The 282,988-nt window shown below is 31.2% G+C and overlaps 8 protein-coding genes and 7 pseudogenes across 23 annotated transcripts; 6 read left to right on the plus strand and 9 right to left on the minus strand.

Annotated features, from left to right (window-relative positions):
* Positions 1-3,369: 3,369 nt before the first annotated feature.
* Positions 3,370-120,379, minus strand: LOC149881489 (uncharacterized). Its single transcript, XM_090068883.1, has 2 exons — positions 120,126-120,379; positions 3,370-6,604 (listed from the first exon to the last, which is right to left on the minus strand). The coding sequence occupies exon 2, from the start codon at positions 6,351-6,353 to the stop codon at positions 3,471-3,473; it is 2,883 nt and encodes a 960-aa protein (XP_089925009.1). The 5' UTR covers positions 6,354-6,604; positions 120,126-120,379; the 3' UTR covers positions 3,370-3,470.
* Positions 27,294-28,884, plus strand: LOC145186973 (zinc finger MYM-type protein 1-like; annotated as a pseudogene).
* On the minus strand, positions 45,753-46,565 carry LOC149881490 (uncharacterized). The gene has a single exon (XM_090067996.1). The coding sequence runs from the start codon at positions 46,563-46,565 to the stop codon at positions 45,753-45,755; it is 813 nt and encodes a 270-aa protein (XP_089924122.1).
* LOC149881491 (uncharacterized) lies at positions 52,170-52,833 on the minus strand (annotated as a pseudogene).
* On the minus strand, positions 78,940-79,677 carry LOC149881492 (uncharacterized). Its single transcript, XM_090067997.1, has one exon. The coding sequence runs from the start codon at positions 79,666-79,668 to the stop codon at positions 78,940-78,942; it is 729 nt and encodes a 242-aa protein (XP_089924123.1). The 5' UTR covers positions 79,669-79,677.
* Positions 106,574-118,646, minus strand: LOC149881493 (uncharacterized). Of its 12 annotated transcripts, none has more exons than XM_090068896.1 (6): positions 118,439-118,646; positions 117,762-117,857; positions 115,235-115,352; positions 115,040-115,129; positions 113,638-113,707; positions 106,574-107,440 (listed from the first exon to the last, which is right to left on the minus strand). In XM_090068896.1, exons 1-5 carry the CDS (start codon positions 118,439-118,441, stop codon positions 113,640-113,642), a joined length of 375 nt encoding a protein of 124 aa, XP_089925022.1. In that variant the 5' UTR covers positions 118,442-118,646; the 3' UTR covers positions 106,574-107,440; positions 113,638-113,639. The 12 variants fall into 12 exon arrangements, 11 of the variants coding, with proteins under 11 accessions (XP_089925022.1, XP_089925017.1, XP_089925016.1 ...); XM_090068897.1 differs by lacking the exon at positions 106,574-107,440 and adding an exon at positions 109,865-109,997; XM_090068898.1 differs by lacking the exon at positions 106,574-107,440 and adding an exon at positions 109,968-112,247 and having other exon boundaries at positions 113,669-113,707.
* A 28,307-nt stretch (positions 120,380-148,686) lies between the features above and the next one.
* On the minus strand, positions 148,687-163,652 carry LOC145185981 (uncharacterized). Its single transcript, XM_090068886.1, has 5 exons — positions 163,452-163,652; positions 163,152-163,321; positions 152,303-152,351; positions 151,961-152,215; positions 148,687-151,017 (listed from the first exon to the last, which is right to left on the minus strand). The coding sequence occupies exons 3-5, from the start codon at positions 152,328-152,330 to the stop codon at positions 148,772-148,774; spliced, it is 2,529 nt and encodes an 842-aa protein (XP_089925012.1). The 5' UTR covers positions 152,331-152,351; positions 163,152-163,321; positions 163,452-163,652; the 3' UTR covers positions 148,687-148,771.
* LOC149881494 (uncharacterized) lies at positions 153,275-163,540 on the plus strand (annotated as a pseudogene).
* An 18,919-nt stretch (positions 163,653-182,571) lies between the features above and the next one.
* On the plus strand, positions 182,572-195,422 carry LOC145189061 (chitinase domain-containing protein 1-like). The gene is made up of 10 exons (XM_090068618.1): positions 182,572-182,755; positions 182,863-183,009; positions 187,525-187,868; positions 187,951-188,043; positions 188,283-188,381; positions 189,445-189,584; positions 191,976-191,991; positions 192,104-192,181; positions 192,704-192,755; positions 195,183-195,422. Exons 1-10 carry the CDS (start codon positions 182,615-182,617, stop codon positions 195,279-195,281), a joined length of 1,209 nt encoding a protein of 402 aa, XP_089924744.1. The 5' UTR covers positions 182,572-182,614; the 3' UTR covers positions 195,282-195,422.
* A 1,305-nt stretch (positions 195,423-196,727) lies between these two features.
* LOC145188951 (tRNA (guanine(10)-N(2))-methyltransferase TRMT11-like) lies at positions 196,728-208,972 on the plus strand. Of its 5 annotated transcripts, none has more exons than XM_090068616.1 (15): positions 196,728-196,908; positions 197,192-197,260; positions 197,348-197,421; positions 197,518-197,581; positions 197,780-197,872; positions 198,121-198,243; positions 199,616-199,729; positions 199,858-199,904; positions 200,074-200,150; positions 200,328-200,360; positions 201,734-201,865; positions 203,761-203,836; positions 203,943-204,074; positions 207,607-207,727; positions 207,830-208,972. In XM_090068616.1, the coding sequence occupies exons 1-15, from the start codon at positions 196,858-196,860 to the stop codon at positions 207,920-207,922; spliced, it is 1,299 nt and encodes a 432-aa protein (XP_089924742.1). In that variant the 5' UTR covers positions 196,728-196,857; the 3' UTR covers positions 207,923-208,972. The 5 variants fall into 5 exon arrangements, 2 of the variants coding, with proteins under 2 accessions (XP_089924742.1, XP_089924743.1); XR_016445565.1 differs by having other exon boundaries at positions 196,729-196,908; positions 201,734-201,900; positions 207,830-208,113; XR_016445566.1 differs by having other exon boundaries at positions 196,730-196,908; positions 200,066-200,150; positions 207,830-208,113.
* Positions 208,973-220,205: 11,233 nt separating this feature from the next.
* LOC149881495 (uncharacterized) lies at positions 220,206-222,792 on the plus strand. The gene has a single exon (XM_090069838.1). It carries the CDS (start codon positions 220,207-220,209, stop codon positions 222,688-222,690), a length of 2,484 nt encoding a protein of 827 aa, XP_089925964.1. The 5' UTR covers position 220,206; the 3' UTR covers positions 222,691-222,792.
* Positions 222,793-231,516: 8,724 nt separating this feature from the next.
* On the minus strand, positions 231,517-234,032 carry LOC149881496 (uncharacterized; annotated as a pseudogene).
* Positions 234,033-237,842: 3,810 nt separating this feature from the next.
* LOC149881497 (uncharacterized) lies at positions 237,843-238,727 on the minus strand (annotated as a pseudogene).
* Positions 238,728-255,622: 16,895 nt separating this feature from the next.
* On the plus strand, positions 255,623-258,497 carry LOC149881498 (uncharacterized; annotated as a pseudogene).
* An 8,697-nt stretch (positions 258,498-267,194) lies between these two features.
* On the minus strand, positions 267,195-269,660 carry LOC149881499 (uncharacterized; annotated as a pseudogene).
* Between the last annotated feature and the right edge of the window lie 13,328 nt (positions 269,661-282,988).

Here is a 282,988-nt window from a genome sequence, read left to right on the forward strand (position 1 = left end):
TCAGTGACTGAAGCCCTTTTAGCACATTCTCAATAGTTTCTGTTTTTCATTGAAGTGCCTACGACATGCTAAAAGGGCCTCAGTCAGCACTCTTACCATTATTTTTTCATAGTAAAAAGAAATTTTAAAAACCTAGCTCTTTAGTTACAAATCAAACTATTTTAGTACTAAACTTTAACATTTTTTACAAAAAGAACTTGGATTAAACAATTTTTTTTGTTTTTTCTCAAAACCAGCTAATTTGGATTAAAGCCCTTTTAGCATGTGCCAATTCAAATATAATAATAAACAAATTAAATGTTTTTTTTTAATCACTAATTTTTTGTTCTGTTTGGAGCTGTGCGCTTTCTTATACGAAAAAAAAAAAAGAAGTTATCAGAACACAGGTTTTAAATAGAAGTTTAGGTCTTTAAGTGTTAACTTTGAAATAGATAAATAGAAGGAAAATGGCGAAATAGAGGAAGAGGTTGGGAGAAGAATATATTTTATTTTCTTTTAAAATGCTAAATCAGTATTGACAGGTAGGAAAGATTACCCCTTCAACTATATAAGAAATGATGATGTATTGGCGATTCAGGACCTCCTGGAAAGCAAGTGGAAAAAACCTTTCATGGATAGAACAGAGTAAGGGAAAACAGCAGGATTCACGTCTAATTTGACCATTTCCCGCTGCTCCACAGAGGTGTCTGGTCGGACATGCTTATGAAAAACAATACCCATTATTCCTCTTCTGCGACCGTGGAAAGTCTCCTTAGTATGAGATCTGACATTTTGAGGCCAAAAAGATTCAATTTGACTGCTGATAACTTTGAGAAACTAGTGTTCCTCCGAGGAAACTTCCACGTGCAGAATGAGAGGTGCAAATCCTTGATGTGAGGGTGGACGAGTGATTTTATTGCTTATGTATTTTTTACGTCAAAAAAATAAATTCAACCAATGCCAAGCTTTTCTTGCACTGTATTTGTTAAACTTTGTATATAAGGTTCTGTATTCATTGTAATTTTAAAGTCATCCTTTCAATTTAAAAATTTTTTTTTTTAAAATGGCTAAATGCATCAAAAAAAACCTTTAAATTTTTCTTAAGATATTGTACTATCGGAATATCGATTATCGGATGGGCATATTAGGAATGGTATCAGACTATCGGATATCAGACTCATTAAAAAAAAAAAAGCATTTGCCCAGCTCTGATCAAATTCCATCTGATACTAAGATATACCTTAATTATTTTATGGTGCTAACTGATTGCTAATTGGATATGGTTTTAGGGTCTCAATTAAGACATCCTTTAAATTTGTTAAGCCCATAAAAAAATAATTTTCAAGAGACTATTTGATTATTCCTAGCCATCTGTTCTCAAAAGATTCAATACGTTAAAGTTGTTTGATTCCAAAACTCTGATGCTTAATTACTTAAACGGAAAGTTGAACATACTCACTACCAAGGTTGTTCCTAGCCATCCGATCTCAATTAAGGCAATTTTTTGAGGATTTTTGATTAAGTACCGTTGATAGTAGAATCACACATACGAGACATCCAATACTATGATGCTTAATTACTTAAATGAAAAGTAGAACTTACCCAATATCAAGTTTGTTCCTAGCCATTCGATCTCAAGTTAGGCTATACAGTGAAACCGTTTGATTATAAGTTGTTGTTTAAGGAATTGCAGGACACTTTTATGCTTAGTTACTTAAATAAAAAGCAGACCTGACCCTTTCCCAAGATTTTTTCTTGCTCTCCTGCTTAAGTTTGGCAGTTCATTGATGGTAGTATTGTACATACAAAACTTTCGAAACTCTAATGTCTAATTTCTTGAATAGAGAGATAAGCTTATGCATTACGAGACTTTTGAAACTATGATGATTAATTTCTTGATCGGAAAGATAAACTAACCTAATACGATGGTTGTTACTAACCGTCCGTTCACTGATTAGGCAGTACAAAGAAGCTGTTTAATAAGGTTTTATTAAGTTGGAGATTTTTCAAGGTTTATATTTAAACTGAGTTATTTTATCAAATAAAAAAAAAAAAAAATTAGAAATTTAAGTTTCTTCGTTTGAACGTGCATTTTAAGGGTTTGTGAGCTTTTGTTCTTTTAAGAAAGCACTGATTGAAGCTGCGCAAATGTCCCCTTACAGTATACGAAAGGACACTTCAGAAATAATGAATTATGCATGGTTAAAAAAAGATTTTGTGGTTTTCCAATAAAACAGGGAAACAGAACAGCTTTGCGGACGCATCTGACGTATATATCGTAAGCAAAATTCTAATAACGTTGTGTCAAATGTGGACTTCAATTCTCTTGAAAACTCCTTGATTTAATACTGAGCCTCCCATATTTTGCATTACATTCTATTTCCACAGAAACTTACACCACTCCTGCTCTCTGAAAGTACCACTTATTAAACTCGAATTCTGAAACAGAAAGGTTATAAACAGATTACGTAAAAAGCCAGTTCTTCTCACAGCTCAAATTTGTACGCTTTCCGCAAATACTTATATGCTGAACTACTAGTTTTTAGGCCAACACGTTTTTGTTTTCCCAATATTGAAATAGAAACATTTAGCCATTACAGCCATTTTTTTAATTTCGGGTTTTTTTAAAGCTTTTTGTCAAAGCACTGCATTAGGCATTCGATGGGAGTATACGATTGAGAGCCAGGTTCGGCTTTTGGAGTAAAAAAAAGTTACATCTAGCCCCACCAAAGGCTAAAACCAATTTTTTTCTTTTTTTTGACGATGCAGTGGACAACGCCGTTTATACGCCGGCCAAAAAGACGTTCTATGCCACCAATGCCTTTGCAGCCATTTTTACTCTTTCAGTACACTGAAGACAAAGAAGACTATGACGTCACTAAACAAACAATACTTATGAAAGACCAAAATGGCGGCTAGATACGACGATTTGAATCGATTCAGACACTAAAGAAATTAGAGTTTTGAAAGTGACGTCAGAAAATTTGCACGGCTTTTCAAAAAATAAAATGGCGGCCAAATACGATATCTGCAAATCGTACCCGGTTAAGCGTTCAAGTTGAATGCACAGATGCTTTTTGTAACCTAAGAGCACAGCCAATCCGCTTGTGATGCTGCGAAAGAAAGTAAACTGCACCGCACAGGGTTGTAACCATAACACACCTGTAAACGTTACTCTATCTTGATTGGCTTTTGAGGAAACATTCATTTTTTAATTAATGTGAGAACTCTTGAACCGCAAAAACACCTGGTAAATGAATTTCTTACGGAAGAGACCATGTTGTTAATTAATGCTGGCCATTTAACTGAGCCCAAACCCTAACCCTAACGGCTAACAACTTCCATCATCATAAACTCTTAATTCGTATATTGGATAAAGAACTTCAGATAAAAGAGATACCAAATCATAAAAATATATATACAGACAAACTACTAATGTAACAATTTAAATCGGGATATTCGAAAACAATAACCAAGAGTAGCTGAGGATTTCAATTACCCGATTCACTTCGCTCAATGTTTTTCAAACAGATTGATATGTTAAATTTTGTTCGCAATGTTGATAGATGATTGGCACCTAAAATATCAGTTTGTATTTTATCAACTTGATAATAAATTTCTAAAGCTTCATTATATTTTTCCATTCCATTCAAACAGTTTGCTAAATTAATTTTAGTGCGCAATGCTGATGGATGATTGATACCTAAAACTTCAGTTTGTAATTTTTCAACTTGATAATAAATTTCTAAAGCTTCATTATATTTTCCCATTCCATACAAACATACTGCTATATTATTTTTTGTTTCTAATGTTAATAAATGATTGAAGCCTAAAGTTTCAGCTTGTGATTTATTAACTTGATAATAAAGTTCTAAAGCTTCATTATATTTTCCGATATTCCTCAAACATACTGCTATATTATTTTTTGTTTCTAATGTTAACGGATGATTGAAACCTAAAATTTCATCTTGTGATTTATTAACTTGATTATAAAGTTCTAAAGCTTCATTATATTTTCCCATTCTATACAAACAGACCGCTAGATTATATTTTGTATCCAATGTTGACGGATGGTTGATACCTAAAACATCAACTTGTATTTTATCAACTTGATAATAAATTTCTAAAGCTTCATTATACTTTCCCATTCCAGTTAAACAGGCTGCTATATTATTTTTTGTGCGTAAGGTTGATGGATGATTGATACCTAAAATACTAGATTGTAAGTTATTAACTTGATAATAAATTTCTACAGCTTCATTAAACTTTTCCATTCCATTTAAACAGTTTGCTATATTATTCTTTGTAGCCAATAATGATGGATGATTGATACCTAAATTATCAGAATAAATTTTATCAACTTGATAATAAACTTCTAATGCTTCCATATATTTTCCCATTTTCTTCAAACAGATTGCAATGTTATTTTTTGTATCTAATGTTGATGGGTTATTGATACCAAAAACATCAGTTTTTATTTTATCAACTTCATGATACATTTTTAAGGCTTCATTATATCTTCCCATTCCATTTAAACAGATTGCTGTATTATTTTTTGTAGCCAAGGTTGATGGATGAGTGATACCTAAATTATCAGTTTGTATTTTGTCAACATGATAATAAATTTCTAAAGCTTCATTATACTTTCCCATTTCATTCAAGCAGAGTGCCATATTATTTTTTGTGCTCAACGTTGATGGATAATTGGTACCTAAAATATCACTTTGGATTTTATCAACTTGATAAAAAATTTCTAAAGCTTCATTATACTTTCCCATTCCAGTTAAACAGGCTGCTATATTATTTTTTGTATTCAAAGTTGACGGATGATTGTTACCTAAAACGTCAGTTTGTATTTTATCAACTTGATAGTATTTTTCTAAAGCTTCATTATATTTTCCCATTGCATACAAATATACTGCTGTTTTTTCTTTTGTATCCAATGTCGATGGATTATTTAAACCTAAAATGTCAGTTACAGTTTTTTCAACTTCATAATTAATTTTTAAAGCTTCATCATATTTTCCCATTCCATACAAACAGAGTGCTATATTACTTTTTGTATCCAATGTTGATGGATGATTGATACCAAAAATATCAGTTTTACTTTTATCAACTTGATTAAAAAGTTGTAAAGCTGCATCATATTTTCCCATATCATTTAAACAGACTGCTTTATCATTTTTCGTGCTTAATGTTAAAGGATGATTGATACCTAAAACTTCAGTTTGTGATTTATCAACTTGATAATAAATTTCCAGAGCTTCATTATATTTTCCAACTTTATCTAATATATGTGCAATATATTTTTTTGTAACTAATGTTATATGATTTTCATTGCCGTAAGCTTTTGTGCTGTAATTTTTAATGGCATTAAGAATGTTTATTGCTTCTTGAAAAAAGCCTTTGTTTGATAAGAAACATCGGATACTCCAACTCTGTTGATGGATCACTTCACACATTTTTGATTCGTTAATATGAAACATGTGGATGAAATGGTTGTAGAAGTGCTTACCATCGTCAACATGCTCCTTTACGTCTTCTAACTGCAATCTAAGAAAATCGATGATGTTTTCGGTGTATAATTCAGTTACTTCTCTGCGTTTTTGATATAGTTTACTGGCTAACTGTGTCATTTCGTGCATCGCGTACATGTCGTTGTCGTCCTCGAAATGATCAAGCAAGGAATAGCTGACTAACAATCTGATTGCTCGATTAATCAAAATCACTTCATTTATTTTCAGGTGTTTTGAAATACCAAGAATGAACTTTCTTGCAATGTGTTGGCCATCACAATAACTTAAATGGTGTAATATTTCTAGTGATCTTTCACTCGATAACTCTATTTTACACAACACTAAGCTAATTGATGTTATTGCAGACTTTGCTTCCGCTTCGGTGTGAGTTCCTTCCTCAAGCATTTCAATGGGATATGAACGAAAAAGATCTAAATATTCCTGCAAAGAAATGCTGTTGTTGTTTATATAGAGAATGGCTTGATTAATGGCGAGAGGGTGATATCGGAGCACTTCTGCTATTTCTTTCAGTTTATCGTCATCGTTTGCTAATATTTGTTTCATATTCTTTTTCGCAAAAAGGAACGCATCTGAAGGCGAGAAAGACTTAATTTCTACTTGATTGACATTGGTAGACCACGATTTCCATTGCGATGTTACCAAAGTAAATGCATTTTTTTTATATGACACGTAATTTTCAAAGTTCTTTACACTCTCATCGTCGACGTTGTCGAAGATGAAAAGCGTTTTTTCTCTTTCAAAATAGTTATGTATTTTTCTAGTAACTACTTCAATATCGAATGGATCGCCTTGAGAATCTTTTTCGTTTAACCCTAATAGGTGACAGAGATTAATCATAGAAACCTATATTTTGCCTTTTGCTGCATCCACCCACACAATACTTTCAAAATGGTTGCTGTAAATAGCTGCATACTTTCTAGCGAGCTGAGTTTTACCAATTCCAGACATTCCAGTTAAAACCGTAAAGGATTTATCCGAATGATTTGTTTGGAGAACGTGTTTGTGAATTTGATTAAGTTCTTCTTCACGTGAAAAAAATGCTTTTGTTGGTGGGAGAACACCGAGAATGGCGTGTCGAGATTTTAGTTCTAAAATACAAAAACATTTACTTTTTTTTTCACGAAATTACTGTTTAGAAATTATTTAACTTTAACACAGCATTTTTCAACAATGTGTTTAAATTTTTATAGAAAAAACATTATTACGTATGTCTATTTCTTTAAAGATGATTAAATCAACGAATCATAGAAAAAAAAAATGTTATCACGAGCTCCTAACTTGCGATGCGCTCAGTTTTACTGTGGTGAAATATTTGGGCATTACATTAACTTTTTTTCTAAAACGTTACAGTTATAAACATTATATAAAAAGAAAAATTAGTTTTTTTATAATCTCAGTGGAATATTTTTAATTGAAATTTAAGACTATAATTGTAAGCTAAATGTTCTATATATCTTTCATTTCTGCACAAATACAAACGTGAATTTAAATCTGAGAAAGTGCTCATTCTTGTTTCTGATAAAAAGGGTTGATTTGCAACATAAATGAACCACCAGAAAAAAGATCTTTTTGTTTTTTTTTTCAAAATGCATATTTTATAAAACGTTTTAATGACCTTTAATGTTTTGGAATGTGGATGGCCTTGTTTAGAATGTTACATGATCTTTACTTTTTTATTTTTTTTTATTTTTTGTTTTTATGCATGTATATATCCCTAGAATCCCTTTAGATTAATTATGGTCAACCGGAGAACTCAGCTAACCGGAAGAGCAAACTAACTACTTAACAACTAACCGGAGTAGCAACATTAAAGTTATGAATCTCAAAATACCTACTTCGTTCGCATTCACTGACCAAATCGTTTCGGTGGCAAAAAAGTAATCCGCTTTTCATATCTCGCCATTGTTTTAATGGATTATTCTTACGCCATTGGTTTAGCAATTGCATTGTCTGTTCTCGCGTAGTTTCAAATTTTTCTTTTACATTATCAATTGCTGAGTTATCAATCGAAAGACACCGAGCAAACTTTTCCCAATCATAAGTTAGCGAGTTTGCTAGCGTCGTAAATACATTATGTGGAAACTTTTTAACTAAAAGGGAAGGTTTTTTTTTAATTTAAAATCGAAAACCCATGTCATATGGAAAACATGAAATATAGTATAAAGTATAGTTACCTTTGATATCATCGAACTCGTTCTCCATGACAAATTCGTCTTTTTAACAAGTAAAATGACCGTTATTGTGAACTAGACAGTACATTAAAACGCATTATTAAATATTTCAGCAAACTATTTTCGCGATTATTGCGGTTAAAACGTGTAAAGAAACTGGTGCTGCGCCAAAAGTTTACGGATTTTCAGCAGTCAAAGAATCCGTTTTTCAAAAATCCGTTCTTGAGAGATGTATTTAATCTTTTTTTTCCAATAAAAATCCTTTTAATGGAATATGTATTTGTACTCTAGGAGGTGTCCCACACCCACCACTTAATTGTAGCTATGATGGCTTAATATTTGAGATCCCTTCGTCTTAAGAGCAAAAAATATGCCATTAATTAATCTTGCTGAAAGTAAAAGTTTTAAAAGAAACCTTTAGCAAATGCGAATAATTCCGCAATGGCTGCATGATTCAGACAAAGTAAGACTCACGTCTCTAATTTGAAACAATGGTTAACAAATCAATAACTTTAAAGAACGGTTTTTGAAGTTTAAAGAACGGTTTTTGAAGTTTAAAGAACGGTTTTTGAAGTTTAAAGAACGGTTTTTGAAGTTTAAAGAACAGTTTTTGAAGTTTAAAGAACGACTTTTGAAGTTTAAAGTACAGTTTTGAACTCCAACATGCACTTTAAAGCTCGATTGATCAAGGTGTTTTTGATTATATGAATCATATTTCTTTTTAAAATAGAAAAATTCCTGTCGCAAGGAAAGAACAAGGAATCTTAAATTGAGTATTGGTGGATTCAAAGAGGCTTTTTAGTCGATACCAAAGCTAATATCAGCCTAACTAAAGTTTTATTGCTTTATTGTCCTATATTCATTGAAAAAAGTATAATTTTCTTCAATTGAGATTGCTTAAGGAGAATACTTTAATTAGAATCGTTAACAGACTTAAATGCACCATCCTTTTAGTGAAATAAATTGTGAGTTTAATTCATACGCTTAACAACATCCTTCAACATTTTAAGGTTTTTTTTTACTGAAAGTTCTACACATACTCAGTATGCGTCAACCTGAGCTTGTCCCTATGAAAGTATAAAATCTCCTTAAAAAACATTTTGTTATAGCTATAGAAAGGAATCACTTCTGGAAACTTCTGTACGAGAGCTCATGATGCGCACAAGTGATATGCTTAGTACAAGAAATTTTTAATTCTTGTAAGTCTTTAATAAATCTTTCGTAAAAGCAGCAGTATATAAGTTATTTGTTTTAACAGACACTTGAAACAAATAACAATTTCATGAAGTCATTCATCATGCATAAGCGAACAATATATTTCTTTAGAATTCCATCCACGAGAAATGGAATAGGTTTGCTAAATGTAAATAAGCAAAAGGGTGCTGACACACTTTACGGAAAAAGAAATAGATAATGAAAGGGATAATACAGAATATAAGTTTGTACTTTCCCTTTTCTCTTTCAGAGTTAAATTCAAACTTATTCTCAGTTTTTCTAAATTTGGTGTAACATTGAACAAATAAACATTCTTAATTTCAGAGCGAGTTCCTGATATTTTAATAGTTTTCTTTCTGTTGTTTGTTAATAAAACTCAATAGATTTATCTGTTTGCTTGTTTTTAAATGGAATTGAATCTCAGATTTTATTTGGAATGCAACCACCCAATTAGACGAGTAGAGTTAAGATATATAATCTTTCTTTATCGAACAGAGATTGCAGTCTCAATTTCATGCCGCTATTGATGGTTATGCCGCTATTGATGGTTTTTTAAAATTGTTTTCAGATATTAAGTTTCTGGTAATGAATTTCTTATATTTAATTTCATAAAATTATATAATCAGTTAAAAAATGTATTACTAATTATGAACTCTTGCTTCATTCTGCTTTATTTATTTCATTCTGCGAAATCATTTTCTTCCTCTTTTTCCCGGTTTTTCAAACTACCAAAATTTTTCATAAGTTAGGTAACAAGTTGCAAGTAGCAAGGTAACAAGTGCCCCAGTCAGAAACTTTACTACTTTTCTCACTAGGGCACTATTAAAATAAAAGTAGGAGACGAACCGGTTAATTAAAACTTAAACTTCAACGCTAAAATGAAAAAAACTAAACCATTCACCACCAAACGTTAAAAAACAAAGCCAAATAAAACCCAAGAAATCAATAAAAAGTTTTAACTTGTTTCGTAAAACGAAAACTTACCTTACAAGAACTATGATGAGCTAAGCAGAAATCCGTATCATTGTATCTTAGGTGTTGAATTTTCACTTTCGAAAGCGTCAGGTAAACAAACCCTCCTGTATTGTGATTGTGATTAAATTGGTGTCAGATTTTTTATTTCTTAAGACAACAGTCGTCAATGAAGTTTTGTCATAATCAAAAAATGAGTCATCCCCAATTATTAGGACTGAATTACATAATGAAAACATAAGGCGTGTGGAACAAGATTTTCTGTTCGAAACAGACCTTTTTCTACTAAAAAGGTACGCCTTGAAAATGACTTGCATTCATTTTTTTAAAAAATTTTTAGTAAATTAAGTTGATTAGTTATTTCATTATCAACTACCGTAAATATTTGCTATTTTCCTTTAATACCAAACAAAAAAAACTTTAATTCGTCACTGCTGTTTATATTTCTGTTGCAAAGGATGACCAAAACCTTCAACAACAGCTATCATCCAATCTTTTCGGTCATCTAAAACAGATAGTTAACTTAGAGATAATTAGAAATTGTAGAAAAGGAGCGAAGAACAAAGATTTTGAAAAGAAAAATAAATTCAATATTTTACTTTTCAACAATTTTTAAAAACTTAACAAAAAAAAATATCCGGAAAAAAGAGTTTCCGTATTTTTCAATGACGTCTTTTGTTCCTTAGAGTTTGGGAGTGTTGAAAATAAAATATGGGGGTGTGATAATAGATTCCTCATTTATTTAATACTGAAATCAAATCTACGTCACGGTGGTGAATGAGGTGCAAAATTAATAATGGGCAAAGCTTTTTGACTAATATTTGGTAACCAAAATTAAAAAGAAAAAAAAGGGTTTCTTTAAAGTATATCTATAGAGACTATTTACATAATATCACGTGACTTACCCTTTCCTTCCATCTTTTTCCTTCACAACCTGTTTTACCAAAAACAAAATATTTAGCGTATGAAAAAAAGATTATTTTTACCTTGGTTAAAAGCGCAATATTTAAAGATTTCTAACCATTCGGTACAGGTTAGAGGTTGAGGTAAAAGTTAACTCCCTTTAACTTTTATCTCAACCCCTGAATTTAAACTTCGGTGTTTAAATATCTCTTTTATTCTGACTTCTTTGCGTTTGATCCTTGACAAATATCTGTCAATTCATCTGAAGAAATAAAATTACTGGTTGCTCGTTTATATTTTTTAAATTACTTTAAGTTTAGAAATACTATTACCAATACAGTTTTTAACAGACTTTCCATTTAGAAAATTGCGGTGAAGTAATGCCTAAAAAAAGGGGAATTTGACAAGCTTACCCACTGACATATACAAGGTTAAAGCTGCGGCTTGTGAAAACCTTATTATTTAAAATTTTAAATGTCGAAGCAATATAAATCAGACCCAATGTAATTTGTTTAGTTGAATTCAACGCATTGACCAAATTCAACTTTTAAGTAGCCTAATGCTGCTTTTTTACTCTCTGCTGGGGATCTCAACCCCAACACGAACGGAAAAAGGAAAAAGGTTGGAAGCTCTCACACCCCAAGATGCTTTCCCGAATCTGGGCGTCTTTAACTTAACAGAAGTGTCTGTTAGAGATCTTCATTAACAAGGTTAGTTGATACAAAAATTCATTCAAGTCTCTAACTTTAAAATTGTATTTAAAAGGAGAGTAATCGATATTTTGATGGGTACTATTAATGTAAAACTGCATTTACCTAGCCACAGCAAAAAGTTAACTTCCAAATTATTGTATTCTATGTTAGAAACATTTATACTGTTTTCAAGATTTTATAGTTCATTGGAGTAAGATGCTATCCAATTCAAAGTTTTATCACATTTTCATGGTTAGCTTTAATAAATATCATTTCGACGGATTTCTAAATATACCTCAGGTTATACTATTAATTAAAGGACTCTTGAACACTTTTTACTACAAATAATAAAGCAATAAAATCAGCAATTGTCAAATTTTGGACCAAAATTACTTAAACTAAAACATTTGACCCACATTCAATCCGAACGTACCAAACGTACTTTGTGCATAGTTAGAATGAGTGTTAACCCTTCATATAGCTTAGGTTATTATTGCAGTTGTTGACATATTTTTCAATTGAAATCTATTTGTTCCACTAATTTTATTAATTTATTACCACAGAAATATGTTGCAGTTTATCGTATTAATTTGTTGATTAATTTCTTGACAGTTTACACTCTGGCAATGTGTTCAATGGAACGAACAATGTGTTCAATAGAACGAACACAAATTAGTTTGAGAGCATTCAAGCTCCTTTTTTACAAAAGTCTAAGTTTGCAACTTCTTGCCTTAGGGTCTGTACACACCGTTTAAATTTTAATGCTGCAGAAAGCCAAAAAACACCAAGGTATTAAAAAAACTTTGCAGGTTTTTGTAATATATATTTGCGACAAATTCTAATATATGTTTCATATAAATTTTAGAACATAATTTATAAAATGAAATAAATTTTTTTAACGTGCCTTTCTGTTTTTTGTTTTTTAAAAGAATTATGTTTTTTTTTTTTTCAAATTATTAAGTAAACTTTTTCTAGCACTTTTATGGCCGATGTATAAAATAAATTATCTTTAAATTAATAGCTCACAACCTGAGACCAGTTTATGACATCAATACCTGAATGTATTATTTTAAACATTTGACAAATTGCTTCAATATATTGGAAAAGAATTGTTTTATTTAAGCTATTTTAGAAAACAAAGCTTCTTAATCAGCAATCAATAAACATTTAAAGAAGTAATCTAATTAAAAAAAAAAAAACATGTTTAAAGCTGAATTTTTGACAAGTTTTAAGATTCCTTGTAAATTTTTCTTATAAAAAAGAAGTCCTAAAATATACATTCAATTTACCAAAATGTTAAGAAATTCTATGATTGTGCCACTTACGATTTAAGCAACACTTATTGACTTTAAACTCAATGGATACGTTTTATTTTATCGAACCGTCTCTGCAACAAGCAAAAAATTTGGGCTCTACTTGTGCTAATTATATCAGGAGCTTTTTGGCCTTGCCCTATTTCATGCTAGACTTTCACCTAGCTACAAGAAACTAATAATGGTTGCTATGGAAAAAGCTGTCGCAAAACATCTCTCAAAAAGATTAGACGTTAATTCTAATGCATTTTGCCACACCTAGAGCAGTTTTGCATTTTAAATTTAAGAAGCTGTTCAAAGTGCTGCAACTTTCTTACATTCTACTTATTATTGATAGTTATCCTTAGGAAAAAAATAATACTTACGCATGTAGAGTTTTGGTAGGCTGGCGAGATATGGCTTTTATTTAAGATATAATAAAGAGGTTGATCAAGGATAAAAAACAAATTTTGTTTTTGTTACAAGTTGTCAGTGATCATTACAAGTAATTACCTGACTATAGTTAAATCAAACTTGTTGCTAGCACAAGTACTAGCCATCGTTAACTATTGAGGGTGGCTAAAAGACGTAAAAATCTAATTCTACTAATCTAAATCTGTCAACTTTGATCTGATCGAAAAATCAAGGGAGTTAGTACAAACCTTAAATGAACGTTAAGAATGGTTTCTACTTCTGTTTTAACACAATGGCACTCAGTAATCGATAGTTGGTGTGGACTTTAAAGAACTGTTTTTGTTTACCAGATTAAACTTGCTTTCCAACTGGTTAGAGTTGCTGCAAAACTTTCTTTCTAATAAAAACCGCTGTTGAATGGCTGAAATTTTCTGACAACTCGTCGTTTAAAAGCTCTAAGTACTAGCTTTTGGCATCAGACTAGTTTTGTGATATATAAGGTGGCTACGTTTGGAAAATTTTTCCTAAACGCGCTTCTAATCTTGTAAAAATATTAGATTAATTTATTTCTTCATCAAACAGATTACTTTTGTATTACGCAGCAGTTGTTGACAAAAAATATAGCAACAGGGTATGTTGGTACTTGCAGACTATGGGTATGTGAATTTCAGCATGTTATTTTGCCTTTTTTTTTTTTTTTTCTTTATAAATTGCTTGAGTTGTTTTTTGCTTTAATTTTTTGTTTAAAAATATTTTTGACGCTGTTCATAGAGAGTACTCTTTTGAACAGCGCGACAGATTTCTGCTTATTTACTGAAGTAATATACGCTACCAATTTCGTTTGAATGCACGGCAGAAACAAAAGAAAAAACAAAGGAGGTTAAAAACAATATAAAAAATCAAATAGCAAAACCAGCATCAACTATGGTTAAAATCCATTGACGTCAAATCTCTATTCGTCATCAACTTAATCTAACGATAAAAGATGGGAAAGTGGCGCAGTGTTTAACTGATACAACTGCCAGTTCATCTTGTTTAATTTGTAAAGCTACTACTTTACACTTGAGCGATTTTGACGGAGTCAAAAAAATTAATGAAGAAGAGCTAGAATTTGGTATTTCTCTATTTCACGTGAGAATAAGAATCATGGAACACATTTTGCACATTCCCTATGATAATAGCTTTAAAGCAACAACTTCTCTGTAAAATAATTCGCAACTGAAATATGCGAAAGAATGAGAAAAAAAGAAAGACAAGTTTAAAAAGAGCATCCTCAACATTTTATCAAGTGGGAATAAAATAAACTTAATTAATTTTGCAGAATATTCACGCGAAACTGCTGAGTTATTCAAGATTTATTACAGTTGAAAGCCAATTTCAAGAATACTTCACAGGATACTATACTGTGAGGGTGGCGTTTTTAATAATCTCTATTAACTATCTAATTTAATTTTTGTTTGTTATTTAGCTAATGAAGGGGAAAGGGGAAGGTTTAGGGTTGTTGAATTAGGTATATGGAAGTTGGGATCGAGGTTAGTGGTCTAGGGATAACTTGGTTAGGAAAGGGCGAGGTTTGGGAATAGTTTGGTTGGGAAATGGCAAGGTTACATCTAAAAGGGCTAAACTTATATTCGCCGTCCTCTGTATATTTTAAAATATAATAAAACTCAACAAATGTTCTGTTAATGTGTAATGGTTAGAACTCTTATAATCTTAACTTTTATATAAAACAGTTGAAGAAAGTTGAAGAAAGGTTCGGCAACATTGAACAGGAGCATAAAAATCTAGCAGAAGCCAAAAAAAAAAAATACCCTGACGCAGAACCTTTGATAAAGGAATTCAAGGGAGGCTTGTAAAGTTCGCACAGGTATGCGACCTCATAGAAAGTATAAAAGGAGAAACTGGAAAAATATTGACATTAAGTCAAAAAATAAGAGAGATATTCCAAGAGCAGAGAATCACGATAAGTACGGTGCTTACAGCTATTGCCACTTCAAAAGGTTGGTTAGTTACAAGTTTTGGTAGAGCTCCTCCAGCCGCTCAAGCTTTTGCCTCACATGGACCTGGTTCATAGCCTCTATGATTGAACCAAAAGAAAAGGGTTTACTAGACAGGCTTTAAAGGCAATCCTTTATTCCAGTATTGTGTTCATGAGAGCCTTATACAGGCTCCACCTTTATTAAATGGTAAGAAGGATTCACTAGTGCATGGGCGTTTACTACTTAGTTCTAAAAATTTTTATCCATAGAGAGTAGAAACTGATACTTCGGGGCTTGAGGAGATGAAAAAAGCTACCAGAACTTTTTATTGAACACCAATAGTAATCTAAATTTCCCCCTCGCCCCAGGTCTAAATCTTATCCTGAGCAATCTTGGATTAAAGACCAACCAAATCTAAGAGTACAACAATGAGCTATATCAAGCACCACCGTTTGCCTTTGGCATTACAACAGACATCAGTGGGGTTAAGAAAAAGTCTATAGATCCGTTAACACCCGATGCAAGGGATGGAATTCCGATCAACTCCAACACAGGAAATAAAAGAACTGCTACCGGTGTTAAAAAGCCACATTTCGGACCACCCGCAGGTAAATCATCAGATGAACACCAGGCAAAACGTAAAGCCTTAATTATGGTGGTAAGGTGGCTGTCTTGCTTGGTCTAGCTTTCTTGTACGTGGCGCACTGATTCAGGAATAGCATTTTTTGACCATCGATGACAGCGGCCCTAGAGGTCACATTTCTTAAACACCAGTATAGATTTTCCGAGGCCTACTGGAGTATAATCAGCCTCAATAAGCATAAAGAATATCTGGTCTATGCAAGTGTCAGGCCGAATCTTTTGAAAACAGTCCTACCATTACTCTGGAAAGTCAAAAAACTCGAATCAACAGCGTCAATCGTTCTAAGCCCTACAGGCTACGTTAGATAATTTTATATTCGAATCCGCGAGTTCTTTGTAGTTAGAATTGGTGTGCAAGTGGCACTAGTCTGGTTGTAGAAATATAGACTATATGTATCTCGTGGTTTCTCATAACTCTGATACAACCTCACACAGTACTATTCTAATTGAAGATGAATCACATCCATAAAATAAGTCTACCAGAAAATGTCCGGAAAAAAGTTTTACCAATTGTTGCCACCAATCATTAGCATGACTTCCATAGCATCATAGGCACCGTCCGTTATCTTAAGTCGACAGTGACGACTCTATCGACTACGGATAAGTCTGCCCTGAACTTCCAGATGGTCCTACATTCGATAAATATAATAGGGAGGCTCTGTGAAGGTTACCAATTGCTAGAGGCTAACCGCTAAGGTTGCTATCTTTGACAAGACTGGTCTGCTGACTGGTACCATCGCTGCTAGTCTAGCTGTGTCTGGAATTGGCATAACTGATTGAATAACACTTGCTTGTGAAGGCGCAACATGCGAAATCCTATCGAGCCTGTTCAGGGTCATGGAAAGGTGGTAGAAATCTTCTTCGAAGAATTATCACACTCTTTATCCCCAATGTTTTGCGGTAGTTGTCTCACTCCAGGAAAGTAAAAATGCGACCATCAAAAATGGCGAATTAATTGTCGAAGAGTATAAGGTCTTCGAATATAAATATTGGGAATACTTCTACGGTGTTGATAGGGACGTGCAAAAAACATCCAACAGTGAGATAGATGAAAAACTCGAAACTCTCAAACACATAGAGAGATACCTCGATATGAGAAATCCTTAGCGACAGCCGATTATCTTGAAGACATCGTCTTTTTGTCCTGTTGTACGCGCCGGTCATTAGGACAATGGGCTTAGTCCACAGTGTTTGTCACAAGATCTGGATTGGGGCTGATACCTGTGTCAAGAGCGTTAGGAGACGGACTTCAGTGCGAGGGCAATCATTTTTCTAAAAATTTCGTTTCTGCACAATTAAGAAGATGAGAGTAGCGACTTCTACGGCCAACAATTTAGCGCCCTATTTATTTTTTGGCTCTGGTTGCTCTAGTCTCTCATTTTCTTTTATGGCGTATTTTTGTTTTACAGTGACTGTCGGCTCTTCCATTATATATACTAATGGTCTCTACAAATTCAATAGAGGAATCAGGATCCTCGAGATTTTTTTTTTTTAACAAAGTGTTGATCACGTTGAACAGACCGAGCTGAACGAATTAAATCACCATGCTCTGAAACTATTCAGGTTTTATCTTCAAACTTACTGTTCAGTTTTCATCTTCAAACTTAGTTTTTGAAGCAAATCTCTTTTGCTCATCGAGTGATAGTATGCTTGGAGTTAACAAAGAGTAAGACGTATTTTTGTTGTGTTGTTGCCTAATATTGGTAAAGAAAATTGTAATGGTTCTCTCGCAATTATAATTTTTATTACATAGAAAATGTTTAGAATACCTTACATTTGATAACTTTTCTAACCAATCAGCATTGAGAACAAAGTTTTTTAGAGAGTTCAACAAATGCGCATATGCTTTTGTTTTTTCTTTTACAAATTAAATACAAGAACCTAAACAAACATGTTTGCTTTTGTTAACAAAATTTTGATGAAATTGAAATCAAATATTTTGGTTTTTTCATTGTGATTTTCCATGTTTTTGGAATCAAAAATAATTTTTAACTTACAACAAAAAATTACTTTTTTTTTTGCATATTTTTCAGCATTAATCACTGAACTGCAAACGTAAAATATTTTGTAACACTTTAAAGTTTTTAGGAAAAATAAAGTGAAAAACTAGTTATTTAAAAAGTTAACCATTAAATTAAAACTTCAACGAAAGCTTTTTCATTCTATACTTTGTGAATTACTTGTACATAAGTTATATTTCAAAAACGAAAAATAAACTTTCAATTAGTTAATGATCTTTTCCACCGCTTTAATCTTTTCGATATAAAATGTAATATACATAAACAAGATACGAAAAAACAAAGCTATTAAAAAGTTAACGTCTAATTAACTGCTGTCAGAAGCAAAAAATAAAGTTGATTTTATGTTCGTATTTTTCTTCTTCAGAAGAAGATCAAAAATATTTATGGAATGGTTCTTTAAAGCGCAATCGTCGATAAACGAGAATGGACCATTGAATAATGCGATGGAAAAACTGCTTATAAAGATTTACATTAGGAAATCATTCACGGAGAAATTTATGAAAGCAGAATTTATTGCTCATAAAAAAAAATTTATCTGGAATGAGAGAAACTTTCTTGTAAAATTTTTGACTAATGTTGGTTGTATCTTTTTAAATAACCTATTGCAGATCAATCAATAAAGTCCGAAGCATAAGATTGAAGTTATGTTGAAATGCATGATAATTTTTTTCGTATCAAAGAACGAATATGAAAGTTTCGCCTTTGATTTTACTCGCTGATCAATTACGTTTTACCTCAATGACGACTCGAATTTTAACGACGACATTTTCGAATGACTTCGTGTTTCGAATTTCAAGAGGATGTGGACCATCATAAATCTTTGAAGATGAGTTGTGTTTCAAGTAAATTAGAACTTACATCAATAAAATTTTTTGTTTTTCATAATTGTTAAGCATTTTTTGTAAATCTCTAGCTTTAAATGCAACTTTGTAATTAGTATTACACTTCTCAGACCAAAATTCTGTATAGTAAAATTATTATGAAAAACTAAATGTTAATACTTTGATATAATCTTATCTAAGTCTTCATGAATTAGGATTATTTCAAGACTTCTGATCTCTCTCAGTCCGTTCTTTTGTGAACACTTTTGCTCGTCAAATGATTATTACATTAGTTTCCATATTTAATGGTAATAGCTGGATCTTAAATTAAATAAAATTTTTATTTCTGCAGGACGATTTGATGTTCTTTTGAATAAACTTATTTAAAATCCAGGAAGCCTTTTTTCGGTGATCTGGACTCCATTTAAGTCTTCTGTAGTATATTTAGTCATAAATAAATAAAAAATTAAACGATTAGCATGATTCTCTAAAATTTGTCAATAGTTTTTTTTGTGTTTTTTTTCTTATATTTATTGAAACTTTGTTATTGAGATGTTTAGACCATTTTGTTAAAGTTTTATTATATCATTTTATGACTAAGTATTCATTTGGTAAAATATCGTAAAGTCATTTTTATGAGCGGATTTTTTGCTGTAGATAGTCATATTAGTCATGAATTACAAAAAAAATTGTATATATATAGTCAGAACAGGCCTGGACTTGTAAAAACGTGGTCCTGCATACAATCAATAAAATTTCTGTTCAATCATACAAAAGAAAACAGCACTCAGAAAACTTGCTATATTCAAAAACATACCAGACTGGTATGTATCGTTTTACTTTTAGGAAATTTCGCATTTATCTCGGGAGTTATTTCTGTTCCTCATTATCCCCCAACTATGTGTTTACTTAGCGCAGGTTTAGAGATGGTTTGAAGCCGTTGCATTGAAACAATAGCTGCTCTCTGCATCAAATGCTTTTTCTTGATGGCATTGTTTGAACATGTAAAGAAGAAACGGTGTGAGAAGTAATACTATGAAATATGTTTAAACAGCCTTCCCCCCTCCCTTTCAAGGTTTTTAGTGTGCTTCTTTCCCAGCCTCGAGGCTTGGAATGGGAAAAAAAAGTATTGGGTAACAAGACAGATAATAATACGTATTTTGTTGACAGAAAAATTTATCATTAATAGGTATTTTAAATACGAAGTTTTCAGTTGCCGCGTCGTAAAATCTTTCGTCGTAAAAATTATGAAAAACGTTTTGCATTTCTGTTATCAAATATGCATCTAAAGTTAATGCTTAATACCAAAATAATTGGTTTTTAAAACATCTTCAGTTTCTTTAAAAGCGTATCTAACACGCATTTTACACGTATTTGTGCCGACTAATTTATGTTCTTTTCATAATGGCTACTAGAGAATGTCGAAATCCTGCCGAGATGTTTTGTTATTCATGTGAATATTAAATTGGAAAAAAGTAGGTATTACATAAGATCGTGAAACGATGCAAAATTATGAATAGCGTATGAAAATTATTTTGGATTGCCCATGGGTGATGAGAACAAATCTTCGGCCCCTCATGTGATATGAGAAACCTGCCGCACTAAACTGGATGGTTACAAGGATAGTTACGAGGTAGAAATAAAAAAAGAATGTCTTTTGCCGTTTCCAGAATATAAAGAGAGTAGAAAAACCAAAACGGTGATTGTTACTTTTGTATGATTGATATTACGAAGTACAGATAGGCTAAAGAAAGACAATTTCATCAATATTCAGATATACCTCTATCAACAGCACCTGATTTACATAATGACAGCCTACCAAACTGCAACCACCACAAATTGTAAACAAACCTCTCACCATACTCTCCAAACGTTTTACATTTAATTTATTGATACATTATATTTTTTCGTGCATTTTTTTTAACAAAGTTTTGAACGCCACTGTTATTTATGACTGCGTTGAAGTTACTAAATGTTGCATTTTTGTTCTTTTACAATGGAAGATGCAATGAATATTTCATCTCAAGAGTCATAAAGTAACAGTAGAGAAGACATGGAGAAAGCTTTTCAATCAAAAACAACTTTTCAGCCTCACTTTCCTGATTAGATGATTTAATCAGAAATTTAGATCTTACTAAGTCAAGAGCTGAACTTCTCTCATCAAGGTTACTGGAGTTGAATCTACAAGGCGATGACTGCACGACATGTGTGAACCAGAAACGACGTAAGGAGTTTGAAATTTGCTATGACATGTGTAATGATCTAAGTTATTGCAAAGATGTGACTGGTTTGTTTATTTCTCTTAGATTCGAGCATGTTCCTGCACAACTGCGACTGTTCATAGATAGCTCTAAACGGAGTCTCAAAACAATGTTGCTCGATAATGAAAATTAATACCCATCTTTGCTTGTTGCATTCTTGGTACTAAAGAAAGAAGATTATGGTAATATCAAAGAATTTCTTGTCAATATTAGTCATTCTACATTCATATTGGATATAATGGTGATTTTAAGATTCTTGCTTTCTAGCTTGACTCGCAAGGGACGTACCCAAAGTATGAACTTGTAAGCCAAGCAAGAAAGCAAGCATCTTGTAACTCATGTTTCCTTTGTTTATGGGTTAGCAGAGCTGATGATGATCATTTTAGGAAATTCATTGGGCCCCACGAGTGGGACTTAAGCCAAGATTATTCAATGTTTGTAAGCAAACTCTAGTAGATTTTAACAATGTCTTTTTAAACCCACTTCATATCAAACTAGAAATGGTAAAACAGTTTGTAACAGCTTTAGATTTTGGAGGAGGAGCGTTACAAGAAAGTCTTCTCATGTTTTCAAAGCTCAGACAAAAATCAAAGGTGGCATATTCGTTGAAACCCAAATAAAAGCAAGTTTGAAGTCCAAGAAACTTGAAAGGGCTTTAAAAAAGTTGAAAATGAAGCTTGGTGTGCATTTTGTGATGTAGTTCGTGGATTCCAAGGAAATAGCAAGAACCCTAATTACAAATAAACAGTTGCAAACCATATTGAAACATTCATGAAACTGGGTTGTCGTGTATCCAAAAAGATTCATATGTTGCATTCACATCTAGATTTCTTCCCGAAGGCATGGGTGATGTCAGTGAGGTGCATAGTGTGATATTTCGTCATGACATTGGAGAAATGGAAACTAGATATCAAGGACGATGGAATACTGCTATAATGGAAGATTACATGGTCTCTAGTCAAAGATGAAAGTGTGCACTCAAGAAAATCTCGATCATCAAAATATTTCTCATCTTGGAGAAAGGGTTTATAGTAAAAAATTGTGTAGTTTCTTTTTGTTTTTAGTTACATCGTACTTTCAAAATACCTTTCAATAAATGAAAAAGTACTATATGCTATGCAATTATCCTGATAATATTAGAATAGATTGACATAGCATACTGACTATATAGAGAAACTTTGCGCTCATATCAAGGAAATATGAAAATTAGCACAAATAAAAAAAAAATATCTATTTTACATCAAAACAAATGTGATTTTCGATTTCAGTGGCAAAAAAATGCATAAGTTAAGATTGAGAAATCCAAGTCAAATTACAAGTTTGATTTTCTAATTCATTTTCTTTTACAAGTTTTTAGTTTAAATTTCTAACTTTAAATTTCAAATCAAAACTTCTATTGAAAAGTAGTAATTAAGTTTCCTTATTTCAGTTTCTGATTTAAATTGTTTTTTTCAAATTTTTTTAAATTTATAATTCTAGTTAAAATTGTTAATTTAAACTTCTGACTTCAGTTCCTTAGTAAACTTTCAAATTTTAATATCAGATTGAGTTTTTCAATATTAAAATCAAAACTTTAGATTTAAAGCTTAAAACTTTTATTTAAATATTTTATTCTATTTTCTAATTTTACTTTTTCTAATTTTACCTTCTAGTTTTATTTTTTATTTTGAATTTTCAATACGAGCTTGTAATTTAAATTTCTCCTTTGACTTCTACTTTATTTTATGATTAAATTCTTAAATTAAATTTCTGATTTCAGTTTCTATCTTAAATTAAAAATATGAACTTCATAATTCTTTACTTTATAACTTCATAACCTTTGTATTTAAATTTAACAATTTAAACTTCTAATTTAAATTTCTAAATTAAATTATTGTAATTTATTTCAATTTCAATTTGAAATTTCTAATTTAAACATTCAACATAAATTTCTAATTTAAACTTAATTTTTATTTTTTGATTTAAATTTTTGATTTAAATTTTAAATTAAATTTATAATATAACTTTATAATTTAAACTTCTATCAAAATTATCTAATTTAAAATTAATTTTTTTTTTTTGATTTAAATTTTAAAATTAAATTTATAATAACTTTATAATTTAAACTTCTATTAAAATTTTCTAATTTAAAATTATAACTTGAGTTTTAATTCTAACTTTAAAAATTTCTTATCTAACTTTTGACTTTTAATTTATATTTTGACATTTAGCATAAGATTCTAATTAATATTTCTAGTTTCAGTTTCTAGATTGATTTTTTATTTTAATTTCTAATACAAGTTTCTAATTTAAATTACAAACTTAAAGATCTTACTTAAATTTTTATTATAAGCCTCGTATTCAAATTTTAAATTCTTGAATTAATTTTTCTATGAATTCTTTTTTAAATAAATTTAATAAATTTTTCTTTTCTTGTCTCCTTTACATTTCGTCTTAAAATTTCTTTTATTAATTCCTTCATTCAAATTTGTATTTAATTTAGCAATTCACAATTTATATTAAGATTTTTATTCTCTTTTTTTAATTTTCCCTTCAAATTTAAATAAAAGTGCTTATGTATTTCAGTAATATTTTTTGAGGAATTCTTCATGAAATATATAATATATAACCACTTTCATTCCTGTGATATTCTCTCTATTAAAGTCATACTAGCAATCCAAATGATATATAATTGAGACTTCTAATTTTTTTTTTTTTTTGAATATATATATATATATATATATATATAGAGAGAGAGAGAGAGAGAGAGAGAGAGAGATTTTTCTCATTTTCTTCTTATAAGGGTATTGTAAAGGGTTTTTAGGTTTCAAAAGATTGTGTATTTACTGATATTTATATGCTTGAATGTTCTAAAAAATGAAATCTGATTTGATTTTACTCGGCTTGTAATTTTTTTGCCCCCATATTTTTCTATTAACTTAAATGCTGACACGAGCATATGCTCACCTCTGATACAGAGAGCAATTAACTTTGTTATCAGAAAAGTGGTTAATTATTAGTAAAGATACGACTTAATAATTGCTAATCAAATAAAAAATTTAGTTGTTACACAAAATTATTAAAAAAATGGGAATTTATGAGAAAAATAGTTATTTGTTATGAAGTGTGATATTGTTAGGAGTTACAACATTTTGCTATTCAAATAAAAAGTTTAATAGTAAAAAATATATAAATATAAAGAATATCTAATTTTTTATTTCACTTTTACATAAAAGATCACTTGAAATTTAAAACTTGTCACAAGAGTCTTTATCTGAAACTTAACGTTTCTAAATATTTAAGGAAAGTTTGAAATTTAATTGTCCAAAGGGTCTTTATCTAAAACTTAACGTAACTTAACTTTCCGGCTTTAGAAAATTTATTAATATAAACTTTATACTCTTTCAAACAAATTTTTTATTCATTTGCTAACTTAATTTATAAACTGAATAGAAATTCTTTTTTTCTTATAGATTCTTCCATCATCTTTTTATTTAACTTACAACTCCAATCATTGTCAAATTTTTTTATTCCTACATTGGATACAAAACTTCCAATAAAAAAAGACATAAAATCAAATAAACCCATATGCATAAATGTTACTAATAAAATAACATAAACCGGCATTTCCACAAACGATTTTCTGGAATAGTTGACAATTTTTATTCCTTATTTCTCATCGTTTCATGTTTTTCAAACAGTTTGCAATATTAGTTTTTGTGTGCATTGTTAATGGATGATTGATACCTAAAATATTAGTTTGTAATTTATCAACTTAATTACAAATTTCTAAAGCTTCAATAAAAACAGTTTGCAGTATTATTTTTATTTTTAAAGCTTCAATAAAAACAGTTTGCAGTATTATTTTTTGTTGTCAATCTTGATGGATGATTGATACTTACACTGTTAGTTTGTACTTTTTTAATTTGATGGAAAATTTCTAAAGCTTCAGTATATTTTCCCATATCACTCAAACAGATTGCTATATTTTTTTTGTATTTAAAGTTATTTGATTTTCAGCTCCATAAGATCTTATTTTATAGTTTTGAATGACATTGAGTATGTTTAATGCTTCTTGAAAAAAGCCTTAGTTTGATTAGAAATATCGGAAACTCCGACTCTGTTGATGGAATACCTCACACATTTTTGATTCGTTAATATGAAACATGTGGATAAAATGGTTATAGAAGTGCTTTACATTATCAACGTGTTCCTTTACGCCTTCAAATTGTGATCTCAAAAAATCGACGATATTTTTTTTACATATTTCTGTTATTTCTTTGCGTTTCTGATAAAATTTACACGCTAACTGTGTCATGTGGTGCATCGCGTACTTGTCATCGTCATCGTTAAAACAATCTAGCAACGAATAGCTTCTCTTTTATTTTCAGGTGCTAAAAATAGGGCGTTTATTTTCAGTTGCTAAATATCAGGTCTTTAAAAGATCTAGTGACTTTTCATTCGATGTTTCAATTTTTTTTATTACTATGTTAATTTGCGTTAACTATGTTAATTTAAGTTATTGCTGACTTTGTTTCTGCTTCGGTGTAAATTTCATCCTCCACCATTTCAATGGATTGCGATCGAAAAAGATCTAAATATACCTGTAATGTAACGGTGTTACTGTTTATATAGAGAATGGCTTGATTAATGGCGAGTGGATGATATCGGAGCTCTTCTGCTAGTTTTAATGACATTTCTTCCTCACACAACCCACAAAATGCAACCTCTTGATTGTGGTGTTTTTGGCTTATTTAAAATATTTTATAATAAAGCCATGAATAATTGGATATCACAGGAAATGCTGGTAAACCAGTTAAAATTTATGATATATCTTAGTTTGTTGGTCAAGCTTATCCTCGTGCTTTTGTACCGAATAACATTGTTAACAGTTTTAAATGTACTGGGTTTTTTCACTTTAATGAAAATATTTATACTGATATTGACTTCTTAGCTGCAGCTGTTACTGGTAGGTCAATAGTGGATACTGAAACTTGCATTTCTAATAATAGTGATGAGGTTGAAACCACTCCTGGCAAGTTATCATTAACATTGTTTATTGTTTCACCTGAAACAAAACGACTTCACCCAAAAGCCAAATTAAGAAAGACAGCTATTACAAAAAGGCGAAAGGGAAAATCACGCATTTTAACTGATACACCTTAAATGAAAATTATTTTACATTCAAAATCTAATAATGAACAATGTCAAAAACCTTTTTCAAGACAAATAAAATCTATTGCAAAACAGATTATTTTTAATCAACATGCTGACACAAGTTTAAATAATGAAAGTTTTGATGAAATTGATTTTGGAGTAAATATACTTGACAATGAATCAGAATATAGTGAAATTGTTTCAGGAAAATTTTTACTTGTCAAGTTAAGTGGAAAAAAATACTCTAGACATCTTTTGGCAAAAGTTATTGAATTTATTGGTTTAGTTTACAAAGTTAAGTATCTTAAGAAATCAGGAAACAATAAATAAATACGAGATGACAATATTTATGATGTAGAATTTGAAAATATTATAATGAAAGTTCCACCACCAAGTGTTGGTCATGGATTATCTAGACGTCAGTACAGAGCTGCAAAAAAAGGTAGGGGGGGGCAAAGGGACAGTTTCTCCCGGGCGGCAAATGTCGATGGGGCGCCAGTTGCCGAAGTAAAATAAAAATAGTTTTTTTAATCTTAAAGTCCCATAATTGAAATGTATATATTACTCGCGTTATATCATTATTTTTAATTCCTCGAAAAAATTTTAAAATACGAACTCATCGTTGATTTCGTGCTCTAAACGCTATTAAATTAAAAATGTCCCTTAACATTTTTGTATTCATCAGACTAAAGTAAAAAAAACGTGAACGTTGATAATTACCATTAACAAACTGTGAATACAATTTAGAAATAATTCTATTCAGAATTTAGAAAGTAATAGTAAATATTTTTCAACTCTTTACGATCAACTTATTTAAGGTAATTGATGTTATGATTTATATTTAACTATTGAAATATTAATTTATGACATTAGCTTTTTGAGATTGAGTTTATAATTTTTTGATGAGCTTGCGTAGTTGACTATGCTATTATCTTATTGATGCGTACGGTTATTTACAGAACTGTGAATAATGATTCGTAAAAAACTTTCTGGTGCCCAAAATAGGGCATTGGCTTCCAAAAGGGCAAAAGAATGTGAAAAAGATAAACAAACGCTCCAAGAATTACGTTGGTTTTACAAAGTTACTAATCAAAATACTGATTTGAAAGTGAGTTAGTAGAAATATATAGGTCTATACATATATATATATATATATATATATATATATATATATATATATATATATATATATATATATATATATATATATATATGGCCGAATTAAGTAAATCAGAACAAACAGTAGATTTATTGTATTATGATAATGATGATTGCGTTGAGAATATTGTTGATCTACATTCTCTTGGTTCAGTGGAAAATGAAACAGACGACAGTTTTAATGATGAATTGAAACCCGAAGAAAATAAAGGTTTTTACACAAACAATAATTCAAAATAGTTAAATAATTAATTAAATATTAACTTTGAATTCATTTTTTTTAATTCAGGCGTTGAAAATGACCCAGCACTCCGGCCATCGATTCTTAAGCAAAAAGAAAAAGAAGAAATAATCAAAAAAAGTCCGTTAACTTTACCTGATGATTTCCCACAAGATGCTTTTAATAACAGGGCCTTCCCAAAAGAAGTATTTTTCATGGCATTGTCTAATGGAGAAAAAGTTCAAAGAGATTATTTGATATGGAGCCCATCGTCTAACTCTCTTCTTTGTTTCCTGTGTTCTTTATTTGGATGTGAAATCTCCGGATCCAATGGGTCTCTTCTTCTTCGCTGGAATGGAGGAATAAGAAATGACTGGAGAAAATCGAGTGATCGTATCAAAAGGCATCATAGCAACCCAGTTCATCAAAGTCGTTATCTCAATTGGAAGACTTTGCACACAGCTCTTGTCAATGAGCACGTAATTGACTCAGAGTTCCAAAAGGCACTAGGAAATAAAGTAGCCTGATGGCGTGAAATACTTCGTTTTATCTTAGATGCAGCTTTATTTTTAGCATCTCAAAACTTATCATTTAGAGGTAAATATTATAGACCAGAACTCTAAATATTTAACAATAAGTTCTTTATTATTACAGAACTTCTATGATATACATTTAACTAACGTAGAAATTATTGTTTTAGGCCAATATTCGTTGATGGAGAAGAACGAGAAAGGGAACTTTTTAAGTTGTGTTGAATTTATTTCTTGTCACAACGAAACATTAAAGAATCATCTTGAAAGAGTTGCTCTTCATGAAAATAAAAAATAAAGGAACCAGATTTCAAGCTCACTATCTCTCCTGGCAATCACAAAACGAATTCATCAGTGAATTCGCTACATTAGTTCAAGAAGCAGTTGTGAAAAAAGTAAAAGATGCCGTAAATTTTACGATAATTACCGATAGGACCCCATGTGTATCTCACGCCTAACAAATCACGTTTATTCTTCGATTTCTGCAATTCAACTCGGGTAAGATGATTTGGGAAGTTAAAGAACGATTTCTCTGCATCGAAGATATGGAGGAAAAGAAAGGTGCAGATATTGCTTATTTAATTTGCAATGTTTTTGCGAAAGTGAATCTCGATTTACAAATATTGAGAGGCCATTATTATGACAATTGTTCTAATACGGCTGGAATCTATAATGGAACCCAAGCTTATATATTGGAAAAAAATCCGTTCGCTCAACACATTCCTTGCGGTGCGCATAGTTTAAATTTAGCTGAAGTTCATGCTGCTGAGTCTTGCGCTGAAATCAAAACGTTTTTTGGCAATATCCAAGAACACGTAACGGTGCCCTTTACGTGTTCTTTAGTTGCAGCCCAGCAAGATCGAAAATTCTTCTTGAAGAAACTGCTTGATCTTTTCACAAGCTCTCAGATACTAGATGGTCAGCCCACATTGCAGCTGTAAAACCTTTAGTAAAAAAACCACGAGAAATCATTGCTGCTTTGGATAGAACTGTTAATCAACTTGACCTACCTGCGGACATGCTAAATCAAGCGAAATCGTTGGGAAAATATTTTAAACCATTTGAATCTGTAGTTCTCCTGACCATTTGATATAAGAAACTGCAAAATACTGATAGTGTTAGTCGATGTCTCCAGTCGGAGTCAATCACAATTGAAGAAGAAGTCATCCTCATTCAACATCTTCTGGATGACCTAGGTCGTATTCGTTCATTGTGGTATTGTATTTGAACTGAAGCAAAGCTAGTGGCTAGAAACCTAGGCTTTGATACAGAATTTAAAGTAAAACGCAAAAGAAGAGTGAAAAAATTCCACGAGGAACCCTCAAATACAGCCCACTACCTCGACGATACAAAAAAGAGTTTTGAAGTAAATATTTTCAACGTGGCATTGGACCACATAATTCTACAAATTCAATCAAGGTTTAATGTGGTGAAATAGATTTCTTCTCAATTTTCCTTTATCTGGCTTCAGTCTGAAGACCCTTCTTCATTAGATGACAAAGCTCGTCAACATGCGAGATTCTATTCAAATGACGTTAAAGAAGATGATCTTGTTGAAGAAATTTGTCACTTTGACCAGTTGAAAGCATCTTCTTTGTTCAATAGAAGCAACTCTCTCAATCTTTTTAATCAAATATATTCCAAAGGCTTACAACCAATTTTCCCGTCAATATGCATACTTTAGCGCATCTTTCACAGAATGCCATTATCCGTTGCAAAGGGTGAAAGAAGTAAACTTAAGATTATAAAAAATCACTTCAGAGCCACCATGGAACAACAGCGACTTTCAAATCTTATGATGTTGTCTATTGAAAATTTTTCGCGAAATCATTGTCATTTGATGAAGTAATTTAAACTTTCGCCACAAAAAAAGGTCGAAAATTTTCTTTAAATTAGGAATTGTTTATGCTGTGGCTAGTTAGCAAAAAGTAAAATAAACTTAAAGTAGCAATAAATTGTGAAATAAATGAAATAAAGTTAAAGTAGCAATAAAGGCATAATGTACTTTTTTGCTTCTATGCTAAGTATATACAGCGGAGAAAATAGAATTAGCCTCACCTTTATTTTTTGTTCTAATTTAACAAAAATCGCAGTGAAACAATTATGAAATCAACTTTATTTCTTATTACTTCTACTACAACTAAAAAGTTTATAAATTGGTATGTTTAATTAATTACAAATGGAAAAAAAATTAAAAGTATTCAGTCTGTGGAGAAAGTTGAATTAGCCTCATTAACATTATATACAAAAAATAAAGAAAATGTTTTGTTTTTACGCTCATTTAGTATTTAGTATTGCTTCCTGAATTTTTAATGACTTCAAATATGCGATTTGACGTACTAGTCACAAGATTTTGGATAGTTTCTATAGATATTTCATTCCAAGCTTCTCTGATACATTCTCTGATACATCTCTGGTGCATTCAAATTGCTTACCATTTTCACAAAGCTTTTTAGAAAGTATTCCCCATAGATTTTCAATTTGGTTAAGATCTGGACTACGTGCGGGCCATTCCATTACGTGAATATTTTTTTCTCTAAACCAAGCTTTTGTAATCTTTGAATTATGGGTAGTAGCATTATCTTGTTGGAAAGAGAAATTTTCACCCATCAATTCCTCACCATGTTAAAGTAAACTTATTTCTAATAAGTCAATGTAGTCCTGTGAATTCATTTTTGTTGAAATCCATGCCAGTGGAAGTTTTCCAGCAAAGGAAAAAGCCCCCCAAACCATTACATTTCCACCCTTAAAGTTACAACTCATCCGAGTTTCTTTCTCTTTTCAGTGCCAGTAATATTACGTGCCAGTAATATTGATAGCCATCAGGACCATCTAGATTGAACTTTTTTTCATCACTAAAGAGAACTTGATGCTACTCTTCTTGTCTAGATATGTGTTCTTTCGCAAATTGTAATCTTACTTTTTTATGACGAGCAGTAAGTTTTGGATTTGGTTTACGCTTTTTCCAAACTGTGTTTGGATCTTCATGTAAGATTTGTCTCACACGTTGAAAAGATACAGGTAGTTGTAAATCAGCACGAACTTGAGAAGCAGTCATGTGCTGAGCAGCAGCACGACGTACAATAACTCGTTTAGTACGATTATCAATTTTACGTTTGCCACCACTTCCCTTATAAGCTCCATAATTAACGCCAATCTTGAAGTAATTATTAACCACTTTTGGAGATCTTTTAATTTTCTTTGCAATTTCCCGATTAGATAATCCTGTATATTTGTATGCTTTGATTAATGCTAATTCTTTATTCGTTAAACGCTTACCACGTCCCATATTAAATTAAGGTATCAAAAACACAATGTTAAAAACTTTATGAGCACTGATTTCACAGTCTTTGTTTAACTTACAAATAATAATAAAAAACTAGCTCACAAATGCGTATCACCAGATCAAAATATACAAGTGAACTGAAAATAATTATTGACAAGGCTAATTCTATTTGTTACCGCAAATATCAAGTATTATACATTTTATGGTTTTATCAAATGCACCGCAATTTAATTATGCTATATTATTATAATTATGCAATATCATAATCTAAAAAGTTGTTGTTTGTAACAATAGCTAAATGTGTGTGGATACAAAAGATGTACCACACAAACTTGTTTACAGATTTACAAAATATTGGATCAGTACATGGTGAGGCTAATTCAATTTTCTCCGCTGTGTATAAAGCGAAATCTATAAGGGCATTAAAAAAGGATTTGTCCCGGGCGGCTTGAAGGCTCTCGGCGGCCCTGCGTCAGTATCTTATGTTTGATGTTGATCTCACATCTTTTACTGTACAGTAATGTTTTTTAATATAATATATTTTAACTTATTCAAATCTAAATGAACATGACAACTAAAAATAGTTTTGGTTGGGTTTTAAAAGGTTTCTTAGTTAAAAACCTATTTAGTTGATATTAATCTACTTAGGGTCAGATTTTTCGTATAATCATATCATATCACTTACTTCCTATTGATATCTACATAATTACTTAAAATATAAAACTCCGCCAAGTATAAGGGTTTTAAAATCAATAACCTTAGGTACAATGAGTTCATTTCTATATGTAGCTAGGCCACCAGCTTGTATAACAAGTTTTAGAGATATATTTTTGCTCTTAAATTATCTAAAAGATAATAACAACTTTATTAAAAACATTTTGTACAGTTCAATTACATTTGAAGTCTCAAATCTTAAACCTAACCGTCCCATGTAAATAGCATCCAACTGAAAAAAATGTGACAAAATCGAAAGAGTACTGATAATTGATGTCATTTTCTTTTATTTACCACAAAAAAAAATGAATAAAACAAAATCATAAGGATTGTGACCGTAGATGTTACACGGTCCTAAGCACAAGGACAATGAATGACCTAAACAAGATCTATAAAAAAAAAACAAGATCTAAAAAAAAAACCAAACTAACGGAGACTTTTGTAATGCTGCAGTTAATAGTTTATGTTCAAAACAAAATTAATTACTTGAATTACATAAAAACGTTTTGCTTGGAATAGTAGTATAAAAGTGAAAAGAAAAAAAAATTACTTTAGACCATTAAAAAATTTTTTCTGATTATAACTTGCTGCAGCAACGTCTTTAATTGCTTACGAAATGGTTATATAAGCTTTTATTAACATGTGGTTGGCCAGAAATTTCTTAACATATAGTAAAGCTGTAATATGTCATGATTAATTATTAAAAGTCCAAATAATTCATGATAACTTATTAATAAATTTATGGTCAAAGGAACAACATACCTCGGTTAAAGGTACAACGTACATTTTGTACCATTGACCATTTGACCACTTTTTTAAAAACGCTCAAAAATGATACTTTTTGGTTGAATGAGAAAATAGTCAAAAGTATAATTTTTGAATGTTGTAAATTGATTCAATAGTCAAGAAAAAAAACGCCCGGAAACAAAAAGTGGTCAGAGGTACAACAGGTTCCCCTATATATATATATATATATATATATAAACACACACTCAGATGTTATTATACTGCTGTAATTCTTTTAAATATAACTAATTAATCTTATATATAAAAAATTTGCAAACAAAAAACCTTTTGCTGTTATACTTTTAATGGACTGGACTTAATAGAAAAAGCCTTTATGCTAATAATAACTAATACGGGACAAAATAAGGAAAGATCAAGGATCAATTTACCGTATATACTTGTTTTCGGCTCACCTTTTTTTAGATAGTACTCTCTATATTTGAAAAAGTACAATGGAATGGGTAGTCACATGATATTTTGGGAAATGTTCCTTTTGATCTTCTTTTAATAAAAGTTTTGTCAATTTTTTTAGCCATTAAAATGTTTTTTTTAGCTATCAAAAGCTTTTTTAGTAATCAAATCAAGTCAAAAATGTCTGCTCAAGCACCTTACTCACTTCCATCACTTGTCTAAATTTCAAAATCACATTAATAATCTTTTATCATGCCATCGTATTTTAATCACCTAAAATGTTTGACGTCATTAAAAACTACGAAAAACTTTTTTCTATAGATTTTTTTGCAAAAGGTTTTGAAAACTGTTGAAAATTAAAAACATTTATTCTATTTATTTTAAGCATCTTTATGCTGTTTTACCATTCTACTACTCCGTATTATCTATTACTTTAATGTCATTTTAAATGATCATAAGAAAGCTCATGAAAAAGATGATGTTAAAGGTTTCGTTAGAAAGAGTTTAGAGAAAATAACGAATCAAAGTTTATTTTATTTTTCATAAACAAAAAGAAGCAAACTTTGACGTTAGTTAACACTTAAAAAAGGAAGCAAATCTAAAGTTTTTTTTTTAGATATGGTTTTATTAAACCTTGACATTCATAATTTTCACAAAAAAAATGCAGCACTCTAAATATATAGTCTAAAAAAAACAATAATTGTAAACTATGCTATAACTATGCTAAATACTTTGCAATATTTTTCAGACTTTTACACTCTCTATTATATATTGGATATTTACTTCTTTTTTTATACTTTGAATTAAAAACCAATTAGGGTGATAACTAAGTAAAACAATATATTTAAACAAAATAAGTGCATTTACAAAAACGTTTCAATATGAAGTTTTCAAATAGATTTCTTGTCAATTCTCCGTAGCGCCAAATGGTCTGTTTTTTTCAGAGTATTTCGATCTACACGTTTTACGCTTTTAATGTGATCTTCCATCCTATTATTTAATTAATTCCTATTATTTGATTAAGTATTTAAATCTTCGACGGCCATTGTTTTTGTTTAATAAAAATATTTGACACCAATTAAAGACAAAAAACAACAGAGTTTAAACTCAATACAAAAAAAGTTTATTTCCTCGAAACTTTTGAAAGTGAGAGTTCAACAACTAACACACGATCACACCGATCTAAGGTCAGTGTGATCGTGTATTAGTTGTTGCACTTTTACTTTCAAAGGTTGATCTCGTTAGGTAACTTTTCATTCTAGAAAACCAACTCAAATTTTGTTATTGGTTTAATATGGGACTTTGTTTTTATTTCTTAATTTTTATGGGTTGCTGTTGCATGACTCAGTCTTTTCTATTTACCGTTGAGGTTAAAGCATCAATTTTAACATTTTTAACGTGGTTTAAGCATGTTCAAGAAAATTTGTGGAAACAAACACTGATTTTGTTCATAAACCAGCTGTTCTCATAAAGATCGCAGAAAAAGAATGTCTTCAGTAAGGAAAATGGAGATTAGAGCATGAAATGAATCGGTACATTATCTATTTCTGTTCTAATTGTGTTAGTTGATAACTAGTTCTTTAAAAAATTAGGTTTCACTGTAAGAAAAACCGGTAAAAGCAGAAAAAAGTATGATTTTTCAAAAGTGAATAATTTAAGCAGAATGAAGCGAGAGTTCTTAAATAAATATTGAATCTGAATATAAGAACTTAAGGTGGCTCATATAGAAAAAAAATTAATTTTTAGAAAAATTTGATTTTTTTTTTTAATATATCATTCAATGCAAAATTTATCATTCTTCTAGAAAATATTTACATTTTACATAAAATACTTACTACTATTAGTTTAATTTAACATTTTTCATAGGTAAGTTTAATTTTTTATGATTAAAATTTCTTTTTAGCGGAAAATTTTTAAATAATATTAAAAAAGTTTTTTTTTTTTAATTATGTATTTTTATTTTAAAATATGAAATAAATATCTAAATATGCAAATGCAAACAGCAAAGATGTTGCTGAAGCTTATGTTTTTGGTGGTTTTTAAGTAGATATAGTTGTTTCAAGTATTTTTTTTTTGTTGTTCCTGTCTTTGTTTTTCGTTTTCACAAGCTTTTCGTTTTTCCTTTTTTTTGCAACTTTAAAACTGGATCTCATGATTGAGAAAAGCTTTTGGCTGAAATTTTCAGTACATGTTCCTTTCAGATGTACTAAAATAATTAACTAAGAATAATTTTATAACTTTTAGAACCCCAAACACCTGTTTTTTTTAATGCATAGTTTGTTATTTTTTGTTGTTATTGTGTCCAGTTAGAGATTTTTTAAATATTTTTTTTTGCTTTAGTAGAAATGAATGATAATAATATAAAGAAGCTATAAACAAAAAATGATTGAGTTTTGAAAAAAATTGATCAAGAAACAGTGTTTTGATGAAGTAACAGTGTTTTGAATTTTTTCAGATTTTCCCCCTTTTAACACTCATTTTGATAAAATTTTTCTTAAATATAATTTACTTATAGTTTTTTTTATCAAGTTTTTAGTTTTCTATATTATCAAAAGCAAACTAAAATATATATGAACTACTGGATTTGCTTTTATTAAAAAAATTTTTTTTCTATATGAGCCACCTTAAATATGAGAAAGTTTATACCAAAAACTTACTAACAGAAAAAACGATTTCAGAAAAAGCTTCTTTAACTTTATGAAAGAGGCTCAAAAAACCAGTTTAGTGATGAAAGATTATGTTCCATTACTCTAATCTGATTGGGTAATAGCATTCCAAAAAAACTCTCCAATTCTTTTCCAATTAGAGAATCAGAACAATGACTTGCGCCCATTCTCCTTGCTATTTTTCTATCTGCTGAAAAAAGTAAAATATATCACCAAAGGATTTAAAACCAGCATAATTTATCTTAAGATACATATAATGTTTAGAGTTATTTTTAAAGTAACATATGATAAACCATTAAGTTCTATCAACAAACATAGAAAAGCAAGTTTTAAAAATTTCCAAAGTAGCAAAAAAATTTCCGCAATAGCAAAACGTTGTACGATATTACATTGTGTATGGCCATTTACCATTACACAGATCACATTAATTGCAAGATGATCATTAATTCTTTGCTTTGCGACACGGAATTAGCTATTTTAAAAAGAAAAAAAAAACAGATTCAATATGCACCAACAAATAACTAAACAAATAAAAGATTTTTCAAAAGATCAAAAAGTTTGAAGTAATTGTGATTGAAACTAATAATATTAAAGGCAACAAGATCTCTTTACTATATCATTACACAAAAGATCTGAAAACTGGGCTCATTCTACCATGGGTTGTTTAAAAAAACGTTTCTCAGTTTCCTTAATAATATTGGTGAAGATACCCAGTGGGCAAAAACATTATGTAGTTTTATTTTAAATTTATCACAAAATAAAATATATTACTCTGATTTTATTCATTGAGCACTCTTGTTGAATTTACATATACAAATAAACTTCAAAACAGTGCAGTAATGAATGAATAAAAAAAGTCAGATAAATATTTTTTACTAATTTAAATACATAAATATATATAAACAGTGAGATCGTTAAAATGTACAAATATTCTCAGAATACATATTAGGATGGTTCAAAAATAGGTCATTGTAAAATTTCAACTAGAGTGGAAACTTATAAGGTGCCCAGATATTGGTTTTATTTATAAATTTTTTTTTTTTTTTTCGTTAATGTTTAAGGGTGGCCCACGGGTCCTAAACTTTTTAACTTTGATGATTTTTATCGATTTTTCAGAAATTTCAACGCCCCCTTTTTTTTGTTGATCATGGTACAGTTTTGTTGACTAAAAAGTCAAATAATGCTGGAAGTAGCATTTGCTGCATGATCGCTCTTCTTGGATCCTTGCTTACTTCTCTTGTAGACATGGTTAAACAAGAACATATTTTGCCTCTTTTCCTCCTTATTGGATTTTAATATAAGCTCCGGAACCAATTTGATAGCTCTCTCAGAAGAATCATTGACTACATCTTGAAATTTGATGGTAGTCTCAAACTCAAGATAAAAATCATTCAGCTCACAGAACTGTGAAGGGGCTTTAAGCCACTGCACTTCCTCCTTCCCATGGCCAATCTTATCAAAGATTAGCCAAGATTGCTCAGTAACAAGAGATGCTAGGGAAGAAGGCTCATCTTGGGAGTAGTCTAATGAATGAAGAACCTTCTCATCTACTTCAATACGCTCCAGTTTGAAGACATTGGGTCTGTCCAAATGAGTACTATAGAGTTTCTGAGCTAACTCGTCTCTATCAGTGTAGTTCTTATGAGCAAAAGCAAACACAACTAGAACTGGACTTAAGTACCATGCTTTGACGTTGATCGGACTACTTCAGTAGCTCCAGGAAGATTTATTTCCATACACCTCTTCATTTCCCAGAGCGTTTTTATATCCTATAGAAAATTTAACGTAAATAAGCAATATTCTATACTACTATAAAAGGAGATTTCTGGCTCATTTTCATTTTGATGCCCGTTTTGATATTTTTTGTTGATTGAGGGGTGTAAATGTTTTGATGGTTGTTTAGTGAATTGAGGGGGGTGTGTGTTTTTTCATGAGGATCCATGAAAAAAATTAATGGGTGTAAAGGTGTTGAAATCGTTCGCGAAAAATTAAGCGTAATAAAAGACTTGTCCGAGAAGAAGGTAGAAGCTTCCGGATTGACCGACTTGCGCGTCGCCAGAGTTGAGAGTGACGACGAGTCTTCTTCCAGATGAAACGCTTGGCATGGAGTCAGCTTCTCCGAAATTTCTGTAAAAGGAGATGGTGGTGGTGGATCCGATAGATGAATTGGATTGGTAAAGAAGGCCTGTGGATTTGTTGTTGAATGAAGTTAAATTTGACCCGTTCTACGACGACAAGTAAAAATCTTCCAGTCCAGAGGAGGAAAAGAAGCATGTGCTGTCACCGTCGTAACCGGGAAAGTAGGTGTAATTGTTGGTGTTGTATGGAGTCCAAGGAGTGAGAACGGTTCCGTTTCCAGGAGGCAGATTTCCATCGTACATTCTGACTCGTGATTCCCACCAGTTTCCAGAAGCGCCGATGATGTGCACCCTGATGTATTTCAATGAGACGCCATTTCCTTTTCCGTTGGTGTTCATCAAAACGTATTCGCTGCCATAAGTGGTGTTCAAATATCGGAACGACTTGCAGTACAGCTTGAAAAGAGGGATGGTGGCAGGAATGGAAGCAAGTGTGGAGATGAACGGCTGAATCCAATACGTGATGGCGGTGGAATTTTTGTTGACCAGTTGAATGGAGACATCGTTTCTGAAAGGCATGTCCAACGTGAAATATCCTCCCAAGGAAGTGGTGTTAAACATGTTGCATCCCTGCAAAGAATTGGCGTAAAAAGCTCCTCCCAAAGGAGAAAAAAGCAAATCGGTGGCGAGACCAGTTGCGTCTACGCCGATTCCGTCGGTCACCTCAATGTAGTTCCCCACATTGATCTCTCCGTCAGTGAAGATTCGAATGAAAACTTGTCCGGGAATATTGGTTCCAGAGGTGCTGTATAAAGCCAGCCACAATCTTCGCAGCACTCCAGACTTTCCAGAAAACACAAACACAGGAGAAGTGGTTAATGCTGCAACGGTCTGATACTTGAAACCTAAACTGGTGAAACTCGAGCTTGGAACGACGCTGGTCAAACTCGATTTTTGCAACAGCAAGTCGACGTAACTTTTTGTCGCTCCGTCTTGCGCGTTGGAGGGATCAGTCACGTTAATCAATTTGTGCGAGTTCAAATCCAAATCTGCATTTCCCACAGTTGTTCCTCCGCCTGATGCATGAGTGTCAACGTAATTTTTGGTGGCTGAATCTGAAGCAGAAACAGGCTCGGCCAAATTGGTTAATTTGTGAGAAGTCATGTTGATGTCGACGTATGAAATATTGTTGTAAGAGACTTTGGTGTCGACGTAGCTTTTTGTCGCTGCGTTTTTTAAATTGGTCGGATCGGAAACGTTGATCAATTTGTGAGAGTTCATGTCGATGATTCCTGTGATCGTGCTTGTCCCGTCTGTTTTAACGCACAGACTTGAGCTGACGTCGACGTAATTTTTTGTCGCTGCGTCATGAAGAGCTGTCGGTTCGTTCAAATTGATCTCCTTGTGGAAATTCAAATCCAAGTCTGCAATTCCAATAACTGTTCCTCCTCCTCCTCCTGTCGAATGCGTGTCGACGTAATTTTTGGTGGCGGCGTCGTGAGAGTTGGTTGGTTCTGCCAGGTTGATGATTTTTTGAGAGTTGAAATCAATGTCTGCAGTAATGGTGCTGGATCCATCCGTTTTGATATAAACGTTGCTTGCTGAGTCTGATGTGAGATTGTCTAAATAAACGCTGAACTCGTTTCTGTTGAATTTGTCAATCATTTTTTTAACGGGTGAAAATTTTTTCAGATCCTTCGGATACGTGATCAGATCCTTTGGATCTCTGGAAAATCTTTGATTTTTTACCAAAGGGTGTTGACAACGTCTTGAAATTTGTTTCCCTCTTCACATTTTTTCAAGACGTAAAGACAGAAGTGACCGCAATAAGACGTGTTTCCAAATTGAACCCTGTTGCTGGTGTAATAGACAGGGCTTTTCAGATATTGTACCAATTCATCGAGAGGGGGTTGAGCGTAAGAGTCAAAGCTGAACTTTTCGTCTCCGTCTTTGAACCAACACACCCAATGAAACCCTCCGGTGCTTGAATCCCCCGTGTTGATAATCCCGCATTCTTTTTTTCTCGGTTTTTTTGGCAATGTGTCTCTGACAAAAACCCATCGAAAGTTTTTTATTTTCAGTTTTTTTGCTGCTTCCATTAACTGAAAAGTGGACAAAGCATCTTTCGGTAAATTAACTCCATGCTCCAATTGAAAATTGGTCAAAATTTTTTGCACATTTATTTTCTTGCTTCTCATTTTCTTTTGTTTATTTATTTTTTTTAATTTGCTTCCCCATTTTTGTCACTTACCTTTGTTTTTTCCTTTGTCACTTTCCTTTGTTTTGCTGCCTCCTTCCATATTGATCATTTTGTTCATTTTTTTTCTTTTGTTCATTTTTTTCTTTTTTTAATTTGCTTCCCCATTTTTGTCACTTACCTTTTGTTCCTTTTCTTTTAATTTGTGGTGACCATAAGCCAACGTGTGAACCCCATCATCCAAAATGATTCTTTTGTCATCGTCGGAGCTGAGAGAGGTTTTGTTGATCTCCTCCGTGTAAACGTCATGCAAATGGGATCGGATGACATTCATCTTGTTAATCTTTTCTTTTTTGGTTTCGAGACATTTTTTGTAATCGTCGTGTGTGATGTATTTTTCGACGACATATGTTTTGACCCCCTTGCATTTCTTGCATATTTTCTCTTGTTTTTCTTGGTGTATTTTGTAGGAGTAAAGTTTTGACCGGAGGCTGACAAACTCTTCAATCTGTGTTCCTCCGGTTTCGTCTTTGAACATGCCAATGACCTTTTTGTTTAAACCCACTTTGAACCCGACGTTTTGAATGGCTGGATGGCTTTTGCTGAAATCGCTCGTGTCGAATTTTTTTTCCACATCGTCGGAAATGTCCTTGTAGAAATCGTCCGTTTTTATTTTATAAACCAGCGAGTCCGTGTCTGTCATCAGCAGCTTTGCGTCACCAGGATATTTTTTTTTGGATGAAGTCGTAATGGAACTCAAACATCAAGGTTTTGCTCAAATCGAGGATGCTCATTCCCAAGTAAACAGGTTTGTTGTAAAGAATTGATGTCCTTTTCATGTGAACGGCAATCAAGTTTTCGTCGAAAATCGTGTGCCGGTCGTAATTTGGTTTGGCCGACAACTTGATTGCCTTTTCCTTTTGTGTTACCAGTCTCACGTCCAATCGCTTTTCAATGTTCTCCATGGTTTTTCCAAACACCGAATTGTTCATCAGCTTGAAAAATTCCTTCTCAAATTCGCTGGTGGCTTTTGTTCTCAATTCGGTGTTGAGGTCAATGTAAGGTTTCAACCAATCCCGTTGCTCAAATTTAATTCCTCTGTGCACCTTTGAGATTTTCATCCCCAATCGTTCATACAATGTCAGGTTTTCGCAGTGAAGGACATATTTTTTTTGTCGTTTAAATTTGGAACGAGTTTATCCACTTTTCCGATTTTCATTCTCTCAGGAGCCAACGGATAATCGTTGTGTTCATCGTGAAGGCTTTCAGGATAATCCAAATCAACCTCCAAAATGCACGGAACCGATCGCCAATCTGACAGTTCGTCTTCTGACATCCATTTGAAACCGTGAGTGGGAAGAGGTTTGCACATAGCCCATCCGTACAGGTTGTTGGCGTCCAAGTATTGAATGAATTTTGATGGTTGGCTTGGATCGTACGAGTCACCCATGTATTTGTTGTTCGATTTTCCATGCCGGTTGGAGATCATGCTTATCCCTCCACGGGTTCCTTTTTGGATCATTCGAAGCATGTCGGGGTTGCTCAACTACTCCAATTTTATTTTTGTCAGTTTCAAACAAGCGTCCCAAGCCAACCCGGGAGACGTGTAATACCAGGCTGGGTCGAGCTTGTAATGTTTCATGCAAACGTTCCGGAAATTTTCAAAGACGTCGGTCAGAATCAAAACATCCGACACGTTGTACAAATCGTGATAATCTCTGAACGTTTCGCATTGAAACACGTTCCAAACCTTTTGCGCATGCGCGTAATCTTCGTCGCTTATTTCATTGTGGTTGAGTTCTGAGAAAAACGCTTCTTTTGGAGGCAATTGCGTTTCTTGAAATTTATCGAATCCATCCACCCAACCGTAAGGGTAAACGCCTTTTTTCCGAAGCAAATCGAATTTTTCTCCTTCAAAATATTTTGAGAGGTTTTTGAATTCTTCAGGCTTTAAATTTTTCGACAAAGCGTCCAAACTGGAGGCCATGAATTTAAAACTGTCGATGAACCTCAATTCAATTTTTTTGTCTTTCGGTTTTCCGTCTTTCCCAATGTATTCCCCCACTTTGATTTTTTTCGAGAAGCTGATGTATTTTTCCTCGTTGCATGGGATGCAGGTTATTTCTCCTCCCAATTTTTTGATGAACAAATGGCTGTCGTAACCTGACAGATTGTGGAAAACGACCGGAATGAATTTTGGGACTTTGTATTTCAGATTGCATTCGTTGTGTGCCGCTCCCCGATATTTTCCAGTGAAATGGCAGTGATCGCGCACCTTTTCTGCATCGAGAATTTTTTCTTCGCAAATGTGACAAACCGTCGCTGATTTGAAATTATTTTCATCCTCCTTTGTGAGGACCATATTTTTTTTCAAGTTTTTCCCGAAAATTTCTTTTATTTCTTTTTCCAAACTTTCGACAAAAAATTGAGCCACGTCTTGGTTTTTGTTGGACGATTCGGAAATGGATGGTTCACCATCGTAAACGGTTTCGTCAAAACATTCGATGTGAAAGGCAAAGGAGCTCGGAATGTGACTTTGAAACTTTTTGGTGTAAGACTGGTCTGGGTTTTGTTCGCACGAGTGCATCGGTTTGACAAAGCTTTCAAAATCCGCGTAAACGATGAATGGAACCCTCATCGACCTTTCCATGTGTCCGAATTTCATGAACGAATTTTCTTGAGGAAGATCCATTCGTGTCGCGCTGTGCTCTCTGCAATAGGTCGAATGTTTTGAAAGATCCTCCTCGCTTTTCATCCCTTGCAAGCAATTTCTGCAAAAATATTTTCTCCCGTTTCTGTTGGATGCTTGGGATGAAATGAGTCGACTCATATTTTTGATCAGGCAATAATGATTTATTTTTTCGTCTGAAACAAGAAGCAAATCGATTTCATGCTTTCTGTTCAAGCATTTCGATATTCGCAAAGGGTGAATGGATTTTTTTTCGTAACCAAAAACCTTGACGCTGATGTCTGGATTGTTTTTTCAAAATTTTTGATTTGATCGAGTTTGACCGGAAATTCAATCCCTCCCCAATTCAACGCTTTCGATTGTTCAATCAAGTCTTTGTCAATTCTTTCTCCATTTTTTTCTTTCATGTTCAACGCCCTGGTGACGCTCCACTTGAAGCATTCATTGTCTTCGTTCACCATGTTGATGATTGCTTTTTTGCTCGACAGAAAATCGTCGAGAGGGATATACGACCGACCACCGATGGGTCTGTAGTCAATTAAGTTGATGTCCATTTTCAAGATGGCTGACACTGTGCAATTCGAGCCCATTTTGTTGTATTTTTCCATGTTTTCCAGGATCTCCTCTTTTGCTTTTTCATAAAATTCTCCCAAGTCCGTCGACTCCAAAATAATCCCAGCTTTTGACAAAAAAGGAACGATTCGATGCTCCTCCTCTCCAGTTGTGAGGTTGACGCTCTCCATATCGATTGTCAAAACGAGGCTCGCTTTTTTGTTTTTATTCTCTTGAAGAATTTTGATCACGCCGTCTTTTGCCAAATTCAAAAATTCTGAAGCGTCCTTTTGGTTTCCTTTAACATGATGCGAAAATTGTTTGGCAACACGCCTCAGCGCGTGATCGGTCAAATGAAAATCAATGAGGGGCTTGTAAACTGCATTTCGCGCGATTGCTTTGAGAGCCATTGATTTGAGAGAATCCACTTTTCTCTTCACTTCGCTCCCCACATTGCTCACTGTTTTCTTCACAGCCTCTGGAACAAAAGGATCAACAAACTCAAGCAAGCTGTTGAAACTGTTGACGACCGCATTTTTCACAGCTGTCGAAAAACTTGAAAAAACTCCAGGAGTCATCACAGGAGTCGAATCTGGAACAGGATCGTCAATGAGGTAATGTGATGGCACTAGAACAGATCTCCGAGAAACAGGATGAGGACCAATGACAGGTCTTGTTGTTTTTATGGCTTCAACGTGTTGTTCCCTCGTCATTTTTGAAAATCCTTTTATCGCTCTGTCTCGAGCTTGATTTTTCAATGTTGCCATCGAAACTTTTTTTTCTTTGGCGATTTTGCTTTCCATTTTTTATTATCAAGAAAATTTTTTAACCCAAATTCAATTTTTTGGTTTTTCCGATTTTTCGCATTTTGCTTTCGGTTTTTTTTCAATTCTTTTTTTCAGAGAATTGAAAATTTTTTTTTCGGACTTGGATTTTTTTTCATTTTTTTCTTTTTTCGAGTTTTTCAGAATTGAAGATCTCAATCTTGATTCCATTATCCACTTTTCCATCACGACGCTCCAAATATCTCCAGCCATGACCCGTCTTTTTCATCGCTTCGTAAAGGGATCTGTATTCAACCACATCTCCTGTTTCGATGTTGGTCGTTTTCACAGACACAGGTTTTTTTCGAATCGAACCAAGCCTCTCGTATTTTGGGTCGATCGGTTTTTTCACATTTTCCGTTTTCACATTTTCTTTTTTCGGTCGACCCACATGTCTGTATTCTTTTGCACCTTCCAAAAGCGAATCTTTGCTCACGAGATTGTTCTCAACCGCAATCATCATCAAAGTCAACAAATTGTTTGAGGTTTTTGTGACACCATTTTCTCTCAGCAAATTTTTCAGATAATTTTTCGTGATCCTCATGTTTTTTTTTGAAAAGAAAAAATTTTTTTTTAATTCAATTTTTTTTTGTCAAGAATCTCGTTACGGTTTTTTTGATCTAATAAACAGCTCTCATGTTGGTCCCGTCTGAAGAAAATTGGATCAATTTGTCAGAAATGATCACTGCAAAAATAACGGTGTTGTCTGGAACAGCCGTTCTGAATTTCAGGTTGACAACCAATTCAGCCGTTTCGGAAACAACTCTATCCTTTTGCTTGCTGATGTCGACAAAAAACAACGGAAACAAATTTTTGTATTTAAGCAGAGTCAAACCTGATTGACAAACAAGCTCGTTTGTGCCATAATATTTTTCGTCAAAAGTGAATGCATCGGAATGAGCCATGACCATTTTCTTTTCTCCGAAATTCAGGACATAATTGTAATTCGGATATTTGATCCCATTGACGGTCACGAAAAAATTGTTGACGTCACAATGATCGAACACGGCTGGATTTGCGGTTTGACTGGAACCTCTGTTTGTCTGAAGACCTAACACGATAAATCTCGGAACGCTTTTGTCCGTGATCCTTCCAAGGGTCCAAGTGAATTCTGTGATACCTGCTGGAATGGCTTGCCTTTCGACTTTGCTTGCTTTGTAAGCTACTGGAACTGAGATTTTATTTGACATTATTTTCAAAAATTCGGTTTTTTCCATTGGATTGATATACGTGTACGGATCAACCTTTGCCGCTTCGTTTGCAATCGTGTTGACCAATTGGTTTGGATTCACTGTCCCTGTCTTGGCGTAAACTTTTTCGATCGCTTTTTTTCCTTTGTCGATGGCAACGTCTTTGGCGGTCAAAATGGCTGAAGTGGCCAATTCTTTTCCTGCAAATTTGGCTGCGGTGATGGCCTCTCTTCCAATTTCGCTTGCCGCTGCCTTTCTCAATAAATGAAGAGACGATCTCGATGCGTTCGAGGCTGCCATTCTCCTCAAAAAATTTTTAAACGTGTCAACGAATCCTCCTCCAACAACGTTCTTTCTCACATATCTTTTGTTGTTCACGATGAGCATTTTAAAAATGAGAAAAATTTTTTTTTGTTTCACGACTCGATGTATTTTTGAATCGATCGATATTCCTCTTTGTTGATTTCCCCCTGCCTCAAAAGCTCGTCACAAATGGCAACAGCTTCGTTTCTCGATGCGATATTTCCAGCATGACCCGCGGCAATGCTCAAGCTTAATCTTTGAACAAGCGCATTTGGATCGCTCGGAAGAATGATCACTCCACGACCTTTTATTACCCTCGTTTTTTTGTAATTTTTCTCCCAAATTTTTGAAACAATATTCTCCCACTTTTCGCTTCTCGAAGCTTTTGGAACGGTGGGTCTACCTTCTCTCTCCATCGCATGCGTTTCTACCAGTATTTTTTCATAATTTCCTAAGTCCTCATTTGTCACCTTTGTCATATCAGGTCTGGATCTTGAAATCAGCTCCCAAAAACCAATCTTCCCCTTGCACTTTTCTCCATCAATAATGATGTCGTTTTCATCGATGAAAATTTCTTTGTCTCCAATAAACATTTTTCCTCGTTCTTTTGCGTGAATCCCAAAAACTCGATCTGCAGAAAATTTTTTGGCTGCATATTTCGACAAATATTCCAAAGCAATGTTTCCCACATTCATTTTTCCAAACGTTTTTTCAACACCTTTCAAGCTTTCAGATGGGCTTTCTGGATAAGTCAAAGCCAGTGGAGTGTTGTCAACTTTTCTGTATGCAATGCTCTTCAGCTCGTTTTGCACCTTTTCGTTGCTCTCGATCAGAGGCTTGAAAAACTTTGACAAATCAGCCTGGTAACTCACATCTGAAACGTTCCGGTTGAGGCTCTCATTGTAAAGCTTTTCCCGGTTGGCCATGTATTCTTTGACAATCTCATCTCTCTTTTTCGGGTCGTGTATTTTAAAGAAGGACATTTTTTTTAAAATAAGGAGAGAAAAAACGCAAAGGAAAACGAGTTTGAGTTTTGCGTTTGCGTTTGCGTTTGCGATCATTTTCCCTTTTTGAAAATGTTGTTAAACGCTTGAATGGCTTCTTCTCTTCCTTTTTGGATCAACGTCTCTTTGGTCAATTCGTCAATGCTGCTTTTTGCATTTGTCCGTATTTCTTCGGCCATGACCTTAAATTTTTGAAGCTCGCTGATAACCATTCGTACAACAGACAGCGATATTGTCGTCAGAGAAAGAGCTGAAAATTTAATGTCCTTCTGAGCAAAAATTTCATGGTGTCCGTTTATGTTAAAACAGTTTGGGTGATCCAACTCTTTTTTTGCCACAACAATATTTTGCGATGTCTTTTTTTGCAGGTTTTTGATTGTCTCCACCAGGTTTTCAAGCTCTTTGATCCGTTCCACCAAATTTTCCAAATTTTTGGTTCGATCCGACTCTTTTAATCTCTCCAACACTTTGATCCTCTCATCCATGTGTCCCAAATATATTTTCGAGATCTCCAAACTCGAATCAGCGTGTTTATCTGCCGAGGAGACGTTTTTAAAAAACTTGTGAGGGGCATGCATTTTTAATATAAAAAGAAAATGTTTTTAACTCATTTTTTTTTCATTTTTTTCTTCGTGTTTTTTCTTCGTGTTTTTTCACATTTCTTCTTCAGATTCCATTTCTTCTTCAGATTCCATTTCCCCCAAATCCAAATCGCCACCCATGATGCTTTGAACAGAAGTCACGTTTTTTGCGATGACCACTTCGGGAATCCTAACCTGAATGGACTCGATCTGCGCTCCGACAAAAACACCTTCGATTCTCAAAGAGGCGACGACAAAACACTTTTGTCGAACATATTCTAAAGGACACACCTTCACCAGCTTTTTCGCTTTCTTTTTGAAAAACGAAGAAGACACTTCAATGCCTTTCTCGTTTTTCTTTGTGAACAACTTTCCGAAAATAATGGGAGATGCATTCGGATTATCGGATTTCTTTTTCAAAATGGACAAGTCATCTGTCATTATTTTCTTTGTTCTCCCTCCCTTTTTCAAAGTGAGATTCATTTCCTTGACTTTTTCACGAAGAAATTTCGATACCTTTTCGACCACCTCGATGAACTTTTTTTCTTTTTCGCTCATCCCTTTTTTCTCGTCGAAACCAAGAAAGGACATGGAATATCCCTCAAGTTCTTTCGTTCCAAAGCTGCGGTTCTCAAACATACCCAGAGAAAACAAAACGGGCGTTCTCAAAATGAAAGGCCCTTTCCCAGAGGAATACTCATAAAAGAGCGGAATCTTTTGGTACTGAACTGGTTTGGTTGCGGAATAAATCTCTCCAACCGACAATTTGCTTTCATCAAAATTTCCGACCGTCATGAAATTCATCTTTTTAATATGAAAAGAAAATTTTTTTAACTCATTTTTTCAGACGGATCAATTCAACATTGCTCACCCATGAGTTGAACGATTCTGGATATCCTTTCCATTTGACCAGTGATTTGCTTTTTGTTCGGCGAACGATTTTTTCAATCCTGAATATTTCTTGATGCGTCTTTTACATCTCCTGCTCATAAAAAGTGCCTTGAATCTCTTCGCCGTTGGCGTCGGCAATCTTGTACGTGGGTGGATCCGTTCGCTGAACTTTGGACACTGTGAAAACCTCCTCGGTCCATCTCGGAGTGTACCCTTTTTCAAAATGGGGCTTCTTTTTTGTTATCCTCACTTTGTCTGCCATTAAAAATTTCGGCTCTGGTCTTTCTTTTGGCATCTTTCCATTCAGATTCATCCAGACTATATTTTTATTCTTTTCCTCGCTGGCTTCAATCGGTGTCATTTTGATGGACGAGTGCTTTGTGCTGTTGTAATTTTTCACCATTTCGTCCAAAACGTCAATGTATCGGTTGGTGCTGTTGGCTGAAAAATATTTGAACATTCTCTATTTCATCGTTCTGTTCCATCGCTCGACGACACAGCTTTTTTCCTCGTTTTCAGTGGAATATAATCGAACACCCAGCGATCTCACGTGCTTGTTGTGAAATTCTTTTCCTTTGTCCACCCACATTTTGACACATTTTCTCTCACCAAAAATCTTTTTCAACGCCTCAGCCACTTCAAGACCCGTTTTGCTTTTCAACGGAACGATCCATCCATACTTTGAAAACACGTCGATCACCATGAGCAAATATTTGACGCCATTGTTGAACTTTGAAAACGATTGCATGTCAACCAAATCGGCAGCCCATATTTCATCGATGTCGTTCACAAACACTTTTCTTTTTTTAAAATGGCGAACGACCGGTTTGTGAAGCTCCTCTGCAAGCTGATCCGTCCATTTCAAACTTGAAAAAAATTTTTTTTTTTAGAACCGTTTGGATTCGCAGAGATTCCCAATCCGACTTTGGCTTTGGCTTTGATGATGGGCTCGATGATCTTTCTTTCGTTTATTTCTTTTTGAGTGGGGTTTGGAATGGAGTTCATTTCTTCAAGCATCATTTGATCTGCCAAATTTCTGCTTCGAACGTCGGTCAAATATTTATATGCCAAATCATGGTGATATGCCGCATTGTCCACTCTGTCCACCGGTTTGCTCCACTCCTGATACATGTCGGTGGATGTGAGCCTTTTGTCCAGCTTTGTGCCAGGTCCTGCAAAATTCATTCTTGGAATATGCATTTCTCCTGGAAATTTTGCCCACGGAAGCTTTATTTTTTTTGAAAAATTGTTGATCGATTTGACCAAGTCACCCCCTTTTGTTGCATGCGAAGAAACAAACTGGCATTTGGTCGTTCCACAAGAATCACATGTTCCTTTGATCATGTTTCTGTTGTTTTTTGACACCTCGTTTCTCAAATGAATGGTTTCGGTTTCTCTTTTGCATTTGACGCAGTACATTTTATTGATAAAAAATTTATTTTCATCAAAAAATGTAAGTGACCGATTTGTCATGGAATATTGGCAAAAGCAAAAGAGACAACAACCCGCTTTTGCCTAGAAGCATTCGAGGAATCATCGTTGGAAAGTCCGGTTGCGGAAAAACAACCTTGCTTCTCAATTTACTGCTCAAACCTGGATGGCTGGATTATAACCATTTGCAAGTCTTTGGAAAATCTCTTTTCCAACCCGAGTACAAAATACTGAAAAGCTCGTTCGAAAAAAATTTGCCGAAAAAGATCATTCTCGATTTGTTCAAGGTGCAAAACGAAATGGAAAAATTGAATTTAAACCCTGAATGCGTCATTAACGACCTTTCAAAAAAATTTTCCGAAACCGAGGACATGAATTGTCAATTTTTCGAAACGGCTGACGATGTTCCTGAACCTGAAGACCTCGACTCAACAAAAAACAATTTGATGATCTTTGACGACCTTCAATTAACCAAGCAAAACAAGTGCGAAAAATATTACATCCGCGGTAGACACTCCAACGTCGACTGCTTCTACCTCGCTCAAAATTACTTCATGCTCCCACGACAAACCATCCGAGAAAACACCAACTTCATTTGTCTGTTTCCTCAAGATTCAAAAAATATGGACCACATTTTTCGAGACCACGTTTCGAGCGACATGGGAAAAGAAGAATTCAAAAAATTTTGCAAGCGTTGTTGGTCTCAACACCACGGATTTGCCGTCATCGATTTAACCTCAAAAAAATACGAGGGAAAATATCGAAGCGGATTCGACGATTTTTTTTTCCCGAAAGAATCCTTTTGAAAAATTTTTTGTCCATTAAGAAAAATGTCAGGCATCATCATCGACGTGGATGGAAATTCCAACGTAATCATAACAGAATTTTTGGACAAAATCGTCTTTGAAAAAGAAAAAACATACGAGATGGCTTTTCTCGGTCTGGAGACGTACAACAGCTTTCCAAACATCACAAGCAAAAACAATTCTTTCCGGTACAGCATGAACAACGGAGCCAATTGGGAAAACATCGTCATCCCAGACGGAAGCTACGACATCATCGACATCAACAATTATTTGCAAAAAACCGTCTCAAACACAATCAAAAATTACGCGTCACAAAGCGCAAGCTACGTCACTGTGAATAAGATCAGCTACTCACCTGAAAACATCAAAATCGGATCCAACTCAAACACTTTAAAATCAACCATCAAACTCGGAGTAAATTATTTGATGGACCTGAACGTCGAAAAAAGCATCGCCTCTCTTTTGGGATTCACAAAAAGACAATTGGACTCCAATTCAGAATACGAGTCCGACGACATTGTCAGGATTTCAAGCGTCAACACGATCAGAATCGTCAACAACGTCATCGGATCAGCCTACATCAACGGATCACAACTCAATTGCATTTACTCCTTTTACCCATCGGTCGGTCCTGGATTCAAAATCATCGAAAGACCCACCCATTTGGTCTACCTCCCTGTCAAGGTCCATGAAATTTCCACGATGATCACACGCATTGTCGATCAAAACGGAAATTTAATCGACTTTCGCGGAGAGGACGTCACGATCCGATATCACATTCGAGAAGTGAAATAAATTTTTTTTTCCCTCGTGAAAAAAAAAGAGCAAATACATCAGTGTCAAATTAAACGTGTCCCATGGACAGATCGAAAAAATAAAAAAATCCATGATGGAAGGAAAACCCGTTAGCATCCGGATTTCAAGAGAGGATTTCCACGGAAACGACGTTTTGCTTGTGACACACACACAACACCAACAAATTTTGGACGCTCTCCATCGAGGAGTTGGAGTCACCATTAAAATGAGCAAGACTCAAGTGGAACACAACGCAAATGTCAAAGGAGGATTCATCGGAGCTCTTTTACCTTTATTGGGAATGCTTGCTGCTCGAACCGCTCCCGTTGTTGCCACTGGTTTATTAGGTGGTGCTACCTCTTCACTTGGGTCCACTGTGATCGACAAAATTTCAGGAAGAGGTGTCGTTTACCTCAAAAAAAAATGGACACGGAATGAAAATGGGCACTCACAGAGGAAACGGATTATTTTTCACACCCTGGATCAAAGGAGGCTCCGTCAGAGACGGTCTTTACATCAAAAACGGAAAAGGTTACGAATCCATCGGATCCGGATTGCTTCTCGGACCGAACTCCCCATTCTCAAACATCCCTTTTTTAAATTTAATTTTGTGAAAAAAATTTTTTTTCTTGGCCAAATAAAATGAGAATCTCGCGAAACGACGACGGAAAAATCAGAAGCATTAAATTCATCGAATACTTAAGGGACAAAGGTTTTGCTCACCGAGAAATTGAACTCTACAAGTCCATTCTAGAAGAAAAACACGAACAACAACAAGAACAAAAAGAAAAATTAATTTTTCACGAACGATTTCAACACCTTTACACCCATTAATTTTTTTCATGGATCCTCATGAAAAAACACACACCCCCCTCAATTCACTAAACAACCATCAAAACATTTACACCCCTCAATCAACAAAAAATATCAAAATGGGCATCAAAATGAAAATGAGCCAGAACTCTCCTTTTATAGTAGTTTCTATCATTATAGTTTACATGTTTTTTATTTTTATTTTTATTCTAAACCTTTATTACTTTTACCTGATATGGAGAAGCAGCTGGCAACTCAGCTCTAAGGAACCATTTAGCATAAAATATACTGACAAACATAGCCATGTCAGATATTTCCTCTTTGTTCTCTTTAGTTAGACCAGGAATGTGATCGAGTAGAAGGTATATTTTCAGATAGTACAAGTCTTTTGCCATGAACCTGGCATGGTGTACGGGTCCAGCATGTAAAGCCTGCACCTCTCCTCCTTAGTAACAATCATCAAAGAGCGCTCAACTAACTCCTGGCAATCTTTTCTTGATTTCTCATCCTGTATTTTATTAATTATTGTTTTTAAACATTAAAACACATACAAAAATTGTTAACAGAAAAATAATGTACTAGAATGAATGATTCATTTTATGTATGTCTTATTGTTAATTAAATCTCTGTAGAACTGTTCAGATTCCTGTTGCTGTTGGTTTATCCAGGTTTCAGGTGGAGTTTCAATCCTCTTCAGGGGCAGTATATCTTTCTCTAGATCATTTCAGACTGACTTGATTTTTTTAAACAGCTGGTTATCTGGTCCTGTAGATTTACTACTTGGGTACATCTTACAGAAGTGAGTAATAGACGCTCCAGAACATGGTGTTGGCAGGCAAGGAGAAGAAGTGGCCGTCCTAACTTTTCTGACATTCTGGTGTTTACACCTTGGGGCCTTCCAGTGTTTGATGCAGTGGTATCAAAACAGATACATTGAACTTGGTTAGTGAGGCCATAATTCTCTAGAAGATCATAAATAGCAATGAACTGCTGTTCTCCAGTCCCTGAATCAATAGGAGGAATACGAAGTAACTCAGCTTTCCCATTAACTTTCGCTAGTATAGCAAGTCTATTCTGAGTAAATGAAATATTTCCTGTATATTCTTTTACTATCTTTCCATCAAAATGAACAGAAATCAATTTATGACCAGAGTTGGCCACGTCCTTGATGTACTGTCGAATCTTTTCAGCTTTTGAATTGATCACATGTTCTATAGCTCTGAGAGAGGATGATTTAAAGACAACATAGTCACCAACATTTCCTCCTGAGAGAGCTATTACACTGCTTATGATAGTAGTGTGCTGATTCACTGAAAGACCTTCACCTGCAGCAGTTATAGCAGTACGCCTGAGAATATCATTAGGTAAAAACACACTATTTTCTTTAGCCTGAACATTTGTGGAAACAAACTCATCCAGACCACTTTGATCAGCATCACCTGCATTACTTAATGAATCAACAGAAGTATCTAATTCATCATGGTTTTTCACCAACTGCTCATCAGATTTCTCACTCACATCTCCACAAATCTATTTTGAAGCTCTCTCAGCTGCCTTTTTAAAACTGGTATCAGTAGGTCCTATGTGACCTGTCCTTTTCTCCTTTTGCATTTTCAAGAATTTGATATTTTTTTTCTTGGCTTCAGCTGTTCTTTTTCTGTCCTGTTTTATGTCTTCAATTAATACTTCTATGTTATATCCTATCCAAAATACCTTCTTAGATTCTGTTACAAACTTCTCCCTCTTCATGATTTCAGCTGGTTTTTCTCTATTTCTATGAGATTGCAGCTTCTTTTAGTTATTCAACAATATTTCAACTTGCTTCCTTAAATTAATAATTGAAAGACTTATGGTTAAGTGATTACATTAAAATTAATGAAAGACTTATGGTTAAGAAATTATATTAAAATTAATAAAACAAACCTAAAAGAAATCTGTACATCACGAGTTTTATACCCCCAAATCTTCCAAAGAACCACCAGTTTAGACATAATACAGCAGTGATTCTTATCTTCTGTTGGTACAGCAGACAAGATTTCTCAGAGCAGCATAAGGTATGATTTTACGAAGGTGAAGATAATACTGAATAATCTCTTCTCCTGTGGCAAATTGCTTAGATGGAAGTGAGTCCTTTGATTTACCTACTAATTATTTCATCGGCCCTTTCGCTTTTTTTTCCATGAATTTTTGGCGTTTTATCTATTTAATTATAATAGAAATAATAATACATAACATAATTTAACTTTATATATTTTCATATTTAAGAATAAACATATTTCTTAGATATTCACTTGTATTTGTTTTTAAGTTCTGCTATTAGTTCAAACACTTGATTGACGTCACTTGCAGTTTTCTTGCCAGTTTGGAATAAATCTTTACAGTTGTACTCAGTGCTGTTGTACGCTGAGAAAATACGTGGGTTATAGGGTAAATTGAAGTCTAGATTGTCTTCTCACTCATATTAATTAACTTGAAATTATCTATAAAAAAAATGTTATTTACATTGGTAAATGATTTTCTATCCATATTTATGAGATTTTCACTATAAAAAATGATAAAAATGATTGAAATTACAAAAGAAAATGATTGAAAAAGCAAAATATTCGGTTTTCCTAATTTTTTCAGGTTCATTCAGAAATTTTACATAAAAAACATTATTAAGTGTGCGTTTTTATTTGTTTCTATTACTCATTCTGAGTTTACTGATGACTTTTTTATTTTTTCCCATTGTTTTAGGGTGGCCCACGGGCGTTGAAATTTCTGAAAAATCGATAAAAATCATCAAAATTAAAAAGTTTAGGGCCCGTGGGCCACCCTTGAACGTTAACGAAAAAAAAAAAAAAATTTATATACAAAACCAATATCTGGGCACCTTATAAGCTTCCACTCTAGTTGAAATTTTACAGTGACCTATTTTTGAATCACCCTAATACATATACATACACAAAAATATACTCATTTATGTATACATTACATATATACACATTTATACTTATACATATAAACTTATACATACATACATACATACATACATACATACATACATACATACATACATACATACATACATACATACATACATACATACATACATACATACATACATACATAGGGAAGACCGGGGCTAGTTGCAACAGGGGTAAGTTGCAACAATGCAGTTTAAAGAATGGTTTTTATATCTTTTTTCTAAATTTTTCTTAAATAATAACTATAACTTTAACACATCAGCTGTAAAAAACTTACAGTTATTAAATAAAAGTTTCAAAAGTTATTGATATTTTTTTTCTTTCGATATAAAAGTCTTAATTTCCTTTTTGATGTTTTTTTGGGTTTTACTTAAAAGTTCGAGTTATATACCATATACTAAAAGTTCGAGTTATATGACCACAATAAAGTAATAGTAAGTTAAAAAAATCTTTTTCAAACACGAAAAGCTAAAAAAAAACAGACTTTTTCAATAAAAATAATTATATACACTGATTAGAGTGATTATATGGGGTAAATTGCATCAAATTGCTTGGGGTAAGTTGAATCATAAAATAGCTGCGGGTTTTGTTGATTTTATGCACTTTTCTAGTTTTTTCCAAAATAATGGACGCTTTTTTTATGTAACAGCGTAACGATAAACAAAAACGAAACTTTTATGATGAAGATAAGTTTATATAAGTTGAATATGTATATAATATATATAAAGCATATGTATATATATATATATATATGTATATATAATTATGTATTACATATTATGTATATATACATGTATCTTATATGTATATTATGTATAAATTTATATATATAAACTTATGCATAATATACATATAAGATTCATGTATATATATAATATGTATATATTTATGTATTATATATTATTTATATATATACATAATATATAATACATAAACATATATACATATGCTTCATATATATTATATACATATACAACTTATATAAACTCTTCTTCATCATAAAATTTTTGTTTTAAATTTATATATATATATATATATAAATATATATACATATATATATATATATATGTATATATATATATATATATATATAGATATATATATATATATATATATATATATATATATATATATATATATATATATATATATATATATATATATATATTAAGGTGTTTCTTATTTTTGAAGATTCGATTTTTTACATTGGCCGCCCTGGCATTTGGTTCATCATCATAAAAAAGTAATACCTTTTTTTTTTTTTTTAGAATGTATTTTAGGGGTCGCTACCGACTCTACAGTATTGCGCAAATGTACCCTAAAAATGCTTATGTTGCATATGATGTTATGCAACAAAAGTACTTGGTGCTTAGCGTACAAACCTCTTTTAACTAAATATTTTTTACTTTTAGTGTGCAGAATTGTGTCTATAATGCTTAATTGTTCCTTTTGCCGGTTAAACTATTGTAACTACTGTACAATGATGGCTTCATCAACCAGTGCAATGATAGCTACCAGAAAGAAAACGGAGACATGGCTTATTGGACAAATGTCCTCTTCTTTAGATAGTGTTAGGCTTCCTTCAAAAAAGGAAGTGTTGGCCCTTTTCGTCCATTACAAGCAGATTGCCAAGCGTAGCATTAGGGAAGCATTATAATCCACAGAAAATGATGTTTTTGAAGTTTGGTCAAAGGCCCGAATATCAGTGCAATTAAAGAAGCACCATGGCCCTAAAATCGAAAACATTTACAAGGAATGGGAAAAGTTGAAGAAAAATAAAGATAATAAAGCTAAGCGTTCAGATTATTTGAAACAAAAGGAAGACCAATGAAATGAAGGATTAGAAGAACTACTTGATATTGCCCATGCCAACGCATAGGAAATAATCACCATTCAGGAGTATAAGGACTTCCATTGGAAATGATCACCATTAGAAATGATCACCATAAGGAATGCCGCTACTTATTCCTGGTTATAAAAACCCACGCCAAGATTTCAATTTAGAACAACAAAAAGCTATTGCATCATATATATCAACAGCTTCTGATATTTATTTTGGATTATCACCTTATGAAGCACGAATGCTTGCATTAGAATATGTATAACATTAATTTTCCAAAATCTTGGTTAAAACTTTCAACGGCTGGTCCTGACTGGATGAGAGGGTTTTTAAATCAACATTCAGGATTGTCTATCAGAACTCCAAAAGCAACAAGTCTTGCATGAGCAAATAGTTTTAATCGTGCTAATGTAGGTGTATTTTTTAAAAAATTATCAGATGTTTTAGATAGAAATCATTTTTCTGCATCTAATTTTTACAATGTTGATGAGACTGGTATCACCACTGTGCAAAAACCTAACAAGATAATTGCTCGTAAAAGTATTAAGCAGGTTGGAGCATTAACATCTCAAGAACGAGGGACACTAGTGACTATTGTGTTAGCTGTAAATGCATGTGGCAATAGTATGCCTCCAATGTTTCTATTTCCAAGAAAAAAAATTTTTGATCAATTTATTCATGATGGATCAAATGAATGCATTGGTGCTTCGAATGGGTCAGGCTGGATGAATGAGGAGTGCTTTGTTACTTACTTAAACCACTTTATTCGGCATGTCAAGCCCACAAAAGAAAGGCCTGTGCTATTACTTTTAGACAACCATCAGTCTCATTTATCTGTTCAATTAATAACATTGTGTGAAGATAATGGTATAGTTTTGTTTTCCTTCCCTCCTCATTGCTCACATAAGTTGCAACCTCTAGATAGATCTGTATTTGGACCATTCAAAAAATGTGTAGCTAATGCACAAGACTCATGGATGAAACAATGAGTATATATGATTTGCCAGAAATTTCAAAAATAGCCTTAAAGCACTCTCTTACATAACAAAACATAACATCTGATTTAAGAGTGGCAGGAATATTCCCATATAATAATGATATATCTTCAGATACAGATTTTGCTCCATTATTTGTTACTGATCGTCCAGCAACTCAATCTAAAGCAGGTATTGGTATTAGTATATCAACTGTAATCTCAGATGCAATTCCATCTCTGGCATCATTAGAATTTTCCCCAGAGAATGTAAGACCTCTACCAAAAGCACAACCTAGGAAAGAAATACTCACTAGATCAAAGAGAAAGTGTTCAGAAATTCTTACAGATACTCCAGTAAAACAGCAAATTATGGCTGAAAGAAGATAGTTCTAGAAAGAGAAAGTCTTACCTTGCGCTGGCCTCATCAAGTTTTCAAAAAAAAATTGATGAGGCCAGCGCGAGGTAAAAAAAATAATTTTTTTTTTTATAGATTGCATAATAAAACGAGAAATAAATAAAAAAAACTGGATACTATTTTATCAAATGAATGTTTATGTTATATTAAAGATATATACCAAAAGTTATCATTGTAGGTTAATTTTGATACTTTGCGCTAGATCTATAAAAATGTTGACCTGTTTTACTCGTTGCAACCAAACAACCAATGAAATCCACGTTTTTCTGGCGGTGGGTCTTCTAATGTAGATAGAACTTTGATGTTTTTTATGTATGCTTAAATTCTTTTTAGAAACATAAAAATCAACTGTGTATTTTGAATACCCGCCTTAAAAAAAAAGTTAATAGAATTAAAAAATGAGAACAAGAAAGAGAGAATTAGAGCCTGTTGACAGTGGTAGTGGTTGCTCCAGTTCTCAAAAGCCAAAAAAAAGCTGCCAGAGTACCAGAATGAATAATAATATTTTAGTTGGAAATTCTGCAAAAATGACATCTGTTATGCTTCCTCTCAGGATTGATGTTTTAAAGCACCTGCTATATCTCCAGGAAAAGAAGCTACAGAACACAAAAATTGACTCACTGATATCTTGCCAGCTTGGTGTTGGTTTCAGGTAGGATAAAAGTGTATTCAAGCCAAATAATTTTCAATTTAAAACTAAAATTTAAATAATAACTATTTTCAAAAAATAGCGAAATGTATTTTAATAATCCTTTGTTTTTTAAATAGAATGGTATGTACCACAGTAACAGAGCAGTGTCAAAATGCATTTTAGGATCACTCATGTTTACATAGCTTAGATCTGGATTCCCAGTTATCAGTGCTATCATGAATATCAAGGCATATATCACAAAGTATATAAATTTGAAGAAGTCACAGCACAAGACAAGCCAAGGATCGGTCGCTTCCAGGAAAGAGTTTATTGCTTCATTAAGAGGTAAGTGTAATTTTCATAAACTAACACAAATTATGACAAATAACCGTTTGGATTTGAATATATTATTCTTGAATTTTTTACTTATCATAACAAAAAATAATTTGTAATTTTATTATATCAACTAACTTCGCTTACTTTACATTTTATAGGACTATTTTGGGCAAGCACTGACCACAAGACACTCATTAAAGCTCTTAAGATGGATAAGTTCATATTAAAGATCAGATAACATATCGAAAGATGTGTATAAAAGATTTGAACAAAACCAGAGCTGACTATTTAAAGCAAAAAGAAAAGAGAGATCTGGAAAGAGTGACTAACAGACTACCTTTTATTTTAGATGGTCAGGATTCTGTACTTAATACTTCAAATTCATCTGACACTCAGTTCAAGTGGCAGTGAATATCAGCCTAGTCGTGCCAAAAAACAAAACACATAAAACTCTCAATCTCAACAAATTGACGTTACTACTATAAAAAGCGGGTTCTGGCTCATTGACATTTTTGCGCAGACTCATTGACATTTTTGCGCTGGCTCATTGACATTTTTGCGCAGACTCATTGGCATTTTTGCGCTGGCTCATTGACATTTTTGCGCAGACTCATTGACATTTTTGCGTCTTTCCATTTTTGTGCATTTTCATAATGAGATGTCATTATGAAAAAAAGGTTGTGAATGACTTAATTTATTCTTTGTAGTGGTTCAAGTATGGAAAAAGATGTTTATATTTTTCTCTTCGCGTTTCTCTAATTCTTTGTGCATGTTGTTTTTGCCGTTGTTCTTCAAATCCATGTCGTAGTAAGAGTTTAGTATTGGTATGAATGGGTAAGGTATTTAATTTTTTAATTTTATTAATATAATTTTCATCAATTCTTTTTTTGTGATTATTGTGATTATCGTGAAATTGTATGGCTATTCTGTGTAATTCTGGGTCAAAAGTGTTTATTTCCTGTAGTTCGCTGTAAAGGAATTCCTCAAATTCTTCTTGTTCTGTAATACTCATTTTTATAACAAGAAAAAATTTATTTAAGTCATTTTAAAAAAGTTTTTTTCACTGTATAATTTACAAAATTAAATTTAAAAAAGGGATGCTTGAGAATGGAGAGTTTGGTCCGAGAAGCAAACCAGCTCCGATAGATTCATATCCTCTTCCGCTTTTAACGTAAACTCCGTCTTTGAATGATCCTCCTTTAGGCCAGGGTGTTAAAAATAATCCGTTTCCTCTGTGCGTTCCCATTTTCATTCCATTTCCATTCTTTTTCAAATAAACGATACCTCTTCCTGCAATTTTATCAACCATAGCAGAACCTGCAGAAGATCCTACACCTGCTAACAATCCGGTAGCAAGAGCTGGAACTACTCTTGTTGCAAGTGTACTACCCAACATACCCAATAAAGGTAGAAGAGCTCCAATAAATCCTCCTTTCACATTTGCGTTATGTTCCAATTGGGTTTTGCTCATTTTAATGGTGACTCCAACTCCTCGATGGAGAGCGTCCAGAAGTTTTCGATGTTGATTTTGTGTTACAAGTAAAACGTCGTTTCCGTTAAAATCATCTTTTGAAATACGGATGCTCACAGGTTTACCTGCTATCATTGATTTTTTTATTTTTTCAGTCTGTCCCTGAGACACATTTAATTTAACACTAACATATTTGCTCATTTTTAAATGTGGGAAAAAATATTTATTTCACTTCTCGAATGTGATAACGGATCGTAATCTCCTCTCCACGAAAATCAACCAAATTTCCATGTTGATCAACAACGCGAGTGATCATTGTAGAAATTTCTGGGACTTTGACAGGGAGGTAAGTCAAATGAGTTGGTCTTTCGATGATTTTAAAACCAGGACCAACAGCTGGATAAAAAGAGTAGATGCAATTGAGTTGGGAGCCGTTGACGTAAGCCGACCCGATGACGTTGTTGAGGATTCTGATCGTGTTGATGCTTGAAATTCTAACAATATCGTCAGACTCATATTCGGAATTAGGATCCAATTGTCTTTTTGTAAATCCTAAAACTGAGGCGATGCTGTTTTCCACATTCAAATCCATCAAATAATTCATTCCAAGTGTGATGGTTGATTTTAAAGTGTTTAAATTGGATCCGATTTTTATGTTATCGGGAGAGTAGCTGATTTTATTTGGTGTGACGTAGCTAGCGCTTTGAGACGCATAATTTTTTATTGTGTTTGAGACGACCTTTTGTAAATAATTGTTGATGTCTTTAATGTCGTAGCTCCCGTCTGGAATGGTGACATTTTCCCAATGGGTTCCGTTGTTCATGCTATACCGGAAAGAATTGTTTTTGCTGATGATGTTTGGAAAGCTGTTGTACGTCTCAAGCCCTAGAAAAGCCATTTCATAAGTTTTTCCTTTTTCAAAAACGATTTTGTCTAAAAATTCTGTTATGATTACGTTGGAATTTCCGTCCACGTCGATGGTTATGCCTGACATTTTTTTATTATGTAACATTTTTTTTTAAATCCTTCGGATTCATGGAATTTCACAAGTGAAATTTTAGATTCTTTGAATCCATGGAAATCTACGATTTCTTAAATGGTTTCTTTTGGAAAATAAAAAGTGTCAAATCCGCTTCGATATTTTCCATTGTCCTTTTTTGACGACAAATCAATCACCGCAAATCCGTGAGGTTCAGACCAACAATGCCTACAAAACTTTTCAAACTCTTTTTTTCCCATATCACTCGAAACGTGATCTTGATAAATGTGGTTAATGTTTTTTAAGTCTTGAGGAAAGAGACAGATAAAATTGGTGTTTTCTCTGATCGTTTGTCTTGGGAGCATGAAATAATTTTGAGCGAGGTAAAAGCAGTCGACGTTAGAGTGTCTTCCTCGGATGTAATATTTTTCACATTTGTTTTGTTTGGTAAGTTGCAAATCGTCAAAGATCATTAAATTGTTTTTGGATGAATCAAGATCTTCAGGATTAGGCACATCGTCAGCCGTTTCAAAAAATTCACACTCCATACCCTCGGTTTCGGAAAAATTTTTTGAAAGATCATTGATAACACATTCAGGGTCTAGTTTCAATTTTTCAATTTCGGTTTGCACCTTGAACAAGTCGAGAATTATTTTTTTTGGTAATTTTTTTTCGAACGAACTTTTTAGTATTTTGTACTCGGGTTGGAAAAGAGATTTTCCAAAAACTTGCAAATGGTTATAATCCAACCATCCAGGTCTGAGCAATAAATTGAGAAGCAACGTTGCTTTTCCACATCCGGATTTCCCAACGATGATTCCTCGAATGCTTCTCGGTAAAAGCTTGTTGTTGTTTCTTTTGATTTTTCCAATATTCCATGACAAATCAGACACTTCCATTTTTAGTTTAAAAATATTTTTTTTAAATAAAATGTACTGTGTTAAATGTAAAAGGAAAACAGAAACGAATCATTTGAGAAACGAAATCACAAAAAACAACCGGCATATGGTTAAAGGGGCTTGCAACGTTTGCGGAACAACCAAATGTAAGTTTGTTTCTTCGCATGCGCTCAAAGGATCATCTTCGCATACGGCAAAAGGAGGAGACTTGGTGGAAACGATTAACAATTTTTCAAAAAAAATAAAGCTTCCATGGGCAAAATTTCCAGGAGAAATGCACATTCCAGGAATGAATTTTGCAGGACCTGGCACAAACTTGGACAAAAGACTCACATCCACCGATATGTATCAAGAATGGAGCAAACCGGTAGACCGAGTGGACAATGCAGCATACCATCACGATTTAGCTTATAAATATTTAAACGACGTTCAAAGCAGAAATTTAGCAGATCAAATGATGCTTGAAGAAATGAACTCCATTCCAAACCCTACTCAAAAAGAGATAAACGAAAGAAAACTGATCACTCCCATCATCAAAGCCAAAGCTAAATTCGGATTAGGTCTAAAAAAAAAGCACCGGAGAACCTGAAATGGACGGATCAAATTGCAAACGAGCTTCATAAACCAGCCATTCGTCATTTTAAAAGAAGAAAAGTGTTTGTGAACGACATGGATGAAATATGGGCCGCAGATTTGGTTGACATGCAATCGTTTTCAAAATTCAACAACGGCGTAAAATATTTGCTCATGGTGATCGACGTGTTTTCAAAGTATGGATGGATCGTTCCGTTAAAGAGTAAAACTGGAGTTGATGTAGCTAACGCTCTAAGCAAAATATTTGAGGAGAGAAGGTGTACAAAGATGTGGGTGGACAAAGGTAAAGAGTTTTATAACAAGCATGTACAAGCGTTGGGAGTGCAATTGTATTCCACTGAAAACGAGGAAAAAAGTTCTGTTGTCGAGCGATGGAATAGAACGATGAAAGAGAGAATGTTTAAATATTTTTCAGCCAACAATACCAATAAATACATTGACGTATTAGATGAAATGGTGAAAAATTACAACAATGCCAAACACTCTTCTATCAAAATGACTCCAGTGGAAGCCAGGGATAAAAAGAATAAATATAGGGTTTGGATGAACCTGAATGGAAATACGCAAACAGAAAGAGCAGAACCAAAATTTTCAATGGGAGACAAAGTGAGGATCGTAAAAAAGAAGTCTCATTTTGAAAAGGGGTATACACCGAGATGGACTGAAGAGGTTTTTACCGTGTCAAAAGTTCAGCATGCGAATCCACCCACGTATAAAATCGCTGATGCTAACGGTGAAGAAATTAAAGGTACATTTTATGAACAAGAAATGCAAAAGACCAATCAAGACATATTTAGAATTGAAAAAGTCATTCGAAAGCAAAAGAACAGATCTTTAGTCAAATGGTTGGGATATCCAGACTCGTTCAACTCATGGGTAGATAATAATGAATTGTTAAGTTTGCAAAAATAGACGCGTCGTTTTGTATGGCAAGAAAAAAAATTTTTGAGTTAAATAAAAATCTTGTATATAGAAAAGAAATGAATTTTATTACAATGGAAAATTTTGATGAGAGCAAATTATCAGTTGGAGAAATTTACGCAGCAACCAAACCAGTGGTCTATCAAAAAGTGCCAGTAAAATATTCTTATCCAACTGGAGATGGTCCTCTTGTATTACGAACACCTACATTATTTTCGTATGGTGTGTGTGAAAATAAAGATCCGGTAACACAAAAATTGACTGGATATTCCATGTCCTTTGTTTGCTTTGATGCTAAAAAGGGTAAAACTGAAGAAGAAGAAAAGTTTATTAGCACAATGGAAAAGATTACTTTGTTTATTAGAGGTGAAGTAGATAAATTGTCATCCAAACTTAAAAAGGGAGGAAGAAGAAAGCAAATTAATTCAGACGAATTGAGTATTTTAAAATATAAAGCTAACCATGCTGATGCAGCGCCAGTGTTTTATGCTAAAATGTATATAACTAAAGGATCTAAAAATGAAGACGAAATATTCATTACTTCTACATTTCATAGAAAGAAAATAGCTCTTGATATAAAAAATGGAGTCAAAGGAGAACATCATAATAAAAATTTGGTCTTATCTTCTGGTCATGATTTTATCAATCAACGATGTTATGCTATTGGAGGACTTAGAATTGAGGGGGTGTATATTGGCCCTTCGATTGTGTCTATTCAAGTTAAACTGTCCGAAGCCATCATCGTAAAAAATGCATCTTTACCTCATAGCATCATGATGTGTGAAAACTTGGATTTGGGAGAAATGGATTCTGACGAGGAAATGTAAAAAGCACAAAAAACTGAAAATAAAACGACTTAAAACATTTTATTTTCATATTAAAAATGCATGTCCCACACAAGTTGTTTAAAAACAGCGCTTCAGTAGAGATTCACAATGTTAATTTCCAACTGAGTCATTTAGAGGATAGAATCAAAGAGTTGGAACGAAAAAATATGAAAAACATTATTGTAACAAAGAAAAAGTTGGATTATCCCACCTATTTCAACACCTACAGACAGCACGAGATTTTTGCTCAACAAGACATTAAATTTCCTCCTGTATCTCACAAGCAGATATCGTTGTCTGTAGGTTTACAATTAGACAAAGGAATTGCTGTCGTCACTTTGATGAATAAAATAAGCAACCAATTGAATTATTTCAAAAACGATGCTATTTTTTCCGAGTCTGTGGATGACATAGTCATGACCATACACAATTACAGCAACCAGGAAGTCATCGTCAAAAAAGGTGAAAAGCTTTGTAAAATAAACTACATCGATTCGAATTAAAAAAAATGTGTCTTTGTTAAAAAGATGGAGATAATCAAAAGCACTGAAAAAATTTATCCAGTTCTTCCAACAGCACCATCAGATGGAGGGCATATTTACCGGCTTCAAAAAATAAGCGAGATCCAAAAAGAAATAGAGGATGAAAAAGTGAAACGAATGGCTTTGAGTAAAAAATACCATCGAGCGGCAAAAATAATTCGTTTCACCGACGACGGATTGCAAACGGTATGCATTGGTTTAGGGGTTGCAGGGATTGCACTTTTATCAACCGTTGTTGCCACTCCAGTTTCGATTGCGTGTGAAGGGGTTGCTGTTGTATTGGGAGCTTTATCCATTTTCGGAAATCATCAGAACAAAAAAATGTTGCTAAAGGCTGAAAAGCACGAAAAATTGAAAGTTCTTTCCGAGTCAAAATTGAATACGATTAGTGACCACATTTCAAAATCTCTTATGGATGGATTTGTGAGTGATTCCGAGTACGAACTCATTCTCAGCGAGCTTCAAAAATTCAAAGCCATGAGTGAAGAAATCCGAACCAAGACAAAAAGCGTCATTGACGAATTGACTAAAGAGTCGTTGATCCAAAAAGGAAGAGAAGACGCGATAAAAGCATTCAACAACTTGTTTAAGAAAAACTAAAGAATCAAAAAAGAAATAGTAAACGCAATCGAGTTTTTGTTTTAAGTTTTTTTCTCCGTATTCTAAAAATGTCTTTTTTTAGAATACAAGATCCTGAAAAGCGAGATGAGATTTTGAGAGAATATAGAGCTAATAGAGAAAAGCTTTATAATGAGAGTCTCAACACCAACATTTCAGATGCAAATTATCAGACTGATTTGAGCAAGTTTTTTAAGCCTCTGATTGAGAGCAATGAAAATATAAAAAACGAACTAAAAAGCATCGCATACAGAGAGGTTGAAAACACTCCACTTGCTTTGACTTATCCAGAAAGCGAGTCGTCTTTTGAAAGTCTAAAAAGCGATGATAAAACTTTTGTAAAAACTTTTGGAAAAATGAATGTTGGAAATACTGCTTTGGAATATTTATACACTTACGCAACAGTTAAAAATAGTGCAGACAAAGTGTTTGGAATTCACTCAAAAAAAGAAGAACCCGGAAAAATGTTTATTGGAGACAAAGAAATTTTTATCGATAATAACGACGTTATTATTGACGGAGAAAAGTATGAGGGGACAAAAGGTTTTTGGGAATTGATCACAAAATCTGTACCTGATATAAAAAATGTAACAGACGAAGACATGAAAAATTATGAAAAAATACTCGTTGAAACGCATGCAATGGAGAAGGAAGGGACACCAACCGTGCCAAAATCAAATAGAGGTGAAAAGTGGGGAACGATTGTTTCAGAAATTTGGAAAAAAAATTACACAAAAACGAGTGGAAGAAAAGGTCGAGGAGTGATCATTCTTCCGAGCGATCCGAATGTGCTTACGCAAAGGCTTAACTTGAGCATCGCTGCAGGACATGTTGGAAATATAGCATCGAGAAACGAAGCCGTCGCCATTTGTGACGAGCTTTTGAGACAGGGGGAAATAAACAAAGAAGAATACAGAGCAATTCAAAAATACATCGAGTCGTGAGAACGGATTTAAGAAATCGTAGATTTCAATGAATCCAAAGGATTTAAAAATTTCACAAGTGAAATTCCATTGATCCGCAAACGGATCTAAAAAAATATTTTCTCATTTTAAAAAATGCTCATTGTGAACAACAGAAGATATTTTAAAAAGAACGTCGTTGGAGGTGGAGGAATCATGGACGCGATTAAAAATTTTTTGAGGAGAATGGCAGCCACAAATGCTTCACGATCGTCTCTTCATTTATTGAGAAAAGCAGCAGCAAGCGAAATTGGAAGAGAAGCAATCACAGCCGCCAAATCAGCTGGAAAAGAATTAGCCTCTTCAGCTATATCCACTGCTAAAGACGTTGCCATCGACAAAGGAAAAAAAGCGCTTGAAAAAGTTTACGTCAAGACAGGAACAGTGAATCCAAACCAAATACTCACCACGATTGTAAACGAAGCGGTAAAGACTGATCCGTATATTAATCCAATGGAAGAGCTGCATAAAAAAATGTTTGGTTCTTCCATTCAAGTGAAAAAGAAAATGACGAAAAAGAATGCGGCTAGAATCCAAGATCTCGTTAAAATGGGGAGCGGGCTTTTGATTGCTTGATTATTTTAACAAATCAAAAATGACATAAATTTTTTTTTCTCATTTTAAAAATGATAAACACCGATAGATTAAGAGTTGATGAAATGCCAGAGTATGACACTGGAATTGAAAAAGTTGATTTTTTCGAGTACCACCCAACAAACCTCGATTTAAATTCTTCAGCAGAGATCATTTTTGAAATTGATTGTCAATCTGTGCAAACAGTTCCGTCTGAGGCTTACATCCTCGTTGAAGGGGTTCTCAAAAAAGCGGATGGGACTGCATACACAGCAACAGACAACATTGCTCTGATAAACAACGCCATCATGTATTTGTTCAGCGATGTCACCTATGATTTAGGAGGACAACAAGTGGAAAGGGTTACGTATCCAGGCCAAGGAACAACCATGCTTGGATTGTTGAAATACCCTTTTGGTTTTCAGCTTGCAGATGGTTTGAAGCAAATGTGGTATAAAGACACTTCAAACGCCACCGGAAATTCAGGGTTTGTTGTAAGGCGAGACCACTTGTTTGCAGACACGACATCCATTGGTGCATTTTCGTTCAAGATACCATTAAAACACATTTTTGGTTTTTGCGAAACTTACGACAAAGTTGTCTATGGATTCAGACACAAAATTACCTTTTCAAAAAAAGAATACGACGACGCCATTTACAGAGCCGAGACTGTTGCCGCAGGAATGATCGACATTAAAAAATTCAGACTTTTTATGCCTAGAATTGAGTTGGATGTTTCGAAGAAATCCGAATTCTTGAAATTAATGGCGAGTAAAATTTCCGTCCCAGTAGCTTATAAGTCAAACAGAGTCGAAAGACAGGTCATTCCTGCTGGTCTAACAGAATTCACTTGGACCCTAGGAAGAATCACAGACAAAAGCGTTCCGAGATATATCGTGCTTGGACTTCAGACAAACAAGAATTCCAGTCAAATTATAAATCCAGCCATTTTCAACCATTGTGATGTCAGCAATTTTTTCGTAACCGTCAATGGAATAAAATATCCAAATTACAATTACGATTTGAATTTTGGAGAAAAGAAAATTACCATGGCTCATTCTGATGCGTTCTCTTTTGACGATAAATATTATGGTACAAACGAACTTGTTTGTCAATCTGGTTTGTCTCTGCTTGAATATAAAAATTTGTATCCGTTGTTTTTTGTAGACATTAGCAAGCAAAAAGAAAGAGTTGTTTCTGAAACGGCAGAATTGGTGGTCAACCTCAAATTTCGAACAGCAGTACCAGAAAACACCGTTATTTTTGCAGTGATCATTTCAGACAGATTGATCAAATTCGATTCCGACGGAACCAACATGAACGTTGTTTATTAGGTTTGAAAGTTCTTCATGAGATTCTTAACAAAAATGATTTAAATAAATTTTTTTTCATTTTAAAAATAAAACATGAGATATACAAAAAATTATCTGAAAAATTTGCTTATGGAAAATGGAATCACATTAACCTCAAACAAATTGTTGCCTTTGATGATGATTGCGATTGATAATAATCTAATAAGTAAAGATTCGCTTTTGAAAGGTGTAAAAGAACACAGGTCAGTGGGTCGACCAAAAAAAGAAATAAAAATGAAAAATGAGAAAACGGAAAAAAAACCGATCGATCCAAAATATGAGAGGCTTGCTTCAATTCGAAATAAACCTGTGTCTGTGAAAACAACCAATATGGAAACCGGGGAAGTGGTTGAATACAAATCCCTTTACAAAGCAATGAAAAAGACAGGACATGGATGGAGATATTTAGAACGTCGAAATGGAAAAGTGGAAGATGGCATAAAGATTGAAATTTTAAATTCGGAAAAGCTTGAAAGAAAAAGTCCGTGAGAAATGTAAAAAATTTTTTCAATTCTTTTTTCAGAGAATTGAAAAGAAATAAAAATATTAGAAAAATGATTTTGGGTTAAATAAATTTCTTGCTATAATAAAAATGGAAAACAAAACGTTGAAAGAATTAAAAGAAATTGCTAAAAGGCAAAAAATAAGAGGGTATTCTAAAATGAGAAAGGGGGAACTTATAATGGCTTTGCAGCCTCCTAGAGTTGTCTCTGCTCCTGCTTCTCTTCGTAGGCGAACGACTGAGGCAAGACCTTTGCCTGTTAATGCTACCGAGGTGTGGTTTGTTAGACCAGCTGTAAAAGTTTCAATAAAACCGGCAAAAGTTTCATTAAAGCCAACAAAAGTAAGGATTGTTCCTTCTGCAGTGATAAAACCTCCTATTGCTCCGAAACCAGCAATCATTCCACCAAGACCTGTGGTAAAACCTCCTATTGCTCCAAAACCAATTCATTTGCAAAAACACATCCTTGATGAACCGGTTTTAGATTTAACACCTGCCATAACACCAAAACCAGTCATTCCACCGAGACCTTCATTTTTTTCAAGTCTGAAGGCAGCTGCAAAAAGTGTGGCGTCGTATGTTAAAACTAAGTTTGATGATGTTAAAGATTGGATAGAACCCTACGTTCCTGAAGTAGTCAAGGAGAAGGTAAACGAATCAGCAGAACAAATCGATAAAAAGATACAGTCTATCAAATCACTTGTATTAAAAACAGTGTATAAACAACCCTTGCCAAAGCCTTATAAAATAAAATTCAAGTTGACTGAACACGCGTTGGGTAGTACTGTTAGGTTATATTCTTACGAGCCTTCTTCTCAATATCAAGACATTGCATCCTTTTTTAATTTGGTAAGAGAGTCTGCCATTCAAACCATGGAGGGAGAAAGGAATACAAAAGTAAGAATTATTTTAACGTGCGAAATGAAATCTGTAAGCATCATGACCGGTGAAGAAGTGACTCGGGAAGCAAGCTTTTCATCCAGCTCGGAAATTATTCGAGCAGCTACAGATGTAAGAGAACTCATGGGTGAAATGGAAGAAAAAGTCTTGGAAAGTAGTGTCAAATACAATGCTTTAGGTTCTAATAGCATCCTATCTAAGATTTTAAGAATGGATATAAACTTTATCGATTACACACCTCTCAGCGGTGGATCCTACATTGAGCTGACTGATGATCTAAAAGACAAAAAGGCAATCATCAACATGAAAAACAACGACAATCAATGCTTTAAATGGTCAGTTACCAGAGCGTTGAATCTGAAAAATAAAAACAACGAAAGAATTGATGAAGACTTGATTGAAAAGTCAAAAGAGCTGAATTGGGAAGGAATGGAGTTTCCTGTGAATTACCATAATATTGTCAAGTTTGAAAAAAATAATCCAACTATTAGCATCAGCGTTTTTGAGTATGAAGATGAAAAACCCAACCCTTTGAAAGTATCTGACTTTCTCGATCGAAAGCATAATGTTGATTTGCTGTATATTAAAAACGAAGACACAGAACATTACTGTCTCATTAATAGTTTCAGTCGATTTGCCGGCTCCTCAGCATCAAAAGGTAAAAGAAAACAACATTTTTGCAGAAGGTGTCTTCAATGTTATGATCAAGAAGAAAAGCTTCAAAAACATCGAGAAGATTGTTATAAAAACGCGCCAATGAGAATTGAACTTCCTAAAAAGGGTGCAACTCTTCAGTTTAAAGGCATCGGAAAGTCAATGAGGGTTCCATTTATCGTATATGCTGACTTTGAAAGCTTTATCAAGCCGATAGACACGTGCGCTCCCAACTCAAACCAGTCTTACACAAAAAAGTTTCAAAGACACATTCCAAGTTCCTTTTCCTATTACATCAAATGTTTTGATGGAACCGTTTATGATGCTGAACCATCCATTTCCGTATCGTCAAACGAGAACCAAGACGTGGCTCAATTTTTTGTCGAAAGTTTGGAAAAAGAAATAAAAGAAATTTTTGGAAAAATCGAGAAAAAAAAGATGGTTTTGACAAAAGAGGACGAAAATAATTTCAAATCCGCAACAGTTTGCCACATTTGCAATAAAAATCTCAAAGACGACAAAGTACGCGATCACTGTCATTTTACTGGAAAATATCGAGGAGCGGCTCACGACGATTGCAATAAAAAATTTCAAGTTCCAAAATTCATCCCAGTCGTTTTTCATAACTTGTCTGGTTACGACGCTCATTTGATCATCAAGAAATTAGGTGGAAAGATCACTTGTATACCCAACAATGAAGAAAAATATATCAGCTTCTCGAAAAAAATCAAAGTGGGAGAGTACATTGGAAAAGATGGAAAACCAAAAAACAAAAAAATTGAATTGAGGTTCATCGACAGCTTTAAATTCCTTTCCTTCAAATTGGATACTTTGTCTAAAAATTTAAAGCCAGAGCAGTTTAAAAGCCTTGCATTACATTTTGAAGGTGAAAAATTTAATTTGCTTTGTAAAAAAGGTGTATACCCTTACGATTGGGTGGACGGATTCGATAAATTTCAAGAAACGCAATTACCACCAAAAGAAGCGTTTTTCTCAAAACTTAGACACGAGGGAATAAGCGACGAAGAATACGCGCATGCTCAAAAGGTTTGGAACACGTTTCAATGCAAAACGTTCAGAGATTATCACGATTTGTACAACGTGTCGGATGTGTTGATACTGGCAGATGCCTTTGAAACTTTTAGAGACACTTGTATGGAACATTACGGTCTTGATCCTGCTTGGTATTACACCTCCCCTGGTTTGGCTTGGGATGCTATGCTAAAGAAAACTGAAGTTGTAATAGAGCTTATATCCGATATTGATATGCTCAACATGTTTCGAAAAGGAATACGCGGTGGAATCTGCATGATCTCCAATCGATATGGAACTGCTAACAACAAATACATGAGTGATGATTATAAACCTTCAGAACCTTCGAAATTCCTTCAATATTTAGACGCCAATAATCTTTATGGATATGCTATGAGCAAACCTCTTCCAGTTAGAGGATTTAGATGGATGACTGAGGATGAACTTTTAAATTGGAAATCCGTGCCTTGCATTCTCGAAGTCGATTTAGATTATCCTGAAAGTCTTCACGATTTACACAATGATTACCCTTTAGCTCCTGAAAGAATGCTCGTTGGAAAAGTGGAAAAGTTAGTTCCCAATTTAAACAACAAAGAAAAATATGTTATTCACCATGAAAACCTAAAACTCTATGAACGAATGGGGTTGATCACTACAAAAATTCATCGAGGTATCACCTTTGAAGAAGAACCTTTCATTAAAAAGTATATTGATCTCAACACCGATAAGAGAAAAGAAGCTACAAACGAATCTGATAAAGAATTTTTCAAACTCATGAACAACTCTGTCTTTGGGAAAACCATGGAGAATATTCTAAAACGCGTTGATGTTAGACTCATTACCACGAGAAAAGAAGCTATAAAATTATCTAAAAAAATTAAATATAAACGAAACACCATTTTTGATGAAAACTTAATCGCGGTTCACATGGAAAAGACATTTGTTTTTTACGACAAACCTGTTTTCTTGGGAATGAGCATCCTAGACATCAGCAAAACCCTCATGTATGAACATCACTACGACTACATGAAACCTAAATACGGGGATAAGCTGAAATTACTCATGACTGATACTGATTCGCTCTTTTATGAAATAGAAACGGAAGACTTTTACAAAGACATTGCTGATGACGTTGAAAGCAAGTTTGACACGAGCGACTTTCCTAAAGATCATCCTGCCGTTCAAAACTTTGGATTTGACGTTGGGTTTAAAAATAAAAAGGTTATCGGCAAGTTTAAGGATGAAACAGGTGGTAAGCAAATTAAAGAGTTTGTTGGGCTTCGTCCTAAGCTCTACTCTTATGAGGTCTTTAATGAAAAAGAAGAACACAAAAAATGCAAAGGAATTCAGAAATGTGTTGTTGAAAAGCACATCACTCATCAAGGTTATAAAGAATGCTTAATGACTAAAGAAGAACAGCTCAGAAAAATGAACGTCTTACGATCTCATCATCACGATGTCTACACCGAAGAAATCAACAAAGTCGCACTCAGCTCTAACGACGACAAAAGAGTCATTTTGGAAGATGGAATACACACGTTGGCTTATGGTCACTACAAATTAAAAAAATCGACAGAGACAGAGGAAGAACACGGTGTAGAGGAAGAACCAAAGACAGAGGCAAAAAGGTTGATCGAAGAGTGCAGAAAGATAATCGAGGAAAACAAAGAAATTTCAGGTAAGTCAAAAAGGTTGATCGAAGAGTGCAGAGGAATAATCGCGGATACAAAAAGGTAAGTGATAAAGACGAGTAACAAAAATGAAAGATTTAAAAAAATAACAAAATAAAAAAATGAGAAACAAAAAAATAAATGTGGAGGGAATTGTTTTACCAAACGAGGCTTTATCAACTATTCAGTTGATGGAAGCAGCAAAAAAACTAAAAATAAAAAACTTTAGAGGAGTTTTTGTCAGAGACGCGTTGCCAAAAAAGCCAAGAAAAAAAGAATGTGGAATTGTTAACACAGGGGATTCGAGCACAGATGGGTTTCATTGGGTGTGTTGGTTCAAAGACGGTGATAAAAAATTCAGCTTTGACTCTTACGCTCAACCACCTCTCGTCGAGCTCGTTGACTATTTGAAAAGTCCTGTCTTTTACAACAGTGAAAGGGTTCAATTTGGAAACACGTCTTATTGCGGTCACTTGTGTCTTTACGTCTTGAAAAAATGCGAAGAGGGAGACAGCTTTCAAGACGTTGTCAATACCCTTTGGTGATTTTTTAAAAGTTTTACTCATTTAAAAAATTCGAAGAATTTTCCATGAATCCGCAAACGTATTTAAAAAATTTTTACCCCATTAAAAAATGATTGACAAATTCAACAGAAGCGAAATCAGTGTTTATTTTGATAGTGTTGCATCAGACTCAGCCAGCAACGTTTATATTAAAACGGACGGATCGAGCACCATCACTGCAGATTTGGATTACAACTCTCATAAAATCATCAACCTGGGTGAACCTACCAACGCACACGATGCTGCTACGAAAAATTACGTAGACAATCACGTGACAGGTGGTACTGGAACTGTAGTGGGAACTGCAGATTTGGATTTAAATTTTCACAAAGCCATCAATTTGAACGAAACCGACCAATCTTCATGACGCTGCCACTAAAAATTATGTCGATGTGAGTTCGAGTCTATGTGTTAAAACAGATGGATCCAGCACGATCACAGGGATCATCGACATGAACTCACACAAGTTGATCAACGTTTCCGACCCCACCGCTTTAAAAGACGCAGCGACAAAAGGGTATGTAGACACCAAAGTCTCTTACAACACTATTTCATACACCGACATTAACATGACGTCGCACAAATTAACTAATTTAGCTGAACCTACATCAGCTTCAGATTCGGCTACGAAAAATTACGTAGACAATCACGTGACAGGTGGAACAACTGTAGGTGTAGCAGATTTGGATTTGAATTCACACAAATTGATCAACGTGACTGATCCAACCAACTCACAGGATGGATCAACAAAGAATTATGTAGACTTGTTGTTGCAAAAATCGAGTTTGACCAGTGTCGTTCCAGAATCCAGTTTTACCAGTTTAGGGTTTAAGTCTCAGACGGTTGCGGCGCTAACCACTTCTCCTGTGTTTGCGTTTTCTGGAAAATCCGGAGTGCTGAGAAGATTGTGGCTGGCTTTATACAGCTCCTCTGGTACGAATATTCCAGGTCAAGTTTTTATTCGAATCTTTACTGACGGAGAAATCAATGTAGGGAATTATGTAGAAGTGACTGACGGAGTTGGAGTGGATCAAACAGGACTTGCCACTGATTTGCTTTTTTCTCCTTTAGGAGGAGCTTTTTACGCCAACTCTTTGCAGGGATGCAACATGTTTAACACCACTTCCTTGGGAGGATATTTCACGTTGGACATGCCTTTCAGAAACGACGTCTCCATTCAACTCGTCAACAGAAATGCTACTGCCATCACGTATTGGATTCAACCGTTCATTTCCACACTTGCCTCCATTCCTGCAACCATCCCTCTTTACAAGCTATACTGCAGAACGTTTCGATATTTGAATACCACTTACGGCAGTGAATACGTTTTGATGAACACCAACGGAAAAGGAAATGGTGTGTCGTTGAAATACATAAAGATGCACATCATTGGCGCCTCTGGAAACTGGTGGGAATCTAGAGTCAGAATGTACGATGGGAATTTACCACCAGGTAACGGCGCTGTTCTCACTCCTTGGACACCGTACAACACCAACAATTACACGTATTTTCCAGGATATGACGGTGACAGCACATGCTTCTTTTCCTCATCCGGACTGGAAGATTTTTATTTGTCGTCATGGAACGGCTCAAATTTAACTTCCTTCAACAACAAATCGACTGGACTTTTGTATCAATCCACATCCTCCATCGGTTCAACCACCACCATCTCTTTTTACAGAAATTTTGGAGAAGCAGATTCTATGCCTACGGTTGCAGCTGGTAGAAGACTCGTTGTCACGCTCAACTCTGGTGATGCTCAAGTTGGTCAATCCGGAAGCTTTTACCTTCTTCTAGGACAAGTCTATTATTACGCTTAAAAAATCATCATGATTTCCCATGGATCCTTTGGATCTAATGTACAGATGAAAAAAAATTGAAAATGACTTAAATAAATTCTTTCTTGTTATAAAATAATGAATTCTCGACGAGAAACAATAATTACAAGATCCCGTGTAACTGAAGATTTACGTTATTTTTTTTATTACGATGAAATGATAGAACGAGAAAATTATGAAACGAGAGCAAACAGAATACGCGATGAGAGAGAAAGAAACCAAGAACATGATATTATTGAACGACGTCGAAGAATTGAAAGCCCTCCGTCTGAAATAATTATAACAGAACTCACTGAACCTGGTGGAAAAATTAAAGTTAAACTTATTATAAGAAGACCCTCTGTACTTGAAATTACATTAGAAGAAAAATTAACTCTTAAAAAACAAAAACGATATGAAATAATTGAAAGAGGACCAACAGTAATACTTAATGGACGTAGACAATAGTTTGAAGAACTACTACAAAGAATAAATTAAGTCATTCACAACCTTTTTTTCATAATGACATCTCATTATGAAAATGCACAAAAATGGAAAGATGCAAAAAAAAATCCTGCGCAAAAATGCCAATGAGCCAGCGCAAAAATGTCAATGAGTCTGCGCAAAAATGTCAATGAGCCAGCGCAAAAATGTCAATGAGTCTGCGCAAAAATGTCAATGAGCCAGAACCCGCTTTTAATAGTAGTGACGTTAGCAAAGACACCATACATAACAAAATGAGAAAAGCTCTGGGAGCCAACATATCTGCCAATAAAATCACTGCTACTCCAACAAAGTTGGTTATTGAAGGGGGAGGTAATCCAGATAAGCTGCCTCTTTCATATTCAAGTGTATATAGAATGAAAAATAAGATACTTGATGAAGATTTTGAAAAGTTAAAAAAATTATTGCAGTATCATGTTAACCACAAAGATGGCAAGCTTGAACTACATTTTGATGGGAAAATGATAAAGGAGTTAATACCTGAGCGCTGTAACAAAGCGAAGGACAGGATCTGTGTACTTGTAAGTTTTAATGGTAAGAATTATCTTCTAGGTGCACCAGGTATTGAATCTGGCACTGGCCTAAACCAGTTTAATGCAATCAGTCAACTTTTGAAGGAGATGGACAAAGCCGACAATGTGCACTCTTTATGCTTTGACACTACCAGCAGCAATACTGGAAAACTGCATGCTATATGCAGGTAAATAAAAATAAGAATATATTTTTAAAATCCTATTACTAACTTTGTTGTTTGAATTTTTAAAGTACTAAAACAATTATGTAAGGCTACAGAAATATTGATAATAATTTGACTGCGGTAAATATAAAATGTAAAAACGCTTTGTACTTTTAAGATTGAGATCTGACCTTGGAAAGCCCTTACTGATGTTGGCCTGCCCTCACCACGTAGAAGAGGTCCACATCAATCATTTCGAAAAGGCTATTGGTTGCAAGACCACTGATGGGGTTGAAAACCCTCTTTTTAAACTGCTCCATAAACAATGGCATTCCATTGATACTGAAAGTTGCCAGCTAATTAAGTTTGAATGGAAATCTGTTTGTGGAACTTGGCTAGAAGCTCAAGCCATTGAAGCAAAGAACCAACTTATGGAGATAGTAAAAACCAAAGCTTTTAAAAACTCAGAGGTTAGTTTAAAAATATCGTAAGCAGACATTTATTAAAACTCTATGTAATTATTTTTTGAAGCATTTTTTTCATTGCGTAATAGTATTTAGATTTAGGAAACATTCAATAAAAACATAATAAACTTTTAGACTAGTAAGAAAAGAGATGACTACCATAAGCTGGCAGAATTATGTCTTATGTACCTGGACCCAAGCTTTATCTGCATATTTAAGAAACCTGGTGCTATGCATCATGCCAGATTCATGGCCAAAGATATTTATTACATGAAAATTCTCCTTCTTAAAGATTTTGTGCAAAACCATATAGATCTGGATTCAGCTCTCATCACCAGGATGGGCAAGTTTATTGCTATCTTTTATGCACCCAAGTTTCTGACTAATGAGATGCCAGACATTGCTCCATTACAGGTATTTAAACAAAGTACAAGCATTAAGTTTAAATATAAATTTACTATTGCTAAATTTCATGCATCAACTGTAAATTTAAAAAATTACAAAAATATATCATTTTTTCTTTATCAGGACTTGAATTCTGTTTGGAAGATGTCCAGGTATATTAAGGATGAACCTGCTGCAAGTGCAGTTTTTAAATCATGGGGAAACCATAGCTAGTACCTGGATCCAACTGTTGTTCCGATTGTGCTGGCAAATTCAGACGATTCAATTACTGAACAAGAAAAGGAGAGGATTGCCACACAGTGCTCCCCTGTGACCCTCAGGGTAAATTATGGTTTAGTCCAATTTTTTTCGGCTGGCTCTTATTATTGGGTTTAAAAAGACCCTCCGTGAGAAGACTTTAATTTAGTCTCAAATTTTTTACTTATGTAATAATATAACAAAATAAAATTTTATTTTAAATTATTTTTTCCAAGTTCTACAACACTATTCTTCAGCTGTGTTGCATAGTCATCATATTCTAACTGCTGTTTATACCTCTTCCATACCTGGTGGTGGTTGTGGTGTGCACTCTCTCCTGCTTGTTCAGCATACACACCAGCATAAAAATCTTTGTGCATTTTTACCATCTAAACCAATCCCATGGTAGCCTCGAAACATGATATAATTAGTCTTTAGCCATGACTCAAACCCAGGCCACAGAGAAAGTAAAATCTTTACAAACAATGAACTGATTCCAATAAAAAGGTGAAGCTCTTGAGGAGGGATGCAATTTTCAACCAATGTTTTTAGAGGATCATCAAGGTAAAGAATTCTTGGTGAAATACAGTTTTTGAACTCCTTCATATGCTTATATCTGCAACCATCAGCAACAAATTTTTTGTAGTTAGAGTCTATGGATCCAAACGTTCTTTTTTCACCACTTTCAAGTAAACATTCACCCTCACACCAGAGACATGCAAACCAAATAAGGTATTTCCGCATTTAAGATCAAATGCTAATGAGTAATTAGCATCCTCTAATTTCAGCGGAGTTAGGAGTATGTTAAGGTTTCCATTGTGTTCAGAAACATCTTCCACCAAAGACAAAATTATAGATCTTTTCACACCAGCATCATCAACCCTTGTTGAGCTTGAATGTTTATTCAAAGGATCAAAAACATTTAAAATACATTTTAAAAATTCCTGTCCTGAATCTACAAAAGTTCTAGCTATACTGAAGTAAGGATCTAATCTTCTCTCTTTCATCATGTGAAGAATAAGATCTGATGTATTCGTAACAAACACTAGACTACGAGTTAACTTTTCATCACCTGACATATATGTTTCAGTTTTGACATCATAGAATTCTGACAAAGAATCATATAAACTTTCGATTTGAAGCGCTTTATTGGTATCAACCATATTTTTACCGAGGTTTTCACGCAAGTTACTGCAAAGAATCTTTGCTTTTCTTTTGGATAAATTTAACGTGTTTGAGAGTTCCATTATGACATCAAAGAATAACTTTTTAAGCGATATTCTTTTAAATTTTGTATCTGGTCTTCCAACAACAATATTTAATGTATTTCCGAAGGTCTTAAGTGGAAATTTTTCACCACGTTTAATGTTCTCTCTCTTCATTTTATTTTTGAGGAGTCCTGAAAAAGTAAAAAAACAAGTGAAATGTTTTCTGGAAAAATATTTGTTTTTAGAAAGTTTCAGATTAAAATTTAAAAAACAACTTCAAAATTAAAGGTCAAATTTAAGCACCTGAAGCTATTTACTAGATACATTTCCAAGTGCTTCTGAATGGCTAATAAGATTATCAACAGCATGGCTTTTGCAGCAAAAATAAGTTATTTCCCATCCTTAAAATTAAAAATATGCATAATAGGTACCATTTTTCATTAGCCAGTTAAATAACTACTTCATAGTAAAAACTCTTTTGATAATTGTTATATTTAATTGTTTTATAGGTATCAGTAATTCAAGAAATATATTTCTATTTCTCATATTGTTTATATACAAATTATATATATATATATATATATATATATATATATATATATATATATATATATATAGTTGAATTATTGATATACAAATATACTTACCAATAGCTGAAAAGCATTGACAACATATTTTCTGCAGTTTGATATCACTTTCTGTGTTTCCATCAGTAATTGGAACAAGCTCAGTTGCCCTTTGTTCAATATTTGCCGTTCTTTTTATTTTTTGTCGATCAATCTTGATAAAAAATAAAAATGTTAAATGTGGTAAATTTTGGTTATTCTGTAATAAAAGTATAAAATTTATTACAAAATTAAAATATACTTCCTAATCTATGTTCAGAATATAAAAATATAAAGTTTTTATTTTTTGAAAAAAAATACTTTTTTATTTTTACATCTTCTCAATATAAATTATAAAAACATAGGCACAAAGCATAACTTATGTTTCACACTATTTTAAAAACGTTTCTTAATTCCGTCATTAATACCTGTGATATTTTAGCTATCCGCTTCCCAATTTTTTGTGTTTCTGCTCTGTTTAAAGCATAAAGGTTTGTTGCACATGATGAGCATATAACCTATGGACAACATTCCTTCTCCACATCATACTCTTTCCATATTAGGTTTTGAATATGCTTTTGAATACCAGGAGTGATTTTTAAAATTTTGTCAGTCCGTTTACCATATATATCTAAGCAGCATGCACATATTGTGTTTAAACATTCTACCAGTTTCCACAGACCTGTCTGAAGTTTTTAAATACTATTATATATATATACTTTGGGAAAAAATAAAAAAAAATTTATAACTTATTTACAACAATTAAAATGTAAATGTAGACATGTTGCAGTTGGTTAGAATACTGAAACTTTATTTGATTCAGTTTTGATATAATTTCGTTTCAACATTAAAAAATTCTAGACAAAACAAAAATTTGGGTTATCAATAAATAGTTTAATTAAAACATGATAAGTTATTATTAATTTTCTATTCTGCTTTAACATACTTTTATTATATGTACAGTTAAAATTTTATTTATTCTCCTCCAGTTATCATTATTTTCATATGATCTATTGAGCATGATCTGGCAATGATCCGTTTGAAATTTTTAGTTAATGTAATCACTTATTTGTATATTTTTTCAGTTAATGCAAAGCGTACCAGTACATATAATAAAAATATTTTAAAAGAACTAGAACAAAAAACCTTTCTCTGTATCATACTCTCTCCAAATCATGTTTTAAATAAAAAGTGGATAATTTAAAGTGAAAATTTTCCAAAAAAAAAAAAAAAAAACCTCAAATGCTCAATGGTCGCTTTTAGTAAATTATAACGTGGCAATAAGACTTTTTAATTTTTATTTTGATTGTTTGACGAAAAACTTGCGTTAATGACGCCATTTTTAAAATAGATATTTTAATAAATTAAATCAATATTTTTTATGCTTAGCAGTTAGTTAAGATTTTAAAAACAATTTAAAAACTCCTTTTTAAACCCAATAATAAGAGCCAGCCAAAAAAATTGGACTAAACCATAATTTACCCTAAGGGTCACAGGGGAGCACAGTGGCCAAAAAGCTCTATAACATACCCATACCAAATGATTATGACATGGATAGATATAACAATAAAAGTTTCTTGCCTGAAATAAAAGACATGTCTGTACTTGACAAGCGGCCAGAACTGGTTGACTTTGTCACTGCTAAATCGTGGCTAATTTTTGAGATTTTAGGCCATGACAAAAGCAAGTCCAAATGGATGATTTATCCAGCTAGCTCCTGGAATATCAATTCTGATTATTTAGAGTTCCAGTTTACATGCTGTAAAGCTGGTACAGGAAACAGTATGTCAAGTTAAGTCTGACCATAAGCAGCAAAAGCTGCTTAAATTCAAAAACTACCGGACTGTGCAATCCTCAAAGACCAAAGCTGCCTACTGTAAATCAGCTGAGCAGAAAACACCAGCTCAGCTTTTGAAAGAGTTTCCTGAAATAGAAGGTATAAATGTATTCAAATCCTGTGAAATGGACACTGAATCAGATAGCAGCACTGATTTGTTTCCTAGTGTTGATCCATAGAACAACTGTTTTGTGACCATGAGGCTGCTAATTACAGCTAGTTAACTATATTTTGTTGAATTTTGTAATTTTTGTTTAATAAACTTTTACTCTTATTTGTATATTATAGTATTTAAAAGGAATTGACAGGGGTGGGCTTCCCCCTCCCTTTCTTTTTCTTTAAGGCTGGTAATCAAAATACATTGTTGATTATTATGTTTCTATAAAGAATTTAAGCATACATAAAAAAATCAAAGCTCTATCTACATTAGAAGACCCACCGTGGTCTTCTAATGTAGATAGAGCTTTGATTTTTTTAGAAAAACGTGGATTTCATTGTTTGTTTGGTTGCAACGAGTAAAACAGGTCAATATTTTTATAGGTCTAGCGCAAAGTATCAAAATTAACCTACAATGATAACTTTTGGTATATATCTTTTATATAACATAAACATTCATTTGTTAAAACAGTATCCAGTTTTTTTTTATTTATTTCTTGTTATATTATGCTATCTATAAAAAAGAAGTTTTTTTTGAAAACTTGATGAGGCCAGCGCGAGGTAAAAAATAAAAAAATAAATAAAAAAAAACAGTTTTTCGTTTCTTTATTATAGTCTGCAAAAAATTGCCTATTTGTTAGTGAAATTTTTTCCGTGACCAAATTTTTGAATACCCCTAATACATACATACATACACTATCAACAGAAAGTTTGAGGCAGGTACTGAATTTTTAGAAATAAGTGAATAAATAAACCTTTTCAGGACTTACTTTAAATCTAACTGTTATATTTATAAGAACTAAATATTATAAAATATTTTTTATCAACAATTTCTACTTTTAACTTACGTTTTAATTAAAAGGATAAAATCATAACCTGCCTCACACCCTCTGTCGATAGTGTACATACATACATATATTCATGCATCCATGCATCATGCCAATATACTAGGACATTTAAACAGTACACTTTCAGTTCTGGACCACAGATAACTATGGGACTGATAGAGATAGCATCATACCGGAAGATATAGCTAACTTTCATCATAATCAGGTGGAATCTCAAGATTTTGACTTGTGTTTGTGCTAATAGCCACAAAGCCATATAAAGAACTTATATGCTATGCTAAGCTTACTTCAAACTTATATGCTATGCTAATCTAACTTTACACTTAACCTTGCCCCAGAACCACATCTAAACTCAAAATTCCCTTTCAATAATTTATTTTCAATACTTTGACTTGCTACCTGAGACTGGTTTAATTTTGTCAGTAACTCTATAAAACATTGAAAGGATATATTATGAAAAAGCTAAACAATAGGTTTGATTCAAAGTATATTGGATATGTCATTTTTGAAAAACTTTTTCACATATCTTTAATCAAATTAAAGGATTGTTTTAAAGAAGTACACGGTATAGATTGTCCAGTGAAAAGTATACCTAATTAACCATTAATTTATTGGCCTTGTGTCAGTTTAACTGTAAAAGGAATAAAGCTATGAACAAACATAAAAAATAGATAAAAGTCTTAGAAAGATGCTATTTCTGTTTCACTCACCAATAAAATCAAGAAGAATTTCTGACTTCTATTCATTGAGTGGGATGCTCTAAAGAGTACGGACTGACTCTGTACCACTCATGAAAGTCTCTTGTAACTACTCCTAAAAATGCAAATTTATCTCTAAACATTTTTTTCATCAGAAACTATTCTTAAGTATTTGAAGACTTGAAAAAGTAAAGTGTACACAACAATAGTGGCTAAACTGCTTCAAATTTTAAAATATAAGGTGAAAACATTGAAAATATTCAGCACAGTACTTTTTATTTCCTAAGGCATTCTTGATAAATGGTAAAAAATTGAATGGACTCCTCTAAACTCACTTGTCTTGGTTTAGGCAACAGCAACTGTGTGAGAAAATAAAATAGGAATTAAAAGAATCCCATCCTTTAACATTTTTAAGATCTTCCAAATTACAAAATTCTGTTGCTGTCTTAGTTATGGAGCTTTTTAATTCATTGAATTTATTTTTCAGGCCACAGTCCAAAGACTTAACTTAGATATTCTTTTTTTTTTTTCTTTTTTTTTTTTCGAAACAAACTAAAAGCACCTTTTCTGCTCTTGACGCTACGCCAACACCAAAAACTTTAGTAGGACTGCGCGTAACCATTACATCCTTTTTAAACTCAATGATATCAAAATATAACTGGATAGCGTATTCAATTGTTTTTTTCAAAAAAATTTGAAGCCAAAATTGGCCTCCCAAGATGGCGGCGATCGGAAATGTACATCGGTCACCGCTCTTAGCGGTGACCGATGTACATTTTATAAGACTTTTTACAGAAATATGAAGGAAAATAATTAAATAGAGTTTTGAAAGAAAAACTTGACTGAAATAAAGTTTTAAAAAAGTTTAAGAAATGAAGTGATTTTTAAAAAAGACAATAAATAAATTATTTTAATATTAAAGTACAAAATATTCGATATACTTTTTCAGTGCAATTTACGATTAAATTAGTATTTATGCATTATTTATGTACCTTTTAGTTCTTAGTAACCCAATGCAGTGTGCTAGAAAGTTGATAAATGCATGGTAAGCGGCAGTGGTGTTAACTCACAATTTTGACAAATTTTTTATTTTCAATTTTTTAGCAAGATACCAGATAAGTACATGTTGCATGAACAATTAGCTGAGTGCTGTGAGTACACACTACCTAGGGGTTCCTTCTAGGATTATTTAAGACATGAATGTAATAATGGATATAATATTTAATAAGAATATTAAATACAAAGTATATATTTTTTAATATATATTATTTTACTTATATATTATTCTTTGTAGTATTCCAGCTCTCAATAATTGAGTCAATTGTTTTTGATTTGTTAATTCAAAATAACTTTAAAATTTTTTGAGGGAATTTTTTGATAAGATACATTGTATATGTTTTCAAACATCATCAACATTATATATATTATCAAAAAATGTATGATACATATAAATTTTTATCTTTAAATGTTAATTATCCTTTAAAGTTTGGGAATAATCGCTCCTAATTTAAGATATAAATACATGTAAAAACTTCTTTAAAAAAATTTCATAATCTATTAAAAATTTTTTGAAATATAGAAATATCTAATGAATAATCTTCTCTAACAAGTTACTCTCACTGACTAAACTTATTTCAGAACGCTTTGCAAAAATATGTCTCCATCACCTGGATAACGAACAAACTGCCAAACTAACTGGAAAAAAGCTTAGGAAGCAATTAACATAACTTATCCTATTTAAAAACCAAAGAAAAATATTTTTATTGTATAATATGATAACAAGTATCTATATATAAAAACTCCATACAACCAGATAGCTCTAGAAGGAACCTCTGAGTTGTGTGTACTCACATCGCTCAGCTAATAGTTCATGCAGCATTTATAAGTTTGTAGTACCTATCTGAAAAACTAATGCATAAAAATTGTTTTACCTTAATAATAAAATCAGCTGCCTACCATGCAGTTGTGTTATTACCCTTCTAGCACACAGGATTGGGTAGTTAAGATCTAAAAGGTACAGAAGTTATATAACAAATCCTAATTATTTGAAATTTGAGATTTCTACACAAGCAAGCTCTTTCTTCACTATTATAAACAAACTAAATTTAAACAAACTAAAATTAAAATTTGTACTTAGTTTTACTGAGAATTTATATTTTATTTTATAATATTTATTCTAAAAAACGAAAAACAGAAAAGTTAATATACAACAAGTTATTGTAAGAATTTTTTTTGTTAAATAAAAAATATTTACATTTCAAATTTATATAAATATGTAATATTCCGTTTTTTTTATGAAAAAAGTCTAATGTTTAACCTAAAAATAGATTTTTATTTGAAACTTATAAGTTTATCTAAATTTAAACAAACTAAAATTAAAATTTGTACTTAGTTTTACTGAGAATTTATATTTTATTTTATAATATTTATTCTAAAAAACGAAAAACAGAAAAGTTAATATACAACAAGTTATTGTAAGAATATGTTTTGTTAAATAAAAAATATTTACATTTGAAATTTATGTAAATATGTAATATTCCGTTTTTTTTATGAAAAAAGTCTTATGTTTAACCTAAAAATAGATTTTTATTTGAAACTTATATGTTTATCAATATTTGAGCTTAAGATGTAAAACTTGATTTCCACTAGTTTTTAAGTTTCTTATAGCTGTTCGTTAATTCCGCCGCCATCTTGGAAGGCCGAAACTATCTTCAAAAACTTTCCCGTATACGCTATCCAAATAAATTTTGAGATCAGTAATTAAACTAAGAGCATAGTAACTCTTTCAGTTTACCTGTCATCAAAATGACAAATCTACGTGATTCCTCAGTCGTGAGCTTTTTTTTATTTGTTTCTATTGTTCCCCTTCCCGAAACCCCGAAATGAACGAAATACGAATAGTAGTAGAGAAATGGGAGTTCTGGGCCGTTTTCATTTTTTGATATATTTTTTTTATGTGCATGGGTTCGGAGCCATTTTCATTTTAAGCATAATTGAGGCATGATTTTTATATTTCCCAATTTATGTGTGTGCGCGTTTTGAAAATTAAAAAACTTTTATATATTTTAATTTCTTTTTCGCGTTGTGATATTTTCATTTTGATATTTCATAATTTTGATTCAATTTTTTTTCATAATGCGCAGTTTAATCTTTCTTCTTTCGTTGGAAGACGTGAACTTGCAACAATTTTACAAAACTAAATTTAAAAAGGGTATGCTTGAGAATGGAGAGTTTGGACCGAGCAATAAACCAGAACCAATAGGTTCATACCCTTTTCCTCTCTTTAAATAAGCTCCATCTCTTATCGAACTTCCTTTTACACACGGTGTTGTAAACAATCCGTCTCCGCTCAGAGTTTTCATCTTCATTCCTCCCAACAAACCTGTTGCAAGCACTGGAGCCGCTCGCGCTGCAAGCATTCCAAATAATGGCAAAAGAGCTCCGATAAATCCTCCTTTCACTTTTGAGTTGTATTCCACCTGAGTTTTACTCATTTTAATGGTTACTCCAACTCCTCGTCTGAGAGCGTTCACAATTTTTTCATGTTGCCTCTCCGTCACGAACAGCACGTCTTTTCCATTAAAATCGTCTTTTGAAAGCCTGATGCTCACAGGCTTGCCATCCATCATCGATTTTTTTTATTTTGTCAGTCTGCCCTTGTGAAACATTTACTTTGACACTGAAATATTTGCTCATTTTTAAACGTTGGAAAAATTATTTATTTCATTTCTCGAATGTGATATCTGATCGTAATGTCCTCACCACGAAAATCAACCAAATTTCCATTTAGGTCGATAATGCGAGTGATCATCGTCGAAATCTCACATAATTTTACAGGAAGATAAAGCAAATGGGTGGGTCTTTCAATGATTTTAAAACCTGGACCCACGTTTTGATAAAAGGAGTAATATGCTGACCCGATGACGTTGTTGACAATTCTGATTATGTTGATGCTTGAAATTTGGACAATGTCGTCAGACTCATACTCAGAATTGGAATACAACTGTCTTTTCATAAACCCCAAAACTGAATTTTGATGGTTGATTTTAAAGTATTAGGATTGGTTCCAATTTTGATGTTCTCTGGAGAATAACTGATTTTATTTGCAGTAACATAACTTCCGCTTTGTGATGCATAACTTTTTATCGTGCTTGAAACAGACTTTTGCAAATACTTATTGATATCTTTAATGTCGTAACACCCATCTGGAATGACAATATTTTCCCAATTTGCTCCATTGTTCATGCTGTATCTGAAAGAATCGTTTTTGCTGTTGATATTTGGAATGCTGTTGTAAGTCTCAAGACTGAGAAAAGCCATTTCATAACTTTTCCCTTTGTCAAAAACGATTTTCTCTAAAAAATCTGTTGTTATCACGTTTGATTTTCTATTCACGTCGATGATAATTCCTAACATTTTTTTATTACGCATCATTTTTTTAAAATTGTATCTTTTGGAAAATAAAAATTGTCAAATCCGCTTCGATATTTTCCATTATTCTTTTTAGAGGACAAATCAATCACCGCAAATCCGTGGGGTTGAGACCAGCAATGTCAATGATTCACTTGAGAAACGAAGTCTCCAGAAACAACAGAAATATGCTCAAATGAACTTGTGATGTTTGCGGAACGACCAAAAACAAATTTATTTCGTCGACAAAATGAGGAGAATTGGTAGAATCGCTTAGCAAACTATCCAGCAAAATCAAGCTTCCGTGGGCTAAATTTCCAGGAGAAATGCACATTCCTGGCATGAACTTTGCAGGGCCGGACACAAACTTGCATAAAAGACTAACCTCCACCGACATGTACCAGGAATGGAGCAAACCCGTTGACAGGGTGGACAACGCCGCATATCATCATGATCTCGCTTACAAGCATTTCAACGACCGAAAAAACAGAAACTTGGCAGATCAAATGATGCTTGAAGAAGTGAAATCCATACAAAACCCCACACAAAAAGAAATCAACGAAAGAAAACTTATTACACCAGTTATCAAAGCCAAAGCCAAATTCGGCTTAGGTGTCGGGAAAAAAAATCATCTAAAAATTTTCTTTTAATATGTTAAAATGCATGCTCCTCACAAGTTGTTTAAAGATGTTGCCTCAGCAGAAGTCCACAGTTTGGGTTTGCAATTGAGCCATTTGGAAGAAAGGATTAAAGAGTTGGAGCAAAGATGACCGAGCAACATCATTGTGACCAAAAAAAGTTGGATCATCCCACCTATTACAACGTCAACGAACAGAATGAGATTTTTGCTCAGAAAGACATTAGATTTGTTTCTCTTTCGCACACGACTATATCGTTGTCAGTGGGACTGAAATTGGACAAAGGTATTGCAGTCGTTACTTTGATGAAATTCAGCGATCAATTGAATTACAGAAAAAACGATGTTGTTCTTTCAGAGTCTGTAGATGAAGTCATCATGGATGTTCACAATTACAGCAATCAGGACGTTATTGTTAAAAAAGGCGAAAGACTTTGTAAAATTAATCACATTAATTCGAATTAAAATAATTTATTGATCAAAAAAAATGGAAATATTTAAAAACACAGATAAAATTTATCCGGTTCTTCTAACAACTCCAGCGGATTTACCGCCTTCAAAAAATAAGAGAGATCCAAAAAAAGATGGAGGATGAAAAAGCAAAGAGAATGGCTCTCAGCAAAAAGTACCATCGAGCTTTCAGAATCATCTCATACGTAGACACCGCGTTGCAAGCAGATGGAGTTGTACTTGGAACTGTTGGAATTGGACTTTTGTCTACCACTTTTGCTGCCCCTGTTGCCTTTGCATGCGAGGGTGTTGCTATCGGCTCAGGGTTTTTATCCATTGTCGGAAGTCAAGTGAACAAAATACTGGCATTAAAAGCGGAGAAGTATGAGAAAATTAAAGTTCTTGCAGAGTCAAAATTGAACACCATAAGCAACCACATTTCAAAAGCTTTAATGGATGGAAACATAAGCGATTCAGAATAAGAATTGATTCTTTCAGAGCTTCAAAAATTTAAATTCTTGATGGATGAAATAAGGACAAAAACAAAAAGCAACATGGGTGAAATCATAAAAGAGTCTTTGATACAAAAGGGAAGAGAGGACGTCATTCAAGCATTCAACAACATATTCAAAAAATAAATTTTCAAAAATAATTTTTTCACTCAACATAAACGTAAAAACTTGTTTTTTTCCACGTATTTTAAAAACCATGTCTTTTTTTAAAATACAAGACCCGAACAAAAGGGATGAGCTTGTGAGAGAAATGATTGAGAGCAGAAAAAGAATTTAACAGTCTAAATGAGAAGATTTTAGATGCGAATTTTCAGGCTGATTTGAGCAAGCTGTACAAGCCTCTCATTGAAAACAATGAAAAGATGATTAAGAGCATGGCGGACAAAATTGTAACCAAAATGCGAAATAAAGATCTCGAGTCTACCATGAATTTAGATCTGAAAGATGACTTAAGTTTAAAAGATGAATTAGGTGCTTTTGATCCAGATAAGTTGGGTGATATTTTGTCCAACTACTTGAATATGTACAATGAGGTTTACGATTACAATTGGAGATAAAATGTATATTGGAAAAATGGAGATGGAAGTGGATGGAAATGATATTATTGTTTGAGGAGAAAGGTATGAAGGGATAAATGGTCTTTGGGAGCTTGTGACAAAATCCACTCCTCCTGACAAATGGAGTGACAATAATGATGAAGATTTGCAAAATTATTCACTAACTCTGATCGATTGTGAAGCCATAAGACAAGATAAAAATTCAAACAAGCCAAAAACCTCCAAGAGCGAAAAATATCGACAAGTCATAAGACCCATTTGGGAAAAATGGTGCGCTCTGAAAAGGGACAAAAAGGTCGTGGAGTAATGTTTCTTCCAAGCGATCCAAATGATCTTGTGCAAAGGCTGCTTGGTATGCTGGAAATACAGGGTCTAGAAATGAGGCTATGGCCATTTGCGATGAGCTGCTGAGACAAGGAGAGATAAATAAAGACCAATATAAATCGATTCAAAGATTCATCGATATGTAAAAACTTATTTAAAAAAAATTATTTGTTTATTTAAAAATGTTAATTATAAATAATCGAAGATATGTTAAAAAGCACATCGTTGGAGGAGGGGGAATTGTGGACACGATTAAAAATTTTTTAAAAAGAGCGGTAGCTTCAAGCATGTCAAAAGCAACAACGAATTTGCTTAAAAATGCTACAAAAAGCGAAATTGGAAGAGAGGCGATTATGGCTGCCAAATCTGAAGGTAAAGAGTTAGCCTTTTCTGCAATATCCGCCGCTAAAGACGTGACCATCGATAAAGGAAAGAAGGCGGTTGAGAAAGTGTATACCAATACAGTCAAACCGAACATTTTAGCCGAGACAGATAATGGTGCTGAGAGTCCGATTTACGATTTGCATAAAAAATTGTTTGGTTCATCCATATATAGAAAGAGAATGACAAAAAAGAATGTCATCAGAATTCAAGACCTTGTAAAAATGGGAAATGGGATGAAGATTGCGTGAAACAGTTAAGAGTTACCAAAAATCCAGAATTTGACATTGGTATTGAAAAAATTGATTTTTTTGAGTACCTTCCAACAAATCTCGATTTAAATTCTTCAAGCACGATTACTTTTGAGATTGACTGTCAATCGATTCAAGCAGTGCCATCAGAGGCTTACATCCTCATTGAAGGAGTGTTAAAAAAGAATGATGGTACTTTTTACGACACCAAAGACAACATTGCATTTGTGAACAATGCCTTGATGTATTTGTTCAGCGATATCACTTATAACTTATTAGGAGAGCAAGTGGAGAGAGTCATTTATCCAGGTCAAGCCACCACCATGCTTGGAATGATGAAATATCCTTATGGATTTCAGCTTGCAGATGGATTAAAACAGATGTGTACATGGATACGTCAAATCTTGTTGGAAATGCAGGATTTAATGTCAGGCGAGATCACTTGTTTGCAGACACCACATCAATTGGAGCTTTCTCATTTAGAATACCATTGAAACACATTTTTGTTTTTTGCGAAGCATATGACAAAGTTGTTTATTGATTCAGACACACCATCAACTTTACAAAGAAAGAAAATGATGATGCTATTTACAGAGCTGAGAGCGTCAGTGCAGGAATGATTGACCTTAAAAAATTCAGACTTTATATGCCAAGACTTGAATTGGATATTTTTAGGAAGAACGATTTCATGAGATTAATGGCGAAAAAGATACCCATTCAAGTGGCTTATAAGTGCGAAAAGGCAGCTTGTTCCATCTGGTTGCACAGAATTCACCAGTTCGCTTGGAAGAATCACAGACAAAAGCGTTCCAAGGTTCATTATATTGGGACTTCAGCAGAACAGAGATCTTCAGTCAAACTGTTAATCCATCCCTGTTTGACCATTTTGACGTCAGCAATTTTTACGTGATCGTTAATGGAATAAAGTATCCAAATTACAATTACGACTTGAGTTTTGGAGAAAAGAGAGTTGTCATGGCCCATTCAGATGCATTCTCGCTTGATGAAAAATATTACGGAACAAACGAACTTGTTTGTCAATCAGGGTTGTCCTTGCTTGAATATGTAAAATTATATCCACTGTTCTTTGTTGATATCAGCAAGCAAAAAGAGAGAGTGGTATCTGAAACGTTAAAATCCGAACAGCGACTCTTGAAAATACCGTCATATTCGCAGTGGTTATTTCCGACAAAATGCTGAAATTTATTTTATACGGAACCAACATGACTGCTATTTATTGATTCTTTCAGACCTATCTTGATTAAAAATTTGAAAAATTGAAAAATGACTTAAAAAAAATCTTTTAAATGAAAAAGATGGAAAACAAAACGGTGAAGGAAGGCTGCCTTTCAGAACCGACTCAGTCTAGAGATTTATTTGAATTCATGTAGCACGCCGAAAAAATGCCAGAGGAATACAAGAACCACTTCGAAAAAATGATGCAAAACATACCAAAGGAAGAATGGATTACCTTCCTAGAAAGGTTACGAGACCTGTTTTTTGATCTTCACAATGTTGGAGAAAAAGAAATGGCTCGTAAAGTCTTTTATTTATTAAGATACTTTGGAATCTACTTAAAATTCAAAGAATACATGTAAAATTCAAAGAATTTTTAGATCCGTGAAAATCTGCGATTTTTCAAATTCTTTTCACGTTAAAATTTGAAAAATTGAATTGACTTAAATAAAATTTTGGCGTATATAAAATGAGATACACAATATCGTATTTGAAAAAGTTGCTGATGGAAAATGGTGTCACCAAATCGGCAAAAGATTTAATGACGTTGACGATGCTCGCGGTTGAAAATAACCTGATTAATAAAGATTTAATTTTGGAAAATGCAAAAGAAAAGAGACCTGTGGGACGTCAAATAAAAGCTGAAAAAAAACCGATTAACCCCAAATATGAAAGGCTCGGTCTGATTAAAAAAAGCTCATAACTGTGAGAACAACCAACATCGAATCGGGCGAGGTGGCTGAGTACAAATCTCTTTACAAAGCGATGACAGGGACTGGACATGGATGGAGATTTTTGGAGCGTTGAGATAGAAAGGTGGACGATAGAATCAAGATTGATTTTTTAAATTCTGAAAAACTTGAAAACCGCAAAAAAACAGCAAAGTCAAAATTAATGAATTTTTTAACATATTGTTGAATGCTTTTATCGCTTCATTATCAATACGATAATGTCATTTTGTTTTTTGAAGACGGAACAAGAGAATTTATTAAAAAGTGGGAGTAAAATTCCGTCCAAGTTCTCGAAAAAGATGAGAGCAAATTTCGTCGTGAAATTTTTTCTTTTCGATTGTTTTCAAAACGGAAAAGTCTTCAATCTTGCATCGGTGATTTGTGTTTCTCAAGAGTTGAAACAAAATGAACTGCACGTTCATGTAACTTTTTTTGTTGAGTTCTTTTGGCTTGTCCTTTCCGTAAAAAAGGTCGTACAAAAAAGAAAGCTCTTTAAAATCTTTGATGAGCTGCTCTTCCAAATACTCAATGTCGTCGATTCTTTTTCCGACCAGAACAAAATAAATGTAGTTGGCATTTTCGTAGTGCTTCGTGTATCCCAGTTGCTTTAAAAAAATGAGAATGTGTTCTTTGGAAATTTTGGAATATTTGACACTGGCAATATCCGAATCGACGAGCGAATTCAGAGCTTGAAATTTGCTTTTAAATTTTTTGAACACTTCTTTTCGCACTTTGCAATTTTGCTTTCCGTTGTCTTGCTTCATGCATTCGATGAAATGGATAATTCGCGACAAGTTGATTTTACTCACGGTATTGGACTGATTATAATCTTTGTGAGAAAAGCTTGTTTTTAAAGTCTCTTGCAGGCCAGAACATTCAAGACAAAATATTTTGTTGCTTTTGTCCATTTCAAACTTTTTTGGATCTTCGTTTAAACAAAACTTGCTTTTGAATTGAAAAAGGTTTTTGAGAAGGTTTTTGAGAAAAAAGGTTTTTGAGAAATTTTAATGTTGGTCCATCGTCTTGACGCAACAAGTTTTTCTGCCCAGTGAAAATATTTTCGTTGAAGTTCTTTCTTTTCTCCATCAAACTTGGTTCTTTCTTCAAAAGGCAATTCTGTTTGTAAAATGTCTTGAAACCGTTGAGCAAGATGATTGGTTTTGGCAACAAAAGACGTTTTTTCCGTTTTTCTTTGTTCCAACTGATCCATGTTTCCTTGCAAGTTTTTTTAAGTTTCATCATAAAAACTTTCTCTTTTTTCCAAAAAGGAGGAAACTCGTTTTAAACGAGCAATGCCTTCATGCGCGTCTTGATCAAATCGTTCCATAATTTTTGTGTTTAATAAAATGAGACTCATTATTTTATGAAACGTGACAACTTTATGTACGCTTGTTATAAATTTGCACAATTTTTTCCAAAACGGGTTTGACTCTTTGCGAAAGTTCAGTGTTGACAAAAGAATTTCTTGACAAAAAATCAAAGGGACGAAACGCAGCTGGCAGTATTTGGAGCGTCGAGATGGAAAGGTGGATAACAGAATCAAGATTGAATTTTTTAATTCTGAAAAACTTGAAAACCGCAAAAAAACAGCAAAGTCAAAATTAAAAGATTTTTTTAACATGACAAAAATTAAAAAATTGAATTAACTTAAGAAAAATCTTGGCATATATAAAATGGAAAACAAAACGTTAAAAGAATTGCGAGAAATCGCCAAAGTCCAAAAAATTGAATTTGAGTTCAAAAAAAATCTTGGAATATATAAAATGGAAAACAAAACGTTAAAAGAATTGCGAGAAATCGTCAAAGACCGAAAAATAAAATATTATTACAAAATGAAAAAAGACCATCTCGTGAAAGCTCTGAGACTGGCTCCTGCTCCAAGACCGGTTGTTGTAAGACCTGTGCCTGCTCCAAAACCATCCATAATTCCACTAAGACCGGTTCACTTGCAAAATCTTGTCATCGCTCCGAGACCTGAAATGTTGAAACCTCCTCTTGCTCCAAATCCCGATCACTTGCAAAATCCTGTCATTATTACGAGACCTGTCGTCGCTCCGCGTCATATCTTTGACAAGCCTGTTTCAGATTCGTTTCATGTCCTCACACCAAGACCTGTTATTGCTCCGAAACCCGGTTTATTTTCAAGGTTGACGACGGCTGTAAGAAATGTTGTCGCCAACAGTTTCAACCATGTGCTTGCATCCATTGATCCATACGTCCCAGAGGCGGTAAAGAAAAAAGTGAGCGAAGCAAGAGACGGAGTCGAGAAAAGAATAAACTCTCTCAAATCAATTGTATTCAGCAAACCTCCCGTTCTTTTTACATTGACCAATCATGCGCTCAGACATGTCACCAAGCAATTTTCATATGAAGTTGAAGGAAATTATCATGACGCCTCCGCCTTTTTAGAATTGGCGAGAGAGGCAGCGATGAAAGTCATGAGCGAAAAGAGAAATAAAAAAGTGAACCTTGTTTTGACGTGGGAGATGACACGTGTAAACATTGCCACTGGAGAGGAAACAATACGCACTGTCCCCTCTCCATCCAAATATGAAATTGTCCTGGAGGCTACGGATTTGGGAGAGTTGTATGACACAGCGAAAGAAGAAATCCTGGAAAACATGGTCAAAGACAGTAATGGAGGATCGAATTGGAAAGTGTCTGCTATTTTAAAAATGGACATTAACATGATTAATAACAATCCCCTCAGCGATTCGTCATGGATAGAGCTTGACTCGTTTCTGGAGAGCAAAAAGGCAATTATCAACATGAAAAACACAGACGACAATGAATGCTTTAAATGGTGTGTCACCAGGGCGCTGAACATGAAAGAGGATCACTGTTACAGGATTGACAAAGAGCTTAAAGAAAAGTCAAAAGAGTTTAATTGGGAAGGAATTGAATTTCCAGTCAAGCTCGATCAAATCAATAAGTTTTAAAAAAAGCAATCCAGATATTAGCGTCAATGTTTTTTGAATCCCCTAGTACTTTGAGGATATCAAAATGTTTGCGAAGAAAGCATCTTATCGAATTGCTTATTATTTCAAACGATAAGACAAACCATTATTGCTTGATTAAAGATTTCAGTCGATTTGCTTCCTCACACACATCAGGACATCATGGAAAAAAAAAATTATTGCAGAAATTGCTTACAGGGATATAACTCTGAAGAAGCGCTATCCAATCATTGGACCTATTGTCAAGACCACAGCTCTGTCCGAATCGAACTTCCTAAAAAGAATTCAACCATGCAATTTACAAACAAAGGAAGATCCATGAGAGTTCTGTTTGTGGTTTATGCCGACTTTGAAAGTTTCATACCAAGCAGTCTTACACCAAGCAGCTCCAAAAGCACACTCCGAGATCGTTCTGTTACTTTATTAAATGCTTCGACGAAACCGTTCATGAAGGAAAGCCTGTGAAGTTTACTGCAACGAGCGAAACGGACGACGTCGCTAAAATATTTGTGGAAATGCTTGAAAAAGATATTACTGATATTTGCGAAATAATTAGATTTCCAAAAGATATGGTTATGACTGATGAGGATAAAAAGGATTTTAATGATTCAACTGTGTATCACATTTGCGAAGAAAGTCTTGGGAATGACAAAGTGCACGATCACTGCCACATCACGAGAAAGTATCGAGGAGCTGCTCACAGCAATTGCAACTTGAATACGGAATTCTAAAATTCCTCCCTGTCATATTTCACAACTTATCAGGGTACGACAGCCATTTGTTCATTAAAAAATTTACAGGTGGAAAACTAAAATGCTTCCCCAACAACGAGGAAAAATATATCAGCTTTTCAACAGAAATAAAAGTAAGAGAGTTTATTGATAAAGAGGGTAAACTACATGAAGTGAAACAATAATTAAGATTTATCGACAGCTTTAGATTTATGGCCTCCAGTTAAGACAGCTTGTCTAAAAATCTTACCAAAGATCAATACAAAAACATTGCTAAATATTATTCCGGAAAGCAGTTTGATTTCTTGCTCAGAAAAGGCGTTTACCCTAACGATTGGATGGACTCGATCGAAAAGTTTTCAGAAACGCAAACTTTCAAAATTAGGCTTTTTAGACAATTTATTGGCTTCTTTTTTTTTAGTGACCAGTCTGACGTCTACATGATTTTCAATGTTTTCCATGGTTTTTCCAAAGACTGAATTGTTCATGAGTTTGAAGAATTCCTTTTCAAAGTTGTTAGGAGCTTTTGCTCTTAAATTGGTGTTGTGGTCAATGTATGGTTTCATCCAAGGGCTTACTTCTAATTTAATGCCTCGATGTATAGTTGCACAGTGGGACGAAATCCCAATTTTGTGGCCAAAATTCCCAAATTACCTATATGAGGGTTTTCGAGGTTGCTGATTACGAATCTGAGGTCAGATTTAAAAAATTCAAAATGGCGGCTCCAATATGGCGGCCAATACTGTTCATACGTTGAAAATATGAAATCTCATGTAGTTTGGTTTTCGAGGTCATTGCTTATGATTCAGGAGTTAAATTAGAGCAAAAACATTGCAAAATTATTTTCAAATTTATGCTATTACTAAAAACAACAGAAATTTGTTATTTTAATTTTATTATTTTTTTTAAATTGGTAAAAGATTAAGTCACATATATGTAAAAAATTGTTTATTTAATCCTAGTAACAAAAATCACGCATGTCATATTCATCAATGTTCGAATCATTCGATTCGGAATCTGATGTTGAACCACTTGTATCTAAATCGGAATCGTTCATTGAATCTTGTCTGGTGACTTCAGGTTGTTTTAACAATTGTATAGCTTCTTGATGTAGAGATTTTGCCGGTCTCTGGGGCAATTTCCTGATACTCGAGAGAAACGGATCTGATGTTAATAAGAACTTATTAAAAATGTCTCTCATATTCGATTCTCTTGAGCATTTTCTTAAATGACGTAATCTGAAGATTTTAATGTTCTTATTACGTGACTCTTGGGCATTTTCAGAAAGTTGTCCAATCGGTAAAAGGGCATATTTTACAATTTCTGCTCTATGGATCAACACTTTATGTACAGATGTAGGCATGTAATACCACGGATATAAAACAACAAATAAATGGGCAGTATTTACACAATAGTCTTTGAATTTTTCATCATCTATATCAAACCCGCTCGAAATTACCTGCAAAATAACATGAAATCGGTGAATTAATTTTTCATTGACTCCTGTTATTTTAGCAGGTATAGCAGCATTTTGAAAAAAGCGGCGCGCTGTATTTCCATCGTTAGAGCTTCCATATCCTGGCTTTGGTTGATCAACGATAAGCCCCAGTTTTATCCTAAATTAAGTCTGTATTTCTTCCTTACGTATTTTCACATTCTTTTTATCTTCCTCTCGACGAGCTTGCCACTTTTCAGTTGTTAGCTAATACGACAGATGCAAACAGCACTCGAAAAAACGAATCCATGGATGCAATGTAGATATGCCAAATCTTAAATTATCTGTAGTATTGTCCATTTTTATAATGTTGTTAATGTAATTAAATTCTTCAGAGGAAGCTTTACACAGGGAGAAGCGTTGTGCAGAAGAAGTACCAGTTACTGCATTACAGACTTTACCGTCTATCATCGCAAAGGACACACAATAAGTTACTGAAATGGATTTTCCATTTTGTTCATTAGCATATGGTGCAAGACCCTCAATCTGCAATTCAATGTCGGTAACTTCTTTCAATGTTGACTGTACATCTTCATGTACAAACTGCAATCATATTGGTCTGCAGAATCGCGGAGATGATGGTCTCGGATTTTTCCTCACAATACCCAGTGGGCATGCATCGTCCGCGCGAAATAGGACGTCCATAAGACGTCCAGACGTCTTTGGAACGTCCATGAGACGTCGTGCGGACGATGCATGCCCACTGGCTAGTTGCTTCACCCGTCTCGTGATTGTTGTGTTTTAATTGTAAAGGTACAAGAGAAGCATAAAAAATGTTTTCATTAGATTTTCCAGTCTCAGTAAATTTTTGTTTATAAACACTTCGACCGCTGCTTCCATCACATCACCATTTACAGCAAAGTACTAATTTTTGAAGAATTTCCAGATTTAGAGTATCAATGACATCAGCATGAAGTTGTATAATTCTAGATGAGGTATGATCAAGTAAAGCCTGTAGTTCAATTTGTGCGCACGACTCACTAATAGTTGTGCACACAACTGAAAAATAGCAAAGTTTTTTTGCTTTTTCTACTTCAAGGTATGATGGGTATAACTTGCATTTATGTGTTCTAGCTACATTTCTTGATAGTTGGTGCTTTGATTCTCCTTTCTCGATCATTAAAGAAAGTGCTTCGTCTGGGGTTACTTCATTTTGTGAACGAACAGCGTATATATTTTTAAGGCTCTTCTTGGGTTGTTAACGTGACATCTTTAACAACCTGAGCAGCATGTACTTGACCAGAAGTCCTTAAACTCATTTGAGCAGCATATGTCAATTCTTCTGTAGAAAAAGTAGAATGGACTTCTTGAGTCTTTCGTTTTTTTGATCTATCACTAGATGAAGCAAAGGATTGCGAAGGTTGCCCACATGTTCTTTTTTTATTATCATTCTTCACAATCTTCTCAGGTGTTGTGCATTCAGGTATTGGATAGTTTTGAATATTGTACGGTGCCCTTCAATCATTCTTCATTTTTTTCAGAAAAAAATCTTCCCATCTTCCTGCTGCTCTCCATCTTGATCTAAAATTTGCAAATAACCGTGATAATGACATTTCATCCTCGCCTACTTGTATCATATGTTCCGTTTTTTTGAAAATTGCATCTGTCAAAACATCAATGATGAATTTATATTCATTTTTTAAACTGTCTTTCACCATAAAGAATATATCTTTTCTTGACAATTCCATATTTGAAGATTTGGAAGACTTTGTAAAAAATAATACAGTTATAACTGATGAGAGTTTTTTGAGGACTATTTTATAAAATTTTGAGATTATCATAAAACGGAACGAGAAGTAACTTTTAAAGCAAATATCTAAAATAATAAATTATTGTATTAAAATGTAACTAGTGCCATTAAATAATGTTAATTCACTAATTTCCATGACCATTTTCAGACATTAATCTATGGTAATAGATTTATGTCGCACCACGCATTCCTCCATAAAAACTAGTCTCACTATTAAAATAGCACTCAATCGCAGCCAGTTTTTTAACATGATGTATTTAACACTATACACTATCAATTCCTTGTCGAAAGAAGGTGGATAACCGCGGTTAAATTTTTAAAACGACATCAATTTTAGATTTAAAAAATGTGCAACTTTTTATGTTTACTTATCGCGCAATTTAAATATTAAAAAAATTAAAATTAGCAATAACTGTGCATAACCATATATCCTACATACCTCCAGAAAGTGATTCCATTTTGCCAAATTCCTATTGAAATTGTTTCTTCAGTTTAACAGCACTTTAAAACTGGCAAGAATTTTTCGACATGTTCACTTGTTTAGTGCGTACCGAACGGAGGCTATATGTCAACTGATGTCCAGGCCAGCCTAGAGCAGGTATATACCTACCCTGTTCGGAAACTTGTTCTAGGACTATCTGTAAACAAGATCTGAACGTAAAAAGACGAAAATATAAAATTTAACTTTTAGCCACAAAATCGGGATTTCGTCCCACTGTGCGTCCTGAAGACATTTAAGATAATCCAAATCGACTTCTAAAATACATGGCATCGATTTCCAATTAGAAAGTTCGTCTTTAGTCATCCATTCAAAACCTTTAGTGGGAAGAGGTTTACTCATGGCCCATCCGTATAAGTTGTTAGCATCTAAGTACTAGATGAATTTAGACACTTTAGTTTTATCGTAAGAATCGCCCATGTATTTATTATTTGCAGTTCCAAGCCGGTTTGAAATCATGCTGATTCTACCGCGTATTCCTTTTTGAAAGCTGAGAAGCATATTAGGGTCACTTAGAAGCTCCAATTTTATTTCTGTCCTTTTAAAACAAGCGTCCCAGGCTAGTCCGGGAGAGGTATAATACCAAGCAGGTTCTTGACCGTAGTGTTTCATGCACACATCCCTGAAGTTTTCAACAACATCCGCCAGTATCAGCACGTCTGAAACGTTATACAACTTGTGGTAGTCTGAAGGTTTTACAGCCAAATTCGGTGTAGACTGTTTGACCATGTGCATAGTCTTAGTCGCTTATTTCTCCACTGAGCTTGGAATAGAACGCTTTTATTGGAGGAAATTTTGTTTCGGAAAACTTTTTAATGGAGTCCACCCATTTGTAAGGGTAAACGCCTTTTTTTCTTAAGAAATCAAACTGCTTTCCGGAGTAATATTCAGCAACGTTTTTGCATGGATCATTGATTAGATTTTTAACCGAACTGTCTAAACTGGAAGCCATGAATTTAAAACTGTCAATAAATCGTAATTCTCGCCATACTTCATGTTTTTTGCCATCTTTAATAAATTCTCTTAATTTTATTTCTTTTGAGAAGCTGATGTATTTTTCTTCGTTGTTGGGGATGCATTTTAATTTTTCACCTGTTAATTTCTTGATAAACAAGTGGCTGTCGTAACCAGAAAAATTGTGGAAAATGACCAGTATGAATTTAGGAATTTAATAATCCAAGTTGCATTTTTTGTGAGCAGCTCCTCAATACTTTCCATTGATGTGGCAGTGATCGCGCGCTTTGTCATTTTTTTAGAGCTTCTCCACAAATGTGACATTTTGTTTCAGCTTTAAAATCCTTTTCATTTTCAGGAGTTAAAACCATTTCTTTTTTTAAAATCAATTTCGTTGAAAATCTTTTTAAGGTCTGTTTCAATCATGTTTACGAATTTTTGCGCAACGTCGTCATTGTCGCTTTCTGCTGTGTACGTGACGGGTTTTCCTTTATAAACGATTTCGTCAAAGCACTTGATAAAATAGCAGAAGGAGCTTGGAGCGTGCTTTTGGTATTTCTTGGTGTAAGACATTTTATTATCGTACTCTTCATCTGAATTAATCAGCTTGATGAGACTTTCTAAGTCGGCATACACAACAAACGGAACTCTCACCGATTTGTTTTTATTGGTAAACTGAATGGTTGTACCTTTTTTAGGACGTTCGATTTGGACTGAGCTGTGCTTATAACAGTCACCTCGATGATTTTTAAACTTTTCTTCTTGGTCGTAACATTGTAGACAATTTCTGCAAAAATATTGTTTTCTTTTACCTTTCCATACTGAAGAGGAAACAAATCAACTGAAACTTTTAATGAGGCAATAATGGTTGGTGTCTTTGTTTGAAATAAGCAGCAAATCGATTTCTTTAGGTCTATCGTAATGTTCTGATATTCGTAAAGGGTAAGGTTTTCTGTTTTAGATTCCAAAAACGTTTACGCTAATGTCTTCATTGTTATCCTCAAACTTGTCAATTTTATTAAGCTTGACAGGAAAATCAATTCCTCCCCAATCCAACTCTTCCGATTTCTAAATGAGATCTCCGTCAATTCTTTCGTTATCTCTACTCTTTGGATTCAGCGCCCTGGTAACACACCATTTAAAGCATTCATTGTCTTCGTTTTCCATATTGACAGTCGCCTTTTTGTTTTTCAGGTCGCTTGGAAGCTCAATGTATGACGAACCAATGAGGGGGCTGTAATTAATCATGTTAATGTCCATTCTTAAAATGGCGGACACTTTCCAATTCGATCCATCCTTGCTGTAGTTAACATTGTTTTCCAGGATTCTTTCTTTTGCTTTGTCATAAAACTCTCTTGGATTTGTAGCCTCCAGTTTCATATTTGGAAGGGAAGGAGAAGTGCGAGTGGTTTTTTGTCCAGTGGAAATGCTTACGCGCGTCATTTCACACGTTAAAACAAGGTTCGTTTTTGTATTTCTTTCCATGACTTTTATCGCTGGCTCTTTTGCCAAGTCTAAAAAGGCAGAGGCATCTTGATAATTTATTTCAAGGATATAAGAAAATTGTTCGGTGATATAATTCAGCGCATGATTGGACAATTCAAACTTTATTTGTGGTTTGCTGAATACAATGTCTTTGAGAGACTCTATTCTTTTTTCAACTCCATTTCTTACATCATTCACTGTTTTCTTTACCGTCTTTGGAACGTAATGATCAATGGCTGTAAGCACGCGGTTAAAACTGTTGACAACCGCATTTTCAGCAGTCGTCATAAACCTTGAAAACAAGCCAGGAGCAAGTACAGGTGTTGAATCGGCAACAGGCTTGTCAAGAATGTGACGTGAAGCGGGAATGGGTCTTTGAGAAGAAGGTGCAATAACAACAGGATTGTTAAAATGGATTAAATCTCTAATGCGAGGAGCAGGCAGCGGTTTCACAACAATCGGACGAGGAGCAGGCACCGGCTTTTGAACAATTTGACTCGGAGCGATGACAGGACTTTGAACAGTAGATGCAACAACGAGAGGACTTGCATCAGTCGTTGGCCTTCGACGTGTTACAGGTCGAGTACCAATAACAGGCTTAGTATTTTTTCAGGCTTTATTGAGCTCTTCCCAAGTCATTCTTGTATAACATTTACGGCTTCATTTCGCAATTTTGTTAGCAATTTGACTTTTTTATCTTTCGATGTTTTACTACTCATTTTATGTAGAGAAAAAATTTTTTTAACTCAAATTCAATTTTTTTTTTATTTCAACAAAAAAAAGGAACTTAAATTTTGAACAAGAGAATTTAAATTTCATGGTTTAATCACTTCTAATTTATATCCGTCTCGATTTTGAAAGTGTGTCCAGTTTTTTCCAGTTGCTTGTCTTAATTTATAAGCGGATTTATATTCAATCACTTCACCCATTTCAACATTTGTCAGTTTTAAAGTAAGAGGGTTAGTTCTGATGTTTTCAAGCCTTTCCCATTTAGGGTCAATGGAGTTTTTTTCTTTTGGTGGTTTTACTTTTTTAGGTCTTCCAACATGTCTCTTTTATTTCACATTTTCCATTAATTCGCTTTTATCGATCAGATTGTTTTCGACCGCGATCAGTGTCAAAGCCACCAAAGTGTCAGACGTTTTTGAAACACCGTTTTCTTTTAACAACTTTTTCAAAGCCCTTCTCGTGTAAATCATCTTTTTCATTAGTGCTGAAAATCATTTAACTCAAATTCAATTTTTCAAATTTTCAGACCGTCGTTTTTTCAATTCTTTGAAAAGAATTAAAAAATCATATGGATCGTGTTGCCCACCATAATAAAACTATTGTTAATGCCATTGAACAAAATGGAAAGAAGTCCGGGCTCATCAAGTTCAACCGCATCATCGTTTAAAAAATCAAATTCAGCCATACCATCGTCTGAAAAATCAATTTCAGGATCCATCTTTTTTCATTTCTGCTGAAATTAATCTTGAATTCAAATTTTTAGCTCAATGTCGTTTTCATAAATTTCTTCGTAAGAAGAAATGTATTATCCACTCTAAATCAGATTCTGAATCTAAATCAGATTCACTTTAAATCAGATTTATAAAATAAATTTTTACTTTTATTTTTATATAATTCATGTGTAATATTATATAGTTCAGAGTGTTCTTCAACTTTAAAACTTAGCGCTTCTCGAATAGTATAAATTTCTTCCATTGGCATATTTACGATCAAATTAAAAATGAATTCTTTGAAATATAATGGAAGTTTTTCGACGTTGTGAAAGAATTCAAGCAAACTTTTTGAATTAGCTGGAGGAGGTATAGACAAATCAAAAGCATAAGGCGAATAATATAGAACAGGTGACTCGTCAGAATATTCAATTATGCACTTATCACCAAATTCATCAAATACAATGGTTTATCAATTACATTCATATTGTTTTCCATTTTTTCATTCTGTAAAAATTAATCTTATATTCAATTTTTTTTATATCAGCGCATTTTTAAATTTTTACAAAATTTACACATTTTACAAAATTTACACATTTTACAAAATTTACACATTTTACAAAATTTACACATTTTACAAAATTTACACATTTTACAAAATTTACACATTTTACAAAATTTACACATTTTACAAAATTTACACATTTTACAAAATTTACACATTTTACAAAATTTACACATTTTACAAAATTTACACATTTTACAAAATTTACACATTTTACAAAATTTACACATTTTACAAAATTTACACATTTTACAAAATTTACACATTTTACAAAATTTACACATTTTACAAAATTTACACATTTATAAAAATTTACACATTTATAAAAATTTACACATTTATAAAAATTTACACATTTATAAAAATTTACACATTTATAAAAATTTACACATTTATAAAAATTTACAAATTTATAAAAATTTACAAATTTATAAAAATTTACAAATTTATAAAAATTTACAAATTTATAAAAATTTACAAATTTATAAAAATTTACAAATTTATAAAAATTTACAAATTTATAAAAATTTACAAATTTATAAAAATTTACAAATTTATAAAAATTTACAAATTTATAAAAATTTACAAATTTATAAAAATTTACAAATTTATAAAAATTTACAAATTTATAAAAATTTACAAATTTATAAAAATTTACAAATTTATAAAAATTTACAAATTTATAAAAATTTACAAATTTATAAAAATTTACAAATTTATAAAAAGTTACAAATTTATGAAAATTTACAAATCTATAATACTGTAGACGAATTTGTAGTGAAATTATTCAAAGATTATGATTTTTTAACGATATTTTATTTTAATTGAAATTTTTGATAATTGAAAAACTAAGATTCTGGAGATTCAAAAAATTTTTGCAAGTTTTAAAAAATTTAGAGATTCTTTTACAGCTCATTAAAATTAGTTATATAATGCTTTTAAAATGAGCCAGAACATTAAAATATATGCACTTAATACGATTTTGTGCTACTAAACGTTTAAAATACTTAAACTATGAACTTATCATTTACAAGACGTGCTAAACACGCCATTTAAAGGCATTTTATGCAAAGAAAATCCTTGCCCCTTAATAATATGTATTTATGCAAAACGTGTTTTTGTTGGAGATATTTTAGTGAATTATATTTATTTTGAAGTGTAAGTTTGTTTTTTACGCAAGACCGAAACATGCAAGATATGTCAAAATTGTAGCCTTAGGTTTAATATGAAGACCTTACTATGTTTATTGATCTATTTTAGTTGCATAACTCTTTGCTCACCTCTCGTAAACCGTGTAATTACGATAACTTAAAAAATAAACTTTTATATTAATTTTTAGAGAAGTGTAGTACTCTAAGCTGAACACATTTACTGTATGATTTAAGCTAAGAGATGATTGAAAATAATAATTATTACTTTTCTGTTTATTTTCATTTAATTATTCGAACGAATAAAGGAAAAAATATACAATATTTGAGATTTAAATCTTAAAAAGTGGAGTGTTGCTTTAAAATTATTCCTTTTGATCATTCTACAGGTGAATCTAAAATCTAAGAAAGCAGAGACTGTCGTTTAAATAATGGAAAATCAATCAATATATTTCGTGTTAAGGATGTTACAAAAAACACAGGTCATTGCAAATAGTAATTCACTAATAAAACGCAAAAACACGAGGAAGAGGTAAAATATATAGCATTCATGTAGCATACAGATAATTCTATAAAAATAATTCATTAGTATATACAAGATTACTTTACTCCAGAGTTTGATTGCTTAAATATGAGATGGCATATGGCGTATTTGAGAGGAAAAAATCTTAGATCTACAAAAGCACGCACACAAGGAAATGAAAAAGATGCTACGATTTGTCATTGATAGCACAAAAATAATACTATTTATGTTATAATACATTAATGGGCCTGAACCTCACTGTTCTATTCTTTAATACGCTACCCGCAGCACAGACTATAAGTTTGTTAATACTCATGATGCAAAGGAATTCTCTGTTACTAATTCACTAATTTTCTGCAGCGTTGCATTTGTGTTAAATTCCAACAATATATAAAATAATACAATCCATATAAAATGCTTAACATGCATACAAATACATACTGTAATTTCAGGAAAAAAAAGAGCTTTTAAAATGCAGACAGAAAAGCATAGCAGTTTTATGTAAACAACAATACATTACATAGCCATAGAGTCGGAAATTCAGGCGGTGGTTACTCTATTCTTACATTCTACAATATAATACAAAGACATAATGTCAATATCCCAGCAATGTATCAATTTGAACTTGAAAGATGTAAAATAGTTTGACAAACACAGAGGGTAAAGAAATTTAAAGTAGATTTTCACCTTACTGATAGTATTTTAATTCTTGCGCCAATTAAGAACTTTGTCAGGATCTAGCAGCTAAGATTATAGCTAATTGATATCTTAAAATGAAATATGTTAAAGTCACATAAACTAATGATTTAGTTCGAGACGGCCTGTATCAATTATACAAATAAAAAAAACTAAGAAACAATATGAATGGGAATGAAATAAACTCAAAAGAGAATGGTGATCGATAATGAAGAAAAAGTTCATATTTGCGATTGAAAGAATTATTAATTTTGAAAATAATTGATTGAATTAAAGTTTGTGTTATAGTGAATTTTTAGACATTAAAAATTTTATTGATAATATAGTGTAATCAGTGAGTATGTAAAAATATATGAAATCATTTAGGAAACAAAATAATTTGTAGCTAAATATCAAGGTACGTGAGTTTTAAAATTGCTAGTACAAATGTAAATTCTAGGTTTAAAATTTTTGATTAAGAGAAAGTTTAAAATATTATTTTAGAAAATTTACTAATTCACTCGGGCAAGTTTTAAACCAGGTTGCAAGTTCCTTCAAAGTGGCGCGACTTGCAATCAGTGTCATATGCGTCCTAATGCGGGATATAGCTAGAGACAGAGATGTGAGAATTACAAGATATGGGCCCACTTCCACGCATCCTCTAGTCAGAACTACTATTCCGGCTTTCCATTCTCTAGAGAAAATAGGGGGAATAGGTGCAAAATCTTCTATTGTCTTCAAATTGAGTATTGAATTCTCGTCAATAATACTTGCAAAAAAGTCTTGAAAGTCATCTCTGCCAATTGGAACAATAACTGCAAGGTTTGAGTTGTATTTTGGAATAAGTTCTTTCAATTTCTCGCACATTCTCTTTTGAATTTCGTTTTCCTCCTCAACTACTGCATAGTCAATTTGGCCTTGAATACAGTGACCGCAATCGATTTTAAGTATAAATTTGCTAAGCAATGAATTATCAACATCTGCTTTTGCAAGATAATATAGTTCTTTAATAATATTCGCAATTGATGAAGCATTTCGTAAAATTAAAGACATATTAAAAATTTGAAACCCTTCGGATAGTATTGGAAAAAGTAACGGATTTTCCTGCAAATCCAAAGTTCCAATATATTCTTGAATTAGAGATTCACTACTAGGAGTGTTAAATTTTGATGTAAATGCATCTTGCATTACATCAACAACAAGCCAGATATTGGCTTCTCTAAAATCTTCTTTAACTTTTGGCTTTTCATATTTTTTCTGAATAAAAAAGTGTTTTCCCACTACGTCCTGCACCCCAGGTGCATGAAAATCATCTATTAAATAATAATCAGCCTTTGGAATAGGTTGATGTTTCCCCTTATTGAGTAAATTAATTGTGAATATCTGAGCGCCCACTTTCGTGACTGGAAAAAATACTGATTCTGCAATTTTTGGGCATATGATTAACACCGTCTGATTATTTTGAATGATTTCTAGGGCTTTAAACATTAGAAGCACCGTTTTGCCGGTCCCTGGGCCCCCGTTTAATAAAATATGAAAGCTATTTTCACTCTCTAATATTGCTCGCTGAGCACTTGTAAGAGAAAATATATTCAAGATTTCGCGAAATTTTTCAGTTGTACGTTCAATTCCTGGTCGAGATTTGCCAATAAAATGATGGCTCTGTAGAATACGGTCAATTATTTCAAGTTGGGGCCATTCTGTTGGAGATGACGATAGTTTATAGCAGGTTAGTTGATTTATTTCAAATTTACTTGACAAAGAAGATTTGTTTTGAATACGCTCAATGGCAGTAAGTCCTGTAAATAACTTTTGTAATTCGAATGTTTCCTTCGAATAACTTGTTTTCAGATTTAGTTCATTCCAGAATTGTTTCCAGCCGGTCCACTCATTGGGTGGAGACCAAATCTGTTTTTTTTCTGGGATGTTACAATCTTTCACTGTAAAAAAATTTTTTGATTTGCAGCCCTGATATACTGCCAAAAGTATTAAATGCAGACATACGTCGGGCATTAATTTTTGCACTAAAGTTTTGAACTTTTCAAGTTGAGTCTTGGCATAAATAGAATCGCTATTTGACTTTAGCTCAACTGCAATTATAGTACCATCTGAAGTGAAAACGCATATATCAACTTCACCGCGCTCACTTATATCTAAATGGCTAAATCGTGGTATTGATTTTATAATAGCCACGTTCTCATCGCTATATTTAAAACCAGACAAGATAAAAACGGATTTTTCTGTTGAAAGTCTCTTTAGTTCCACACAGTGCTCCATTTCGTTCTGCTGACCCTTTACATCGCTTTCAAATCTATGAATGCTAGTTCGAATTGTCTTTTTATCCTCAGTTCCTTTAAAATATGGCTCTGTAAAAGTCTGCTTTCCAGCGCTAACAATATCCTGATAGGCTTGATTGTGTTGAAGGGCCGAAACGTTTGCCCTAAAGTGGTCAGTTGGAATGTATCTCTCAGGGAAAGATTGAACTCCGTAATCTGAGGAAAATTTTGAAGAAAACCACTTCTGCCAGAAAACTTCACACGCCTGCTCTATCTCTGTAAATTTCTCGTCGTCAAGACCGTCAACAATAAATTCATATTTACTCTCGGTAATATTGCAAGCCATTATATCCGGTTGATATTAAAACTTCGGCTTAATCATTTAAAAAATTATTGATATCGTAAAATAGAAAGAAGTTTGAAAACATAATAAGTAACAAATATTTACTCATAATATTCGAAAACTTTTAGATTTCATAATAAAATGTAGACCTTAAAATCCTACTTTGTATTGAGAAAAATAGAAAAACTTCGCATTTAATTATATATTCATTTATATCATAATTTGTTAAATGTATGTATGTATGTATGTATGTATGTATGTATGTATGTATGTATGTATGTATGTATGTATGTATGTATGTATGTATGTATGTATGTATGTATGTATGTATGTATGTTTGTATGTATGTATGTATGTATGTATGTATGTATGTATGTATGTATGTATGTATGTATGTATGTATGTATGTATGTATGTATGTATGTATCTATATATGTATGTTGTGAACAATGCAGATCATTTTTTAGTCTGAAAATAATATAAAACTAAGAAAAATTAGATATTATAAAATACAGTGTATGCAGTATGGAATTTTTATAGCGAAGATACACTTTTTATATATATAAATTTATAATTTTCATCTTAAAACTGATTTTTCAAGTTGGTACTATTATTAAGTGCTATTGTTAAAATAAAACTTTTTAGCAAATTGTTGATAGAAACTTTATTAAATGTTTGTTACTATAAATTGATTATAAACAACTTTAAGTATGACAGTCGACTATTGCTATCTATTGTATAATTGCTCTTTATTTACTCGATCATTACATCGCATGAAATAGTGAGTTCTATAATATAAAATTCGAACCTTTATTAAAAAAGTTTATTATTTATTTTTAGATTTCTACAGTACTTTATCCGTGACTGTTTCTATATTGCAATAGAGCAATGTAAACTCATGGATAAAATACTTGTACTTAATACTAATAGGTTATATGTAAGAGTTCTGTGTCTCAGATAAAATGATTTATAATGTAAAAGGTGCTTATTCGATTCTTTAAATTTCTCTACTAGTTGAGAAGATATTAGATATTATTAACAAATCAAAATATCATCGTAGCTCAACTAGTTTATATAATACAGTGATTTAAAAGTTTATCATAGAAGTGAAGCTTAAAAATCAAAGATCAAACAGTTTTAAATTTTAAAATTTTACTTAAATCAGGTTCGAGCTGATGAATTTTTTAAAAATGAGTTATCTTTTCATTATGTAAGATATACCTTTAAAATAAGAAGTACCGTAGAGTGTGTCTAGACTGAACATCTTAAGTGCAAAATAATTATTTACTTTAAATTTATACAAACCATTATGATTCTAACTAAAATACATAGAAAACAATCGATGTAATATATTAATTTTTCAAATTTCAATTTAAAATATAATCATTTCTATTCTTGAAATAACAAAAATTTTTTATTGTAAATAAACTTGGTGTGTATATTGATTATATAACAAAGAAAAAGTTTGTACATAAATATATTACATAATCAATAAAATAAAGTGGATAGTGCAATTAAAGATGAGCTTTTCATTAAAAATGCTGTAGATCAATAATTGATTGATACGGATTCAAGTAATGATATTATTACATCTGCAGCCATATTTGAAAATCAATATTTATATTCAGTGTAAAGTTATGTTACCTATTTTATTTTACAAAGATAGATTCTATTTAGTCAAAAATTGTTATTCAATGTTTAAAATATATAAAAATAGAGAAATTTTCAGCTTTCTAAATAATCAGATTATTTAAAAATAACACAAAATTTGTCAAAATATCTTAAAATTTTCAATATCTTTTGAACTTATTTGACTAGTGTACGTAGCGTGCAAATTTTATATTCAACACAATTCAAATACAACTATTGAGCTTATAATGTGATATTTTAATCATTGCAATAACCTCACTCATTATAAGAATTAGAAGGCAATTGAAATATTCATGCTAAAAAGTAAATACTTGAAAAATTCTAGTCAAATTTTCAAAATTTACTAAGATTTTAATATATATTATGCTATTTCACACAACTCTAACTAAAATTAAGTGTATTTACACAGTATGAAGAAGCATTTACACTTAACTTTCTACTTTATTGACTCGCAAAATGAATCGAGATTAGTCGATAAACCAAAGAGTAGCAAAGCTAGAATAGCAGAAATGACACCTTTTTGTTTACTACTTTTTCATGTTCTCGAAATGCTACCAAATTTAGTTTTCGAAAATGAAAGTCTTTATCGTTTTTGTCTTTAAAACTCTTATCACTTAAACATAACGATATCTAATAAAACAGATAAACACAAATCAAATTCTTTATGTAAAAGCAATAATTTTGATATCTGTTTAATTCAGTTAATTTTAGTTTCGAACTTAAATTTCTTTCTAAGTTAGGTTTATACAATATATACATTTATCTATAAATATTGATCAAAAAATCACATAAATATTTTAAAAGCTATGCATTAAAATGTTCTAAAAATTATTCAAAAATTCTCAATAAATCTAAACCATTTTCCAATTCAAATTAACTAGCACTTCAACAGTAGAAAGTCAATTAAATCAAGTTTCAATAAACTGAAAATTGACTGAATCTTTTACTTATTGAAATCTTTATGGTTTTCAACTAAATTTTAAGATTACATCAAATAATTTTTATGTCAAAATAGAGTGAAAGAAAGTAGGCATTAAATCAAAAACATTTTGAATATTTTCAAATTAATCCAAATATCTTTGAAAATCTTTAGATACAAGAGAGTATTTTTAAAAATGCTTATTAATATTATGAAAGTTCTATTATAATACTTGTACTTTAACATCAATTTTTAAAACCGACTTCTTATTTTAACATCAATTTTTCAAAATCGACTTCTTATCTAATCGAATCTTTAAAATCTTGTAGTCCTTAAAGCTTAAAAATTTTATTGAATTGCAAAGTTTAGCATGTTTTTCGAATTTCAAACTATAATAGTGTATTAAAAGTTTATTCAAACCTAAAAAATAATTACAAACCAGTGACGAAAAAAGGGTGAAATTAGACGAGCGTCTTTCAGATATTAGATAAAAAAGTTATACACATAGTATGGTTTTAAGACAATGAAGCAGCGACAAGAACTTCAGTGCTATTTTCTGATAAACATTGATAAAGCTAAATATTAAACATAAGTGGAAGCTTCAGTTTACTTCAAAGAATTTTTAAAATTGCTAACTTCTCTTACAAAGTTTCTCAGACACTATAAAATTCTTTTAAATTTTGATATTTTTCAAAAAAGTAGTTAATTTTCTAAAAATGCTTAAATTTTTGATAAAAACCAATAAAACAAATACATGCAACCTTGCATTTTGTATAAAACTTAATTTAGAATTATTAAAATGTTTTCTTATTGTGTACTTTGAAGCAAAAGTTAGCAATTTGACTGTTTACAGATTATTATAAAATTTAACTTTAAACTTTAAAAAGTTAATAATATATGTATATTCAGAATAGAAATTTTTAACAAATTTCATCTGACATGGTGTGAGGGACGAATTTTTAAGTCAGGCTAAATTTTTCTTTATACTTTAGCTTGTTTAATTCTTTTACTCATTTGAACTTTGAGTTAATCATTTACATTTAACATAAATATTTTTATTCATAAACAGGAGTTTGTTTTATTAACTAAATAAAATCTTACTGCTAATTACATATAAACAATTCTTGCATACTGTTTGATGGATTTTCGATGCCTTTATATTCTTCAATTTCTATAAAAGTAAATAGATAATTCACTTCTATAAAAAATTAGTAGATTATATGTTTCAAATCGTTATTAAGTAGAAAAACTTGTTTAACCTTGATTATTATTGAGTAGTTCAAAGTCATGTGTTTTAATCACTGTGTTCTCTGAATTTAAAACTGATCTGGAATAACACTCAGTTATAAGAGAAAACAAAATAATCCGAATCAAAATTTTGATTAAAGATTCAATCATATGCTAAATATACCCATATGGTAAATACAATTCTAATCTTAAATCAATTTTAGAATTAGAAAAAAGTTCAAATGTCTTATTAATGTTCAATAGTTGTTTAACAACAAATACTCTTTATATCCTAGCTATTCTTGCTAGCGGCTAACAATCAATATTCCCCCACAAATGGAAATATTCTTTTCTTTAAAGGCTTTTTTCAACTTGAGAATCAAGATAAATTTTCAAATAATTAATAAAGATAGTAGATTTGTTTTAGTTTAGAAGCAAAACCATATTTGGCATTCATTTCATAAAGATTTAAGTTTACTTGCAAGCTCTGCATTCATGAAAAAATCAAATTAAATTTTGATATCTTTGAAAACGCTTTAAGTTAGAGCTTGTGACTAGAGCAGAGAGCGAGTCTAAAATATATTTATTAGTTCGATTTGCTAAGTTAGAACCCCCAACACAAACCGACTTACTATAACACAATATAAAATGCGTTCTAAGAATGAAATTTAAACACTAGTTTTATGAATTAACAAAATATTTTAACATCAATATGTTTTACAAAACTAACATTAGAAATATCGTCATATTTTTAAATATATTGTTTAAATATAAAAATAATGTTTAAACTTAGCCTAAAATAGTTCACTAAAAATATTTTTCAAAAATTTAATAAATTTTAACAATTTAAAAATTTTATTAAATGCAATTTCTAAATAAAAGTTTCTTTATTAAAATTCGAACTCTAGAAAGCCTATTTTAATGTTATTAGTTATTGCAAAATTATTGATAATAATACATTAATTAATAATACGTTGATTTTCAAGATGGACATACTTTAGATAATTCAGCTACTAAATCTTGCTAAAATATTGAATGACTTTAAAGTTCACAGTCTGGAATTCTTCAATTAAGAGAAACTATTCAAAAAATGACCTTTGGACCCATTGAGGTCATGAAGTGATCTAATCATGAAAAAAAAAAAATTTATTGGGGCACCTTATGAAAAGCAATGTTAGTTGAAATTCAAAAAAGTCATTTTTTTGGAACACCCTTATAGATACTGTGTTTTACTTAATCAAAACATAGTTCGTTCTTCCAAGGAAGATAAACTTACTAAGATAGGCACAACTTTCATTTACATACATTTGAAACAACTTAAAGAAGACATTTTTAGTTGTACTAGTCCATTGAATATATTTACGAGCTAAAAAAAAAACAGTAAATAAAAAAAACTTAAGTATCTGTGCTATATTTTCCTCAAAATTTCATTATTTAAAACAATAAGTTAAAGCAATTCAAATATTCTCACCTGCAGTAGGTTTTACTTTAGTTGGCCCTTCGTCACCTTTTTCTGGTTTACTTTCATCACTTTCATGTTCAGTATCATTTGAAGAACAATCATCAAAAGCGTATTTATTAGCAGAAATCTGAACAATTTAAGAGAATACTTAACAAAATTAGAAAAGTCTGAAACAGTTTAGATGAATTTCTAAACTGAAACGATTTCTTTAACTTTTAGATTATTTTTTCCTGTTAGAGAACTTAAACAAATAATTAAAGAAAATACCATTATTATTACTACAATACTGATCAGCATCAAATCTTGCTCTAGGTCTGGTTATGAAAACCTTGGTAACTCTAACTTTTTAATGTTCAACATTTGCAGAAGCAGTGGTAAGAAACTTTGCTATCACTGCAAAACTTGGTTCTTTTTGGCTCCTGATTTTTTTCATTGTGAAAATTGGTTTTCTATTTTCATCTTCAGCTTTTTTTTTCAGCTTCAGATTATTTTCATCATTTTCATTTTGTTTAAGAATATTATTCACACCTTTATTTTTGTTATACTTAAAGTTAATGGTGAACAAATTTACTGTAGAATATTAACAGAATATTAACTGTTGAATATTAACAGAAAGAGAGCTATTATTTTGAGTATCTTTATTAAATGAATGAATCATATATATATTTATTTATTTGTTATATAGTAAGAGGTTATTTACACAGTTATCTTTACTTAAATATGATGTGATGAATGAATCATATTTATATTTATTTATTTGTTATATAGAAAGAGGTTATTTACACAGTTATCTTTACTTAAAGATGATATGATGAATGAACCATATATATATTTATTTATTTGTTATATAGTAAGAGGTTATTTACACAGTTATCTTTACTTAAATATGATGTGATGAATGAATCATATATATAATTTTTTCTTTGTTATATCATATTTATTTTAATCTTATTTTATTATTATATTTGTTTAATCATATTTATTTTAATCTTATTAAGGTTATTTACACAATTATCTTTATTTAATGATGATGTGATGAATAAATCATATATATATTTATTTATTTGTTATATAGTAACAGGTTATTTGCAGTTATTTTTATCTTTTATACTCTGTATATTTCTGTATAAATTGTAAAATTCTGCAAAATTTCAATTTTGTGTAGTAATATAATCAGACAATTTAGAAAAAATAAGCTATGAAAAGTCTTAATAGCTTGTTCTACTATACATCTATCCAAATTCAACTCTTCATTAAATGTCAATCATTAAAAGCAATTAACTTTTGAACTATTCTCCAACAGCTAAGCGAAAGATCAAAGCTCTAACTGAAACTCCAGCTACCTGTCTGACTGGTGAACCAAGCAATTTCATGGCTTTAATTGTGTCAGTTGGAATTAAAACTGGAACCAGATGGTTTTTACTTTTATCAGGCTGATAAGTAATTTTCATTCCACCATCCAAGTGAACTTCAGATGGAAGATTTTTTTAGGTCTTAAACAGCATCTGCAAAGATCTTATCTTTCATAAGACCAAATATGTACAAGAAGCTAGTAACTGCTGCAGACAAATCATTAGGTTTATTTTTAAGTAATAGCCATTACATTTTTCAGCAGAATCTTTTATTAAATAGATGCAACTTTTCAAACTAGACTTTATTTTATTTGGCCCATTATATGTATAATCATCTATTATACATTATATGTATAATCATCTATATTTCAAAAAGTCAATGTTCTCCCTTAAAAAAAAATTCCACAATTACCTTGTTCTTGTTTTAACATGTTCATATTGCCATCTTTTTGTTTTTCAGCTTTGAATCTTTTATAAATAATTTCAGGACAACACATGGAAGACCTTACTTCTAAACTTCTGACTTTTTGTCAAACTTTCTTTTTTTTTTTTTTTTGGATAAAATTGGGATTCTATTATTAGAAAAATGCTATCAGTTTTTGCCAGAATACCATCTTCATCATTAATTATTCAGAATATTAGCCTGAAAGAAATACAGAATTCAACTTTTGAATTCTGTATTTCTTTTTGAACTTTTTCTAAGTTAAAGATATGAAGATCATGTTTTTTAAAACTATTAAACGCTTTAATCTTTTCCATTTTAGGCAATTTAAGAGCCTCACAGATTTTAGAAGTTAAAAACTGTCTAGAAAGTACTGATTGATGAACACACAAATAAAACGAGGTCTTTGGCATTTTTAGGTTTACCTGAAGCTTTTTAAATTATTGCCAGGGGTCTCCATCTATTAAAAACCATCAAAATATGAAAAACCATTAAAAATATAAAAAACCATTATCAAATTTTTAAAATTTCAAAAGAATAATTGAACTTTAAACTAAAAAGATGGCTATTAATAAATTGCTAACATTAAAATATAAAATAAAATGTAAAAAATTACTAAAATTATTAAATGTTTACTTAATTAAATTATTAACCTATAATACTAATTTGAAAACACTTCACATGTAAAATATTTAAATAGAACTGGAGAACTAGTATGAATGAAATTAATCATGAAAACTACCTTTTCATTGAGATTATCTGTCAAGTCATTTAAAATTATAGCTTCTACCAAAAGATCTGTTGGATCTTTTAAACTTTGTACCAATGGATATGGTAACTAAAATTAGAAGTGCCTAATAAAATTGAGTTTAGCAAAGATTACATTAACAAAATAATATACCATTTATGAGCAAGCTACTCAAATATCTTTTAAACAATTTTAAAAGATATTTGATGTAAGGGATCTATATGTGATGAACAAGCAATCTTTTTTTTTATAGCAGTTTAAATTAAGGTAAACAACTCTGATTGGCAAAATGCTTCTAATGTATTATCCACTGTTAAATTCACTCTGTAGATTTTTTAAAAAAAGTTGAAATTGAAGAAGATATATAGAAAGAATTTGGTTATTTGTCCTTAATTTTTTCATTGGTAAAGAAAAAAGATTTTTAAAAAGAAAAGTAGCAAATCAATGGAATAATAATTCAACTAACGTCAAATACAATCACTTTTATATTTAAGTTAATAGAGGATATTATTGCTAAAGTTTGTTTTTTTTATCTAAATTATTTTTAAATTTCCATGCAAATCAGGTTTGCTACAATTAAACAGTTTCATCAGTTTTCAGATGTAATATTACAAATAATTCCGGGGTGAGAAATGAGAAAGTAGGACAAATATTCTAGTGATGCAACCCACCATCTCAGATTTTCTTCATACTTTGTCAAAATGATCACCAACATCACATAGATTACCTTGTAAAATTTCAGCACTGTAATCAAATTGGTTTTTGAGATATCGTTATTTCAAAATCATCTACTTTGGAGGATTTTTTTCATTTAGCGGCCATCTTGGTTTTTGTGTTGTTTTTGTTTTGCATATTATTGTAAACCATATATGTGATCAAACTGAAATTTTACACCTTAATAGTTTTGAAGATCAGGGATCAGAATATATTGTTTATTTTATATAAAAGCAATGGGAACAAAGTAAAAATAAGAATTGTATTTCACCTATAGTCTATATGGGAAAATTTAATTGACCAAGAAGGGTTGCCTGGGAACCAAAGTAGCATTATAATTTATAAATTTTTTTTTAATTTTTTTTTAAATACATATTTTAATGAGTCTTTTGTTGAAAAAACAAGAGGTGGGTTTTTTGAGTTTTTTTATAAACGATCAAACAGATTTGAGTAATAAAATACATTTGGGTGTTAGATAAATACTTCTTTAGAAATTCTTGAATCTTTCGGCGATTTTACCAAAGTAAATGCATTTTTCTTATATGACACGTAATTTTCAAAATTCTTTACACTCTCATCATCGACATTGTCGAAGATGTAAAGCGTTTTTTCTCTTTCAAAATAGTTATGTATTTTTCTAGTAAATACTTCAATATCGAATGGATCGCCTTGAAAATCTTTTTCGTTTAACCCTAATAGGTGACAGAGATTAATTATAGAAATCTGTATTTTGCCTTTTGCTGCATCCACCCACACAATACTTTCAAAATGTTTGCTGTAAATAGCTGCATACTTTCTAGCAAGCTGAGTTTTACCTATTCCAGACATTCCAGTTAAAACCGTAAATGATTTATCTGAATGATTTGTTTGGAAAACGTGTTTGTGAATTTGATTAAGTTCTTCTTCACGTGAAAAGAATGCTTTTGTTGGTGGTAGGACACCGAAAATGTCGAGACTTAAGTCCTAAAATGCAAAAACATTTACTTTTTTTTTCACGAAATAACTATGTTTAGAAATTTTTTATTTTTAGCACAGCATTTTGAAACAGTATGTTTTTTTTACATCTGTTTTGTAAAAAATTATTAAATTGACAAGTCATAGAAAATAAATAATCACCAGCTCCTAGGTAATTACCAGCTCCTAAGTAATCACCAGCTCCTTAGTCTAACTTGCGGTGCGCTCGAATTTATTGTGGTGAAATATTTAGGCATTTTGTAAACTTTATTACAAAACCGTTACAGTTACAAACGCTATACTAAAAAATTAGTTTTTTATAATCACAGTTGAATATTTTTAAGTTTAATTTAAGAGATATTACAAATGTGGATTTAAATCCGGAAAGTGCTCATTCTTGTTGCTGATAAAAAGGCCTGATTGATTTGCGATATCAACTTGCATAAATCAACTACTAGAATGAATGAAATTGCTTTTTTTTCAAAATTTATGTTTTACGTTTTTATGACCTTTAATGTTTTAGAATTTGGATGGCCTTTTTTAAAATGTTGTATGATCTTTACTTTTGTAATTTTTATTTTTTTTGTTTTTAAACATGAATTTCCCCAGCATCCCTAAAATACATTCTTGGTCAACCGGAGAACTCTGCACGAGTGGCAACATGAAAGTTATGAATCTCAAAATACTTACTTTGTTCGCATTCACTGACCAAATCTTTTCGGTTGCAAAAAAGTAATCCGCTTTTCATATCTCGCCATTGTTTTGATGGATTATTCTAACGCCATTGGTTTAGTATTTGCATTGTCTGTTCTCGCGTTGTTTCAAATTTTTCTTTTACATTATCGATTGCTGAGTTATCAATCGAAAGACACCGAGCGAATTTTTCCCAATCATAAAATAGCGAATTTGCAAGCGTCGTAAATACATTTTGTGAAATTTTTTTAACTAAAAGGTAAGGTTTTTTTTTATTTAAAATCGAAAATCCATGTCATATGGAAAACATGAAATATGGTTACCTTTAATATCATCGAACTCGTTCTCCATGAAAACTTCGTCTTTTGAAGTCGTCCTACGAATAAAATGCCCGTTATTCACTTCTAATGGCTACTTTTATTGATCATAAAATTTTCTTGAAGCCATTGGTATTCTTTTTCTATAAAAGAATCATAATTTCTTCCAAATTGTTTTAGTTTTTTTCTTTACTTTTGAAATAAATCTAAAGTAGCATTAATGTATGTTCTATTTGCTAATTTCTTTAGTTTTATTTGATTTCGTTAAGTTAATCCTTCCAAAATCGTAATTTATCCACTCCTAATTTACGTATAATCGGGATAAGATATATTCTTTTTGTTATTGTTGTTTTCAAAATCATTAATATATATCAGAAACATTTTTGAGTACTTTATATCATTTTTCACTTTACACTGTTTAACGTTTTATGTTATAACTTCTTTGACAATTATCACATTACGTTCCCTATAATGTTTAAGTAAATAATGTTACTTGTATATTACAGGAAATACAAAAGTTGTTAAGTAATGCCATTGCAAATATCTAGCACTGCTTGAATAGTAAATCTTTATTCAAACAAAAACATTTAACAAATTTCTAAGTGGCATATTATGACAAAAGTGTGTTTCTTGAAACTATATTTAATATGTAGAAACAAGTCATACAAGTAAAAAAATCAAATTCAAGAAATACAAACGTAAATGAGTCCATAAAATCCTTGTTTTCCGCCATTTTCATTTATCTTGATATAATAAAAAACTGTAAAAAATTTTTATGGGTTCATTGACATTTGTATTTCTTCAAAAAATATGTAAAGTAATAAGATTATCTTAAAAGTAAATGTAGACTTTAATTTAGATTAAAAGTTCTCCATTTTTACTAAATAAAAATCTCTCATTTTTAAGATTTCTTTGAAAATAATGTTAAAGAGACGCAGACCTTTACTATAAAGTTCATTAAAAAGTATTTTTAAATACGTCAGCAAACTATTTTCGCGATTATTGCGGTTAAAACATGTAATGAAACTGGCGCTGAAAAACTTACGGATTTTCAAAAGTCAAAGAATATGTTTTTCAGATATCCGTTGTTGAGAGATGAACTTAATTTGTTTTTTCCAATAAACATCCCATTCATGGAATATGTATTTGTACTCTAGAAGGTGTCCCACACCCACCACATAATTGTGGCTATAGTGGCTTAATATTTGAGATCCCTGCATCTTAAGAACAAAAAATATGCCATTAAGCAATCTTTCTGAAAGTAAAAATTTTAAAAGAAAACTTTAGCAAATGTGAATAATTCAGCAATGTCTGCATGATTCAGATCTCCTTAAAGTAAGACTCACGTCTCTCATTTGAAACAATGGTTAGCAAAGTGATAAGTTTAAAGAACAGTTTCAAAGTTCAACATGCACTTTAAAGCTCAATTGACCTAGGTGCTTTTGATTATATGAATCATATTTCTTTTTAAAAGAGAAAAATTCCTGTCGCAAGGAAAGAACAAGGAATCTTAAATTGAGTATTGGTGGATTCAAAGAGGCTTTTTAGCCTATACCAAAGCTGATATCAGCCTAACTAAAGTTTTATTGCTGTATTGTCCTATATTCATTAAAAAAACATAACTTTTATCAATTGAGATTGTTTAATGAGAATACTTTAATTAACATCGTAAATAGACTTAAATGCGCCATCATTTCAGTTTTAGCTTAGACTCAAAAAAAAAAAAAAATGTGAATTTAAGTCATACGCTCTATAACATCCTTCAACATTTAAAGATTTTTTTGACTGAATGTTCTACACATATGCAGCATTATCAACCTGAATTAGTTCATATAAAAGTATAAAATATCTTTACAAAACGTTTATGTTGTAGGTATAGAAACGAATCACTTCTGGAAATTCGGACGGGAGCTCATGACGCATGGTAGTGGTATCAGGTTTTGTGTTTTTTTTTAAAAAAACTTGTTTTTTAAACAGTACTTAAAGCAATTAGATTTTGATTTAAGTTTTAAAAGGAAAACACAGAATATAAGTTTGTACTTTTACCTTGGTTTGTTTCTGAGTTAAAATCAAATTTAACCTCAATTTTTTGAAATTTAGTAAAATATCGAATTAATAACCATTCTTAATTTCAGAGCGAGTTCCTGATATTTTAATAGTTTCCTTTCCGGTGTTTGTTGATTGAACTCACTAGATTTTTCTAATGCTTGCTTGTTTTTAATTGGAAAGAAATCTCAGATTTTATTTGGAAAGCAATCACCCAATTAGACGAGTGGAGTTAAGATATATGATTTTAATTTATTGAACAGAGTAAATTGCATCCTCAATTTCATGCCGCTATTGATGGTTTTTTAAAAATGTTTTCAGATATTAAGTTTCTGGCAATGAATTTCTTATATTTAATTTCTGATAATCAGTTAAAAAATTCATTCTGCTTTATTTATTTGATTCTGCGAAATCATTTTCCTCCTCCTTTTTCCCAGTTTTTCAAACTACCAAACTAGCTACCAAAATACCAAACTAGCTACCAAACTACCAAACTAGCTGCCAAACTACCAAACTAGCTGCCAAACTAAAATTTTTCATAAGTTAGGTAACAAGTAGCACTAATAAAACAAAAATAGAAGACGTACCTGTTAATTGAAATTTTAACTTCAAGACTAAAATGAAAAAAACTTTTTGCTACTAAGAAGGTGCGCCTTGAAGTTGACTTGCATTCATTCTTTTTAAAAATTTTTTGTAAATTAAGCTGATTAGTTATTTCATTATCAAATACCGTCTTTTTTTACCTTACCATCTTTTTCCTTCACAACGTGTTTTACCAAAAAAAAATATTTAGCGTATGAAAAAAGAAATCTTTTTTACTTTGGCTAAAAGCGCAATATTTATAGATTTCTAACAACTCGGTTCATGCATTCATAACTCTTTAAAAACGTTTGATCGCAGCATGAAGTGATTTATTTTATGCCTATTTACATTCTTATAGGATAGTTTTGATCTTTTTAATAACACCAATAAACTAAGGGATAAAGTGCAATAAAGTTTTAAGAAGAAATTTAAAGTTATAATTTAAAGAAGTTAAAGGAGAATTTTAAAGAAGTAAATGAAGAAGAAATTTAAAGGAAAATTCAAAGCTGAAGTTTATAGTAAATATTACTCTCAGCTAAAATTTTTTTACGATTTTTTACAGCTGTTGGATAGAGTGCTGGAAGTTCGAAGGATGTGGTCCATGAGGCTGTAGGAATTATTCAAGATTGTGTGTAATGGAAACACTTATTTCAGTTGGATTTATGTTTTTTTTTTTCTTTATGATTGTTTTCGCTGTACCTAACGAAAACCTTAACTCCCTTTAACTTTTACCTTAACCACTAAATTTAAACTTCGGTGTTTAAATATCTCTTTTATTCTGACTTCTTTGCGTTTGGTCCTTGACGAATATTTGTTAATGCATCTGAAGAAATAAAGTTACTGGTTTCTCGTTTATATTTTTTAAATTACTTTAAGTTTAGAAATACTATTACCAATACAGTTCTTTAACAGACTTTCCATTTAGAAAATTACGGTGAAGTAATGCCTAAAAATTGCGAATTCAACAAGCTTACCCACTGGCATATACAAGGTTAAAGCTACGGCTTGTGAAAACCTCATTATTTAAAATCTTAAATTTCGAAGCAATTCAACTTTTAAGTAGCCTAATGCAACTTTTTTACTCTCTGCTGGGGATCTCAACCCCAACACGAACTGAAAAAGGAAAAAGGTTGAAAGTTCTAATTCAATTTTTCTATTTGACTTTGTACCTTAAACAAATCCAGAATAACCTCTTTTGGTAAATTCCTCTCAAACGAACTTTTCAGTATTTTGTACTCGGGCTGGAAAAGAGATTTCCCAAAAACTTGTAAATGGTTGTAATCCAACCATCCAGGTCTTAACAGCAAATTCAGAAGCAAAGTTGTTTTTCCACAACCTGACTTTCCGACGAAGATTCTTCGATGCTCCTCGGTAAAAGCTTGTTGTTGTTTCTTTTGCTCTTTCCAATATTCCATGATAAATCAGTAACTTCCATTTTTATTTAAAATAAAAAAAAAATGTACTGCGTCAAATGCAAAAGGAAAACAGAAAGGATTCATTTGAGAAACGAAGTTTCAAAAAACAACAGAAATTAGCCAACATTACCAATAAATACATTGATGTTTTAGATGAAATGGTGAAAAATTACAACAACACAAAGCACTCTACCATCAAAATGACTCCAGTTGAAGCCAGCGATAAAAAGAATAAAAATAAGGTCTGGATGAACCTGAATGGAAAGGTACAAAAAGAAAGACCAGAACCGAAATTTTCCATGGGTGACAAAGTGAGGATCACAAAAAAGAAATCCAATTTCGAAAAAGGGTACACGCCGAGATGGACTGAGGAGGTTTTCACAGTGTCAAAAATTCACTACACTGATCCGCCCACGAACAAAGTCACTGACGGCAACGGTGAAGAAATTAAAGGAACTTTTTACGAGCAGGAAATGCAAAAGACAAATCAAGACATATTTAGAATCGAAAAAATAATTCGAAAAACAAAGAGCAAATCATTAGTCAAATGGCAAGGATATCCAGACTCGTTCAACTCGTGGGTGGGCCATAAAGAATTGATACGTTTGAAAAAATGATATAAATAATTTTCTTTTCTTTATAAAAAAGATGAATTTTGTTACGATTGAAAATTTTGACGAGAGCAAATTATCGGTTGGAGAAATTTATTCAGCAACAAAACCAATTCAATACCAAAAGATTCCGCTGTTTTATGATTACCCCTCTGGAAAAGATCATGTCGTTTTGAGAACTCCACTGAATGGTTATTCCATGTCTTTTCTCGGATTTAACGAAAAAAATGGAATGAACGAAGAAGAAAGAAAGTTCATTGAGGTGACTGAAAAAATATCAAAATTTCTTCGGAAACAAGTCAAGGAAATGATGCCCACTTTGAAAAAACAAATCTGAAAATCCAAACGCAGCTCCCATATTTTTTGGAAAGTTATTCACAAAGAAAAAAGAAAAAAACATTGAAGTGACTTCTTTGTTTTTTAAAAAGAAAACAAAAGACGAAAAGTGCGTCAATAAAAATAAAATGCTCGTGAAAGCAAATCTTTTGAAATACATTCGACAAAAGTGCTTCGCCATCGCTTCTTTAAAAATTGAAGGTGTTTTTATTGGAGCACAGATCGAGTCCATTCAGGTTAAACTTTCAGAAGTGGTCATCACAAAAAGTGCACCTTCTTTTCAAAGCATCATGAGGGATGATTTGGATTTGGGAGAAGTGGAATTTGATTCTGAGTTGTAAAGTTACTTAAAAATTAATGAAAATAAAATGATTTAAAAAATTTTCTTTTCATATAAAAAAATGCACGCTCCTCATAAGTTGTTTAAAAACAGCGCCTCAGCAGAAGTCCATAGTTTGGATTTGCAATTGGGTCATTTGGAGGAAAGAATTAAAGAGTTGGAACAAAAAAATCCGAAAAACATTATTATGGTCAATAAAAAATTGAATCATCCAACCTATTTTAACGTCAACGGACAGCATGAGATCTTTGACATTAAATTTCTTCCTGTATCGCACAAGCAGATATCGTTGTCAGTCGGACTGAATTTGGGAAAGGGAATTCTGTCGTCACTTTGATTAATAAAATTAGTGATCAATTGAATTATTACAAAAACGATGCTATTCTTTCAGAGTCTGTGAATGACATCGTCATGACCATACACAATTACAGCAACCAGGAAATCACCGTCAAAAAAGGAGAAAAACTTTGTAAAATTAATCTAATCGATTCAAATTTAAAAAATTCATGAATTTGTTAAAAAGATGGAAATATTAAAAAACACAGATAAAATTTATCCGACACTGTACCGTCGGATGAAGGACACATTTATCGACTTCAAAAAATAAGTGAGATCCAAAAAGAAATGGAGGATGAAAAGGTAAAGAGAATTGTTCTCAGCAAAAAATATCATCGAGCTGCAAAGATTATTCGTTTTACAGATGATGGATTACAAATGGTTTGCATTGCTTTGGGAATCACGGGAATTGTAATTTTGTCGACAGTCGTAGCCGCTCCAGTATCGATTGCGTGTGAGGGTGTTGCTATTGGAATGGGGATTTTATCTATTTTCGGAAATCAACAGAACAAAAGACTAATGCTGAAGGCTGAAAAGCACGAGAAATTAAAAGTTCTTTCAGAGTCCAAATTGAACACAATTAGCGACCACATTTCAAAATCGCTCATGGATGGATTTGTGGGCGATTCAGAGTTTGAATTAATTCTTGGCGAGCTTCAAAAATTTAAGGCCATGAAAGAGGAGATACGAACAAAGATCAAAAGCAGCATTGACAAAATAACCAAAGACTCGTTGATCCAAAAAGGAAGAGAAGACGCGATAAAAGCATTGAAAAACCTGTTTAAAAAGGGAGACAAAACAAGACCCGAAAAAGAGGGACGAGATTGTTAAAAATTACATGGTTAACAGAGAAAAGCTTTACAATGACAGCATCAATACCGACATTTTATATACAAATTATCAGACTGATTTGAGCAAGTTTTTCAAGCTTCTGATAGAAACCAATGTAAAGGTGAAAAACGAGCAAAAGAGCAGTGCTTACAGAGCGGTTGACAACAATCCACTGGCTTTAACTTATCCAGAAAGCGAGACGTCTTTTAAAAGTTTAGAGACTGTTGAAAAGCCTCCTGAAAGAATGACTGTTGGAAATATTGCTTTGGATTATTTGTCCAAATACGCATCCAAACAATTTTCTTCAGACGGAGTGTTTGGAATTCACGCAGGAGAAGGTGGTAAAATGACCATTGGAAAAGAACAAATTGTCATTGATAAAAGTGATGTCATTGTTGGTGGAGAAAAGTATACGGGAACAAAAGGTCTTTGGGAGCTTATTTCAAGATCCAAACCTGATAAAAACATTTACACAAAAGAGGACTTGGAAATTTATGAAAAAATTCTTATTAGCACTCAGGCGATTGAATCTGATGTAAATCCGAACGGACCAAAAGCTTCGAGAAGTGAAAAATACGCTACAATCATTTCACCCATTTGGGAGAGAAATAAAATTAGAACGAAGGGAAAAAAAGGTCATGGAGTGATCATACTTCCATGCGATCCGAATGCTCTCGTGCAAAGACTTAACTTGAGCATCGCCGCATGGCATGCTGGAAATGTCGCATCGAGAAACGAAGCTGTCGCGATTTTTGATGTGTTGTTGAGACAAGGGGAAATTAATAACGAAGAATACATGTCGACCAAAAATACATCGATTCGTGTAAAACATAATGGATTTAAAAAAAAAATTTTCTCATTTTTAAAAATGCTTATTGTGAACAAAAGAAAATGTGTAAAAAAGAACGTCGTTGGATGAGGAAGAATCGTGGACACGTTTAAGAATTTTTTGAGGAGAATGGCTGTTTTAAATGCGTCGAGATCGTCACTTCATTTATTGAAAAAGGCGGCAGCAAGCGAAATTGGGAGGGAGGCGATCACTGCGGCCAAGCTGCCGGAAAAGAATTAGCCTCATCCGCCATATTGACCGCCAAAGATAGTGCCATTTATAAAGGTAAAAAAGCGATCGAAAAAGTTTTTGCCAAAACTGGGACTGTGAATCCAAACCAATTGGTCAATGCGATTGTGAACGAATCATGAAAAATGGATCAATATGTGCCGATTAATCCTATGGAAGAGTTGCATAAAAAATTTTTTGGTTCGTCCATTCAAGGAAAAAAAAAAAAGATGACGAAAAAGAATGTGGCCAGAATTCAAGATCTCGTCAAAACGGGAAGTGGACTTTTGATTGCGTGAATTTTCCAACGGATCAAAATGATATAAATTTTTTTTCTCATATTTAAAAAAATGATAAACACCGACAGATTAAGAGTTGACGAAATTCCAGAGTATGACACTGGCATTAAAAAAATTGATTTTTTTGAGTACCTTCCAACAAATCTCGATTTAAATTCTTCAGGATTGATCTTTTTTGAGATTGATTGCCAGTCTGTGCAGACACTTCTGTCAGAGGCTTACATCCTCGTCGAAGGAGTTCTGAAAAAAGCTGACGGAACTGCTTACATAGCAACAGACAACATTGCCTTGGTGAATAATGCCATTATGTATTTGTTTAGTGACGTCACTTATGATTTATCAGGACAACAATTGGAAAGAGTCATGTATCCAGGTCAAGGAACAACCATGCTTGGATTGTTTAAATACCCTTATGGTTTTCAGCTTGCAGATGGTTTGAAGCAAATGTGGTACAAAGACACTTCAAACGCAACTGGAAATTCAGGATTCACCGTGAGACGAGACCATTTGTTTGCAGACACAAACTCCATTGGATCTTTTTCGTTCAGAATACCTTTAAAACACATTTTTGGTTTTTGTGAAACTTATGAAAAAGTTGTTTATGGATTCAGACACACCATCACCTTTACAAAGAAAGAATATGACGACGCGATTTATAGAGCTCGAACTGTTGCTGCGGGAATGATCGACATTAAAAAATTCAGGCTTTTTATGCCAAGAATTGACTTAGATATTTTGAAGAAAGCCGAATTCATGAATTTTATGACAAAGAAAATTTCCGTTCCAGTGGCATATAAGGCAAACAAAGTCGAAAGGCAAGCTATTCCGGCTGGTCTTACAGAATTTACCTGGATTCTCGGGAGAATCACAGACAAAAGCGTTCCTAGATATATCGTATTCGGAATTCAAACAAGCAGACCTTCCAGTCAAACTGCAAATCCAGCCATATTTGATCATTGCGATGTCAACAATTTTTACGTGACTGTCAATGGGATAAAGTATCCAAATTACAATAACGACTTGAATTTTGGAGAAAAGAAAATTGTCATGGCTCATTCTAACGCATTCTCTTTTGACCAAAAATATTACGGCACAAACGAACTTGTTTGTCAATCTGGTTTGTCTTTGTTTGAATATAAAAATTTGTTTCCATTGTTCTTTGTCGATATCAGCAAACAAAAAGAAAGAATTGTTTCTGAAACGGCTGAATTGGTTGTGAACCTTAAATTCTGAACAGCAACGCCAGATAGCACCGTTATATTGGCAGTGATCATTTCCGACAAAATGAATAAACTTGTTTCAGACGGAACCAATAGGAATGCTGTTTATTAGATTCTTTTAGAATAAATCTTGACAAAAATGAATTAAACAAAATTTTTTTCTTAAATTTAATTTAATTTATTCAAAAATAAAAACATGAGATTCACAAAAAATTATCTGAAAAAATTGCTGTGGGAAAATGGAGTCACAAAAACTTCAAACAATTTGTTGACTTTGATGATAATTGCGGTTGATAACAATCTGATCAGCAAAGATTTGCTTTTGGAAGGTGCAAAAGAAGACAGACCTGTTGGTCGTCCAAAAAAAGAAGTTAAAAATGAAAAGGTGAAAACGGAAAAAGTGAAACAAGAAAAGGTGAAAAAACCGATCGACCCAAAAAACGAGAGACTTGGTTTAATTCGAAAAAAACTGGGGAGGTTTTTGAATACGAATTTCTTTACAAAGCGATGAAAGAAACGGGACACGGATGCAGATATTTGGAGAGACGAGATGGAAAAGTGGAGAAAGGAATCAAGATTGAAATTTTAAATTCTGAAAAACTCGAAAAACGTAAAAACGACAAAGTCTAAAAAATTTTTTAATTCTCTTTTTGAGAATTGAAAGAAAAAATTTTTTTAACATGAAAAAAGTTAAAATTTTGAAAAAAAAAAGAGAATTGATTTTGAGTTAAATAATTTTCTTGGCATAATAAAAATGGAAAAAAAAAACTGTCAAAGAATTGCGAGAAAATGCTGTTGTCGACAGTTTTAACAGTGTGCTTGAATCCATTGATCCATACGTCTTAGAGGTGGTGAAGAAAAAAGTGAGAGATGTAAGAGACGGAATCGAAAAAAGAATAAGGTCGGTTATATTAAACAGGCCGGTTCAAAAACCGGTTCCTGCACCGAAACCTGGATTGGTTTCAAGGTTGGTAACATCTGTAAGAAATGTCGTTCAAAGACCGGTTCCTGCACCTCGTCCCGTCAGACCGGTTCCTGCACCGAGACCTGTTAGACCGCAAATAAAGTTTGAATTGACTGATCACGCGCTGAGACCTATTGCCGAACAATTTTCGCATCAAGTCGAAGGAAACCATCATGACGCTTCTGCCTTTTTAGACTCGGCAAAAGACGGTGCGATGAAAATTCTTCAAGAAAATAAAAATAAAAAAGCGTACATTGTTTTAATTTGCGAGATGATGAGTGTGAGCATTATGACTGGAGAGGAAGTGTCTCGAACTGTCCCTTTTTCGTCGCACTCTGGAATTGTTTTGTAGTTTTGGATTTGGGAGAATTTTACAACACAGCATAAGAGGAAATCTTGGAAAACATGATCAAGTACAACAAAATGGGTTCGATTTGCAGAATGTCTGCCATCTTGAAGATGGACATTAACTTGATTGATTATAAACCAATCGGTGGTAGGTCATACATTACTCTCGATGATTTTCTGGCGAGTAAAAAATCAATCATCAACATGGTCAACGAAGACAACGAATGTTTCAAATGGTGCGTCTCAAGGTTTTTGAACATGAAGGAAAAACACGGTGAAATAATTGACAAAGACTTGATTAAAAAATCGAAAGAGTTGAATTGGGAAGGGATTGAATTTCCATCCAAATTTGATCAAATCAAAAAATTTGAAAAAAACAATCCAGACATCAGCGTGAATGTTTTCGGTTACAAAGATAAATCCGTTTACCCTTTGAAAATATTTAAACAGAAAACATGAAACAGATTTGCTGCTCATTTCAAACGAAAAAACAAATCATTATTGTCTGATCAAAAGTCTAAGTCGATTGATCTCCTCACAATCATTCACACATCATGGCAAAAAATATTTTTGCAGAAGTTGTTTGCAAGGGATGAACAGCGAGGAAGATCTTTCAAAACATTCGACTTATTGTAAAGAGAACACCTCAGTTCGAATCGAACTCCCCGAAAAAAATTATTTCATGAAGTTTGAACAAAAAGAAAGGTCGATGAGAGTTCCCTTTATCGTTTACGCGGATTTTGAAAGTTTCATCACACCGATCAACACTTGCGTACCCGACCCAAAACAGTCTTACACAAAACAATACCAAAAACATACTCCGAGTTCGTTTTGTTATTTCATCAAATGCTTCGACGAAACCGTTTACAAAGGAAATCCTGTGACTTTTACCGCAACGAGCGAAACAGATGATGTTGCAAAAATATTTGTGGAGATGCTCGAAAAAGACATTATTGAAATTTATGAAATGACAAAATTTCCAAAAAAGATGATCATGACTTTAGAAGATAAAAATAATTTCAATTCTTCAAAAGTGTCACATTTGCGAGGAAATTCTAGGAGATGATAAAGTGCGCGATCAGTGCCATTTGACTGGAAAGTACCGAGGAGCCGCACACAACACTTCCAACGCAAAATACAAAGTTCCAAAATTCTTCCCTGTCGTGTTTCACAATATGTCAGGTTACGACAGCCACTTGTTTATCAAGAAATTGTCTGGTGGAAAATAAAGCTGCATTCCAAACAACGAAGAAAAATATATAAGTTTCACAAAAGAAATAAAAGTGGGAGAGTTTATTGGTAAAGATGGTAAGACTCATGAAGTAAAGCGAGAAATGAGATTCATCTACAGTTTCAAATTCATGGGAAGTTCACTAAAAGATTTGACAGATAACCTTGTTAAAGATCTGTGTGATGAATGTGCTAGGTTAAATGCAAAGACCTGCAAGAAAAACTGTCAAGATAAAAAGGGGATAAATGTAAATGTAAAACAAATTGTAAAGAGTGTGCTTGTAGAAGATCTAAAAAAGGAGATATTATGTGTAGAAGCCTTAATTTAATATTTAGTGGCGAAAAACGAGATTTATTACTCAGAAAAAGGAGTTTACCCTTACGATTGGATGGACTCGATCGAAAAGTTTTCTGAAACTCAATTGCCACCAAAAGAGTCGTTGTTTTCCAAATTAAACGATGATGGAATAATTGACGAAAATTATTTGCGCGCTAAAACGGTTTGGAATGAATTTGGTTGCAAAACGTTTAGAGATTACCACGATTTATATAACATGTCGGGCGTTTTGATGCTGGCGGATGTCTTTGAAAATTTCAGGGACGTTTGCGTAAAAAATTACAAACTCGACCCAGCTTGGTATTATACATCACCCGGATTGGCTTGGAACGCTTGTTTGAAAATGACAAAAATAAAATTGGAGTTATTGAGCGATCCTGACATACTTCTTATGGTTCAAAAAGGAATCCGAGGAGGAATCAGCATGATTTCAAACCGGCTTGGGAAATCAAACAACAAATACATGGGAGATTCGTTTGATTCGAGCAAAAAGTCGACGTTCATCCAGTACTTGGACGCTAACAACCTTTATGGATGGGCCATGAGCAAACCTCTTCCCACTCACGGTTTCAAATGGATGACTGAAGACGAACTTTTAAATTGGAAACCGATGCCTTGCATTTTGGAAGTCGATTTGGATTATCCAGAAAGTCTTCACGACGAGCACAACGATTACCCTCTGGCTCCAGAAAGACTGACCATTGAAAAAGTGGAAAAACTCATTCCAAATTTAAACGACAAAAAGAATTACGTCCTCCACCGCGAAAACCTTAAATTGTATGAACGATTGGGAATGAAAATTTCAAAGGTACACAGAGAAATAAAAGTTAAGGAGCGGGATTGGTTAAAAAAATACATTGACCTCAAACCAATTTGACAACAAAAGCCACAAACGACTTTGAGAAGGATTTTTTCAAGCTGATGAACAATTCGGTGTTTGGAAAAACCATGGAAAACATTGAAAAGCGAGTGGACGTGAGATTGGTGACAAAAAGGGAAGAAGCATCCAAATTGTCTTCCAAACCAAATTACGTCCAACACAAGATTTTCGATGAAAACTTAATCGCCGTTCACATGAAAAGAACAAAGTTGTTTTACAACAAACCAATTTATTTGGGAATGTCCATCTTGGATTTGAGTAAAACTTTGATGTTTGAATTTCATTACAATTACATCAAAAAAATGTATTCAAATGGAGCAAAATTTTTGATGACAGACACGGACTCGTTGATTTATGAAATAAAAACGGACGATTTTTAAAAAGACGCTGCTGAGGATGAGGAAAGCAAATTTGACATGAGCGAATTTGACAAAAACCATCCCGCCATTCAAAGCGTTGGGTTAAAGTTTAACGAAACAAAAAAATTATTGGGATGTTCAAAGACGAAACCGGAGGAAAACAGATTGAAGAGTTTGTCGGTCTGCGGTCGAAATTGTACTCTTACAAAATCCATGAAGAGGAACACAAAAAATGCAAAGGAGTGAAAAAAAATGTGGTTAAAAAATACATCACGCACGAAGATTACAAAAATTGTCTCGAAACTAAAAAAGAAAAGGTAAAAAAAATGAGCGTGATCAGATCTCATTTACACAAAATTTACACTGAAGAAATTAACAAAGTCTCTCTCAGCGCCGCCGACGACAAAAGAATCATTTTGAAAGATGGAATTCACACGTTGGCTTATGGTCATAACAAAAACAAACCCTAGAGCCAGAGCAAACCCCAGAGCCAGAATCCAAAGGATTTTAAAAAATTTAACAAAGTAAAAAAATGATCAACGTTGAAGGAATTGTTTTGCCAAACGAAGCTTTGAAAAATTTTTAATTGATGGACGCAGCAAAAAAATTAAAAATAAACTTTCGAGGAGTTTTTGTTATAGACGAATTGCCAAAAAAGACAACGAAAAAAGAATGCGGGATTGTCAACGCGGGGGATTCAAGCACGGATGGGTTTCATTGGGTGTGTTGGTACAAAGACGGGGATGAAAAATTCAGCTTTGGCTCTTACGCCCAACCCCCTCTCGTCGAACTCGTCAACTATTTAAAAAGTCCTGTGTTTTACAACAGCGAAAGGGTTCAATTTGGAAACACGTCTTACTGTGGTCACTTGTGTCTTTATGTCTTGAAAAAAAATGAAGATGGAAACAGCTTTCAAGACGTCATCAACACCCTTTGGTGATTGCAATAGAATTTAAAAAATTTTGTCCATTTAAAAATGATTGATAAATTCAACAGAAGCGAATTCAGCGTTTATCTCGACAATCTTTCAACAGACTCAACAAGCAACGTTTTTATTAAAAACGGGCGGTGATGATTTTGTTTAAATTAAAATCAATGTCGATGGTAATGGTGCTGACCATTACCATCGACATTGATTTTAATTCAAACAAAATCATCAACCTGGCAGAACCAATCAACTCACACGACGCCGCCACAAAATACTATGTGGACACGCATTCGTCGGGAGGAACTGGTACGGTAATTGGAGCTGTAGACTTGGATTTAAATTTTCACAAAGCAATCAATTTGAATGAACCGACAAATCTTCATGACGCCGCTACAAAAAATTACGTCGACGTCAGCTCGAGCATGCGCATTAAAACAGGCGGGTCGAGCACCATCACGGGAGACATCGATAAGAATTCTCACAAATTGATCAACGTGACTGATCCTACTAGTTTGCGCGACGCCGCCACGAAAGCCTACGTGGATACCAAAGTCTCTTACAATAATATTTCTTACGCAGACATCAACATGACATCACACAAACTCACCAATCTCGCCGAACCCACCTTGTCTTCGTACTCTTCAACAAAAAATTACGTGGACATCCATTCGTCTGGCGGAACGACAGTGGGAACGGCAGATTTAGATTTGAATTCTCACAAGTTGATCAACGTGACTGATCCAACCAACGCGCAAGATGGAGCTACAAAGAATTATGTGGACGTCTTGTCGCAAATCTTATCTCAAAAGTCCAATTTTTTAGGAATGGTTCCAAAATCAAGCTTTTCGTCTTTAGGCTTAAAATATCAAACGGTGGCTGCTGGATTGGCAGATGCTGCTACTGTATTCACATACTCTGAGGGTCCAGGAGTTTTAAGAAGATTGTGGTTGGCTGTCAACAAAACCGTCACAGGAGGATTAATCGTTCCTGGAAACGTTTTTCTTCGAATTCATACAGACGGTGAAATTAACAAGGGAAATTATTCAGATACCACAGAAGGAATTGGTCTAGACCAAGTTGCCTTCGCAAGCAACTTGCTTTTTTCTCCTCTAGGCGTAACGGGTTACGCCAATCCTTTGCAAGGATGCAACGCATACAACACCACTTCTTTAGGGGGCTATTTCACACTCGACGTGCCTTTCAAATCAAGCATTGCCATACTATTACGAAACAAAACAGCTTCGCCAGTGACGTACTGGATTCAGCCTTTTAAAACCACATTTTCCACCATTCCTATCTACTTACCGTTTTACAAGCTATACTCGGTAACGTTTAGATAACTCAGCAACACTTATGGAAGCGAATACATCCTAATGAATTCTATTGGCAAGGGAAATGGTGTGTTTTTGAAATACATCAGAATGCACATTATTGACGCCTCTGGAAACTGGTGGGAATCTAGAGTGAGAATGTATGATGGAAGTACAGTTCCTCCTGGAAATGGATACGTAATTACTCCGTGGACGTCCTACAGAGCAAACGGCTACACTTTCTTTCCGGCTTCGTCCGGATTAGAAGATTTTTACTTGTCTTAATGGAACAGAGCAAATGTCAATTCTTTCAACAACAAATCAACAGGACTGGTGTATCAATCTACGACTTCTATCGGATCCACCACCACCATATCCTTTTACAGAAATTTTGGAGAAGCAGGCTCTATGCCTTGCGTTGCAAGTGGAAGAAGACTTGTTGTCATGCTTAATTCAGTTGACGCTCAAGTCGGTCAATCTGGAAGCTTTTACCTTTTACTCGGACAAGCTTATTATTACGCCTAATTCTAAACCTTTTTAAATTTAACTTTGTGAAAATTTTGACTTAAAGAAATTCTTGGCACAATAAAAATGAATTCCATTGAAAATCGCAAAATTAAAATATTACGAAATGAAGACGGAAAAATTAGAAGTTTTAAAATTATAGATCCCATTCAATTTTTAAAAGATCATGGAATCCCATTGCGATAGATAGAAATTTACAAATCAATTCTCATACAACGAAAAGAAGACGAAGAAAGAAAAAAAGAACGAGAGTTTTTTCGTGAAAAATATCGCGAAAGACGTCTTGCACAAAAAAATTAAAATATCTTCAAACTATTTTAATTGCATCTTATCATGCAATTAAAAAAATTTTTTTCTCACAGAAATCACAAAATAATTCGCGCGGAATAAAAAAAAGTTTTTGGATATTATACGAAAAAAATGTTTTTGTCCCAGAATAAAAAAAAATTTTTGGATTATAAACGAAAAAAATGCTTTTGTCCCAGAACTCCCACTGCATAGTAGTGAAGGGCATACACAAAACAAAGTATGTTTCGTTAACACAGTTGGAGTTAGGAGTTTATAATGCTGTTTCAAACTTTAATATTGGAAGAAAAGCTAGCGTTCTTTTATTTGAGAAGTTAAATATGATTCCAGGAATATTTACTCTTCAAGGTTGTTGAAAAAAAAGCGTCTAATTTTTGCGAAATATCAAAATTGGACAATTAAAAACGTAACGAAAAGTTGTTCGTGGATGAAAAAAAAAAGAAAGGAAGATGCAGATAATGACCATGAATGTAGCCTATATGATTCTGGTTCATGTTCTTATAAGTAACTATTTTTAAACTGACGTTTTGATTGAAAATATTTGGTACAATTATGAAATTATATTTAAATGCATTCTTTTCAAAATGTAAATTTTTGACCTTCCAGCCATCCTATTTCATTAATGGTATTTTCAATTTGCATTAAACTTTCACCAAATGCTTATTGCATTTAATTTATGATTGGAACTAAATGTTTTGCAATATTGTAAAAACTTTTTTTTTTATTCAAGCTTGATCTTAAAAAATTTTGCTTTTTTTATTCACCATTTTGAAAAACTCAGTGTAACTCAAATTCTTATTATTTTGAAATAGCTTTAGTTCAGTTTGTAGATCAAAATGTCATTAACCATTTGCCAAAACTTCATACCCCTTCATACAGTTACTGAGATAGTATGGCCGGGGTGGCACAAACATTTTTGAATGTTGACCGTTTTAATTGGTAACCATGACAAATAATATAATTATTTTCTTGTCTCTTCTTAGGATATTATATTATGTGAATAAACATATCTGTATATTGACTTATATTACAACCGCACAAGCATGGATAACGACCACCATGAAGATTCCCAGTTTCATATTGTATTTCTGGATAAACCAAATAAACCAAGAATTCTATATTTCCTCGCAAGTTCAGAGAGATTTATCAATTATAAGATTTTATGTTATTTTTTAAAAATCCAATTAGTTTTTAAATATATATAGGAAGTATACATTGGTTAAATCAAATTGTATATAGTATTAGATAATTGTTGTCTATAGGTTTTAATTTGTTTAAATTGTAAAAAATAAAACATAATTAAAAAAAATTTTAAAAAATTAAAAAAAAAAAGTTACTGACTAACAAGTACCAAATTAGTTGAAGGTAACTTGAACAAATTCTTTGTAAATGATGTGTCGTTTAAAGAATTTCATGTCGCGTTGATGTTCTCCAAAATTGAGTCGAATGCTTTTTTCATGGAAGGAAGTGAGTTTTTAGTGATAGGTATGTTAACCTTTATTACAATACTAGCAGTAGAAGTGAGTTTAAGTCATGTGTTTAGAAGAACATTGTTAGGATGGTTTTTTTGGTCTATGACTAACCACATTTGGTAAACTATTCACTGGTTTTCATTCCCTTTTACATGCTTTACAGCCAGTAAGAGTATGTTCTTTTCGAACTTGAGTCTCCAAATTGTTCTCTGCTTTTTGAGAATACTGCTCAGAAAATCCTTTTCTTATTTCACCAGCCAAACTCTTCTTATGGAAAAAATTGGATAGCTCACTAGGTTTTCTGTAAAACCTAGTGAGCTGTCCAATATTTTCATTTTTGTTGCCAGTTTCCTCACATTCATCTTTTTTTGACATGAATGTGAGGAAACTGGCAACTAAAATTTTCATACCTTTTCTTTTTTTGAAAATGATGGGATTCTTTTAGGCCCTTTTAAACTTCAGCTTTCATATAAAAACATTCAAACAGTTTAGCCATGTTTTTCGGTTGGATTTTAAATGTTCGAAACTTTTTCAAGTTTGTTAACTTTTTTTTTTGCGAAATTCAAACTTTAAGCGGTAGAAATAGGAAAAGCGTTAATTAAATCTTCTGACATCTAAGAGGGATTTATAATTCACCTATAATACAAAAAGGCTGAAGGTCAACCCTGGTGTATATCAATCTTGGTATTATTATTTTTCACTTTAGATTAGCCTAAGGATAGGGTACATCCTAAATTTTGACTGTGACAAATCAGGAGTTAATACCTTACTTAAGTTTAGGAAATAAAAATTTATAGGTAAACATAAGGTAGTAAAATATTTTCTTTCTTAAAAAAATACAGTTGAAGATCGTCTTTATAACTGCGTTAAAATTAATGGTTCTGTCATCAGTCTGATCCACCTTGTGCTTAACATAACCTTGCATATATTGACCTTCGTCAACTTCCACAGGTTTTCCAAGGTATTTTCTAAAAATTGAGAAGTTGGATGAAAGAGTAAAATTTAGCAAAACCTTAAAGTGAGATTTAAAACAATCATTTAAAATGATCAATTATTGGGAGAGAAAAGATTAATTAGTATTTAATATTATCATTTCTTACTTTTGCAATGAAACAATCTGCTTATGTATGTATGTATGTATGTATGTATGTATGTATGTATGTATGTATGTATGTATGTATGTATGTATGTATGTATGTATGTATGTATGTATGTATGTATGTATGTATGTATGTATGTATGTATGTATGTATGTATGTATGTATGTATGTATGTATGTATGTATGTATGTATGTATGTATGTATGTATGTATGTATGTATGTATGTATGTATGTATGTATGCATGCATGCATGCATGCATGCATGCATGCATGCATGTATGTATGTATGTATGTATGTATGTATGTATGTATGTATGTATGTATGTATGTATGTATGTATGTATGTATGTATGTATGTATGTATGTATGTATTTATGTATGTATGTATGTATGTATTTATGTATGTATGTATGTATGTATGTATGTATGTATGTATGTATGTATGCATGCATGCATGCATGCATGCATGCATGTATGTATGTATGTATGTATGTATGTATGTATGTATGTATGTATGTATGTATGTATGTATGTATGTATGTATGTATGTATGTATGTATGTATGTATGTATGTATGTATGTATGTATGTATGTATGTATGTATGTATGTATGTATGTATGTATGTATGTATGTATGTATGTATATATGTATGTATGTATGTATGTAGGTATAAGCTCGTTTAAAAGCTGTAAATCTTATCTCTTTTTCATTTTTGGCTTATAGTAAAGATATTAAAAATGGCAGGAAAGCTCAAGGACTAAAAATCCCAGATGATCTACAAACATTGAAGGCTATTGTTAAGAGCTATGCAAACTCAATGAAATTAAAAATTATAGACGAGCTTTAGCAAAAAAAATTAAACGGAGAAAGATTTCAATTTACCTAAATGAGTGGACTTCTGTTGGAACAAAAAGATATTTGTGTAATGTACATTGTTCAAACAAAAATCACTTTGGTCGTGGAGTAATAATAATAAATGTTTCAATGCCTTCAGAGAGAGCAGTTATTATTGTTACTGACAAAGTGAAAGAATTCGGATTGAATTTGACTATTGATATCTTTGGATTTGTCACTGATGGTGCTTCAATTATGAAAAAAATGGGAAGAGAAATGGGAGTTATCCAAAAAGGAAATAGAGAGGTAAAACCTTTATGAGTAGCTGTATAGTTTTTTTAACTCGTAAAAAATCCTTTTTAAAAGTTAATCGATTAGTTCAAAATGTCGATTAATTTACCACCACTACCTAAGTTCTAGTCGAAAAAGTTGGAGTTGCAGAAGATTTTGCCAGTGCGAAAAGTTGTATATCTTAGGTTTCACTCACCCTATTCACAGAATGAAAATGGCCCAACCGTTATACATTCAGTGCGTTTTTTGCTGTATTGAAAATAGTCGTGCTCTCTTAACCAATTAATCATATCCAAGTAATCATATCATTTTATTTTGTTTGTAAATACTTTTGTGATGCTTGGTCAAGATAGAGCAGTGAATGCTTCAGTGATAAAGTAGCATAACCGTAAAGATTAGGAGCAGAAAACTTATGCCATGTGTTTTGTCCATGCACCAGTGCACCGGACCGTTATACTTAACATCCTCACATAGTGTAACCTAATACTTCTAAGTAATAAATGTTACCCCTAAAATTCTTTATTTCCTCTTATCCCAGATTCAACAATTTTATAATACTATTAAAAATGCTAATAACTATATTGCTTGACCTTGGTTTTAATTACTGCGCGGTGGATATCAAAAACAATAATTCAATTCCTATATCAATGGTCGCTTTATAGGCTTAGTTACAACCTCAGTTTAATATTAGCCTAGTTTTTAAACTTTTTGACCCAGAGTTATTAGCTCTATTGATAAAGAAGCTGTCATAGCTAAATAGATTAAGTTTGTGTTCATTGTAATTCTAGCCTTATTCTTTTATTTCTAGCCCAGTGTCAATATTTGTTTTAATATTAACATTTATAATCTGATTTAGTTCCTAATCAGTGTTTTTTTTAGCTTAATTCTCTTAGTTCTAGCCCTAAGAGCAGTGAGAGTTTTTAAAGTCTCCTAAAAAAAGTTCTTTGAAAGTTCCTGGCAAGCATAGAATGCATATCAGCACTGGCTTCAAAGGGTTTGATCCATTTAGAAATGATAAATTTATAAAAAAAGGATATTGACACTAGGCTAGAATTTATAGAATAAGGCTAAAACAAAGAGAATTAGGTATGAAATTTACTGAGCATTAATTTTATCAAAATATAGCTGTAAGTGTTCAAAACGAATATTGACTTTAGGCAAGAAATGAAAAGTAGAATCAGAATATCACCTAGCAAGAACTCATTTCATTTAGAATAGTAAATTCTGTAAAAAACGAACAACAACATTAGGGTAGGACTATAAAATAAGGCGGGAAAGACACCTAGCAGAAATATATTCCAATTAGAAATTTCAGTTCTTGAAAAAACGAATATTGACACTAGGCTAGTATTTTAAATTGGATTTTTAAACTAGGATAGAAATTAAATAAATGGATCTGATTCACATCGCGCAGAATCTTCTTCCAATAAGAAATGCCAGTTTTAAAAAAACGAATGATGACACTTGCCTAGATCTAAGAGAATGAGGGTAAAAAAACCTTTAGCAGAAACTTAATCCATTCAGAAATTGCAATTTTAAAACGAATGTTGTCAGTAGATTTAAACTATGGTTAGAGATACCTTAAAAAGAATCTTAACTCATTTAAAGATTTCAATTTTAAAACAAATATTGACATTTGTTTAGAATTAAGAGCTTTAGGTTAGAAATACACCAGTCAATCACTTAATCCTAGTAGAAATGTCAATATTAAAGCAAATATTGGCTATGGGCTAGAACTAACAGAATCAGGCTAAAAAGATATACTGAGCAAGAAATGCCAATGTTTAAACAAAAATGGTACTAAGCTAAAAATAATAGAATAAAGCTAGAACTAAGAGAAGTTACGTAGAACTGGGCAGAAAAGTATTTTAATCAAAAATTTCAACTTTAAAACCAATATCAAGACTAGGCTAGAAACTAACGAACTGGACAAGAATCACACTGAGCAGAAACTTATTTCAATTATGAATGCTAATTCTTAAAAAACGAATAATTACATTGGACTGTAGGTAAGACAATAAGGCTAGAAAAACTTTAAGGAGAATCTAAATTTAATCAGAAATTTCAATTTTAAAGGAAATAAAGTTTTTTAGGAATAACATTTATGAATCAGGAGAATTAGGTAATATTGTGTGAGGAAGAGCTAGAAAATCAATATCTGTAGTTGTTCCTCGTCTTCTACCACCTTTAAGCTAAATACAAAAGTTCCGCTGTTTTCGTTGAAGGGTAGTACTGCGTGTATTTTTTTTTTATATTGAGTATGGACCGAGTTTCATGTTATTTTGAAAAGTTAAATATAATAATTTGTACCGTCACATTATCTTTAAAAAAAATATGAAGTAAATCGTTTCTTTTAGTAAAACTTTTAACTTTTTACATAAGTTTTTATAACCTTGATTTCAGGTGTACAAATCTTTTGTTATTGTCTTTCTTTCTTCGCTGACTACCAAAAAAAAATTTTTGTATTTGGTCCTTATTGTGGTATGTTACTATAAAATTTAACTAATTTCGTAGCAATAACTTAGAAGGTGCTTTCAGATGACGATCACTCAAGGATAGCATCACAATTTTAGGAGACAAAACCGTGAGTATTAACTCACGTAATTTCGAAGTGAGTTACTACCTTCATAATTCCATTCTATTTGAACATTTTTTGCAATTACGTTTTCGCATTTAAATCATTGAGAACGTCATGTTGTGCTTCGCTGTATTTTTTCGTTCGGACATAAGTGACATCACAGCGTCAATAAAAACCATGAGTAAGTCTTCATGAGTAAGAATTATTTCAAGACTACTAGTCTCTCTCAGTACATTTTTTTGTGAACATTTTTGCTTGGCAAAAGATCATCACATCAGTTTCCATATTTAATAATGATATCTGGATCTTAAACTGAATGAAAATTTTATTTCTACGCGACAATTTAATGTTATTTTGAATATGCTTATTTAAAATTCATGAAGCTTTTCTTAAAGTCTTCTGCAGGATATTTAGTCATAAATAAAATATGATTTCAACGATTAGCCTCATTCTTTAAAACTTGTCAACAGTTTTCTTTTCACTTAGTTTCTTATACTTATTGCTACTTTGTTATCAAGATGTTTAGACTATTTTATTAAAGTTTTGTTATATTAGTTTATGACTATGTATTCATTTGGTAATATATTGTAGGGTCGTTTTGTGTGAGTGGATTTTTTGCTATATATTAACTTTTTTCTAGTCACCTACTCTGTTGTGAATTACTAACTAGATTGTAAATATTGTCAGAACAAGCCAGCGCTTCTAAAAACTTGGTCTTGCATACCATCAATACGATTTCTGTTCGATCATACAAAAGAAAACACCACTCACGTACCTTCACATAACAGTTGCAATAGCAAAATGATAATTTAAAGTAACTTGTTTATTACACAATCTAACAGTTTTTTTCAAAACTTTTGTGCACTGTTTATTTTTTATTGTTTATTAACTAATTTTCTCAACTAGTTTTTAAATTTTTTTCTGCAAATTCATAAAATGTAAAAGCTATTTCTGTATAATCGACGGTTTCAAATTAAAAAGGTTTTTAGCGCCAACTGGTAACTGAGAGGCCATACATCGTTGTTAGCCATTCCAGACAATTTTTTTATAATTCAAATAAACATATGTAACTTATATCATTGTATAGAGCTTGATTTGATTTAAAAAATGAGGGGTCATTCCGCTTTTGAAGTTAAGCGGATCTAAAGTTATTGAATTTTTTGTAGTGCAAAAATTGATGATTTTTTGACGAAAGGTATGGGGCTTAAGTATGGAAAATTTGCATTGTTATGGCACCGAAAATTTTCATTATGTCACGCAAAATCAAAACAAAAAACGTCATAAAATATGCAAAGAATATATATATATATATATATATATATATATATATATATATATATATATATATATATATATATATATATATATATGCATAATTTCTATAAACAAATCCTTGGGACCTATTCTTCAAGAAAACATAAATAAATACTTGTTATAAAAAGAGGAAAGAGTAAACTTGCAATTTCCACCTGGACACTTTTAAAAAACACTTTTTTTTTCTATAAAAACAAACTTTGAAGTTTTGAAACGCTAAGAACTAAAAAAATTTATGTTTAAAAGTTAAAAAGTGTCCACATTCCATTAGATTCCTCATCCCTTTTTTAATATATACGGAAAGTTTTATAAAAATTGGATGTGTTTTGGTACTAAGGAATCCTAACCTCCTAAAGTTTGTTTTAAAAAAACGTTCCCGCTTTAAGCTTTTTTCTTAAAAGTGGTCTTAAGATATGGATAAAACTGAAATGAAGCCATATAAACCATAGTACTTTCTATATATGGCTGTAAAGGGGTTGAGTAACACTAATTGATGCAAAAAACCTCAAAGTGTTTGCTTAACACGTTGACTGCCAATAGGATTTTCGTTAAACGTCTAAAAATTATTTTCACGTTTTAGGTTTAATTTAAATAGAATAGGTCAAAAAAAAAGTACTTCATTTGTTTTGAGATATTTTTGAAGTAATACTTCATTTGTTTTGAGATAATTTTGAAGTGATAACTTTAGCTTGTCATTCTGCCCCCGGAGGGCAGAATGCCAAGCTAAAGTTAGTATGTCGTGTCCGCCACCGGTGGCGGACGCGGCTCAATTGGAATACCCCGGTGTCGGCCACCGGTGGCTGACACGGTGGTCAACGTGTTAAGCATACAAAAAGATATAAGAGAGTAAATTTCATGAAAATTACGTGTTTTTTGTCAAACGTCAAATGTTTTTCGTTGAGCCGTGGAGTCGCTATCGTTGTAGCCTCAAAAAACCTTTGATTGGAGGTTGCTGATGTTTTGTATTAGAATGTATGTTAGTGTGCTTGCATTAATATTATACTATTCTTTCTTATTCTAAGCCTCGAGGCTTGGAATAGAAAAGAAAAGTATTGGGGTACAAGATAGATAATAAGACTTATAATGTAGACAGAAAAATACGTTGTTAATGATCGTAAAATCTTTTATAAATATAATAAAAAACGTTTTTGCATGCCTGTCATTAAGTATGCATTTAAAGTTAGTGCTCAAGACCAAAATAATTTGTTTTCAAAACATCTTTAGCTACTCTTAATGCGTATTTAACGCGCATTATATACGTATTTTTGCCGACTAAGTTATGTTCTTCTCATAATGGCTACTAGAAGATGTTGAAAATCCTGCTGATATGTTTTGCTATGCATGTGGATATTATATTGGAAAAAAACCCAGTATTATATTACACCGTGAGAGAGTGAGAAATCGTGGATAGCGTACGTAAAGTATTTTGTAAATCCTATTGGTGATAAGGATAAAGCTTGGGGCCCTCATGTGATATTGGGAGCCTGCCATACTACTCTAGCAGAAAGGTTACGAGGTAGAAAAAAGGCAGTGCCTTTCACCATTCCAAGAGTATGAGAGAACAGAAAAGCCATTGCGGTGACTGTTACTTTTGTATGATTGATATTACAAAGTACAGATAGGCTAAAGAGAGACAAGTTCTTCAATATGCAGACATACCACCATCGGCAGCACCTGTCTCACATGATGACGGCCTACCAAAACTGCAACCAACACAAAATGTAAGTATACCTCTATCATACTCTCCAAATGTCTGACATTTAATATATCGAGACAGGACATTTTTGATACGCGTTTCATTTTTAATGAAGTTTTGAACGCTGCTGTAATTTATGACTATGCTGAAGTTGATATATGTTGTTTTCCGATTCTTTTACGAAGGAAAATGCAATGAATATTTCATCTCAAGATTGAGCAAGTGACGGTAGCGAAGACATGAAGAAAGGTTTTGTAACTAATAACAACTTTTCAACCACACTTTCAAAATCAGAGAAAGCCAGATAATTTAATCAGAGATTTAGGTCTTCGTAATTCAAGAGCTGAACTTCTCTCATCAAGGTTGATGGAGTTGAATCTAATAGGCGATGGCTGCACGACATGTGTGTACCAGAAACGACATAAGGAATTTGAAATTTACTATGACATGAGTAATGATCTATGTTATTGCAAAGATGTGACTGGTTTGTTTATTTCTCTTAGATTCGAGCATGATCCTGCACAATTGAGACTGTTCATAGATAGCTCGAAACGGAGTCTCAAAGCAGTATTGCTCCACAAATGAAATAAATACCCATCTTTGTCTGTTGCTCTCTCGGTACTCTAGAAAGAAGACTCTGAAAATGTCAAAGGACTTCTTGACAAACAAAGTCTTACTAACCCCACTTCATTTCAAACTAAGGTTGGTGAAGCAGTTTATAAAAGCCTTAGTTATAGGAGGTGAGATTTAACAAGAAATTGGTCTCATGTTTCCAAAGCTCTATGAGACAAAGATTAAAGGTGACATATTCGTTAAACCCCAAATAAAAGCAAAGTTGAAGTCAGTGAAAGCTCGAAAAAGCGATGGCAAAAGTTGAAATAGAAGCTTGGTGTGCATTTTGTGATGTAGTTCCTGGATTCCAAGGAAATTGCAAGGACCCTAATTATAAACAACCGGCTGCAAACCTTATTGAAACATTCATGAATTTGGGTTGTCGTATGCCCATAAAGATTCATCTGTGTGCATTCACTTCTGAGTTTCTTCCCTGAAACCATGTGTGATGTCAGTGAGCCGCATGATGAAACATTTCATCAGGATATTAAAGAAATGGAAAATAGATATCAAGGACGATGGGTAACTGCTGTGATGGCAGATTACATATGGTCTCTAGTCAAAGATGAAAATATTCCCTCAAAAAAAATCTCGATCATCAAATCATTTCTAATCATGAGGAAAGGGTTTTTAGTAAAGAACTGTATTGTTTCTTCCTGCTTTCACACATATCGCATCTCCTAAATTCCTTTCAATAAATGAAAAGTGCTATGTAGTTATCTTAACAATATTAGAAGTGATTAGGTAGAACTTATGGAGGAAGTTTGCTCTTATATCAAGAAAATATGAAAATAAGCATAGTTAAAAAACTATCAATGTTTCATCAAAACGAATGTGATTTTCGATTTCAGGGGCAAAAAATAAGTAAGTTAACGTTGAAAAATCTAAGAGTGCAAAACTTTGTTACAGTGCGTTATACACGTGCTACTTACCATACCTGTGCTTTTTGTCTATAAACACTTTTCAATAACAAAAATCTCGTTAAATACAACATTGCTTTAAACTTATCAAGCGACTAAAGCCCCTTGATTATAGTGTGTGGAGCGTAGTTGAGAATAAGGGTTGCAAAAAAGCCCATTCAAGTGACAAGTCACTAAAGTCATCAATTACCCGTGCTTGGAACTAATTATTGTGATTTATTTCAATTTCTATTTGAAACTTCTAATTTAAATTTTAAACATTAATTTCTAATTTAAACTTCATTTTTATTATTTTGATTTAAACTTCTAAATTAAATTTACAATCTAACTTTTTAGTTTAAACTTCTACTATAAATTTCTAATTTAATATTTTAACTGAAATTTTTAACTCTATAACATAAATTTGTTATTTAAGTTTTGACTTTAAATTTCAACTTCAACTCAAATTTTGACATTTCATTTTTATAATTTAAAAAAAAAATTCTTATTAAAATTTCCTAATTAAAAATTTCCTTTTACAATTCTTATATAAATACCTAATCTATATTTCTTGTTTAAATTTCTTGTTTGATTTTAATGTTTATTTTTTAATAAAAGTTTCTAAAAACTTCAAACTTATATTTCTAATTTAACTTTCTGATGTAAATCTCAAATAATTATTTCTGATTTATTTATTAAATATAAGATTCTAATTAATAATTCTAGTCTCAGTTTCTAGTTTGAATTTCTATTTTAGTTTTTAATACAAGTTTCTAATTTAAACTACAAACTTAAACATCGAACTTAAATTTTTACAACAGAACTCATTCAAATTTCAATTTTTCGAAGTTCTTTTTCTATAAATTCTTTTTTATATAAATTTAACAAATTCTTCTTTTCATATCTTCTTTCATATCTTCTTCTTTATATTTCGTCTTAAAACTTCTTTTTTTAATTCATCTGTTAAAGTTAGAACTAAATTTCGCGAAGCACATTTTAAGCTATGTTTTTTATTCTCACTTTTTTTAAATTTTCCCTTCAAATATAAATAGAAGCGCTTGTGTATTTCTGAAACAGTTTTTGAGAAATTCTTCATGAAATAAATAATAGATAACCGAAAAAATAGTATGAAACGATACCGATATCAAATGATAAGAGAACTTTCGATAAAAGATATATAAAATCATAAATCATTTGCATTTATATTTCTAATAAAATAAAGTAAATCGGCATTTTTGAAAACAATTATCTAAACAAATTGACAATTTTTATTTTTTTTTTCTCTGTTTCATATTTCTCAAACAGATTGCAATATTTTTTTTTGTGCGCATTGTTGATGGATGTTTGATACCAAAAGTATCAGTTTGTATTTTATCAACTTCATTATAAATTTCTAAAGCTTCATCATATTTTCCCATTCTCTTCAAGCAGATTGCTATATTATTTTTTGTACCCAATGTTGATGGATGCTTGGCATCTAAAAAATCAGTTAGTGTTTTATCAACTTCATTATATATTTTTAAAGCTTCATGATATTTTCCTATTTTGTTCAAGCAGTTTGCTATATTATTTTTTGTACCCAATCTTGATGGATGTTTGATACCCAAAATTTCAGCTTGTATTTTATCAACTTGTAAATAAATTTCGAAAGCTACATTATACTTTCCTATTTTATTCAAACAATTTGCTATATTATTTTTTGTACGCAATGTTGATGGATGCTTGATACCAAAAAATTCAGTTTGTATTTTATCAACTTCATGATAAATTTCCAAAGCTTCGTTATATTTTCCCACATTATTCCAACAATTTGCTATATTATTTTTTGTACGCAATGTTGATGGATGTTTGATACCTAACATACCCATTTGTATTTTATCAACTTGATGATAAATTTCTAAAGCTTTATTATATTCTCCTTTATCATCCATACAGAATGCTATATTGTTTTTTGTAGCCAATGTTGATGGATGAGTGAAACATAAAGTATCAGTTAGTATTTTATCAACTTGATGATAAACTTCTAAAGCTTCATTACATTTTCCCATTCGACTCAAACAGTTTGCTATATTATTTTTTGTAGCCAAGGTTGATGAATGTTTGATACCTAAAATATCAGTTTGTGTTTTATTAACTTGATAATAAATTTCTAAAGCTTCTTTATATTTCCCCATATCATTCAGACAGCTTGCTATATTATCTTTTGTATTTAAAGTTATTTCACTTTCAGCTCCATAAAATTTTGTGTTATAATTTTTAATGGCATCGAGTAAGTTTATCGCTTCTTGAAAAAAACCTTTGTTTGATAAGAAACATCGGATACTCCGACTCTGTTGATGGAACACTTCACACATTTTTGATTTGCTAATATGAAACATATGGATGAAATGTTTATAGAAGTGCTTTCCATCGTCAACGTGTTCCTTTACTTCTTCCAACTGTAGTTTTAGAAAATCAATGAACTTTTCATTGCATTTTTCAGTTATTTCTTTACGTTTTTGATAAAGTTTACACGCTAACTGTATCATAACGTGCATTGCATACTTGTCATTGTCATCGTCGAATTGATCTAGCAACGAATAACTGACTAAAAATGCTATTGCTTGATTAATCAGAAGCTCTTCATTTATTTTTAGGTGTTTTGAAACGTCGTGTAGAAACCTTTTTGTAATAAGTTGACCGTCACAATATGATATATGGTTTAAAAGTTCTAGTGACTTTTCATTCGATATTTCGATTTTGTTTAATACGATGTAAATTGATGTTATTGACTTTGTTTCTGTTTCGGTGAAGATTTCATCCTCCAGCGTTTCAATGGGTTGCGATCGAAAAAGATCTAAATATTCCTGCAATGTAACGGTGTTGCTGTTTATATAGAGAATTGCTTGATTAATGGCGAGTGGGTGATATTGAAGCAATTTGGTGATTTCTTTTAGTTTTTCGTCGCCGTTTATTAATGCTTGTTTAATATTTCTTTTTGCAAAAAGAAACGCATCTTGAGGCGAGAAAGAATGAATTTGCACCTGATTAACATAGGTAGACCATGATTTCCATTGCGATGTTACCAAAGTAAATGAGTTTTTTTTATTTGATACGTATTTTTCAAAATTCTTCACACTTTCATGATCCACGTTGTCGAAAATGAATAACGTTTTTTCTCTTTCAAAATACTGATGTATTTTTCTGGTAATTACTTCAATATCGAACTGATCGCCCTGAGAATCTGTTACACTTAATCCTAGTTGGTGACAGAGATTAGTCATGGAATCTTGTATTGTGTCAAATGCTGCATCAACCCATACAACACTTTTAAAATGCTCGTTACAAGTTTCTGCATACTTTCTAGCGAGCTCAGTTTTTCCCACTCCAGACATTCCAGTTAAAACAGTGATTGATTTACCCGAATCATTTGTTTTGAAAACGTGTTCGTGAATTTGTTTAAGTTCATTGTCACGAGAAAAGAAGGCCTTTGTCGGTGGTAGGACGTTAAAAATTGAATGTTGGGATATTAACTCTAAAATAAAAAACATTTAATTTTAAACCATGATATTTTTCAAGTATGTTTGGAAAAATTTCTTAAACGGTCAGTGTTTTGCTGTTTTCTGTTTTTGATTGGAAAAATCATAATAAATTATATCCAAAGCTTAAAAGATCGGCAATTTACATTTAAAAAAGTCATCAATAACTGTTCAGTTATTTTGTGTATAAGTAAGTTTTATTACTAAATTATTTCAATTATAAACGCTATTTAAAACAAAAGTTTTTCTTAGAAAAAAAAATTAACAAGTAAAATACTACCAACGGGTGAGTTTTAAGTTTAATTTGAGAAACTCGCAGTGAAATTATCATTCTTTCAAAACCGAAATCAATTTTTAAAAAAACTATTTTAAAAAAATTGACAAAAAATTTTGCGTTAATAGTTTATGCAGTGGCAGCGTAAAGGAAAGGGTTGGGGGTGGGTGAGTGGGTGAGTGGGGGTAGTTTGGGTGGGGGGTGAGGGTGGACGTAGTATAAAGTAAACACATGCAATGCACAATGGTGGGAAAAACCTTTAGACAGCGATCTTTGAGTCCTGTCACATGTTGTGTTTTTATTTTGGTTTTTTCAATTTTTATTATTGTAAACTAATTAAATATAATTACGCTACTTATGTAAATTATACCTATTTTTGCACTAATACAAGTGTAATCCGGAGTGTAATGCTAATTTTTTTAGCTGACAAAAAACTCCTGAAAGATTTCTGACAAATTATCTACTAAAAACGAAATATTGTCTTTTTCAAAAGTACGTTTTAGTAAAATAAAATAAATTATTTTAATGGGCCAATCGTGTTTTACTTACTTTTGAATATTTTTTGTCCTTTTTTTTTTTATTATCATTTTAAATAAATACTCAGGGATAGCAGGAGAACTTCGCCTAAGGGGCGTCATGAGAACTATCAAGCTCAAAATACCTACTTCGTTCGCATTCGCTGACCAAATCCTTTCGGTTGCAAAAACGTAAACCGCTTTTCATATCTCGCCATTGTTTTGATGGATTATCCTTACACCATTGGTTTAGTATTTGCAAAGTTTGTATTCGCGTAGTTCCAAATTCTTTTTTTACTTTTTTGATTGCTAAGTCATCAACCGAAAGATATCGAGCAAACTTTTCCCAATCATTAGTCAGCAAATCAGCTAGCGTTGTATAAACATCTTGCGGAAACATTTCAACTAAGAGAGAAGGTTGCTTTTTTTTTTAAAAATCGGCATTCCGTTTCAAATGAGAAACATTAAAAATGTATTTAAAAATGTAATTACCTTTAATATCATCAAGCTCGTTCTCCATGACAACTTCCTCATTTATTGTCTTTTAAAAAATAAAACAAGTTTGTTATTGTAGCCATTTCAGAACTTTTTTTTATAATTCAAATAAACATGTGTAATTTATATCATTGTATAGAGCTTGACTTGACTTAAAAAATGAGGGGTCATTCGGCCTTTGAAGTGAAGCGGATATAAAGTTATTGACTTTTTTGTAGTGCAAAAATTGATGATTTTTTGACCAAAGGTATAGGGATTAAGTGTGGAAAATTTGCATTATTATGGCACCGAAAACCTGCATTGTTACGGCACCAACAATTTGGATTGTTATGGCACGCAAAATCAAAACAAAAAACGTCATAAAATATTTGATGGAATATATATATATATATATATATATATATATATATATATATATATATATATATATATATATATATATATATATATAGTGGTTTTCATAAATTTAGACGCACTCATTTTTTTTAATATATTTTTATATTTTTAAAAAAATACTTAAAATAAAATAAAATAAAAAGTGCTACCGCTATGTTTAATATATAATTTAATAGAGGAAGTGAAACTCTATTATAGAATACCTTAATTTTTTTTACAGGATGTTTATTACTCATTCGAAACCAATTAACACAAAAAACCTAATTGATAAGCTTGATTTTATTATATTTATAAATGTAGACGCAGAAAAGTCTTATATCTTGTTAATTGATAGTTAATAAGTAATTTTTTTCCCATTTTTCTCATTAATAGGCCTAAATTAATTGATTACCTGGAATTAGTTAATCATTAATTAATAAATAAACAAAAGTTTAGTTAATTCTGCACTAAAAAGACGCGAAAAATGTGCAAAACACGTATCACTCAAGGTGAAAGATGGCAAATTATTGCTCACATCAAAGAAGGAACCATAAGTTATAGAAAAATCATTAGGTTAATTGGAGTTTCTGAGAAATGCGTTCGGACAACGAAGTAAAACTTTCTTCACACTGGTGGTGCCAACGAGAAAACAAGGCCAGGTAGACCCTTGTCAACCACCAGAAAGGACGATAATGCCCTTTTTAGAGCTGTCAGAGCTAATCCAAGAATTAGTTACAAAGAATTGACCACAGAATTCAATACAACGCGAAATACATCTATTTCTCAAAGCACAGTCCGCCGAATACTTATCAAATACAAGATTGGAGTCTTTTTTTTTCTATAAAAATAAACCTTGAAGTTTTGAAACGCTAAGAACTTAAAGTTTATGTATAAAAGTTAAAAAGTGTCCACATTCCATTAGATTCCTCATCTCTTTTTTAATATATATGGAAAGTTTTATAAAAATTGGATGTGTTTTGGTACTAAGGAATCCTAACCTCCAAATGCTTTGTTTTAAAAAAACGTACCGCCTTTAAGCTTCTTTCTTAAAAGTTGTCTTAAGATATGGATAAAACTTAAATGAAGCCATTTATACCATAGTACTTTCTATATATGGCTAGAAAGAGGTTGAGTAACACTAATTGATGCAAAAAACCTCAAGGTGTTTACTTAAGCATACAAAAAGATATAAGAGAGTAAAGTTCATGAAAATTACGTGTTTTTTGTCAAACGTCAAATGTTTTTCGTTGAGCCGTGGAATCGCTAGCTATTGGTAACGATGAATTTCACTAAAACGATCCTAAACACATCAGCAACCTATTTTCATGGTTGATAACCGAGTGTAAGCAAACTGGTGATACGTCAAAATAAATGAGCGGAGATGTAGAAGTTTAATAATCCATTTGATAAATTACTATATTTCAAAAACCCCATAAGTCACTTCCAACAAACTCTTGGGAAAAGAAACAAAAGTGTCATCCCAGTTAAGTTCTTCCTGTTGGAAAACTTTTTATCCACCAATAAATGAAATAGTTGACTGTTATTGTGGTTTGACTTACGGGGTCTCTGCATCAAAATGGTGTTAATGATTCATCTTTTCGAAAGTAACTATTTGAAAAAAAGCCTAATTTAGATGCGTTTTTTCAAAAGGTACATAAAACATATTATACATGTTTTCTTTTCTTTTTCTTTTTAATTATATTTACAAAAGTTTAAAATGAGAGAGATTTTTCAAATTGGGCACATTTTTCGAGAAAAACCTTTTGTGACAAATCTATATTTCTAATGATTTAATGAATGTGACTTATTAAAATGATAACTTAACTTTCTAGAACCTTCCAAGTATTTTTACAACTCCTTCCTCGTTAAGCATGAGAAGCGAATACGCTTTCCGGGATTTATTTAAAACATTTTAAGTTTCATACGTCATCCATTCATACGCAATTTAAAAGTCAAAACTACAATCGATGTTGTTTAAATGGGTTTAATGCAGACTGGGGTGGCGAAAATATTCTTCAAGATGTTAAGAGACGTTTTAATCATGGTTTTTAGGGTTCTTTAACCTCGTAAAAATACTAAATACATTAATTAAATTTGGTCAAAGACTTTTTATGCAATTGTCAGACATTTGTTTAACCACGCGATGACGTCTATTTTTATTACATTAATTAATATATGGTATTAAGTTGGTAATTATTATCTTTTTTTAGTTACCGTCAATTGCCAACAAATTTCAGATTTAGAATAAACTATATAGTTTCTTAACAAGAATATATGTAAAAAAAGTTATTATAAAGGTGTTGAAGTCGGTTTGACTTGGTCAGAACATTAAGAAGTATTCACAACACAATTAAAGATGTCTATAATGTAATCAAATTAATCGAATCTTAATTAATTTGAAATTGATTAGCTAAACTGGCTTTACAAAGAAAAAAAAGTAGCACGAGAAAAGATTAACAATCAATTGGAATTCTATAACTAAAATTTTAGAGGAAAAACTTATTGTTACTCCAGCTAAGCACAAAATAAGCAAAATTATATTTAATAATGAGGATGTTTCTGATGCAAAGAAAATAAAGACATCTGAAAAAGAAATGCAATGTAAAAAATGTTCTAAAGTTATTAATCATCTCAGACAACAGATAAGATTAGTTAAACATAAAATGTTGAACTTAAAAGAAAAATAAGTTTAAAAAAATTGTAAAAAAGAGAACATTCTAACAGTACAATTGTTATTAGAAAAAAAGGCTACAAGTTCATTACATTGCTTGGCATCAAAACATAAACTGAAACAAATTGAGTTGAAAAGAGTTATTAAATGTAAAAATTCTCAGAATGCCTGTTTGCAGATGGTTGTCGATAAACTGAAAGTAAAATTAGACTTGGCGCAGAATAGTTCTCCCACAAAAATTGCTACAATGAAAACTCCAGAATCAAAATACATTTGTTATGATGTACCTCTACAAATATGTGTGTACATGTGCTTGTTAAATCAGGTTCCAATAGAAAACATTGGAGTTTTGATCAGATTTATTATCAAGGAATTGACACTTAAATATGTTGTAAACATTCCTTTCCTTCCACATCTGCACAGATGGCTTATGAGTTAGGGGTTATTTCTGATATCCAAGTAGCAGAACATATTTATTTCTCTTCTTTAGCTATTGCTACTCTTTTTTGGGACTCGACCTCTATTGATGGAATTCATATAAATGAATGTCATATATCATCTGACAGAAAACAATTAACTATTCAAATAGCAGAATTATCTGGAGGTAAAATGAATAATTATATGGAACATTTAGTTATTGCTATTCAAGACTTAGCATCAGCGTATTCATTATTAAGTGGCATCCAACAACATGTTATCCTTCACAGATTTGTAAACACATTTCAGTCAACACTTGCAGACAAAGTATCTGTAAATAATGTGTTAATAGAGAACTGAGCAAATTTTGGGGAAGAAACTTTTAGCACTCAATTGCAATGTTCACCCTCTTGAAGGACTTGCAACAAAGGCGCGCACATTGCTGCGCCAATATGATAGTGAGATGGGCTTTAAAAGTGAAATTTATGGCACAGAGGGTAGAGCTGCGAACCTGCTATATGCAGTCTCAAAGTTAAGGTATATAATGCTTACACTTTTTTTTTTTTTGTTTATATTTTTGTAACTGTGTTCATTTTCAATTCCCATAATAGATAATGGTTTCTGTTTATAGATACAAAATGAAAGCTGGCGGCCCAGCAGGCTTTGAGACATTTTTGATTAGCACTGGACTATGCCTGGGTACAATAGCGCGTTATGTTGGCAACAGACTTCATATACTTTTCCACCTTGCAGGAACTGTATACTGAATGAGAAATGATCTTATTGTCTACTTAAAGAAATATTGCAAAGCCAAACGACTTAGATTGACTCTTTTTGCTGATTTTTAAAATCCTTGTATTATAATACAGTTGAGAGTATTAGGTAGTTATTATAGTACATATATAAAGTTTCTCTAGCAATTATTCTGAATTTATATTTAGGTATTTATTTATTTTTGTCTTTTATGTTACATAAATTGAAATAAAAGAAGGTCTTACAGTTATGTCTTATTTTTATAGGTTTATATGGCAAACTAATCACAGGGCCTTGGATGACTCAATTTTATAAAAACAAGGATAAACGTTCACACATGGAAATGGTAGGATTAAATGTTATATTTTCTTTTGATTAAAATATCAGTTTTTTTACTTTTTAAGCTTACAATAAATTAAAAATAGTTTCATATATGATAAGAAATATTTAATGCAACATGAAATAGTATAGTAGTATTTAATGCAACATGAAATAGTATAAATAGTATAGTAGTATGAAATAATACATTTCATTATAATGAAATAGTATGATATAATATGAAATAGTGAAATAGTCCATTATAATGAAGTATACTTTAATATATTATTGTAATATATAGTGTTAAAAAATATAACTTATAAAATGTTTGTTTAATGATATTTTAAAATTACTGATCCCACTCATGAAACTTTGTCTCAGCTGCCTTGAGCTTGTTAGGGATGAACCATTTCAAGTTATTTTATCAAAGGTTGACTGTTTCGGAGCTGAAGTATCATCTCATGATGTTATTCTTGCTTCCCTAAGAAAAGAAAATCTTGACGAGTCCTTTATAAATGTTGCAAAATCGTTAGCATCAGGATTTCTTGTTGTGCTTGAGAGACAACAGAAATAGTATTTAACAGGTAATCTAAGTAATTCTACCCCTGAAGTTTTACTGAGTGCTTCCTCAGCACCAGTGCATAATATGCATAGTCAAAGAGTTCTAGGTATGGTTGATGCTCAGAACAAAAAGGGCTCCTAATGCAACAATAGGTTTTTTAGACAGTAGAGTAAAAAGCAAAGTTAATAAAACAATGGATTGGTTGCTGGAAAAGAGTGAATTTAAACAAAGAGCAATTGTAATGTTTGCTATAAAACAGGGATCTATTACAAGGAAGCGTTTATCAACATGAAAAGAAGGACTGAGAGCTGCAGCAAATATACATCAGGAAGAAACAGCTCAGAAAATAGACAAATCTGAAAGAAAGAAAATGGAAAGATCAATCAATGTAGATCTTAATGATAGTCTTGAAATTGTTGCTTTTTCTGTTCTTTCAGAGAAAATGAAAACTTTTGCGTTAGCTGTGCTAAATAAAGATTCTAACATTTAAGGGATGGATATCAATCACATTTTGGAGGTGGATGGAAAAGATACAGTTTTTTGTGGTTCCATCATGTCTTTTTCTTTAAAAAAAACTTAGAGTTAATAAATATTTTGTACATTGATGATAGTGGTATAACAAACATTTCAATCCGAGATTTTCTTACTGACATTTTTGGAGATGTAAGTTTCCAAACTGTCTTTTAGTACACCACTAAACATTTATTTAACGTACTTTTTAATATTGCTTTTCATTATATATTATCTAGGATTTAGACAAAGTGTTTCTTGACCTTTCAGAAGGTTTTTTTATTTTTATCTGTTTTATGGGTTTATTAATGTTTACAAATTTTAAGTTATTCATAAAATTGATTTTATAGAATATTAAGATCATCTTATAAATACCTTTTTGTTTATTTGTTAAAAATAATATAATTTCAAGTTTTATTTATTGTTAAATATGTTAACGGTGTATTCCATATTAGTAGCCATCCATAAAGTACGTACTATGGGGGGAGGGAGAGTTATTTGAAATCGTACGAATCCGTAAAAGGAGGGAGGGGGTGTTAAAGACAGCGAGTACGTCGCGGTTTGACTACCTCTCTTTCTCCTAAACTTGATTTTTTTTCTTATAAAAACTTGAATTTAAAATTTGAAATGAATTTCGCGAGTGTAAAAAATCAAAAATATGTTTTTTTCTTACTTCGGTCACAACTGTTTTTTAAATTTCTTTATAAATAATTAAGACAAAAATTTTTTTTTTTTTTTTATTAATGTTTTAAAATGTTCATGCGTTGGTAAGGAAGAGAGGGGATCATAAATAATGCGTACGTACGCATAGGGGGGGGGGGGGAGTTGTTAAAAACATTCAGGTACGTACAAAGGGGAGGAGGATCCTAAATCAGTGGTTTTACTGCGTACGTACTTTATGGATGGCCCCTTTAGTTAATGAAAATATGCAGAAACAGTGGCCAATATAAGGGGATTTAAGAGGTTTCCACCCCCTACGCCTCAAAAATATTGTTAGAATTTTAGATAATATGTAACTTCATCAGAATTTTAACAGCATTTTAATCAACATTTTGAAAGATGTGTACCACCATAAAAACCGACCCCACTTCCTCATAAAAAAATTGTATCCAAGCCAATGACGAAAAAACATGGACAGTTTACGGAAGGAGTAAAAAATCCTAAGGCTTACCTTCTCGGTGGTGCACTTCGTTAAGTTAGAAAATTATTTGTCTAGTTTATTAATGCCAGAAAAATTTGCTAACATTTGTAGCATTTGTTCTAAAACTTTTCTTTTGGAAACAAGTTAATATTTTTTGAATTGATTTATATATTACTTTTAGAAAATAAATGTTACATTGGAATATTGCAAATGATGTTTTGCTAAAAAAAAGGTTTTTGTGACAATTTTTCGTTCCTAATTTACTACCTCTCCCAAAATTTAAGAAGTTGGTTTGTAGACAGTGGTGAAGGAAGATCAAAAAAGTAAGATGACTGAAAAAAATTTAAGGGTGGCTAAGGCAGTCAGAACTTAAATTTGAATGGAGAAAAATATGAATTTTGAGTTGGGGGAGGGGGCTAACGCCTTTCGCCCCCCCTGTTCTTACGCCAGAATTTGTAGACATAATAAGTACGTACACAATTTGTTATTATACAAAGAAAAACTTAAGCAGTATCTTTTTAAAAAGGTCGTATTCCTTTTTACTCTTTACTTATGTTAAAGATTGCTTGTAACTTGAACTAGGTCACTTTTTAAAAAGATTCAGTTATTCGAATTTGGTCACTCGAAGTAAATTCTTATTCCCCCGGATGTTCGAATAACCGGGGGTTTACAGTAATTGGTCTAGATATCTGGTTAATATTTGAAATTTTTTAGCATGTTTTAAAAAGGACATTTAAGGTGGGGACGGACGCTTAGGTCTCTTTTAAAATTGCTTTACAAATAATTTTTTTTCCCCTGTTGACCTTTTTTAAAAAACTGTAAGAATTTTTTTTAATTATAAAATAAATCATTATAAAACGATTTATTTGAAAATTTTATTATGCCGTAGTTCGGTTGGTTTATCTTCAGTTTTAGTTTTTGGCCACATTTTGAAATCACATATTTTAAACGAGTTTTTTTTATCGTTGTTTTTTAAAAGCGCGTTTTTTGGAAACTTTGTTATCATTAACAAGTTTTATTTTGGTTCTTTAAAACCTTTTAACCATTTTTCTCTTTTCGATATATTTACAAAAGTGGTATTTTTGGAATGATAATATCGAGCGTTATTTTTTTATTTAATTTTTTTAACATTTGATCGAAGTACCTAATTTTAATACAAAAACATAGAATATTCTTAGATACTGAAAACAAAACAAAAGTCAAGTGGAATATTTTTGTTAAGTTTAAACAAACTGTTCATTTTCTTCAAACTCATCAACGTCATCCTGAATTATTCTCTCAACAACTGTCAAGAACACTGGCATAGGAGACCTTAGCATCAACTGCTTCTTTCTTTTCCTTAAAGCCAGGTTCTACAGAATATGCACTTTGTACATCAATCTTCCCTTGACAGTAAGTTACAATTTTCGGATCTCTCATTGAAAATGGTTTTTTTATTTTGGAATCTGTTCCGTTACTTTTTGGTTATCATTAAGAAACCAAGCTTCTCCTTGTTTTTGTACTGTTTAGAGTCTGAAAATATTTTGAAATATTACTGAGGAGAAAAAATTGATGAGTAGGTAAAAAAACTGACTCGTGATTAGAAAAAAATGTTTGACTGATTTCAATATATCACTGGTTTCCATATGATGTTTCAATAAACATAAAATGATTACTTCTGACGAACAAGCATCAGAAAATAAATGTAGATGCAACTAAACTCCTCTTTCTATAACTAAATCTTTTTCTTTTTTAGTGAAATAGTGAATCAGGGTTGAAGACGCTTTCTTTTAGATCCTCTACCACTAAGGGTTTCCAACCAGGTGTAAACTAAGATGCTATCTTTGTTTTACATTATTTGATCATTTTGAACAAATATTAAACTGTTATGCCGAATTTGTCAAGCATTAAACACTTCACCAACGCTAAATTTAGGAATCGGTTGGGTTTGTTGGATGTAAAATCTCTAATGACAATTTCATTGTTTGCTTTCATAAGGGAGAAGAACTATTTTGCTTTTTTTTTGTGCAGACAATATTTAGTAAACTCTTTTACCTTTTGCTTCATTTCAAACATATTTCTAATCACCTTTTTTTTGTGTTTTGTTATCAGGTTTCCAAAACCAATATTAAATATTGTTTTACTTTTTTCTTATTTAAGAAAGTGATTAAGAAAATATCTATATTTTCTTGGCTTCTATGAAGTTTTCAAGTTTCTTTGTAAATTTACAACATTTTGCTCAGACAGAAGATTCACTCTAAGACTATTTCTTGTCCTAAAACAAATTTGAATAATAAAGTTTATTATTGAAGTATATATCGCTAAAAGTTTATCTAAAGCCACCATATCTTTGACCAATTTTTAAAAAAGTACTGGAAAGAGATTTTTTTTTTCAAAGCAGAACTGTTCTGCAACTCCTATCAGTTGACTGTTCCTAACTCCTATCCTATTTTTATTTGTGAAAATATTCAGTAAACTGCGGTTTTTACCGAATATTTTCACAAATAAAAGTATTCCTTCCTTATCCTGTCTTTGACATGAGTTAGCAAACTTCAGATGAAAACCAGTCTTTTTAACTTTAAATTCTTTGCTGCACAGCTTTCAGGAAAAGTCTCGATAAATTAGACTCTCAAATTGGTAAAAAAAATAATTTTTTTTAATTTTTAGCTCATGGAATATGATGTTATTAGAAACTAAATGTTATTAGGAACTATAATTTAGGAACTATTATTTGATCTTTAGAAGAAAATCTAAGATATAGTGCAAAATTCAAAGTAAATGTAAAAATATAAAGTTAAATCTATTTCTTAGTTGAAACTTATAGCAAACACTAGTTATGATCCTGAAGGGCTAGTGTAAAACCAAACAGAGATCACCTACAGTACCCAGAATGCAAAGATTGTCTTACTTTACACCTTTTGTTGCTGTGCCTGCAAGCTATAATAGATTTTTTCCCAGAGATTATTATGTCAGTCGCTTTATCCCTTCTGTTTGCTTATTTTCAATCTTTTCCAACCTTTATCTTAAAGGGCTATATATGCTAACATAGTTATACTTGTGCCATTTGCGCTATAAAATCTAAAAATAATAATTACTGAATTTCGCCATAAATAGATTTATGGCCGATATGGAAAAAAGTCCGTTCTTCAAGTCCGGTTTCGTTGAATTGTTTTTGAGTAGAAATGAAATTTTTGAAAGACCCTCAACAAAGTTGTTTATCTTCAGGAATACTATTAAGGAAACTGAGAAACGTTTTTTTAAACAACCCATGGTAGAATGAGCCCAAGTTTTTAGATCTTTTGTATAGTTATATAGCAAACAGTTCTTGCAGCCTTTTTTTGTCATTAGCTGCAATAACTTTTCATCTTTTGAAGAATATTTTTTTTGTTTAGCAATTCGTTGATGTATATTGGATCTTTTATTTTTTCAGTTTTCTTTTTAAGATATCGAACTCCTAGTCTCAAAGGAAAAAATAAACGACCTTTAAATAATACCGTGGAAGTTGAAGCTTGTCATGTGTTAATGTGATCTGTGAAATGATTTCATCAGTTTAAAATTTATTCAAAACTTATTTCCTTTCGTAGAAAACTTCGTTAATAGACTTTTAAGAACCCTCTTTTCAGCAATACTAATACGGTAAATAACATTGTTAAATGTTTTGCTAATGCGGAAATTTTTTTGCAACTATGGAAACTTTTAAAACTTGATTTTCTATGTTTTTTGATGGAACTTAATGGTTTATCATTTGTTACTTTAAATATAACACTAAATATTTTATGTAAGTTATGATAATTTATGCTGATTTTAAATCCTTTTTAAATCCATAATCTTTCATCACTAAACAGATTTTGGAGCCACTTTCATAAAGTTAAAAAAGCTTTTTATAAAACTGTTTTTTCTGTTAATTAGTTTCATGCAGAAACTTTGTCATATTTAAGTTCTGATATTCAGATTCAATGTTTGTTATTATTTAAGAATACTCGTTTCATTCTGCTTAAATTATTCACTTTTGCAAAATCATATTTTCTTTCGCTTTCAACGGTTTTTTTTACAGTAAAACCAAATTTGTTAAAGAACAAGTTATCAACTAACACAAGTACAACAAAAATAGATGACGAACCGGTTAATTTTGTGCTCCAATCTCCATTTTCCTTGCTGAATATATTCGTTTTTTGGGATCTTTATGAGAACAGCTGGTTGATGAATCAAACCACTGTTTGTTTCCACAGTTTTTCTTGAAATTGCTAAGACCGCGTTGAAGACTTTAAAATTGAAGCTCTAACCTTAATGCTAAATAAAAAATATGCTAAATAAAAAATACTGAATTAGGCAACAGCGAGCCATAAAAATCAAGAAAAAAACACAAAACCCATATCAAATCAATAGAAATTTGAATTGGTTTTGTAGAATGAAAAATTACCAAATAAGATTTGCGATGAAACAATCTTAGATCAGTGTGATCGTGTTCCAGAAGTTGAAGTTTCTTTTTCAAAAGTTTCAAAAAAATAAACTGTCTTGTATTTAGATTAAACTCTGTTGATTTTTGTCTTTAAAAATTTTTGTCTTTATATATTTTTTTCCGATGAGTAATACATTTTTAATCTTTATCTTATTTTTATGTTATAGAACAATCGCTGACGATGAGTCAAAGACATAATCAAATTATAGGACTTATTTAAACAATTGCATCGAATTAATAGATAAAATGAAGTCGTAAAAAAGTAAAGCAGCATATAGATGCTTAAAATAAATAGAACTATAATTTTTAAATTTCAACGATTTTCAAAATTTTAACAAAAAAAATTATTAGAAAAAACATTTTTGTATATCTCAATGACGTCAAACATTTTAAGCGTGATGAAAAATCATGATTGTGATGTTGAAATTTAGACAAGTGATGATGGTGAGTAAGGTACAAAATTTAAATCAGCAATGTTTTTGATATACTTGGAAAAAAAACTAGGTAATAATACTTTTGGTGGCTAAAAAAATTTTTTTTTTAATGGCTAAAAATACCGACAAAACTTTTATTAAAAGAAAATCAAAAGGAAATTTTCTTTGCAAATTTCACGTGGCCACCCTTTCTATCGTCCATTTCCCCACATAGTTTGTACTACTTAAAAAAAGGCAGGTCAAAAACAAGTGTCATCGGTAATTTGAACTTTGATCTTTCCTTATTGTGTCCTCTATTAGTTATTATTAGCATAAAGGCTTTTTCTATTAAGTCCAGTCCATTACCAGTATAAAAGTAAATGGTTTTTTATTCGCAAAGTTTTTATCTATAAGATTAACGAAATTTATTTTAAAGAGTTAATGTTACGTGATAATATCTGGATGTATGTATATTTACATATGTATATGTATGTATGTATGTATGTATGTATGTATGTATGTATGTATGTATGTATGTATGTATGTATGTATGTATGTATGTATGTATGTATGTATGTATGTATGTATGTATGTATGTATGTATGTATGTATGTATGTATGTATGTATGTATGTATGTATGTATGTATATATATATATATATATATATATATATATATATATATATATATATATATATATATATATATATATATATATATATATATATATTCTTTTTGCGAGGTTAGAACTATTTTGTTTTCCAATTTTAAACGTAGAAAGAAAGTTTTTAATTTTTTTCTAAAACTAAAAGTTACTTAAAACTTGACTTTACCTTTTTAAAAAAATAGAAACTAATTCTTAATGTAATTCGTATTTAAATAAGTTATTTGGAAAAAAATATTAAAAATTGATATATATTTTAAAAATAATCATTTTATTTACTAAAATTAACAACTCATTTTGTCCCAACATTTAAAATGGGAAATAGAACAAAATGATTCTAACCTCGCGGCATGTATACATCATTGGCCATAAACTAGAGCGCACTTTTTTTTTTAAAAAAAAAAATAGTTCAAAATAAAATGAATTAAAAACAAAACTTATTTTTTATATTTAATTTTTTATTATAATAAGTAAAATCTATATACATTATGGAAATCAAAAAAATAAATTTAAACATAATGGTCTTGATACTAAATAATGAAAAATAGTTTGGACAAAAGTTAAGGTTATATTTCAAATAATATGTAAGAATAACAATTTATAAATATAAAACCATAAAAAAAAGCAATCTAATATTTTGTAGAACCTCCTTTCTCATGTAAGCATTGGTTTACTCACTTTGGGATCGATTTTACAAGATTTTGAGTTATTTTTTTAGGCACATTGTCAAGCAACTTCCTTATTTCAATTTTTTATTGCTCAACATTAAATGTTGAGCAATAAAACTTTAGATTTTAAAGTTTCAATTTTTCCAAGATGATGATCTAACCATGACCATAAATTTTCTATACAACTTAAGTCAGGGCTGTTAGTAGGCCAATTTTTATGTTGATTGCACCATGTAATCCTTGCTTTTTGCTGTTTTTTTGAAAATTTTGGCTTCTTGCATGCAGATTACCTCATATAATTATTTCTATGAAGAATTCTTCTAACATTTCTTGAACTCACTTTTATTCCAGATGTATTTTTTAATTTATGGCAGCGGGCGCTTGACGATAATTTTTTGTCATGTTTCATTAAACGAATTAATAAACGTTCATCTTTTTGTGTTGTTACAGCTGGCCGACCAGATCGTTGCCGATCCTTTGTCACCTGTTTCAAAAAAACGTTTTAAAATACGTACAACAATTGAATATGCAATATTTAACTTATTTGGTATTTGACGATGAGATAGTCCTTGGTTTCGAAGAAAAGTTGATTCGTTACGTGTTTTTTCAGAAATTTTCCACCGTAATTTTGGAGTTTCATGCTGTATTTCTTTGCTCATTTTGTATTTTTTTTATTATTTAATTTATTCGTGTTTTTATTAGTACTATTTAAAACTAAAAACAAAAAAATATCAGAAATAATAAATCCAGATGATAATAAAATCAAAGTTATTGAAAAAAAATCAGGAATATATTAATTAAATTTTAAAAATGAAGCAGTGAGCCTTAACTTTTGAACAACATAAAAAATTTTTATAGTAGTTGTTATCAAATATATTTATAATAAAAAGTACAAAATAAATTTTAAGGAAACCACATGTCAATTAAACAGTAAACATGATAGTTATTACATAATACTAATAAAACATTAAAAAAGTATAATAGTTTTTAAAATAATTTCAATCAAACAGTATTAAAAAAAAAAAATAGTGAGCTCTAATTTATCGCGAATGATGTAAATGTATATATACGTGCATACGTGTTTTAAGCCATTTTCTAAACATACTTTTTTTTTTCTGAGCACACTGTCTTACTTTGGGATATATGTGAGATATGTGAATGGTTTCAATTATTTGTGTATTTTCCCAATTATGTTGAAAAATTAAATATTTTGCAAAATTCTTAGGTATGAACCGATTTTCAAGTTTCGAGTGTTCACGGAAAGCTCTTTGAAATTGGACTCCCATTTACTTATATTTGAACTCACATTTATTCATTTATAAATTCATGCATAAATGTTTGTCAATTTTAATATTTATATTTGTAACATAAAATTTGACAAAATTACTCTGAGGAACGTAAAAATATTCTGACTTTGTCACATTTCTCTTGTTTTTAGTTCTGCTCTGGTTTTTAGCCAGAATCAAGTTAAGTCTCTTCATCTTTCCATAAACCATTTTAGAGGTTTCAAATGTGAGTTTTACAGCTCTTCTAACAATTGATAATAGTTTGACAGATTTATTAGAGAATGTTGATAACCAGTTTGAAAAGCTTGATGTAACTTATTTGAGGAAATGGAAACTAAAGTAGGAAGCTCGAACTGTATTGAAGAAACCTCAATTAAGTTGGTCCAAACATCAGCTTTGAAGTTCATGGACATTTCTGCCTTAGCTTTGACTTTCGGCTTGAAGAATGGATGAAGTTTTCTGGATAACCTCATCTTTACGGTTTGAATGAGAGCGCAATCTTTTGCAACTTTCTCAACATTTTTAAACATAGTATACAGAAAATTTTTTGGCAGCAGCAGTAGGAATTACTCTGAAGATTTTTTAACGCAATCTTTTAAATTCTTTCATCTATTTTCTTTACCAAATCTATTTTTTCATGGAGAAGCCTGGGTGCATCTTTGTAATATCCAGAACTCTTTACAGCACCGTGATGCAGTTCAAATCATATGTAGTTATTTCATTTCTTGCATAAACCATCATAACTCTTAAAGCAAGAGTTAGCCACCGTGCATGGCAGTATGGACCAGTTTTCTTGTTTGCATACATGATGGAAATGGAATCGTTAGCTATTCCAACAGAGTACTCGAAAAGTTTACGTTGGTCTGTGCTAAGATCTCAGACAATATTGGGATTTACATATAACTCGATCTCTTAATTTACGGAAAAATATTGAATCAGAGGTTGTTCATGCATTAATATGCCAAACGCTTGTTCATCAAAAGGGCCTTCTTACTTTTTGGGTCTTTGGATTTTCCATCTATTTCAGATAAATCATGGAGACGCAGCAGCTAGCACAGATAAAGTAAACAACCTACTCTATGAAAGTTGCGTTTCAAAAGCTTTTCTAATATGACATCTAAACCATTATCTACACCAGTGTTAGAACTTGTATTGTCAAGAACAATTTCTTCCATGCTTTCATTTTTATGTTTTCCATTAAGCACATTTAATGTTGATGAAGCCATAGTACTTGCTGTACCATTTTCTGTTATGACATGAGTCAGACAATTTCCAGAAAAAGGTCCACTTTTACAAGTAAAAGTGAGGTGATGTTCATCTGGGATGGTTGCTTTCAAGAAAGGGTCCCCATTACTCAAACACTTCACTTTTAGCTGGATCTAAACTAGAAGATTCAGCTTCTGATGTTGTTTGAAGGTTTCTCTGTCTGATTTGCTTTCCAGCTGCCTTTTTTTCCATATAAGCTTTTTTGCAACATTTGTTGCATCTGCTTTCAACCCTATCTTAGATCTTTGGTCCTTTTTTTATTCTCTTTTCAGTGGATCTAAAATAAGTAGGTTTTTTTAAAATTAAAAGTATTTTAATTTAAAGTGATAGCAAAGAAATATCAAGGACCAGTGAAATGATTAGATATAAGCAATCGACTCTACTTTCTTTACCTAACCTACCATTTTTGTGTAGCGTAACTGCAAATGCTTAAAAATACTGGTAAAAAAGATTGTATTACATGTATTACATTTCTATTTCTCTCACAAAGACAAACTATGTGTTTCATCGTGCACTCACTTTACCGACATTCAACTCGCCTAATTGTTTATTATTTTATTTTAATATATACAATTATATATATATATATATATATATATATATATATATATATATATATATATATACACCATTAACTTGTGACATTTTATTTCATATGTTTTATCAAGAATTTTAGCTAAAAGTTAACATAATATGTTAACACAACTGTTAATTATAAAATATAATAACAAGTAATAGCATAGCAGATTGTACTTGGAGTCAGTTATGTAATCTTTGAAAAGTCCATGATCTGTATTCATTTGAATTTTTCTCTGTGTTACTGAACAACATTCAGTTACTATTGTTTTTGTCCTTCATTTTTAGTCAATATTTCATTATGTTGGCTTATCAATGCAACACCACGTTCAGCACAATCATTAAAGACAAATTCTTGCCTCTGAAGATTTACCAAAAACTCATTCTAATTTTCAAAAAATTTTCAAAACTCATCAATGCAGATACTCTGAAGTTAATTATTCCTTGTGACATGAAAGTTGCCAACATTATTTGTGGACTTCAAACACACTCAAGCATGCACCCTTGTTGTTGGTGTGATGTTGACTCAAAGAACCATGTTTGCAGAGGCAGTTTAAGAACACCCTTGTTGTTGGTGTGATGTGGGCTTCGTCAAAAGATATCTCAAGTGTTTTGAACAATCGGGTGAAGTGTTGGCTATGTTGTTCACAAGTCAATTATCAATGGAACTAAGGATACACTAATTCTAGACATCGTTCCAACAATGGAGTTACACCTTCTTTTGGGCACAGTCAGCTCTTTAAAATTCTCAAAACTGTTTTGTCTGAAGCTGATAAGTAGCCAGCCATGCTTCACATTCACCAAAGCCCGTATCATGTCGGACAATTTGAAAGCAATGAATGCAGGAAATTATTGAAAAATAATGTTTTACAATTTTTTGCTGAAGAAACTTCCAACACCCAACTTCTTGTTGTAATTGAAGCTTTTAAAAAGTTTAAGTTATTTGTGAATTCATGCTTTGGAAATGTACTAGAAAAGGATTTTTCTTTCAAGATTGATCAGTTTAAAGTTGCATATTTGGCAATCCAACTTGGAAGCATCACGCACAGAATCCACACAGTAACCCACCACATCAAGGAGTTTGTAAACATAAAGCAATTGCCCTTAGGACAATTCAGTGAACAGGCAGTTGAGACTGCACATTAGGGAGATGACTTTTTGATTTTTTTCTCAAACATATATATATAATGACTTTAGTTATATACAGTATATATATATAAGTATATATATATATATATATATATATATATATATATATATATATATATATATATATATATATATATATATATATATATACAGTATATATATATATATATATATATATATATATATATATTTATATTTATATACTGTATATAACTTAAGTCATTAAACCGACTTGTGCAATAATTTATGTAGCAGAGAAGCTGTTTTGCAGTCTTTTATAAACTGGTATATAAACGAAGTGTTCAAAGCGGGTAGTTGAGTTTTAATTATCTTAATTTGGTATCAACATTATTATTGCCTTATTTTAATTATTGCGCATTCTCTATAGTTTAAGTATAAAGAGATCCTTGTATTATTTGGTAAGTTTCATTTAACTATTTCGCAAATTATAATTGAGCATATAATATTTTATTAGTGTCAGCCTTTTTCATTTTCTATAATCGTTATTTGCTTCGTTTGAAATAAAATATATTAACAATAACAGTTCAATTAAAAACTTAATAACAGTTTCTTTAATTTATTAAGTAACGCATTTCCTATTTCAGTTTGCTGAGTAACAGACAACATGTCGTTCAAGAAGAGCTCTTCTAACACGGAGAAGAAAAAAGAAGCCAGGACAAAGAGCTTAGTCCAGTTTCAAGCCCATTCAAGAAAAGGCGACGTGGCAATATATAAAGCACCCTTAAGCGAACAGAGTCGCATGCCTTTGAAAACAACGTCATTGGACGCTTCAAATTTCTTGAATCCACTGCCTAAGAACGGAGAGAGAGGATCGGAGTTTAAAGACCTATGGAGCAAAACGTTGAACTTCCTGCATGTATCTGATCAAGCCATTTGTGCAAAACTAGTAAAACTTCTGACCGACTACGAGCACTGCAGAAAAAAACAAAACTTTGATTCATTAAATGAACTGTTTGATATGACAAAGATGAAAGGCGAATGGTTGTGCAAAGAGGATGAGAATCTCTACAAACTACAAATTGAGAGTAAATGTCACGTTGGTTACTCGACTGGCAAACATGCTAGTGTCAATACCATCCACCTATCCAAGCGAAAGAGGGCAACTGAAGCAACTCTGTCCGCACTTACCAGCTTAGCGCTACCTTATTGTTCCGAAAGTAGCACGGACTCATCCGAGAACAGTGCAGACGGTCCTTGGGAGGATGACAATGCAGCATCAGTGAGCAAAATGAAGCTTAACCCAACAGGCATTGTAAGACGTCTTGTAACATGCTCAAAGCTGTCTTCCCACGGAACAGCAGTGGTGTGCCGCCAACTTTCTGGTGAGGGCATAGAAATCCCAACCCCATGTTAATCAGCAATCCACAAGGCTATCTACACAAGGGCTGCTCAGGTGAAGAAACAATTGGTGAACACGCTTCATCTGGAGAAGTGGCGCATGCACTTTGACGGCAAACACATTGAGGGCTTTGAATATCAGGCCGTGGTCCTCAAGAATGAATCTAAAGAAATTAAGTTGAAAGATGGGAAAACTCAAACAATTGCAGAAAGACTCCAGAATGTGTTAAAGGAGTTCAACCTGTGGGGATTATTTGTGATGATTGTTGCCGACACAATAAACGTGAATATCGGTAAGAAGACAAGCTTTGTTGTTCGGCTGCAGCAAATGTTCCGAGAGAAAGGTCACCCCAAACCCAAGTTCATCAGTTGCCAGCACCATGTGCTAGACAGCGTTCTTAGCGTTGTCATGGACGATGAGCTCCATGGGTCGAATAAATCACCAAACATCGAGTATTTCTCTGTGCAGGATTTGACGAGCAATTACGATAAATTGAAAGCAGTCTTCAGCAACGGTAAAACCGAGATTAAATAAACAGGCGGCTGGAGAGATGACATGAAGTTTCTTTACAACCTCACTCGTGTCTTCCGTCACTTAACTGAGAGGAATGAGATCCCTTTCGTGAATTTCAAACAGATCCCAAACATCAGCAATGCACAGAATGGCACGGAACTCTCGTGCCATTCTAGCCCTTCTTGCGTTTGTTTTGATGCCAGAATCTCAGATCAGGTTGCGTAAAATCTGTTTATTCATTTCTTACTCATGGGCTGATCATTGGTTCAGCAATCAATTGTTCCGCGTTAAAGATTTTGAAGAACTATCTGAAGCTTTGAATGACTACCCAAAAGCTCTCAATTGCTTGAAAACCCACTGGAAAACAAATGACTCTCCAATCAAGATTGCCCGAAGCAACCAGTGCTGCGAGCGTGCCATCAAAGTTATGCAAGAATTGCACGACTCCTGCCGCAATAAGGACAACCTCCCACTGGGATTCATCCTCTCTAATGACATTCTCGTAAATATTTGACTTCCTTGTGCGTTTGATGATCCTATATAATGTTGTATGCATGTCACTCTACAGCTTGTGTTCAATTTTGTATCTGCTTACAGTAAATTCGGCTAAAAAGCTAATAAATAAAATTCTTAAAATCATTTTGTGCGTGAGGTTTTTTTATTAAATCGCTTTGAATATAATATTTTATTTCATCTTAAATGAAAGCTCATTCAACTATGATACAGGGAAAAAGGCTGTTCAGTTGTCTTGTGGATTTGAATAGCAAACACCTTTAGAAAATAATCATGAATTTTCATCCATTCAGCTTCATTTTAATGGATTAATATTACTTTTAGAAGAGAATTTGAGCTCATAAGTAACCCATTATAATGAATTATTGTCAATTTCAAAAAAAAATTTAAAACTCGTGCCAATCTTATGTCAAAGTTTAGTGCGATTTGAGAATAGTAAGCTTACCAGAGTTTCAAATGTCATATCAAGTAAGTTAAAGTGTGAAGATATCACAAGTAAAGAATAAAATTTAATAGATTTTAGAAATTAATTCAGTGTTAGTGTAAATTTATTGAACTTTACAATTTGCACATTTGATAATGATTTTGAAAACAAAGCACTAAGGAAATTCTAGGGATTTTTAGCTGATTTTTTGTATGAAATGGGTTTTTCAACACACAATACATGTTGACCAGTTAAAAATCACATGCAAAAGGTATTCAACATATTTCTTTGCCTACAAATCCTCAGGGCTCAATCAAGAACAACAGTTTTGACCCCCGAAACCAAAAATTTTTGAAGAACATGAAAATCCTTATTTTACAATTTTGTTAGTAAATTCAACTAGAGCACATGTTTTACCCACATTATGGCCTAGGGGCTTATAATAGGCAGTAATCAGAAAAGTTTTGCATTGGAAGTGGAAAAATCAATAAATAATCACCTCAAAAACTATTATACCTTTTGTTTTACTGCAAAGATTAAGATAAAATTTTACCCAAAGTTTGGTATTGACATAGGCTACATTGTAGACTTGCTACAGTGGCCTCAGCCATGGCTTCTCCAGTTCCTTTGTATATTTTTGGTAACTTTTTAGTGTCCTCACCTGTCACTAATATGGCCAAGCAATCAACTTTTTCATGAGCAGTATTAGTGATTTCTGATAGCAATTTACCATCCTAGTGTACAATAAGGGTTTTGTCTAGATTGAACTCATGCTTATCCTTTTTTCCTAATTTTTTTCTATTTTCTTTTCTAGATCTATGAATTGTGCTAACAGATAATGTTAAATCATTAAAGTCATGTTCCAAAGTTGCTGAAGCTGCAATAGTAAAAACCAGCTTCTCTGTTAGACATCTTGGTTCTGTCTGATGCTGATGTAAGTTTTCGTGTCATTATATACCTATCTTTGCTCTATTTGGTGTGTTTATTACATTTTCAGAATGGTAATGTCTTTGAACACAGGATATTCTTCTTCACTTGCATCATCCTTGTTGTAACTAGCGTAAGAATTGTATCTTGCCCATGCTTCAAAAGTTCATTCTGAAAGAATGTCTATATATAGTCCATTGTGCACAATTCATTGTGCACAATGAATTTAAAACGATATATAAATTGTAAAAGTTTATGAAAACAATAGAGGTATAAAAACGTTAATGAACAACATAGTCGTCTTGATATTAAAATCCTCAAAATCAGTCTCACTGCTTTCATCTGGTTTCTTTAAAGTTAGAATAGATTTTGTTGAAGTTTCTTTTCTTTTTTCTTCTTTCGTTTTCCTCTTCTTTTCTTTGGTTCTTCAGTCAGCAGCTTTTTTTTCTTTTCTTGTCAACTTTTTATCTACTGATTTTAGTGCATAAATAACTCTTCTATGTATTGTATCTTTATTTTGCCAGTGATGATGAAAAATCCTAACACTATATCTGAACTAGGACCAATCAACCACATAATTGACTCACTTCGAGTATGTTTTTTCAACTCAACATTCATTTTGTTTGCCATTTTATAAAAAATAGTAAAATAAAATTAAAGTGTAATTCATTTGGCTGTTTAACATAACAATTAAAAAAATAGACAATTGTATTTTTACTTCTAACTTATTAACTGAAATATAAATCCTTCAGTAAGTCTGAATTCTATCAAAAAAATGAACTATAAAACTCGTACCTGTTATATTAATTTTTTTTGAAAGGTTAAAAAATACTTTTTAAGTTAATGCAGACAACATAAAATTTAAGTAGCATTTCATTTATGACTAAAATAATAAAATGTTTGAGTATAATCATTTACAAATAATATTCACTCAATTTCTGTAGTGCTTGAGCAACCTTTAAACATGAAATTACTTGTAATTACACTATGTACAAAGCTCTTCTATGTCATCTTAAATGTTCACCAAAAGTTTAAGAGGGAAAGCTTTATGCAGAATTTGGGTTAAATGCAAATAACTTATTTTAAACAGTTTTTTTTGGGGTATAATTTCACAAAAAATGGCATGTAAAATTAAAACAAATAAAAACTTTTTCCTATTATTTTAACATATATTTATTAAAGATAGCGTAATTCTTTTTGAGACATTTAAGCTTTTAATAAAAAAAGCAAAGTTGTTGTAAGATTCAAGATCTTCTAAGTTGCCTTTAAAATGGATGGTATATAACCAAACCTTAATCTCACTAACTAAATCAAGTTTGATGAAAATAAACCAGCTTTTCTCAGTAATCAAGTCTTTTAACTAGGCGCTTTCATTTTCTAAATATATAATTTCTATTTCAGTTACTTTATGTGAAAGTAAAGTTTCTAAAATAGCTGATTTAATTTGAAGATCAAGACTTGAATCAGCTAAAATCATTACAACTGCTTTAGGAGACAAGTACCAAGAATGAGCTTGCATACTCATCAACAGTACGTTACCTTCCTTTAAGTTCCATTCCTGTATAATTTGTGCATTAATAAAAGCTCTAAAGTCATTTAAATAAGAAAGCTCAGCAAGACGAGACTTTGAAAACATGGGTGCCTGGAAAATTGCAATTATGAAACACATCTTAGAAAAGTTTTTTTTTTGTTGTTAATGTAGATAATTAATTACAAATGATGAAATTTCAAGTATCAAGTGAAATATGGAATCTGCCATAAAACGAGCTGCATGACAGATACCAGACTGATATCAGAGTTGATGTTAAAATAAAAAGCAAGATATTCAACAAGATGCTTGTAATCATCCCTAGGAAAGGTTATGTTATTCAGAGAAAACTCTTTGTTTCACAATACTAACTGTATACGCCTGAACCAAAAGTGAGTGAGTTCTCAGAAAACCTATATTTAATCTAAATTTATCATCAGGATCAAAAGTTAATGAAAATAAAGAAATTAAATCATTAAAATTCTTGTTAAAATCATAGGTGTTCCTTCAAATCTGCCTGTATTTGCAGTATTAGTGTCAGTACAAACTGCAAACACTCCAGAATACTCCAATAGATTTTGTATAATTAAAACCTGATCAAGTGCTTTTCCAGTATTACTTTGCACAACTCCAAGAAGAAGATCATTTTATGCCGAAATTCTGGGCTTGCAATAGAACTTCATCATAAATTTTGACCATAATCTGCTGAAAAACACTTAATGACATCAAGGCATACACCAATATTTTCTTCAATAAGCAGCCATTTTTTGAAAAGTTTTAAAAAATTTTCAAGAATTTTTTATTCAGAAATTAAATACTTGCCAAGTCCGCAGAGTTTTCAGAGATTTTTTTTTTTAAGGAGGAGACAAAAGTTTTCATTTTCTCGCTGACATGTAGGGTTTTATTTGCATTCCATATCAAAACTTTTGCCAATTGCACATGTAAAGTTTGTTTTTAGGCTTTTAAATCGATTTGACCTAGAACAATTTAGACATTGGTAGTTTCTTAAAGCTGTTTCATTGGCATGGACCTGTTAAAGTGGGTATTCAAAAATAGGTGATTTCAGTAGATTATAATGTTCTTCTGAAATTTGTATTTAAGTTATATAAAGAACTGTTTTTTTTTTTTTTTTTTGCTTTTCCCACCTCCATCTGTAAATGCAATATTTAATTAGTTTTCTAAAATCATACATGTGTAGGAAATATTTATTTTATTAGTTCATAAAAAAGAATAATTGAGCTCAATGTTTACAAAAAGTAAAAAAAAAAAAATGACAAGTATCATAAAAATCATTTTTGATCACTCCAAGTGCTTATTCAAAAATAACTTTTTCAGACATTTTTAAATTTGTAACATATGAAGAACAGCTTTAAACGTAGTGATAAAAAAATTGTAATTTGTCATATGTATATATATATATATATATATATATATATATATATATATATATATATATATATATATATATATATATATATATATATATATATCTGTGTGTGTATATATATATATATATATCTGTGTGTGTGTGTGTGTGTGTGTGTGTGTGTGTGTGTGTGTGTGTGTGTGTGTGTGTGTGTGTATATATATATATATATATATATATATCTTTATTTCCTCTTATCCCATGTTCAACAGTTTTATATACATAATTTAACAATACTATTAATAATGGTAATAACAATATCATTTTTTCTTGGATTGAATTATTACCGGGTGGGTTTCTAGCCTAAATATCTTACTTCTTCCTTAAATCAATGGTCATTATACAACCTCAACTTAATTTTAGCTTAGTTTTTAAATTTTTTACCCCAGAGTCTCTATTCATTTTAAAGCTGTCATTTCTAAATAGATTATGTTCATGCTCGTTGTATTTCTAGCCTATTTCTCTTAGTTCTAGTCAAATTTAGTCAAGTTCTAGCCTGTTTAAATATTTGTTTTTTATAAAATTGGCATTTCTAATTGCATTGCTTTTTGGTTTATTTCTAGCCTAAATATCTCATTTCTAGCCTAATGTCAATATTCTTTTTAAGAAATTGACATTTCAAATTAGATTAAGCTTCTGCTCGGTGCATTTTAGGCCAAATTCTCTTATTTCTAGCCCAATGTTAATATTTGTGCTAATATTGACATTTCGAATTAGATCAAGTAATTGCTTAGTGAGTTTCTAGCCTACACCTCTTAGTTAAAACCGTTGATGCAACCGGAATCACGATTGGATTATGTTCCTTAGAAGGTGCGGAGGATTGAGGAGTTACTTTTGAGTAGTAATGTCACAATATCAGTAGGCAGGTATTGCAACCCTAAGAACAGTGAGATTTTAGAAAGTCTCCTCAACGGCAAATGAGTGGTAGCACTAACCATAGGGACGTAATGGATGCCGCAGAAAGTTAATGTAAGGATTGGAGGAGCTTTCTTAATGGGCAGAACCCTTTGCAAGTGGGTTCCTGGCCAGCATAGAATACATGTCAGGACTGGCCTTGAGGGGTCGCCGCAGTTGTATAGAGTGCTGGAGTTAAGCGGCTATTGCTGCCCAAAAGGTGGTAAGGGTTTTGTATGTCAAAACCTATTGAGGGAGTATGTAGGTCACCGCCCATTGGATATCTACTTCTTTACATCTACATTTCTCTTTTTCTTCAATTCTTTATTTCTCGTTTCTTCAAAAGCGTAGTTCAATTTTACGCACAGCTGCTCGAACTCATAAATTGTTTTGAAATACCCGAACTGGGTATTGTTTTTTCTAGCCGTGATAATAAGTCTCTACCTCTTAAGGGGAACCCTTCTTCCCTTCCACGTTGCTCTTTGGATCCACTTTCAGAGTATTTTTATCAAAATCTTGATTGCCGGGGGCGAAAAGTTCTTTATATATTATTAAGCATGGAATTCTCGAAACTATTTTTGTTAGAAAACGTTACAAATAAGTTACAAATACGTTACAAAACGAGACTCGTAACGGAACTCCTCTCGAAATGTTTTTGAGTTACGAGAGTAAGGTTTTTAAACATTCGGGAAATTTATTTTGATTGGTTCCCGGAAGTTACGAGAGTACCGATTGATTTTTGGGAAAAACAAAAATCTCGAAACCATTTTTTCCCGAAACATTTCGATACATTTCGATAAATTTCGATGCATATCGAGAAAATGAAAAAAGTATTAATAAAAAATGTTTTAAAGATCATAATTTGCTTTGAGGATGGTTTGCTTTTGCAATGTGATGTAGTTTGAAGAAGTGATGAAGTTAAAGAAATAGTCAAACCGCGAAACGTCATAGATTGTTCGGGATCGAACTCACGACCTTCTGATAACGGGACTCATGCCTCAGACCGCTCGACCATTGAAACGGTGTAATAAAATTTAAAAAAAAATACATTATTTAAATTACACACAGTACATTTATTTTGTAAAAAATTAACAAAAAACTGTTTCAATGGCCATCTTAGGTCATTATTGTGATTTGGATTATTTCTTTGGAGGAGGCAGGAAGCGATCTCACGACCTTTTGGTTATGGGACTCATGCTTCAGTCTGTGTCAATTGTACTTCAACGGATTAACCGGTTAATCAAATTTTTTGCAAATCATTTCAGGAACTCGAAATAACTCGAAATATCCCGAAATATCCTGAAACACAAATAATTTTGGAAATGAGACAATGAAAATTTGGGAAAAATGAGTTTCGGGAAACTCGAAACCATTCTCGTAATGATTCTCGTAACTACCGGGAATTTCCTGTAACGTAACCAAAATGTTACGAGATTTTAGGTGATTTTTCAAAGTCGCTCTTGTAACTGATAGAAACCTCTCGTATCGTAACGTAACAATTTTCTCGATTGATTTTTCCCGAAACGTTTCGAGAATCCCTAGCTTATAAATTATATTAAATCTTTTATGCTTAGTGGTCCACTGACATACCAAAAATGTAAAAAGACCTTTTAATCTTGTATATGAAGCATGAATCCAAATTTAAAGTAATTTTATGGCGTCGAAAAAATTTTATGCCTAAGAGAAAAACAAGAATTTAAAAAAAAAAAAAACATTAAAGTAAAAGCGAAATTAAGTTGCTTTCAAAAAATATTTTGCTTTTTTTTCGTTTAGAAAGTCAGTCTAACTTGTTTTTAAACACATTTGAAAAACATAAGTTTAAAGATTAATTTAAATACAGCGTAAATCATTACAAAAACTAAATGTATGTAATACACGGTTAGCATGGATCACGATAATGCCAACCTAGCTGACCTAAGAACGTCACTTATATGGGGTGATAGCGTACACATCAAGGTATCCTGTGATGCAAATTTTGAAATTGTTTTATTTTGTCCACGGAAAATAACTTCATTTAAATGTTCAAATTGAGTGAAGTTTTGACTTTATTGTGCGCCAATAAAAACAGCTGTAAAATGAGAACCACTCTATATAATTTGGTAAAATTTTGTGCAAACGTTGCCTACAACCACACCAAGCTTTGGATAAAATTTCAGTTGGATTGGTTTACGAGTTACAGATTTATGGCAGCTTTAGTTTAAAGGTTGTTGTTTTTTGCTACTTATATCTCAAAACTTTACCGATTACTGTGATATTCGGTCACTATTTTCAAAATTATGGTTACGCCAGTGTTCTGCTATGTAATACCAACAATTATTTCAATTGTTACATGTGCTGTTTTCATTTTATAGACCAAAATATTGGTTTGCTAATTAAAGCGTGGTTTGGCTTGTCTTATGCATAGCGTGAAAATCTCAGCATTTTCTAGGGTATAAACTACTGCCAAAGTGCAAATAAACCCTAAAAAAAGTGTAAAACCTGGTCGAAAAACTACCAGTTGGTGAAAGAAAACCAAAATACGTCTCTGTTATTGACTCTTGAAACCTTCTTAAAAAGATTTATTTTCAAAATTAAGTGATAAAATAACTATTAAAACCCTTTTTTTTTTTTTTACATCAGATTTACATTAAATAGCATCTGATAACAATTAAATAATTTTTTTTGATTTTCTCCACAAAAAATTTATTAATAAATAGCTCAATATAGTCTTCAAGTACAAATACTCTACAATATTATTTTAAATGTAGTATCAAAATTTATAATTTTTAGATTAACAGCATTTAGGGATAAAGTTGGTTAAATTGTTCATTATAAACCGTAAGCTATGATATTCTGCTCCTTAGCACTAATAATTCAAATCATGCTATCAGCTCTTTAAAGGTGCTTACTGTTTAGATCAGTTATGCAGCGCAACAATCTTTCTTTGTACTCCGGATAAGTATTGTTTCGCTTATACCTTGACCAATGTTGATAAAAATCTTGATGAGCGGTTTCAACAGTTTGTTCACTATAGGGCCAATCATCAGCGGGCCTGACAATGTTCTAATTTTGAAATTAATTTCAAATTCTGCTGACCAATTCGGCAGATTGAGCAATGACACATCATGCCTTTTGTTTCAAGTCTCACTTGTATTGACTTGAAATCAAACAAAGGGGGGAGTGCAACTTCTTTATCCTCTTTTTTCCTACGCAAAGTAGTTCTGTACAATTCGCAGAGTCCTTGTGGTACCCGAGAATCACTGGTTTTGATCTTGGTCTTATACAGTTGGTATTTTTGATCTGCTTGGAAAACAGTAAGCTGATTTAAACATTTTTTCAGACAGAGCAAGCACAAAAACCGTCGATTTTCATCATGAATCTTTGCTTGATTTGGCATTGTGTTAAATCACTAAATCTAACTTTACAAAATCAAACTCTGTCTTTTACAAAGTTAAACCTAAATTTATATTGGATAACAATCCACTTAGCATATTTACGATTATTAACATACTTACAATTGTTTAAATTTGTAATACTTATTAATAATTATTAATGACACTTGTTAACAACTACAACTTTTAACATACTTAAAACTATTTAAATCAATGATACTTGTCATACTTAATGACAGTTTAGAAGAGATCTTATTTGATGAGACAGTCCTATAAATGATTTTTACCGCTCTTTAAAGAACTTTTATGCCTTTCATAACATTTCTCTCTTCAAAAATTATTACACTTTTAGAAAACTTTTGACGGAGATTTTCTCTTTTTATGCCTCTGTAACTGTTTTTATAAAAGTTTTACAAATTTTGTTTCAAAACAACCCAAATCTGTAAAGATTGATTTTCCTCAGACTGGCCCTCTGAACTCTTTAGCAGTCAGTTATCTTAGTTACCAAAATTTTTTAAGTCAATTATCTTAGTCAATATAACAAATATTTGGTTTTTTTCATAGTTTTTCTGTTTTAACAGAAATAAATATTTTTTATTTTCAATGTAGAAATCCGTAAAAAAGCTTTTCAATCATTTTTATCATTTTCATGCATTTTGTTTTTTTTCTCATTTTACAGCTGTTTTTTGGCGCCCAATGAAGTCAAAATTTGACTCAATTTGAACATTCAAATAAAGCTATTTTCCGCGGACAAAATAAAACGATTTCAAAATTTGTATGCCTTGATGTGTACGCTCTCACCCGATATAAGTGGCGTTCTTGGGTCAGCTAGGTTGGCATTATCGCGATCCGTGCTAAATGTGAATATGCACAAGTTTGTATACCTGCTAAGCCAATCATATTTTATCCTCTTTATTGTTGGTTAGGGTTTTATATTGGTTAGGATATTTACATTTATATCTAAAAGCTTGAGTGTAAGTCGCTGACCTGCAAATAACTACTGACAATATTAGACCAGTGATTATGTCTTTTATTGATTGGCTTTAATTAAAACTAGAATATGATGGCAGTCATATTAAATGATATTTAAAAACCCCATTCCTATGACGTTTATTTATCATTGAAACACGTATGATTAAATAAATATTTAAAAAAATGAAATAGATTTGTTTTTGCAGTACTTTATGGGATACATGGTATAAATATGTTAAAGGATTGTGTTTATAGATTCACTTGCTGTGTTTGAAAAAAAAATTGAGGATGATGAGGCAAAATGTGGGACAATCCACTAGAACCCAAATCCTTTAACAATCCGCTTGAATATCCATAACCAATATTTTATATAATCAAAGGAATGAGTGAGGCAATATTTTAAAGAATATTTTAAATTTTTTGAAAATTCTTTTAAAAAACTTGTTTGTACACACACGGGGCCCCAGGAATTTTCCCCGTCCACCTTCCCCCCCCCCCCTCTCGGCGGCCATGCTGTTGACCTTACAAGAAGTGAAAGTTCAGGAGCCACCAATGATGGAATACAATCACAAGTGGTTTTAGGAGCCAATAGAAAACAAAATCTTTGTGAGTTATGATGCACATAACTCTCTGTGTGCTTTTGATTTTGAGAAGTGTCCAGCCTTTTGTAAAATTTTATGTTTTTGAAAATGTTTTTTTGATATGTTTTTTAAATAAAAACAAAATTTTTCTCTAATTTTCTAAAAGCATTTTTTTTTTATTTCATAGTCTCAATGGAAATCAAGAACATGTTGTCTGTAGAGACTTAAACTAGAAAAATTATATTTTTTAACTTTTTATAAAACAACAAACAAAACACGCTGTAATTGTCGACCAAGAGCTCCTTCATCAATGAAATGCTATGTCAATTAAAAAATAAAGTCCTGTTAACCATTTTTAATAAATTGGCGTTCTAAAATTAGACATAAAAGATTTCTATATTTTAGTTTTATGCATATTCTGTAGTTTTAATAGAGCCTAGATATAGTTGGTGGCGTCTACCCGGCAAATTTCAAATAAAAGTTGTAAAAAAGAAGAATCAAAAAACCATTTTAACAAAATACCCCTCCCCCCCGGGTTCCCCATTCTGATGTCAATACTTTTTCGTGTTAATAAGTTTCACGTCGTATGAAACATGCGGTCGAGTAATTTATTGTTTTTGCTGTTAACTTATTGTGCAACAAACTTTTTTCTGAGTAAATGCACTTTAGTAAAAAGAAAAAAAAGTGAAAAAGATACTTGTAGTAAGGATTCTTGTGAGAATATATCAGTAGTGGTATGTAGCATATTGAGCGTTAGTATAGGAAATTTCTTCCTAAAGCATTTTAACTTTGGTCTTTGTTGAACACTTTATCACCAAAGTTATACTGGTTTGTTTTATAGAAAGGACCATCTACTGATAGTGTTCAGTCTCTTAATCTTGTTTCTCCAAATGCCAAATACAATGACATCATCAAGTACCATCAATCTTATTATGAAAATGTGACTTATAGAGTTTTTGAAGGTGATGTGCTTGCCTATGTAACACCTGTAAGTAAGCATGATAGTCATGTACTTATGTATTTTTAAAAATTTTCTAAACGATTTTATTTGAAAAAGCATTTGTTTAATTATTTGCTTACTACTTTTTGCTTACTCAAATTATCAACAATGTATGCCTTTGACTTGAAAGTTTTATCTTCTAGCTTCAAAAATTATTACATATTAGATGCAACTATAGCCAATTATAAAGCTCATAAGCATATGTTTTAATGGTCATTTTGTTCTTAAATGAATTAACTTTAAAAATAAAAAAGCATTTAAAAGAAACTAAATTAAAATCCCAAAATCTCAAATAAGAACTTATAGTAATAAATATCAAAAAGCTTCCAAACACTATTTAAATAGAAGATAATTTCTTTTATTTGACTGGCAAAATATCTACCTCTTTAATGTCACCATTGCATGCATTCTGAAGTTTTATTAAAAGCTTTATTTTAAGTTCATTTTAAGCTCTGCAATGATATTATTTATTTTGTCACCCATTTAAATGTTTAAATTCCAAAAGTTGATTTGTTCCTTAGTTATACCATCTACATTCATTTCCCTGAAACAACCTAAAAATCAAACTCTATTCATCTGCCTATACACAGTGTGAAGCTTCAGTAAATCGTGGTGGCCAAAAATTGAAAACTTTGTTTTGAAAAAAGGTTTACAGTATTTTTTTAGTTTTACTATGATAATTTAGCTTTTGTGAAATTCTTATCCCACCAGCTTTAAATAGTTTATGAGAAATTTTGGGGAATTTTTGAGAAAAAATAAAATTACTTAAAGAAGAATTAATTTTATTATAAAACTTAAGTATCACAATTTATATTGTTAAAATAGCATAATCATTTTATTATCAAATCTAGTCTGAGCCATAATTTTCACCCAAGTTTTTTTTTATATTCCAAATTTCAATTTCGTTAAGAGATTTCCTGTTCAATATTTTCATTATTTAAATTATACTTTCTGTATAATTTATTTCTTGACTCAGCTCTTCATCCATTACTCCTAGTAGAACAGGTAAATGCAATAGAGTTTCAGCAGCTTGTGCTAACACTTAAAACCTTAGTTGGAATCATAAACCAAGAACCATACAAATCAAGTAGTAATTTATAAGTTTTTTTGGAATATGAATCTAACTTCTATGCATTGATTTCTTGTTAACAGTTAATTGTAACCAATCTATTTTTAAATTGAATAATCAGGTCTTCAAGTATATCTAAAACTTCACTTGGTTTCTTTGCTTTGGAGAAAACTCTATGAAAAACAGGTTTCTGATAAACTAAAAAAAAAAAGGATATATATTATACTATATAATATATATCCTTTTTTTTTTAGTATATATACTATACTATATAAAAAAAGGTATATATATTACTTGGCATGTTTGTACTTGGAACTAAAAAAAAACCTAAATTGAGTCTGTAATATTTTCTCAAAAACATACATCATATGATATTTTTGAACCTGGTTTTAGAAATATATAGTTTACACATGAAAATGTTGCAATGTATTTGTTCATGTTTGAGTAGTCATGCTAAAAATTAAATATCTTGAAAAAGTGAAAAATGTGAAACTAAATATTAGGCAGGAGTTATTAAAAGCATCATAGATTCAATCGTTACATTTATCTCAATAAAACTTTTTGAAACAAACTTTTAAATGTCCAACAAACATGAAATTTAAGATATATTTTAATAAATTTTAATTTAACAAGGGAATTTGAAAGGTATGCCAAAAATATTGTAATTTTTGAAAGTAATTGTTAGAAATTGCATTTAACTGTGGTTCTAATGATATATAAATGTCTGGAGAAAGTTTTTATTCTTTACTGTAAAAATGCTATTCTAAAAAATGTCTTTAGGAGTAAGATTTATGATTTTTTTCTCAATAATTCTCACTCATCACTGAATATCTCCAAAATTGTAAATTTAGAACATTCATATTTTGGATTTTTCTTATCCAATATGAACTTAATTAAACACCATAATAAAATAAAGAGAAATTTAAAATTGACTTTTTTGATTTCAGGCTTCCTTATTCCACACTGTACTGTACTTGCTAAATGGGGCTCAACAAGGACGCTTTGAAATTAGAGTTAATAAGGACACTTTGAAATTTTAGTAAATTATAGTTAATTAAATAAAACTATGATTATCACATATATATATATATATATATATATATATATATATATATATATATATATATATATATATATATATATATATATATATATATATATATATATATATATATATATATATATATATATATAATCATAACAATATAATCATAGTTTTTTTTTACTCAAATCTTTGATCAAATTAGTAATACATGTGACTGTTACAAGGACATAAGATGCAAGGTTGGTTAAAGTAATGGACACATTCACCATATTTCAATTCAGTCAGCAAATAAATAAAAAAATTCCCATTTAAAATCACTAATAATGGCTTTTTTCTTCATTATAATGAAAGATCAGATTTTAAAAAAAGAGAAATTCTCTGTTATTACAGGAATATAAAAAGAAAATATTTTACTCAAACCAAAATGAAACAACTTGTTTTATGTTGGTCAAGTATCCTCTAACTGCAAAAAGAAACAGTAAAAGTGTAGTAACAGTGAATAATGAAGGGTAAAATGGAGTATGAGGTATAATATAAAGTTAATATAAGTATAAATTAATTAACTGTATGACTGTTGTGCTAATTTTTATGATAAATCAGCCTGCAAAATAATTTCAAAGAAGAAACTGGGGATTAGTGTCTATGAGTAATTTTTTGATTGTTTTATATTTTTTGGTTAATATATTAACTAGATGTTCTTTATTGTCTCCTATTTGTATTCTATGATGTTGTTTTCTCAACATTTCACTTGTGTTCTTCAAAAGTTGAATTCAACTTTTTAGTGAAATTTTTTTCTAAATTTTTTTTTTTTTTTTTTTTTTTTGTTATAAAATTAAAAATTGGAAAGATATTTAAAATGATCAAGTTTAGGTGCTGCTTATGTTTTTGGCTTGAGTTTGCTTATTGTCATGCTTTTTTTTTATAACTTTGGGTATTCATATAATGGCTTTTGTGTATCTGGGTAGAAATATTTAAAAAAAAACAATAAATGTGGAATAGGTTTTACATAAGGTAGTTAAAGTAATAGCATGATCTTTTTTTTTTTTTCAAATGTTTTTTATTACTACAATTAAAGATCCAATCTGGTTAGATTATATTTATAATTAGACTTTATTGCTATAATTATGTTTTACCATACACTTACAGAAGAACTTTAGCCAGCATCTTTGGTTGTAGATTTTTTTGTCAAAAGTTTATTCAGTAGTTAGTCTGATTCTAATGCAGTTCATATTCTAAAATAAGTTGCTACTGACCACTTTTCTTCATAAGTTTACCTTTCATGCATAGAAAGTAATGGTTGCATAACATTTTTTTTATTAAATCACAACTATGCATGATATGATGGGTACTATGCATATGTAAATATAATTTAAAAAATATAGAGCAAAATTTTAAGCTTTTATAATGTAAATCCTTGAATAGGTGCCTGTTCAAATAAGTACCTGGTCAAATTTGCAAATTTCCATCATTTAGATAAAAGTTGTGTCAAAATACATGATTCACCCAGTTCCACAACTAAACTTTTGATAGTCCATTTACAAAGAGATAAAAGTTTTATATAAAAAGATTCTATCTTTAATATTTTGTGCTATTATTTAGTGGAACAGTCATGGCTATGACGTAGCAAAAATGTTTGCAAAATTCACTTACATATCTTAAATGTTATTAACTTACATACTTAAATGTTATGCTTTTTTTATATTTTTGGGTATTCATATAATGGCTTTTGTGTATCTGGGTAGAAATATTAAAAAAAAACAATAAATATGGAATACGTTTTACATAAGGTAGTTAAAGTAATAGCATGATCTATTTTTTCTTTTCAAATGTTTTTATTACTACAATTAAAGATCCAATCTGGTTAGATTATATTTATAATTAGACTTTATTGCTATAATTATGTTTTGCCATACAGTTACAGAAGAATTTTAGCCAGCATCTTTGGTTGTAGATTTTTTTGTCAAAAGTTTATTCAGTAGCTAGTCTGATGCTAATGCAGTTCATCTTCTAAAATAAGTTGCTGATGACCACTTTTTTTCATAAGTCTACCTTTCATGCATAGATAGTTGTGGTTGGATAACATTTTTTTTATTAAATCACAACTATGCCTGATATGATGGGTACTATGCATATGTAAATATGATTTTAAAAATATAGAGCAAAATTTTAAGCTTTTATAATGTAAATCCTTGAATAGGTGCCTGTTCAAATAAGTACCTGGTCAAATTAGCATGGTGCTTAAATAAGCACCCATCATTTAGATAAAAGTTGAGTCAAAATACATGTTTTACCCAGTTCTACAACTAAACTTTTGATAGTCCATTCACAAAGAGATCAAAGTTTTATATAAAAAGATTCTATCTTTAATATTTTGCGCTATTATATTTAGTGGAACAGTCATGGCTATGACGTAGCAAAAATGTTTGCAAAATTCACTTACATATCTCCAGTGTGGCTTCAAATAAAAACTTCCTCTCCAGGGAATTATTACATTACTGGAACACATGATGTAGATAAAAATTGGATTAAAGATGTGAAAAGCTCAAGTGGAGGTCTGTCAAAGGTGTTTCCAAGAATGTTATTTGAGGGCTGGGCTGTTGCTGATCTTCAAGCATTGTTTTCTAAGGAAGAAAATCTTCATTTAGTTGTTACAAAAATTGTAGATTTTATTGAAGACCAAGGATTTGATGGGATTGTGCTGGAGATATGGAGCCAATTTTCCCACTATAAGAAGTAAGCTTACATTCTTCTAGTTTAAAGCTAGGATTCAAAAAATATAATATCTTGTTTTGAATATGAATATTTTTTTGTTTAGTTTAATCATTGGACTGATAAAGGAATTAAGTCAAGCTATGATGTCGCAACAACAAAAATTGATACTTGTTATTCCCCCTTCGATGGCAGCTATGTAAGTTAATCTTAAGATTTTTAATTGTGTACTTTGAGGCTTCTATTGATATTTTGTTCAATCAGATAGTTGATTATTTACCAATAATTTTTTATGAATTGACTTGTATAAGTAGAACTTCTCATTATAAAAAATTTTTATAATGAAAAGAGTGTCAAGAGTGTTTCTTCTATTTGTATAACCAGTGCAAACTTTTTTGATTGTTAACAATAAACTAAAACACTGTTTTGTTTTATAAGAGATACTCCTGGAATGTTTTCTAAAGAAGATTTTGACATCCTTGTGTCTATGGTCGATAGTTTTAGTATGATGACTTATGATTACCCAAACTATGGAAAGTAAGAATGAATTTTAAAATTTGGTACTTAAAAAAGTCAAAATCTATTTTTTAAAATTTTCTTATCTATTTATCTTGTCATTCAGTTATAGAAGATAAATGATCTGCAAAGTTAGGCAAGGCTTTGTTCTTAAAATTGGTTTGAAAGTTGTGACTAAGCATACTTATTGACTGTAAAAGGATTTGTGAATGATAAAAGGCATTGTTGGTTAAAGTAATGATGATTATGTCATAGTTACTGTATTTCCAAGAAAATAACAAATGTTTTGCATATTATAATGATCTTAACCTAATAATACTTTACAAAAAGAGACAAACTTTTTTAGAGTCAATGTCACCCAGGAGATGGCCCTTAAAACTTTTTAAAAAGGGTTATGTTTTTGGGTGAGACCAAGCTCTGAGTTTTAATTTCAAAAATTTAAATTAATTAATTTAAAAGTTTTAAATTACATGAACAATTAACCTAAAAATTAGGCAAGAAAAACTATTGAAAAACTAATTTTACTCTGTTTTCAAATGATATTGACAAGAAAGTGTTAGGCTTTTTCAATGCAGAGGTATTTATATTTTGAAAAAGTGTGATTTGAGAGGCTGTAGCATTTCTTTCAAGATTATTTCACTTCAAGGAAGCAGTTTACAATCCAGGATTTCTTAGAAAATTTTATTTTTTAATTCTCTGCATAGTGTATAATAGTACATTTTTAATCCATTAAACTATTAAAAGTAGGTTACTGATCATATCAAATAATTCAATCTAGAAAAAGAAAATTTTATCAAATGCAAGGAGTAAAATACTGTGGTTTTCATAACTTAATATTATAATCAACTGGTACAAGTTTTGTTCAAGTTTGAGTCAATATCCTGTAAAAAATGCTGTTTCTGCTCTATGAAACAGTCCTTTGATTAAGCACAAGTTTATATAAAAAAACTTTTTGCATAACTAGAACTGTTTATATTTTTCTGACTGACATGGCTTTTTTAATCCTGGTCTCTTGGTTTATTCTTGTGAATCCTGACTGACAGTTTTTTTTACCAATTGAAAACTTAAATCATTAATTTTTTAGGCCTGGCTCTGTCTCCCCATATGATTGGATAAAAAAATGTGTTAAAACTTTAATTCCAATAAAAAGTAGCATGCGCAAAAAGCTGTTGATTGGTTTAAACTTTTATGGATATATGTATAAAGAGAATAGTGGAGCAATGCGTAAGTTAATCAACTTTTGTGATATTGTTCTTGTTTAATAAATTATTATCTTTTTTCTTTATCATTATCATCGTCTTCTTTTCTTCTACTTTTTCTTTTGCCTTTGCTTCTGCTAATTTATGTTATTATCGTTTTATTATTTTTACTTATCTTTTTATTGTTGTTATTGTTTTAATTATCATTATTAATTTATTTTTACAGTTAGTACTATTATTTTTTATTGTTATTGTTGTTTTTATTATACTAATAATTATTAACATTGTTGTTACTATTATTGATGTTGTTGTTGATGTTGTTACTGTTTTTGTTGTTGTACAAAAAGATGACCAGTTTTTTTTTTAAACTCCCTTTTTGGGCAATGTTTAGTTTCCAAGATGTGGACCTAGTTTCTAACCTTTAGAAATATATATATATATGTGTGTGTGTGTGTGTGTGTGTGTGTGTGTGTGTGTGTGTGTGTGTGTGTGTGTGTGTGTGTGTGTGTGTGTGTGTGTATGTGTGTGTGTGTGTGTGTGTGTGTGTGTGTGTGTGTGTGTGTGTGTGTGTGTGTGTGTGTGTGTGTGTGTGTGTGTGTGTGTGTGTGTAATTATTAGTATAATAAAAACAACAATAACAATAAAAATAATAATAATAACTGTAAAAATATATTAATAATGATAATTAAAACAATAATAACAATAAAAAGATAAGTAAAAATAATAAAAAAATAATAACATAATATACACTGCAAACTTCAAAGGTCATTTTCTCTGAGATACCCGGCATAAAATAAGCAAAAACACTATTATCAAAAAAAGGTATTAAACGTATAGTTAGAATTGACTTATAAGATAAATTGGGTCTATTTACTTTCTATTTTCCTTTAATGAAAATTAATTATCATTAAAAGAAAGCAAATTATCATTAAAAGAAAGCAAAATAAATATCATTAAAAAGCTATAAAAGTAACTACATATCATCCAAATTTCTTTCTGAATTAAAGAATCGCAATAAAAAATTTAAAAATAGTTTAACATAAAATGTCCTTCAGAAACCAACTCATGAAAAAACCTGACCGTTTGAAATTATAATTATTTATTTTGGTGAAAATTCAAATTGTAATTGCATTCAAATAACTGGCAATTTTTTATAACTGACACTTCAATTATCAATAAAAAAATTTTTGAAAATGAGGGGAATTTATTTTATTTTTTTCAAAAAAAAAGCACAGTTTGAAACACCCAAAAGTATAGTTCGAACAGTGAGCAGGAGCTTCTCTTTTACAGGAAGAATGTTTCTAGGAGATAGTACAGGAAATGGAGAACTGATGCAGTACAGGGGTACATGTTGGTACATGTTATATCCATCAAAAATAAGGAGAGCAATACTTTCCTTGGATGCCTTTTTTTTAAGAGGGGGGGGGGGGGGTAGGAGAGAGGCTGAACACTAGTATTAGGGACATACAATGCTGAAGCAGAGATGTAAAATTCACCAGTAATTGTTTCACCCTGCTCAGCAGATGAGAAAATTCCAACTTATCATTTTCCCTTGGCTGACATTATTTTCAAGTGACCTTTTGAACTGGTATAGATACTGTTTTCATCAGATTTAAAAATATGGTCTGGTGTGAGCTTGCCTTTATTAAAAACTTCTATCGGCAGATTAAAAAAACCTGCTAACATTTGGTTGGTTTTATTGGTTTTATTGAAAGGGCTAAAGAATTTTCTTTGTTTTATCAAATTTTGAAATGTTTTGTTCACTTTGAATTTTGTATTTAGTTTAAATTTGTAATTGATGTAGCCTTCACACACACACACATGCTTGCTAACAAGAAAAATTTTAAATAAAGGCTTATTGAAATCACCAATATTAACTGTAATTCAAAAAATGTTTTTTTTTTTTTTTTTTTTTTCATTTTTTCACTATAAGTTGTTTAGTTTTTTAGAATTATTTTATTTTATAACTTTAAAATTAGTTCTATTCCATCTTGGGCAGAATGGAATTTTAACACCATAATTTAATTTTACAATTTTCTCAGATTTCTATGACAGTTTGGTAATTTTTTCTTGTTTTTTTTTTAAAACAAGTGGTTACTAAAGACATCCAATCAATTATGCAATCTTCAACTGTTTTTATAAGAGTTTAAGTTAGTTGCGCATTTATTCTGTCCAAAATCTGAGGTCGAAGAAAAACTGGTAGGATTTAGAATAGTAAAATTTTGGTCAATTATTCTGCTTCACTCAACAACAACTGTTTTTCTGACCTAAGTGATTTGGCTGAGAGTTTATGTACACTAAAGATCAAACAGAATGTCATAAATAAATCAAAATGTTTTCTTTTTTTCTTTTTTAATTATTTTCTTTAAATGCTATTACATAAAGTTTTTCTCAAATGTTGCTTGTTAATTTTTAGCTATTGTTGGTAGCGCGTAAGTTTTTTTATTGTCTGTTTTAATCTTATTTGTTTATGAAATTAATTTTTGAAAATAATGACAATTATTTATGTTTTTTATAACAGATTGTTCTACCCATTTTTATTAGATACATAGATGTTCTAAAAAATGAAAAACCAAAGCTTAAGTGGGTGGAGGAGCCTAAAGATCATAAGATTGAATTCAGGTTATCTTTTTCTTACTTAAGTTATATTTTATTTTTTAGTACAAATAATATTACTTAGTTATAGGATTAGGGTTTTTTTTTATTTCTATCATCAACCATCTGGTGCAATAGTTCAGATATCAATGATAAATAAATTAATAAATTATTTTTTAACTTACCTTTCCATTTGTTAAGCTCTAGATTCTGCTACTTTCCTTTGTAGTTTTTTTTACCGATGCCTCAGTAAAAAAAAACTTAACCTAAAAATTGAGTATTAGGGAGGCACACAATCATTGTTTCCATTATTCTTTAAATTTACAGTCACTTATCATGCTTTATATGCAATAGTTAAAGGATGCTCTTTTTAAACCTTATTTTTTCAAAATTATCTTTTAAATTGATAAATATTTGCAAAATTTCTTTTTTTTTTCCATAGAAATCAGCTTTTAATAAAAATCTTAACTTTTAAAAGGTTTTTAAGAAAAGGAAGTTATCAGATTTTCCTTGGGAACATCTAAAAAAGATAAGTTGTTTTCTTTTTAGGGAGAAATCAGGAAAGAAATTAAAAACAACACTATATTATCCAACATTACAGGTAAATTGAATTAGGTTTTAGTATAAATACATATTAGGGTAGCCAACATCGTAAAAATGAAAAACTTTTTTTTAGAACTATTTGCATTGCACCTTATTAATTTTGCATTGCGTTTCTATGTAAATATGCAAAATTTCTTTTCAATTAGCATATTTTTTCAGGGTTGCATAATTCACTCAAGTTTACTAATTGAGATCTGCAAATTACAATTAACGTGTTAATATATAATTTTAAAACATTTTACAATTTTTGTTCTGAACAAATTGTGCAGCTTTTTTTACATACTTTAAATTTAGAGCCTGAGCAGATTCCATTTGCACTGCACCCATTTTTAAATGAAAGTAATTGGCATTACTATATTTTATTTACTTCAAGTTGATAAATAATTCTGAACTTTAGTATTAAATTCTTTTATAATTCCATTCAGCCAGTTTAATTGATAATGGTATCTATTATACAATTAGTAGGAATTGTAATGTAGAGCATTTGTTAATGAGTATAAATGACAATTTAGAGCATTTGTTTTGTATGACCTACTGAAAAAGAATAGATCTAGAGGCTTTGATACTTAGTGTTGTCATGAGAGAGATTTCACAATTAAGCTGGAACTAAAATATGACATAAGTCTCTAAGATGCAGAAACACTACTTAAAGTTGATGATGGTGAGTAATTTTTGGAGGATCAACAAGGCTCAAGAATAATCAATTGCTGGTGCTGATGAGCACTTGGCATAATGAGATAATCAGCACATCATAAACTTAATAGTCTTGTGAAAAACAATTACTTTCAGAGTTCAATGATCCACTTAGCAAATTTTCTAACGGCAGTGATTTTGATGTTTCTGGTGATGATATTGAGTTAAACATACCTGCATACTATATTGAGTTTGGAAACTGAAGAACCAGATAAGACAGTGATAGAAGTCAATAGATCAAATTTAATTAAAATACACTCAAAAGTCCTAATGTTGCTTAAAACTTTGTTTTAATAAATCATAGTTATAGAAAGTTTACCATAAGTAACATAAGCTGCAGTAATAGCAAGAGCTAACAAGGAGAACATGAGTACATCAACAGTTTCACAAGACTATTCTGCATAATTTCTCTATTAAAAGTTCATACATTGACAACCATATTTCATAGTACAAATAGTATTTCAGCTAATAAAAGCGCTATTGTAGACAATTGCTGTAACTGTTAATGGATACAAGGTAAACAAAATACTTGGCATTTTACAAAGTATTTTTAGGAACAGGAAAGGTATAAGCAAGTGCCACCTTTCAGCTGTTGACTCTGTGAGGAGTTACAGATTTGTTGGACTCAAATGAGACAAGAAGCTAACTTTGATGCAAAACTACTTCTCATCAGTCAGATGAAGTACTATTTTCAATTCCTAGGAGAATTTCACCATGCTAAATGGATGGCTTCAGTCATAGATTGTTTCAAAATTAATCCATTTTGTAAACACATAGTTAACAGAAATGAGCTCAAATGTCTCACAGTTTTTTAGGTTATTCAATCATGTGTATGTAAAGGCATAGATTTTGTGTCCTCTTGCAAATGACGTGGCTGTTAAAGACATACTTTTATACATTTATTTAAAGCAGGATCTTAAGGTTGATAAAGTATTGGAAGATGCTGTGCTGAAAAAAAGTTGATCAACACCTGTGGTATATTGGATCTAAGCAGATTCCACTTGCACTGCTTTCCAAAAGGTTAAGGTGCTTGAGAAGTGCTTAATTATTGAATGTATGCAGCAGTGCAATTAAGTATATGTCCAGAACAAGCACATCATAGATTCACTTAACATAAATAGTACTGTTAGATTTTTAATAGCACTGATGGCAGGTTTGAACGTATCTATAACCAAAAATAAAACAGAAATTTAGAGACCAATTTAAGTGGTTGAAGATCACCAAAATTGGGTTCCCAACAATAAAAAATAGACACTGGCTTCATACACAATGCAGGAATAACAATCAACAAAAACAGTTAAACTGATAAAATAATGATAAAAAATCTTTATTGTAGTATTCATGTAGATCTGTTTTTTTGTCTTTTTTAATATTTTTATCACTTTTTTAATATTTTTATCATGTGTCTACAACAACAGATGTAGTACAACTGTGGACAAACTTACTTGAACTGTGTTACTGGTGTGGCATGAAATGAGATTTTGTTGCAATGAACTGTAATTCATAAAATTGCAAACAAATTTGGAGTGTTTTGAGCAACTATTGTATTGTAACTACTATATGTTAACATATCAGCACTCTTTTATTTTTTTACTTTTTTGCAGGTTTAGTCATGATGATAAAAAAAATCCAAGGTGAAACTCAAAAAAAAAGTTTTTTTTGAGCTGCCCTAATGTATATGAACATATTAAAAAAAAGAAAGCATGCATTAACTTTTTTTTATTTATTTTAGTCAATTGCAATACGCTTAGATCTTGCAAGAGAACTTGGTACAGGAGTTTCTATCTGGGAAATTGGCCAAGGACTTGATTATTTTTATGATCTTTTATAAAATAAAGTATTTATGCTTAGAGTTTGCAAATAGTGAATATAATAGTTTAAAAAAAGGTGTTTTGCTATTTTCAAAAATTTGTTCGTTTTATTGCTCTAGCTTTTTATGATTGTTACTTTCAAATAAATATTTGGGATTTCATTTATGATCAGAATGAACAGAAACGCATCAATTTTTTTTTTCTTAAGAAACTAGTGAAAGGTATGCTTCACTTATTTATTAACATTAAACTTTTTTTATTGTTATTAGTATTGATATTAAAATTATGCATCTTTGTAGCAAAATTGTAAAGTTGTAGCATTACATTATGTTGGGTTTATGATAGGTATTATTGCTTTGAAAATACTAAAAAAATTTGTAGTTTATAATATAATTCAAGATATAATAGTTGCACTAATTAAGTGGTTATTGAAAATAAAATCAATGCTGAAAATCAACCAAAAGGCATGAAACCTTGATTTTCAGCCTAGATTTTATTTTCAAGAAATTTTGTAGTTGCTGTAGATTTTTTCCTGGCTAATTAAAAAGTTTGAGCGGAATTTTAAAGTCCTAAAACTTTTTTGGAATAATAAACAGAACATTTACTTACATGTGCTCTAAAGCCAATCGGTTGATTTCAGACCATGTGTCAACATGTGACACAAAGTTACAGATTGAAAATTTCACTTAGTGCACTCACAAAGTCATAGGAAACAGGTGAGTTCATAAAAGGGGTATTATTGGAAATTCAAAACCCTTTCTAAATTGGCATGTGTTGAAGCTCAAATCTTCTAAATTTTAAAAAAGGGTAATCTGGTTTTCTTTTTTCTTCCTCTGTAGCTAGCTATGCAAACTTCTTTGCAAATGTGTTTTTAAGTTGTTGATGTTTAGCATAAGTAAATGTTATTGTCATTTCTTAATGTTACATTTTTGTGATAAGTTAAATGATTTAGTTAGAAAGCAAAAAAGTTTAATGAAGTTTTGCTAAAACATTCTTCATTTTAGCTGACAATAAAGATCTTATTGGTAATTTTTTTTTGAGCTTGAGTTGTTTTTGCTCTGAAATCCAAGAAAAACTTATTTAATTTAAATTAGATTGTCTTGAATAGTTTTGTTTATTGTTTATTTCTATTATCTATAAAAGTAACAAATTCACAAGACTAAAACCAATTTTAGTTTTGCTAAAAATGTACCCTTTTTTATAGTAGGTTCCCACAGTAGAATTGCATTATTTTTACAAAAATCCAAAAACTCTAAGGATATAAAATGTTTAATTTTTATGGATGTTTAAATGATTCTAAATTGTCAACAATATTTTAATTTTGAACTTTAAAAGGAATTTAGATAAATAAATAAAAAAATAAAAGGAACTTTAACTTTAAAAGGAATTTTGAAAATTTGTCATTATTAAAATTTTTTTAGTCAAAACTTTTGTTTCTTAGAATAGCAACAAAAGTTTTGGCTAAAAATGTAAAAATTTTATTCTTTTTAGCTTTTTGTAGAAAGAGTTTCTTTTTTTTTTTTTTGTGCATTCATCATGTTTTTTGTTATAAGTTTTGTTTCTGTTTTAAGTTTTTAGATTAAAAAATAAATAATAATGAAGTTTATATGTTTTTATGCTCAAGAATTTGAAGATTTTAGAATTGCTGTGAGTGATTTGCTTTATATATTAATAAAATGGTTATTTTCAATGTTGTGGATCCATTAACCTTTCTTTTTACCATAACAATTGTCTCATTAAGGTTTCGTGGCTCATATATTTGTTTGATAAATGAATAACCCTTCTTACCTTGTACTATTAAGTTGTGTTTACAATTGTCTTATTTCCTAAAAACAAATTTGCTCAAATGAGTAACAAGAGAATTTACTAGTTTAATTAATAGAATTATTTATATTGGTATATTAATATTACAATAATGAATTTTTTTTAGGAGTTACGATCAATATGTGATACTTACAGTATTCACATTACCATGCATCTTGATCAGTATGAAATTTCTGTAGGTGTTTCACTTTTTCATAGCAAAATTTACTTTTTTAAATGTTAATAATGTAAGTACTGCTCAAACATTTAACTTGTCATTTAGAGGCCATATTTGATTATTTCTGTTGATTCTGTTAAGATGGTACACCTAATTTTATCAAGGAGCGTTTTACTCAAGTAAGTGCTGTCAAATAGCTCTAACAAAGAGGTGCTCAGATCACTTTAAATAATTTCTATCATGGTTTGATTTTGAAATAACATTCTGTTTTATAGAAGTATATCTGAATACTGGGCATGTGGTTGTTCTATTGAAGAAGTTGGTGCTGATTTTAAGCAGGTGCTCATTATTTTAAGTATTAATAAGTTTATTTCTATTGTTTTGAAAATAAATTTTTGTCAGGTGTTAAATTAAAAACTGTAAATGTAAATATTGAAAGGTGTTGAATCAAGTTTTTGAAGATTTCGGAAAATATTTAAATTTCGTTTTTAATCTGTGTGTGTAGTAATGTTAAAAGGATTTTAAAATTTATTTTAGAAAAATTTTCTCACAGGAAATGAGACATTTAAGTTTCAGATTGAGGCCTCAAATAAAAAATTGTCAATGAAAGAAAAAGTTGAATACATGGAGGTATTTTTGAGTTTTTTTTCATATAAAAATTTTTTTCTATAAAAATTGATTAATCAGTTTCTGTATAATACACTGCTTTTTTAAGCTCAACAGCAACTTTTTCTGGTAACATAAATACTAAAAACATTTTTTTTTTTTTTTTTTTTTCAAATAAAACCAGTTTAAGAAGTAAATTTTATAATTACTCTATTTTTAATGTAATAAACTTTTCAATTATTTTATAAATAGTTTTTCATTTCTAATTTTAGGAGTTACAGAGGTACTTGGAGTTTGCAGGAGAAGTTGATTTGAAGTCACCAAGAGCAGTGTATTTACTTATGTTAGACTTTAACACAGAACAGAATCTAAGCTGCATTTATTTTGGAAAACTGGTAGCACCCTTATAAATTTTGAATTGTATGCTACTTATGTAAAATTAATTTTTTAAATTTTAATCAGTAGAGTTTTAAATACGAGTGCAAATATAAGAAATTTCAATCACCATAGCAGAGTGAAAGTTCAAAGTAATTAAAAATGTACTTAGATCCATCTTGAGAGCATCCTTGAGATTCTTTTTTTCTCCAATTATGACTGTTTTCTCCAGAATGTTTTTGTAGAAAAACATCTTTGCTGGGTTTAAGCAGCATGAACACCATTTGCCTTTTGCAATATTTGCAAGTCCAAATATTTGTAGCTGCCAGTCAAATTGTGTCAGAGAGAATGTAGTCTGTTGTTATGTTAATTTGTAAAAAAAAGAGGGTCTTTTTTAATTCTTATAATCAATCTTGGCATGGAATATTGGACATTCCCTTGTTAAATGTAGGGACCATTGCCCATTGCACCATTCAATTTGCAATTTATTTACACTTTTGCTTGCCACAGATCTTTAATCATTCTTGCTGGTGTACAAAATCATCCCAGCAAGTTTCTATAAATTGTTAGACCTTATCTTCCTTATCTTCATTCAGTTGCAGGGGGAAGGGGGGGGGGGGGAGAGGAGAGAATTATGCATGCCTTCAAAAATTAAATGGAAAATGAAAAAAGCAGCAGTTTACAAATATGGTGTTCATGAACCACTTTTAAGTAGTGGAAAAAATTTCTTTATCTTTATCCTCCAATGATGTATCTCATGTTCTGGGCTGTCAATAAAATCTTAAATATGCTTACTAATATTTGGGTGACTGGTTTGCTGCCAATCATAACATAATGAATGCTAGATACCAAAAAGATGTATTGAAATGAGGGAAGTAAATTTTAAAAAAATACAATAGTATATTACTGTTTTTCATTTTCTTTTTTTGTCACACAAAATGTTTGCAATTTTTTAATGTTGTCAAATTTCATGCTAGAGGCTGCCAGATCTTCTAATCAAGCTAATCAGTCTCATAATGCTAATTTATAAAATATTTGGAAGATATAAGCTGCCTCATGGTCACAAAAGAATTGATCATTACTCTACAAATTGTCTGAAATTCCAGCTTTAAAATAAGTTTAAATGTAATATAAATCCATTTAAGTATGTAATTATTGTTTAACTATTATTGGAGTCTTGATAATGACTAAACAAAAAATTTATAAATAATTTCAATAAGTTATTTAGGAAATGTATTTTGATTAAAGAGCTTTTATCTTTATTTTTTTCAAAACTTTATTGCAGTCTTTTTTTGATTTTTTTTTCTTTTATTAACAATGTATCTAGTGTATTGAGTTGTAGGAATTCATTTGAACTGCATAAAGTATTGATTTAATAATTACATATTCCAGGTTGGTGTTAGTCAGCGCAATCAAATTCACAAATTTAATTTAAAAACAAGATATTTCATTGGGAATACTTCGATGGACCCTCAACTTGCGTTTTTAATGGCAAATATTGCTAAGGTTTGTGATATTAATTTTTATTTTTTTATTTTAGATACAAGTATGCAGACATCTTTTTTATTTAATTTTTTGCTTTGGTTGTCATCAGCTCATAAATGATGTTTAAACATTCACTTTCTATTGTTTAGGTGCAAAGGGGCAGTTTTTGCTACGATCCATTTGTTGGGACTGGAAGGTTTTTTTTGTTTGTTTTTTTTACAGAAATGTTTTCATAAAATTTCATTTAGTTATAATTTTACTATCTAGTAACTTGTAAGTAGATTTCATTTTGCTTTTTTTTTTTCTTAATTTTTTCAAACTAATTGTTTTAAGGACTGACTGCTTAATTTTTTTTAGTATTCTAGCATTATTTTGGCATGCAGCCATTTTGGTGGTATATCAGGTGGCAGTGACATAGACTACAATATTGTTTTTGGGCAAGGTATTTTGAACAAATTGACTTCTAAACTTCAGTTTTATTGGTTATTAAAAAAAAGCGAAATTTAAAATGTCTCTGTTTTAACTGTCTTTTATCAAAAGAGAAATCCTTAACTTTTCTTTTGCAACTCAACACATGCAGCATGTTTGAAATACATAATCACTTTTTCTTTTTTTATAGGGAAATCTTCAAGAGCTGGAAGCACCTTCAGAGGTATACAAGTATTGTATTATTACACTTTGCTCACACTGTGGCTTGTTATTAAATGACACTTTGAGTAGTTACTGACCAGTGTTTGGTCAGTGGACACAATTTTACTTCTTATTATCAAATGTTGCAGCTGCCCTAAATAATAGTCACTGTTATCATTCGATTAGTTACTACTGGTTTTAATGCTTACACTTCAGTGGCGTAGCATAAATCTCACCCTAGGGCCAGTTAACTTACAAGATCCTCTGAAAAATGGTCATTTTCAGTTAAGGTTTATCCGATCATAAATGATTTACATTTGTAAATATAATCTCATTCAATATCCAACTTTCCGACCAGTGTGTCTAAAATAGAAATGACTGCTAAGCTACCTAGTCATTTTTCTGCTTTTTTAAAGTAGTTTTTTGATAAAGTTCGGTTTTGAGAAGGATCGTTGAGCAGTCCCCATCATCAACTGTACTGTTGAATTCAACACCACAATTGAATTTAGTAACATGAGTATAGAATAAGTAAATAGAGTATAGCATATTCATGAAAATAGAATAGAAGGATTGTTCACGTGTGTAATGTTATTGGAATTCGATAAGTATTTTCAATTTTTCTTTTTGGAACTAATGAAGTGTATGACGAAATAAAGTTCGTCAACTTTATTTAATGAAGTTCATTAAAATTTATTAGAATTGTGAGATAAGCAACATATCAAAAATTTTGATTCTGTGCATAAATATTTTAAGTTTTCTTATTTTTCAGATTCTTTTTTTCTGGTTGTTTTAAAGCATGCAAATATCTGTTTACTGTTAAAACGCTTCCTGTCCAATTTCAATTTCAAAACACTTTCAATTTAATAGAGACACTTTTGACGTCACTTGTGATGAACTTTTTTAGACATCCACCATCTGATAGAATTTCACCTATTCCAATCCTTTCCTCTTAAGGGAAATTTTGAATTTGAAACGAGTCAAAGTGTCATTTAAAACTAAGTTTAGATTATGAGGATTGCAGTATTCGTACTCTGCGCGAGGATAATCAGCTTCGATTTTTATTTGTCGATTATCTAAGTTATTATGTTTTTAAATGTTGTGGTGTGACATCAGTATATCGTGTTTATCTGTAAAAGCAGATCATCAGTGTATCGTGTTTATTGTTGTTAAAACAGATCATTAGCATAACAGACATCAGTATATCGTGTTTAGTTGTAAAAATATATAAACACGATGTACTGATGTTACACCGTCGCCTGTAAATTTATAAACAGGCAACTAGCAAAGCAATTGCCATAAGTTGTATTTTAAAAATATATATTATAAAAGAAAAAATGTTATATCTAATATAGCCTCTGGATTGCTGTGCCCCTGACTTGATATAACTTTATTTAGCTCGAGACGAAATTGCTCGTACAAACTTTATTCATTACGAAATCGAGAATAAGTATTGGGATATTTTGGCTTGTGATGCAACTCGCATGCCTCTTCGTGCAGATGAAATATTTGATGTCATCGTTACAGACCGTAAATAAAAGTTATTATTCGAATTCATTTTTTAAGTAATTTAATTCTTACTTATTTTATTCACTAAGATTTATCTTTTAAGCTTTAATTGAATCTCTCTATCCTTTTGGCTTTTCACAACAAATCACTAAGTTTACTCTTCCGGTGTCGTTTGTATTTCTTACGATCCGCCTTACAACAGGTGATGCCTAAGTTATCAGACAAATAATAATTTAGTTTTTCTAGAAAACTAAAAAATCATGTTGTATAATGAATATGCAAAAAAAAAATCTATGAAATGTTTATTTCATTTAAAACACATTTAAAATGAGGTTAAATGCAACAGAATGAGAATCTTTGCGAAAACGTGTCGGAATTTTTTTTTGTAAAAAATCCAAATACAGGGTGGGGCAGAAAAACTTGCTTAACAAAAGTATTGAATATATACAAATGAATTTCGTAATAGCATAATCAAGAGCAAGTAAATTTTACAATTTTCCGGTTTTAAAGATATCACGCAAATGACGTGCATGTGACACGCAAATTCCAACTCGGGATATTGCGCACCAAAAAGTCACACGTTGCGAGTGTAGAGGTCGTAGGTGAAGTTCTCGTGGGTTTTCAGCGCTACAATACCGCATGTTCTGCTTGTTCACAGCCCCAGAAAGATGGAAGTGCGCCTCATCGCTGAAAAATACAAGTGTGTCATCAGGCAAATCGAGAAGGGCTCTACATGCAGCCTCACGAGCATCGAAGTCCCGAGGAATCAGTTCCTGGGCGACAACAATCTTGTAGGAATGGAACTTCAATTCCTCATGAAGGATCCGTTTAACAGAACGAGCTGATAACCCAAGAGCTGATGCATGCTTGCGGGCAGATCGTCGGGGAGACCTCAAGATGGATTGCCGCACCGCTTCGATGTTCTGCAGAGATCTTGCAGTCCTTTGGAGACCAGGCTTCTTCTTCACATCTCCAGATTCCCTGAAGTTCTACACCCACGAAACGATTGACTGTCGTCCTGGAACACGGCCACGAGGTGTAATATTGAAGTGCTGATGAAATGCACGCTGTATGGCGATGATTGATTTACCACAGGAAAAATATGCCTCAACCGCAAAAGCACGTTCCACGTTCGTCTATTCCATGACTACTGCAAAGAAAAAAGAAAATAAATTAATGCGGCTCATCATATAAACAAAACTTTACAGTTTGCGTTCTTGATTAAGCCCCTCCTTAAAGTTATCGTAGCAAATCACACTTCAGGAAGGCTAATTCAAATAACCAAGTTCCTCTGTCCCACCCTGTATAAAAAATAGTGAAATCATTTTAATTAATTGTTTTGTACTTCTAACGCTCTAGCAATCGATGCATCAACTTCTTCCATTCGTTCGCAAGTTGTTTTTTTTTTCATGGCGACTTTATTTATTTTGGTATTACTCTAAAGAATCTCTAAATCGGATGGACGAAAATGTCAACGATGTTGATAAGAAATTCAATCCACCAAATGTGCCTCTAGTACGACCGATTGAGAACTTTTGGGGACATATTGCTCAAAAGGTTTACGATGGAGGTTGGCAAGCTTCAAGAGAGTAAGTCTTGGCTGATCGCATCAAATCAAAACTAAAAGAAATTGGTAGTTTTTACATTCGCTTATGAGAGATGTCAAAGCAAAATTGATATCTATTGCAGATGATAGAGTTCTTTTCATATCAGAAATAACTGATTTTTATTCGAAAACAAATCATGGTTTTTCTTTATTTATAAATAAGATATTAAAGTTCTTATTTCGTTCGATAACTTATGCATCAGTTGTTATAACAAATAGTTTTATATTTCTTCATGTTGAAGTTACTTAAAACTCTGTTCATTTTAAAATAGCGAACGAAATTATTCATAAAAATATTTTTTTTATCTAGCTCCTTATGGTATACGCGAAGGAGGAAGGAAATTAGGTTCGAAGAAAGACTCTACATGGGAGATCCCAGATAATTTGTAAGAGTTTTACTTCATTAAAACAAAACAGCAAATCTTAAGTACTTTTCAAAAATAAAGTTCAGAAACAGAGCATTCGTAAATTGTGCAAACACTTTTATTAAAGGCGTAGCGAACATATTCCTGCGAAGAAGTTTCACACTCTCTCAAGTATCATTATGGACCTTTTCAAGTTTTCTTCGAAATACTTAGTTGTTGGTGGTCGATTAGTATATTGGTTACCCGTATTCAGGCCAAGGTATGTGTTTGCAATGTAAAACGTTTAATAACAGATCTGTTAAATATTTCTTAACTATAGCGACGCGACTGACGATAAAAGCACAGCGCAGTTTTTTCATTTGTTGTTGTTGCACTGTTGTACTCGGTCAAAAATACCGACCAGAGAGTGGCAACAGCTTTTTTAGGTTTTCCGACAATATGTACCAAAAATTAGTTTTTCATTGGAAACAAAATTGTGAAACAAACACTGCACCGATACACTATGCATCGCTAAGCGGAAATAGGATTTTGTACATATTTTTTAGTGATTTTTCATATTTAAACTTTTTAAGTTTTTTCTTTTTGCATTCAATTTTTAATTCTCTATAAAAAAAAAATCATTTTTAGTTTTTTTAAACTTTTGACATCTTAAGGGTTTTTTTAAGGTTTTAAAAAACTCGCTTTTTTGTTAAAATCCTTTCAAAATATATGATAAGTGTTGAATTTCTATATTATTTTTATGCGAAATTAAAATAATAATGTATTTAATTGAATGTAAAACAAGAAATAGAAAAAAAAGGTTTTTGAATAGCATTTTTTTGCTGATTTTTTGATTTCTTAAACATTGATTAATTTAAGCATGTGGTCACAGAGGTCGCCTCGTTTTTTTTTAAATAAAATATAGCTACTGCAAATCGACTTTACTGCCATGCAAAAAAATTGAGGCGACCTCTGTGACCTCATGCTTTAAAATCATTTTTACTACTGTGAGTTTTATTAAAAACCGACTAAATTCTGTGAAGTAAGTGAAAATTCCGAAGTTCAATAACATACGGTAAGTTTTTATTTGATTCAGTTTTACCTTGCGATGGTTTTTATAAATTATCAAAATGGCTTGATTCACTCATCGTCAACTTTTAACACATACATTTCCAGAGCAGGTGAAATATTCAGAAACTGAAGTAAAATATAGTCTCTTCAATATGATCAAACATTCAGTTTCTAGAGAGTTTGAGTATCTTTTGGAGTATGAAGATAATTCTATTAAAGTTTTAGCACAGGAGGAACGTGATAACATGTTATTTGCAAAGTGGGTGGTGATGGTCAGAGTGACCAATCTGAGTTTCAGAATGCAGTAACTATGAAGAAAGGTGTGGATGATTACACTGTGTATAGTAAAGTGTTTGTACTGTTGGAGATTAGAAGTGGAAAAAAGATACTATGGAAAAATTGTAATCCAAATAGTCCAGATGCAACCCGTCATCTTATGTTTTGTTTTTCCAAAGAGACTGCTAGTTTTATTCAAGAGAAGTTTGAACATTTACAAAATGAAATTTTGTCTTTAGAGAATATTAAAAGTAAACATATACTTCATGACAATACTTTTGTTATAAATTCAAGTTTGTCAACTATTTATACCACAATGAATGATGGTAAAACACTTAATGCTGTGGTATCAAAAATGCTTTAAAAAATATTGCATCTCAGTGCTGTCATGTATGTCAAGCAAGTCCTAAGGAGTTTAATTTGGAAACCATTTGGAATAAAGATAAAAATGCAGACAAAAATATATTGAAACTTGGAATATATTGAAATCTTCAATTGTGGATATTCAGCATGGAGTTAGTTTTTTTTTAATACTGTTTGCAAACTTCCAGCAGTGAAACAAGGAAGAAAAATAGCAGCAAAAAATGGCCAAGAATTTATTGAAAACAAAAAAAAAACTCCAGCAGTTATTCAAAATACATTTAAAAATAAGGGTATCTTTTGTCAGGAAGGGAAGTTGTACATCCAACACTGGCAATGTTGCACGAAAATTCTTTAATAATCCATCTGTGACTGGAAGAATACCACTGATGAAACTATTTAGGGACCTGCTCATTGATATGAATAGTACAACAGCAAGACCGGATGTGAAAATTTTCAAGCAGAAATCTGATTGTCTGTTTGGTCTCATTTCTAATGATCAGTTTTTAAAAACCATTCCAATGTCACAGTCTTTGCATAGAATGGTAGTTCATGGTGTTTCTTTTATTAAATATTTTAAGTATCCAATAGGTTCTTTGTCTGAGAGTGCCATTGAAGCCAGGAACAAAGCCAACAAAACTGCATGAGTACGTCATGCACGTTTAACTTCTTTTGCTGAAAATACTAGGGATACAGCTAATTATTTATTTATGACATCTGATATGTACCTATACTGTAAGAAAAACAAAATGCAAGAGGTATTAAGGCTATACTGCAAGAAGATTAAGCTGATAACTGTTCTTAAGGTAAATATTGGAGAAAGCAATGTATATCTTAAATTTAAATATTTAATGTTATCGTTTAATTTTATTAATGATACATTTTAGGTGCTGGTGGTAGCCAATCTGATATTTTTGAGATCTTTTCACATAATCAACACAGCATGTTTTTTTATGCTTGAAAAAAAAACAAAAAACTAATTGTTAGAAAAGTTGAAGCATAAGAATCCCAAACTTTTATGTTTGAGGAAAAGTTGCATCAATTGGCCTCAAATTGATTCAATTTTGCCATATTTTTGTTTTCCTCAAAGATGTGTCTAAAGTCCTATTTCTACTTAGTGATGCATAGTGCAATTCTTGAAGGCTTGTTGTAGATATTAAATTTGCTCCACATAAAGATTGCTGAGACATGTTTAGAATGAAAATTTTAATTATATTTCAATTATATACATTTATTACAGTGAATACAGTTTTTTCTCGAATGTGAAATTGTTAAAATTAGAATTTGATAGATAATTTCTATAATAAATAGTTTATATCTTAAACTATAATATTTTTTACAATAACAAAACTTTTTAAAATTTTAGTGTTTGTTGTTAAATAATTTTAGGAAGTCAAAGAGTAATGGTTCATATTAAGAAAAGAAATCAAGGAAGCATCATTAAACCATGCAGCTGTAATTGATAAGCAACTTTTAAAAAAAGGCTATTCTCATAGCCACATATTGTTAAAAACCTATTTTAGCATGAGAACCTTGATTCTGCATTTGAGGGGAATGGAACTTCTGGAGTATTTATTTCACTTTTATTTATAATAAAATATTTCTGCTATTTCCTTTTTTATTTAACATGAAAATATAAGTTGGAGACTAAAAATGCCTGTAACCCCTAAAAAAGATAAATTGATATATCAGATTTAGAGTTTAAAATATCAAAAACTATCGGTTTTATATCTTTTTAATCAAAAATCGAATTAGTCCGGATAAACCAACTAAAAAACCGGAATGAAACCGGTTTTAAAAAAGACCGGACTTTTTTTTATAAATATATGTATAAACAAACAATATCTCATAATTGATGCTTTGTTAAAAAAATTACTTCAAAATGTTAAATAGTTCTCTAGTTATAAGGCTATTTCCTTTTTTTCTATCAGCGCGACGCATAGTGCGATACTCGACATTATTCGTAAACGTTAATAAAGATTTGGTAAAAGGGTAAAAAATACAATCGAAAACTTTGTTTCCAAATGAAATCAATTATACTATCAAAATATATTGATGGTTTTTTCGCGTTGAATTTGTTTCAAAATCCATCGTGTCTGATTTAGTTACTCTGAAGAAATTATCCCTACGTTTACCGGATTTCAGCTGACTTCAAACTGTGAGCAGATTCTTACAAGGAATATTTCTCGGAGGCTGATCACTATGGTGAAGACTTCCAAGTTTGAGGCAAAATTCTTCTTACCTGTTTCCTACCTTTTTTTTTTTTTTTTTTTTTTTTGTATTTTTTTTATTTAATTTAATTTTTCTATTAAACATTTCAACTTATAGATAAAAGACTCTGAAAATGAAGCATCTACAAAGTGGATAAAACTACAAGATAACTTTAGAAACAATTATTTCAGCAAACAAGAAGTTTTATAAAGATTGCCAACTTCTAAGATCTGTAGAACATTCAATAGTCTTACGGAGTTCAATGCCAGAACAATAGCAAAGAGTTAGCGTAATGAAACTTTGTCATTCGAAATGCTATTCAAGGTTTTACTTAGCCGTTCATTATTCTGAAGTTCGCTTATTCAAATGTATATCATGACCACCAACTATTTAAATGTGAATGTCTGAGTTTTTTTCACAAAAGAAAAAGCGACAGTCAAAGCTATAATAAGCATTGAGCATTGCTTTTTCATGCATGTCATCTTTTTCCTAAGGTGTTAAATGTGAGCTGAAGAAAACTCATTTCAGAAAGAGTTTTTATGTTCTCTAACTTCCAACTGTTCAAGTTTTTAATTGTTGAGTATATATATAAATTCATACATTACTTACATACATTACTTACATATATACATACTTCGAACTGTTCGAGGTTCGTATTTTTAATTTTTGAGTAGTTATATTACTTTTGTTTCTCTATAATACTTTTATTTCTTCATATTTTTGTTAAACTTTGACTAAAATCCTATATAAAAGTTCGATGCATATTTCGGACATAACTGTCCATGCGCAGCTCCATTTAAGTATTTTCAACTTTAAGACTGCAGGATGTTTGCTGTAACACTACATAAAAGATTTGAAAACTGCTTTCAAAGTTTCTTAGATTTCTTAGACAACCTACGGTAAAATGAGCCCAGTTTTGCTGAAGGTAAATCACTTTGTTGAGAGTCTTTCAACGAGTACATTTCTGCTCAGACATTAAACACGTTTCTGACATCCAACAACGTCATTTGTAGTTTTTACTTTTAAATAGCGCATAAATGAGTGGATGACGTTTAAATCTTAAAATGTTACAAATAAATTTCTCATTTAACGAAGACGAAGCTGTCAAAATATTAGGAGGGTTCAAAAAATTTATGTTATCTTTAAGTCTATCAAAATACACTTACGTCGCACCCATTAAATCATTCGAAATATAATTTTGTCGCATAAAAGTTGCTCTCCAATTTAAAACATTTTAAACTGCTAGAAATATATTAAAAATATAGAAGAAAACGTATATAAAAACACATAAGTCAAGCCACTTTAACAGTCAAATTTAAAAATTTATCCGTGGATATGGAAAAATGTATTCCATAGAAATGAAGTTTACTGGTAGGGCAGTTTTTGCGCCCTACCTGAATTGCACGTCTTTAACCACCCCTCCCCCTACCCTCTCCTATAGAAAACTATTGCATAAACTTCTAACATAAAAATTATTTTAAATCTTTTTAAAAAATTGATTTCGATTTCGAAAGAATAATAGTTTTACTGTGAGTTTCTCAAATCAAACTTCAAAATATTCCTCTGGGTGTTTTTTACATGTAAAATGCTTTTTTCTAATAAAAACTTTAATTGTTTTAATTAGCGTTCACAACTGGAACTGCTTGAAAATAAAATTAACTTATAGACGAAACATTTCATTAAAAATTTTATTCAGCAGATAGTGATGGTTTTTTTTTTAATGAAAATCGCCGAAATTTATTATCAAAGCGTTGTTAAAAATAAAATGATTTTATATTTAATATCTCTACACTCGTTTTCGGTGTCCTACCGCCGACAAAAGACTTCTTTTCACGTGACGATGAACTTAATCAAATTCATAAATACGTGTGCCAAACAAACGATTTGGGTAAATCAATAATGATTTTAATTGGAATGTCTGGAGTAAGAAAGACTCAGCTCGCTAGAAAGTTTGCAGCAATTCACAACAAATACTTTAAAAGCGCTGTGTGCAGCATTTGACAAAATACAAGATTCTATGACTAATCTCTGTCACCAACTAGGGATAAGCGTAAATGATTCTCAAGGTAATCCGTTCGATATTGAAGTGGCTTCTAGAAAAATACATCAGTATTTTGAAAGAGAAAAAACGTGATACATCTTCGACAACGAGGATGATGAAAGTGTGAAGAATTTTGAAAAATACGTCTCAAATAAAAAAAACTCATTTACTTTGGTAACATCGCAATGGAAATCATGGTCTACCTATGTTAATCAAGTGCAAATTCATTCTTTCTCGCCTCAAGATGCGTTTCTTTTTGCAAAAAGAAATATTAAACAAGCATTAATAAACGGTGACGAAAAACTAAAAGAAATCACCAAATTGCTACAATATCATCCACTCGCCATTAATCAAGCTGTTCTCTATATAAATAACAACAGAGTTTCTTTACAGGAATATTTAGATCTTTTTCAATCATATCCTTTCGAAATGTTCGAGGAAAATATCCCAACTGAAGTGGAAACAAAGTCTACATTAACATTAACTAACATAATATCAAACAAAATTGAAACTTTGAATGAATAATCAGTGGAAATTTTAAACCATTTATCGTACTGCGATGGTCAACGCATTAAAAAAACGTTTATTCACGGTATTTTAAAACACCTGAAAAAAAACGAAGAGGTTTTGATAAATCACGCAATAAGATTATTAGTCAGTTATTCGTTGCTTGATCGTTTCGACAATGACAATGACAAATACGCGATGCACGAAATTACACAGTTAGCGTGTAAATGTTATCAAAAACGGAAAGAAATAACAGAAATATGCAACGTAAACATCGTCGATTTTATAAAACTACAGTTAGAAGAGGTAAAAGTACACTTTGAGGATGGGAAGCACTTCTACAACCATTTCATTCATATGTTTCGTATTAACAAACCAAAAATGTGTGAAGTGTTCCATCAACAGAGTCGGAGTATCCGATTTTTCTTACTAAACAAAGGTTTTTTCCAAGAAGCAATAAACATACTCAATGACATTCAAAACTATAACACAAAATTTTTGGAGCTGAAAATAAATCAAATTTAAATACAAAAAAAATTATATAGCAGTCTGTTTGTATCGAATGGGAAAACATATAGAAGCTTTAGAAATTCATTATCAGGTTGAGAAAATACAAGCGGATATTTTAGGTTTCAATCATTCATCAACATTGGATACAAAAAAATAATATAGCAAACTGTTTGAGTGATATGGGAAAATATAATGAAGCTTTAGAAATTTATTATCAAGTTGATAAAATACAAGCGGATCTTTTTGGTAAAATCATCCATCAATATTGGATACAAAAAAAAATATAGCAAACTATTTGAGGAAAATGAAACGCAGAAGAAATAGAAAATCGAAGTGGTCAACTTTTTAGAAAATTCTTTTCCGAAATGCCAATCAATGTTATTTTATTAGTAATATGTATGTAAATGGATTAATATAATTTTTATATCTTTTTTCATGGGAAGTTCTTTATCAAATTTAGGATAAAAAAGTTTGACGATGATAGAAGTTGTTAACTAAGTAATAACATGCAACAGGAATCCATAAGAAAAAAAGAATTCGTATTAAGCTTATGAATGAAGTATGCAAATAAATACAAATTTGTTAGAAAGAGTGTTAAGTTTATAATAATAAATTTTTAACAGACATAAAATTAGAAACGTGAAACTTCAAATAAAGACCCTTGGGAAAAGTTTTGAATAAATTTCAAACGATCTTTTATGTAAAAGTTAAATAAAAAAATAAAAGTTCTTTATTTTTTATAACATTGTTTAACTATCAAATTTTTTATTTGATGAGTAATGAAAATGTTATAATAATAATTGAAGACATAAGTGGATAAAGGCGTTATGTCGCAAAAATACAAAATTCCACTTTTTTATACAAATAAAGGTGTTAAGTAACGCTCTTTCACATGAACATAATGACACCGCAAAAAAAAATGTGCTAAAATACGATTTTCACTGTGGATGAAGGAGTTATGTTACATATTAATTCACCCATAACACGATTGATCATGAAATAAAAATTGATCATGAAATTAAATATTAAATACACAATCTTAAGTGTTTGGTTACTATATCCCTCCATAAATATTAACATATCTTTGCTATATAAAAATATCTAGAGCAATATGTGTTCAAAACTTTAACTCCTGATATCTCAGTTCCATATTGGTGTAACATAACACCTTCATCCACTTATGTCTTCAATTATTTTCCTCATAATTAAACTTGACGTTAAATAAGAATGTGGCTGGGAAAACTAATTGCTTTTCAAGTCAGAAGTGAATGTCCGCAAGCGTCAATATCAGAAAAAACCGCCTGCAAAAAATGTTCACGCCACGTAAAAATTAAATCAGATTACTATTATTTTAAAGAAATTGCTATCATTTTGCAAGGATAGCCACATCCGTACACACAAAATCATTCGAAACCCAAAACCTTTTACGAGAGCCTTATAACTAGAAAATGAGAAAGAAAAAAATATTCGAAAAAAAAATGGTAGTCACACAAATGTATCATTCGGGTCGCAAGTTTCGCTCTAATAAAAAGAATTTCACATGGATGAGAGAGGTTATACATAATATATTATATGAAGACTTCCTCAAAAAATATTTCACAAATGCATAAGTGCTTATCTTCAATTCAAACTTAAAGGAAAAAACTAAAACTATAAATAAAAAGAAAGTAAAAACCAGTGTATAAAATGTGAGTGGCTAAATTAAATACAAAATTTTAATGAAGAAATTTGGAAAAGAAATTTAAAGACGAAAAATAAAGAAGATATGAAAAGAAGAAAGTTTTAAACTTATTTGTAAAAGAATTTATAGAAAAAGTTTAAAGAACATATATAAATAATTTTTTAGAAGAAACGTTCATAATTTATATTGATTAAAAATAAAGCTAGAAGTTTTTTACGATAAATTTTTAATCAGTTGTATAGCTTCGATATTCAAATTAAGCAGTTTAAATTAGAGCCTGTTAAACCATAATTTAAACAGAACTTTAACTAAGAGTTTTAAATTAGAAACTTATATTAACCCTAACGGTTAAAGTTCTGTTTAAATTATGGTCTGCTATGAGTTATTTCTTTTGACTTTTTCAATAAAGTTCTTCATTAATTTCACTTTTAAATTTTTTTTATATAGTTTTATAAAAGTATAAAAAACTTTTATAAAAGTATAAAATAAAAATATAGAGGAATTTTATTGAAAAAGTCAAAAGAAATAACTCATAGCAGACATTTAAATAAAAAAAAATAAATTAGAAATTTGAATTTGAATATTCAGGTAAAGTTTAAATTAGAAACTTTTATTAGAAATTAAATTAGAAATTTAATCTAGAAATATTGATGAGAAACTTATGTAAGATATAATAGTTTCAGATTTTTATTAGAAAAGTAAATTACTAATGAAAGTTAGAAATTTGAAAATTGCAAATTTAATTTAGAAAATGAAGTTAGAGTTATTAAATAAAATTCTAAACTTAATAACTTAAGTAACTAAATTTAGAAACTTAATTTACAAATTTATTTTAAAAATTTATTTTAGTTATTTAATTTAAAATATAAACAAAAATTAAATTCAAAGAAAAAATTTAAATTAGAAATCTAAAATAGAAGCTTAAATTAGATAATCGAAGGTTGAAGGTAAAAATTAAAGTTCGATGTTTAAGTTAATAATGATGTTTAAACTTAAAAGTGACGAGAAATTTTAATCAGAATTTTAAAATATTAATATTTACTTTCAATCAGAAAGCAGAAGTTTAAATTTGAAATTTTTAAACTATCAATTAAACTTAGAAGTTCAAACCAAAAATAAAATAATTAAAAAGCTTAAATTAGAAATTTTAATTAGAATTTTAAATGAGAGGATGAAGGTAAAATTTTGAATTAAACGTATTTGATTATAATTAACTAATAAACGTATTTTATTATAAGTGCATTGCATTTTAAAATATAACTTCATCGAACGTTATCAGAATGCCAAAAAAAAAAACAAAAGCATTTTAAAAAATAAAATAATGCATAACAAAAAATAACATTAACAAAATACTATAAAAAAGTCGAACACATTTCAATGTGGTGCAGTAGAGTCTTGACAATCAAAGAAAAATATCTTGCACTTAAAGATTTGGAAAAAGGTCTTACGAATTTCGCCGAAAGGTTTAGTGTTCCTAAAAACGCTTTAACTTACTGGATTTATTATAAAGAAGACATTAGTAGCAAGTATGAGTCTGGTCAATTTGGAGCAAAGAGGCAAAAGTTAACTTTTGGAAAGCATGATTCCGTTGATAAAGCTGTGTATAAATGGTTTTTGAACGCACAATTAATTAAGGAGAAAGCTTTAGATTTTGGAAAAGAACTCAGCATAACGGATTTGAAGGCTTCAGAAGGGTGGGTAGATTGTTGGAAAAACAGACATCATGTTGTTTTTCGATCTATTTCTGACGAAGAAAGGTCGTACCCAAAGGAAATGACAGCAAATTGGGAGCAGACTCATTTCCCCACAATCCTGTCAAGGTATGAATTTAGGGGTACTTACAACGCTGACGAGTTTGGTTCATTTGATCAACAGCTTCCGACGAAAGCCTTTCATTTAAAAGGTGAACAATGTGCCGGAGGAAATTTTGGCAAAGTTTGCTTAACAGGCCTTGCAGCAGGAAATAGGGTTGGTGAAAAACTGCCTATGTAGATCATTGGAAAGGCGGAAAAACCACGATGTTTCAAAGGTGTCAAAAGCCTACCTTGTTAGTATAATAAAATCTTTACTGATTATGCAAGAAGGCTTGACGCGAAGTTCAATGCTGAAAGTTGCTCTAATCAAAGTTATTTGCACAGCTCATCCTAATGTTGACAACCTCAAAGCAATTGAATAAGTATTTTTACCACCCAACACAACCTCCAAAACTCAATAAACGGACCAGGGAATCATACGGGCATTGAAGGCTTTTTATCGCATGGATGTTGAGAGGCGTCAGATTAAATACATCGATGGTGGTAAAACGACCCCAAAAATCAACATTCTTGAAGCTATGAGCTCATGGGACGCTGTATCGACAAAAACTCTAATGAATTGTATTAGAAAAGCAGGCATCTCGCAGAAAATATAGGTTACAACTATAAATGCCGAACATGATCCTTACAAATTGCTTGAAGAGAACGTCAACGAGCTTAATGGTTTGGTAGATGAATACTTTGCTGTTGACGATTATATAGATATAGATTTTGAAATTTATACAAGTGAAGCAATTGCTATCACAGATCGAGAACTTCTGGATTGCATTTTAATCAACAACTGTGCTGAGGTAGAAGAACAGAAAGATTAAGGGTCAAACGATTTGCCTCCCGAAAAGCCAAAATTATCAAAGATTACAAGTGCAATCAAGTTAGTTAAATGCTGGTCTTTTTTTGATAATAACAATATCGTAATCCGATAATCACTAAGCTTCGCATCGAAGCTGTTTTACAAACACTCTTTATAAACAAAAAAGCAACTAAAATTAAAATGGACAACTTTTTCAAAAAATTTTAAAGAGTTTGTTACTTTACAAGGAAAAGACTTAAGCAGCGTCTTATTCTAAAGGTCTTCTTCTATTTTACTTCTGCTAAAATTTTATAGTAACTTTAAAGAGGTCACTTTAAAGAGGTTTTTCAGTTATTCGAAATTTCGGTTATTCGTAATAAATTCTTATTCCCTTAGGAGGTTCGAATAATCGGGAGTTTGTATTTAAATTAGAAATTAAATACAAATTTTTAATTATAGATTTACATGAAAAATTCGACTTATGAGTTTAAATTATAAATTCAAATTATAACATCAAATTGAATATTTGAGTAATAAATTTAGAAAAAAAGTTAACAACTAGTTAAATAAACTTAATAGAAGTGTGAATCAAATATTCAAATTAGGAATATTTAAAAAAATAGAGAAAGTTAATAAAGTAAAAGTTTAAATTAAAAAATCATGGTAGAAATATAAGTTAGATTTAAAAAATATAATGCTATTTAGAAATTTAAATTTCGAGACGATGCCCTCCCCTCCTGGCAGGACACGGCTTCTTAAAACAATTCGTTGTTGTTTGACATTTAACGAGATCAAAAGATCGACAGAGTTAAAATTTCTTCAAAAAAGATTATCTCTTTTTAAAGTTACGCCCATTTAAAGTTATTTAAGAGAGTAAGAGGGGATGTGGGAATTTTAAAAATTGAATGGTCAACTTCCAAATCCTTTGAGGAATTTCAATCTTATTTATGAAAGAACAACAACAAAAAATTATGGTTTTAATAAGCATTCAAGGTTGAGGGAGTTAGAGATTAGCTTTATTTACCCTAACTTTTTGGAACAGAACGATCATGATGTCAGGTATCGGATAGTAGGTAGCAGGTGATTGGCAGTGATTATTGCAACAAATAGTGCGTGTTTCGGGTATTAAAAAACGTAATATCTGTACTGGTACCAAATAATTATTTGGTATTTGCTCCTCACTTATCATTCACGGTGGCTGAATAGCTATGATTTTGAATGCCATGTTTAACAAATATTTACCGTTTCTATCACCGTTCGGGTTCGGGTCCTAAGGAAACAAAGATAATAACTGTCTATTCTATTGGTTAAACGGCATCCATTGATATTTCCTACAAAACGTTTTAATCTTGGTTTTTTATTGACTTGTAAAAAATTAATGAATAATGCATAAAAACTGCAAACTTTATAATAGGATAAGTATTCTATGCTTCAGAATTTTCATAATTGATTAATTATTCGATAAAAAAATGTTAGGTTGGATGGTTAAGCAAGCTAATGAGAGAAAAGGCGCGAAAAATAAGCAATAAAGATTTAAAAGTCAAGAAAATTGCTTCCAGGACAATTTTTTTTTAAATGAACATTTTCGTTCACTTAATGCGTCTTTTTTTTGAAGAAAACTTTCCAGATAGATTTTTAAATTTTTAAAACTAAAGATATTGAATGAGGTTTTTATTATAAAACGGTATTTTTGGGCATTATAAATACTTGACAGCAAATTTAATGAACTTTTTGTTCAAACTCTTTGATTCAGTTATCCTATTCAAATAACTCAGGAAAGTACTTAGTGTTTATTTGCATTTTCGTTGTGGTTTTTGAACTGCTGCCATTTTTAAAGAAAAAGAGTTTACTTATATAACTCAGAATAGTTTTTAGTGTTTATTTGGATTTTTGTTTGTATCTTATTGTTTCTTTGTGTTTATGAAGTGATATTTTTGCATACATATGGCTCAACCCCCCGACGTGTGTAGCATATGGCTCAATCCCGGCATGCTACACATTAAAAACTAGAATTACAGTTCATCAATATAATACACTTAAAAAAAGCTTTTTTCAGAAAAATTTGTCAACTTTGATACTTAAAGTTCAATCTGACCCACTGTTCTACAGTAGTAACAAAAATGTAGGGGAGACTGGGGAGACTAGGGAGAGAAGCACTAAGCCCAGATTTTTCAGCTCTATATTTAGAAAAGTTTGTAACTCAACCCAATCAAGAACATTCATCGTCATCAAAATTATTTCCATGACTATTTTTTACAGGCAATTTTTATTTATACAGGCTATTTTTTTACAGGCTTCTTTTTTGTTAGTTAGTTTTACATTCGTCTCAACATTACCTTTTTTTTTTTTTTTCGTTTTCTTGGTCTAATTTTTTCCTTCTTTTCAGATTGTTTTTTTTTTTTTTTTTTAAACATTTATAATTATTGAATCTGTTTCTAATTTCTCTTTTCTTGGCCTTTTTGATTAAAATTCTTTTATTTATTTCAACTTTTTTGAACGACCTAAAAGGTGATTGTAAGCATAAAATCATTTTCACTTAAAATGTTAACATTTAGTGGAAAACTTCCCATTATATAAAACCTAGTTGGGCTAAATGCCAGTGAAAATGAATTGCAATGCCAATTATATTATAAGTTGTTAAATCAGGGTGTATCGACTCCATGCATCGCAAGTTTTATTTGCATATTTTTAGAAAAGAAAAAGTACACTGAAACCAAACTGTGGGTTGCAGTTTGTGGCATCTGCAATAGGAAGTATAATGCCTCTTTCAGCATTCGTCCAATTTTTTTAAAACCTTTACGAGCTACAATTCAATCTGAAGTTTGCACTGTGGTAATATCAGTTTCACCTATATTTTTAATATCTTCACTTTTCAGCTTTAAACAAATAAGAACAGTTTTTATACTTTTTAAAAACATTTTTATATATAAGCGATAAACCCTTACATATAAGCGATGAACCCGAACAACTATTTATTATGGGTATTTAGCTACCTGACAAAAGTTTTAATAAAACATTCTAATACATCAAGCATAACAATGTTTTGTTAAAACTATTGATTCACTAACAAATTGGCATATTTTAAATGACTGATTGATCGCTCGAATCTCTGCTTTTTAACCATTTCATATAAAATATAAAAATGATCATGCATTTTTCTAATCCCCCCAAAAAAACTTTCGCAATTATTTTAAGAATTTCCGCATTAAACAGTACTTAGATGTTAATTGGTGGGAACGGTCAACGCCGCTCCTAAATTTCCGATTGGTTGGTATTGTGCCACTCAAATGACACAACATTATATATAGTTTTTTGTCTAGTAGAAGACAAGTATTATATCTATTTGTGAGCATGTAATAACCTCGAGTGCCACGAACAGAATTTAACAGCATTTGACGTAAGTGAAACGGATTTCTGGTTGTCACCGGGAGGTGATGTCTTATCAGCTTTTCGTTTGTGATGCTACTATAATATGAAAGAATTCCATTATAATATCCTTTGTTTGAATCGTAGAGTACATAGAATGGTAATTGTAATCGTATCGTAATCGTAGAGTAAATCGTAATCGTAGAGTAAATCTTTATTCCCTATTTTGTTTGTTTCATAGTGTTTTAACTAATAAAAGAAAATTTACCTTCAAATTTTTTAACGGATTCATCAACATATATATTATGGCCAAGAACAAAACTTTCTAAAATTTTCGATTTTATTTATTGCAAGCAGTACGAACGCACTACTTTATTTATTGCAAGCAATTACGAACGCACTATTAACTAGTTTTTACATCTGTTGCTTCGAGTGTAACTATTTTTAAGTGCAGCAGCATTGAAAAACTTGAATGAATCTGTGTTGTGTAAATACATTTGGATAAACAGGAATTCGACTGTCTTCATCCGCCGACAATTATTGTGGTATAATCGGCATTATTCCCGTGTTAAGAATTACCGCAACGAATGCACTAAATTTTTGTGTTGTTAATTCTTTCCAGTTTTTCCAGGTAGCCTCTTTCATATTATTATGCATATATTCACTAGTTTTAGTTACAATTGCTTTAACTAGCTAGTCGGTATAAAATTATCTTAAAAAAATGTAATGGTTCAATTACATTAGCTGTAACTTTGAGACCTGAGATTTTCACCACTTCTAAAATGTTATCTTTAAGATATTTCTGTAGATTCAGTGATATCTTCCCATTAAGAGTTATCTTTCTCTTCTGTAACGTCTGAAATCTGAAGGATTTTCATTTTTGCTTTTTATTATTTTATTATTTTTTTCCATCTTATCACTATTACATTGTTTTGACCACAATCTTCTTTGTTTTCATTCAGAATGTTAACAATCGATCTAAACATAGCCAAAATAAATTTTTTAAAAAGATGTTCTACTCAAAAATAAGTAGTTTTAATTACCAATTCTTTTACTAAATAGAATATCAAAAAACAATTAGGTGTAAGTAGACAACAAAAAAAAGTTTGTTTCAATTTTGCATACTAATTAATTTTGCTTATCAGCATTTCAATAAACAGAGCGCCAAAAATTTTCCTAAGAATTTTTAACAGTTTCTTGTCTAATGCGGTAAGCGGTAAACAGCCTTCCCAAACTGTTTTATTTTTTACTCCGATTCTGTAGCTGTGTTTTTTTTTTTTTCCGATTGTTTCGCATACCTGCAGGTCATTAAAAGATTGTAAAAAAACAAAAATGTTGCATTATCTTCTAATTGTAACAGTGCATGGCTTACTATATAACAGGCCTTGCCAACGAGCGGCTTGCGTAAAAACTGGAGGCAAGATAGTTTTATGTTTGAAAAACTAGAAAGCCGTTTTACAAAATAAATACGGGGGTGTTTTTTTGTAACAATAATAATTATATAACATTAAATAATTATTATAAAATTAACAAAATAATTTTCATTTAAAATTTATTTGATAAAGTTAATTAAAGTTGAATATATATATATATATATATATATATATATATATATATATATATATATATATATATATATATATATATATATGCATAAATTTAATATTTGCATAAAATTAACAATAACCAAACATCCGTCATTATTTTAACTAACTTCCAAATTAAAAAAAAAAGTTAGTTGAGAGGTGAAGGATTAAGCAAAGGATTTAATTTAGTAATTAGAAAATGGTTCGTCGATGTTGTGTAACAAATTGCAATGGCAATTATAATCCTCAGAATAGAGTTAAAACATTTAGACTTCCAAGAAACATTGAAGAACGAAAACGTTGGATTGCTATAATACCAAGAGATAATGTTCCTGATACTGATAACACCGTAGTATGTGAAAGACATTGGCCAAAAAATTATTCAACTGTTACTGTTTATGGGAAGCTGAGACCTCGTGATGCTCCGTCAGTATTTGATTGCATAAAGCCAAGCTTAGTTCCTACTGTACCCATGCCACTTAGAAAAACATCAAAAAGTCTTAATAGTGCTCGCTGGCAAGAAGAGGATGAGTTAGCAATATTTAATTCACAAGAAAAAATAGAAAGTATTAATGTTTTATGTGAAAAGTTAAAAACTAATCAATTTAATTTTGCTATTATTAATTATTTATGCAATGATATATTACATATTCAGTCTTCAGACTTTTTAAAGGAAAGTGCTATTCCTAGATTTCTTCTTTGCATAAATAAAGATCTCATTTTTGAAGCATTTCATTGTGGAGTTAAAATTAGTGTTATGACTTTATCATCTAACCGAGTTTATATTATGAACAAATTTTCTCATATCCAAGAAGCATTAAGATTTTTAAATTGTTGTGAAATAACACCTAAAAAAGAAGTTGTATATCAACAAATTTTGTCAATGAATAAAACATGTATTGGGGAAAAAAAGTATCCAGTTGAAACAATTGTGCGAGCATTTGAGTATTTTTCTCTTTCACGATCAGCCTACAATCGTATCAGAGAAGATTTTGAACTTCCAAGTTTACGCACTTTAGAAAGAATTACATCTAAATGTAAATCTTTAGATGGTACCACTTATATCAGACATATTTTCTCTAATCTCAGAGATGATAGACAAAAAACATGCATTTTACTTCTTGATGAGGTTTATGTTAAACCAATGTTGCAGTATCATGGTGGCATAGTATTTGGTAAATCTGTTAACAAACCTCATCTATTAGCGAACACAGTACTGAGCTTTTTGGTTGTAACATTGTTTAATGGACCAAAATTTCTTTACAAAATGTTACCAGTCAGAGAACTTGATGCTGAGTTTCTTTTTGAACAGACAACCCTGATTCTTGATGCAATTAAAAATAATGGGGGCAATGTTGTTGCTATTGTCTGTGATGGTAACAGAGTCAATCAGAAATTTTATAACTTTTTTGAAAAAAAAGAAGCATGGTGCACTAAAGACAATATTTTTCTTTTATTTGATTATGTTCATTTATTAAAAAGTATACGTAATAACTGGATAACAGAAAAAACTCAAGAACTTGAATTTTATATTGATGGTGAAAAAAAAATAGCACGGTGGGTTGATATTATTAATTTGTACAAGCTTGAAACGAAAAACATTGTTAAAATGTCTAAATTAACGAAAGTTTCTGTTTATCCAAAGCCGATTGAAAGACAAAAAGTTATCACTTGTCTGCAAGTGTTTTGCGATGAAACATTGTCAGCATTAAAAAGTCATCCAGACCTGCATGATAATGAAGGGACGATTATTTTCATCTCTAAAGTCATTGAATTTTGGAAAATTTGTAATGTTCACAGTCCGTATGCAGACATTTGTTTGAAAGATTCTAATCGAGCTGCTATTGCTTCTGCTAATGATGACAATTTAAGCAAACTTTCTGCAATGGGTGATTTTGCTATACAAATAAAAAATACAGAAAAAGGAAAAAGAGTCAAATTACTAACAAGAGACACTGCTAGTTGTTTAGCTCAGACCTGTTATGGTTTGGTTCAGTTGTCAAAATATCTTTTAGATACAACTCATCAGTATGTGTTATTAGGCAACTTTACAACAGATCCATTAGAAAAGCTTTTTGGAAAATTAAGACAAGGCTCAGGAGGAACTTATTTTATTTCCGTTCAACAAGTTCTTGAAAAAGTAACTATATACCGTACAAAGTTGCTATTAAAGTTTGAGAAAAGTTCAGATGTGTTAGCCAATCTAGGTTCAGATCACTCTTGTCCAAAATGTAAATTTTTACCAAGCGAGGGTATTTGCAACGTTATTGACAATTTACCTGCTCTGTGTGACTCATTGACCGTCGATATTAAAATGTCATTAGTTTATATTGCAGGGTACATTATTCGTGAAGATGAAAATCCAGATGACACCTTTTATTTCTATGAAGCGAATGGAAAATTTGTAAAGGACTTAAATCGAGGAGGTTTAACAATTCCTGGTGACAAAGTTTGTCAATGGGCAACTTACTGTTACATTCTTTTTTATGAAGTATATAATGACACTTGTCGGTCATCACTGTGTAACCTCCTTATGATGCTATCAGAATTTTATTCATTAGGTATGCAAAGACATCATGGATTAACAATGACAAATATTTTATTTAATAATTATTGTCGACTCTATTCACCTCGTTCACACAAGGAGCCAAAGCAGAAGCTGATAAAACTCAGCACAAAGTAAAATGCTTTTAACAAAAACTGTAAAATAGTGTTTAGTAAAATATCTAAAAAGCTTGTATTTACTTTTTATTCTCTAAAGATTTTATCTCTTTTTTCTCAAAAATTTATTTTTAATACTTAAAAAACCCATTAATAAATTTTGTGGTAAATGCTAACATTAAATTACAGCAAAATATAAATCTATATATACTAACTAAATTGTTTAAACATAATTAGCTTTAGATACATTTAAGTTAATTTAAAATTGTTATAAATATTATTTGTTAGTTATATTACAATGTTAGTTATAAACAAAATTAAAAAAATAATAGTAATAAATTCATCTTTTCACTTTTTATAAGTTACTTTTAGTAGATATATCATACAAATATTATATTCATGCAAAAATCACCTAACTGAGAATGTAAATTATTGCGAAGTAATATTTTTAATCTTGCCTCCAGTTTTTTACGCAAGCCGCGCGTTGGCAAGGCCTGTTATATAGTAAGCCATGTAACAGTGTTGTATTAAGGCTCTCGCAAATTGCCCTAATACTGCACTGGAAATAGAATAAGCTAAGTAGGACGGTTCCATGTGATTTTTGAAAATTTCTGGTGAAAAACCCCAAAGTTAAACGCAGTGTCAACTTATCCCTAGAGCCAACCGGGCCCGGTCTCTTCGATTGTTTTTGTTAGGCGGGTTTTAACCAACGCTCTGGAATTCATCAAATAGTTTTTTTACGATCAAAGAAAACAAGGAAAAATTGCTTCTGGTTGACAGGGGGGTAGTTAAAGTTTTTGATTGATTTGATTTTTTTTTTTTTTTAGAGGTTACAAGTTCCACTGTAGTTTAATGGAAAGGAGTGATATCAAAGGTTTTTATTGATATTTTTTTCCATTGACGATTAAAGATAGTTTGACTCATTTTAGTTATTTAATGATTTTTCACTTCCTTAAATATTTATAAGATATTTAGACAAAAGTATGACCCAAAGATAGTTTTTAATTTCAGAGAGTTTTTATCAAAATTTAAGATTTTATTATGAAACATAAAATGAAACAAAATGTTTAAACTTTTTCTTGAAACTAAAAAAAAAAAAATTTAAAAAAGCTACAACACTCTAAACAAATGCTCATAAAACAACGACCTTTTAAAATATCAAACGCTGTATATTGTTCCCGAAGGACAGTCTAAATAGTAATCAGCAGATATGTTAAAACATCACCTGTTTTAGCATATCATCATCAATTGAGAACAAGGAGGTGAATCAAATCCAAGATTAATCAAGGGAAGTTTTGTGAAATAACTTTTTTAATTTTTTGGAAACTTTTCGTTATTTAAATATCAGTTTATCTTTTTATCAATTTTAATCAATTTATCTTTATTTCTTTGTCACGGGGATGATGATTGTTATGATTTAAGTGATGAAACACTGTTTGCCATATAAAAGCAAGATGTAAATCAGGTCACCACTGCAAATAAACAGCTGTGTTCCTCAGGATGTGGTTTGTGATGGTATTGAAGATTGTGAAGATCGCTCAGATGAGCGACATTGCAGCTCTACATCTTTATGTCTAGGGTTTCAGTGTGAAAAAATTACCTCTATCAATAAGAAAAAAGTGTGTGATGGATATAATGATGTAAATGATGAGTCAAATTGCAGTTTTGTCTGTAAACCTGGTTTTATAAGGTTAGGGAATTGTTCAATTTTAAAGAAATACTTAGTTTTTAATGTTGAGAAAATTATTGGATTCTTTATTAAAATGTTTGGTAATAAAAGTTGCATTATTTTTTTTAAATGTCTTGACACATTTAAATGCTTCAATTTGTTTAGTTTATGTTACAAAATGAAAGATTGGTTTGATGGGTTTGATGAGAGTCTATTTTGCAACCAAAATGAGTGCATGATTGAGAATAGTGGTTGCTCTCAGATTTGCAAAGACCTAATCTTTTTAGGGAGTGCCTATAGTATGAAGGTTACCAGAAGAAAAGTACAAATTTTTTTGGATCCCCATTGCATAGGTTATTGGGTTTTTTTTTTTTTTTTGCCTAATAAAGTAATTGGAACAGATATTCTTTGTAATACGAAAAATTGAATGTCAGTTTAGATATTGGTAAAAGAAATTTATTCAAAATAAAGTCAAAATAAATCAATTACTGTAATCATTCTTATCCACATAATCACTTTTATACCAGTAATTTAGTTGAAGTTTCTAATTTTTAATGACAAATCTTGATTAGATTATTTAACAACAATAGCGTCAAATTTAGTATCACATTGCTAGATGAGTGGCTGTCTTTTTATGGAACAAGTTTACAGTGAGTTATCAAAATGGCTTGAACAACTTGAATGTTTATGAATTAACTTTAATTACTTTTTTTTGTATGCTTAAATGCAAGAACATTATTCTGGATTATTTGTTGCCATTGGGAGATGCAAACTAATTAGAAATAAACTGACTTTAATGAGAAGTAGTCCTGGAAAGTTACTATGCAAATATTGTTTTGGAATTTTTCTGTTAACTATAAAGTTACTTATTTAAATTTTAACAGTTAGTTACATTTATCGTCTGTTTTTTTTGGATTGTAATCGAGTATCATCTGTTGTTGTTTTTTTTTTTACACACTTTAAATTTCAGATTTGTCCTTATTTTTTTCAAGAGTTTGATAATAATGCTTTTACAAATTTAGAATTAATTGCTTTTTATGCTTTTCTTAATGTGGACGAGTGTTTGGAACTGGAAATAAGCAGTCAGATTTGCCACAACTTTCCACAACTTTCCACGTCTATATCAATGTAGTTGGATGAATGGATATGAGTAACGTGATAAAAGATTATGTGATGATAAAAATAATCGTTTTTCTCTTTGTAAACATTAACCTCTATTCTCTTATATATTCTACGATCTCTTTTTAATAACTAAATGTCTTATTTACCTTTATACAAATTTTGTTGAAAGTTAACAACTGAAAAATAATATTTAACAAATTTAATAAATCTTTCTTGGGCTGAACAAGCAACTTCATGAAATGTTTATTTTGCTTAGAGTTCAATTCTACAAGGTTTAGTTTTCACTTGAATAAACGTTCTAGTTGTTCTTTTAATGTTAGATGATATTATGATTAACTTTTAGATGGTAACTTTTTGCATATACTTGGTAATAACACCATTAGGCAAGTAATCATGGTTAAAGACAAAAACAAAACACTTGAAGAAGATTACATGTAATATTATATAATGTATAAAACATAAAACTTGGCTTTTCAAACATGGAAACAGAATATCGGATATTAAAACAATTAATTTAATCATCTGAAAATTTGCTATAGAACCAGCAAGTGCGGGGTTAAGTCAGCCTACGCAAGGCTCATCTCACTAAGAGGGAATTTATTAAGTACGAACCTCGCGTAATCTTAACTGGCCTTAAGTTGAGTCAGCAAAAGTGAAAACTGTGAATTAAAATATTTTAAAATTGAGTTAAATTTTTTCTATCTCTCACAGACACAAACTTGAATATTAATAATGTTAATATAATTTCATTTTGGCAAATTTCTTGGTTCGGACTGTAAGTTAGCGCTATTATATATATATATATATATATATATATATAATTTTTTTCTCTTGCAAAACAACTCCTCTTAACTTATACACTTTTATCATTTGAATTTTTTCAGTGGGAGTAACTACTTCCTGGTTTATTTGATTTATTTTTTGAAATACTCGGAACCCTGGTAAATTGTAAAAATTTTATAGTAATTTCAAAGTTTAGTAATTTAGTAATTTATATTAATTTCAAAGCTTAACTATAACGCGTGAAAACTGTTCGTGTAGTTTTACAAGAAGAAGTTTAAATGGAGAAGTTCCTTAGAGGATGGCGTATAATTATTTTCGTTATAGAAAAAATTTACATCTGAAGAATGAGAAAAACTTTATCATTAACAGTTTGAATGTTCGTTATGTGATTATTTTTAAAACGATGAAAAAAACAAAAAAAGAAATAGAAAAAAGAAATTGCATTTTTGAGTTTCAGTTAATGTTACAATAAATGAACAGTTTGTTTGTTTTTATTGAAAAATTAGGCTTTTGTAAGTTTACTTGTAATATTTTTCACTGACGAACTTTTTTAATAATAAAATCTTATCCTTGGTAATCCTGTTTTTGTAATAGGTCTGATTGGTAGCCCTACAGTAGCTTGCAAAAAAATAACATGCGAAAAGTCAAATTGTGCAAAAAATCTTCCTATCTTTATTTTAAAAAATGTTCATAAAAAAATTGGAATTATAAAGTGATTGTTTATTTTTCAACAAAAACTTCGTTTTAAATTTACGTTGAATTAACATTTCTTTAAATGAATGATTACGTTTGGTACGAATATGGGAAAATAAAGAGATAAAAACTTTTTATGAAACATTAGATTGCTTAACCACTCTAACAACTTTAAGTAAAATATTTATACAAAAAAAATAATTAAACGAGTTCTCTAAAAAAAAAAAAAACTCAAAATTCTAAAATGTCTTAAATCAATAAGTAAAATTCAGTTTAGTCACAAGTTCTGGATTATGAAGATTTGTTCGGACGAGCAAAAAAAACCTGTTAATATCTGTGAAAAGAGAAAAGTCCTATTTGAGTGTTTAGCGACATGCAAGTTGAACTCCAGAACAATTGACTTAAATTCTTTGCCGCGACGAATTAAAATATAAGTTTTTTTGATCAAATAAATTTAGTCAAGGCAGACGTCCTCCAAGAATGTAAATTTAATCCAAAGCATCAATTGCCGACTATGAAACATGGTGGGGAAACATGATTATATTGGGATGCTTTATTTCAATCCAGCCGTTACTCTCATTTATAGAAGTTTAGATGAAAACATGAACAAAAACATATTTAAAGACATAATTATCGAGAAAAAAACGAACACGAACTTTGTCGATGACATGAATCGCTTCGTGGCAGGAACTTTTAAAAAAACGAACTTTTGTATGTTTGATATGTAAAATCATATGTAGTATATTTATATTTCTCTTTCATCGTAAAAGGTTCGAATGAGTTCTCTTTAACTTTTAAGTAATTGCGACATTAAAAAACTATTCGTATAACATTTTCTAGCAATTTAAAACTTGCTGATAATATAACATGTACTGATACAGTCTTTCATAAATTTGTGTAATAATCTCCTAAAAAATCAACGTGTGTTTTGCAGACATATATGTTATGGGATAATTGAGACTGCAATTTGACAAATTTAGATTTCATATCTGCAAATTTACATAATAAAAATGAAATTTCCGACGCATAACTTGAGGAAAACAAATATTTAACTTTGGTGACGCTTTTTGATTCAGGTATTTCACGTTTTTAAAATAGGAGTGTAGTGTGAAATATACTTTATAATCTTCCACAAATAAAATATTTTATATATAATAATTATTATTAAATAGTTTCATAGTTTCCAATACTCAAATCATAAAAAAACTATTAAATATTGCAGAGAATTCACATTTTATCCCATGGGGAGGAGGGGGTGTTTTCATCATATATGACGAAATTCTTTCAAATTTATCAAACGAATTTTAATTTTAGTCAGTCTAAACTATTTTTTGATTGTTGTCACCCAGTGGGCATCAAGATGTCTATTAGACATCTCAACAACGTCTCAGACCGGTGTCTAAATGCCATCTAAAAGAAATCTCAATGTTAACCCTTTTGAGACATCTGCATATAAGATGTCTTCAAATTAGTAATCTTAAAGACGGCTACTACGTTAACACCTTTTAGACTTCTGAATTCAGATGTATTTGAGGCATCTCAAATTAGTCATCTGTGAGAGTACTACCTATCAGATGTTTTCGAGACACCTCATACCAGTAATTTTGAAGACGGCTAATTTGCTTTAAAAAGGTTACAAAATATTAAAACATTTGGACTAATTTAGTGTTATGTAAAATAAATATCATATGATTTCTTTATATTGTAAAGATGAAAAGTATTATTTCTAAAGCATGCATTACACATATATTAGAAGGTACAATACAATTAAAAACTAATTAAAACTGAAATATTTAGGTCCTGCAATGTGCACTGATCTCTGTAATCCGGTTTCTGAAAATCGTTTCGCAATTTTTGGGTTGTTCGCATTTTTTACCATTTTTTTTGATTGTTTTCATAAAGTTTTCAAATGGGAATGCAAAAATTTAATTTAACGACGAGGCTGAAAATTCAACATCTTCATGCAAGTGTACTAGGCCAGTGTACAATAAGAATGACCTAAACTCAGTTGCTTTCCAGCGATCTAAATAAGCTAATGTACGTTGTAGTTGTGCAAAATCAGTTGGTAAATTTCCACTTATCTCTATTAATTTACAGTAAATTTTTTGAATTTGAACACTTGACAACCGACAAATACGTGGACCTTGTTTCAGAAATGTCAACAATCTTTTTACAGCACCAAGAAATACGAGGTGCATAGAATTCAAGGTGAATTGATAAATTGATGTTATTATGGGAATTAATGGAGAGCGACCAGTTTGATGAACACCTGCATATGCAAATTGGTTAAAGTCTGCTGTTTTTCGCAGATCTCTTAAATTTGTACAATTAAAAACAACTCTATGTTGGATATATGTGCCAACAATCTTACACCGTTCACAAGAATTGTAACCTGTGTGGTTTACGATACACTTCAGGTATGAGCGAGCAAGTGCATCACAAACAAAATTCTTCAAAAAAAGAGAAAAACATTTTTTTTATTTATAATAACTGTTCCAGCTAAGTTTTGAAATTCTGCAATGAATTCACTTAGAAATTCATGCACTTTATCTGGCTTACTCTTACCAGAAAGCAAAGAAATTATAAAGCGTCAAGACAACCAAATTATCCCAATATCGGCCAAAACTGAATTCCAATGGATTTGAAGAGTTGTAAACCATCCACATTTATATGTAAATCAATGCTATCGTTATTATTAAAATACTCTGGATTTTATAGCATGCGCTTTTCAATACCCGCTTGTATACCAAAATGTACAAAGATACCAACTCATATTTCTATTTCATAAGTTTTCTGTTACGATATTTTCTCATATAAGTCCTCATGTAAAGTGTATTGTAGTCTTTCCATCTTGGCATAATTTTTTTTCTAAATATTATATATTCTTGAAAAAAAGAGTTATATTATTATCACACATGGGTGTTAGCAATAGAAAACCTTTTTTAAAAGATGATAATTTTTTTTTACTAAACATTTTCAAATCAATATAATAATAGTAATTTGCATAAAAATACAGTTTTGGTATATAAATCCTATGTCAATATTAAAAATTGTAGAGATTAAGACCTTTATAAACACACACATACACACACACACACACATACACACACACACACACACACACACACACACACTATTATTACTCTTATACAAACTAAATAATTAGTTTGGTTTATATAAAATTACTTAAAATTTCACGCAATAGCGATCATCAAATGTTAGATAACACCAGATGATCCCTTTGCGTGAAACTTTAAGTGATGTTATATAAAACAAACTAATTATTTAGTTTGTATAATAGTAATAAAAATATTCGCTCTACTAACACTTCGCTGTATTGAGCACTCTTTATGGAAATATGAGCATAGTTTCAACAACACTATATATATATATATATATATATATATATATATATATATATATATATATATATATATAACAGATTGAGAAAAAAATGCTTAATATTTATGTCATTAAGTTATTTAAAATATTTAAGCAATGGTGGAAAAAAAAAATCATAACAAAAAGTACTTCCCTGAATATTTTTTGAAAATGATGTGAAGGTTTCCTTTTTTACGTAAATGTCCCTTTTTCAATATCCTCTTATCATATTTTTCCTCCATTGTTATTTTATGTAAAAGATGTTAAAATTTTATATAAAACAAAACATATCTAATAATAAAAGACAAACAACAAGGTTAATGAGTATGCAATTGTTAAGAAAAAGTTTTTATACTTGAATTGCGCGGAAGATATTTTGTAAACCGGACATTGATGTCGTTTCCTTGAAATATTGTAAACACGGTGCATAGGAACATACTCTAAGACCTTGCAACACATCCCCGGAAATTTTATTTTTGATTATCATTAGAAAACATTTCCTCATTCAAAAAATGTAAACGACAACTTTTTTTAGTGGGGGCCCGGGGAGAAAACACATATTTTAGAACAGTGCCCAGGAACTTTGTTGTTCAAGATAGGTAACTAAGAAGCATGTGGTATACTCAAATTTTTAGTATGTTGATACTGGTAGCAAATGGGGATGACTTGCAAAAAATTAGGGTAATTGAAACTAAACCAACACCGCCCCGATCCCCAACTGCCCCCTTCCTAGAACTACGTCTCCTTTAATCGTAAAATTTTTTTTTTTGTTCTATCATAAACTAGATCAAAATTCATCGACAGATTTCAAATTTTATCAAAAAATCTCTTTTCGTTTAAGATTTATAACAATGCAAAGCTTAAAAATACCCCCTGAAATAACTTTAAATGGTCTCAACTTTTAAACGAAAAGTTTTTTTTTGATGTAATTTGAAATCTGTCGATGAACTTTGATCTAGTTTAATATAAAACAAGCAAAAAATTGAAAAGTGTTTTTTGGAACCATACTCTGGGGAGGGCTATTAGGGGTCGAGAAGGGTTTGCTACAACTATTTATTACAGTAAAAAAAAAAAAACCCTAATTTTTATGGTTACATTATGATTGATATTTTACATTTCAAAGTCATACTAAACGTTTGTTCATAGGAGATTTAACACCTTACTTTTTACAAACTACATTCCTGCAAATAAAAAGCTACTTTAAAAGTGCTTGTAGTTGTAAGCAACAACCGCGTTTTTCAGCGCCTCTATATAGTTTGGGCTGTGCTCTCCAACTTTTCTCATTCGCTAAAACTGATTGAAATCCTGATAAATGGATTCGAGAGCTTGTTCAGTCCAGTAACCTAAGCTTATAGAATAGTAGAAGTACAAAAGAAATGCAAGTTTATTTAATAAATATTCGTCGTAAATTATGCAAATTCTACGATTCAACTGTTGAAATAGAGTATTTAATTACTAAGTTTATAAATTATTTTTAATCAAATTTAAAAGTTATTTATTATACCAAAGACACCTTTCATGTTGATAAATTCAATAACATGTTGCTCAATTATGTGTACCTTCAAAGGAATTGTAGCCCTTAGATTTCTATAGCTGGTAGAGAACTCCTCTACATCTTTAACATACGTGGAGCTTAATGATTTTCCAAAACAACCATGGACTATTTTTTCAAAATCTCTAAGTACCTTAATATATTTGGCAGCGGAAACTCCAAGACTAAACTCTTGAAAAAACAGTTCAAAGCTGTCTATGTTTTTAAGCAATTTATGACAAGCATTGCCTTCCAAACGATGCTGCCCTTGGTAGGACACTCTGCATATGTTTATTTTAGACAGATATTGGTTAACAAACTGTAACCCACACTCCTTGTTTTCAAATAAATTTTTTTCAGTCTCTTTTAAAATTTTGTCTACAACACCTAGCAGTATATGTAGTCCAGGAATATTTACAAGCTCTATTATTTTTTTGTTTTTGTTGCCTGTTAATAAAGGGGGGTTAACAACATTAGTGTACTTTTTTGCTTTTTTTAAATTTGCACCATCAGCCATCCATTGGTCGTACAATGTACACAAAGACTCTAGAGTATAATGATCAGCTTTTTGAAAGTCAGGAGATGACGTCATGCAAAACGGACTAGGGTGTTTTGATGTTGCAGTTTGTTTTCCAACCATTTGAAGCAAAACCTTTAGATCTTCAGATACTGTGTAATCTAAGGATGAAATGTTTAGCTTATCCAATATTAACCACAAATTATGGTATTTTTCGTTCAATGAAGGCAAAATGGCCAATATAATAGTTTTGTGGACGCTTGAATCTTTAAAATCTTTGCACGCATACCCGTCACACTTGCTCAGTTTTTCTGGAACTTTATTATTTTTTAACTCTGGTTTCACGGTTATTGACAGTGTAACTTTTAGGAACCTCTGCCCTCCATCTACACCTAATTTGATATCAACATCATTTGTTTCTTGACTTCTGTGATGAAGTACCATTGCTACGAGTTCTTCAATATCATTGCAATACACAATAGGAGTATCTTTTTCTACCAATTATACATTCATAAAAAATCAAAGTGAATAATACAAATTGCAATCTAGCTATAAAAATTTTTTTTCGGAAATAGTTAACTTACCTCTTCGCTTTCCTTTAATTCTAATAGCAATGGGAGTTTATCACAATTGAATAATTTTCCAATTATTTCGTTGTTCTCAATCAGTTTAATATTGAAACCAGATTCCACACTTTTTCGTCCTGCCTCACTTCTCAGAAAACGTCCAACTTCAATCATGTTGCGATTACTTAGAAATTATAATAAAGTTATTACAAAAATTGGCTTTAAACTCTTAACAAATTTATCTTTAAAAGTATTTTTAAGCAACAAAAACTTACCTGGAATGTAGTTTTAATTGAAGTTTGTTCAATTTATCTAAAGAAAAGAAAGGTTTCTTAACCTCAGTCTTTCCGAAAGAGACAGTGAGTTGCTTTGGACCAAAGGTTTTCAAAGCTAAGGTGTTCTCTGAGACATTTGTGCTGAAATCTTTGATAGAGCTGGACAGAATTTTTCCTTGCGTTGTTGGGGATGTTGATTTTACAATGGCAGTCAAATTCTTTTGTCTTTTTAATTTCGTACAGGGATGTGGATTTCCTTGTCCCACTTGGGCATAGCAATGTTGACAAACTAGTCTTTCTGCAAGTTTATTTGAAACATCTTCAGCGCCTTGATAAACAAGCTTTCCCGAAACACATTCAACCATAGGGGCCAATATTTTTTCAATTTTTGATTTGAGCCCATTTTCACAAATAAAACATTCACATTTTTTCCCTCTAATAACTTTGGTATTCAGGTCTAAATTTCATACCACATGTATAGCAACTATAAAAACTAAAATAGCGAAACTAAATTTTAAATGAAGTAAATTAAACATCAATATAGTTACAATTACCTTCATAACACGGCCGCATAATGAAGTAAGGATCAGTCCCTGCAAGCCTTTTTCTACATTTTGAGCAAAGCATGGTAGGAAGGTCAGGATTATCCGCTGAATAATCTTTCCAGAATATAGTTTTGATATGGTTTGAGTAGTCTTTTTCTTTTTATTTAGATTTAAATAAGTTGTTTCAGGATTATTTATTGGTCTTAAATCCGTGCCTTTCCTGAAGTAGCAAATGCAAAATTTTTTTACAAAATCACTATGTTCTTTTGCATGTTTAGGCATTTTAAATGAATGCTTCAAATAAAAACTTCTGATATGGATTGATAATATTAGTATGATATATCGGTCATATCAATCAAATGTCAATATAATGGCTATAAACACATGTCAATATAATGGCTAAAAACATGCTTTCAGTTCGTATATCAACGCGTGCAAAAACATACTCATAGGGTTAGACCCCATTTTGCCGTAGAAGACTTAACTCAGCTTTTGTAAGGCCTTTTATTCGTAATCCTCATCTCCCTAATCCCCAGATTCATTGATAATGAATCGAATGATGAGTTTAGAAACTCATAGAATCAATCAATTTTAGCTGCCTTACAGAGAATGACATATTTTTCTTTATTGTTGGAGATGCAGGTAATTTTATCGTTTTCCGCATCTTTACCTAGAGCCTGCATAACGATATAATTTTCATAGCCTCTAAGGTTGTGGAATACAACAAAAAGCTTTGCGTTGTTACGCTCGCTCTCAGACTTAATAGACCTGCATTTTGAATGGATTGCTCCCCTATACTGATTTTGCTGACCTACCATTGATCTAGCAGTAGTGAGCAAACTTGTATTCCACCAAAGTTTTATCAAATATAAAGCTTTTTTTCTTTTTACCATAGAAATACTGTTCTCAAGGGGTCATCAACTTATCTAAACTCTCAAGAATTTAGTAGAGGTGTTGAACAGCACCATCCCCACGGTATAAGAATGGTCCCTTAATTTGTCCATCGTGACTCTTACATAACAATAGCTACGTAGGACCTAATTTGATAAGATACGCGTTGAGCTCTTTTCAGGCTTGGCTGAAGCATCTTCTACTTGCAAGTTTAGACACTCAAATTCCGCATATATAAAGAAGAGCACTAGTGTCTGCTTGTATTTATTCAGAAATTTTAAGATAGTTTTTCCTTCCTCCGGCATGAAAAATCCTTTTAGGCTTTCGCTTAATACCAAGGCAATCCTTACGATGTTCTTTCAAGAGGTCCTTTGTTGAGAATACATGAAAGCAGCGCTCATAAGGGTGTTTCACTCCATAATACTTATTATGTTAAAAGCACGAACCAGCCAGGCTATTGATCAGAGCATAGTGATTGTCTCTGTATTTCCTTTATCCGATAATAATAAGAGGTTTGTAATAAGAGGTTTGTAGGGTCATCCTTCTCGCCTTTCTTGACTTCCTTCTAATATAACCTCTCTAATATAACCTTCCATCTTCCTAATATACATCGAGTGCAACCCATTACTCCATCCGAAGACATTTAAAAACAGCCCTGGGTCAAGACGCTCAAATTTTTTGACAAGTTATCATCACCGGGAAATCAATCACTATGAAGTTTAGCTCACCCAGGTGCTGCCTGTAATTGCTCTCACTTTCATTATGGCATTTTGCAAGATATTTTTTGGATAGTATGGCCCACTCAATGGATCTGTTATCTGTGTTCCTCACGTTGATAACTTATCTCCTTGGTATACCTTTTTGTGTCTCCACATAGCTACTACCTCTGAACGGCCTATACTCTGCAGGGCTAATTAATATAAAATCGCATCGTTTTATTGACCAGCCAGAGTTAGCAGACGTGAAAGGCATCATCTTTTCCGTTATCAATCTTTCGAATATTTTGCGAGACTTCTCAACATCGTCTTTGTTTGGGATTGGTACACCTGCGGCCCACAGATATGTAGTAGTGGTTGTAGCATTGGGCTCATCCTCAGCGATCTTGCCTCCCCTTTCAAGTACTAAAGCAAACATATACGAAACTTTCCTCCCTTCCTCCTCTATCTCCTCCTCCAAAAGTTCTTGATTTCATGGGTAGAATCATTTCAGTGGGGAATAACTCATGCTTATGTCCTTGTGGTATGGTGGCTATGTAATTCTTAAGTTTGTCGGTACTCTTGTAAATTTCTAAGTTCGGTAACTCTTCATTGCTGAGCTTATGATCTAAAGACTCGTGTTTCTGATCGGTTGGCTCAGCCTTTAATTTTATTAGTTGGCGGATGGCAACTCTTATGGTATTATTCCTAAAAACTCACTTTCCTCCTTGCTGAGCTTCTGATCAGGCTCATCTTTTTGATAGGTCGATGGCAACTCTCCTGGTGTTAAACCTATTAACTCACGTACTTCCTTGGTGAGCTTCTAATCAAGAAACTTGTGTCTTTGATCGGTTGTAAGAACATGCTCAGGCTAATTTTTCTGGATGATTGATGAAGCTACCTGTTTCTTGAAGGCTTTGAGGTACTCGTCTAAAGTTATTATTTTATCTCTGAGCAAGATCTTTAGTTCATGTACTACGACGCTGTCCATGTTTTATGATTACTATCTATACTATATATAATATCTATTTTGTCGATGTATGAAACGCACTCCTTAAGCCACTAGCAAACCGCGCCAATCGCTTAATGGTTAAGAGTGTCGACTAATGATAGAACATAAGCCTAACCAAGTCGCAGGTCTGAGCCCATGGACATTGAGATGACTTCATATTACTTAATAAGACTTTTCACTAGCTCTTCGCTCTGCTACTTAATGCCTTTTCTGGCGTTTTTTTAGTTTATTAAATACCTTTATCACCTAAAAACCCTTTCAAAGAAATTGACTTTCTCAATACTCACTTTTTTTTGTTACTGAAAACTATAAAATCATGTGTCCTGAAACTCCCATTAACTATAATACTTGCCAGATGTAACTAAATAAAGAGTCTAAATCTTGTTTGAAAACGTTGATAAAATACCATTTTACTTTTTCAGTTACTCTTTTGTAATTCTCGTGCTTTAATCTTGTGTTTACGCCAGAGCTTAGCTCGTCCGCTTCAGTAAGAACTTTCTGACTTTTCTTGGTCTTAAACTTTTTAATTAGCTCTCTAACTTCGTATAGTTCATCTTCGCATTCATCAAAACTAAATTTTTGAAATAACATTAAGGTGATTTTTCTTAGCTATCAAAAGAAGCAGTTTAGATGAAACATGGAAGTCGGGCCGATGTTTTATAATATTTACCAGCTAATTAAATGTCTTTAATGCTATAAAGGAAATAAGAGAGAATAGGAAGCATTAGAAGAAAAAGTGGCCCGAGCCTTTAAAATGGCGTGTTCATCCACGTAACTTTTTTTTTTTTTAGTACAAAAATACACAACAAATCGCTGATTTTCTTCATCTTGAGTTAAATAACTTGACGATGGGTTTTGTTTTCTACGGCGAACTATTGCCATTCTGGTTTCAATCATATAAAAATGTCTTTTGGTTGATTAAAGACGCTATAAAACATGGTATTCTTGTGAAACATGCGACTCCTTGAATCACATTTTTCATTTTCACTATTCGATAAAAGTTCGAAATTTTATCGAGTAGTGAAAATGGAATTTCATAATGCTCTTTGCAAAAAATCGAAAATTTTTGAAACATTTTTTTAAAAAAAAGACAGGTACCGTGGTGTGACGTAAAAAAGTCCTAGTTTTCGATATCTCAATTTATAACAGCGAATTAATACTAATAAATAATGAATTCGAATTCTTGCTTTTTGTAAATATTGTAGAATAAAAAAAAAATTTTCAGTTTCACCCTATTTTAGGCGTGAATACATTCAAAAAAGTTTTAATTTAAGCTGTAATATAGTTCGAGGTGATGACAAAAAGAAAGTACTATAAATTTATTTGGAATAAAAGAAAGTCCTAATAAGTAAAAAAGAAAGTCCTAATGTTTAGTATTATATATTTCTTGAATATTAAAATGACTAATACACTATACATTTTTCTGACAGAGATTTATTAATTCTACACAATAATATAAAATTGAAAATTCCTTTCCATTATCTACAAATAGTTTTACTTAGTTTTAGACTTTTTAGCTGCTTTTTCTTGTTTTTCTTTCAAATATTCTAGCGGAATTCGCTTTCTTTCCTGTTTGTCAAACTCCTCTTCAGCTTTTTTTCTCTTTCTTTCTTGCTTTTTCTCAATTCTCTGTCTTTCTAATTCTTCTTTAGCTCTCTTTTTCTCCTCTAAACTAGCAATATATTCGTCAGATGTAATGACTGATGAAACTTTTGTTGCTTGTTTTGGTAATTTTTTTCTCTGAAATTCTTCTGGACTAACAATTATTGACTCGAAAACATTGTCATTTGCTTGCAAATGTTCTTGAACTGGTGCTAAAACTGTCTCATTAATTTCAATTGCTGATTCTGGTTGTGTTAAGTTCTCATTACTTACTGGAATTTCCTCTAATGGCGTTTCTAGAACCATGTTCTTTTCTCGAGTTTTGGGATCAACACCCTCTATTTTGTCCATTTTCTTCTGCCAGTAATAAAATAAGGCTTCTTGTTCTAATGCACCTGTTCAATGCATAAGATTACGACGGGCTCTAAAAGATTTTAATTGCTCGTGTGTCATACCAGTTTCTAAATCATTTTTGGCCTTATCAATTGGACTTAACAGTTCAGCTATAACCGGAGTTTCGGCGGATTCTTTAGGATCCCTTTGAATTTCATTTTCTTGTACACTTAACGGGACTTTTGTAAGATCCAAATTTTCTAATAAAAAAGGACACAAACCGCAGCAATTAAATCCATTTGGTATTAAAGTTGGATTTTCCTGTGTTTTTGCAATTGCAGTATGGAGCAGGGGCGCAAATGTCCTTTTTGGTAGAGCAACTCCAAGGTTTTGCATTCTCCATTCTGTGGCTATGTCGGTCCAAATATCTTTTGCAACATGAAAGTGAACTCGGTCCAACGGTTGTGCAAAATGGGTGCAATTAGGTGGCAAACAAATGATGACAATACCATTTTCTCTGCAAAATTGTCCCAAATCTAAGGTCAAATGTGATTTGTGTTTAACAAATGTTATTTTTCCTTAAAAATTCAATGAATGGTCCAGATATATAATCGTAAAATGTTTGGGACATCTGGTAACCTTAGGCTAATTTACCCACAACCCAATATTTAGGAAAGTTAGCTGCAATTTCTGGTGGAATTCGCCTTTCATATGGATACAAAACCAAAGGTGGTGCAAATAAATTACTTGCATTTACTGTTATAATAACTGAGAAACTTTCTTTATCACTATTTGCACTGATGTTATACAATCGTTTATTTTTTTTTGTCCAATTGCATTTTTAATAGATGAACACAGATCAAAAGATGACTCATCAAGTTTCCAAATTCGATTAGGATTCTCAAACACAGACAATAAATCATTTTTATCCATACACTCTGTTATTTTTTTGAACCACACTTTAATATCTTGTTTGGAAACAAGTGTTCTGTGTTTTGGATGTGTCTGAGCCTTTCGAATCGAAGGTGCTGAGTGTCTCTTGAAAAAATAGCGTACCCAACGAGTGCCAATTACTTTTTGGTCAAGATTCATTTTATGTGCTAAAATAGATACACCCTTAAGAAGAAGTTTCTTTGTGACTGGCATACCAACATTGGCCATATCAAATTGCCAATTTTTATGTTTAACTTCTACGGTTTTATCAAAAGTTATTGGACGGCCTATTAGACTCTTTGCTCGACCTTGCGTTCGTTGAACAATGGTTGTCTCAGGTATTTTATAAAATTTAGATGCTGTATATATTGTCATAGTCTTCTTTTTTTATTTTATCCAATGCTTCATCTATATCCTGTTGTGAATATGGCTTGTAAGACAATTTATGGCCTAATACAAAAAATTAAATTATTTTTGTAAGGCTAGGACTTTCTTTTGTATACGGTAAAAAAGAGGAAAAAAGAAAGTCACATCAAATTTTTCGTAAAAAGGTTAGTTTTACGTGTAAATCGATCGTTTTAACATGCAAATTCCAAACTTACCACGTTCATGTGCCATTATTGATCAAAATATTTTTTTAACAACAAGATTTTTACAATAAGAAACCTGGCTCTTCACCATACAATTTTTGACGCAATGTTCAATACGGCACCAGCTTATATTGACTATTTACATCTCAGTAGAACAAGTACTTTGATTGGCAAAATTTTCCAACAATCCAGTCAATTTTTTTATGGAAAGTTACTTCAAAAACATTTAGTTAAAATAACGAAAAGTATTTTCTCAAAATAATTATTTTATGATATGCAAAATTTATCATTTGTTACATTAGGACTTTCTTACACCATAGGACTTTGTTAGGTCACACCGCGGTTTAATAAAAATAAATTTTCACAGGGGGTTAAGTTGAAGTTTTATACAGTATTGTGAAAAAGTTAAGAACCACTAAATAAAAAAAAATATTTTACCAAATAAATTTAATTAACTTTTATTCTAAAGATAATAAAATAGTCTATTTTTTTAAACATGTTAAACAAAACATATGAAAAAAGATTATTTTTTTCTTTTTGAAAGTTAATTAATAGAACCTGTAAAGTTAGGGATTAAATATTATGTTTTAATTTTTTTTTTATATATTTTTTGTGTGAAAAAGTTAAGAACCACATAGAATTTTTTTGTGCTAAATGCAGCGGAAACGTCTTTTTTAACATATCTTTACCTTTTTTGTTTATATATTCTATTAATGACCTTAGTCATTACCAAAAAACCAATAAAAATATTTAATTTCAAACAAAAAAAAATCTTTTCTTTTGAAAAAATGAGCAGAAAAGCTATTACCTATGAAGATCGTGTAAAAGTGGTGCATTTTCACAAGGAAGGTAAATCCGCTCGTGAAATTGCAAAAATAATAAAGCGATCACATAGTTCGGTGCTAAAAATCATCAAAAGATTCAAAGAGACAAAATCTTACGTTGATTGCCATCGTTCTGGAAGACCGCGTTTGACGACACCCAATGATGATCGCCTTTTAATCAGGTTGGCGAAGAAAAAACGAACCATGCCGTTGCATGAATGAAGAAGGGAATGGAAGCTTTCAAATGGACGTTAAGCATTGGCATGACTTGTGCGTAGGAAACTATTAGCTAAGAATATGTTATGGAAAAAAGCTGTTCTAAAACCGCGACTTACCAAACAAGATATAAAAAATCGAATCGAATTTTGCCAAAGCGTCAAAGAATGGTCTAAAGAAAAATGGAGGACAGTAATGTTCAGTGATGAGATGAATATCGAGGTTGATAACCAAAAAAAAAAACGAATTATGATTAGCAGGTAGTCTTCAAAAAAGTATAATCTCGATTGTATCGTTCAAAGAACAAAACAAGGAAGCGGCTCGGTTGGAATATGGTGGTGTACGACATATTATGGTCTCCGTATGTTTAAATTATTTGATGGTTGATTCAACTCTATTTATTACGTCGATATTTTTAATAACAACTTGTTACCGTCAATCGATGCACTTGAGCGAAGCCTTCCGTTCGTTTTCAAGCAAGACAATTCACCATGTCACAAGGCTAAAATTGTCTCTGAACGGTTCAAAAGCAAAAATATTGAGCGCGTAACTTGACCACTAAATAGCCCTAATCTAAATTGCATTGAAAATCTTTGGAGTTGGCTTGATAAAGAGATTTCCGAAAAAACACCAAGGAGCCATGAGGAGTTGCGCAATAATTTACGAGCAATACTTGGAAATGTTCCCAAACATATCTTAGAGAATTTAATAAACTCAATGCCCAATCGTACTAATGAGTGTTGAAAAGGTATTGTAGAATTACGCGGTATTAGGTAAAAATTACCGTTTTTTGTTCCATGGATCTTTCCTTTTTCACAATTTTTTTTAAAACAAAAATTATTTTTATTTGTCTAAAAGTTTTTATTATTATTATTATTTATTTTGTTTGTCTGTTTTCTAAAACTTATTATTATTGTTTTTCTCCCAGAAAAATACAATCGGTTAAATAAAAATTTAAGAATAGAAATAAATTATAATTTTTTTTTTTTGGTGGTTCTTAAATTTTTCACAATACTGTAAGAATGTCAATAGTTTAAAATGTATTTTGTTTTGTAATAAACAGCTTTGGCTTTTTAAAGATGATTACAGTCTATTATCAATAGAAAAACTTTTCAACTTTTTCCATAACAATTTCAAAGATATTTTGGTCTAAATGATGGTCTAAAGAATAATCCAGCTATATCAAACTTGCGTCATAATAATTTAACGCGAATTCCCATAACGTTATATTTTTCGAAATCTTTATTACAAAAATTAAAAACCAGGTTGTTAATACTTTTAAAACAACTTTAAAAAAAAAAAAAAACATTCAAGGTAGCGAATTTTAGCGGTTTGTAATTTATTTTTATATTTTCGACTTCAAATTAAAGCACTTTCTAATGATTTTGAGTCCGAAGTTTTTATACAATTCTTAAACAGCATAAAAATCTCTATCAAAATCAGTTCTAAAAATAGAGGAACGAAGGGGGTGGAGGGGGAGAATGTCAAGTAGCGCCAACATTTAACATACTTGTTCAACTCAACACTGATTGAAATAAGAAAAATTTAGAAGCAAATCTTAACTATTTATAATTGTAAATACGTTGTGTTAATCAGGTTGTTTTTTTATAGTCTATAATTAGTTTTCATTAGATAGTATTATTCACTTAAAAGTTTTATACTTCTCAAAAAACAAAAAAAAAAGAAAACTATGAAAATCACGTACAATAATTATAACTTTGATGTTTCATAAATTTTTTAGTTTCAAAGTTCTTACACAAATTGCGATTAAAAAATTCTTTTGTTTGCTACTGACAATCATTCATACTTAATGCTTTAAATACTAAATAATTGCCTCATCTTCACCAGCTCAAGAAAAAGTAATGTTTCATGTCATCATCAGTAACCTTGAATTAAAAAAATTGTTGTTGCAATTTATTATTAACAAGTAAATTGGTAACTTCAAATATTTATTGTAATAAACATTATTGTTATAAATTTTATTATAAAGTGACCAAAATTTCGCATATCGCGAAGTTATAATTATTTTGTTCTCCCATTTTTAAAGTTGGGAGAAAATGGGTTTTCAAATTTAGTAAGTAATTTTATAACTTTTTTTCTAAATAATTTGTTTAAACAAATTATTTTAAGCGCGAGTTATTAACTTTTAAAAAATTTGAGCTAAAACTTTGAGTAATTTTTTTTTTAGAAAAAAAAGTCAAAAACTTCCTTCCAAAGTTTAAAATTGGAGTTAGAACAAAATAATTCCAACCTGGCGATATTTCAAACAAAATTATTTTTCTGGTGTAGTGTAGAATATGCTTTAATTCTAGTGACTTTTTTTTTTTTTTTTTAGACAAAAAGAGCAGTAACAAAACAACTTGGTAAGGAATGGAGTTTTAAAGAAATTTCAAGTTTTAAATTTAATTTGAATTTATACGCTTTTTAAAACCTATTGTTTTAATTAAAAACACGCCCAGCCATGCCATGAAGCCAACGAACGCCAATGGACACCAATAGAAGCCAATGGACGCCTATGGACGCCAATGAACGCTAATGGACTCCATTAAGGGAAGGCACGCCAAAAGACGCCATTTGTTGTTTGCTGTTTAATTTTTCTTAAGCAAACTAACGAATTGTAATATGAGCTAATTTTTGCATCTTCTTTATGGTATGTAACTGCAGATATTGATAAATATTATTAGTTATGATTAGTTTTAAAATAATATTGCTAGATAACGGAAAATAACGAGAAATACAGATATCCTAAATTAAAAACTGCACTTTTTTTTTTACCTCGAATAGTTCGATTGATATTGATTAATTTCAATACCTTATCAAAAAGATATTGAAAACTTTTCAAAAGTTTCGATAATTTATCAAACTTGTTTCGATAACATTTTCGATAACAAATAAAATTAACATTTAACAGAACAATAAAGTGACCTAAAAACAACATTTTCGATAATAAATGCTGTCTTTTAAGCGTCTGCTTATCGAATTAATTTCGGTACGCAGACTTTTAAAGGACCTAAGGAATAATCCTTTGATCAATTAAAAGCCATATCACTGTTACTTATATAATTGAGTAATAAAGTCGTATGAATTTCATTTTGTTACTAGTAAGCATTGTATTTTCATTCCGAATCGGCTTTTCTGATCAATAGAGCTCTGCAAATGAATAAATTTGATATTAATGGCATATTAACGGTATTTATATCAAATTTATTCATTCGCAGAGCCCAGAAACAGCTTTAGCGATTGATTATTTGATGATGCATTAGTAAGCATGCTAGAAAAAGTTGCTAATATGCAAAGAAATAGTTGCTCGCTTGCTCTCACTGCAACTGCCGTAACGGTTTTAAAAGAAGTGACTGTTTATCATGCTTCTGACATTATCAAGACGCTTCCGACATCATCAAGACGTTTCTGACATCATCAAGACGTTTCTGACATCATCAAGACGTTTCTGACATCATCAAGACGTTTCTGACATCATCAAGACGTTTCTGACATCATCAAGACTTTTAATAACCGTGGATTTGAAAAGCTGTTTTAACATTTTAAGCAACTTTCATAAAAAAACTTTTACAAACATTTATTAATTATACAAAATTAAGTAGGGAGACTGTTTTCGATACGATTTGTAATCTCGTTTTCTGCTTGGTATATATTCTTCGCCAAAGCGATGAGAGTTCCTTTTCGCGTTAACTCGAGCTGGGTAACGTTCGAAAGGCAAATCCCTTTCGGAGAGATTCTCACTTAAAACAAAAACAAAACAAAACTTTAATAGGAACTGCAATTACGAACATAATAAAAAAGCCTTCTAAACCAAGAAAAAGTAAAACAAATGCCATTTTAAACAGGCGGCGACAATTTATCTAACACGAAGTTTTACAAAGTCTGATGTTTTCAAATTAAAGTTTTTAATTTTAATAAATGCTCTGTTTATTGGGGGTCTTCGAATTATGATTCAAAGTCATGGAATATACAAAGATTCCTAATTAAAAGCTGACGAAAGTGAATTTCGTATTTAAGAATGATAAATGAGCTTACGCTCAATGCAGATCAGAAAATACCAGATTCTAGAGATCTTATTTGATAGATACGACTCGTGTTTAAAAGCCAAAACTTCGTTAATCAATATTTCTTCTGGTTGCAATTTAATTCTTTATTTCTTCTGATTATCAAAAATTTCTTCTTCTTTTTCTCTTTTATTCGATGTTTTTTCTCTTTTATTCGATTTAATTTCTTCTTCTTTTTCTCTTTTATTAAAACTTCTTGTTTATCCAAATATTTTTCAATCACGAAAAGTTCTCTCTTTAAAATTCCTCTTAAAAACTTTCTGTAAAAAAACTCTCTTAAAAACTCCATCTTTCTCTCTTTCTGTCCCTCTCCGTCTCTTCTGTCCTCTCCTACTCCTGCTTCTTTTTTTTGAGCTTTTAATAGTTTTTGCTTGTTTCTGGTTTCGATACCTATTCATCATTTATTTTTATGGTAGGTTGAAAAAGTCTCCGTGAGTACGTCTTTTCTCAGTAAATTTCAACTTTTTCTTCTTTCCGTTTTATCATTTATGAGTATTCTTGTTTACGCCTTTTCCCAGTTGTTTTTAACTTTTCTTAATTTCTCTTTATCATTTATTTACATGAAGAGTGGACTAGTCATCTTGTGTGTCTTTTAAAAAGTCATACAAATCCATATTTCGAAGCAAATATTTTTTTTCACAAAAGCAATTTTTGTTTTGCTCCAAAATGCACATTTTTAAACTTAGTTTTGCTGAAAAAAACAAAGCTTGTGCAAATGCAAGAACAAAAACCTGGGAACAGAAAAAAATCATTTTGAATTAGTTTGAACAACCTCATATAGTTTGCTTCCAGCTGACTTTCCAATGACTATTATCTACGTAAACTACTTTTTACAACATTTCGTGGATGAGCGTAAAGCGAATATTGCGCGGGGTAGTTACTTTCAAGATCAAATCCGGACAAAGGTATTTTCAATAAGGACAGCATCAATATGATGTGGGCGATTAAAATGTAGTTTGCATTCTTTGATTTGAAGCGTATCTAATAAACCTTTTTTTTTATTACAATTTATCTAAACTTTTGAGATAATTTTTGATTTTGAACAAACAATTTAGTATGGACGTAAGCCAATTGAGCTGTAGTTTAGGGTTCTGTTCTTGCAAAACTAATACAAGGAAGAAAATCTGCAACTTTTTTGTTTTCCCCAAGAGCTAAGGAATTTATTTTTAATTTTCAACGCATTTTAATACAAGATTAAGTTGTTCTGATGTGACGCGTGGGTGTTGTAAGACGCGTGGGTTTGGTTTTTAGTCATTTAAATCAAGACCGGTTCTTTAAATAAATTAAAAAACAAAAATTAAGCAAAATTTGAAATAATATTTATAAAGTAAATATTAAAAAAAAAAAAGCCTAAAAAGCCTTTTTTCAGACTTGTAAGGTCTGAATCTTTGCGATACAGATTTTAAGGTAATCACTTGATAAATCCTGCCAAACTAAACAATATTGAAGCGGAAAGAATTGTATCCCGAAGTAATTTTGTATTTTTTCTTCGTGCTCTACAGCAATTTTCACAGTTTTAAAATTTGAAACTATATTCCGTAGATCTTCTTTGCTATAAATAGCCGTTTCGCTGTTAAGGCGATTTTTAACTCCGTCTTGCATACATTCACTCATTTTATCCCAAACTAAAGATAAATAAATTTTTTGTTTTAGTATTAATTGCTATTCATGTTTATATATTACAATGACAAAATGAAAACTACCCACAAAATATAAACTCTGCGTTGCTCTCCCTAAATTCTTTCTGTTCCGTCCTTTTTTCATGGGATTCTTTATTTGTTTAAAATATTGAATCAAAGCAAAAAATATTTTTTGATGTTTTCTTAAACAAAGCAATAAAAAAGCTTTACTGAGATTACTGCTGTCAATAAATTGAAATGCGAAACCCAATGTCTAATTATCGAAATGTTGAGTTAAAAAATAAACTTATCTTTAACTATCGAAATGTCGATTACAAAAGTCAACTAATTTATAATTGTCGAGAAAAAAGTAAAGTAATCTATAATTATCGAGAAAAAAAAAAGTCTATAAATTTAGAAACGTCGAGCACAAAAGTAAAAGAAAGTGGTTCCAAAGTGTAAACAGAAACAAACAAAAAACAAGTAAGTTTAATAGAACCACCTACCTACCTAGAAAAAATTTATCAATTATTTGAAAATTAGCCATTTAACAAATCTTTTCAATAAAAAAGCGGACAAAAAATGTATTTACTTAGTGCATTCTTTAATCTAAGTACGCGAACAAAATAAAAAAGCTTGTCTGAATTGGTAATTAGTTTGCTTACTTAAAACAAATTAAATGAAAAAAAGTTTAGTTAAATTTAAAGTTTAGTTAACTCTCAAATTAGTTTTGAAATTTTATCAGATACCTGATAAAATTTCAAAACAATAACAATGTTCCTGATTTATTATTGATCACTTTTTCGGGATATGCGATGCCTTTTTAACTATGATTCCTGGGACGAATTCCCACGCTCACCAAAAGTTTATCATCTGAGAAAACTTTAATTGTTGACGAAGCGTGGCTTTTTAGCTGATTCAAAAGCTTCTATGATTTCTCCAATTGTAAAACTTTTAGTCTTTCTGTTAAAAGTTGACATGAAGGTCGGGCCACACTGACGTTTATAAATGTTTTTAAAGTTTTTCTGACTGCCCTCTCATCAACAGTTTTGCTGTCTTTCTGATGGATACAAAAGGATTCTACTTAACATGCTTTTTAAGCTTTTCTGTGAACTTTTTATCAACTTTTTTCACTAAAGAGAGCATTTTCGTCTCTCAGCACTGTCACGTTTTTTTCCTTTGTAAAACTTAGTTTTAGACACTGCAGAAATGCGAATCACTTCACGTGCAGGAAAACCAAGCCAAAAATAAGTTCGTGTGTCACGGCCGCACCCTGTACGTTTTAACAATGAGACACTTTAAAAAGTCAAGAAAACAATTTGAGACAAAATAAAGTTAAACGAGTTTTCACTTTTAATTTCAATTTTTTTTCTTTAAATTTTTAATATTTTTTTGCTTTATTATATACTTTTTAATGTGTTTTTTATTTTGAATCCCCTCAAAATTTGGGTGTCCAGTGCAAATGCACTTGAATTTGTGCAACGCTGAACCATGTATTACTTTGTGCAAAAGCTGGTATATGGCAGTCAAAAATATCATAATTTTGGATTTTAAGGCCACCTATGGATTCTAAGGCCACCTTTCAAGTGATTTTTAGAAGTGCTGAAAACAATATAATTGTTTATAATGGAAGGAATTGCAAAATAAATAATTTGCAATGTTTTTCATTGCAAACTAAACGCATTCTGTTGCTATGCCATTGCTATTCATCTTCAAATATTTGTCCGTAGATTGTTTTGGTAAACAAATCAACCAAGTTAAAACAAATCCTTTTGGCAACTATACAATCGTTTCAGTTTCAAGGCTAAAATGTAAACATTGTTTTAACAATTAAAATGTATTCATTTTGTAAGAGAAATATATGGTTAAAAGTTTAAAAATTTTTTCAAAAGTTCTGGTCTTATATAAGTAATAATGGTGTGACATGAGAGAACCTTCTTTCTTTAAATTAACTTCTAATACTTTGTTAAATCTATCTTTAAATTAAAATGTAAATGATGAAAATAAAAAAAACGGTTTTTAGTACATCAAAGAAACTTAATTTGATCCCATAAGGCCTAACATTAACTAATAAAAAACTAATGCAAGTCTTTATCCTCGCCTTAAAAAAACTTGAGAGCCCCTTAAAGTTTGCTTTAAATTCTAATGAAAAAATGATTTCAGAAAATTTTTCTCTTTGAATACCCTGAACGTGGTTCATGGTATATATACATTCAACTGAGTTTTTTAATAAAAATTAAGGTTATGAGTATAAATCGATATCTTTTTAAATTAAATATAACAAGATATCGGTTTACACTCTTAGCAATATATAATAACATATTTTATATTACACAATATATAATAATTACCAGATATACATAAATATAATATTTATGTATATCTGGTGATTATCATATATTGCAGGTATATAAATATGCATTTCTTATATTGAATATACATACCTATATATATATATATATATATATATATACATACATACATACATACATACATACATACATACATACATACATACATACATACATACATACATACATACATACATACATACATACATACATACATACATACATACATACATACATACATACATACATACATACATACATACATACATACATACATACATACATACATACATACATACATGCATACATACATACATACATACATACATACATACATACATACATACATACATACATACATACATACATACATACATACATACATACATACATACATACATACATACATACATACATACATACATACATACATACATACATACATACATACATACATACATACATACATACATACATACATACATACATACATACATACATACATACATACATACATACATACATACATACATACATGCATACATATATATACATATACATATACATAAATATATATGTATATATAATATATATAATAAATATATACATATTGTGTGTATATATATATATATATTTTAGGGTGCAGTTGTGCTTCACTATAGGCGCAAAACCGTATTTTTCACTAAGTCTAATTTTTGTGTTATAACATTATCAAAAACCGTTTTATTTTTTTCTTAATTGTAGCATTATAAAGCTTAGTGATGTGCTTATCGAAATACAAAGTTAAAAAAACGCATGCCGTTTTTATTTTTATACTCTGTTAATCTAAACGTTACGGGGGCTGTTATGCCCCCATTTCCCCTACAACAAATACTTATGCTTGACAAATATATTCAACAAATACTTATACAAATGAAGGTATACTTGAGCCACGAGCTGCCTGACCAATTGTGAGCCACCTGCAATGGCAACGACTTCCACTTTTTTTGTTGCCCTTGTGCGTCGAGAGAGATTTACGCAGACAGCGAGTTTCGTTAGAAAAGCTAATTGTTGAAGTACCAATTACAGGTATATTTTTAGATGGATGAAGAGATCCTACTCTAGTTTTGATTGAAGATTCAATTACTAAAACGTTTTGTCGATGAATTGAAAAGCAAGAAAACATAAGTGTTACTTCTGAACCAGATGGAAACTATTTGACCAATTACACACCTTCAAAGGGTCCAAAAACACCAGCAATTAAAGGTGCAATTGATCAAACTATAATTGTGATTGGTTCAGATTCCACAAATTCAATCACTGGGTCTGGTAAAGATGGCGGGTTGTTAACTCATGTGGAGAAACTAATTGGAAGAAAATACCTTTGGTCAATTTGCATGTTGCATACAAATGAGCTACAAACGAGCATGTTGCATACAAATAAGCATTTAAGTCACCTGATTAAAAATCTTTATGGGCTTACAAACTACAAAGGTGGATTTGAAGGGCCTATTGACAAACTATTATAAAAAGTAAATCAATTAAAACAACTAGAAACACTTGAACCAATTCGACACATCACACCTTTGATTAATTTTTCCGGATGACATTTTAAAGTCAATGTCCACCGACTCTTTACTAAGTTACAAGTTATTTTCTTGTCTTGAATCAGGTATCTTGAATACTTTACTTGTCACTTTGCTATGGCTTTCGAAAAAATTCTGCGACACAGAAGAATACAGCAAGTCGGTCACACGAACTAGCTGGCTCTTTAATATTACTATCTCTTGCCGAAGTTTAAAATATGTCATAATTGCCTGTCCTAACTCGGTGAATTTCGCATGACAGCCTTAAAAGACCCTGCTGGTTCTGAACACTATGAAAGTACATATTCATCGAGGGCAGATGCAACTTGCTTTACTATTATAGCTTGAACCCCCACGGAATGTTCGAAGAGGCACTTAGTAGCCTCAATGGGACAAATCGCATAGCCTCCCCTGAAACATGGTTTTCAATAAGCAGAATATCCAAACCATAACATTTAATGATTGAAATTCTGGTACTCGACAATTCCTCGCTCTCGACTTCCGCAGCATTAGCGATCAGCACCTACATGGCTCTGGAGCACAACTTGGAACAATGGTAATGGCATAACTATAAATTTGACTCGCACATCGTCTGAAACTGCGTCTGTTGATGTGAGTGTGTTCGTCGAGCTCGATGCTATAGCAAAGTTCGATAGTGGCCGCTTCATTATTTCAGCTTATTAAGATGAAGGTGGCCTTGTCGCCCGCTGCTCGCTGCTTGCTAGTCGCGCCGAGTGCAATAGAATTTGTAAACGCTAAGCCGAAGGTCTCAGCCCTTAATCGCTGGGACTCGCTTGCTCTCTAGGGCCCTTGCCGCTCACTCACTTGCTACCTCTGAGGGGTGATCCTAACGGTTGGTATGATAGTTAGGTGCCGGGGAGGATAGAACCCTACTTGGACTTATTTTAGTCAATCAGTTAGTTTCTGAAGATTAAGATTATTTTATTAATGGTTTAGCACAGAAGGAATGTAACAACATACATATTATTTGTAAGAAGGGAGGTGAAGGATGAATGCACTGCGTATAGTACACTGTGACCATTTTCTTTAGGCGCATGTGGATTATGTCTTAAAAATGTACTTAACTTTATTTTTATAGTGTTTTTCAATAAATTATAAATAAAGTATCAAAAAATAATGAAAATTATCAAAAATTAATATCAAATTTGAAAGAGGTCAATCATAAATGAATTAAATTCAAAAGATAGCTGACTATTTTCTATAGACGCAGTTCACATTTTTTAACAAAACTATCAAAAAAAATGTTTTTATCACATTTTTAGTACTCGATTGGACCTCCTTTGCGCTCAATTACTTGATAAATTCGTTTTGGCATACTTCCCACCAAGTTTTCCAGCACTTTTGGCTCCATATCCTCCCAGCATTCTGATACCGCTACTTTTAGCTCTGCCACAGAGTTGTATTGCTTCTGGTCAGCATAGATACGTCTTACAATAATTCCCCAGATGTTTTCAACAGGATTCAAATCTGGACTGCGAGCATACCGCCACATTTGCTCGATTATTTTAGCTTCAAATTTGGTGCTTTATTCATTTTTGCTCGTTCAATGTGTGGGCTGTCTTTAAGAACTTTCCTAATCGTCTCCTTACAAACATTTAAACCCAAATCTGACTTAATTGTTTTCAAACTCTTTGATGAATTTGATGCGAGGTGAACAATTCTGCGTTTTTCACGGTCTGAAACCTTAGATTTCTTTGGTTTCCTCTTGATTGTTGCATAATCTGTTGGATTTTTCAAGAAATTACTGATAACGTAATCTGATCTCTTCAATCTTCTAGCAATTTCTCGATTTGGAACTTTTTCTCGATGATAAGCCAATATTTGACCTTTTTCAATATTGGTAAGGACCTTTCCTTTCGGCATTTGGTTAAGTTCAACTTAATTTCGACTCACAAAATAAAAAGTACTACAAAATATAAGAAATTTGCGACAAAACTCGTAAAAACTTTATTGCGTCTATAGAAAATTGCCACGTGAATATTAAAAATTTAATTATTTTAATGCAATCAAGACAGTTAATAATTAGATGCATAATGGATTATTGTTTTCTTACATATACTTATTCTAAAGTACCGTTAGAACAATTTTATTACCACTGTAACACTGTAAATCCGCTAAATTTTACATGCGTCTATAGAAAATGATCGCAGTGTATAGTGCTTGTCCTTTTGAAAATTTGAAGTGGAAATAAATAATATGGAAATGTTGTAATCCAAACAGTCCAAATGTAGCCTGTCATCTTATCTTTTAATTTGCAAAAGACTGCTTTTTTTTAGGAGAAAATTGAACATTTTTAAGTTGAAATTTTATTTGTAAAGAATACTTACTTTAAACTAGATGACAACACTTATTTTGTAAATTCAAGTTTGTCAACTATTCATACCACAAAGAATGATGGTGGATATGCCGCATGGATTGGGTCTTCAATACTGTTTTCAAACTCCCAGCGCTGAAATAATGAAGGAAAAATTCTATCAAAGAACACCCATGATTTTATTGAAAAGAAAAAGTAATTCAGCTGTGACTGGAAGAATTTTTAAGTTGGATACCATTATAATTAAACTATTTATATGAACTGTACTGTTGAATCGTATTTTATTCAAGTAAACTAAAAACATAAAAAGTGCAACGATTATATTGTGTAAAAAGTAATTAAAAGTTCATTTGTTTTCAGAATAATTTTTCACAAATGAGTTAGCAAAAATTTAAAGTGAAAGTAAGTGTTGTTTTTTTTTTAACTGTCAAATGCCAAGACCACAACCATCCGTTTTATTGTTTCAGATAATGAGTTGTTACAACCAAATGACATTCTCTCTTTAAGATTTTCAATCTTACGAAAACAGCTCCTCTTTTATCAGATGACAATATTTCGCAAACAAGGCTTTAACTTTTTATGAGTTTCTTTAACTCGTCATGTTAACTTATCGAGTTTAAATTAACTAAAAAGAAAGAATGAAAAATAAAAAGAAAAGTTAAATTAAATAAATAATAATAAAGAATTTTTAACTTCGAAGTATTCAAAGAAATTAATTTAAAAAAGCATTTTGGCTTTTTACAATTGTAGCATAATTATGCAATAATTATCTGTTTTTCTATGAAATACGAAAGTTGCGCTTTTTACCTTTTTTAGTTAAGGTACATAAAATATGATTCAACCGACCAGCACAACTTCAAGACAATACATAAAAATCTTCAAGCAGAACTTTGAACGCCTTTTCTAAAAACCAAGGAACTCCTGGAGATATCATTTTCTTTTATAAAAAAATGCTTATATTATAATGTTAAATAAAAATTATCTTAACCCCTAAAAAAGATAAACTGATATATTAGAATAATATTTTTAAATATCAAAAACTGTCGGTTTTTATCTTTTTAATCAAAAATCGATTTAGTCCGGATAAACCGGAATGAAACGACTCTAATAAAGATCATACTTTTTTTATAAATATATGTATAAACGAACAATATCTCATAACTTATGTTTTGTGAAAAAAAATTACTTCAAAATGTTGAACAGTTCTCTAGTTATTAGGTTATTTCCTTTTTTATTATTAGAGCTGACGCACAGTACGCAGTGACAAATAGTCTGTTTCTTTCACAATACCTCGTTTTGCATATTTTTCGCTTTTATAATTTAATTCCATCCGACAATTTTATTTAGACCTATTATTTGGTTAAGATTCTCACTCATCGACAGCAATTGTTATATAAAACAATATAACCTGACATCAATCTGACAAAATAACCTGAAACCTAAACAAGTAAAACAACATTACACCAATCTCAGTTTGGTTCATCGCAGATTTCAGTTGGTAGTTTTTTATTATACAAAACCTATTCAAAGCGTTTTATTTTTTTGATGGGTTTTTGGCTTTTTTTCTATGGTTTGCTGTTGCATGATTCAGTTTTTTCTATTTAGCTTTGAGGTTAATGTTTAAATTTTACATTCTTTACGATTTCTATCAGTTCGAGAAAAGCTATAGAATTAACACTGTTTTAGTCGATCAACCAGCTGTTCGCATGAAGATCTCAGAAAAGAATATTAGTAATAATGGAAAATGGGATACTAGAGGGCGAAATGAACAAGTACTTCACTACTTTTATCCTACACTTGTTAATTGTAACCTGATTATTCAACAATTTTAGTGAGGAACTTTCATAAGATAGTTTACAAACTCTTTGATTTTGGCAGAGGTAAGAGTGCAGGTATGTGGAGGCTCAGTTACACTTAAATTCCATTAAAACATTTTTACTCTGAGTTCTAAGTAACTCTAGTTGATACAAGACATGTCTAGGTCCCTAAACCCAACTTGAATGAACTTTTATATTAAACCAGTAAGGCATATAAACACTAACAATAAAACTCACAAATATTATTAAATTTTCTAGATTTGTACCAGTAAGGCCATGACTAGACACACAAATTCTGCAAAATTGAAATGCTATTGTTAGCCATCTACTGTGACAGACTGGTCCAATATTCAGAATTGCTAACTTGATAGGCAGATCTACAGTCTTTATTGCTTGACAAATTTGATAAGCATAACTTTGGTCAGTGCTAATTAGGGTGTCCCAAAAACACACTTTTTTTAAAATTTCAATGTGCTCTCAACTGATCCCCATTCTATAGGTCCTAAATAGCTACCAAAATCTTTTTTTTAATTTTTTAATGACTAGAAGTGATAGATGTAAATTCTGAGTTTTACGGTTTTGTACACTTATGTGTATTTACTAAAAAACAGCGTTATCTAGTATTTCAATATGTTTTAATATGATGTAATAATTAGTACACAAATAATTCCCATAGGATATTATTAAAGAATAGGATCATTCCCTATGAACATTGTTAGAGATTGATATTTTTCCCTCTGGACAATATTATTAGTTCGTATAATTCCCCATGGATTGGTTCACAAATAACTCCATTTAAAAATTTTTTTTGAAGGAAAAAATTTCTAAATGGAATTATTTGTGCACGAAGGAATTCTAATTTGTGCACGAAGAAATTCTCGTGTAAACGGTTATAAAAGCCGTAACGGTAAACTTAGATAAAATATTATATGAGAGGGAATAACGACTTCATAGATTTTTGATGCAGGTGTAACATTTAGTATAAATTTAGTTAAAAAACTGATTATTTCGAAATTCATATAAAAATGGGTAGAACAGCTAAAAAAAAAAGAAAATAATAGGACAGAATAAGATAAAACGGAAAAATACAGAAAGGTTGGGGTCTATTTACCTATTGAAGTACCCACTGAGCGAGTTACCTCAGAGACAGCTTCCATCTAATGGTGATATTCTTAGATACTATCAATTTATCCTTCGCGAGTCACAAGTTAAATACAAACCCACTTCTACTAATGTTGGTTGCAAATTGAAATCGAAATCCAAGGATCTTGTTTGTGAAAATGGTGTTTGTACAGATCCTGATAGTTCTTGCTTGGTATCTAGGATTAAAAAAATTTGGGATAATGCTGGGTTTGGCAAGAAATTTGTGATTTGTGGGTACAATATAAAGACTTAAATCATTAAACTTAATTTAAAATACAAGAAATTGATTAAATTGTCTTCTCTAAACTGGAACAGCAGTCTTGATAAGCAATCAAAGTTAGAGAAAGATTTTCTCACAGAATCCTATCAGCTTTTTGACATCTCGACTAAGAATTTTAAAAAAGATATTCTTGCTGATAGATTGAGGACAGATGATGCCAAACTGGAAGATATAAAGTAAGTTCAATAAATAACACTTTTTTTAGTAGTGAGATTTTTTTTCCAATTAAAAGTAACTTAATAAATAGCATATTATTTCCTTTAAAATATTTACGTTTAACTCTTTACATGGTATGGTCATCTTCCAAGAAAAACTAGAACAATTATTAATTTATTTATAAATGACTTAATAGATTTAAATATTTCTTAGTTTTTATGAAGACCAGAAGTTACATAGGAAAGGATATATGGAAACAAAAGTCGATGAAGACTACAGTAGAAGAGTATGGATGCAAACAGGAGAAAGAACAAGCTAGATAAGTTGAGAGAGAAAGAATTAGAGAGACAGAAAAACTTAAAAGATATCAATGATGTTTTTTTGTCACATGACTCCATGACAGAAGAGATTCAATTCAGCAGTGAGGAAGAAAAGTTAAACGAGGACTGTGAAATCAGCGAGGAAGATGATTTCCTGGGTAACGGTCGGAAACGCAGGTATAGTATTATTTTAATAACATAGTTGTAATTTTCACAAGCTAAAGCTGTTTTATTGAAAAGTATATAATTATAAATAGGTAGAAAAATATTATAAAATGATACGTAGGTACAATTCTGGAGATACGATAAATCTAGCAGTGAATGTTGAAAAGCTCATTGAATGTACTGCTATTCCAGCAACAAGGTTCAATGTTGGTGTACGACCTCATCTGGCAATTTTAAGTGAAGTATTTAAAGCTGGAGGTATAGAAATTAATGATATACCGCTTTCAAGAAGCACACTTCATAGAAAAAAGTTCAAATATGTAGAACTTGAAGGAGATTCGGAGTGGATTTCAATATCTAATCATCTTAAAGGCCGACAGCTTATTCTTCATTTTGATACCAAACTGTTGGAACAAATTACCACTGGGCTTAACATTATCCAAAAAATTGAGCGACTAGCAGTCTAAGTGAGTTACCCGGATGACGATACCATGGAAGACCATCTTTTAGGTGTTGTTCAATGTCCCTCTTCAAAGGGAGTTGACCAAGCAGAACAAGTGCACAATCTTTTAGAATATTACGGATGTACAGAGCAGATCATTGGTATATGCTGTGATACAACTGCAAGCAATACAGACGGAGTAAATGGAGCAGTCCAAATTCTTCCAGATATTTTGAAATTACCAATTTTGTGGATAATGTGTAGGAGACACATATATGAAGTACATTTATCTCACTATATGGCTGCCCTTACTGGTGAGAAAAATAAAGGTCCAAGAAGAGCTCTTTATGTTAAGCTAAAGAACAAGTGGCTGAAATCTGTGAGAAAGTGAATGAAGTGAAAAATTTATGTAAATTGGACTGGCAAAGAGATGATCTGAAGCTTCGCTCTGTTCTTCGCACTGTTGCAGTGGACGCTAAGACATTTTTGACTAATGCAACTACTGATATAGTGTTTTCAAGGAATGATTATGGTATAGTTTGTAAGCTTGCCTCCTTCTTCCTTGGAGTGGAAGTACAAGATTTTAAGTTCCATCAACCTGGCGCCTGCCATGAGGCAAGGTTTTTAGCAGATGCGATCTACATCCTGACTCTTTATATGACTAAAGATATCAGTAATATCTTGACAGAAAAAGAAGTGCTGCAGTTGAAGGATGCAAGTTTGTTTGTTGCAATTTGCTATGTTCCATGGTTTTTAAAAAGTTTTTTAGGATTTCTGGCTCCCTACAAAGATTTGAAAGCTATCCAGACAGCCTATGCATTGAGAAAAGTTAGTAAGAATATTGGAAATGCTTTGCTTCTCAGCATGGGACGCCATACGTGGTACTTAACTCCGCAACTCTGTGTTTTATCCTTTGGGGATAAAGAAGTTCCTTCTGAAACAAAGCTAAGAATGCTGTTAGCTCTGATTGAGTTTGAAGAGCCAAATGAATTTCAGCGTTGTAAACCATCAAATGTACAAATTGGAGAGACCACAGAGCTACCTGAGTTGATTTCCGAGCAAAGCTATCTTCTCTTCAAACATTTTAAAATATCAAGAGCAAGTATAAAAGAATGACTTAATAATAGTCTTAATACTATAGATGTTTTTAACCATCCTCAGTTGCTAGATTTTATTGCATGGATCAAAAACATATCTGTTGTAAATGATTGTGCAGAAAGAAACATTAAGCCCATTAAAGATTTTCTTACAGCTACTAGAGATGAAGATCACCTTCAAAATGTACTTTTTGTAGTTAAAAATTCTAGAAAAAACTTGACTAAGACTATGACTAAAAAGGAGCTTGGGAACTGTTCAAAAAGTTGTATTTTTTGAGAAATGTTTCACCGCAATAAAATCTTAAATTTGCTAATAAATATTAGTTTACATGTATTTTTTTTTTGTATTTTCATATTTATAAATATAATCTATCAAGTTAAATAGTAGAAAACAATTGGAAATGATTTATACGGATCTAATTGTTTTGTTTTAATTTTCTAAAATGTGTTTTCTATTAATGTTAAGCTAGCTTAACATTAAAACAGTAAAACTCAGATTTTACATCTAGCACTTCCTGTCAAAATAAAACCGTCAAATTTTTTTTAGTACTTATTTAGGTCACATAGAATGGGAATCAGTAGAGAGCTTTTTTATTTTTTTTTTTTGGGACACCCTAGTGCTAATAATCTTCTGACTGAGATTAATCAAAGGAAAATTTATATTAACAAAGTTGGTATTGCTTTCAATCCCAGTTGCTATGTCAAGCATTTTCCCAAATGGTCCAGACCATTTATTTTGAGAAAGCATTGGACCATCTAAATGTGCAATTAAATGTCTTAACACTAATTCACCAGTATGTAGATCACAAACAATCCAAACTAATCTTCTATTAAATTTTTTTTCTACACATTGTATGGGTCCGCCCACCCAACCAGTATTGACAGTGGTGCTATCTCCTCCAATAGCCATGAGATTTTGATTTTGATTTTTACTGTTTAACCAGTCACCTATGTGATCTGCAATAACTTCCTTTTTTATTATTATTGGTTGTATCTGGAACAAAATGAAAAAGATTATCACCACCAGGGTCTTTTACAACAGAGTAATGTCTTCTTTAACAAGACTAAGAAAACTTCTTTCATTTACTTCTTTAAACATTTTTGTGGCATCTACTCTCCCGTCAAAAAAAAAGACATGACACGGAGTTTTTTTCTAGGTCTAACTCAAACTATATATATATATATATATATATATATATATATATATATATATATATATATATATATATATATATATATATATATATATATATATATATATATATATATATATATATATATATATATATATATATATATATATATATATATATATATATATATATATATATATAGATTTATCTGTGTGTGTTTGTGTGAGTGTGAGTGTGTGTGTGTGTGTACAAATAGATAAAATATAAAAAAATTTGTTAAGTAATTTTTTTATAATTCACATTTATATATGTATATATATATATATATATATATATATATATATATATATATATATATATATATATATATATATATATATATATGGATTTTTAAAATACTTGTAGCTATCATAATATAATTCCTACAGAAATGCTTAATGTTTAACGTTTAAAGTTTAATGTTTAATGTTCAACGTCGTTTCGTCATTAGTTCCTAGAAAGGATTTAAAGTAGAAAGGATTTTAATTTTTTAAATCGTTTAGATTTTGTTTGTTTTAGTTTTTCTTTTAGCAGTTTTATTTTTATTATTTTATATTTTAGAAGGAAAATAGGGGTATGGATGTTATTTAAAGTTATACTATTGCTGTTTCCTTAAAATTGTTATTTTTACTTTGAAATTTCTGTGATGCTATCAACTATTTTTGTTCTTTTTTAGAAAATTAAGAAAAAAAAAATTAAAATTTTGTGCCAACACTGACAATGCATGTGACATGTTATTGTATGTAAAGGTTAAATGTTGTTACGAAGATTACAGTTCTTATGAGAAAAAAAAGAAGGTAAAGTGAATTGTTTGTAAGTATATATTTTGTATTTTTTTAAATTTTCTTTCATCATTTTTAGAATTTTTGTTTGCACGCGTTTATTGTTTGCATATATGCTTTTTTGATATGTATGTGTATTTGGTAATAAGTGCTTTATAGTTGTTTTATCAATGTGTTTTTATAATAATGTAAAGTGTTTTTTTACTGTTTGTGTATGTGTTAATATGTGTTACATAATTGTTTTAAAAATGTGTTTAAATATGTATATAAGGTATTTATTTATTTTAGTATTAGTATATATTTAACCTTATATACATATTTAAACACATTTATTGTGCTTATAGTTTGTACATATGTTTATATTATGTTTTCAATTATTTTGACCTTTTGTGAACCTGACTAATCTTTACATCTCTGGAATACATACAAATTTTTTATGATGGAAGATTTCATTCACCACTCAGTCCCACTTCTAATAGCTGAACTAGCTACTCTTCATCAAATTGAAAAGATTATTAATCAAATGTGTTATATAAAACTATATTTGTTTATAGTTGTATATATGTTTAAATTATGTTGTTTCCATGTTTTCAAAGTGGTGTGATTTGGCATTATGTTGAGCAAGATTGATAACCTTGCCACCCAAGCGATGTACTTATAGCAGAGTTGTGACTTGGCAGCATTTAGTGCTAGGCGGAGTTACTGCTTTGGAGCTAGGTTGTGTTGTGTAGCCTTTTTTAATTATTCTCAAAACACATGATAATGTCTCTTAATGTTTAGCGTAATGTGTATGAGAGTATGCAACCTTGATCTTTAAATCCAGGGTGTTTTCATGTCCTAAATTTGAAGTAATTGAATAACTAATATTGAACATAAAAACAAATATACTTTTATGTATTTATATGTTTAGTAAAAAGATAAATATAGTTAACTTTAAATTGGTTTTCTAAATTTGCCTTTCATATTTTAATTTGGTTTGTTATCTTCACTGGATTTTAGGATCAAGGATGTAAATATTCTATTGTTATGTGTTATTGTTGTGATGTTTTGTGTTGGTATTCATTTTTAACAATAGACACCTTCATGTTGGTGACTATTGTAAAAAATGAATAATAGGTTGTTTCATTATTGGAACTTACTGCTTTTATTTATTTACTGAAAGCCAAGACAACATGGTAAAAATGCAAATAATATCTTAAATTGGTTTTTTTTTTATATACATATATAGTATTGTTAATCCTTTTGTACTTCGAAACAGATTTTGTTGTTACATTTTCGATAAATGTTTATATTAACTGCCATGTCAAAATGGGTTACTATAAATAGGTACATCGATTTTCAGTTTTTATGCGGTGTTTTATTTTTGTTTTTTTTTTGTTGTTGTTGTAATTATAGTATCATAATTCCATTTTTATTTTTCTTCAGGATTTACGATTGACGCATTTATACGATTTATAAAAAGAAACCTGATTACCTTTTATTGTAAGTTTTGGTCAGTTAAAATGATATAAATGTATGCAATTAGTTCAATTTTTTTTAAAGTTTTCTCTATTTTAAGCCTAATAATTTGCTGTACGTAATTTGGTGGTTAATATTGTAGTTTAGCGCATTTTTCAAATATCGAGTTACTTAAATTTTATAAGGTTTTTAACTAATTAATTAGCTTAGTTTGCATTTGCAACACTTTTGAGGAAAGAAAAAATTCTTATATATGTTAAATTCTTATAAATATTAAAAAGAAAAAATTCTTATACACGTAAATCATTGTTTTACATTTCGGTATTCTGGTAAAAGGTCTTCATCAAAAACTTGACTACTCTTAATAAAAATATTCTCCTGACCACCATTAAGGTAAAACGGCAAAAAAGGGGAAGGGAGGTCCTTTATTAGTGTCAAAATATTGAAGAGAACTTAACGTTTTAAAGACAGTTTCCTTTTTTAAAGAAACATGTATCAAGGGGATACCAAAAAGTTAATAATTCATGTATAATTAACGTTCGCTTTATATTAATCTTATAAATTAAAGTTCATGTTATAAAAAATATCACAAGAATTTAGCTTCACTTTTTCGTCAATTTAAAGCATTATGAAGTGTTATTATTTTGAGTCAGTAACTAAAAACGTATTGCGTTGAACTTGGTAATATCGAGGAAAATGGTTCTACCTAACACTGATATGACCTATGTCAATGGTAAATTACTCAATATTTAATAATTGGTAAATTATTTTACCTCCGCATACTTTTTATTTTAACTTTACAGATGGTTTAATTTTTTCAATTTGAAGGCGTTTTTCTAAAAGGGTATTAGTTATGGTTTCGCAACTTTAAATTGTGGAATACAGCCACTATAAATTAACAGACCGACCATAACCCGTTTTACGGGTTGCTTATTGCTAGTTAAGCTATAATGTAAATGACAATAAGATTGTTAAACTATTGATAACTTTTGTGTGTTAAGTTGTAGATAATGTGTAAAAGATGAAAAGAATTGATCTTTTTCAAAAAAGTAAAGAGCTAGGTTTCAATAAAGTTAATCTGCTTGAATCTTTGTTTAATGAAGTTTTAAATGTTTATAACCTTCCTGAAGTTGACGTCGATAAATCAGAGCAGACCAACTTAAAGAATAAGTTGTCTGTTTTTAAAACAAAAGTGGCAGCTAAGTTCGATAAGCATAATAGAAACTATGACAGATTGATTACCAGATAATCAGAAATACCAGATAATCAGAAATACCAGATAATCAGAAATACCAGATAATCAGAAATACCAGATAATCAGAAATACCAGATAATCAGAAATACCAGATAATCAGAAATACCAGATAATCAGAAATACCAGATAATCAGAAATACCAAATAATCAGAAATACCAGATAATCAGAAATACCAGATAATCAGAAATACCAGATAATCAGAAATACCAGATAATCAGAAATACCAGATAATCAGAAATACTAGATAATCAGAAATAGCTCCTTACTACAAAATGCAAACATCTATACGTCTCTTCATAAAATTTTAATTGAAAAAAAGAAATGCTATCCTGATAATATGAATTTTTCAGAAACATCTGCTGCTTGCTCCCTTTAATCTTTTTTTAATCACACATTGTGTAGAATCTTGAGTCTAAATATTTGCAACAAAATATTTTCTGAAATATTGGCTAAAGATATTAATCAACATGGAATGATGCATTTCAAAGGCGGTTTTGATGGAGCGTCTAGCCAGAGTCTGTATAAACAAAAATATTTTGATACAACTCTAAATGAAGTTGTTAAAAATAAAGGTTCAGAAACTTGAACCATTTGTAGTAAGTTTAGAGTCAGAACCAGCTGAGTCATCTATGATGACAGCAATTATAAAGTATAATATGGATTTGACAACGTTTGTCAAATCCAAATCATACTTTATAATTGGAAAAGTTGTTAATGCACTGACAAGTACTACCTCTTCTCAAAGCTGTAATGTATGTTCAGGAAAGCCAACAGAGATGAATGAAATTAAATTGATTAGATCTAAACCTGTCAATAAAGAAGCTTTATCTTATGGCCTTTCACTTCTTCACCTATGGACAAGATGCTTTGAGTACATTCTTCATCTTGGATATAAATTGAAAATTAGGTCATTTTATGCTAAAATCTTTGAGCAGAAAGAATCAGTTAAAGAAAGAAAAGCATTTATACAAAAGAAGTTTAGGGAAGAACTAAATCTTATTGTTGACATGCCAAAACAAGGTTTTGGAAACACTAATGATGGTAATACTGTCAGAAGAGCCTTTGAGGAATCGAATACTTTCTCTGGTGTAGATGTTGACATCATTTCTAGACTTACAATTTTGAAAAGCAGTTTATTCAGGATATGATTTAGATCCAAGCTCTTTTCAAAATTGTTGTAATGATACAACTGATAAAATTCTTTCTGAACTGGTATGTTATTCCTCCAAGCGTTCTAACTGGTATGTTATTCCTCCAAGCGTTCACAAACTTTTTGAACATGGTTTACAAATTGCCGATGCATTAGAACTTCCCATTAGAGTTTATTCAGAAGAATCACTAGAGGCTCTTAACAAAGAGATTAAAAATGCAAGATTAAATCATTCATGCAAAATTTCAAGGATAAACGTTATGAAAAACCAGTTTAACTATCTTATGATAAGGAGTGATCCAGTTATATGGAGCATGTAATTCACTAACCATAGATGTGAAAATGGGAAACTGCTTCCAGTAGAAGTTCTTTCTCTTCTTAAACAGTCGTGATTCCTTTGTGAAATTTTTTATTTATAGTTAAATTTGCCATCAAAAATTAAAATTTTCTATGAATTAAAATTTAAAGTAGTTATAATAGTTAAAATTCTCAGAGCATTCTATTATATACTCTTTGTTGGTGACAAAATTATTATTTTTTTTTTTTGAAAAAACTTTTAAATATTTTTAGCAAAAGGGGAGGGGCCCGGTAAAAATTATGACTTAAATTTGGATGGTAGTGTGCTGTGTGATCACGCCTGATTACAAGTTGGAGTAAGTTAAAAAGAGATTTAAAAGTAAATTATGTATTATGCAAACTATTACTTGAGTCGAGAAGTAAAATTGAAAAAAAAAGTCTGCTTGCGCATGTAAAATTTCATACGCGAGTGTTTTTTAGATACGCGCACGTTTTGCTGGTTTTTGCGCGTAAAAATAACTTAAAATCATATAATTGATTTTTAGACAAAAAAAAAAAATAACTATTCATTTAATACATATTAAAATGCAATGGTTATATAATTTTTGTCGTTTTTTCTTCACTTTGAGTCACTGTTCAGCATGTGAATCGCATTTTGCATAAGACCATTGGTTACAACCTTGACACTGGATACAGTTTTTTTTAGGTATACTTTCAGAATAAATTTCCCAACATACAAGACAAGCATAATCGTGTTCTGCACTTGTCTTTAAATTTTCTTTCTGCTCAGTTTTTTTGTTTGTTTTTCTTTTAATTTTTTTTTATTACACTAAGTAACAGAGTCTCTTTATTACCATGATCTACAAAGGATGGACAGGTTGAGATTTTTTTTTTCTCAATTTTTTTAAGTTTCTTAGTTTGTTACTGTTTTAACATAGTTCTTTCTGGAGTATTTGTTTGAATAGCAGCTTTTCTTTTTCTTCGTCCAGCTGAATTTATTTTTCTTGGGGCTGCTTTGGGAAAGGTCGCAGAGTTTCTGGAGAAAATGATTCAAGAGTCTTAGGAATAAGTAATTTTGACTCTTTGTTAATACAATACTTCAGAATAAGCTCCGCGTGATAGCTCAGATACAAGTTTTGCTGGTTCTATACGTTCTGTGACAAATGATGGTAAGAAATCATCATCAGCATAGATGTTTGCAATGGACGGGTAGATATCAGTTTTTTGGAAACTTATCTTTTGCAATGTTAGTACAAGTCATAACCAATGTCAATGAATCTGAGACAACTTGTGTTTAAATATGTAAATGAGAAGGATTGGTTGTTCAAAATCAACAGAAATTTATATTCATTTGAAGGTTTCACATGCTTAATAAAATGTCGCATATATTTATTGAAATCTATATCTGTAACCCAGCCACTCCCATTACCTAGTCCAATAGAGTCCGGTGGACCATTGTTAACAAAATAATCTTTGTAATATTTGCGAGGAAACACAAACATTGGGAGCACTGTATTTCATGAGGCAGATACAGCAGCTACCACTGTGACATTAGTGCCTCTTTCCCCAAATGTCATAGCACCAACATTTCGCTTGCCCTTTGCAGCCACAATTTTACTAGGTCTTACCACTGTAGATACACCAGTTTCATCAAATTTTCATATTTGTGAAGCAAATTTGTATATATCCAGAATTTTTTCTAATTTATCATAAAACATCTTTACATTTTTTAAGCGTTAAATGATGTTGCCCTACCAAGGCTAGTTGCTTCTGGTTTCCTAATAGATAATTTAAAGTTTCTTTTTGAAAAACTAGTCATCCACTCTCTACCAGCCATCTTATTGTCAGTCCAAGATTCTGGTATTTTGATTTTGTATTAAACAGCACACTCAGAAACACAAACAGACAAGGCAACGAACATCTTTAGGAGTATATCCAAAAAATGTAGATGTCATTTGCAATAAATAATTTTTAAGAAGCTTTCTTACTCTTAGGAAAAAATCAACCAAGGTTTTGAATAATCCACGGATGGGCAACCATCAGAGCTTAGTTTAGAAATGTATCTTGTTAATGTCATTCTCTTGATGTTGAATTCTATAGCAGCTGCACTTACACTTTTTTTTCCTCAAAAACAGACCTTGCTTCATCACTAAGCTGCTGACTTGTAAAGGCACCATTTGATGTTTTTCTTTTATAGTTACGCATTCTATAATACATTATAGAATGCGTAACTATAAAAGAAAAACATCAAATGGTGCCTTTACAAGTCAGCAGCTTAGTGATGAAGCAAGGTCTGTTTATATATATATATATATATATATATATATATATATATATATATATATATATATATATATATATATATATATATATATATATATATATATATATTAGGGTGTTCCAAAAAAGTGACTTTTTTGAATTTCAACTTACATTGCTTTTCATAAGGTGCCCCAACCTTGATATTACTAATAAATTTTTATTTTTTTTCATCATTAGATCACTCCATGACTTCCCTCAATGGGTCCAAAGGTCATTTTTTGCCCCTTTTTTGCCAATATTTTGGACTAACTGAGGGGAGTGTTACCATTATCCAAATTGATTTTTCTATCTTTTTTTTTTGTTGTTTTATCTTTTTGAAAGAAATTAAAATATAATGTTAAGCTTAGTTTGTTTTTTTTTACGTGAACAATGAAGATCAAAAAATTCAAAAAAAAGGCATTTTTAAGCTTTTTTGCACTATGTTAGTGTTCTGATAGTTAACAAGATACTTTACTTATAGATACTTTACTTAAGATATTTATATTTACGTAATAAAATCATATTTATGATTAGTTTCTTAAGTAATTAGTTGTCAAACATAGTTTATCCTTATAAATTTATTTTGTAAGCAAAGAATTTTTTACATAATCAGATTTTTTTTTCATTGTTCTTTCACTCTTATATTTGTTTGATACAAGGAAAGTACTTTGTCTTTTATCCTCATTGTGCGATTTATTAATCAGCTCCTATTAAACAATATTTAAAAGTAATGAGCTTGTGAAATAAATTAAGATTTTTAACATAAACAGTACCAAACATAAAAAATAGATACCTGAACTAGTTTTATAGCCCTCTCACTACAGTGATTTACTACTTCAAGATTATTCACAAATTGTTTGAATTCTAGGTAACAGTCATTTAGATCCCATGTCTCAGATGGAGTCTTAAGCCACTGTACTTCAGCATTTGCATGGTTTAAGATATGAAAAATTAACCAACTCTGGTCAGTTATAAGCGGGATCAAACTTGGGGGAGTATCATCATCAAACATAAGGGAGTTCAGTATATTTAAATTAACTTGATGTCTCTCTATGGCATAAGTTGTTGGTCTTGGGGTTGAGTACAACTTCTTGGCAATGTCACTCCGTTCTTGAACATTTTTGTCAACAAGAGACATAACGAGAATATTTGGGTCTATGTACAAGGTGTGTCTCTTTAGAGACTCTATAACAGGTTTTGCCTGGACAGGATTGATTTTTAAGTATCTCATCATCTGCCAAAGAGCTTTCATATCCTAAAGATTTTTAGGATTTAGACTATTAAATATTACACAAAATTTTCAAAGGAATGATTAAAAACTTTTTAAACATAGAAATGTCACCTGATATGGAGCGATAGCAGGAATTTCAGCCTTTATAAACCACTCAGTGTAAATACAGCTTTGAAGAATGCCATATTATTTATTTCTTTCTTCCCGAAATCAGTCAAGCTAGAAATTGTCTAGAAAGAGATACATTTTCAAAAAGTATATTCCTTTTGCCATTAATCTGGCATGGTGTACAGGCCCAGCTTTTCTTAGTTTGTAATGTTCATCACCAGATAAAACCATTGTTGTCAATTCCACTAACTCTAGATAATCAGACCTACATCCATCCTAAAAAAAACTATTTATTTAGACACAAAACAGTACTAAACTTATTTTATTACAGAAAATTCAGTTTATTCAAAATTTTAAATACCTTTTTCATTGTTTTCATTCTAATAATATTTTGAGAGAAAGATAAGGCTTCCTTGAACTGTTCTTGCAGCCAGCTATCATGTCTTCAATTTTTACTTTGTTTAACACAATGGAATTTTGATCAACTGAGTTCCATACATTTTTAAGCTTCTTAAGCAATGGATTATCTGGGTCATTTGTTTTACTGCTAGGATAAATGTTCCAGCAGTGAATAATATGTCTTTTATAGATGTGATGCCATGCTAGGAGAAGTAGAGGTCTATCAAGCTCTGCAGCTAATCTAATGCACACACCCTTTTTATTACCAGTATTTACAGAAGTTGTATCAAAAACGCATCCTTGTAATTTATCAAAAATATCAAATTGATGAAGAAGTTTTATGATTGTATTCTTCTGTTTCTCCAGTGCAAGAGTTCAAATGAGGAATCCCAAGAAGCTCACTCTGTCCATCTATTCTGATGGAAACAGCCAGTCTGTCAAGTTGATGTTCTATTCCATTTGTAAAATCTTTAACTATTTTTCCATCAAAATGGAGAATAATTGGTAATGATGAAGTTTAGTAATGTGTTTTTTAATCTTTTCTCCTTCTTTAGTTACAACTTCCTCTGCAACTCTAAACGCAGTTGAAGAAGATATTGCAAAATTAGTAACATCACCTCCTGAGTTTGCAACAACACTTGCCACTATTGCAGTGTGTTGTCTAACTGAAAGTCCCTCCTCTATTGTTGTGAGAGCTGGTTTTTTTTAAATATTTTTTGGTAACAAAACAACAGAGGTAGATTGTTCTTTTTTTATATCTGCTACATATTCACAGTCAGAATTATTATCACTGCTTGAAGAGTTTTCTAAACTATATAGATTGTTACCATTGTTTAGTTTATTTTCCATGTTTAACATGGAACACAATTTTTTGTGGGATCTCTTAATAGTGTATGTAAACCTTTTATCATTTGTTCCTATTCTTCCCATCCTATATCCAAGTAGTCTAAGATAAACGCAATATCTTCATTTTTGGCTATGGATGTCCTTCTCCTGTCTTTCATAATATCTTCAATTAGTTCTTCTTTTTTTTTACTAATCCAAAAGCATTTTAATATTTCTTCAAAAAATTCCTCATTCCTTTTTGTATCTGTTGGGCTGTTCCTTTTGCTATTCTTCTTTAACTTGTAATAGTTGTTCACCATTTTATCAATCTTCTTTCATAAAAATGGAAAATTTATTCAATGTTTAGAATAAAGATAAAAATAAATTTGTTGATAAATTTTGAATTCATAATTTACCTGATATTTTCTAAGGTAATGATAGGGAATCCTGCAAGATTCCATGGCCTTACCAACTTAGACATTACTCAACAGTCAGCTTGTGGAGGGCATCTGAGCTCAATGGAATTAATTTCGAAATGACACCTAATTAAAACCGTTTTCTTTACTTTGGGATTCAAGTTTCTTAGAGAAAGGAAGTATTGCAGAACCTCTATGCCAGTAGGAAGTTTACAACATGAAAGATTTTCTCTAACTTTCTTTACTAGAAATACTTCAGCCTTATTTCGAGTAAGCTTCAACTTCTTTTTTGGGGGCATTTTACTATTAAGTAACTTTCTTTAAGTTAATTAGTTACTGAAAAGATAAATGATAACCAAAATATAAAGTAAGTTAAAAATCAAATTGCGTACACATAGTAAAATGTAATTGTTCACAAAATGAAGCAAATATATATGTATTTAAAATTTAACAAAAAACACATTAAAATGGTACATAGCACAAAGATAGTAAAATATTGTAAAAGAAATCAATATTTTTAAATTTTTTGATCTTCATTGTTCAAGTAAAAAAAAAATTAAGCTTAACATTGTATTTTAATTTCTTTCAAAAAGATAAAACAACAAAAAAAAAGATAGAAAAATCAATTTGGATAATGGCAACACTCCCCTCAGTTAGTCCAAAAGTTGGGCAAAAAAGGGGCAAAAAATGACCTTTGGACCCATTGAGGGAAGTCATGGAGTGGACTAATGATGAAAAAAAAAAAATTTATTAGTAATATCAAGGTTGGGGCACCTTATGAAAAGCAATGTTAGTTGAAATTCAAAAAAGTCATTTTTTTGGAACACCCTAATGAGCACTCTTCAAAAAAAAATATCATACCTCAATTAAGCTATGGATCAAGTGGACCCTGAAAACAGGACACAGGTTTCAGTGCAGTGCCCTTCACTATCTAGTCAATCAAAATTCCTGCCACCATTGGCCCTTCAATGTGAAAATACCAGATACTTACCTTAACAAAAGAGAAATGGATGCATTAAAATGGTGAAAGCAAAATGAAAAGAGTTACCCTTGCTTGTTGGTGCGGAAGTTACTTTGCCAAACCTGTGTCTTTTGCTTCACCAGAAAAAATATTTTCAGTAGGAAGTAGGACAGTTAGATTTTAGACATAATGTAAACCCAGAAAACACTAGCATGTTAGTTTTTGTAAGCAAGAATTACAAAAGGGTTCCTTTTAACCTTAAAGATTGAGAGAAAAATTGTGAAGGTAAACCATATGAATTATCTCATGTTCCACCACCACCTAACAATAGGGAAAATCTAAAACTAAGATCAAACCCAAAATAAAACTAAAACTAAAAAAGAGGTCGCAACTGAAAGGGTTTCTCCAAGTCAAACATCAGAAACATAAACTGGTCCTGAACCTAAAAAGCAACAACAGCTATAGCTAAACACTCAAGAGTCAAGGACTACAGCTCAACAAGAAGGAAATAAAGGGACTCAAAATGAAACTCAAACTCAAAGTCACTCTTTGTTGATTGACTTTGTTGAGGCAAAGTAGTTGTAACTGCTATCAAAAAATCCAAATTAAGTGGCATGATAAAGTCGTTGGGGAAGGGGAAAGGGATGGAGAAAAAGAAGTACAGAGCATCTGTGGTTGCAAATTTTTTTACAGTCAGATGATGAATTACATGATGATTAGTCTTATATCAATAACTGTTTGTGTAAAGTTTAGTAATAGATACACAAATAATTTTGAAAATTCTTTTTTAAGATTTTGGTAATTAAGTTCATAGTTTTTGATCAATACCCATGGAAATTATTTATCCTGAGTTGTTTCTTGATTTTCAGCAATACTTGTAATTGCTGCATCGGTTATTCACTAAAAGAGCTTTCTTCACCAAGCATCTCGGCTTCATCAGCTTCCAGTAAATCTATCGCTTCTTTCCATCTAGTTTGAAACAATTCAGGATTGCTATTAACAACTCCCCAAAAATAATCGTGCATTAATCCCTTAAAGGCTGCTTGATTCTCAGGATGCCCTACTAGGTACTTTTTTTCACTTTTTATTGCTTCTGTAAATGCTATAAGTTCATTACCCATAAGCTCTTCATAGTTCTTTGCTATAATGTCTAACAAATCCTTTGCTTCACTTCTTTTGTCTAGGTCTACATAATGTCCAAAACAAGATTTGGTTGCCTCAAAAAAGGCTATTTTATCCATTTTCTTCACTTCAGTAGCTAGTACCAAATTATTAATTATGTACTTTACGTCTTCAAGTTGCTCAGGCACAGATTCTATTAGTTCTTTAAAAAAATACCTTTTTCTAGGATTAAAAATTTGCTGCAGTCCAAGTTTTTTTCCGTTTGTTTTCATTATAAGCTTTTATTAATATTTATATAGAAATCTAACATAAGCAATAATTCAAGTCAACGATCATAAGTAAACTTAAGAGTATTCGTACATGCCGCAAAAATTTCCTGTTGCCACCACCTCGCTGGACTCACTACCGCTAGCGTAATCAATTAAAAAAGATCTTTGAAAATTGCTTTGTCATTCACTGCTTCAACCGTTTCAGCAAAAATTCTTCTTCTATATCATAATCAAGAGCAACTAGTTCAATGAACTTTTTAAATATTACTAAAGCTAAACTGCTTGGAATATCCTGTAACTTGTTTGTAAAAGATTCATAAGGTAATATGGATATAAACACATGCTCAATAGTTTTTCTTGCTAAAAACTCTATATCTTAGGCAACTTCTGTCCTTAACACTACTTCTTTGTTATAGTCGCCTGCCCGGATAGCAATTTCTTGTTCTGCTCTATAAATCTTGCCTTCTAATATATCATATAGCGCTTCTTTCTTCCCGCTTGCATAAGGATATACCTCCACAACTTTTGCTCCTTTCAATGAAGGAACAAGTACATATTCTTCTAAAGGTTTATAATCAAAAACAATATAATTGCTTTGCTTCGTGAAAACTTATCGACTCACCTTAAGCGGCTGACGGTACTAAATCATCATTGTACATCCTGAGCTTTAACCGAATTTGACCATCGTCATATTTTTTATAAGCACTAATATCGTTGGTTAACTTCAATTGAACGTTATATTTTATGTTGTAACCTTCTTTGTCCACTAACTCTTTAGCTGCTAAATCAATTTTACCTTTTTGAATTGATTTTATTATATTATCAAATTTACTTAATGCCTTAGTTACTTTTTGAACAATAAAGCCTTCGTTACTAACTGCTCTAATCCTTTGGCTTAAATCCTCCCCATTATCAAACCTAATTTTTACACCGGAAGAATTCTCTATATTATAACTCTTATTTTTACTTTCCCGCGCATCTTCTTTTGTGCTATATACCCTAATTTCATAATTTATACTGTTTCCTTCTTCAGGAAAAGCAGTGCAAGGGTGCAGATTAAACATCGTAAACATAAGCCTTGCCAAAGCTTCGCTAGCTATAGTATAAGTGTTTGGATCAGTTATTGCTTCTTGTAGTTTATTTAATGCTCCATTAATAAACTTTTCCTTTTTCTCATTATAAATTCCTTCGTATCCTTCAATATCTTGTGGGCTTAGATTTAATACTTTGTTCCAGTCCTTAGGTAAATCTATATAACTCATAAGGTAATAAGTGTTATTTGTAGTTTCCAATACTGTTCCTCTTAGGACTTCTATAAATGTTTGCTCTAAATTGTTACATTGCTCTCCATTAAGACAAATACCCTTATCTTCAGGCAATAATCCTTGTATATCAGCGCTGAGATTTTTAAATAAGTCTTTTGCATCATTTTCCAAAGTTATTCTAATCAATTCCACTCGCATCTTTACTAGCTGCTCTACAAAAGAATAAGGTGTTACGTGACGCATCTGCTTTTTACTACTACCCATAACGTTAGGACGACCTAAAATTATTGCTTCGTCTCCCGTTATATCCACTAAAACTTTATTACTAATACCTATGTCTAAAATATTTTCTAATAAGTTGTATATCTTCGCTTTTTCTAACTGTGCTCTTTGTAGTGCTTTTATTTTATGCCCAAGCTGCTTATTCTTATGTTGTAATAAAGCTAACATTTCGCTTTCCTTCTCAGTATTAATATCTCTTTGCATATTTTAAAATTATTACCCCTAATTAAATACTTGCTAAAAAGCAGTAAAAACTTTTAAACTTTTTTGAATACAAATCAGCTATTAACTAAAAAGTATCTTTTGTTAAAAGTGAGAGTAACAATTTTATTATTGTAAAGGAGCATGTTGACAGTGACATTTAATATATAATTATTCTAAATAAGTTTTTTTAAATGTGGTATTTGTAACTTAATTGTTGTTATTATTGTTAATGGTTAGTTAATTGGTGCGTGCTCTCCACAGACCTCTTTTTATTATATATTCTATCGGTGAAGCAGCTTAGGCACTCTTCTACACTGCTCATTTTTAGAGGTTTTAAGTTGAAGTATTTTTTACTTCAAAATTTTTTTAACCACTCTTTCGAGCAGGTTGAAATGAAATAGAAACCGTTGAATACGAATTAAAACCCGCATCTTTATTCTTTTTTTTTGGCCATTTTTCTAAATATATAAAACCTTCAAAAAATGAGGGGTCCTAAACTTTATGTGACTGTATCTTTTGAGCGTCAAAATATATTTTGATAAAATTTGAAACCTAATTGCAATTTATGTTTGAATTCAAGATAAAGATTTTTTTTTTTCAAAAAATAATTTCTCTTAATCAGGAGGATGCAGGGGTCATTTTTCAAGAGTATTCCTGCCCCTGAGATCCGACTGCCATGATTTTTAGCAAAAAATTTATCATTTTAATGAATATTAGCAAAATAATCTTTTAGTCAAAAATTTATTAGGAATGCAAATTTTCCATCTCTACTGACACACACAAAACATGAAGAAATCCCCGATAACAAAATCAGACAAATGAAATGCCACAAACAGTATTTTAAAAATTATAATATGTTACAAAAATGAAAAAGAATAGGTATTTTTTCAATCTATATTCTTGAAAAATCTTCTTACAATTTCGTTGAACTGTATTCAACAACCATAGCTCTTAGCTTTTCACCGTGATGGACATTTTTCTCAGACACAACGAACCTTTTCAGTGTCTTGTTTAAGTTTTTATGCTTGAGATGTTTGTTCTGATGTAATACCGAGCGAGATTTTCTGCTTATCGAGATACTCCTTGAGATGGAACCTGATTATGTGAAACTTCCATCCAAATGAAATCTTCATTGCGAATACATCATGGACATATACTTTTAATTGAAGCATGGACTCCACAAACTTGTCGATTTTTTCTTTGTAGGATATATCGAGTTTCATCCCAAATTTTTTCATCCCACAGCATTCAGCTACTAAATCAAACAAAATTTAACCAAATATCAACTTGCTCAAAATAATAGTATTAAAATATTCGTGTCTCCTAATTTTATTTAGACTGGTAGGTCAATAATCCCCTATCTGTACTAATTGAATTAAAAACGTTCTAAGAAGTATTTAAAAAATTTAAAAAGCAATGAAGTGCCTTCTTTAAACCTCCACAGGGTTTCAATACATTCCAGATATTCAATTGGAGAATAAAGTGTCATTTCGTCCAATGATCTTAAAACTTTGGCACAGTTTGGTCCATCAAAATCACTACCATTATAGTCATGCCTGATAACCGTTTTCTTTTCAAGAAACTCCTTCAGATTTTTATCAGTGAAGAGGAGATCAATAATTTTACTAACATGGTGTTCATAAATATGATATTCAGGTGGTAGAATTATGTTGATAATTTCTTAACAACTAATAACTATAACTTTCTGTAATAAAAAAGTTGTTTTCGTATTTAAGCATTTTTTGCTATGAACGTTTTTTGTGGGATGTTTGAGAGTTCTGCTGAGTTTTCCTTTTATAATTGAAATATTATAACAAAACATGAACAAAGTACTTTCATGAAAGTTGTTTCAATTTTTAACTTATTCTGCAAAGTACATATCCACATGCGTAATATAGATGTAACATTCGTAAAATGCACTAAATATAATTTACATGATTCTAATTTAGTAAATTGTAACAATTTTTTACTTTTATCTCCTGAATATTATATCCGGACTAGATGCAATAAAAGGTTCTGATTCACCAATTAACAATATTTAATATTTAATTATACAAAGAACTTGAAGTTCTGCGACAGATCTTAGAAAGCTTAATTTCTTAGCAGACACTCGCTATCTAACATAGTGTCTTTAGTCTCTTTTGCAATTAACTTTGTGTAAATCTAATGAAATCTTTGTGTAAATATAAATGTAACTTTTTGTGTAAAATTGTGTTAAAGTTTAGTAATGCAGGAAAGCAGCTTGGTATTAATTTTGGAAAACCTACTTTTCTGTCTATTCAAGAGAACTCCGAGTTTCTTCATTTATTGGAAAACAATTTTGGTTACTTTTTTGTAATTTAAGCTAAAATGGTAAACGGTCCAAACCTCCACCTTCAGAATTGGAGGAGTTTGGCGTGCAGCACCACGCTAGAATGCATCTAGATTATATATAATAATTGATTTATATCTAAAGGTAAAACATAGCTTTGTGGATAAGAAACGCTTTTTGAACTTTCTAAAAATGTTCCTATCCCATCATACTTTTTTTTTCCCTTTCACACTTCTTTTGTCATTTTTTAGCGTAAAAATAAAAATTTGCCATAAAAATTCGAAATTTTTATTGGCAATTCTCTTGTACAGAAATATCTTTCATTGTGTTTTATTTTAAATAAAACTTTTAATATGTTACAAAACGCTTTTTCATGCACCTAATTCAAACATTTTATTAAATAGAAAAACAAAAATCATTTTCTTAAAAACTGCGATGGTTTACTACAGGTTCATTAATTTAAGATAATATCAAACAATATTTTCAAAGTTTGTAAAGTTGTTTGTAATTTGTTTATTCAAAGTGAAGTTTTTTCTCCCAAAAGGAAATTTTAAAAACTTTCAGTAACAAAGTTAAATCACGTTGTCTATTAGTTCACTTTCGGCGGTAACTTTTCTCGCAGAAATGTAGTTTATGTTTGCAATAAAAGCAACATCTCCATTGGAAATTTATAATTCCTTTCACTGAATAGGTTTACTTTAAATATTAAAGCACTATTTCCACACTTTGGTACTTTTCGTAAATAATCATATAATGAATTCAATCCCAGTTTCGAAAGTTTTTTGTAAAGCTGCCTATGGAAAAACCTCAGTAAAAATGAATGCACGAATTTTAATTCAACCATTTAAATCATTTTAATATCAAAGTCTGTATTCTTTTAGCAAAAAAGAAACAGAATTCCCATTCAAAAAGAAATAGAACTCCTATTTCTACAACGATTTAATGAAAAGATTAAAGTTTTGAATGTAGTTTATTTTAAACTACCCAAACTACTTTCATTATTGGAGAGGGAGAGGCGCGCGAAGATTCTCATTTAAGATTGTAAAAACAATTTTAAAAATATGCAAAAAAAACCTTTTAAGTCAGTTAGAACTTTTAAATATTTTTTCATTGTGTTTACTTTAAGAGGTAATGGGATAAAGAAACACCCATAAGTTTTGCAATGTGTAGCTAGAAGATGGAGTCTATTGACAACGTTCAAGGGCCACATTTTTATAGTTAATCTAAGTAAACTTAAGACTTTTAAAAATGTCAGAGGTTTTTTATTCAGATTTTTCTTCGACGTTTGCTACAATGCCACAGTGATTTTTCTTCTCGGATAGTTTTATTATTTCCATCTCTCTTTTTGGTTGCTATGGTTTATTGATTTTCGGGTTACCAATATTTTCACTTAAAATTTGCTAAGTTTTCCTGAAATTCAAATCGAATCTGAAATTCAAGTTGCTTTTTATAGTTATTGACTTTAGAGATGAGCCTAATTTCTCAATTAAATTTGCAAACTTTTTATTCAGATTTCATTTTTTTCTCTCTTTTTTTTAAACCTCGTACAATCGTTATTTTCGTTTTTAAGATTATTTAAGGACTTAGTTTACCCAGGTTAAACTTATGTGCTAGCTTTATATATCACCTTGGGAATTGTTAGTCATAGTGGGAGAAAATGTAATAGCCCACGTTATACATACAATTTGTATTGTTTGGTGTCTAAATACCTAACTTAAAAGTCATTTTTCAACATTTAAAAGTAGCTTAAAGTTTCACTGTTCTTACGTAAAGAAAAAAAATTCTTACGTAAAGCTTAAAGTTTCACTGTTCTTACGTTTTTCGTACGGTTCCTACAAGTCCGTTTCTAAAGAATTGTGACATGGAACCATAAGGTAATTATTGTAAAAAGTTTGAAGAACTGTCAACACCTATATAAAGATACTTTAATGTAGTAAATTAAGTTATATTCAAACTTTGCTGTACCTCAATTATCAAGTTCTTGCATTTTTAGTAAGATGAGTATTTGAAAAACATTATTTTACAAAATTTTTTCTTCAATTTTTTAGAATCTAACAAAAAAATTTTTTTTTTCCCCAAAAAAATCAATGTTTTGCCAAAACTTTTCTGACCACTGTGTGGTAGTGGTGGTGGTATAGGTTTGGGCTTTGGTATTAATTTTGATTCTGCTCTCAACAAGGCAACCTTATTTGTTTAATTGTCAAGTGTGATCATTCCTTTTCAAAGTAACTCCTAGAGATCGGACAATGCTTAAGCATTTATCGCAAGTTAATTTATAGTTATCTGCGTTAATACTTTAAAATATGTATTAATGTATATAATTCATTCTCTTAATGCAAAATTTGAAAGTGATTATAAAATGCATGAATACACGTTTCCATATACTTTCTGGGATTATTTATCAGGTCCATGCGCAAAAAGATGTTTAAGTGACCATCGCAATATACATCGAAAGAAAAAGTAGCTAACACAATCCAGTTTTAATTGTGGTTGTAGCGCATTATCCATTAGCGGTTTTTGTTCAAATATAGAATCATGTGGATGGGACTAAAATGATGAGCTTGCTAGGATCCTTGCTCGTGCGAAAAAAATACAGCTGCGAACACAGAACACGAAACACTTCTCATAGAGAAATGTTGATCGATGTATTCTAACTCCATTTTTATATACTACAATTTTAAGAAATCCATCTCATAAATAAATCACACGTTCCTACATCTTCTGTAGCTGATGTTGCAGCGACAGATACAGCAGCACCATTTACACTTTCTACTATTGCTGTGATTACTACGCCGAAAGCTGTGAGTACTGTCGCGGCTCTAACTCCTTATTTGCTAAAGATGGCTACAAAGTTTTCTCTTCGAATTAAATCCAAACCGTCTAATTTTCTAATGAGACTCCTGATCATATCTAGTTGTGTTCTGAAATCCTGTCTGACTCTTTCTAGTTCGCTGCTTATTTCAATGATTCCATTCTCAACTTCCTTAAAATACTTTTTTTCTTTTTCATTTTTTTTCTTTAATTAAATGCATTTTAGCATATTGTTCCATCAAGCGAACTTTTAATTATAGGTATTTTATCTTTTTATTTTCTTAATCTCTCTTTTGGTAGTAAAGCTGACTTTAATCCTTGGTTTGACTGACGACTTGGTTTAACTTGGCTTCGTTCAAATAGTTAAATCTACTTTGCTACTCTCTTTTGGTAATCTACATTCTTTAGAGTTTATAACACTATTAGAAAACCTTAAACAAAACCTTTCTAAGGAGAACGTTATGTGAATGAGTTCAGCTTAATGTGTGTTGGCCGAAAAATTTACTTTTCAGTGTAAAAAGTCTCCACAACTTCATAAAAGTTCCAGCCACAAAGCTTTTCATGACATCGACAAAGTTCGTGTTCATTTTTTTTTTTGATAAGGATGTCTTTAACTATGTTTTTGTTCATGTTTTTATTCTAACTTCTATCAATGAGGGTAATGGCTGGATTGAAAAAAAACATCCCAATAATCATGTTTCCCGACCGTGTTTCATAATTCATACTTACGATTAAATTGTTCGCTTGGAGGACGTCTGCCTTGACTAAATCTATTTGGTTCGAGAAACTTATATTTTGACTCGTCGCTTCAAAGAATTTCAGTCCACAGTTCTGGAGTTCAATTTGCATGTCGCTTAACACTCAATTAGGACTGTTCTCTTTTCACAGATATCAACGGCTTTTTTTGCTCGTCCGAACAAATCTTCATAATCCACAACTTGTGTCTAAACTGAATTTTACTTAATAATTTAAGACATTTCAGAATTAAAAGTTTTTTTAGAGAACACGTTTAATTATTTCATTCATTTAAAATATTTAACTTGAAGTTGTTAGAGTGTTTAAGTAATTAGTTGTTTCATAAAAAGTTTTTATCTCTTTATTTTCCCATAACCATTCATTTAAAGAAATGTCATTTCAACGTAAATTTAAAACGAAGTTTTTGTTTAAAAATAAGCAATCACTTTAGAATTTGTTCCTATTTTTTTATGAACATTTTTTGAAATAAAGTTCGGAAGATTTTTGGCAAAATTTGACTTTTCACATGTTATTTTTTTGCATGCTACTGTAGGGCTTCTACTCAGACCGACTACAAAAAATAGGACCAAGGATAAGATTTTATTATTGAAAAGTTCGTTAGTGAAAAATATCACAAGTAAACTTACAATCGCCTAATGTTTCTATAAAAACAAACGAACTGTTCATTTATGGAAACATTTACTCAAAATCAAAAATACAATTTCTTTGTTGTAATTTTTTTTCGTCATTTTAAAAATAATTATAAAAGTTGACATAGCGAATTGATGATTAAGTTATCCTTAAACTTTTCAATAAGAAAAGTTTTAATTTTTCAATAAGAAAAATTTTAATTTTTCAATAAGAAAAATTTTAATTTTTCAATAAGAAAAATTTTAATTTTTCAATAAGAAAAATTTTAATTTTTCAATAAGTAAAATTTTAATTTTTCAATAAGAAAAATTTTAATTTTTTAAAAAGAAAACTTATTATACGTCATGCTCTGATAAATTTCTATATGTAAATTTCTTCTTTTAAAATTAAACGAGTAGTTTTCACGCGTTTTCCCATCTCCTAGATTTGTTTGACGAGTGATCGAATCAAATTTTGTCGGCGACCTCTGCGTTTTAAAGAGACATTTGATGCAAATCTTTAGATTATTTGAAGTTTACAAAAATAGTTTTAACTTTAGCATTTGAGTGAACAAATTTTGGATATTAGCACTTACGTGATAATCGTAACATCGTGTTTAATAACTTTCCAAAAGTAGTAACACAAATTTAAATGTTAAATTCTATGTTGCGTAACAAAAAATCTTAAAACGAAAAAAAACCCCAGAAATCCAAATTTTGTTAAATGTTTGCTGAAACTAAACGTTCAAGAAAACCAAAGTTTTAATGAAATTTATCCTTAAAATTAATAAGTAAAAATTAAATTAGTGAATAATAAAACATTCTGAATTAATTGACGTCTGACACTTAGAGACCGCTGATCCGTTACTGTTTATTGGATTGTCAGATTGTGCATAGAACTATCTATGCTGAACGGTTCAAATTACTTACGGATTTATTTGATCCAAAATTAATGTATCGGAAAAAAATTCGTTAAAATTTTTTCGGATTATTTTTTCGGACTGCATTTCGATTCGATACTTTCGGATCGGATTGTAATTCGAAAATTTTTTTTCGAATTGGAATCCGAACCGATACTATTTTTACGGATTTATACGGATTCAGTATAAGGAATGCTTTTGAAATAAGATTCATTTTTATCTATTTACAATATCCAAATATACAATGAAACGAAATGATTTGCATGTTAAGAAATAAAAAAAAGTCAAAATCACACTGAAAGTTAATCATTTTCCAAATTCATTTCCTGGCCACACAATGTCTTGAACTTTGAGTTGCTTAATGTTTTCTCTCATATATACCAACATCTCAACCTTTTAGATTGAAAGATTGGTTCTTATAGAGTTGTACATATTCCCTGCTGTTGAGAAAACTCTTTCAGATGTTGATGTTGCAGCAGGTATACAGAGGTTTTTTCTGGCCAGCCTTGACATCATTGAGAAAATATACTGGTTTTGTTTCCAGAATTCCAGTACATTTGTACTTGCTGGAACTGGTTTTGCATTTAAATACCTCTCAATTTTAGCTCAAACGACTTTCTTGGTGCTTGTTTCACCTCCAGGATTTATGTAACCTGCACCAAACACTTTCTTCCTCAGTTGTTCAGTGAAATCAAAGTTGCCATCATCTTCATCATCCAACATTGAAGGGGAAGAAGTGCTTTGGCCAGCCAAAAATTCATTTTTTGACAGTTCTTCCATAACTTTCTTTACTGCAGTTTTGACTACTTAAAAATTTTCCCCCTCATCCACAAAGCACAAGCCTATGCTGTTAGGTTCTAAAAAATGCTGCCCTTCGAATGTTTTGTTTAGATCTTTATTAAAGTAGTGAGCAAACTCTGATGACACCTCGGTTTTTGGATTGACACAGGCCTTACATTTTGCCTTGTTTTCCTCCACCTTGTTGAAGAATTCTCAAGTATTAGATAGCTTAGGAATCTAAAAGGAAAAAAAAAATGAAATAACATAAAAATGGAATAAATCGGATTATTTGTACTTTTTTTTAATATTTGTCTTAACAAAAGTTGATATTTTTGAGGCATGCATAAAGTTTTCAATCAAAGAACTAATTATTTGCCTTAATTGTTGAAATGAACGTACCAATTTTTCTCACTAGTTTTTATCTCTACTTCAATTTTTATTTCTATTTCTATTTAAGTAGAAGAAATATAACAATATAAATTTTATCGGACCAATCCACTAATTGAAGCAATCCGCAAAGCGAATTAATTCGCAAACGTGTTCCATAAAAATAAAATAAAACCGCAAAAATTCTGTTCGAAAAATTCTTAACTTTTAAATCAAAATAATATAATAATGGCTTTTCGTAATAGAGATAAGAGAAGAATAGAAGATTTGTTGAACGAATTGTGGAAGGTTAAGATTTCTAAATAGAACTGATTGAAAATAAAAAAGAAATCCACTATTTATATGACACGCACATAATAAAAATGTAGTTTTTTTGGACCGCACCATTTAATTGTGACGCAAACGGAACGCGATTCGTATAATTCGCTAAGCGAATTAAAGTTAAACTGATTCGTAAAAATTTTTTGGATTAATAACCCGGGCAGCAAAGGGAATCCCGCAAAAAAAAATTCGCTAGTAGTTCGTAAATTAATTCTCGGATTATGGTTTGTAAAATATTTAACGATTAGACTGTTTTAATCCGCAAAATAAGTCGGATTGACTTTTTGCGGATTTTGCGAACCGAATCGCCGGTGCCTACCATGGACCTATAAGAGATGGACGTGCAACCTATTGTTTTTTTTGCGAACCATGCTCATTGCGCATTGTTACAAATCT

This window comes from Hydra viridissima, unplaced genomic scaffold, assembly GCF_058129835.1.
Source record: "Hydra viridissima isolate aposymbiotic clone 2 unplaced genomic scaffold, HvirCarnegie_v1 scaffold_12, whole genome shotgun sequence".
Taxonomy (NCBI): domain Eukaryota; kingdom Metazoa; phylum Cnidaria; class Hydrozoa; order Anthoathecata; family Hydridae; genus Hydra; species Hydra viridissima.

Excerpts from the sequence above, each read along its gene's own strand:
- LOC149881489 (XM_090068883.1), bottom strand. The coding sequence starts at position 6,353 with ATGATTAATCTCTGTCACCTATTAGGGTTAAACGAAAAAGATTCTCAA.
- LOC149881490 (XM_090067996.1), bottom strand. The coding sequence starts at position 46,565 with ATGGCCAACCGGGAAAAGCTTTACAATGAGAGCCTCAACCGGAACGTT.
- LOC149881492 (XM_090067997.1), bottom strand. The coding sequence starts at position 79,668 with ATGAAGAGAGAGAACATTAAACGTGGTGAAAAATTTCCACTTAAGACC.
- LOC149881493 (XM_090068891.1), bottom strand. The coding sequence starts at position 109,970 with ATGGCTTGCAATATTACCGAGAGTAAATATGAATTTATTGTTGACGGT.
- LOC145185981 (XM_090068886.1), bottom strand. The coding sequence starts at position 152,330 with ATGGAGAACGAGCTTGATGATATTAAAG. Across the intron at positions 152,216-152,302 it reads CGAGCTTGATGATATTAAAG|TTGAAATGTTTCCGCAAGAT; the intron begins GTAATTACATTT and ends CTTCTCTCTTAG. Across the intron at positions 151,018-151,960 it reads GGTCAGCGAATGCGAACGAA|AGTTAATATCCCAACATTCA; the intron begins GTAGGTATTTTG and ends TTTTTATTTTAG.
- LOC145189061 (XM_090068618.1), top strand. The coding sequence starts at position 182,615 with ATGCGGTCGAGTAATTTATTGTTTTTGCTGTTAACTTATTGTGCAACA. Across the intron at positions 182,756-182,862 it reads GTGAGAATATATCAGTAGTG|AAAGGACCATCTACTGATAG; the intron begins GTATGTAGCATA and ends TTTGTTTTATAG. Across the intron at positions 188,382-189,444 it reads GATTACCCAAACTATGGAAA|GCCTGGCTCTGTCTCCCCAT; the intron begins GTAAGAATGAAT and ends TTAATTTTTTAG.
- LOC145188951 (XM_090068616.1), top strand. The coding sequence starts at position 196,858 with ATGAAGTTTATATGTTTTTATGCTCAAGAATTTGAAGATTTTAGAATT. Across the intron at positions 198,244-199,615 it reads GCATTTATTTTGGAAAACTG|GTTGGTGTTAGTCAGCGCAA; the intron begins GTAGCACCCTTA and ends TACATATTCCAG. Across the intron at positions 203,837-203,942 it reads TGGGAGATCCCAGATAATTT|GCGTAGCGAACATATTCCTG; the intron begins GTAAGAGTTTTA and ends CTTTTATTAAAG.
- LOC149881495 (XM_090069838.1), top strand. The coding sequence starts at position 220,207 with ATGGTTCGTCGATGTTGTGTAACAAATTGCAATGGCAATTATAATCCT.